Source organism: Aedes albopictus, chromosome 1, assembly GCF_035046485.1.
Source record: "Aedes albopictus strain Foshan chromosome 1, AalbF5, whole genome shotgun sequence".
NCBI classification, from domain to species: Eukaryota; Metazoa; Arthropoda; class Insecta; order Diptera; family Culicidae; genus Aedes; species Aedes albopictus.
Genome location: NC_085136.1, coordinates 96,791,863 through 97,080,220, shown reverse-complemented (window position 1 = coordinate 97,080,220; position 288,358 = coordinate 96,791,863).

The following is a 288,358-nucleotide window of genomic DNA, read 5'->3' as shown; positions in this document are numbered from 1 at the left end:
AACTCATTTACAGAGTATTCAGCGAAAGAGATGACCGAGCGTACCGAGTTAAATCTGCTGTTGAGAACTCAGTAAAAAGATGGGGAAAATACCGAGCTGATCTTAGTGTGTAGGTTCAGTTTTAAATACGGCCAGTTGCACCGGTGGTGAAATGGCCATAACTTCGAAACGCCTTGACCGATTCGGACCATTTTTAATAGCAAACAATACGGTAAAAATCCGGCTCAATTCGAGTTAAGATTCATAAAATCAGCTTATCTAAAATCCCCAAAAAGTTAGCGAACTATTATTTGCGCACAGACATACACATACAGACATCATCCCAATTCATCGAACTGAGTGAATTGGTATATGTGACTTGATCCTTCGAGTTTTCTGTCTGACAATCTGTAACGAATCTGCAATCCTACAACGCCTTCGGAATGCTTCTTTAACTTTATCTAACGCCTTAGAAATCAGCTGAAAGCTCCAAAGCCTTGTAAAATGTCTCCGAAATTCCCTCAAACTCTTTGTAACGTTCCTGAAACTCCGTAATAACGCTTCCACAGTTCGCTGAAAATTCTCTGAAAATCCCTGAAACCTTCGATATCGCTCATGAAACCATGCTGCTGAAAACTCTCCAAAATCCCCTGAAATGTTTTCTAATACCCCTTTTTCCTCTTCGTGGCGTAACATCCCCAGTGAGACGCAGCCTCCTTCTCATCTTACTGTTTTATGAGCACTTCCACAATTATTAACCTTTACGTCCCGACCCCCGACAACTCATTTTCAAAATGCTGGCATTTCGTCAATTTCCATCCTTTTTTTTAAGTCAAACTGGATCATAAATTGGTACTAGTTTATTATACTGTGGTGGCAGGGGGGGGGGGGGGGGGGTTTCAGGGTTAACCCAGGGTTTATCAGAAGTGGGATTCGATCCCAGGTCCTCGGCGTGAAAGTCACGTTCTTTAACCATCACACCAGGTCCGCTCCGTAATCCGGAATAAATCCGGAATGGTTCCTTGAGTGTAATACACTTGAACCAATTTATGATCGATTGAGGGCGACTTAAAAAAAATCGGATGTAAATTGACCTAATGCCAGCATTTTGAAAATGAGTTGTAAGGGGTCAGGTACGTGAAGGTTAACTGAGAGCCTTCTCTGCCAATGACCATTTTACATGCGTATATCGTGTGGTTGGAACGAAGTTACTGTTGCCCAACGAAATAAAGGAAATTTCCATTACGAAAAGTTACGGGACACACCGGAAATCAAACCGTCACCCTCAGTATGGTCATGCTGAAGGCTCTACCCCATTTGGCATAATGCCATTTGGCATAACGCCGTTTGGCATAATGCCATTTGGCATAAAAGCTATTTGGCATAACGGCCATTTGGCATAATGGCCATTTGGCATAACGAATATTATGCACATTCTTACCAAGAAGGCTGTTCTTTGTGTTATGCCAAACGGCATTATGCCAAAGAGACATTATGCCAAATGACCATTATGCCAAATGGCATTATGCCAAACGGCGTTATGCCAAATGGCATTATGCCAAATGGGGTAGAGCCATGCTGAATACTACCCACGCCTTTACAGCTATGGCTATATGAACCCCGTACCGTCCCTGAAACCCCTCAATTCACTCGAAGCGGCCCCTGAGACTTCCTCAGACCACCAGATTCCTGGGAAACCTGGGTTAACACGAGAGTTTAAGGGGTTTCAGAGGCTTGACTTCATGGTGTTTTAGAGAAGCATGAAACCCCAAGAAACCGTTCCAGACGTTTTAGAATTCTCTTAGAACGCACTTGAAATCCTCTGAATCTACTGGAAACTCTAATAAATTGTACTGGAGTACGCTCCCCCTCGCAACGCCTCTAAAAACCCACGGAACACGCTACTCTTGCACTCACAACTCCACAGTTTACATCTTATGGAAAAGTAAAGCTGGAGTTTTGATTTTTTGACTCAAATACACATTTCTAGTGCAATTTACTGGGGAGTCCGAGTGCGTTCTATTACTGAGCTGTGAGATTTCATCTATGTACCTTAAATTTTTCGAAGCTCAACGCTTCCCCCTTCATCATAATCCGAAATAACCCCTCCAAAATGTCATCCAATTACAGCTAGAACCCAGCTGCAGCAGCAATTAAGACGACTGGTAATTGGATGAATTAATTAAAAGCTGTCACTACAGTAATTTGCCACGAGTGAAAAAGTTAATCCGACTGCAAGGCACCACCAAAAAAAAACAGAGCTTCTCTTCGGTTCCCAAGCAGGTAGAAGAGTCAACAATTAAAAAGTTGCGACATATTGCACGGAGCAGGTTGTAGTGTGACATTGCTGTAACTGTGGCCACATAACGAGCTGCATTTTTGGATGCTACCCGCTGAACAAGTTTCACTAACAATTTGTCGGTTGATTTTTGAGATATGCATTAGTGATTCCAACGCGAAAGCTTCCGAACAAATTTGTTTGGTATGTCGTAGCGATCACTTTCTAAATGTCGAAAATAAAAATATTAATGGCTAGCAACGTGTGTGGCATTCGGAGGCAGTCAGGAGTTTAGCGGTTTTGCCTCTGCTGCTGGCTGCTTGATGCTGACAACCGGTGACAAGAGTAGTGTCGGACACAGACAGGTCGGGGTTCCAAATTTGCATCTGAATTGCTAGTTATCTTCTCTATGGCTGTCCAGTGTCAAGACTCACTTACTTACTATGCATCAGGCTTATTCCCGCTGCGCTGGAGTGCCCACTCAAGGCTGGTGGTCGATTTCGATTTCGTTCAGCGTTTGATCAGTATGATGACCAAATGGTTGTGTGGAAGCTTGAGGCGTGCAACCACAGGCATAAAGGAAGAAAAAAGTAGGTACGAAAATTTCACAAGAGTTTTAGAATTGAATTTGGTTTCCTTGTTCGCCCCATGATGCCTTACGAAATTTCTCAAGAAATTCCTTCAGTTATTCCCCCAATGGTTATTCCAGGAATTTTTACGAATATTACTCCAGAAATTGTTTCATAGACGTTAGTCCAGGAATCATTCAAAAAAAAAAATCAAGAATTTCTTCTGTGAAGACTCATGTATCTTCTGAAGTTATAGAATTTCTACACAAAATCCTTTTTCATCTACTTCCCATGGTTGTTCTAGGGTACCATCGATGTTAACAACCTCGGAACAAACAAAATAAAATAAGTATGATGTAATAAGTTTTTTGCAATTTCTCATCGTAATAGGCTGTTTTACCTCACGCAAATCTGACAGGAAAAGGCCTACTTTCCCACACCAAACTAACAGTGCTGTAATGGTTCATTACAGCACTGATTTGCGTTGCGTAATGAACCATTACAGCACTGTTTTCAGTTTTGATCAACTTCTTGATGCTTTCTGGACGCAGGTTTGAAAAATTGTGACAACTGCACAGTATAACCTGCTATGATCAGACTTTCTTAAAGATGGCTATGAACATCAGTGTGCAGTTTGATGTAAAAGTTTTGTTAAAAAGTGTCCTGAAGTGGTAATTTATGAAATTGCAAAAAACGTTGTACGCATCTCGGTGCAGAACTCGATTTTTACAGCACTCGTCGTACTTATCCAACTCGGCAAGCCTCGTTGGATAAGTGTACAACTCGTGCTGTAAAAATCTTCATTCTGCACCTTGTTGCGTAAACTACTATAACAATATGATTGTTACCTAATAAGGTTAATCCAAGTGCAAACTACTCGATTCAACTGTTATACTATTGATAAACAATCAAATACCTATTGATTTAAAACTATTTTAGTAATTTGTCAAGATAGGTTTGGTAATCGCAGCAGCCATTAAAAAAACCTTTACACGAATTTCCGTATGAATCCCTGACGGAATTTCTCAAAGTATTCCTGGAAGAGCCCGTGGAGAAATGTCCTGATTCTGGTTTTTTAAAACGGAATTTTAGGAAAAAAAAACAATCCATTGAAGAACTTTCGAAATCCTCAAATTCTGAAAGAACCCCTAAAGAAGTTTCAGAAGGAAACCATGGATGAATTACTATAAGAACCCATGAAGAAGTGTTTGAAGAAATCTCTAGTCTATCTATCACGTGGATTTTTGAAAGAATTTCCAGAGAAATTCATGAAGGAATCTCAGGAGGAAATAATTAACCCGGGAGCGGTCGCGTCGTGTACTGAGTACACGCACCTTGAAAAATGCACGCTTTTTATACACAGCGTTGCCACGTACAATAAGTTGAAGAGATTTACGTGGCAACAATCTTTAAAGAATTCCGTCGAGACGTTGATTGTGTGGCCGGGCTTCAGGCCGAACCACTGGAGACACAGTTCACGATGGCAACGAGCACGGATTTGCAGAACTGCATTGCCTGCAACAAGCCGGATTGGGAAGAGAATTTGGTAGCCTGTGATGCCTGTAAGGATCGGTACCATTTCTAATGCGCTTCGGTGGACGACGGCGTCCGAGATAGATGTTGGTCATGCAGCAGGTGTGCATCTGCCATACTCGTAAATGACGTGTCGAGATTCGGTAAATCCAGCAAGTCCGGTTAAAGCAGTCGGTCCCTGAGGATTAACCTTTAGCTAATAAAGATTGAGGAGAAGCGTAAAGCCGAAGAGAAGCTTATGCTGCAAAGGCAGGAGCTTGAAAAGGAGCGCCAGGAAAAAGCTCTGCTCGAGAAAGCGTCCATGAGAAGAGGCACCGCGAAGAATAGTACGCGCTGTTGATGGCCGATGGAGACGGTCAGCCCAATCCGATTGTAAGGGAGCTTCCAGCGAAGTCGACGGATGTGAATGCGGATGGAGCGAAAAATCATGAAACGCCACTAATATCATTGGACGACAAAGTTGGTAAACCACTAGGTGCAGTACCAAAAGAGACCGTTTCGATCAAACTGGCCACACAGACATCGACTCCGACCCAGAAAGACCATGTAGGACCACCAGAATAGTTTTTGCAGATGCAAACGATAGCCGAGCAACGAAACTCTAGGCTGATTTTCGATCAACCCCGTCAATTGACTTCACAATCAGTGGTAATAGAGCTAACGGTACCTAAATTTGGGCTGTAAAACGGTGAGTCGAAAAGGAGAACGTCCAATATAGCTCTGGTTCTCACATGTTCCTACCTCATGCTTCCACGGGTCAAGCGATGACAAAGACCGCCAGCTAAGAGTTGTGTGCTTAGCTGGTAGTGCAGCCTGGACACGTCTCGAGCGTCTGTTCACCATGGAGGTGCGACTCAAACAGCGCCTGTTCTGGCATCCAGTGGCTGAGTATGAAATGCTCCTCCACCGGAAGCTATACCTAAGGTGGCAGCCCCACCACGGTGGATAGGAGACCTTAGGCCAACAACCTACTGTCTTCGAACCCAAAAAACCGTTACGGAAACCGAAAATTAAAGATTACGCACTGATTCAACGGTAACGACTTACAGCGTGAAATAACAACGGACAAGAATTGGAACTTGGAGTGTATTAACCCTAGCCCAGCAGAGTAAACTGGCACAACTAGCCAATGAGGCATGCCGTATGAAGCTTGAGTTCCTAGGACTGAGCGAATTCCGTTGGCCGAACTTTGAAGAACACAGATTGGCGTCGGGTCTAATTCTGTTATACTCTGGCCTACGGAGTGAACATGCTCCTCGCCACCGTGGAGTTGGTTTCCTGCTCAGCGCTCACGTCCACGCTGCACTCATGAAGTGGGAACCTATTAATGAGAGGATAATTGAAGCCGGATTAAGAACACTAGTTCGAAACCTTACCATGATCCAATGTGACGCGCCGACCGATGCTGCCGAATTGCAAGAAGAGTACTTCAAGAGGTCCAGCAGCATGTTCCACGGCCGACAGGTTGGACACCGAATCACCATTCTGGTTCGTTTCCGACGGTGCAACAGCAAGTGTATCCGCAAGTCCAGAATCCTGCGTTTGGCCCACGGCACGGTCACCAGCGTGCACCAGCGGTGAATCATTCTCGACCGCCATTGGGGCTTCAGCATTCAACGATTAATCCAAACCAACTAAACGGTACGCAATCATTCCAACCCGATCAATCTCAAGCAGCGTGGGGTCAGCTTCAGCAGCAGCTGGCCGCCAGACAGGTGGTCCCAATGGAACTTCCGGTGTTTACTGCGAACCCGGAGGACTGGCCATTATTCGTGAGTAGCTACCGAAACTCGACAGCGAAGTGCGCCTACTCAGATGCGGAAAACCTCATGAGGCTACAGAGGTGCCTAAGAGGCAGCGCGTTGGAAGCTGTCCGCAGCAACCTACTGCTGCAGCCGTCGTCCGTTTCTCAAGTGCTGGCCAGGTTGAAAACGATCTTTGGCAGTCCAGACCGACTGCTGTAGACCATGTTGAACAAGGTTCGTAATGTTCCGGCGCCAAAAGCAGACCGGTTGGAGACATTGGTCAATTTTGGCAACCCCGTTCAGAACCTGCCCAGTTAACACAAAGTCTTATATGATATTTAATAGGATGCTAAAGTGGAGGCCATATGCGTAAATGCTTCCATTTAACCGTGTGTAATGTGTGCGTATATTGCCTCCACTTTTGCATCTTATGTAACATCATATGCAATCGTGTGTTGACTGGGTGGTGTGGCATCTGAAAGGTGCAAACCAGCAGGCAGATCTACACTACACAAACAGCGCGCCGGTTTCGTCGGTTTGGGCACCTTCAGCGAGTATATGATGGTGCTAACTTCGGCAGCCAGTGATGTAACGCAGTTTAGTGACCACGATGCCCATCGATCCAACCGCATCGAGAGACAGCGTCCCAAAGAGAAGGCGTACATGAACACCCACTCTTCGGCAGATGTTCGTAAGTCAGATAGCTTTAGAGGTAGATTTAGATTTAAGACATTGCCTATTGAAGATCGCTGGAAAGCAGTTAGTGCACACCAACTGTGTTTTTTGCCGCACGGAAAGGGGCCTTGTAAATCGAATAAAGTGTGTGAAGGAGGGGGGGGGGGCTGTTCTAAGCGGCATAATACGTTGTTACACCCGGGCCACCCTGAAGAATCTTCACGTTCGGAAACCATTGCGCCGGCAGTCGTTTCTGTACATCGCCAGCTTCAGAATCACATTCTGTTCCGCATTATCCCAGTGACGCTCTATAGGAAAGGGACGCAGATAACAACCTTTGCTTTTCTTGATAAGGGATCATCCTTGACTCTGATGGACGCCAACATCGCGGATCAACTGAACATCGGCGGCGAAGTGCATCCGTTGTGTCTTACGTGGACAGCGAACATTGAGCGGCGGGAGACATCATCGCACCAAGTTAGTCTGTAAATCTCGGGTTCATCGAACGACACAATATTCGTATTGGGTGACGCTCGCACTGTGGAAGGTTCAGCTCTCCCAACTCAAACCCTTCGGTATGGAGTACTAGCCAGACGATACCGGCATTTGGAAGGACTTCCTATCATGGACTACAAACAAGCGGTTCCGAGATTTTTAATTGGCATGGATAACATTCATTTGTCTGTTCCGTTGAGAAGAAGGAAGAAGACGTAAACCAGAAGATGTCTGAGAGTTTCACGAGCGCAAACACAAGGTGGAACTTCATTCCGTCGGCCTCTCCGCACATGGGCGGTGCGTGGGAGTGGATGGTAAGGGCTGTAAAGGCGGCTATGAGCTGGATCAACCACTCCAGAACTCCAACAGAGGAAGTGTTTCACACCGTTCTATGCGAAGCCGAGTCCATGGTCAACTCGAGACCACTAACATATATGCCGCTGGAAGGTTTGGATCAAGAGGCTCTTACTTCAGACCATTTCCTTCTGATAAACTCAGAGGGAGTGACGCTCAAGACCGAGATAAGAGCAAGCAAAAAGGCCTGCTTTGAGGGTCTCTGTCAGAGTGCCAATACGAACCCGTGAGGTGACGCCTACAGGATCGTTATGGCCAAGACGAGAGGTGTGATGGCTCCTACAGAGCAATCTCCAGAGATGTTGGAGGGGATCATTGGAGGACTTTTTCCGCGTCATGATCCTAGTCCTTGGCCTCCTTTCGTAGGACAGCCGGGGACTGGGGCTGGCGATGAGGAGAGGGTCACCGATGTGGAACTTGCGGGGATAGCTAAGTCACTTAGCGTAGGTAAGGCCCAAGGTCCGGACGGAGTTCCGAACCTGGCCTTAAAAGTACCCAGGTAACCACTAAGCATTTGAATAAGCCGTACAGCAGCCCGTATAATGCATTCGAACTGCTTGCTGCTCTACATAAGCAGTTCGAATGCATAACTGCCTTCAAATAGCATAAGCTGTGCTACGCAAAAGCTTTTGGTTGTTAATTAGCATTTCAACTGCTCGAGGGGTTTTCGATTGGGAGCTATCAGAATGCTTCAAAACTGCTCTTCAAGTGCCAAGAGCAAAGAGGATGGGTGATATGTTATGCATTTCACAGCACATGTTGTCTTTCTCTTACAGGGCCAACGCTTCTGTTTACAAAGTTGTGCATCAAATTTGCTTCTCACTCATTCATCAGCTCAGAAGCAAACATTGCTGGTTTGGATTGGGAACTTGGCCATCAGAAAATTACTAATTCCCATTTCGTCGGAAAATGTGTCCTGGAATAGGTGGATACTTTGGCGGATCATAAGATTATTCAAAAGAGGAATGCTCAACACACAATGAAAAATCTCTTTGAAAACAAGTTTTGTGAATTGACTCTGCTGCTGATGCTGCTGCTGACGGTCAAGATGCTACAACTGTTCCCATGGCGTGCGTTAATTTTATCCCCAATATAAAGAATGCTCGGAAAACCATTCTTTATATTGGGGATCAAATCAACGCACGCCATCGGAACAGCTGTAGCATCGTGGATCAGCAGCAGCAGCAGATTGATAAGTTAATATGATTGAGTAATCTTCGGATCGTAAGTTCAAACCCAAATCACTACTAGAACATGCAAAAAAATAACACCTAGCACCAGCTGGAGTCAGAGTGTTGTGGAAGGGCGAGGAAGCGGAGAAGCAGGCTGAGAGAACGAGAAGCAGAAGCAAATCTATTTTTATTTTGTTTTGCTCGTTGAGGCGTTACGCTCCTTTGACGTTTTGTCACGACGTTCCTGAAGGTGTAGCACTAAGACAGCCCGTTATTTTGCCAAAACCTGCAGTGAGGTAGCACTATAGGCGTATATACGGCTAATTAGCATTAAACGCCTTGTCGTAAAGGCAACTATAATGCTGAAGGAGTCCTATTTTAAATGCTTACTGGTTACTTGGGTAGCTATTGCAGAAGCTCCCGAGATGTTCAGGTCTGCTATGCAGAAATGCCTGGACAAGGGAGTTTTCCCAGAAGCTTGGAGGAGGCAGAGCCTAGTACTATTGCCAAAGGCGGAGAAACCACCCGGAGACCGGTCGGCATATAGACCAATATGCTTGATTGACACGGCGGGGAAGGTGCTCGAAAAGATCATCCTCAATAGAATGTTGAGGTTCACTGAGGGCGTAAATGGTCTCTCGAGCAACCAGTATGGCTTCCGGAAGGGGAGGTCCACCGTAGACGCTATCTTGTCGGTTACAAAAACCGCCGAGAAAGCACTCGAGCCTAAGAGGAGGGGAATTCGCTTCTGCGGGGTAGTGACTCTGGATGTAAGGAATGCATTTAATAGCGCCAGTTGGGCTGCTATTGCCGATGCGCTCTTGCTTCTGGGGATACCGGAGTACTTGTACAAGATTCTCGGAAGCTACTTTCAGAATTGCGTACTAGTTTACGACACGGAGGTGGGTCGGAAGTGCTTTCACGTAACCTCAGGAGTCCCGCAAGGATCCATCCTGGGTCCGGTGTTATGGAATGTCATGTACGACGAGGTGTTGAGGTTAGAGTACCCAGTGGGAGTGGTGATTGTCGGATTTGCCGACGATATTACGCTCGAAGTCTACGGTGAAACGATCGAGGAGGTAAAGTTGACTACCAACCACTCGATCAAGGTTGTGGAGGCGTGGATGCGGTCCAGGAAACTGGAGCTGGCTCACCACAAGACAGAGGTGACGGTTGTTAACAACCGGAAGTCGGAGCAGCAGACGGAGATCAGTGTAGGAGAGTGCACTATCATGTCTAAGCGCTCTGTCAAACACTTGGGCGTGATGATCGACGACAAGCTTACCTTCGGTAGCCACGTCGATTATGCCTGTAAAAGAGCCTCCACAGCTATTGCGGCACTGTCCCGGATGATGTCCAATCGCTCAGCGGTGTACGCCAGTAAGCGCAAGCTTCTGGCTAGTGTTGCTACGTCCATACTTAGGTATGGCGGCCCGACGTGGGGTACCGCGCTAAGTACTGAATGCTACCGACGGAAGCTGGAAAGTACTTACAGGCTTATATGTCTGAGGGTTGCGAGCGCGTACCGTACCGTGTCACACGACGCTCTCTGCATCATTACTGGTATGGTGCCTATCAGCATTCTTATCAGTGAGGACATGGAGTGCTTCGAAATGCGCGGCACAAGAGGCATTCGCAGGACTGTCAGGATGGCCTCTATGGTCAAATGGCAGCGCGCGTGGGACAGTTCCACCAAAGGAAGGCGGACCCATAGGTTGATACCGAGGGTAGATAGTTGGATTAATAGGCGCCATGGGGAAGTTACATTCCACCTGACACAGGTCCTTACAGGTCATGGTTGCTTCCGACAGTATCTACAGCGTTTTGGGATTGCGGATTCTCCCAAATGCCCAGGGTGCACTGGTTTAGAGAAAACAGCGGAGCACGTTTTGTTCGAGTTCCCGCGTTTTCGCACAATGCGTGATCATATGCTTGCCGCATGCAGAGAGGACACAACTTAGGAAAATCTTGTCCAGAGGATGTATACGGATGAATTTGGCTGGAACGCCGTTACAACGGCTATTATCCACATCGCCTGGGAGCTACAGAGGACGTGGTGCGTGGGCTCGGAGAATGGCTAGTTGAGATTCGGTACAAGAGGTGTTCAAGGGGTTCGGAGTCGGCTTCGTAGGTCATACCGGTGCCCTGGTGACGTTGCTGTCGTGGCGTCGGTCTACTGGGTTGGATCCGAGCCCGCGGTTGGACAGGGGTCCTCGGTAAGGGCCAGGGCAGGACCTTCTGGTGCATCTGATTGCGGGCAGGTCAGATTGGGTTTCACGTAGGCATCAATTCTTGATGTCTGCTAAGCATTTGGGCGCGGGCGGGGTTGACCCTACCCATCTTCCGAGGACAATGGGAGTGGTGAGGATCACTAGGGAAACTGGCTTAGCGCCAGCATGCTACCGTGATGGACTCTCCAAAGCGAGTCATCGATATTCGTTGCTGCAGGCTACGCAGCTAACCTTGAGGGTGCGATGTGCACTAGCCCCTCTCTGAAGCAATACCTTCTTGCTGGTTCCGGAGAGTTTGGCGACTATATGAATGTGTTTAATCGGTCAAGGAGAGAGTAGTCCTGGCTTTTACTATTGTAGTAGAAGACGGCCTTAGCGCCACACTAGCCTAACCATGTTTTTAAAGTGTTTGCAGATTATCTTTCTATGGTTTAGAAGGAAAACAAAACCTCCCTGTAGGGAAAGTGAACAAGGCGACTGCAGTTGACAAGATTAGAGTTGGTTAGTCGGTATGCCCGGTCAGTAACTACGAGCCGCCAGAGGCGTGCTTCAAGTACTTCGAATACATAACTCGTGGACGTGTAAAGGCCCTGCCAGGAGTAAATTCTGCAGGAAGTGCGGAGTAGAAGGCCACTTCGTCAGGGAGTGTAACTCAGCACCAAAATACCTGATTTGCAGGGCGAAGAAGGGCCACGCGACGGGCGCGCCTTAATGTTCAGTTACACGAGGAGGTTGAACCAACCGACGATAATGTAGGTAACACAGCCGCCCAACAGATGACCTCCATGTGACCAATAGATCAGTTCTTGTCTATGCTAGATTCGCTATCAAGCACACTAGTGGGATTGAGTCCCGTGGTCAAATGTAAAAAATTGCAACTCTTCACAACCTTGTCAACATAGAAAACTTTCTTGAAGAATAAGAAAACATCCCGAAACGCCATTATTCTCGTATAAATCCCAGGGTGCCCAAATCGCTCGAAAAGCAAACACACTCATCCTCAATAGGTATCTGCCCACCAACGGCTGCCACTCGCGTTTGTTTTCGTACGATTTTATTGGCCATCATTAAAATTTCGGCACCATCATAAAATAACTCTGCTGCCTGCCTGCTTGCCTGCCAAGTCAAACTATACGATCAGAGGATCCAAGGCTCGGATGGTGTGGCTGCAAATCGATACTTTCGGAAATTTCTGCCAAACTTTCTCACATATGAACGAACGCTGCGAGGCTCATTCGAACTCGAAATATGATGCATACCTGCTTGGCTGTCAGTCCGCCTGCCTGCTGTTAACTATGGGGTTGCATCGAGTCGGGAATCCAACGGACGGCCCAGAACTCCCCGGCCAAGATTTACGAGCTGCAGCCTGCGCCGAAACCGAAACGCGTAGGACCCCTCCGAGGGCCGGAGAATTGCCTCGTTAATTGTGTTCATAAAATAAAATTAGATGACTTTAAAGTGCCGGAATGTTTCGCGCTCGAGGATGCTGCTGTTCCGCCGCCCGCGTGAACTTGGATATTGCTGATGCAGAGAGGGCGTTCGTTAGTGGTGTGGCTTCGGTCGGTTGTGTAAACTGCAAAATATTTACCAAGTTGGTGCGAAATTTAATTACTTCGATTCTTTTATTGCCGAATTTTACGATTGCCAACGCAGTTCAATTTGCCGCGGTGGTGCCGCGTTGTTGTTGGTAGGCTGCTGTAGCGGAACATTCGAATCGTAGGTATTCGGTTTCAATGACTGAGTCCCGGCCTCTGGGGCCCCGAGGTGAAATGAGTCAGATTTATGCGGCAGCCAGTGACAGTTTTCCCTCGGATGGGCGGTAAAAGTAAACGCGCTTGGGCTGCGGGGTCGTTTGGAAGAAATTTATGAGCAATGACCCGAGAGGCATTTTCTTCTGTGATGAGCGGAATGGTGAAGTATTTTTTGGGAGTCATTTCGAAATCAATTTGATGTGTGAAATTCCTGATTTTAAGTTTTTATGGTTGATGAGATGGTGGGATTACAAGAGGACATAGGTGGTTCGAACAAAGGCTTCAGAAATCACTGGGAACATGTTCCTGAAACAGCTTTGCTCAGATTGACTGTACATGTCAATGGATGCTCCTCCGTGATTGATCTGATCAGAGATCCAACTAAATAAGGACTAGGACACTCCACTTATTCATAGAGTGTAATTTAAGTAGCTTATAGGTACATTCTGGATCAATATCAGCGCCGGCCAAGTTCTTACAGTGAATTCTTAAGTCAGTACAGAGAAGGGAAAGGAATGTAAGAGTGTGTTGGTTGTTGCTACTAGAGACCGAGAGCACTCTGTATCTCCACAACCAACACTGATGGGTAATTTGTTAGTAAATAAGGGTGTGAGATCTGGGAGTTACCTTTGGTTGGTGAGGCGATCGATGGCTAGGGAATATATTTAGGTGATAGATTGTGTGTTGAATATTCTGAGGGAGAAGGAGCGACATAGTTCGCTTGGTTGCTTATCTTGTAGGCGTTATTTGATAAATTGACACTGTGTTGTGGACGTTGGAAGGAAGAGTAACGGTTTATTTTAAACCCGTTTTTGTTCTAACGATGGCTATGAACTTATGAGTACACATGAGCTGTATGTGTAGAGAAAGGAAAGAGTAGTCGTAGTAGAGTAATCGCTGAAAGGACTCATGAATGAATCTCCAATAATCTCATGGATACATTTCTGAAAGACCTCCCAAATAAATCTCAGAAAGAAAATCTGTAAGATTTTCAAAGATGAAGCCTGCCTCATAAGAATTCTCTGATAGAACTCCTGGATGAATTTTCTAAACACACTCCACTCGTGTTTATCCTCGCTCTCCTTATAACATCCTCTAAAGCAATGCTAAACATCAACGATAGACCATCACCTTGCCGTTACCATCTGCGAGATTCTTAGGGACTCGAGAGTGTGCCTGATACTCGAACTACGCACATCACTCGATCCAGCATCGCCTTGATCAATCGTATCAGTTTTTTCGGGAGTTCGTATTCGTGCATAATCTGCCACAGTTGTTCTCGATCGATTGTAACAAACGCCGATTTTAAATCGATGAACTAGTGATGTGTGGACACGTTGTATTCGCGGCATTTCTGCAACACCTGGCGGATGGCGAACATCTGGTCCGTTGTAGCGCGTTTACCCCTGAATCCAGCCTGATATTGGCCCACGAATTCTCTTGCAATCGGTGATACCAAAAGGAACCGCATATCAATGCGAAAATATGAAAAGCAGATAGTTGAGGAGTTGGCATCCTGTTGCAGGGACACTACAGGAAGGATAACGTTAGACCAAATGCTACGAGGGAAAAGTATCACAAAAAAAGTACGTGCTCTACAAATGCGTTATTGGAGTCACATCGTGCGGATGGATGACACACACATACTAAAGTTAGCAGCTAAATATAGGAAGCCGTACAAGAAACGAGGTAGACCGCCGTACACCTGGCTCGACGTAGTTCAACAGAACATGGACCGATTTGGAGATTTGAGTCAGTTGGAATGGGAGCAGTTAGCTTTAGACAAAGAAAAAGTTACGCAAAAAATTGAAGGAATATACTCTACTTGGGAATCTGCGGATTCGGATGAATAGCCTTCAAGAACAATAATATGTAATAAATTGAATATTTAAATAAATTAAACCAAACAAACACGTAGAATAAAAAGTAAATCCTTAACAACCCCCTAGCTTGAAAGTTGGCTGTCCCACTGAATGAGTGAAAGAATGAATGTAAAATAATAAAGTCCAAAATGCCTCTATATCATCAATTACAAGCAGATCAACACAGGCGCAGCGAACAGAAGCAATGGACCACATTACAAGCTGGCCACAAACTCAGGAAAGACCAACCGCTGAATTTGACACTGAAGATTAACATCCGACAAGCTGGAACTAGGTGAGATCTTTCTGATTATACCCTATATTATTATATGACTACATGTATTGAAAATTCGCTATTTTCAACATCCTATCATCTATTGGAAGCTGCTTCAGTTCTGGGCTCATTGCAGATAGTAGCGACATCAGCAATGAAAATGGATATATTCAACTTTGCGACTCCATCCAAGATTTGTGCAAGTATTCATGCTATGCTATGCTATGCTATGCTACGAATTCTCTTGCAATCGGTGATAGACGGCGGCACAAAATTTGAGAGAGTATCTTGTAGGCAGCCCTCAGTAGTGTAATCACGCGATAGCTCTCGCAATCACGCTAGCTGCCCTTTTTTGTAGATGGGACACTCGATGCCTTTTATCCATTCCGAAAGAACTACTGGAGGTATTCACGAAATTATTTCTGAAACAATCTCTGAAGAAACAACTTCCGGAGAGATTTTTGGAGAATCTCATGGAGAGATCTCTGCAGAAACTCCTGGAGTAATCCTACATTAAAGTTTAAGAGTAATCCGAAAAGGGTTTCTACACACTCGGTTGAGCTCGGCTAACTTCCATTTTTTATACCGAGATTTGCAATTTAACGGCAATCGCAATTTAACGGAGATACAGTATTGTTCCGATTTTATCACGGCCCTTTTTAAAAATTCTTTTAAATATTCTACAAAACCTATACGATTTTTCAATATTTTTCACGTTGCACATCGCGCCTTTAACATTCATCTTGAAGGAAAGGGGAAAAACTTGCTCTCAAATGTAACAGAAAATAACTGAAAAATGAAAGACTGACGCGTGGAGGCCGTGATAAAATCGGAACATCACTGTATCAATAAAAAATCTAGTTTATTCATAGCAGCACCTATGGGTGGCTACCATCAAACATTAAACGTTAAGCGTTTAGTCGAGATTTAAGAAAATGAACTTTAACCGAAATTTGCACAGCCGATCTCGGCATTCTGTTTTAAGTGTGTATGAGGAATTTCTGACCCTTGCATCAATTCCCAAAGATCTCCTGAAAGAACTAGTCCTAGAAGAACTCGTGGAGGACTCTTTGACGCAACTTCCAAAGCAATACCTGAATATATTTGTGAATGAATCCCAGAAGGAACAACTAGAGGAACTTGTAAATGAACTCTGAATAAAATCCCAAAAAAAACTAGAAGTTCTTCTACAGAAATCACTGATGAAATCCCTGAAGTTATCTCAGAAGGAATTTCCCCTGAAAAATAAACTCACGGATAAATCCTTGTATTGAAAGTCACATGCTTCAAAGAACTGCCGGAGGCATCCTTGAAAGAATCTTGGAATAATCTATATGGAACTACTGAAAACATCTGGAGAAATCCCGACAGACTTCTAGACTCATCCCTGAAAAGACCGTTGCAGGACTCTCTGAGAGAACTCTTGGAAGAATTATTAAATGAACTCATGAAGGAATTCCAAGAGGAACCTCTAATAGGACTCCTGGGGTAATACCTGATCTAAACCCTGGAGTTATCCTTAAATAAACTCAAAAACGAATCGCCGGATGAACTCATGGAGTAATCGCTGAAAGGATTCTTGAAATGACGCACAGCGAAACGCCCATGAACGATCTTTTGGAGGAATCCATGACGAAACTACTAGAGAGGGACTGTATTTTCTTGAAATATTTGAAGAAACTGCTGGAGTAATACCTGATTGAAGTTTTCCAGTATTCATAAAATAAATTTCAGTAAGAATCTTTAGCGATTCCTGCAGAAGCCAACCTTGAAAACTCCGCTAGAGAAATATCTGAAGGAACTACTGAAGAAATGTCTTGAGAAAATCCCGGAAAAAATTCCGACAGAACTCGTGGATAAAGTTACTCCAAGAAGAATCCCCACAGAATTTCTTGGAGAGAGCTCTGAAAAAACTCCTGGAGTAATCCCTGGAAGAATCCCTTGATGATTTTCTGAATGAACTCCTGGAGAAATACTTGATTATAACCTAAAAGAAATCCCTGAAGGGATTCCTAGAGGCAGGGATGGCATTCCGTACTGAAAATGTGTACAGTACAGCTCATTTTCATATTAAAACCGCAAATATTTGCACTCAGACTGAGGAGCATGCCATCTCTGCGTAGAGGAATGTATGAAAGTAAGGTACACCGGGGCAAGTTGAAACGGGTGGGGCAAGATGAAACACGAAGTTTTGAAACAGATTTCAATAAAATTTGGAAATTTATCATTCGTTAAAAGATTGTTTGAATCAAAAACTATGCGTTATGGCGATCAAACTGTTTATCATCGTTAGAAAACATCACGTTAACCCGCTGTTTCAACTTGCCCCGGTGTACCTTACTCCTGGAGAAATGCATGGTCAACCTTCACGTACCCGACCCTCGATAACTGATTTTCAAAATGCTGGCATTTTGTCAGTTTTCATTCGTTTTTTTTTTAAATCGCCCTCAATCGATCATACATTGTTGCAAGTTTATTACACTTAATTGGCCATGAAATATCCGGAACCATTCCGGAGGTATTCCGGATTGTATTGGTATTCAGAAGCGGCTTTCTTTTCTGCCCCATTCTTTCGAAACCATGAAAATTGATACATCGCACGGCATGTTTTTGTTGCAAACCAGAAATGTTCTCGATTTATGCCCCCGTTGAACCTGTGCTAGATGTTCCGGGGTGATCATATGAGTCGATACGGACTTTAGTCTATCGTTTCTGACTCATTCACTCGAAATCTTGAAGATGTCGCACGGCGTGTTTAGGTTCAAAACCAGAAGTGTCCCCACTGAGGCCCTGCGGAGCCTGTCACGGTGATCCGGATGGGTGAACCTATTCTATTCTGGTTATCGCAGTTGTGTTTCACTGTTCACACAAAAAAATTCGCTGAAAATCGATGGTTCCAGCACAATAACACACGAAATAATCACTTTAAGCCATTTTGGAAACCCCCTGACCCCAACACAGTCCAGAATATCCCCGGGATGGTCCCAGATATTGCATGGCCACTTGAGTATAATAAACTTACGTAAGTTTATGATCTATTAAGGGTGACTTCAAAACAATCGGATGAAAATTGACGAAATGCCAGCATTTTAAAAATGGGTTGTCGGGGGTCGGGTACGTGAAGGTTAGAATCCTACAGGAATCCCTGATGGAACTTTAAAATAAATGCTTGGTACTTTTAGGGCTGCAAAACGGTGAGTCGATAAGGAGAGCGTCCAACAGAACTCCGTTCCTCACAAGTTCCTACCTTCCACGGGTCAAACGATGACAAAGACCGCCAGCTTAGAGTTGTGTGGTTAGCTGGTAGTGCAGCCTGGGCACTGTTGCCCTTCTGACTTCAGCTAGATTGAGGAGGTACGTCCCGAGCGTCTGTTCACCAAGGAGGTGCGGCTCAAGCAGCGTCTGTTCTGGCATCCAGCGGCTGAGTATTTTTTTTTTTTCCTTCTAAACCATAGGGGGATAATCTGCTCAACAGACACCCTAACAGAAGGTTAGGGTAGTGTAGGTCTGACAGGCCGTCTTCTACAACAAAAGTAAAATCCAGGACTACTCTCTCCTCGTACCCACTAAACCATTCCTATGGTCGCCAAACCCTACGTCTCTCCGGAACCACCAAGAAGGTATTGCTTCAGAGAGGGGCTAGTGCACATCGCACCCACAAGGTTAGCTGCGTAGCCTGCAGCAACGAACATCGATGACTCGCTTTGGAGAGTCCATCACGGTAGCATGCTGGCGCTTAGCCAGTTTCCCGAGTGGTCCTCGCCACTCCCTTTGTCCTCGGAAGGCGGGCAGGGTCAACCCCGCCCGCGCCCTACTGCTGAGCGGACATCAAGAACTGATGCCCACGTGCAACCCGATCTGACCTGCCCGCAAGGAAGGGTATCACTACCCTTCAGGCCCTATCAGATGCACCCGTAGGTTGCAGACAGCAGGATCTCACCTACCCCGACCCTTGCCGGGGACCCCTTTCCAACCGCGGGCTCGGATCCAACCCAGTAGACCGACGCCACGACAGCACCGCTACCGGGACTTCCTCTCCGCGGCCACTTAATCGTTGTAAGGGTCGATCTCGACCGCAGGGCACCGGTATGACCTACGAAGCCGACTCCGAACCCCTGGACCACCTCTTGTACTGCATCTGGACTAGCCATTCTCCGAGTCCACGCGCCACCTCCTCTGTAGCTCCCAGACGATGTGGGTAATAGCCGTTGAAACGGCGTTCCAGCCAAACTCATCCCTACACATCCTCTGGACCAAGTTGTCCGGAGTTGTGTCTTCCCCGCATGTGGCAAGCATGCGGTCACGCATTGTGCGAAAACGCGGGCACACGAACAAAACGTGTTCCGCCGTTTCCTCTAAACCATTGCACACTGGGCATTCGGGAGAATCCGCATGCCCGAAACGGTGTAGATACTGTCGGAAGCAACCATGACCTGTAAGGACCTGTGTCAGGTGGAATGTGACTTCCCCATGGCGCCTATTAATCCAACTATCTACCCTCGGTATCAACCTATAGGTCCACCTTCCTTTGGTGGAGCTGTCCCACGCGCGCTGCCATTTGACCATAGAGGCCATCCTGACAGTCCTGCGTATGCCTCTTGTGCCGCGCATTTCGAAGCACTCCATGTCCTCACTGATAAGAATGCTGATAGGCACCATACCAGTAATGACGCAGAGAGCGTCGTGTGACACGGTACGGTACGCGCTCGCAACCCTCAGGCACATAAGCCTGTAAGTACTTTCCAGCTTCCGTCGGTAGCATTTAGTACTTAGCGCGGTGCCCCACGCCGGGCCGCCATACCTAAGTATGGATGTAGCAACACTAGCTTGCGCTTACTGGCGTACACCGCAGAGCTATTGGACATCATCCGGGACAGTGCCGCAATAGCTGTGGAGGCTCTTTTACAGGCATAATCGACGTGGCTACCGAAGGTAAGCTTATCGTCGATCATCACGCCCAAGTGTTTGACGGAGCGCTTTGACAGGATAGTACAGTCTCCTACACTGATCTCCGTCTGCTGCTCCGACTTCAGGTTGTTAACAACCGTCACCTCTGTCTTGTGGTGAGCCAGCTCCAGTTTCCTGGACCGCATCCACGCCTCCACAACCTTGATCGAGTGGTTGGTAGTCAACTTTACCTCCTCGATCGTTTCACCGTAGACTTCGAGCGTAATGTCGTCGGCAAATCCGACAATCCCCACTCCCACTGGATACTCTAACCTCAACACCTCGTCGTACATGACATTCCATAACACCGGACCCAGGATGGAACCTTGCGGGACTCCTGAGGTTATGTGAAAGCACTTCCGACCCACCTCCGTGTCGTAGACTAGTACACGATTCTGAAAGTAACTTCCGAGAATCTTGTACAGGTACTCCGGTATCCCCAGACGCAAGAGCGCATCGGCAATAGCAGACCAGCTGGCGCTATTAAACGCATTCCTTACATCCAGAGTCACTACCGCGCAAAAGCGAATTCCCCTCCTCTTAGGCTCGAGTGCTTTCTCGGCGGTTTTTGTAACCGACAAGATAGCGTCTACGGTGGACCTCCCCTTCCGGAAGCCGTACTGGTTACTCGAAAGACCATTTTCGCCCTCGGTGAACCGCAACATTCTATTGAGGATGATCTTTTCGAGCACCTTCCCCGCCGTGTCAATCAAGCATATTGGTCTATATGCCGACGGGTCTCCGGGTGGTTTCCCCGCCTTTGGCAATAGTACCAGGCTCTGCCTCTTCCAAGCTTCTGGGAAAACTCCCTCGTCCAGGCATTTCTGCATAGCAGACCTGAACATCTCGGGAGCCTCTGCAATAGCTACTTTTAAGGCCAGGTTCGGAACTCCGTCCGGACCTGGGGCCTTACCTACGCTAAGGGACTTAGCTACCCCCGCAAGTTCCACATCGGTGACCCTCTCCTCATCGCCAGCCCCAGTCCCCGGCTGTCCTACGAAAGGAGGCCAAGGACTAGGATCATGACGCGGAAAAAGTCCTCCAATGATCCCCTCCAACATCTCTGGAGATTGCTCTGTAGGAGCCATCACACCTCTCGTCTTGGCCATAACGATCCTGTAGGCGTCACCCCACGGGTTCGTATTGGCACTCTGACAGAGACCCTCAAAGCAGGCCTTTTTGCTTGCTCTTATCTCGGTCTTAAGCGCGGCTTTTGCAGCGGCGAACACCACCCGCCGTTCGTTTCGCTCTTCCTCTGATCGTGCTCGCTGCATCCGCCGCCTAGCCCGTAGGCAGGCGCGGCGCAGGTCCGCAATCGCGTCGGTCCACCAGTAAGCCGGTGGCCTCCCATTTCTAGGGTGGACTCGCCTAGGCATGGTCGCATCACACGCACGTGAGAGCACCGCTACCAGCTCGTCGCCGTCTAAACCGATAAAGTTTCGCTCACGGCGGAGCGCCTCCCTAAATACCCCTTCGTCGAAGTATGATGTCTTCCACCTGCGAGGGCTTGGCCTTGGCCTAGCCGCCTCTTCTTCTATCCGCTGTCTGATGTTATTGTAGTCGATACTGTAGCGAACCGCCAGGTGGTCGCTGTGAGTGTAGCCATCATCTACTCTCCAGTTCGAACTACTTGTTAGGCGAGGACTGCAAAAGGTCACGTCAATAATTGACTCCGCTCCATTCCGACTAAAGGTACTCTTGGTACCGACATTAGCCAAGTCGACATCTAAGATGGCCAGTGTTTCTAGCAGGATCTGACCCCGCTGGTTCGTGAAACGGCTTCCCCATTCCACGGCCCAGGCATTAAAGTCGCCCGCTATTACCACCGGCCTTCGCCCTGTTAGCACGGTCGTTAAGCGGTCCAGCATTTGCGTGAACTGCTCGATCGGCCACCGCGGAGGCGCATAACAGCTACAGAAGAAGACCCCGTTTACTTTGGCGACCACGAAGCCCTCATAGGTAGTAGACACCAACTCCTGAACGGGGTATTTACCCGTCGTCCATATCGCCGCCATTTTTCTGGTCCCATCCGCGACCCAGTTACCGTTGCCGGCGGGTACTCGGTATGGGTCCGATATGATGGCGATATCCGTCTCCCACTCAGAAACTGCCTGACAAAGCAGTTGCTGAGCCGCATCACAGTGGTTCAGGTTCAGCTGCGTTACCTGCACTGTGATTTGTTGTTCACTGCGGCTTTCTTGAAGGCCGGGCACCTTGGACCACCCATCGGATGTCTGTTGTTCGAGGATTTCCCGGTACAGATCATGCAGATGGGCGGACTCGTGCAGCTTTGGGCCTTATGACCTTCAGCGCCGCATCGCCTGCACAGTTTGCGCCTGTCGGGGCCTTTGCAGTCCCACGACTTGTGTCCTGGTTCCAGACACCTGAAGCAAACCTCTGGTGGCTCGTGGAATGTCAGGTGACATACACACCAACCCACCTTTATGCTCCCTACTTTAACGGACTTTTTGACGTCCGCCACAGGTAGCTGAACCAAAGCTACCTGTGTCCCTGCTGGCCCTTTCCGTAGCTTAACGGCTGCGGCGGCCACCTGCACATCGCACTGTTGCCGCAGTGCCGTGACGAGCTCTTCCACTTCGGTGATCTCATCGATGTCCTTGACCTTCAGAGTCGCCTCATGTGTCAAAGCCCTCACCTGCACACCCTCACCAAGGACCTCTTCTGCCAGCCTCTTATAGGCGGCGCCCTTGTGCTCCTTCTGGCGCTTCAGCTCCAGGATCATCTCGCCCGTACGAGTACGTCTAATACTGCGTACGTCGGCTCCAAGACCCTCAAGCTTGGCGTCGCTTCGCATCATCTTCAAGACGTCCGAGTACTTGGACTGTTCCGTCTTGATGACGATAGCGTCGCCTTTCTCGCGCTTGGCACCTGCCCTCCTACGCCTTGGCTTGGCGTCCTGCGCTACTACCTGCGGATTCGCCTTCTTCTTCTTCCGCTCTACCTTCGTCCAAGGGGGGTCCTCCCCTTGGATCGCCCTACTCTGTGGCTGTTGAGGGCCCACTAGCGGTCGCAACCCCTTGTTCCCATCGTTCCGGGACGGGCCAGCCTTTTCAGGCCCACCCTTCCCAGCTTTCCGGGAACCCTGGCTGGGGTCCGACCTTCCGGCATTATTACCGACTTTCGGGGTAATGATTCGCCTGGCCTTGCGGGCACCGCCAGACAGCTCCTCGCCTGACGGTTGCCTCGCCCGCTTCTGCGATTGCTTGCCCCGTTTGTCGCGAGCAGTCGCTTCCGCCTTATTTGGACTTCCTGCGAAGGAGAAGGCCTCCGTTTGGGTAAACTTCGGCACTTTCTCATTTGCAGGCTCCGCTGCTGCAGCAGTCAGCAACGCGAGTGCCGCGTGCTCCTGCTTGGCATCGTCGATCGACGCCCTAAGTCGAAGCAAGGCCGTTTTCAGGTCCTTGCTTATGTTCGACTTAGTGGACGCAAAGTCGATGATTTTGCCAAGCTGCTGCTCAGCCACCTCTATTGCGGACCGTCCTTTGGATCCTCGGTTGACGGCCCTCAACAACCACGCTCCGTCCATAACCTCCACCGGCTGGCTTGCCGGGAAGTGGACTGGAGCACCCACGCTTGAGCTGCGTACGCAACTCCCAGCGCCTATCTCCTCACTTCTCCTTGTCGGAGATCTCATCAACCCACTTCTTGCGAAGGGGTTGATCCCACCACTACTTCCACCTGAATTTTGATTGCTTGATTTGTTTGATTTCATGATTAATCCCACGAGTCGCACGGGAAAGAATGTCCACCACGCCAGAGCCCTGCATTAACGCGGTAAGGGACAGCTTACTGTGGGGGGTGCCCAGGTACCCCACAGGCTCCGTTAAAGATCGAGCATCTTTTTCACCCCCTCGATCACTCATTCCTCAGCACGGGTCGCTTGACACCTTGAATTGGGGTTAGTAGTCCTATTCTTAGCCGGCGACTACGCGGCTGACTCGCAAGCGGGGGGGTGCGTCAGGCCCCAGGACTTTCGTCCCTGCTGCCCCTAAGCGGCTGAGTATGGAATGCTGTATCGCGTCAGCTATACCTAAGAAAGCAGCCCCTTCAACGAAATCTAGACAGCGCGGCCCCGGTAAGGTAGCCTGCTGAAAACCTTCAAACACCCAGAAAAGCAATAGTAGAGTAAACGGATTGATTCAGCGGCAACAGACCCGGAAACGAATAAAGGACAACGATTGGAAAGTCGGACCTTGGAACGTGAGAACTTTTAATGAACCCGAACGTGTTGGGCTCCTGGCTTGTGAACTGCAGAATGTCGGCGTTAATGTGGCTGCTATCCAGGATATACACTGGCCTAAAACTGGAGAACGCGAATTCTAAGCGGTGGATCCCATCGCCAACACTTCAATCAAGTACCACATCTACTACAGCGGCGACGATAAGGCAGAACGCGGAGTTGGTTAATAGTGATCGGGAAGCAGATGAAGCGAGTTATTCGGTGGAAGCCGATAAGCGACCGAATCTGCGTGTTGAGGATAAAGGGTAAATTCTTCAACTACAGCCTGATCAGCATCTATGCTCCAACGAACGACAAACCCGATGACATGAAGGATGAGTTCTATGAGAGCCTCGATAAGGTCTACGGAGAGAGTCCAAAACTAGATGTCAAAATAGTCATCGGAGACGCAAAAGCGCAGATCGGCAGAGAAAGATTCTTTCGGCCTGTCATTGGAACGGAAAGCTTTCATTCTGTTACCAACGATAATGGTCTGCGCGTTGTGACATTCGCTGCTGCTAGAGGGATGGTAATCAGCAGTACCTACTTCGCACGTAAGAATATCCGAAAACACACCAGAGTGGTGACACTTGCTCCCAGATAGACCACGTGCTGGGGCAGCAGGGACGAAAGTCCTGGGGCCTGACGCACCCCCCCGCTTGCGAGTCAGCCGCGTAGTCGCCGGCTAAGAATAGGACTACTAACCCTAATTCAAGGTGTCAAGCGACCCGTGCTGAGGAATGAGTGATCGAGGGGGTGAAAAAGATGCTCGATCTTTAACGGAGCCTGTGGGGTACCTGGGCACCCCCCACAGTAAGCTGTCCCTTACCGCGTTAATGCAGGGCTCTGGCGTGGTGGACATTCTTTCCCGTGCTACTCGCGGGATTTAATCCTGAAGTCAAATGAAAATCAGAATCTAGGTGGAAATAGTGGTGGGATCAACCCCTTCGCAAGAAGCGGGTTGATGAGATCTCCGACAAGGAGAAGTGAGGAGATAGGCGCTGGGAGTTGCGTACGCAGCTCAAGCGTGGGTGCTCCAGTCCACTTCCCGGCAAGCCAGCCGGTGGAGGTTATGGACGGAGCGTGGTTGTCGAGGGCCGTCAACCGAGGATCCAAAGGACGGTCCGCAATAGAGGTGGCTGAGCAGCAGCTTGGCAAAATCATCGACTTTGCGTCCACTAAGTCGAACATAAGCAAGGACCTAAAAACGGCCTTGCTTCGACTTAGGGCGTCGATCGACGATGCCAAGCAGGAGCACGCGGCACTCGCGTTGCTGACTGCTGCAGCAGCGGAGCCTGCAAATGAGAAAGTGCCGAAGTTTACCCAAACGGAGGCCTCCTCCTTCGCAGGAAGTCCGAATAAGGCGGAAGCGACTGCTCGCGACAAACGGGGCAAGCAATCGCAGAAGCGGGCGAGGCAACCGTCAGGCGAGGAGCTGTCTGGCGGTGCCCGCAAGGCCAGGCGAATCATTACCCCGAAAGTCGGTAATAATGGCGGAAGGTCGGACCCCAGCCAGGGTTCCCGGAAAGCTGGGAAGGGTGGGCCTGAAAAGGCTGGCCCGTCCCGGAACGATGGGAACAAGGGGTTGCGACCATTGGTGGGCCCTCAGCAGCCACAGAGCAGGGCGATCCAAGGAGAGGACCCTCCTTGGACAAAGGTAGAGCGGAAGAAGAAGAAGAGCGCCGGTAGTAGAGCAGGACGCCAAGCCAAGGCGCAGGAGGGTACGTGCCAAGCGCGAGAAAGGTGACGCGCTCGTCATCAAGACTGAACAGTCGAAATACTCGGACGTCTTGAAGGCGATGAGGTGCGACGCCAAGCTTGAGGGTCTTGGAGCCGACGTACGCAGTATCAGACGTACTCGTACGGGCGAAATGATCTTGGAGCTTAAGCGCGGGAAGGATCACAAGGGCGCCGCCTACAAGAGGCTTGCAGAAGAGGTCCTTTGCGATGGAGTGGAGGTGAGGGCTCTTACGCATGAGGCGACTCTGAAGGTCAAAGACCTAGACGAGATCACCGAAGCGGGAGAGCTCGTCACGGCACTGCGGCAACAGTGCGATGTTCAGGTGGCCGCCACAGCCGTCAGGCTGCGGAAGGGGCCAGCAGGGACACAGATAACTCTGGTTCAGCTACCTGTGGCGGACGTCAAAAAGTCCGTTAAAGTAGGGAGCATAAAGGTGGGTTGGTGTGTATGTTACCTGACATTCCACGAGCCACCAGAGGTTTGCTTCAGGTGTCTGGAACCAGGACACAAGTCGTGGGACTGCAAAGGCCCCGACAGGCGCAAACTGTGCAGGCGATGCGGCGCTGAAGGTCATAAGGCCCAAAGCTGCACGAGTAATGCACACAAAAACATCGAATTCACTTGTGAAATTGAACAGAACAACCAACTACCATTTTTGGACATACTCATCGTAAAACAAGAATCAACACTTTCCTTCGAAATTTACAGAAAACCGACACACACTCAACGCACTATTCCAAATTCATCAAATCACTCACATCAACACAAAATTGCATCCTTCAATCACATGATACACCGAATGCAGACACTTCCACTTAGTGAAACAGGAAAAACGAAAGAACTTAATTACATTTTCGAAACAGCACAGTTGAACGGTTACACAAAACAAACAATACAACAGATCATCAACAAAAAGACACAACAACAATACAGACGTTCTTTGACTACACTGACACGGACAGAACCTACACTTAAACGGATAATTGTGAACTACAACAATGACACCAAAAAACTCCGACCAATTCTCAGAAAGTTTGGTTTTGAATTAGTTTTCACAAGCAAAGCTAACCAACTTCAAACTCTCTTAGGATCTACGAAAGACCCGTTGGACAACTTAACAAAATCTGGTGTTTACAAAATAACATGTAATCACTGTGACAAAATATACATAGGACAAACAAAACGCACACTCAACACACGATTCAAAGAACACATAACGGAAGTATCAAAAGCACACAAAGACACAGACAAGAAACTCATTCACCATTTTAAATCTAAAGTTGCTGAACATATTTTCAATGAAGGACATTTTTTGAATACTTCAAATATTAAACTCTTACGACACATTACAAACCCATGGAAACTTGATGTTGCAGAAAGTTTAGAAATTTACAAACAAAACAATAAAAAACTACTTAGCAAGGATCAGGGCAATGGGTACACGTGGCTGTTTAAATTTTTACCTAACACACACAAAACATTACACAATACACAAAACACAAATTGACTACCTACCAAATCGGCAGGAAAAAATGACACAACAAACACCAATTGACTACCTACCAAATCGGTAGGAATTTTCTTAGCTTTGGGTATCTTATTGACACCCTGTTTTCTAACAGGTAGATACACCCTTTTTTTTACAAAACTGTACCTACAATTTTGTACCTACATTTTTATACCTACACTTTTACCCACACACGTACCTACACATACACTTCTAGTATAAATACCACAACGAATGCGAGGTTTTCTTCAGTCGAGCACTTGACACTGAAGAAGTCTGTAAGTCACAGACGAAATAGGCCTATCTGTCCGAAGATAAGCACAGTAGTAGAATTAAAAGGAATTTGCACGAGTTCGCCCATTTGCATGATCTGTACAGGGAAATCCTCGAACAACAGACATCCGATGGGTGGTCCAAGGTGCCCGGCCTTCAAGAAAGCCGCAGTGAACAACAAATCACAGTGCAGGTAACGCAGCTGAACCTGAACCACTGTGATGCGGCTCAGCAACTGCTTTGTCAGGCGGTTTCTGAGTGGGAGACGGATATCGCCATCATATCGGACCCATACCGAATACCTGCCGGCAACGGCAACTGGGTCGCGGATGGGACCATAAAAATGGCGGCGATATGGACGACGGGTAAATACCCCGTTCAGGAGTTGGTGTCTACTACCTATGAGGGCTTCGTGGTCGCCAAAGTAAACGGGGTCTTCTTCTGTAGCTGTTATGCGCCTCCTCGGTGGCCGACCGAGCAATTCACGCAAATGCTGGACCGCTTAACGACCGTGCTAACAGGGCGAAGGGCGGTGGTAATAGCGGGCGACTTTAATGCCTGGGCCGTGGAATGGGGAAGCCGTTTCACGAACCAGCGGGGTCAAATCCTGCTAGAAACACTGGCCATCTTAGATGTCGATTTGGCTAATGTCGGTACCAAGAGTACCTTTAGTCGAAACGGAGAGGAGTCAATTATTGACGTGACCTTTTGTAGTCCTGGCCTAACAAGTAGTTCGAACTGGAGAGTAGATGATGGCTACACTCACAGCGACCACCTGGCGGTTCGCTACAGTATCAACTACAATAACAGCAGACAGCGGATAGGAGAAGAGGCGGCTAGGCCAAGGCCAAGCCCTCGTAGGTGGAAGACATCATACTTCGACGAAGAGGTATTTAGGGAAGCGCTCCGCCGTGAGCGAAACTTAATCGGATTAGACGGCGACGAGCTGGTAGCAGTGCTCTCACGTGCGTGTGATGCGACCATGCCTAGGCGAGTCCACCCTAGAAATGGGAGGCCACCGGCTTACTGGTGGACCGACGCGATTGCGGACCTGCACCGCGCCTGCCTACGAGCTAGGCGGCGGATGCAGCGAGCACGATCAGAGGAAGAGCGAAACGAACGGCGGGTGGTGTTCGCCGCTGCAAAAGCCGCACTTAAGACCGAGATCAGAGCAAGCAAAAAGGCCTGCTTTGAGGGTCTCTGTCAGAGTGCCAATACGAACCCGTGGGGTGACGCCTACAGGATCGTTATGGCCAAGACGAGAGGTGTGATGGCTCCTACAGAGCAATCTCCAGAGATGTTGGAGGGGATCATTGGAGGACTTTTTCCGCGTCATGATCCTGGTCCTTGGCCTCCTTTCGTAGGACAGCCGGGGACTGGGGCTGGCGATGAGGAGAGAGTCACCGATGTGGAACTTGCGGGGATAGCGAAGTCCCTTAGCATAGGTAAGGCCCAAGGTCCGGACGGAGTTCCGAACCTGGCCTTAAAAGTAGCTATTGCAGAGGCTCCCGAGATGTTCAGGTCTGCTATGCAGAAATGCCTGGACGAGGGAGTTTTCCCAGAAGCTTGGAAGAGGCAGAGCCTGGTACTATTGCCAAAGGCGAGGAAACCACCCGGAGACCCGTCGGCATATAGACCAATATGCTTGATTGACACGGCGGGGAAGGTGCTCGAAAAGATCATCCTCAATAGAATGTTGCGGTTCACCGAGGGCGAAAATGGTCTTTCGAGTAACCAGTACGGCTTCCGGAAGGGGAGGTCCACCGTAGACGCTATCTTGTCGGTTACAAAAACCGCCGAGAAAGCACTCGAGCCTAAGAGGAGGAGAACTCGCTTTTGCACGGTAGTGACTCTGGATGTAAGGAATGCATTTAATAGCGCCAGCTGGTCTGCTATTGCCGATGCGCTCTTGCATCTGGGGATACCGGAGTACCTGTACAAGATTCTCGGAAGTTACTTTCAGAATCGTGTACTAGTCTACGACACGGAGGTGGGTTGGAAGTGCTTTCACATAACCTCAGGAGTCCCGCAAGGTTCCATCCTGGGTCCGGTGTTATGGTATGTCATGTACGACGAGGTGTTGAGGTTAGAGTATCCAGTGGGAGTGGTGATTGTCGGATTTGCCGACGACATTACGCTCGAAGTCTACGGTGAAACGATCGAGGAGGTAAAGTTGACTACCAACCATTCGATTAAGGTTGTGGAGGCGTGGATGCGGTCCAGGAAACTTCAGCTGGCTCACCACAAGACAGAGGTGACGGTTGTTAACAACCTGAAGTCGGAGCAGCAGACGGAGATCAGTGTAGGAGGCTGTACTATCCTGTCAAAGCGCTCCGTCAAACACTTGGGCGTGATGATCGACGATAAGCTTACCTTCGGTAGCCACGTCGATTATGCCTGTAAAAGAGCCTCCACAGCTATTGCGGCACTGTCCCGGATGATGTCCAATAGCTCTGCGGTGTACGCCAGTAAGCGCAAGCTAGTGTTGCTACATCCATACTTAGGTATGGCGGCCCGGCGTGGGGTACCGCGCTAAGTACTAAATGCTACCGACGGAAGCTGGAAAGTACTTACAGGCTTATGAGCCTGAGGGTCGCGAGCGCGTACCGTACCGTGTCACACGACGCTCTCTGCGTCATTAGTGGTATGGTGCCTATCAGCATTCTTATCAGTGAGGACATGGAGTGCTTCGAAATGCGCGGCACAAGAGGCATACGCAAGACTGTCAGGATGGCCTCTATGGTCAAATGGCAGCGCGCGTGGGACAGTTCCACCAAAGGAAGGTGGACCTATAGGTTGATACCGAGGGTAGATGGTTGGATTAATAGGCGCCATGGGGAAGTCACATTCCACCTGACACAGGTCCTTACAGGTCATGGTTGCTTCCGACAATATCTACACCGTTTCGGGCATGCGGATTCTCCCGAATGCCCAGTGTGCAATGGTTTAGAGGAAACGGCGGAACACGTTTTGTTCGTGTGCCCGCGTTTTCGCACAATGCGTGACCGCATGCTTGCCACATGCGGGGAGGACACAACTCCGGACAACTTGGTCCAGAGGATGTGTAGGGATGAGTTTGGCTGGAACGCCGTTTCAACGGCTATTACCCACATCGTCTGGGAGCTACAGAGGAGGTGGCGCGTGGACTCGGAGAATGGCTAGTCCAGATGCAGTACAAGAGGTGGTCCGGGGGTTCGGAGTCGGCTTCGTAGGTCATACCGGTGCCCTGCGGTCGAGATCGACCCTTACAACGATTAAGTGACCGCGGAGAGGAAGTCCCGGTAGCGGTGCTGTCGTGGCGTCGGTCTACTGGGTTGGATCCGAGCCCGCGGTTGGAAAGGGGCCCCCGGCAAGGGTCGGGGTAGGTGAGATCCTGCTGTCTGCAACCTACGGGTGCATCTGATAGGGCCTGAAGGGTAGTGATACCCTTCCTTACGGGCAGGTCAGATCGGGTTGCACGTGGGCATCAGTTCTTGATGTCCGCTCAGCAGTAGGGCGCGGGCGGGGTTGACCCTGCCCGCCTTCCGAGGACAAAGGGAGTGGCGAGGACCACTCGGGAAACTGGCTAAGCGCCAGCATGCTATCGTGATGGACTCTCCAGAGCGAGCCATCGATGTTCGTTGCTGCTAGGCTACGGCAGCTAACCTTGAGGGTGCGATATGCACTAGCCCCTCTCTGAAGCAATACCTTCTTGGTGGTTCCGGAGAGACGTACTGTTTGGCGACCATAGGAATGGTTTAGTGGGTACGAGGAGAGAGTAGTCCTGGATTTTACTTTTGTTGTAGAAGACGGCCTGTCAGACCTACACTACCCTAACCTTCTGTTAGGGTGTCTGTTGAGCAGATTATCCCCCTATGGTTTAGAAAAAAAAAGACCACGTGCTGGTCGACAATCGATATTTTTCGAACGTCATAAATGTGAGGTCCTACAGAGGCCCGATCAACTGGGATCATTATCTTGTAGCCGCAAAAATTCGGACGCGATTATCCAGCGTCACGAGTTCAAGAAACAACAGGACGATGCGTTTCAATATCCAGCGCTTGTCAGCCGAAGGGGTCGCTGCACAGTACCATCAGAACCTAGACGAGAGGATAGGAGAGACCAACGGACCTGGAGATGTCAACAGTTTATGGGGAGTTATCCACGAAGCAGTGACAACAACAGCGCAAGAGGTGATAGGTACCGCTCAGCGACGCCAACGTAATGGTTGGTTTGACGAGGGCTGCCAACGAGTGACGAACGAAAAGAATACCGCCAGAAGTCAAATGCTAGTGGCCGGTACCCGGCAGAACAGAGAGTGGTACAGGATGGCAAGAGCAGAAGAGAAACGAAACCACCTCAGAAAAAACGGCAACACGAAGAGAGTGTTATTGCTGAAGCGCAGGAAAATATGGACATGAACGATATGCGGAGGTTTTATGCAACTGTCAATGGCGCGCGGCACAAGACTGCGCCAGTGCCCGCCATGTGCAATGACCGGGAAGAAAATTTGCTGACAGACAAAACAATGGTGGCAGACAGGTGGAATAAGCACTTCGAAGATTTGTTGAATGGTAGCAGCGATGGAGCACCCAGGAACAGGATTAACATAATGGATGACGGTCAAGCAGTGGAACCACCAACACTGGCTGAGGTTAAAAAGGCCCTCAAGGAGCTGAAAAGCAGCAAAGCTGCTGGGAAGGACGAGATCCCGGTCGAACTTCTTAAGCACGGAAGCGAGCAGCTACATCAACCAATCCACCAGATTATTATACAGATTTGGGAGGATGAAGAATTGCTCACCTGCTGGTTGGATGGCCTCATATGCCCAATCGACAAGAAAGGGCACAGACTGGAGTGTGCCAATTACTGAGGGATTACCCTTTTAAATTCGGCGTATAAGATACTGTCGCGTATCCTGTTCAATAGACTGCGACCTCTTGAGGAGTCCTTCGTTGGCGAATACCAGGCTGGTTTTCGCGAGGGCCGATCAACGACGGATCAAATGTTTATCCTGTGGATGATCCTAGAAAAATGTCGGGAATATAACTTGTAGACTCACCATCTGTTCATTGATTTTAAAGCAGCGTGCGATTCAGTTAAAAGAAATGGGCTTTGGCAGATAATGCCAGAACATGGTTTTTCGGCGAAACTAATTAGGCTGATACGTGTAACACTAGATGGATCAAAATCAAGTATTCGGATCACGGACGAAGTGTCTACGTCGTTTGTGACCTTGAATGGATTGAAGCAGAGGGATGCCCTTTCAAATATATTGTTCAACGTTGCACTCGAAGGAGCGATTAGGAGGTCAGGCGTGCAGAAGAATGGCTCTATCATCACATGGTCGCACATGCTCCTCGGTTTTGCGGACGATATTGATCTCATCGGGCCCATATAGCCGAGGCGGTAAACGCACGGGTATTCAGCATGACCATGCTGAGGGTGACGGGTTCGATTCCCGGTCGGTCCAGGATCTTTTCGTAAAGGAAATTTCCTTGACTTCCTTGGGCATAGAGTATCTTCGTGCCTGCCACACGATATACACATGCAAAATGGTCATTGGCAGAGGAAGCTCTCAGTTAAAAACTGTGGAAGTGCTCATTGAACACTAAGCTGAGAAGCAGGCTTTGTCCCAGTGAGGACGTTACGCCAAGAAGAGGAGAGAGGATTGATCTCATCGGCATCGATCGTAGGGCAGTGGAGGAAGCTTATGCTCCTCTGAAGAGAGAGACAGCGAGGATAGGCTTGACGATTAACTCTACCAAGACGAAGTACATGATAGCGGATAGAGGCAGAAGCAGGCCTAGTGGTTTTAGTTCTGAGGTAGTGATTGATGGGGAAGTGTTTGAAGATGTAGAAGAATTTATTTATCTTGGAACACTTGTGACCAATGATGCAAATTTTCACCTCACGAATGCTCAATCAACTTATCAATTGTATTTTTTTCGCTTGCGATTAAACTGTACACTGCTCAGCGATGACCAGAGGCAAAGAAGTGGCAAAACGAGCATGATATAACTCACAAACGATTTTATACAAATCTGTCAGTGCCGCCACATGCGCACCCGAACAGCCGAACAACACCGAAAGGGTTGGTTTTAGAAGCTACGGCACGAACGCTCAACACGCACACAGAAGCAACATTCGCATTTATTTACCGACACCACATCAATAACGTTTCCAGCCTACGATGCTTCGCGATAAGCTAATCGAAAAGCATCGAAAGCGATGAGAAGACAGGCTTGGCTGGAACGCAACAGCTCAACGGCGAAAAGGAGCAGACAACAATGCTGATCTGCGTCGAGTCAGTTCGTGTGCTATTCGTACTGGAGCACAGTGGAGCACCTAGTACATCAAAACTGATCAAAATTATTTTGACGTATTTTCGCAACCCAAATACAACCCAAATTAGTAATGAAACGTATTTCATAGTTTTCAATGAATTTTATAACAATAAATTCACCTAGTAGTGAGAAACAACCAATCTAATACTAATAATACCACCATTCGATAGAAAATTGACACAGTGTGTCTCCGAACATCGTGATACTTGGTAATTTTGTAGTTTATCGAAAATAATTGGACCCGTATTTTTTTTATTTCATCATGAGGGTGACCAATTTTATGATTGTAAAAATCAAGATTTTTCGAAACAGAAATTTTTCAAAAAATCACAGCGTTTGAACCAGTTGACCGATTTTAAACTTCTTTTTTTTTTGTTTGAAAGCTGTTGAATTCTAGTTTTCAGCAAAAATACGTTCAGAGGGCCAAATAGTGATTTTGGGCAAATAATATCATATAATAATATAATTATCAAGATTTTTTCAAAGTGTTGCAACTTTTGAAATCGGAAACATCCGGAAGGTTTTCTTTCTGCATTTGAAAGAGGAACAATAGTTTTATCATACACTAAAACCAGATTTTCCGGAAACAGCCGGAAAATTAACTTATTTCATTTTGAATGTACGTTAAAGGATTCCATCAAATATTTTTTTTCTATATTTTCATATATTGTATGTAAATTTAACGTCAATTTGTTTGGGTTTCAAATTAACAGAATAACAACATTAACCTTCTTTAACAAACTGCATCGTTGAATTGATTGACTATCAATTTTATTCACTTTGGACGGTCAAAACTTGCACGCGCTGTGAGTTATATCCAAGAAAACGGCTAACATCCAGCTTCACTAAACCTCTTCTGATAAGCGTAAACAAAACATTTGGACACTGCTTAGCTGTCAAACGATTACACGATAACTACACTTGGCAAAAACACAACGGAAAACCCAATTACTTCATTTTAAGTTTTTCCACTTATGATCAGGTTTTGATATGATTTACTCCAATGTGTGGAGGTTGGTTTGATAAAGCGAGGAAGGGTGAAATCGTATTCGTTGTCGAAAGCGAATCGCATCATTTCGCGAATGTTTTCACCAAATAGCAAGCTTGCTTGTGACATGTGACAATGACGTTTCCCGTGAAGTGAAAAGGCGTAGAGTAAAGTGGGGCAAAAGTTCGAGTGGGGCAAAAGTTTCTTTTGAAGTTTTTGAGCTGAATTCAAATTATTTCTTTCGGGTGTCAAGGTTGTTCGAACCCTTTTTGAAAAAGAGTCTTTCACTTCAAAAATTATGAAAATTGATCAATATTTCGAGAAGTTATGACAAAATGTTGGTTTTTGATCAAAAAATTGTAACATGCGATGACCCTTCCAACGCAAGGAATGACATTTTAATGAAATCGAATTCGATATTTTATTTTGAGGCGTAACTAGGTATATTTTGAAGATGCTCTAGCATGTTTAACTTTTTGCAAAATAGATTTGGAAATCGTATTTTACACATAGTGGGGCAAAAGTTCGAGTCATGTGGCAACTTTAGGTATAAACCTAAAATTCTGCAAAATGTACATATTATCTCTAAGAGTGCTGGAATTAGTGAAAAAAAATCGATTGAAGTTGAAAAAAAAATGTTGTTTTATCTGAATTTGGCGGAAAACTACCAATTTTTGGTGAAGTAAATTTAACCCTGATTTGGGTAAAATCCAAATCGAATTTTCAAGTGTATTCCAGTTCTAACATCAAATATTAAGTGGTTTCAGGTATACCTATTACCAAAGTGTCAAAATAGTGTGCTACGGCAAGAGTTCGAATAAAACACACACATACAAAAAGTGTTGTAACTCAAAATTGAAAAGACATTTGACGTAACTTTGTTCAGCAAAATTTTAGCTCATAAATGGTAGAATCACCACACGGTATTTATTTATTTTTGTCTGCTTCGGTTTTTTGAAATAGGTTGAATTTTCAACTAAGGTCGAACCTTTGCCCCACCTTACTCTATTGCAGTTGCGAATAGGGCTTTTTACGGATTATGTAGCCAGCTTAGGTCCCGTAACTTGCAAACGCAAACAAAATTCGCTCTGTATAAGACGCTGATTCTTCCGGTTGCCCTCTACGGTCACGAATTGTGGACGTTAAAGGAGGTAGACCGAAAAGCTTTTGGAGTTTTTGAGCGCAAAGTGCTGCGGATAATTATCGGTGGGAAACGAGAAAATGGAGTGTGGCGCAGACGCATGAATCACGAGTTGTACATACCAAGTGTACGAAGACGCGAATATTGTGAAATGTATAAAATACGACAGACTTCAGTGGGCTGAACACGTAGTGCGAATGTCGGAAGAAAGAATAGCGGAAATAATATTCAGCAGAGAACCCGGTAGAGGTAGGCGACTTCGTGGACGGCCACGAACTCGCTGACTGCACGCGGTTGAAGAAGATCTACGATCCCTACACGTGCGAGGAAACTGGAGGAACATCGCCCTAGACCGACGAAGATGGTGCTCTACTATATGCTCGGAGATGGAGTAAAGTTACTTTGTAGCCAACAAGATAAGGTAGGTACTTTTAGATTTATCCTCTGTGGGAACCACAGAAAGAGTTTTTGGCGTATTCCCTAAAGCGACTTTTGAAAGTATCTCAGAACCCTTATAAAGGAATCCCTGCACCAACTCCTGGAAAAATCTCTTTCGGAACTCCTGGAGGAATCCCCGAAGAAACTTCTTGAAATATCCTTTAAGGAACTCCTGGAGAAATCCATGAATTTAATTCTTTAAAAATCCTGGAGAAACTACTAGAGGACTGATGTGATTGAAATCCTAGAATGATCTTTATGGAACTCTTGGACGAGTCCCTGAAGGATTTTCTGGAGAATCCCTTGACAGAACTTCAGGAATAATACCGGAAAAAATCATTGAGGGCCCTCTGAGGGAACTCCTGGAGAAATTTGTGAACGAACTCGTGAAGTGATCCCTGAAGAGACTCCTACAAGAACTCCTGAAGTAAACCCCTCCTTTGGAGGAACCTCGGTTAAGTATCATATTTCTCGCGCTTAGTATCATACGGGCGTATTTACAATGATCGATTTTTCTTCATCGATTTTCTCGTTGGTCAATAACATGGTCGGCAAATCATTTTCGGTTGTTTTTGTTGTTATAGATGGTAGTCCTAGTCGTCCTTTACTAAAACATTCCGTGAGATCATCTGAATTTTATTCGCATTTCCCGGAATCATCTGATCATTGTAGATACGCCTGTATGATACTAAACGCGAGATTTCGCTGTATCAAGATGGATACTTCTCCGGACGATCCACCTCGACCAATCTGATTGCGTTTACCTCACACTGTGTTCGGCACATCGGGAAAAGATTTCAAATTAATCCGGTGTACACGGACCTTTCGACTGGGTAAATCATCAAGCACTATCTATTGAATAAACTGGAATACTTGAATGCTTTTTCGAGCTTCGTTCAATGGCTGAAGTCATATCTGGTTGATCGATTTTTGAAGGTGAGGATTGGGGCTTGTGTCTCTGCTCATGGCCAAAAAGTAGCTATTGCAGAGGCTCCCGAGATGTTCAGGTCTGCTATGCAGAAATGCCTGGACGAGGGAGTTTTCGCAGAAGCTTGGAAGAGGCAGAGCCTGGTACTATTGCCAAAGGCGGGGAAACCACCCGGAGACCCGTCGGCATATAGACCAATATGCTTGATCGACACGGCGGGGAAGGTGCTCGAAAAGATCATCCTCAATAGGATGTTGAGGCACACAGAGGAGCGTGTAAATGGTCTTTCGAGTAGCCAGTACGGCTTTCGGAAGGATAGGTTGACCGTAGACGCTATCCTGTCGGTTACAAAGGGAGAATTCGAGAAGAAGGGAGATTCGCTACTGTGCAGTATTGACTCTGGATGTAGGGAACGTGTTCAATTTTATCCTTGGAGCTTGTCAAGTGCCGCCTTATGGACGAATAGATTAAGCAGAACGAGCTAGATCAAATCAAGTTGAATCAGTAACATCGGCTGCCTTTAAGGGTTTGAAGAAGCAGCGACCAAAGTGCCGTAATCTAGCCGACTGTATGAAGAACCAGAAACATAACACTCACTCTAAAGAAAAGTGAATTCTGAGGGCTAATCTGGCGGATAGTAATGCAGTGCACATGTATCTCGATGTGAAGAAAGGTGCACTGGACAATAGACTCGGGATGCTCAAACCATATAGCGTCTTATCATGCGCTATTCTAGGCGTTAAGGTCGTTGAATAACCCAATAAAAATTGCTGTTGCCTACGATGGCGAGTCAATCACGGTACACAACTCCGAAAATCCCCAAGAAAGATCCCATTCGCTAAGATTCTCCGAAAATGTCCGAATCGTGAGTCCCGAAGTTGACCTCCACGCCTGCTGGTTGCGACCTCCAGCACCGCGCGCGCGGTGCAGATTGATGCCAAAGCAAACATCGCATATCGTGGTGGCGGGTCCGGAACGCGTGATTGACCACCCCGATCATTTTCCCATCGCTAAAGTGAGTAATTATCTTGTTAAGATTGAAAGTTTGTTTTTTTTTTCTGCAGTGCACAGGGGGACTGAAACGTTTTCGCCGATGATCGTCCGATGCACCAGTTCAGCTCGCTGCGCCGGAGGCCTGCCGCAACACAATTGTTTCTCTGGCAATACCACCAACCGAGTTCTGGATCGCTTGCAACTGCAGCGCGGCATCTGGGTCTTTCGAAAAAAGCCACCCAAAGTGCAGTGTTTTTTTTTCTGCCTCGGAGAAGAACGAATGAGATGAAAATGCATCCGCATTTGGGGGAGCGGTGTGGAGCGACGTGGTGTGGTCAGTGCTATGCGCGCGAATCTTGATGAGCTCTCGATGGAGGCGAAGCGCGGCGAAAAGGGCATCTTAATTTTTGGCATACTTTCGGGTTCGTTTCTTGGCGGTGCGATCACTTAGGTGGTCTTCTTATTTTTGCCGTTACTTCGTTTAATACACATGCCGAAGCATTTACCAAATACGCAGGAATAAAGTTCAATTAGTAGACATCACATATAATTGAAAATTGAACACAAAAATCTTCTGTGATAAGGAACGAATGACCTTCATACAAAAGTTTTTCTAAAACAACATGAATAGCAACTGAAATCGTAATACATTAGAAAATCTTATAACAAGAGAAGCCGGAGGAACACAAATTAAATGTTTTTGTAAATTAGTGTGTAAAATGGGGAAATTCAGGTAGCTAGAAAGGTTTTGGTCCTAAAAGATCAAGCAGGATTAAAATTTATCTTACATACATACTTTTGGGCGAAAACAAGCAACTGAACTATTAGTCTTTTTATAGCATTATACTCATGTGGAACAGCTACTTAGAACTAAAGTACACCTGAGTTTCTGACCTTGTAATCATTATCTTCCAACGACCCATGTTCTGTTACTAAATCTACCGCAAAGTATGGGGCAACTCAATTAAAATTCTTCGATCCCGTCCAGAAGCCCACTCTCGGTTCAACCAAACTACAAGACCGATAATTGTCCCTCAAGACATGACGGGGCGATGGCAGTGGTCTTAATAAAACTTGATCAATTGCAGCAGTGCAGTTATCGCGCGTTTAATTACCGCCGCCAAGGGAGCGGTCGGTGTACGTACGGCGGCGTTGATCTCTACAGACCTCTACAGACAATACGGACATACGGTAGCTAGTCACTCCACCGCTACCGACTGCTGCAAATACGGTAGCAGGCGAAACACCCCAAACGGGTTGTACCAACCTTCGTACTCCTGCATTTAGCTGAAACGCGAAACTATGCCTGCGGGTGGGATATGATCCGTGTCTGACTTATATGGAGACAGCACGACAGGCCGATTGCAGTACAGAGTAGTATCACTGTAGGCCAAAATGGCACATTTTATTTTTTGAAAATGTTAGTCTGTAAGTGACGAGTGAAGTAGAAAAGTTGAAACCGTAACATCTGACACGATCGCCAATGAAAGATTTCAAGGAATTAAAAAACAAATACCTGTAGAAGTAGGAAACTTATTGATAGTTACCCCATGAAGTTTATCCGGACTTCAATAGAAGTTCTCCAGGAATGTTGCAAAGCACCACAATTATTGCAAGGTAGTCCTGACAAAAAACTCAGCATAGAATCTTTTTATAATCCATTTGGGGCGTAATACCAGAAAGAAGGAAAAGGGGATACAACTCGGTTAAAAATTGTACTATACTGTGAGTAAAACTAGTTAGCATAGAATAAGCTCACCAAACTATGATCTGTTCATCTTTTTTTTTTGCCCACGGCGCACACCGTGGAGGGAGCACTTCGTTTTCGCTCGAAATTCCCCTGAAAAGTAATTATCGTTCGTTTAGCTCCTTTGGGCCGCCCGTGGTGCCATGTCCCAATAGAGAGCGCGCACCAGATAGAGGTTGCGGTTAACTCGACTCATGTAATTATTACAGGAGCTTCCTTCGCCACCACCGCAATAGCCACCACGCTGTTGGTAAAGCTCGGTGTCACCTAAGTCGAGGTGTTCCCATTCACTCGGTGATGTTGGACTGGCGATTCGTAGAACGGAGAGAAAAAAAAGACCAGCAGCTTGCAGACCGTGATGGAATTTAGAACTTGTGACCACGCGAAGTCAGACTGTGTAGTGTGGGGTGAGGCGCGGTAAGATGACGGTCGATTTTGTAGTTATGCGATGTCGCTCATATTTAGCAACGGGGGCCTATGAGGAGCAATCACATGTGAACTGTAGTGAAAGGAGTTTCCCCGCAGGTGGTCCCGGCAAAGCATTCGTGCTGTAATGTAAGAAACTAGCTAATATCAGCTGAATTGAGATCAAACCATATACATATATTGAAAAAAAAAAACATCAGAAACATCTGTTTTTCTTCTTCTTCTTTATGGCTGCACGTCCCCACTGGTACTTGGCCTGCCTTGCTTCATCTTAGTGTTCTTAAGGCAATTTCACAGTTATTGATTGAAGCGCAAAAAACCTCTTTAATAAAGAAAAAAAAAATGAAGCGTTTTTTTTTGCCTGCCATTACATGAATTTGTATATTGTGAGGCAACGACAATGACACACTACATAGATAAAAATAATGACATTTACACGTCATGTAAACATAATTTTAGAAATGTAAACTTAGTGTTATGATGGTTTACATGATATATCATGTAAATTTACGTTATATGTCATGTAAAACTCAGAGTCATGCTGAATTACATGACATATAATGGAAGTTTACATGATGTTTCATGAATTTTACATGATATGTCATGTAAACTTTTGTGATATCCCACGTTCCAATTATGTGCATCATATGTCACAGAACTTTACACTCTTTTTTCGATCTGTGTACGTCCAGGGAAATCGAGAAAAGTTCCCGACCCGAACGGGAATCAAAAAACCGCCGTCTCCGGATTGGTGATCCAAAGCCTTATCCCCAACTGGAGACCCCCCGTAATGACACAGATAAAAATAATGAGACTTAGACGTCATGTAAACTTATTGTTATGATGGTTTACATGATATATTATGTAAATTTGTGTTATATGTCATATAAACACTCAGAGTCATGCTGAATTACATGACATATAATGGAAGTTTACATGACATTTCATGACTTTTACATGATATGTCTCGTAAACTTCTGTGATATCGCACGCTCCAATTAAATGCATAATATGTCACAGAACTTTAAACTCTTTTTTCGAGATGTTGAGTAATATCTGTATGTAACGGTATTTTGATTGCAACTACACAGATCGAAAAAAGAGTGTAAAAATCTGTGACATATGATGCACATGATTGGAGCGTGGTATATCACAGAAGTTTACATGACATATCATGTAAAAGTCAAAAAATAGCATGGAAACTTCCATTATATGTCATGTAATTCAGCATGACTCTGAGTATTTACATGACATATAACACAAATTTATATGATATATCATGTAAACCATCATAACACTAAGTTTACATGACTAAAATGAAGTTTACATGACGTGTAAATATCATTATACAGGGTGTTTGTTTCCGGAGTGCAGATATTTTTAGGGTGAATAGGTCTCCATGAGTTATGAAAAAGTGCCCAAGGAACATGGGGTCGGAAACCACTGCTAAGTGAGTTAATCACATTTTAAGTTTTTTAATTTAGCTCATCTTTGAAACCCTCTATCTACTAAACTATCAGTCGTACCATCAATGTCAACGCTCGAATTGAAAGCTAATGACTTCTACTATCTTAGCCTCTTGGACGTGAACTTTGTAAAATTAGTCTAAAAGGCTTAAATTTTCAAAACATTGCAAAACATGTCGAAAAAAACAGCTCTTTTTCAGACATTTTTGATGATTTTAATATGAAAACAAAACTTTTGTTAAAAAAGTTCTTCTACAAAACACGCACGAACTTGTTCTCTAAAAATGTTTCTTTGACAGCAAAACTCTATCTTTTGTAGATTAGCTAGAAAATGATTTTGAAAATATCGCTCCAAATTGCATCAACACCATGCCAAAATAATGGTCATCACCCCAACCGTTCGTGCGTTCGTGTGATGTTGCTCTACGGTATGAGGACGACGGCAGCTGCTGGTGCTGCCATCGCGAACAGAGAACGAGTTCGCTCTTTGTCGCGTTGTATCCCCGCCTGTGGAAGATTTCGAGGCGGAGTGTGGCTTCTGTGCCATATTCAGTTTGACGCGCACTATACACTTGTTTTGGACGGAGCGAAAGCGCTGACAAAAGTGTATTTACAAGAGCATCCCTTTAAATCCTTCGCACTCGTAGCTCTGCTGCGGTGCTGTTCAGATGGGAAGGTATATGCGTGCGGGAATTTAGAGCATGCACTAGAGAATGCACTTATTAAAAATGCATTTTCAAATGTACTAAATGTATTATGTGTAGCGTTATTCTTCTTCTTATTACTGGTTTAACATCCCCAATGGAACAGAGCCTGTTTCTCAACTCAGCTGATGAACATGCATCAAAAATGTGCGGGATTTCAAGGTTAATAATGCTCATAAGAAATCTGGGAAATAAATTAATCATTTTAGAAGAAGTTGTTGGTTTTTAGAGAACGTTGGGGATTTTTAGGAAATATTGAGGATGTTAAAGGAAACTTAGGAATCATGAGGGTCGTCATGGGAAATGACGCCTTTGTGAAGTCTATGCATTAAGTTGGACATTTAAGGAGAAGTTGGGGATTTTTAGGGAATATTGGGGATTTTTGTGAGATATTGAGGATGTTAAAGGAAACTTAGGAATCATGAGGGTCTCCTCTCTCCTCTTCTTGGCGTAACGTCCTCACTGGGACAAAGCCTGCTTGGGCGGAGTTGGCTGGAAGTATCTGCAGACCCGGTTCAGCAATCGTTCTTTAGTGGATGAAAGCATCCCCGCGGTCTTGGATAACGTTCGTAGCAGGGATATAGATCCACCCACAGGTCTGCAGCTCACCTTACCTTACTGGCAAACTCTTCTTCTCAAGATAACTGTTGTGGAAAGTTGAAATAGTTTTTACCTAATCGTTTATTTGAAGACTCATGCGCAACAGGCATTACTGAGCCAATTTCATTTGAAACATAGTTTTGCTATTTCATGTTGAACTCGGTGTGGAAGGGGGGGGGGGTGTTTGGTGTTTCAAACAATAACAAAAATTTTCGATTTTTGAAAGGACACGAGTTTGTTTCAAAAAGTCGTGCTTAAAGCAGAGATATACTGCAAAGTACGAACAAAATCTGTAAATTTATGATAAACTGAATGTAACAAATTGGCTTCTATCGTGTTTGACCGAAATAAAGGTGTGATCTTTAAATTACACTGCTAATTGATGAGAAAAGTGCTAATTATACACAGAAAGAAATTCTGAAAACTACACGTGACATAAATATTGAAACGTTTAAATTTCCATTTCATTTCATTCGATTTTACATAAAAGAATTTCTTGTAAGCAAAATTGTAAGCAAGCCCCTTACTGCAGACAACCTATAATTTTACAATCCGATGGAGAATTGTGCTGAAAGCGATGGTGGTCATTTTGTTACAGCGAACTTGACTTTTCAGAGAAACTTAAAAAATCCCAACACGAGAATCGAACTCAGATCGCCTGAGTGAGAGTCCACGCTTAACACCTAAAGGCTGTCTTACCATGCTGATGTGATGGTAATCGAAGATAAACATCTTCCACAATAAACGAACAAACTGTTGTACCGCTTCGGCCTCAGAGAGAGAGTGCCATCCCCGCAGTGAGGCAGACGAAATCACATTCCGATTAGCTGACGGCTGAGTGTGGCTGTCTTCGTTTACGTTACTGCATGTAAATTTCAAGCGAATATGTCTCAAAATCTGTAAACAATACGCATGATTGGCTGATCACTGAGCGAACTGTATCATCTCACGGCAAATGACTGTAGTTTTAAAGTTTCTGCTAAAAATTTTAGTAGATCCTTAGCTTACGAGTTGTTTAATTTTCATGATTTCTTTCTGTGTGGGTATCTAGTAGAAACGGTTATCAAATGACGTTCCTTAACTTTCGGAATGACCATTTGGTCAGTATTTGGTCGATGCTATTCTATTGACAATAACAACGTTGAGCTACACAGATATATACAGGGTGTTTGTTTCCGGAGTGCAGATATTTTTAGGGTGAATAGGTCTCAATGAGTTATGAAAAAGTGCCCAAGGAACATGGGGTCGGAAATCACTGCTAAGTGAGTTAATCACATTTTAAGTTTTTTAATTTAGCTCATCTTTGAAACCCTCTATCTACTAAACTATCAGTCGTACCATCAATGTCAACGCTCGAATTGAAAGCTAATGACTTCTACTATCTTAGCCTCTTGGACGTGAACTTTGTAAAATTAGTCTAAAAGGCTTAAATTTTCAAAACATTGCAAAACATGTCGAAAAAACAGCTCTTTTTCAGACATTTTTGATGATTTTAATATGAAAACAAAACTTTTGTTAAAAAAGTTCTTCTACAAAACACGCACGAACTTGTTCTCTAAAAATGTTTCTTTGACAGCAAAACTCTATCTTTTGTAGATTAGCTAGAAAATGATTTTGAAAATATCGCTCCAAATTGCATCAACACCATGCCAAAATAATGGTCATCACCCCAACCGTTCGTGCGTTTGTGTGATGTTGCTCTACGGTATGAGGACGACGGCAGCTGCTGGTGCTGCCATCGCGAACAGAGAACGAGTTCGCTCTTTGTCGCGTTGTATCCCCGCCTGTGGAAGATTTCGAGGCGGAGTGTGGCTTCTGTGCCATATTCAGTTTGACGCGCACTATACACTTGTTTTGGACGGAGCGAAAGCGCTGACAAAAGTGTATTTACAAGAGCATCCCTTTAAGGTGAAACGGGACGCCGTGTTATTTTTCCTATCTTGCCTCTCTTTCTAACAATTTGCCTCGCGATTTTGAAGATGGTAATCTCAAGTTCTATTGCACTGAAGATGCTGAAAAACAATCAGCATATGCACTGCAAGTGAGCATACACAGTGATAGGTTTTTGTTGCAAAATATGAAGTAGAATCTGAGATTACCATCTTAGTAGCAACAGAGCAATGGCGGATATTTCCCCGACCGTCCCGTCCGCCCTTAAATCCTTCGCACTCGTAGCTCTGCTGCGGTGCTGTTCAGATGGGAAGGTATATGCGTGCGGGAATTTAGAGCATGCACTAGAGAATGCACTTATTAAAAATGCATTTTCAAATGTACTAAATGTATTATGTGTAGCGTTATTCTTCTTCTTATTACTGGTTTAACATCCCCAATGGAACAGAGCCTGTTTCTCAACTCAGCTGATGAACATGCATCAAAAATGTGCGGGATTTCAAGGTTAATAATGCTCATAAGAAATCTGGGAAATAAATTAATCATTTTAGAAGAAGTTGTTGGTTTTTAGAGAACGTTGGGGATTTTTAGGAAATATTGAGGATGTTAAAGGAAACTTAGGAATCATGAGGGTCGTCATGGGAAATGACGCCTTTGTGAAGTCTATGCATTAAGTTGGACATTTAAGGAGAAGTTGGGGATTTTTAGGGAATATTGGGGATTTTTGTGAGATATTGAGGATGTTAAAGGAAACTTAGGAATCATGAGGGTCTCCTCTCTCCTCTTCTTGGCGTAACGTCCTCACTGGGACAAAGCCTGCTTCTCAGCTTAGTGTTCTATGAGCACTTCCACAGTTATTAACTGAGAGCTTCCTCTGCCAATGACCATTTTGCATGTGTATATCGTGTGGCAGGCACGAAGATACTCTATGCCCAAGGAAGTCAAGGAAATTTCCTTTACGAAAAGATCCTGGACCGACCGGGAATCGAACCCGTCACCCTCAGCATGGTCATGCTGAATACCCGTGCGTTTACCGCCTCGGCTATATGGGCCCTCTATCATGAGGGTCTTCATGGGAAATGACGCCTTTTTTGAAGTCTATGCATTAAGTTGGACATTTTAGGAGAAGTTGGGGATTTTTAGGGAATATTGGGGATTTTTAGAGAACAATGGGGATTATTAGGAGATATTGAGGATGTTTTTGTGAGATATTGAGGATGTTAAAGGAAACTTAGGAATCATGAGGGTCTTCATGGGAAATGACGCCTTTGTGAAGTCTATGCATTAAATTTGACATTTTAGGAGAAGTTGGGGATTCTTAGGGAATATTGGGGATTTTTAGGAGATATTGAGGATGTTAAAGGAAACTTAGGAATCATGAGGGTCGTCATGGGAAATGACGCCTTTGTGAAGTCTATGCATTAAGTTGGACATTTTAGGAGAAGTTGGGGATTTTTAGGGAATATTGGGGATTTTTAGGAGATATTGAGGATGTTAAAGGAAACTTAGGAATCATGAGGGTCTTCATGGGAAATGATGCCTTTGTGAAAACTATGCATTAAATTTGACATTTTAGGAGAAATTGGGGATTTTTAGGGAATATTGGGGATTTTTAGGAGATATTGAGGATGTTAAAGGAAACTTAGGAATCATGAGGGTCGTCATGGAAAATGACGCCTTTGTGAAGTCTATGCATTAAGTTGGACATTTTAGGAGAAGTTGGGGATTTTTAGGGAATATTGGGGAATCCCCAACTTCTCCTAAAATGTCCAACTTAATGCATAGACTTCACAAAGGCGTCATTTCCCATGACGACCCTCATGATTCCTAAGTTTCCTTTAACATCCTCAATATCTCCTAAAAATCCCCAATATTCCCTAAAAATCCCCAACTTCTCCTAAAATGTCCAACTTAATGCATAGACTTCACAAAGGCGTCATTTCCCATGACGACCCTCATGATTCCTAAGTTTCCTTTAACATCCTCAATATCTCCTAAAAATCCCCAATATTCCCTAAAAATCCCCAACTTCTCCTAAAATGTCCAACTTAATGCATAGACTTCACAAAGGCGTCATTTCCCATGACGACCCTCATGATTCCTAAGTTTCCTTTAACATCCTCAATATCTCCTAAAAATCCCCAATATTCCCTAAAAATCCCCAATTTCTCCTAAAATGTCAAATTTAATGCATAGACTTCACAAAGGCATCATTTCCCATGAAGACCCTCATGATTCCTAAGTTTCCTTTAACATCCTCAATATCTCCTAAAAATCCCCAATATTCCCTAAAAATCCCCAACTTCTCCTAAAATGTCCAACTTAATGCATAGACTTCACAAAGGCGTCATTTCCCATGACGACCCTCATGATTCCTAAGTTTCCTTTAACATCCTCAATATCTCCTAAAAATCCCCAATATTCCCTAAAAATCCCCAACTTCTCCTAAAATGTCAAATTTAATGCATAGACTTCACAAAGGCGTCATTTCCCATGAAGACCCTCATGATTCCTAAGTTTCCTTTAACATCCTCAATATCTCACAAAAACATCCTCAATATCTCCTAATAATCCCCATTGTTCTCTAAAAATCCCCAATATTCCCTAAAAATCCCCAACTTCTCCTAAAATGTCCAACTTAATGCATAGACTTCAAAAAAGGCGTCATTTCCCATGAAGACCCTCATGATAGAGGGCCCATATAGCCGAGGCGGTAAACGCACGGGTATTCAGCATGACCATGCTGAGGGTGACGGGTTCGATTCCCGGTCGGTCCAGGATCTTTTCGTAAAGGAAATTTCCTTGACTTCCTTGGGCATAGAGTATCTTCGTGCCTGCCACACGATATACACATGCAAAATGGTCATTGGCAGAGGAAGCTCTCAGTTAATAACTGTGGAAGTGCTCATAGAACACTAAGCTGAGAAGCAGGCTTTGTCCCAGTGAGGACGTTACGCCAAGAAGAGGAGAGAGGAGACCCTCATGATTCCTAAGTTTCCTTTAACATCCTCAATATCTCACAAAAATCCCCAATATTCCCTAAAAATCCCCAACTTCTCCTTGAATGTCCAACTTAATGCATAGACTTCACAAAGGCGTCATTTCCCATGACGACCCTCATGATTCCTAAGTTTCCTTTAACATCCTCAATATTTCCTAAAAATCCCCAACGTTCTCTAAAAACCAACAACTTCTTCTAAAATGATTAATTTATTTCCCAGATTTCTTATGAGCATTATTAACCTTGAAATCCCGCACATTTTTGATGCATGTTCATCAGCTGAGTTGAGAAACAGGCTCTGTTCCATTGGGGATGTTAAACCAGTAATAAGAAGAAGAATAACGCTACACATAATACATTTAGTACATTTGAAAATGCATTTTTAATAAGTGCATTCTCTAGTGCATGCTCTAAATTCCCGCACGCATATACCTTCCCATCTGAACAGCACCGCAGCAGAGCTACGAGTGCGAAGGATTTAAAGGGATGCTCTTGTAAATACACTTTTGTCAGCGCTTTCGCTCCGTCCAAAACAAGTGTATAGTGCGCGTCAAACTGAATATGGCACAGAAGCCACACTCCGCCTCGAAATCTTCCACAGGCGGGGATACAACGCGACAAAGAGCGAACTCGTTCTCTGTTCGCGATGGCAGCACCAGCAGCTGCCGTCGTCCTCATACCGTAGAGCAACATCACACGAACGCACGAACGGTTGGGGTGATGACCATTATTTTGGCATGGTGTTGATGCAATTTGGAGCGATATTTTCAAAATCATTTTCTAGCTAATCTACAAAAGATAGAGTTTTGCTGTCAAAGAAACATTTTTAGAGAACAAGTTCGTGCGTGTTTTGTAGAAGAACTTTTTTAACAAAAGTTTTGTTTTCATATTAAAATCATCAAAAATGTCTGAAAAAGAGCTGTTTTTTTCGACATGTTTTGCAATGTTTTGAAAATTTAAGCCTTTTAGACTAATTTTACAAAGTTCACGTCCAAGAGGCTAAGATAGTAGAAGTCATTAGCTTTCAATTCGAGCGTTGACATTGATGGTACGACTGATAGTTTAGTAGATAGAGGGTTTCAAAGATGAGCTAAATTAAAAAACTTAAAATGTGATTAACTCACTTAGCAGTGATTTCCGACCCCATGTTCCTTGGGCACTTTTTCATAACTCATTGAGACCTATTCACCCTAAAAATATCTGCACTCCGGAAACAAACACCCTGTATATATCTGTGTAGCTCAACGTTGTTATTGTCAATAGAATAGCATCGACCAAATACTGACCAAATGGTCATTCCGAAAGTTAAGGAACGTCATTTGATAACCGTTTCTACTAGATACCCACACAGAAAGAAATCATGAAAATTAAACAACTCGTAAGCTAAGGATCTACTAAAATTTTTAGCAGAAACTTTAAAACTACAGTCATTTGCCGTGAGATGATACAGTTCGCTCAGTGATCAGCCAATCATGCGTATTGTTTACAGATTTTGAGACATATTCGCTTGAAATTTACATGCAGTAACGTAAACGAAGACAGCCACACTCAGCCGTCAGCTAATCGGAATGTGATTTCGTCTGCCTCACTGCGGGGATGGCACTCTCTCTCTGAGGCCGAAGCGGTACAACAGTTTGTTCGTTTATTGTGGAAGATGTTTATCTTCGATTACCATCACATCAGCATGGTAAGACAGCCTTTAGGTGTTAAGCGTGGACTCTCACTCAGGCGATCTGAGTTCGATTCTCGTGTTGGGATTTTTTAAGTTTCTCTGAAAAGTCAAGTTCGCTGTAACAAAATGACCACCATCGCTTTCAGCACAATTCTCCATCGGATTGTAAAATTATAGGTTGTCTGCAGTAAGGGGCTTGCTTACAATTTTGCTTACAAGAAATTCTTTTATGTAAAATCGAATGAAATGAAATGGAAATTTAAACGTTTCAATATTTATGTCACGTGTAGTTTTCAGAATTTCTTTCTGTGTATAATTAGCACTTTTCTCATCAATTAGCAGTGTAATTTAAAGATCACACCTTTATTTCGGTCAAACACGATAGAAGCCAATTTGTTACATTCAGTTTATCATAAATTTACAGATTTTGTTCGTACTTTGCAGTATATCTCTGCTTTAAGCACGACTTTTTGAAACAAACTCGTGTCCTTTCAAAAATCGAAAATTTTTGTTATTGTTTGAAACACCAAACACCCCCCCCCCTTCCACACCGAGTTCAACATGAAATAGCAAAACTATGTTTCAAATGAAATTGGCTCAGTAATGCCTGTTGCGCATGAGTCTTCAAATAAACGATTAGGTAAAAACTATTTCAACTTTCCACAACAGTTATCTTGAGAAGAAGAGTTTGCCAGTAAGGTAAGGTGAGCTGCAGACCTGTGGGTGGATCTATATCCCTGCTACGAACGTTATCCAAGACCGCGGGGATGCTTTCATCCACTAAAGAACGATTGCTGAACCGGGTCTGCAGATACTTCCAGCCAACTCCGCCCAATGACCCGACTATCTTGTTGTACAGAACATACGAGAGACAAGGAGAGCAGCGCACAGCTCAAGACTAGCTTCGAGTTACTCGCTTACGGAGATATGTAACTGTAGCCACATGACAAATTAGGTCGGGTTGATTACTCAATTTAGCTGGGTTTTCACATGTTTCAGCAACTATCCAGCCAAATACCGTCTCAACCAGCAGGAGACCTTGGTCGCTCAGGCGGAAACATCCATCTCGTAGGAACGAATAGAAATGAGAAGCACCCATGATCATACCCATCTTTCTGCAAGTATTGACGTTGGGATGTTGTTGTTCGGGATCATGGGATGCTTCAACAGAGGTCGAATGTGCTTCTTACGAAGAATGGCCCTATTCATGTAATGGTTCATCAACGTACTCCAAGCGAAGGCTTAATCATTAGCTGTGAGCGTGATGGACTGGATCAGACTGGTTGCTTCTTCCTTCCTTTGGGGGTTTAACCCCCAAAACCCCTTCTTTGGGCACGGGGGTGTCTGAAGGAATCACAGAAGGAAGTTATGAAGTTATGAAACCCGGAAGGTATTTGCATAGCATGGCATATCACAGGCGATTGTACACATCGTGGGTGGCTATACAATGCTCAGCTTCATATGTTTTGAAAAATCGTAGTGTCGCTAAAAACGTATGGGATTAACGCTTTTTTCTACGTGTTGGAGTTGATCGAAACAAGCATCACATTGTATACCTGGCCACGTCCCTACAATCGCTAGGAAAGGGTAGGAATGTTAGTTTGACGTCTACTTGAGAATATACAGGGCATCCAAACTATCCTTTTTTTTGTGTCTGTATTTGAGAGGCTTTCAGCCTGGTCGCTGGTTCGCCTCTGTTCAAAAGCGGTGGAATAATACAGTTAATACTTTACAATAATCCTTATCCTATTTTAACTTATGTTTAAATGTTGGAATACAATTTGGCCTCTTTCAGGAATGCTATTAGTTTGACTTCTTCATTAGGGTCGTTTTTAAGGATATCGAAAATGTTGGTTGACAAATCCTGATTGATTCGGGTTTCTTCAAATTTAGGACAATTCACTAAAATATGTTCTACTGTTAACGGAACTTGGCAAAAACTGCAACTTGGTCTGGGTTTGGTTGATATGTAATGCGGATGCGTGTAAATTGTATGGCCCACCCGAAGACGTGACAAAACCTGTTGCTCCCGGCGATTTTGACGATCATTCCATTTCCCAATATCTGCTTTAATTTTTCTTAAATGCAGGTCTCGATTCGAAAGCCATTCATGCTGCCAGGAACGGTAAACACCGTTTTTTATCGTTCTTAGTACGTCTTGTCCCGGGATTTGAAGATTCCATATATCTGCATTTCTTCCTAGATTTGCCAGACGGTCTGCTTCTTCGTTACCCCTAATCCCACAATGCCCCGGTATCCAACAAAGTGTAGTGTTCAGGGGTATCCGTCTTTCGATTTCTTGGAGCAAAGGGTGTTTATTCCTAGGGTTTTCTAAGGAACTTAAGACACTAGCTGAGTCCGAAAGAATAATCACTGGGGAGGTAGGATCTCCGATGTTGCGGATCGCGAGGTAGATGGCAGCTGCCTCGGCCGAAAAGACGGAGAATTTGTTCGAAACTCTGTTAGCAATTGAAAGAGTGGTGCTATATACTCCAACTCCAACTAATTCGTTTGCTCGCGAACCGTCAGTGAAGATTTTTGCGTGTGCGGGGTACTTTTGGTTCAATAGGTTGTTGAGAACTGCAGATACTTTAGCTGTAGAGTCTCCTGCTCGTACTGCCAGCTTGATTGTCCAGTCAATTTTTGGACTGGTGTGATCCCATCGTCGATCTCCGACTCGATAGAGTTGTGCTACCGGGGGGAAATCCATCTGTGCGTATTGTCTGACAAGGGTTTTAGCTTTTTCGAGAATAAAGACATTTGAAATGTCCCCGAAGGTTTTCTCAAGGTAACTAATAGCTCGAGAGGCTACGGCTATCGTTAGCATGTATGGGAATGGTTGAATACGCGTCCGAGGTGGCCGTGATAACTATCACACGAATAAAACGTACGCGGATTCAATGATTAAAACTAGACAAAACTACTTTATTAAAATATGCGACACATCAAGATTAAGATCGGACGGAAGTGGCAATGACATTTATTAACTGGCGTTGCATCAGTCGCATGACAGCTCAGCTGTCAGGAAAGAGCCCAGTGGTAAAGCGAGGCAACGGTCAGTATGAGACCGTGCTCCCAGCTCTGCTCCATTCGCCCCAACAGGAATGGTAAAACTCCAGCTTCAACACACGATGCCAAAGTGGGCGAACTGGGAAGTAACCCGGATGTGACTCGTATAACTTTGTTGTATACCGGACTGAGTAAGTCGATCATGGCTGTGGACGCTCGAACGGTGATTTCAAGTCCGTAGATCAGTTTGCTTATCACGATACTTCGTCCAATATTCAAAAGTGATCTTCGGTTATTCACTTTATGGCGGCCGCTAAGGGCCTTTATCAGACGGACTCTGCTTTCTGTTTCCTTTTTTACAGTGTTGTAGTGGGATTTGAAATCGCATTTACGATCCAATGTAACTCCAAGTACTCGCAGCTCCTTTTTGAATGGGATGACTTTTCCTGCGACGTTAACTGGATTAATCCAAGGGTTGTGCCGAAATGCGCAACAGTGGGAAATCACACATTTTTCAGTAGCCATTGTAAACCCAACTTTGTTCGCCCATTTGGCAATGGCTCTCACGGCTGCTTGCAATTTTCGTCGGATAAGCTTGGGTTTCTTACCGACCACAACGATGATAATGTCATCGGCGTAAACAAAAATAAAGATACCTTTCGGCAAATCTTCGAAAACCGAATTCATAGCAATTAGAAATAAGGTCACTGCCAGTACAGAACCTTGTGGTACGCCGGTCTCTTCTGCATATATTTTGGAGCGTGTGTTTCCGATCAGAACTTGGAAGGTTCTGTTTTGCAGGAAGCCTTGGATAAACTTTCCCATGTTTCCTGTGAACCCCCAGTCGATAAGTTGTTGTAGAACTCCGGGTCGCCAAACTCTATTATAGGCCTTAGACAGGTCTAGAGCTGCAATATCGATGTGGAGGTTGTTTGCTAGAGCGTCGTCAATTGTTTGTCCAAGAGATGCAAGATACGATCCGGTTCCCCTGCCTTTCATAAAGGCATGTTGTCGATGGTCCAAGAGGTTGAGTTCTTGAAGAACGGTGATCAGTCGTCTATTGACCATGCGCTCCATGACTTTCGATGCACAATTTATAAGAGCGATGGGACGGTAATCGCGAGGCTCAGTCGACCCTGTGCTCTTTTTCGGTATTGGCACCACTAAACTGTGTCGCCATTGATTCGGGAAGCTACCGGTCATCCATACGTGGTTGATGCTTTCAAGGAGAGAGATTTTGACCCGTAACGGAAGATGCTTTAGGATAGGGTAGCTCCGCCGTGAGCGAAACTTAATCGGTTTATACGGCGACGAGCTGGTAGCGGTGCTCTCACGTGCGTGTGATGCGACTATGCCTAGGCGAGTCCACCCTAGAAATGGGAGGCCACCGGCTTACTGGTGGACCGACGCGATTGCGGACCTGCGCCGCGCCTGCCTACGGGCTAGGCGGCGGATGCAGCGAGCACGATCAGAGGAAGAGCGAAACGAACGGCGGGTGGTGCTCGCCGCTGCAAAAGCCGCGCTTAAGACCGAGATAAGAGCAAGCAAAGAGACCCTCAACTCTGTCAGAGTGCCAATACGAACCCGTGGGGTGACGCCTACAGGATCGTTATGGCCAAGACGAGAGGTGTGATGGCTCCTACAGAGCAATCTCCAGAGATGTTGGAGGGGATCATTGGAGGACTTTTTCCGCGTCATGATCCTAGTCCTTGGCCTCCTTTCGTAGGACAGCCGGGGGCTGGGGCTGGCGATGAGGAGAGGGTCACCGATGTGGAACTTGCGGGGATAGCTAAGTCCCTTAGCGTAGGTAAGGCCCCAGGTCCGGACGGAGTTCCGAACCTAGCCTTAAAAGTAGCTATTGCAGAGGCTCCCGAGATGTTCAGGTCTGCTATGCAGAAATGCCTGGACGAGGGAGTTTTCCCAGAAGCTTGGAAGAGGCAGAGCCTGGTACTATTGCCAAAGGCGGGGAAACCACCCGGAGACCCGTCGGCATATAGACCAATATGCTTGATTGACACGGCGGGGAAGGTGCTCGAAAAGATCATCCTCAATAGAATGTTGCGGTCCACCGAGGGCGAAAATGGTCTTTCGAGTAACCAGTACGGCTTCCGGAAGGGGAGGTCCACCGTAGACGCTATCTTGTCGGTTACAAAAACCGCCGAGAAAGCACTCGAGCCTAAGAGGAGGGGAATTCGCTTTTGCGCGGTAGTGACTCTGGATGTAAGGAATGCGTTTAATAGCGCCAGCTGGTCTGCTATTGCCGATGCGCTCTTGCGTCTGGGGATACCGGAGTACCTGTACAAGATTCTCGGAAGTTACTTTCAGAATCGTGTACTAGTCTACGACACGGAGGTGGGTCGGAAGTGCTTTCACATAACCTCAGGAGTCCCGCAAGGTTCCATCCTGGGTCCGGTGTTATGGAATGTCATGTACGACGAGGTGTTGAGGTTAGAGTATCCAGTGGGAGTGGTGATTGTCGGATTTGCCGACGACATTACGCTCGAAGTCTACGGTGAAACGATCGAGGAGGTAAAGTTGACTACCAACCACTCGATCAAGGTTGTGGAGGCGTGGATGCGGTCCAGGAAACTGGAGCTGGCTCACCACAAGACAGAGGTGACGGTTGTTAACAACCTGAAGTCGGAGCAGCAGACGGAGATCAGTGTAGGAGACTGTACTATCCTGTCAAAGCGCTCCGTCAAACACTTGGGCGTGATGATCGACGATAAGCTTACCTTCGGTAGCCACGTCGATTATGCCTGTAAAAGAGCCTCCACAGCTATTGCGGCACTGTCCCGGATGATGTCCAATAGCTCTGCGGTGTACGCCAGTAAGCGCAAGCTTCTGGCTAGTGTTGCTACATCCATACTTAGGTATGGCGGCCCGGCGTGGGGCACCGCGCTAAGTACTAAATGCTACCGACGGAAGCTGGAAAGTACTTACAGGCTTATGTGCCTGAGGGTTGCGAGCGCGTACCGTACCGTGTCACACGACGCTCTCTGCGTCATTACTGGTATGGTGCCTATCAGCATTCTTATCAGTGAGGACATGGAGTGCTTCGAAATGCGCGGCACAAGAGGCATACGCAGGACTGTCAGGATGGCCTCTATGGTCAAATGGCAGCGCGCGTGGGACAGTTCCACCAAAGGAAGGTGGACCTATAGGTTGATACCGAGGGTAGATAGTTGGATTAATAGGCGCCATGGGGAAGTCACATTCCACCTGACACAGGTCCTTACAGGTCATGGTTGCTTCCGACAGTATCTACACCGTTTCGGGCATGCGGATTCTCCCGAATGCCCAGTGTGCAATGGTTTAGAGGAAACGGCGGAACACGTTTTGTTCGTGTGCCCGCGTTTTCGCACAATGCGTGACCGCATGCTTGCCACATGCGGGGAGGACACAACTCTGGACAACTTGGTCCAGAGGATGTGTAGGGATGAGTTTGGCTGGAACGCCGTTTCAACGGCTATTACCCACATCGTCTGGGAGCTACAGAGGAGGTGGCGCGTGGACTCGGAGAATGGCTAGTCCAGATGCAGTACAAGAGGTGGTCCAGGGGTTCGGAGTCGGCTTCGTAGGTCATACCGGTGCCCTGCGGTCGAGATCGACCCTTACAACGATTAAGTGGCCGCGGAGAGGAAGTCCCGGTAGTGGTGCTGTCGTGGCGTCGGTCTACTGGGTTGGATCCGAGCCCGCGGTTGGAAAGGGGTCCCCGGCAAGGGTCGGGGTAGGTGAGATCCTGCTGTCTGCAACCTACGGGTGCATCTGATAGGGCCTGAAGGGTAGTGATACCCTTCCTTACGGGCAGGTCAGATCGGGTTGCACGTGGGCATCAGTTCTTGATGTCCGCTCAGCAGTAGGGCGCGGGCGGGGTTGACCCTGCCCGCCTTCCGAGGACAAAGGGAGTGGCGAGGACCACTCGGGAAACTGGCTAAGCGCCAGCATGCTACCGTGATGGACTCTCCAAAGCGAGTCATCGATGTTCGTTGCTGCAGGCTACGCAGCTAACCTTGTGGGTGCGATGTGCACTAGCCCCTCTCTGAAGCAATACCTTCTTGGTGGTTCCGGAGAGACGTAGGGTTTGGCGACCATAGGAATGGTTTAGTGGGTACGAGGAGAGAGTAGTCCTGGATTTTACTTTCGTTGTAGAAGACGGCCTGTCAGACCTACACTACCCTAACCTTCTGTTAGGGTGTCTGTTGAGCAGATTATCCCCCTATGGTTTAGAAGAAAAAAAAAAAAAAGGGTAGCTAATATTATCAGGTCCGGCAGATTTCCCTTTGGAGGAGTCTAGTGCGAAAAGCAGTTCCGCCATTGAAAAAGTCCGGTTAAAGTCACAATCTTCTGCACCATTTGGGATAGGACTAAATGTTGTGCGTTGTAATTTAGTCTGCGCAGCGAGGAAGCTATCGTCGTATGCAGACATAGACGAGAGTTCTGCAAAATATTCGCCTAAGGTGTCGGATACAAAAGCTGGATCGCGCGACACAACGCCATTACTTCTGATCCCGATACCTTGGGATCTCCTTTTTCCGCTCATCGCATTCACTCTACGCCACATTTCGGTAGTAGATTGGCTACTGTCAAAACCGTCTAGGAAGGCCTCCCAAGACTCCATTTTAGCTTTTCGGATGACATCTCTACACTCATTTCTTAGTTGTTGATAGTTCTGGCGAATTTGGCCCCAGTCTGGATGTGTTTTTGGAGTACGTTTGCATCTTCTAAGGGCTTTTTTTCGTGCTTTAACTGCAGCTTCTGTGTCCTTGTTCCACCAATGCAGTGCTTTTGATCCCGGATAGCTGCTTGTTCTAGGTATGTTGGATTCGGCGGCCTTGTAGATCAGGTCACTAAGTTGATCGGGTTCGTATGTGTGATTCGGGTTGATTAGAGCGAGAATATCTTGTTCGAAATTGATCCAATCGGCTTCGCCGAGGCGCCATCTTCGTCGTCTAGTTGTTTCTGGTGGACAATCGTTGCTTTGGATTTCAATAGGATGATGATCGCTACCCATTGGATCTGCATGGATAGACCATTTAAAACGGCCTACGATCTCGCTTGAGGCAAGAGAGACGTCTAAACAGGAACTACATGAACCCCGACTAAAGGTAGTGCTCCCGTCGTTCAGCACTATCAAGTCATTTCTTTCGGCAACCTCAAGGATAGCAGCACCTCTGTTGTCGGTTTTAGATGATCCCCAGGCATAGTGGTGGCTGTTCAGGTCCCCTAGTATGAGGTACGGTCTTTCGAGTTGTTCTACGAGTTTTTGTAACTGAATTCCCATGTCACTATTACACGATTGTGGCAGATATATAGAAACAATTGTATGAGGAAAAGGTAGTTCAACCTTAACCGCCAGCGCTATGAAAGATGTATCTAGCGGGACGAAAGTGTGAGGAGTGGAGTGGAGTACACCTATACCAACAATTTGAAAACGTGTCGAACCTGATTTTACATACCAGTGATACTGACCCTGCAGAAGGCGGTTGAGACCTATTGATTCACGGCAGTGAACTTCTTGTAGAGCTAGGACTTGAGGAGGGTTATTGCAGGTCAATATTTGGAGGTCCCCAAGGTTGTTGAACAGATCGTTAATATTCCATTGCAGTGCAATTCGAGTCACCTTTTCAGGTCGAGTAGAGGGGGTGGATACAGCTGATTGTGGAGGAATACAACGTTGAGCTGGCGTCGAAGTTGGCAAAAATGATGAAGTGGAGTTCGATTCAGATGGGGAAGTCATTATTGTTGGTCGACTGGCTTCTGGTAACTGTTGGCACCGAAACAACCGGTCGTAGGCTGCAGCGTCGCACAATACCGAAGCTGGCAGAGAGGGTCTGGTACGATTTGAGTTCGTTGTCCGCATGCCAACCTGTCGACCATGTCTCTCGTAGTCGGAAGTGTGTTGCGAAGGGACTGGAAGTTTGAGGTGGGTTGTATTTGGCGCAATCAGGGTTTCGTTGATGTTACTTGCCTGTGATAACAGGCCCCCTGCACCAACTGCCGCCGAGGGCTCATCACAGTGTTGTGGGACATCCTCGGTCAGGGTTGGTGCAGAGAAAGACCTCGGGTTTCTCAAACCCATGGAAACGTTGACGGGGTTGGTGATCGGGTGATTGCAAGAGTTGGATGGAGTTACCGGGATAGTCTGGTTGCAGTCGTACATCGTGTAGTCGTCTGTGTTGGATGCTGGCTGAGGACGTCTAGTTAGGGGAAGGATCGTTGCTTGAATTTCGTTTTGCTGGTCTTGGTATTCGCCACGAGGAAACTGTCGCTTGAGGGCTGGAAAGTCGAGCGGGATTGTACTGGGCGATTTTGAGTTTACAGTGGTAGTACTTGCCTGTGGTAACAGGCCCCCCACACCAACTGCCGCCGAAGGCTCGTCACAGGGTTGTGGAACATCCTCGGTCAGGGTTGGTGCAGGGAAAGGCCTAGGGTTTCTCAAACCCATGGAAGTGTTAACGAACAAGCTGTTCCGGTTGTTTCGCAAGCTGGATGCAGTCGTCGGGGTCTGAGACCGATCTTGGCTGAGGACAGTTTCTGGGGGACTGGGCCGTTGCGTGAATTTCGTTCTGTTGGTTTGACGTTCGCCACGTTGCTTATGGGCTGGAAAGTCGGTCGGGATTGAAATGGCCGGTTTTAAGTTAACATTGTTGGTACTTGCCTGTGATAACAGGCCCCCCACACCAACTGCCGCCGAAGGCTCGTCACAGGGTTGTGGAACATCCTCGGTCAGGGTTGGTATGGGGAAAGGCCTAGGGTTTTACAAACCCATAGAATCGATGACGGGGCTGGTGATCCAAGTATTACTAAGGTTGGATGCAGATACTGAGGTGATGGGATTTCTGGAATGGTTTCTTGTTTCCGGTCTCACTTTAGGTGTTTGTTGATGGTGATTATGAGCTGGAAAATTGCGCGGGATTGTACTGTACGGATTTGGGTTCATATCGATGGTACTTGCCTGTGATAGCAGGCCCCCCACACCAACTGCCGCCGAGAGCTCATCACAGGATTGTGGGACATTCTTGGTCAGGGTTGGTGCAGGGAAAGGCCTAGGGTTTCTCAAACCCATAGAAATGTTGACGACTGGGGTCTTTGGGTTTGTACAGCTATTTTGGTTGGTAGTGTTGGTTGTGGAATTGGTGTTGATGATGGTGCTTTGGTCAGTAGAAGTTGGTTGATCGGGGTTTTGTGACTTATTGTGGGTCGGCGACATGTTGGGTTGGTGAATTTTGATCTCCTGATAGTATTTCGGTGTCGGTGATATCAACCACTTCTTCCTCGTACTCGATGATTGAATCTAATTCGGTGTCGGATGTAACGGGTCTAATAGCTTTGGCTGGAGGACTTCGACTATCCGGCGAGACGTAGAGCAGGCGTTTTGATCTTCGTAGTTGTTTATCCTCTCGTTTTATGTTCCGTGTTGCTCGTAGTTTTCCACGGTCGGTTCTAGCAGTGCTTTTAGACTGCCTCGGAGGACTTCTTTCTGAAGATGTTGAAGCTTTGACTGGACCTGGTGTAGCGATGGATGGTGTGCCAAAACTGGCCTGCAGGTTGTCCACTTTCTGCGTCAGAATTTCAAGCTGCTCATTTTTCCGATTCAAATCGTCGAAAAGCTTCTGGATGGTTTCATCTTTTTGTTTGTTGTCAGCGAGAAGTTTGGTGATTAATTCGTCTTTCTTCTTGTTTTCCTCCATCAGAGCTTCGATTTTTTGTACATCAAGCCGCGGTTGGGCATAGGTACGATTTCCTTCTTCAATTCGCCGTCTTGCTTCATGGTAAGTCAGATTATTATCCACCTTGAGCTTCACAACAGCGGCTTCTTTCCGGTAAACAGGGCATCTTCTGTTGGTTGGGCGATGATCACCTTCGCAATTGCAGCAGAAGGTGGGTTGTTCGCATTGGTCTGCGTGGTATTCCGCAGAGCAGTTATGACAACGTTTAGAACTTGGACACCGTACCTTCGAATGACCATAGTTGAGGCAGTTGTAACACAGGAGTGGGTTTGGATAGAATGGACGGGTAGGAACGTACAACAGGCCGACCTTAACGTGCTCGGGGTATGTTGTTTGGTTAAACGTTAGAATTAACACCGGAGTATTCACCCGATTACCATTCTCCATGCGGGTGATCCTTTGCACTTTAATTACGTTTTGTGCACTGAGCTTAGCTAGTGCTTCCTCTTCAGTATAGCGGATGGCATCAGAACAGAAAATAGTGCATTTGCTCACGTTTAGGATGGGGTGCAGGGTTATGCAGACTTCTGTACCGTCCATTAGCTTACTCATATTAAGCAGCTTTTCCACGTGAGTTGGATTCCGAACTCTGAGCGTGTACCGTTTACCACGTTGCTCGCTTGTTGCCGATTCGATAGCCGTTTCGCCAACTAGTTGTTCGACGCTTTTTCCGATCAGATATGGGTCCATTGGAAGATCTGCGCCATCACGGCCAGTCAGCTGCAATATCGTAATCCGTCCGAATTCATTCCGAGGATCCATAAATAGCGGAAGTCTGCGACCTAACGACCCTCCGGGGTCTCCCCCATTGGGGGGTGTCATCGTTACCAGCTTTCCACTTACAGATTTATTGCTTCACCAGACATCCGATAAGATCGCCGATAACTGGCGGATAAAGGGGTAACAGTCACCTGTTACCTACCCCAAATCAGGTTTTCAGTCAAATTTTGACCACCGTGTCAATGAAGTGTTTCACTGTGCAAATCGGGTTTGTTTTGATCTCTCTATTTCTAGCCGAAGTTTGTGCTAACCAGCGCTGGACACTCACTGAGAGTTTTTTAACAAAACAATCACACACTACTGGGATCAACGATTTACGTTGTATGCAGTTCGGATTGTTCTTCACACTATGGCACTATCACGGGTGACTTCTTCATACGGTTGTTGTGGTTGCAGATCGTACACTTGTTAACCACAAGTGGAACCGTCTTTTGCAAACACAAAAATTATTGATAATTTCACTGTTCCCGTCACGACCGTTATTTTTTTTTGTATCTAAGTCGCGGAAAAAAAATTACGGTGAGGAAAATTAGTTTTTAACGCGATTGGATATCGTAGAGGACTACAAATAGCCGGATAGAAAAAAACACGATGTGTTCTCTGCCTAGTCTATTCATACACTGAAAAAAAACTATCCTCATAGACGTTACGGAAAAGGAATTTGTGTTAATAGGGTGGGGTTGTTATGAGGCGCTCTATTGGACAATCTAAAGCGCAGGTGACATTTGATGGATGGTTTACACTTGGGTTTACAGATCTGTTAAACGAACTTGCCTTGATATTCCTGAAAAAAGAGTATATTAGTATACAAAAATAAAAGTATAAATTACATACACATCTGCATTTCGATGTTGAAGATATTGAAGGAGCCGAAAGATCGAGGCAACATTGATTAGTTTGCAGAGGAACAAATAAATAAATAATAACCGTTGGCAGTAAATGACAAAACATAAAATAAGACTAAAACATTTCAAAAAATCACATCAAGTTTAAATCCATGCTCCCACTTTAGGAAATAAGAGCAAGATTGAAACTTGATGTGGTAGATCTTACGCCGTAATGCACCATTTTGAGGTGTTCTACCCACGTTACGGGACACTTATGAAGCCCGGAATGTATTAGTAGAGATATCCCAGGAGAAATCCCGAGAGGAGTCCTAAAAATCCCAGAAATAATCTTTCAAGGAATACCAGCAGAAATCCTGGCAGAAATCCATGAGCAGAATCCTTACAAGGTTTTCTTAAGCAACTCCGACAGAAACTCTTGAAGGAATCACATAGAGGAAACATGATGAAAGGAATCATGGTAGGATTGCGGGTGGAAGCCGAGCAGAAATCCCTGAAAGAATCATAGAAGAAATTCCGGAAGGATTTATTTAGGAAATACAATAAAAAAAAACTCGGGAAGTGTTTTTGGAGGAATTTCGTCAGAAGATCCCGAGCAAATACCTAAAAAATCAAGGGTTTCCTGAAAAAAATCTCAAAAGTAATCAATATACTTTCATATTTCTTTTCGGGAGGAAACCCTTAAGGAATCAGAACAGGAATGCCGAATATAATACCTAAAATAATCCTTTTAGAACTTTCTAAATCAATCCCTGCTAAAATTCCAGAAGAGATCCAAGGCTCAATCTTTACCGAAATCCCAAAAGGAACATCTGGAAGCACTCATAGAACACTACGCTGAGAAGCAGGCTTAGTCCCAGTGGGAACGCTACATCAAGAAGATGAGCTGGAGTTTTCCAAAATACTTTGTCCAATAGGCCGTCCCTTATTTTTCGAAAACTGGAAATGTTATAAGTTCATTATTGGAAAACGATCGTTTGAACTCAGAAATGATCGTGTCAAAATTTGAAGTCCATATCTGAAGGCAGAGTGGTCCCTCAAGGGGCCTAAAGTTGTCAAAAATTTTATGGGACTAAAAACAAGACATTTTTTTCGACGAAAAAATACGCTATTCTACTAAAGCCGATGATTTGAGGACCCTTCAGAACTGCGTCATGTCATGTTTTCTTAGTCCCATTCAATTTTTGACAACTTTAGGTCCCTTGAGAGACTACTATAGGCTAAGATACGGACTTAAAATTTTGACACTATCATTTCTGAGCTAAAACGATCGTTTTCCAACAGCAAACTTATTACATTTTCATTTTTTTTGCAAAATAAGGGTCGGCCAATTGTCCATTTTTTTTCCTAGATACAGAGGATAGTTCCGAAGTTCATTATATGCCATAAACAGTCAAAATTTTATTTCACTTGGTTCTTTTAATCCGGAGATATAACAATTCAAAGTTGGCTCTCGAATTATGCCTTTTTTTAGATTTTTTCTAACTTTACGTAGAATAATCCGATTTTTTCCAAATTTGGACCATTGATACATAACTAGTTGATCGACTAACAAAGAAAATTTGAGAATGTTTGAAGCACTAGTCGAAAAGTTACAACTAGGTGGTATTTTTTTAAACTGAAAATGTTGCCTGTCCCGATCTTTTTGTCTATCCTCTGTTGACAAGTTTCCCGTTGGGCAGGTAGAGTGAAAGGGACGTGGCTGTTTGTCTGTGTTTGTACAGTAAATCATCCCCGAATAAACCGTAGGATTGATTTGCCAAATATCAACCAAATAATGAACGCAGACTCAAACATTGTCTACTATTTAAATTTAAATCATGCTCGGGGGCTCATTTTAAATGTTCAAGTAACTTTAATCATCAAATTGCTACTCAGAACTGTTACTAGATTACAATACCAATGAACACTTGAGCTTCCATTGCATAAACTGTTTCACAATTCCATTGAACGTTCAATTCGTCGAGCCATCCAGGAACCACTCTCCGATTGATTATGCCCTATTTGCTAATCATTATTGAAACAACAGAGTCCCATGGGTAAACAATATTCTAATGCCATTGCTTCGGGTACAATAGGCAGCGCCATCACCACCAGTACAGTGTGCATTGATGGATCCCGTTAGCATTGGGAGTGCTGCTTTCGAGAGGGCAGTAAACAGTTCATAATTTTTAGCGAGCTGTAAAATCCTCTGAAGCGTGCTATTTAGTGTAAACAATACCATACTTCAAAAGCGGGTTTATGGCACGGTGTACGATTGCACCTCTCTTCCATAGGTATAAATTGAGCCCATCATCAGGTTGATGCTAACTAACTAATTAACGCCACGCAAGCTGGCTCCGTTCTCTGCTACAAATATTCCAAGTTTGAACTCGAGCGTAAAGTGAAAGGTCCCATCGAAACCTATTGACATTTGGAAGCTAAATTTAGGCTACTCAAAAGATGTGATACATTAGTAAAAGGTCAACCACTTCTCGGTGACAAGTTAAATTCAAATTTATTGGGTTTTCGGCTTGCAGTCTTGAATAATGTGTACAGACATTTCAGTTCTGGTTTGATAACTTCATAAAGGCTCGATACAATAATCAACAAATAAAAAAAAAACATCCAATCTAATTTGTTAATTATTTTATCGAGTCTTGAGGATGGTCCCATACTTGGATCGAAACGTTGGCGATGATCTGAACTTATTTTGGTCGTAGCGCTTGGACAAGAACCATATTTTTTCTGCCTATAAAACTAAAAAAACTGAAACAACCAACCACTCGTGGTTCGTCGGACTGTCCCCTAAACATGGTATCATCAAGCAAAAAAAAAAGAATAAATAAAAACCGGCCAACATATTGAAACGGGATCCAATATAAAAGTTTAGCCTTACCACTTGCGGGCGGAGCGGGGGACACATCAGTTGGGCCGCCAACCCGCGCAATGCTATCGATACGTGCTCGACAGGTTTCATCAAAAATAACAACAGCAACTCTTCGTCCACGAGCGAGGATAACGACGACGAACGATGACGGCGACGGCGACTACGACGAGATGAGCTAAACATTTTCCCATATTGCAACTCGTTTACCAGCAGAGTAGAAAAGAATACCCGATCCAAACAATATTGGCAAGCCAAACTCTTCCATCGCTTCGCAGGATTGGCGGCATGGCGGTTCGGGAAGAGGCGGTTTGCTGGGAAAAAGTTCTATTTTTTGTATCTGATTGGTACGGCACCACATGTCTATATGTGAGAGCCTTTCGTCGACGACCGGTGTGGTGCGGCGTGGGTGCGGGTGTTTGTGTGCCCGCGTGGATCAATATCCGGCCAGTTGAACGATATTGTTGCGAGGTGGTTTGATGCTGGAAAAATATGAACAGTGGTTTCCCGTTTTTATTGGCATGTGAACTATCGTATTCGGCTTGAGTCTACTCCGCTGTTATACACTCCACTAAATGTAGTGTTACTTCAGGAGTTCCCCAAGAACTCCCCCAGCAATAATGCGTGGTTATCTCAGGATCTCCCTGGATTTTTTCCCGGGAACTTATACAGGAGGTTTTGGGAAATTCCTCCAGGAGTTCCTCAGGAATTCCTCCAGGATATCCTTGGAAATTCCTTCCGGAGATCATCGGAAATTCTTACAAGAAATCCTCGGAAATCTGCTTGGAGATCCTCGGGAATTCCTCCAGGGATTCCTCCAGGAGTTCCTTTAGTCGCTCTTTGGAAATTCCTCCAGGAGATCTTCAGATATTCATCCAGAAGTTCTTCGGGAATTCCAGTAGGAGATCACCGGAAATTTCACCTCGAGTTCCTCTGGATTTCCTCCAGGTGACCCTTTGGAATTCCTCTACTATATATTCCACCATCAACTCTTCAACAATTTCTGCAGAAGTTTCCATGCAATTTCTATAGAAGTACCCGAAAGTATATATTGGAGCTCCCAGGGGACTCCTTTAAGAGTTTCATAGAAATTTCTCCACCATTCCCCAAGATTTTTCCCAGGAATTTCCCGGGAATCCCTCCATGGCTCCCCCACAAATACCACAAGAACTCCTAAAGAAGCTTCCGAAAAAATCCTGCAGCACTTGTGGTTCTATCCAGTATTTCCCTGGGAATTTATCAATGGCTTTCCTGGAAATAACTACATAAATTATATGAAAATTCCATCCAGAATTTCCACGAAACTTACTTTAGTTGATCACCAAGAAGTCCTCCAGCAGTAATGCATGGTTTTCTCCAGCATATCCCTAATATTTTCCCTGATTTTTTTTCCCGAAAACTCCTAAAGTAGTTTCTCGGATTTATTTCCACGAGTTCCAGAAAAAAAATCTGAAAATTCCTCGAAAATTCCTTTGAGAGAGACATATATTGCTGGTCTACTCAAACAGGCTTTTCCTCATCTTAAAGATGAAGCTAGTTAAAGAAAAATAAAGAGATAAATAAAGAAATAAAGGAGTTCCTCGGGTATTGCTCGAAAATTTCTTCAGAATATCATCGGAAATTCCTCCAGAAGATCCTCGGGAAGTCATCCTGGAATTCTTCTGGAATTCTTCCAAGAGTTTCTCGGGAATTCTTCCAAGAGGTCCTCGAGCATTCCTTCACGAGTACCTCGGGCATTCCTCCAGGAGATCATCGGGAATTCGTCCAGAAGATGCTCGGAAATTCCTCCTGGAGATTGTCGAAAATTTCTCCAGGAGTTCCTTAGGATTTTCTCCAGACGTTCATCGGGAACTCCACCAAAAGTCCTCCAGGAATTTCTCATAAGTTTCCTAAGAATTCATCCAAGAGTTCCTCAGAAATTCCTCCAGGAGTTCCTCCAGGAATTCCTCGGGAAGTCCTCCATGCGTTCTCCGGGAATTCTTCTAGGAGGTTATCGGAAAACCCTGCAAAAGAGCCTCGAAAAATCTTCCAGGAGATCCTTGGTGATACTCCAGAAAATTCGCGAGAATTCCTCCAGAAGATCCTCGACAAGCCCTCCAGAAGTTTCTCGGAATTTCTCCAGTACATTTTCGAAAATTCCCCCAGGAGTTCATCGAGAATCCCTCCAAGAATTTCCTGAAGAGATTCTCGGGAATACCTGCAGGAGTTCTCAAGAATTTCCCCAGCAGTTCCTCGACAATTCGCTTTGGGGATCCTCGAGAATTCCTCCAGGAGTTAAGTTTTTCGCTGGAATCCCTCCAAGAGAATTCCTTCGGAGTTCTTGATAGTTTTTTTATTCGGCAGTTCCTCGAGATTTTCTCCAGATTTCCCGGATACCTACTGCAGGAATTTCCCGTGATTTTCCAAGAATTTCCTGGAGTTATCTAGGAGGAGGAGAAAATCTAAGCTTGTTTTTCTCAGGGATGGCACCGCCACATATAAAGTAAAATCAGTTTTCTTGTATGAACAAATTGATGAATTGCACTTGTTCCGCATCGCAACAATTTGTAGCCAAGGTCAAAAAGTTGCAAATTAGGAACAAAACCATTATACTTATGCGTTTCTTTTGTATTCATTACTGTAACAGAGAATTTATTACTTCAGAAAAGCGCTTCTACCGGCAATTTAGCATAAAGGCAGCCGCTCGCTTCCATTGCCAAGGTGCTCCTAGAGAAATTCCCCAGGAACTCCTTTGGGAATTCCCGTGGAACACTCGGAGGTATACCTATGAATCGTCTGAAGAAATTCACGAGGAACTCCTGGAAGAACTCCCAAGAAACTTCTGTATGAATACTCTGGAAACTCCAGGAGGAATTCTTGAGGAACTCCTGGAGGACTTTCCATAGAGCTCCTGGATGAATTCCAGAAGAACTTCCTGAGAAATTCCCGAGGAGTTCCGGGAGAAATTCCTGAGGAACTCTTGGAGAAATCCTTGAGGAACTTCTGGAGGAAGTCTGGGAATACATGGAGGAAGTTCTTAAAAATTCCAGTTTTGAAATTACTTAAACACTTTGATATTTATGATAATTTGAAGTGACAGCAAAACGAAATCAAAATTTGAAACAAATTGAATCAAAAACAATCTGAAATCAAAATGTGATTTCAATTTGCTGCTGATTACAAATCGTGTTTTCGATTTGCTATTATTTTGTTGTTAGACTTTGCTCGGGTGTCTCACATCAGGAGGTTCACACCTTATGCTGTCACGAATGAACTTTATAGTTTAAAGTGAAGTTGATAAAAATGGCTCCGAAGGGATTCTGGAAGAACTACTGCAGAAATCTCAACAGCCTTTCGTGGATTAATCTATGGGAAATTCACGTAGCTCTGTTTGAAATTCAAACGAAGTTCTGGTGAAAATTTCCAAAAATAAACATCGATAGCAATACATACTTAAAAAGAACCTCAGTTTTAAGAAATTTTTGAAAAACTAAGGAAACCCAAAAAATTTTAAAAATATGTTGAATTTGTTGGTTGTTTTCTGAGAGTTTTCTTTACCTCAAATAATTGCTTATCTGAAATTATATTTTAAAATTCCCAGGAAATGGTGGTTGTCATATTTGAATAGCTTTTTGAATAAAAACTGCTCCAACATGTCCACTAGACCTGTTCACTTTTATAGACCTACCCGTGTCACATCAAATTATCAATCCACATGCAAAAACAAGGCTTCAGTCCAAAATTGAGCCAAATTGATAAAGATTTATAGGTGTATCAAATCGATTTTGTGTTTTTTCGGGTATTTTCACGAAAATGTACTGAAATAGCCAGAAAATTGCACCGAAAAGGTACAGAAAATACCGTTAAAATATAGTTAGAACAATACTCTACAACACGGGATGAATGACCCATAAAAGGTTAAAATCCCTGGTAATAAACAAACAACAACAACTCTACAACTTTGCCAAAGACACTACGGTGTTTAAAATGCGTATTTCAAAGTTATCCAACAATTTTCGTTAAAAATCGCGAAAAAATACAATATTTTTACGATGTTTCATGTAAAAGTCATGTAATTTTACATTGTTTTACGTGATTAATTTAATGAGCTATTGCTCCTATGTGTTACGAACATTTCGTCCATACATCATTTTAGTGTAGGAATTCGTTTTCATTGACTAATTATCAAAAGTTTGTCACGTTGATACTAAAAATTGTACAGAATTGCCAGCACAAAATAAAACAAAGTTACCCATGATTCAAACGTCATTATACTTCTTTGTCTCATCTGCATTAGTTTAAAATTGGTGCAGATGGTTGAGCATGAGATTGTCGATTCGAAGATTCAAGGTTCGAGTCCTGGAAAATGATTTTTTTGCGTCTCGATCCAGCTATAAGGTATTGAACTACGCACTGCATCTCATTGCAATTTGGCATCATAGCCTTGTTTCGAAACCGTAGAGTAAAACCGTCATAGTGAGAATGAAGTTTCCCTTCATCGTGTAGTTGTGTTGATTTGTGGGTAGATAGATACAAGTAAGCTCCACCCACAGTTGTCTGAAAAATGTTGCATCCAGAAGCAGTTTCATCATCGTTTTGAATTGTTTTAGCTAAATTGATCGATATCAAACAGATGCTCAATATTTCGCCCAGCTGATCTCGTCGACACGACTTATTGTCAACAAGTAAACCAAATATCTAGCTAGTCCTGGAATGGGCTTATTATTATTTGGGAGATTGCGTGTAAGTCATGGCAGATTTATCATCCTAACTGCTACAAATAAAGAAAAAAAAAGTTTATCATGTATTTGAGCTTGAACCTGAGACCTTCTGATCCGCAGGCTCGAGCCTTATCATCTGCACCATTTTTGATACTTTAATCAAAAGACATTAGAATACGATGGCATGACGTCTTAATCATGGGTAACTTTGTTTTAATTCGTGCTGGTAACTCTGTGCGATTTTTAGTATCAACGTGACATACTTTTGATAATTAGTCAATGAAAACGAATTCCTATACAAAAACGATGTATGGACGAAATGTTCGTTACACAAAGGAGTAATAGCCAATTAAGTTAGTCACGTAAAACAATATAAAATTACATACCTTTCATATGTAAAATCAAAATATCGTGTTTTTTCGTGATTTTTCAACTAAAATGGTTGAATAACTTCGAAATACGCAATTTAAACACCGTAGTGTCTTCGGCAAAGTTGTAGAGTATTGTTTTAACTATATCCTAACGGTATCTTCGGCATCTTTTCGGAGCAATTTTGTGAATTTCTGAGTAAATTTCTGTGAAAACGGCTAAAAAAACACAAAATCGATTTGATACACCTATAAATTTTTATCAATTTGGCTCAATTTTGGACTGAAGACTTGTTCTTGCATTTGGATTGATAATTTGATGTGTCACGGAGAATCAGAGAAAAAAAGTTTCAAAGTGAACAGGTCTGATGTCCACCAATAAAAAGGCCGAAAACTAAGGAATTTGTAAGTTCCTATCAACAAAAACTGAAACGCATTTGATCTGAAATTGTTCCAAGATTTGAAATAGTGGTTTGGATCAACAACATAAATATGTCTTCACAAAAACAAATGTCTTCTCAGAAGTTGTTCAATTTGTTGGCATGTCTCCTCATCTGGCATCCCTGGTCGGCAGAGCAACCAGTCGCATCAGGTAACACAACGCTAACGAATGAATCGTGCACTCTTTAGAAACGGTTTCAACCATCACCAATAACCACAGTAAAGTCTTTATTTTTCGAACTGCGAGATTTATGCAAAAGTGTAAAATCATTAAGTAGGCGTACAAAATATCCCAAACCACAAACCAATCTTAAACACAAACCGATTGAGAAATCGTTAATAGGTGCGCTGTATTTATTTTAAAAATATAAAAGTTTCGCGTCCGAGATTAGTACGAGTGAAATTATTGTGAACCCTATTGAGGGTGAATTAATGGTCAGGAAATTCAGTCAGATGAACGATCTGACAGCCAATTATGATTTCGGCTGAGTGTTTCATCTAGCCTCTGGTCCGGTGCGGAACGCGCGTGTTAGAGCTCTGGAGGTTCCTTTTAGTTTCGGCGCGGTACAGCTCCGTAAAAGGAACATGATCGAAAATTTTCGGAGTTTTTAGTGTAGCGTCGCGTTTCGATTAAATCATTACACTCCCCAAGCATAGTTGGGGTTCAGATAGTTCAGTTCCGTTGCGTTTAGAACTAAAAGATTCTTCCGCAAGTAGGAAGTGAGTAGAGTTGGCTAAGTGAGAAAAAGAAAACAATTTCCAACCGCAGTTGTTGGAGTACAATTAGTTCGTTGGTTAATCGTTAAGTGAAGAGAAGAAAATAAACGATAATTTTCCATCAAATTCTGGAGTCCATTTTAAGTGTAAAAATCAAGAAGAGAAAATTTTGAGAAGAAAATTAGTGTAAGAAGAAAATTTGTTTTTTAATCCTCCATGTTGCTGTTATAAAAGAGATTCAGTACAGTGATAGACATTCGTTTAGCCGAGACCAAAAAAATGTCAGGAAACTCATTCAAAAGATTTTATGATAATACTTTTTTATCGCAGTGATAGTATATCTAGTACTGTTTTATAAAAATGTGATACATTACACTTACATATACACTGAAACAAAAACGAGGGTAAAAACCTTTTAAATGTCATTTTCCGCCTAGTCATTCGTTTAGCCGAGGTAAATGAAAAATTGGTTTTCATTAGATTTTTTGAAATTTCGTGAGTATATTTTGAGGATATATTCCAAGGCATTTGGTTAATGACGTATTAGCATGATAATTGACCTTAAAAATTTATTTATTTGTGAAATTCAGAGAAATATTATACAAAAAAGTCCCGATAAGGAGAAGCGACGATAAACAAATTTATTTAAGAAAAATGACTTCTGTAAACACTCAAACGTAAGCTAGATTAGCAGTTTTGAAAATATGGCACAGAATCATTGTTATAAATGTTCAAATTATTGCATAAAATGTCATGAAAAAAATAAGTATATTAGTTTTTGGTTGGTTAAACTTTAAAATGGGATTGATAAAAGCTAAAATAAATAGTTCTGCATTGAAATAAAGACGTGCCCTAATGCCTGTGGAGTGTACCTGTTTGATACTGGCATTACTAAATGAGTTAGAAGATTGCAAAGTGAAAGAACTGCAAGAAGTGTCAGATTGTGTGTACCCTGCTTATTTAAAAACAGATGCTCATACAAAAATGCAAGATATGGTCAAACAATTGGCTTATTTCATTCAATCTGAACAAATATATTATAAATGAGTCTTAGTTGTGAATTACATTCATTTTCAACATGATTTATTTGAAAAGAATGTCAAAATTATAAAACAAGTAGCTGATGCTAGAAATTTGAATACTTTCGGTGCCATCTCTCGAAATATGAGCCGTTCAATGTATGTTATTTCAGCCAGAATACAGTCTAGAAGATAATGGGAGCTATTAGAAGACGTAATAGTAGTAAACGCTGTGATTTATGCAAGTGAAACCATCATATTTCATCAAAACAATACTTAAATACGTAATTTTTTGATGGTTTGCGTTATTTTTTTCTGTTAAAAATATTGTTTTTCATAAATTTTCAACCTGCTTTGGTCATGAAACATTCATTAGATTCTTTTGAAACACTTCCGATAAAAATAACTACATCAAATCCCAATTTGGAAACATTTACAATATTATGACATATTTATATGAGATGCGTGCAAAATTAATATGGCAACACTTCCAAAAACGATCTAATCAAGACATACAAGTTGATATATAATGCAGGTCACCATACAAAATGACTTTATTGGATATTTTTAGAAATTTGATAGTTTTTTATTATGGAATTCTAATGTACAATTCGGCTAAACGAATGTCTAGGCAAAAAATGACATTTGAAGGGTTTTTACCCTTGATTTTGTTTCAGTGTATATGTAAGTGTGATGTTTCACATTTTTATAAAATAGTACTAGATATACTATCACTACGATAAAAAAGTTCTATCATAAAATCTTTTGTATGACTTTCCTCACACTTTTTTGAAAATTTTTTAGCCTCGGCTAAACGAATGTCTATCACTGTAGTATCAAAAAGCATCGAAGCAGTAGTAGTGATTTGTAGCTGCAAAGTGTCGTACATAGGTGAAACAAAAGAATCGTCAATTGTTGCATTGGAAGGGGAGTCAGATGAAATACCGCCTGCAGAAAACGAGTTTTTGAGGTGGCAATATAGTTGCCACTGCCCGTTTAGGCCACCAGCGCTGGTGGCAATATTCTTGCCACTGCCCGTTTAGGGTACTATTCTTCTTTTGACTTCGACAAAAAGCCGGAAAAGAGATTTTAGAGTGGATTGGTGCTTAACCCATAATATAAACTGTGTAGTTCAGCTAATGTCAACCCAGAATTTGATTATTTCTTAAAATATTTATCAAATCTATAATTTTACAATAAGTTTGAGCTAATTTTCTTCACGCGGTCAAAATAAGCCATTTTTGAGACTACAAATGGCTCCTAAATTGTTGTAAAAGCTTTGTTTAGTATTAAAAAAATATCAGGCGTTGTTAGTAGTCCCAATTTTGCGTAAACCAAAAAAAAATTTTGAAATAAATTGTTATAAAACAGAAAAAAATACAAACAGTAGGTGGCAATATAGTTGCCACTGCCTTATAAAGGGTTAAGGAATCGGTCCGTAAAAGGAGGTTTTGTAATACTCCGATCTTTGAACCTACGTGCTTTCCAAATTGGCTTTTGAGCAAAGAAGTTTAGTAGAAGAGAAAGTGGTGTAAAAATCTATTGAAAGGGGCTCTGTGAAACCAGACAAGGGGGAAGACTACTACCAACTTGCGAAAACTGCTCCACATTAGCAATTATAGCCAAGCTTGGCAAAGAAAAGTGTGGGGAGATATAAGTGTTGAGAACAGGCCAAACCTTCGAACGAAGGTTTTTTTTTGTGTAGTTCCAGATTTTGAGGAGTTGGAAGCAGGAGGTATCCGATGTACATTCGGAGCGCCTGTCGCGCCTCGCCGCGAACAAACTGTCATGTCAACTGTTATGGAATTAAGTAAGTAATGGCGAAAACTACTCAAAGAAGGACCTCCTGTTCACCCAGTTATCCATCCCTCAGTGTTATTAGGTATCATTATATTCAGTACTTCAGTATCTTATGACTGGTTTCATTAATTTTCGAAACTTTTCGAACATTGATTTATTAAAAAAGAATGTTGTCAAAACCAGAAATACACTGTCCGTCTATCTCTTCCGTGGATCAAAAAAATAAAGATACAAAAACTGTACAACCAATAACACCGAACGAACGGCGCAGAGCAGTGCAGGATGTGACTAGCGAACTCGGCGATGGTAACAGCCTGCCCACCGCCAGCCAGGGGTTTTGATCCAATATTGTTTAGAAAATTGGTTCGGTTTGTCCTTTATTTGATTTCCAGTGCACGTGAGGGGACGTGATGAAATGTGTCTCACGTGTGTGTGTCTCCGGCGGGCTTGACACGTTTGATGGTTTTGGTCCTCCCTACAACCTAGGTGCGGTTGGCGAGCTGATCGATTTAATTCCATTGGACAGGTGTGACACGATGGTATTGGGACACTTTCTAGATTAACGACTGGTATGTGGATAGTGTTAGTCAATTAATCGAATAATTGGGAAATAGTTATGAAAGGCGTGAGTAAAGTATGTTTACTACCACCGCTACTGTTTTTCATCGTAAGGGGTGATACACGAATGATGTCACGCAAAAATTGACTATTTTCAACCCTCCCTCCCCCTAAGTCACTCTTTTTGTATGGGACATAAATATTTTTATATGGGTCGTTACGTTCTTCTAAAACCCTCTCCCCCTAAAAGCATGACGTAATTTGTGTACGGCCCCTAATTGACGAAATCAAGATGAGGGCGATTAACCGTGCACCGAATCGTGGGCTACTTTGGCAACCCATCACTCACTATGAAGCATCTGAACGACTTCAATCTGGACGATGGTGTTGCCCTATTAGACCATCGGCGCTCTGACAAGCAGAGTAAGTTCAACGACCTGGCCGAATGGTCTTCTACGGCGGGTCTAACCATCAACGTCAGCAAGACCAAATCGTTGTTGAATGTCAACATGGACAACCCGCCCAAGTTTATTGCAGCTGGGCAAGCAGTGCGGAAGGTCAAAAGCTTTCAATATCTTGAGAACCAGATCGCGTCAAATGACGGTACACTGGAACCTCTTTTCATGCACATGGTTGGGACTGCATAAATTAAAAATGTGCATAAATTAAATAAGGCATAAGAAGAGGGAAACTTATGCTTACATTAAGTTTGGGCTTTAATTAGAGAATCTAGTTCGCAAGAACAGGTCTTGCTCCTGGACAGTTGATGTGGGGCTAAGCTGCCCATAACTGCATAAGAGTCACATTCGACAAAAATAGGCATTGGACGAAGCTCAAAGTTTGCAACTTGAACTAGTATGGAAATAGAACGAAATTTCAAAAATTTTACCAAAATTCTAAACTAATCCTCTTGCAATGATATCTTCCACAGCTCTTCTTGTATGCTGGGCGATTTGTTGAAAAAATAATTAGACCAAAATATGACTGATGATAAGCTATGAGGCTAGTGTATATTCTCAATGTGACTGTTATGCGGTTACATTCGTGATTTTTTGATAATGAGACAAAACGACTTGGTATTGTTTACACATTTTGTAGAACAAACTTGTAAAGTTCATTTGGGTGGATGAAAGTACTGATGATTTGGAGGTGATTCCCGGTATTAACTCAATATTGACAAAAACTACAAATGTTACAAATATGCGATTATGGGCAGTAAGGGGGTTTCCAAAAAGTGTCCCAGAGAGCCCAAAAAAGGGGTTCAAAGGGGCTTCAGGGGCGTTTAAAGGGGTTGTTTCTGAGGATTTAAGGAGTCTTTTGAGGATGTCTGTCAAGATTTTTTGGTGTTTTCATGGGATTACGGGGAATTCTGCGGTATTTCAATAGTATTAAGTGGGTTTCAGAGGCGTTCCAGGGGGCTTTTGGAGCGTTGCAAGAGGTTTGAGGGGCGTTTAAATTATATTTTAGAGTCTGCTCTGAAACTTTTTGGAATGTCTCAAAAATCCCCCTTGAACCCCCCGGGGACCCCATGTAACTAACCTGAGTGGCTTCGAAACCCCTGATAACTCCTCCGTAACGCTTCCGTAACGCCTCCGAATCCCCCGGGAATGCTCTGAAACGTCTTGAAATGCTTCCAAACCCCCTCGGACCCCATGTTACGCACTTGAGAAGCTCAGAACCCCCCGAAAGTTCCTCCGTAACGCTTCCGTAACGCCTCCTAATCACGCTGAAAATGGTCTGAAACATCCTGAAATGCCTCCAAAATCCCCCTTAATCCCCCTCAGACCCCAAGTAACGCACCTGACGGGCTCAAAACCCCCCGAAAACTCCTCCGTAACGCTTTCGTAACGCCTCTGAATTCCGCCGAAAATGGTCTGAAACATTCTGAAATGCCTCCAAAATCCCCCTTAAAAGTCCTCGGATCCCATGTAACGCACCTGAGAGGCTCCAAACCCCTCGAAAACTCCTCCGTAACGCTTACGTAACGCCTTTGAATCACGTCGAAAATGGTCTGAAACATCCTGAAATGCCTCAAAAAGTTCTCCTCAACCCAAACCCCTCCGTAACGCCTCTGAAACCTGCCTTAAATGCTCTGAGACTTCCTGAAATGACTCCTAAACCCCCTTAAGACCCACGCGGACCCCATGTAACGTACATGAGACCTTCAGAAACACCCAAAAATGAACCTGTAACCTTCCGTTGCTCTCCTCCGTAAACACCGCATGGCCGCCGTTGCAATAGTTCCCGTCATTATTAAATATTCTTATGCACAGTATTGGTTCTGAATAGCTTTCCCTGTTTTTATGCAGGGCATAAAAAAGTGCATACATTTAAAGTGTTTAGTTATTTAAAAATAACATGCATAAATAGAGGTTTTAGTACAAAGATCGTCATATGTAGGAGCACGGATCAAGAAGGCAAGGGCTTTTCTTGCAAGTTTACAAAACATATGGATATCAGATATCACACAGACACTGCAGATGTTCATCAACCGATGTCTGTGCTGTGTAATTCGGGTCTGGTGGCCTCACAACGAGATCTCCAATTCTTAGCTCCATTGACGTTTTCATCGGAATGACCTGCGAAAGTAAATGTAGGTGAGTCGACCACATACCTTGAAAAGGCGGATGCAAATCTGTAAGCAAGCGATTGATTGGAATCCGGAAGGGCATCGCAGCAGAGGTAGACCCAGGGGCTTGTGGCGACGAAGCCTCAACAAGAAAATTAAGGAAGTAGATAGGAATCTTTCCTGGGCCCTGGTCGAAGCTAAAGTGAGCAGCCGCCCAGGATAGAGTTTACGTTGGCTTTATGTACCAATCCAATAGAGGTGCTCTGGATACATGAGTAAGTGAGTCTTCTGGAACACCCTGAAACCCTTGTTACTAACGAGCCTTACCGTGCTGCTCCGCAGTGACTCAAACCAAACTACTGCTGGGACAAGCTCAGTAGTATGATCGAGCTGGGTGTCGTTGCCGGTATGCTGCTCGGTAATTAGAGGGGCTTTGCGGACAATTTATGAAAACCTAAAAAAGATTCACACTGAATTTGACGTTTGTGTGGCTTGTAAGTAGGAACCCGAGCAGGAACGAATAACTGACACATAACTGCAGCATACCAAAGTCTGGTATCATACCAAGACAAGGTATTGGTCGGTTATTCTGGTATTGAAAATAACTTACTTTGGTATTTTGTAGGTATTCATAAAATACCTCGACGAGTTATTGGTTTGGTGTTGAGGACTGCATATTCAATTATGGAAAAATCACCATTTGTATGGAAAAATCGTCGATTATTATTTAGGTATTGCCATACCTGATGTCATTTTCACGTGTTATGCACAGAATACACACCAGTTATTATTTCAGGTATTTTACCTCTTATGCAGGGCTTCTTAATACTTCATTCAGGTTGTAGGTATTCGGTTTTCCATACCTGAGTTTGTTATTCTTCAGCTATTTTCTCCTGCTCGGGAATAATTCGGATTGGGGCAAGGCACTGCACTCAAGCTACAGCTCAGCTTTCTTTTTTCTCGGGAAAACAACGACTGCTCCTAGCGAATCTCTGGGCCGATACTCGGCCAACGCGAACTAGCACCAGCGGGCATTCCCTCGTAGACAGAGTCGGCCGGCCATGACGTGATCACCTTGGACGGCCGAGAGAGGAATTACTCCTTGACTTTTAGGGCGAACACTTTGCAAATTTTCAGTTTAGAACACTGATCTATACCTAACCTTGCAACCGTTCAAGAATATTCACGAGGTTTTTGAAACAAGGTGGCTTAAGCGTCACTCCCGAAACTCAAGAGACCACCTGTTGTTTTGCCTTTGCCTGACATTGAAGACTTTTCCCTCAGGGATTCGTTAACGGCTTCACTATCATCCAACGAACCTGGCAGCACACCACCTTACTGTACCCGCTTACGATGGAGAAAACCCCGAACAAAGGTCTTTCGATTCGTACGCTTGGGATCAGAAATCCCTCAAAATAAAATTAACACTTCAGGATTTTTTTCAGAAACTCGCCCTGGGATAGGTTCCCAAATTTATTCAACGAATACCCCACAATGTCCCCCAGAAATTCCACTACGAGCTCATTAAAAAATCTTTCAATGATTTATTCGGATATTTTCTCCAGAAAGAAGGAATTCAGTTTTTGAAGAGATTAATTCTGATACTTCACTAGATACTTTCCAAAATTTCTCAAAAGATTAGATATTTAAGAAAATCTTGCATTGATTGCCTTAGAATTTCCTCCATTCCTTCAGAAATCCTTGAGAGATTCCTGGAAAACCAATCAATGCCTCCCTCCATAAATTAGTGAAAATTGAATCAGAGTATTCTCTGGCAAAGCAGTGCAGATTTCTTTCAAGAATCCCTCCAGAAAATCAAAAGCTATGATTTCCTTCAAAAAATTTATCAACGGTTTCTTACGAAAGTCTTCCCCAGACTCATTCAGATTGCTTCCAAGTTGCCTCCAAAAATTGTTCCAATGACTTTCAAGATATTTCCCTGGAGATTCATTCTAAAACTTTGTATGAGATTCCTAGACAAATTAGTCCAGAGAGTCCTTCAAGGATTATTAATATTATTATTACTTTATCATAAAGATGTCTACCTTCAAGAAATATTCTGTGGATTATTTCCAAAATTGCTCTAAGTATTTCTTCAGGAATTCCTCCTGACATTTGGTCTGAAAATCTTCGATGGTTTCTCCCAGAAACTTATCCAGTGATTTTTTAGAAATTCTTCCTGGGATTGTTTAAAAATAATCTCCGAGGCTTTATCAGGTATTTCAAGAATTTCTATAGAAGTTTCTTCAAGATTCCTCTAGGTTTTATTGGTTTTCTTTTCTGAAACTCCGTCAGGTTAGAAATTCTTATTTGAAATTTTTTCGTTAATTTCTCCAGAGATTCCTTTAGAAGTTTCCAAAGAGATTTCTCCAAAAATTCTTTCAATGACATAAACTGTTTCAGTGATTTCGTTTGGAAATCTTCGAGGGATTCCTTCAGAACTCGTACTCGTATTGTTTCAAGAAGTCCACCAGAGCCTAGTCAGGAATTATTCTAGGGTTTCAAATGAATTTTTTCACAGGTATGAGTCAAACAATTCCGTCAGAGATTCATTCAGAAATTTTCCAAGGAACTCCTATATATCTTTTCATTAACGTATATTTTAACCATGGATTTAATATCAAGATATAAATGTGGAAAATAAATCTGAACGAATTAATGACGCCACTCTCTCCCCCAGTTTCTCCCAGAACATTCGCCCGCTTCTAATTTCGCTTGAAGCGGCACTTTTTTCGCCACCACATCGAAGCAAACAAAACAAACATGAAACTCGTAATCAAGTAAACGGGATTTTCGTGTTTGTTTACTTCAAAACTGAAAAAAATGTATCAGCTACGCTGAAAGTCGCCGAGAGGATGAACCTGTCTTTCAGGGGCAAAACTGCCCTCGCAGCAGTTAAAGTAGATTATTTATCGGTGTAGTCATTAACTAGGATAAGGATGCGTCACGTAGTCAGCCGACTTGAGACAAATTTGAGATCATTTTGCTGTCAAACGGAGACCAGTCGCTGATTGGTAGAAAATGATATCCGTTTGCTGCGATCAGATCGTTTTGTTGTTGGTTTGGCCGTGTTGCTAGTTTGCAGGTTTAGCATGTGATACCAATCTTCAAAATCATTTTTCTATTCAAGTTTAATCGACTCAAATATGTCAGCATTCAAATGTAAATCAACCTAAAGTGACTCGCATGCCTGAAAATTGATAAAATTCATTGATTTGATACAAAATCAATTGATTTTTTGATATATTTCACTATAAATGAAAGAACTTTTCATTTGATAGCAATTTTACTAGCAAGTTATGCTATTTTAATTGTAAATAGTGATTTACGACGCGAAATATGCATCCAAATTTCAATCGTTGAATTTAAATTGTGTGAAAGATTTGGATTAAAGTAAAGTGGCAGCACTGTATTTTCATCTTCAACAAAATCAAAGAAAAAATAATAAGGCAGGCGAATTCCTGTTGTCACATCCTATCCTAGGTTATTAAGAGCGTGGTAGGAAAAAAGAAAAAAAAAAGCTCTAAGCGGTCCAAAGACTCGGTCCAAAGGCGTTCCAATTCAATTGAGAGCGTCCTGAGGATAATCTTGGCTTCCAGCGTCTAAGATGAAATATTTCGGCCAAAACTCACCGAAGTTGGCATTCTGTGGACTGCAGATGATGAAGACTTGGAATATTGCTCGTATTTTTATGTAACGACGACAATGTAAAAATGCACTCAGAATGACCCAAAATGTTATGTTTATACAAAACTAAATTTTAAAAATTGTTGATATGTTTTATTTCAATAAGATTGGTTTTCACATATTGCACTGCTTCGCGATTAAATATTTAAGTTCATATATTGCGGAGATTCCACCTGTTTAGACTCCAGCACGAAAATTAGTTGCGTGGATGTTTTTAAAACCAGACCGCGTCTGGTGAATATTTTACGCTGTGTTGTTAGGTACATATTTGGTGATAGTTTTGCATTGTAAAAAACATTTATAACGCTCCTACGTTGAAAATGAGCCTAATCATTTATTTGCGTCGGAATCTATGAACCTTCACAACGGGCAATATGACAGATTGCCCCGCATCTCTCCTTGAGGTAATTAGTACCTCTGGTTCTATTCTGGGACGTCCTATCCAACATCTTGTGGCCTTGCGAAATGTAGAACAGCGCATTTGTAGACATGTCGTTCTGACGGTCTTTCCGTCTGCCCGTTGAAGTTTCGTTCCTCCCGTCGTCCCGTTGCTGAATCCAATTCTGTCCTCAACACGTTACTGACAAGGCCGCCGATTGGTTCGGCGTATTTCGTCGGTTAGGAATTCCTGGAAGTCCATATCAAATGAGCGTGGCTCTCTATACTTCGATGACAACTAGCAACAGCGTTGTCCTGTAGGACCAAGTGCAAAACATGTCCTGATTCAAAAAGGCAATATTAAATTCTAATAAATTATGTAGAAATCCAAGGAAAATTACCTCAATGGGGTATCCTGCAACCCTCTGCAACCCATTTCTAGTAGAGACGCAGTTACTGTAGGGAAAGGAATTCATGCGAGCAATCTAGTAAACATGACATATAAAAGATGACACATCGTACCGTCTTACCCCTCTGGTTCGACACGTTTTAATACGACACTTTTTAATTCGTACCCCGCTTATACGACACATGTCGAATTAAAAAGTGTTCAAATGTCACAGCGATGTACACTGTAAATGCAAAACAGTTTGATATTGCGCTTATACTCGCACCCGCAGCAACTCCTCTTGCAGCCGCAAATTTCGGAAGTTCTGAGTTGGTGCTATTCAACACCCAAACCACCTGGAGACCAACCGGAATGAACTGAGGATGGCAACAATCGTAGAAAGAACGAGCTTTTCATTCGCGCCACAGCAATATTTGATGAAATCAGTAACAAATTTTGAAAACGACGTATAATCAATGCTACACCATTGATTATACGTCGTTTTTAAAATTTGTTACTTAAATTATGTTTCATAACAAATCCGGAAATCAAAACAAAAACAAAAATAGAGTTGCCAAAATTTCAATGAGCATGGTGGTGTACGGTGACTAGTTTGTCGAATTAAAAGTATACCCCGGTTATACGACAACAGTCGGTGTCGTATAACCGGTGTAATACGGTACTGCACCAGGTAATTAGGATTGTTCGTTGATGTGGTAAGTCGACCAGGATAAATCCGAGAGATCCACTCCAAAAAGGTTCCAGGAAGGATAAACGCATCTTCAATACTGTAAAAAGATACTTTTAAAAAATGTCAATCTATTTTATCCACTTGTTGTGTTTTAAACGGGCGAAGGCAGACGCACCAACTTGGTCAAATTATTGGGGGGACAAAGCCTGTTTTTTCGGATATTTTGTATGGGAAAATTAAAAAATCGCAAATATTGGGGGTGGGGCAAACCTACGTTTGTCGCCTATGGGCGAAGGTAACTATGATAACCAGCGAGAAGCGTCAAAAGCGTCTCCTTCTTGTGTCCATTCATAAATGATGTATGTACTGGGGGATTGGGGTAATTGAAAATTGATGTAACTGGATTCACGGGCGAATTGCCAGTTTCATATTGATTGTTGTTTTAACTAATGCTTAGTTTACACTTAAAGGAACTCGTATAGTGCTTCTTGCAGACATATATACAGGAGTTCACATATCGTTGTCTCCAGGATTTTCCCCAAGTTATTGCTTCATGCGAATTGCTGGAATTTTTTCGGCATTTCTTCTAAAGATAATTCTAATAATTTTGAAACGGATTATTTGTGGAATCTATTCCAAAATTATTTTTTTTGCAACTCGGCACTATAATATTCTACGTTATATGTAATTGTCATTTCGGTGAGATAATGGTCTACTTTTCCTCACGCTACCAAACAATTGCATTATGGTTTATAATGCAACTCATTTCGAAGGCATTATGAATCATAATGCAATTGTTTGATTGAAAACCTCAGTCTGACCTCAGTTTCCACGGCTAGTGCTTGAAAAACTGTGACGGTTATAGCAAAGTGCAAATTGTTATAGCACGGCATGCTCGATCCAAATGTTTGTTTCTTGCACGATCGAGCACGTGGCCGGTCCCATTCAACCACCGCGAAGCACGATGATATTGATGGAAACTCATATTCTAATGAAAATATTTCTTTCATTGCAGAAAATTGTGTATGCAACTCGTTCCAAAACTCGATTTTTACAGCACTCGTCGTATTTATCCAACTCGGCAAGTCTCGTTGGAAAAATGTACAACTCGTGCTGTAAAAATCATCATTTTACAACTCGTTACATAAATAACTATTATGCAATTCAGTGTCATAATTTCTATTTTATACTACTCATTTCAGTATCATAATGACCAACTTTTCCGTACCGGCTCATAATGCAACTGAAATGAGTTGCATAAAGGAAAATAGTTGCATAATGTTCATAATGCAACTCATTTGAGTTGCATTATGAACATTATGCAACTCAAATGAGTTGCATTATGAAAAAATCATTGCATAAAATTTTGTATGGAACTCGTTGCAAAACTCGATTTTTTCAGCACTCTTCGTATTTATCCAACTCGGCAAGCCTCGTTGGATAAATGTACGACTCGTGCTGAAAAAATCATCTTTTTGCAACTCGTTACATAAATAACTATTAGTAAATTCTACTGGAATTTTATTAGAAATACCTAAAGAGTTTTTTCCCAGGGCTGTTACAAGAAGCTTATCTATTACTTCTTCGGAAAAACGTCTGCAGACCAGTCCAGAAATACTTCCAGAAAATCCTCCGATAATGTTAGTAAAGTATTTATTCAAGAGTTTTCCTAAAAAAATCTCAATATATTTTCTACAAAACAAAAAAAAAATGTCCAAGAAGTTGCTAATCAATTCCTTCCGGGGTTCCTTCAAGAATTTCCCTGGGATTTCCTTAGATCTTCCTCCAAAAGCACCTGCTGATATTTAACAGAAGTTTTACTGAATATTTATTCAGAAATTACTTCAGAAAGTTTAACTCGAGTTCCTTCTGAAATTTCTTTAAAATTTTTTTCAGAGACCTTTTCATGATTTCTATAAGAATTTCAGCAAGGGATTTCTTCAAAAGTATTTTTATTAAATTTTTCTTAAAGTCCAATATGAATTTCTTTGTAGTTCGATTCCTTCGGATTTTTTTAATGATAACTCAAAAAAAATCCTTGAAAAAGTACGTGTATTGGGTATAGGGAAATTGCGTGACAGAGGGGGGAAGGAAGGTCTAGAAATCTCGAAAAACGATGGACGTAATATTTGAATCTTCCCTTACAAAGAAGTTATAGGAAATGTTTATGTGGTTCCTTTAGACTTACTTACTTAAATTGTTCCAGATATTCTTCCAAAAGTTTTTACAGAAAATTTTCCAGAAATTGTATTGAAGAAAGAATCTCCAGTAGATTTTTTCTGAAATCCCCGGGTGGATTTTCTGAAGGAATATAATAAAAACCATTTGATGAAACCTTTGGAGATTCTTAGAAAAAAATCTTTAACATTTTCTGGAGCGATTCCTGGACAAAACTCTTGGAGTAATATCTAAAGTTATCTCTGAGGAGTTTCTGGATCAATCTTCCTGATTCCATGAGAAAAAAAACTCCTTAAGACACCTTCCTAATTCCTAATGCACATACGTCAACGATCGTTCTATATTAAACGCGTCACCGCATTGATCGTTTAAACTACCGTGAAAACCGACTTTCCCATGAAAGTTACCGCGTGCTCCTGATTTCGCATTCAATATTCGCGTTGAGGTAATTAAGTTAATGATTGGCGAAGTTACCCCAACTTCTAGTTTGTAAAGAAAAAAAAAATCGGAATGACCTCACCCAGTTTCATGTCGTCGGATGAACACAACCACTCCTTAACTCCTTCAATTTTCTGCAATACTGTTTGCTACTAAGTGTGCATCCATTTTTATCACTTCATGAGGAAGGACAATGTGCACCTGCCCCAAACACGTGTCACTTTTTCCTTCGAACAATGCAACGCGACCGAGATCCCCATCGCAACTGCCCCAAACACGCGTTATTTTTCACTTTTTCCTTCGAACAATGTCACCCATTCGCGATCTCCAACGCAACTCTCCTTAAGACACCTTCCTAATTTCCAGCAAAAAGTATTTCAAAGGAAAAATTGCTAGAGAAATTTCTGGAGAGATTGCTGGAAAAATATTTTATGGTGTTATGAAGGAAGCTCGGAAAAATTGTGAAAATTTCTGCAGAAATTGCAGCCAAATGTACTGATAGAGTTCTGAAAATTTCTGAGGAATCCATGGAGCAATTTTTGTGGAAGAACTCCACAAGATATTCCTGGAGGAATTCATAGAAGAATATGACACTCAATTTCTGAAAGGGTTTGTACATAAAACTTCTGGAGGAAAGCCTGGAGGAAGTTTTAGAGAACTGCCATTAAATGAAATATTTGATAGTAGCTTTGAAAGAATACTTGGAAGAACTAGATAATCCTTTGCAGGTATTTATGAAAAGATCTTCAGAAATTCCAGGAAAAATAATAGCAAAAACAGTATTATTTGCAGGAATTACTGGGAGAATATTTGAAGAAGTTCCTGAAGAATGAACGAAAAAAAAACGCTAGAGAAACCCCCGGAGAAAAAGTTTCTTTAGACCTGTATAAAGGCGTTTATGAATATATGCCATAGAGAATTCCTAAATATATGGAGTATTATCTGTAAGGAACCTCTGGAGAAATTCCTTCCATTGCTGAAAGAGCACCTGTATTTCCATAGAAAACTTAAAACTTATGAAAGAATCAAAAGGAAAGTTCCTGGAAAAACTCCTGCAAAAATCTCTGGAACACTTTTTAGAGAAATTGTCAAAAAATACATGGACAAAAATGCATTCTAAAGAAATACTTGGTGGGATTTTTGGAAGAATTTTTGCTGCAATCATTCTAGAAAAATTCTATAAAAAAAATTGAAAAAATATAAAACTTGAGAGAATCCCTAAAGAAATTTCTGGTGATGTTCCAGAGGGTAATGGTCGAGAAAATTCTTGAGAAATACTTGAGAAGGAACACATTCCAAAAGAGTTATCGGAGGAATCTTCAGAAGAATTCTCGATAAACTCATAAAATGAATTCCTGCAAGAAATCTTCTTCCGTACAGAAAAAAAAAATCGTGAGAAAAATTTATAGAGATTTCCCGGAATCATTCTTTATTAGGCGTTGATTGTAGTCATTCCTAAAAAAGTAAAAAAGGGGCGCTGAAATTGTGAAGCCTTGAGTAACCAATCCTGATTCAATATTGGTTTAGAAGTTATCTATAGATAATGATATAAGCCGCTAAAAGTATTAGAATTTCTTACGTAAATATTTAGCAGAAATGAATACAGCGATAACATCGATCAAAACCGATCGAAAACTGTAAAAACTACACGTGAACATGACCATTTCATCCACCGCTGAGCTGATCAGTAGCATTCCCAATGACCCAATTTCGAATCCATGTGCCAACTCTTCTGTCAATTAGTAGCATTTTGATTGGCCACTGAAGCGGTCAACCAGGAGCGAAACCGAGGGAGAGAAAAAAAAACAAATGTTCATTTTAAACCACCGTCCGACCGCCGAGAAACAAAATGCCGATGACATCCCGCTAATGGAATATTAATCAGCTTCCGCGCGAGAAGAGCTGAGCGCCGCGCCGACCTCGCTCGGTTTCGGTGGCGCGCCAGGTAGGCACACGTCAATCGCATCTGACTGATGATAACTGTTGCTGCTCAGCCTGGTAGTAACGAAATTGGGCGGTCAGGTCATAGAGACAGGTGGATGATTGCTATGGCGGCCTGCTACTTTCTTCATCGGAACGCGTGAGTTCCTGTTTTTACCATTCCAGTTTGTTTATGGAGCGAAAATTAGGCTGGAAGCTGTCAAGAGGTAGTTCCCTAAAATGGGTGGCGCTGAAACACGTTGAATGTTGCCTTTGACGTGTCTAGGTTTTTGCGCAAATGACGCTTAGGTAGTTGGTCATAACTACGTTCGCTTCACAAGCGGATGATCATACGTTTGATTTCCAGCGCCGGAATTCGCATTTTTTTTTTAGTTCCTACCCCCAGTGTGGCTGATACATTTACGGCCTAGTTTACCACTTCTTCAGTTTCTGGAGACTCTAAATTCCTTGAGCTTCTAGAGCTCCTAGAGTTTCTGGAGCTCCTATAGCTCTTTTAGCTTCTACTGCTTTTTTAGTTTCTTGAGCTCCTTTATCATCTACAGCTTCTAGATCTTCTAGAGCTTGTAGAGGTCCATGAGCTTTGGGAACTTTTTGAGCTTTTACGGCTTTTACAACTTATTGAACATTTTCAAGCTGCTAGAACTTGTACAGCTTCTAGAGCTTCTTGAGTATCTGGGGCTTTTATAACTCCTTGAGCTGTTTGATGTTGTTGAGCTTCTATTCTAGAGCTGCTAGAGTTTCAAGAGCTTCTTGAGCTTCTTGAGCTTCTAGAGTTTTCACAACTTCAAAAGCTTTCTAGAGCTTTTTGAGCCTCTAGAGATTCTAGAGCTTCATGCGTTTCCTTAGCTCTTTAAGCTTTTAGAGCTTTTAAAGCTTCTAGAGCTGCTCAAGCCTATTGAGCTTCTGAAGCATTTAGAGCTCTCCGAGGTTTCAGAACATCTGGAGCTTTGAAAGCTCTTTGAGATTCCAGAGAATCTTGAGCATCTAGTGCTACTAGAGTTGTTAGGGCCTCTAAAGCTGCTAAGCTTCCAGAGCTTTCAGAACTCTTAAAGCTTTTGGAGCATTCGAAGCTTTCGAAGCTCTAAGCTTCTGGAGCTTTTAGAGCTTCTAGAGCTTTCAGTAATCCTCTCTCTCTCTTCTTGGCGTAACGTCCTCATTGGGACAAAACCTGCTTCTCAGCTTAGTGTTCTATGAGCACTTCCACAGTTATTAACTGAGAGCTTCCTCTGCCAATGGCCATTTTGCATGCGTATATCGTGTGGCAGGCACGAAGATACTCTATGCCCAAGGAAGTCAAGGAAATTTCCTTTACGAAAAGATCCTGGACCGAGCGGGAATCGAACCCGTCACCCTCAGCATGGTCATGCTGAATACCCGTGCGTTTACCGCCTCGGCTATATGGGTCCTAGAGCTTCTAGATCTTCTATAGCTTTAAGAGCTTCTTGAGCTTCTTGTGCTTTTAGAGCTTTTAGAGCTTCTAGATCTTCTAGAGTTTTCACAACTTCAAAAATTTCTAGAGCTTTTAGAGCCTCTAGAGATTCTAAAGCTTCAAGCGTTTCCTTAGCTCTTTTAGAGCTTTTAAGCAGCTCTTTGAGCAGCTCTAAGCCTATTGATCTTCTAAAGCAACTAGAGCTCTCCGAGGTTTCAGAGTATCTTGAGCTTTGGAAGCTTTTAGAGATTCCAGAGCTTCTTGAGCATCTAGAGCTACAAGAGCGGTTAGAACTTCTAATGTTGCTGAGTCTCTAGCTTCTAGTGCTTTTAGAGCTTGTAGTGCTTCTAGATCTTCTAAAGCTTTTAGAGCATTTAGAGCTTCGAAAGCTTCTTAAGCATCTAGAGCTTTTAGAAATTCTGAAGCTTCTTGAGCTTCTACAGTTTTGAGAGCTTTTTAAGCTTTTAGCGCTTCTACAGGTTTAAAAGCTTCTAAAGCTTTTAGAGCTTTTAGAGCTTCTACATCTTCTGGAGTTTCCAAAACTTCAAAAGTTTCTGGAGCTTTTAGAGCATCTAGAGATTCTAGAGCTTCAAGCGTTTCCTTAGCTTATTTAGCTTTGAGAGCTTTTAAAGCTTCTAGAGCTGCTTCAGCCTATTGAGCTTCTAAGGCATTTAGAGCTCTCCGAGGTTTCAGAGCATTTAGATCATTTAGAGGATCAAGAGTATTAAGAGCTTCTGGAGCTTTGAAATCTTTAAGAGATTTCAGAGCTTCTTGAGCATCTAGAGCTACTAGAGCTGCTAGATCCTCTAAAGCTGCTGAGATTCTAGCTTCTAGTGCTTACAGAGCTTCTAGTGCTCATAGATCTTTTAGTGCTTCTAGAGCTTCCAGAACTTCTAGATATTTTAGAGCTTTTTGAGCTTCTAAAGCTTCTGGAGCTTTTAGAGATTCTAGAGCTTTTATAAATTCTAGAGCTTCTAGAGCTTCTAGAGATCCCAGAGCCTGTAGACTATCCGTTGGTACTAGTCAGGACCCAAGCTTCCAGGGGAAAGAGGGCAACTTGAGACGGTACCAATAGAGAGTGTTCGTGTAAGCCCCCTACTTCTCAAAGTCATTCCTAATGGGCGTACCGCAAAGGTAAGGAAGAGAGAGAGAGAGAGAGAGAGAGAGAGAGAGAGAGAGAGAGAGAGAGAGAGAGAGAGAGAGAGAGAGAGAGAGAGAGAGAATAAGTTTATAGTGGGTCAAAACAAGGATGGTAACCTCAGAATTGGAGAGTAACAAATGTCTCAAAGCACACCGTAGATGGATTAAGACAGAACTGCCACATTATCTGTATTTCGTACACGAAAAACGTTGGCACCCCCTAGTTTATTTTACTATCTCAAAGCTTGGATAACGCTAATTAATTCATAAAATCGGGTCTTCGGTCAAAGGGTATGCATGTCACGAGTTCCCCGTGTATAGCTCTTGGTTTCGAAAGAACATCATCCACTGGTATTATATCCAATAACGTAATGGATCTTGAATGTCAAGAACATCACCAAGGTTACCGGTCGAGAGTAAGCGTCGAAAAGCCCCACATATCGCTCTTGGTATCGCAAGCCACCATCCTCTGTAACGCTTCATTTCGCATCGTTATCTTTTTGTAGCCACCATCCACTGGCATTATAGCCAATAACTATACAATGTTAATTTTGCAGATTTAATAATCGTAGCACCATCGGTTTACCTGAACCATTAAACCTTGCAGCGCAATGGAAATTGATTTTGAAAAATGCAAAACTCTGCACGTCATCCGAACAGTATCACGTAACGCATTTTCGTACCTTGCTCATTGCTAATGCCAAAAAGCATTGATAGGAAACCTCCCTAATCACTAACATTACGTGATATCCGAAAAAGTCCTACACCGAATCCAAAAATAAAAACTTCCAACACAATCACTCCGATGTAAGCCAACAGCTGTTCTACACTCTAGCAGGAAATGGCAAGCATGTAAAATTTTAGCGCTGCAAGCTTTTTTCCGCCCTCCAGACTCCAGACTCCAGAGCCAGCTGCAACTGCAACTCCGGGAAAAGACAAAGTTTCGCTCGGTTCTCGATGTAAAAGTTTCGTCTTCGATACCATGCACGTCGTCGTCGTCGTCAACCCCATCGCCGCCGTATCTGAGTTGCAAGGCGTTGGGAATTTGCTCACATGTGATGACGCTGGGTGATTCACTCACGTCACTTCTTCACGGGATTTTCCCCCAGCTGTGCAAAGCGTTTTCCGTTGCATCGAGGAGGATGCGCTTTTAATGCACCCGAGCGTTTCGTTTTGGGGTTGAGTGATGCGCTTGCGAAACTTTCATCCGGATGGGTAGAGTTGTCATCCATTGCGCTTGCTGGCTGCGTCAGTGTGTGGACCGAGGTTGTTTCGTCAAAGCTGAGGTTTTGCGGGTGGAAAGTTTTCCCTGGAAAAGCGAAAACCCATTGTGGTTACAGCTGCAACAGTTCCAATTTTTTGGTTATTTATTAATGGAATCGGTAAGTTTGTGCATGGTCACCCTAAAGCGACAACCGTTCTGGATTCATCGAACGTAGCACACCGGCGCGGTGCACACGAAAGTCAACTTGGGGGGGAGTTTAATTTGAAAATAGTTTAGCGTATTTCCGGAGCTGATGGCACTGATGTCGTGAGATGCACGGGAAAAAATGACACCTCACGTGGAGTTAGAAAAAGCGGATTGTTGGGAGTGCAGAGGCGTGTGTTAGGTTTAGCTCTAGAGACCCTGAAATCTCTAAAAACTCTAAAAGTTCTAGAAACTCTGGAAGCCGTAGAAGCTCAAGAAGCTCCAGAAGCTCCAGAAGCTCTATAAGCTCCAGAAGCTCAGGAAGCTCTAGATATTCCAGAAACTCTGAAAGCTCTAGAAGCTCCAGGAGTTCCAGAAGCTTTAGAAGCTCAAGAAGCTCTAGAAGCTCTAGAAGCTCTAGAAACTCTAGAAGCCGTAGAAGTTCCATAAGCACCAGAAGTTCTGGAAGCTCTAAAAGCTCTAGAAGCTCTAGAAAATCATGAAGCCGCAGAAGCTCTAGAGGCTCCAACAGCTTTAAAAGCTCTCAATGCTCTAGCAGCTCAAAAAGCTCTAGAAGCTCCAGAAGCTTTAATCATTTTAGAAGCAGTAGAAGCTCTAGAAGCTTCAGAAGCTCTAGAAGTTTCAGAATCTCTAGCAGCTCCAGAAGCTCTAGAATCTGTAGAAGCTCTTGAACCTCTAAAAGCTCTGAAGCTCCAGAAACTCTAAGAGCTCCAGAAGCTCCAAAAACGCTAGAAGCTCTGGAAACTCTAGAAGCTCTGGAAGCTCCAGAAACTCTAAATGCTCCAGAAGTCGTAGAAGCCCCAGAAACTCCAGAAGCTCTGAAAGGTCTAGAAGCTCTAAAATCTGTAGAAGCTTTTGAATCTCTATAAGCTCTGGAAGCTCCGGAAGCTCCGGAAGCTCTAGAAGCTCTGGAAGCTTCGGAAGCACTAAAAGCTCCAGAAGCTCTAAAAATTCAAGATGCCGTAGAAGTTCTAGAAGCTCCAGAAGCTTTTGAAGCTCTGGAAGCTCCAGAAGCTCTAAAATCTGAAGAAGCTCTTGAACCTCTAGAAGCTCTAGAAGCTCTAGAAGCTCTAGAAGCTCTAGAAGCTCTAAAAATTATAGAAGCCGTAGAGGCTCTAGAAGCTCCAGAAGCTCTAGGAGCTTTAAAAGTCCTTGAAGCCTTTGAAGCTCTAGAAGCTCCAGATGCTCTAGAAGCTTTTGCAGCCTTGGAAGCTCTAGAAGCTCTTGAAGCTCTAGCAGGTCTGGAAGCGCTAGAAGCTCTAGAAGCTCTATAAGCTCTAGAAACTCTAGCAGCTCTAGAAGCTCTGAATACTCTAAAGCTCTAGAAGCACCAGGAGCTATGGAAGCTTTTGAAGCTCTAGCAGGTTTGGAAGCTCTAAAAGCTTTAAAAGCTCTAGAAATTCTAGACGCTCTGGAAGCTTCAGAAGCTCTAGAAGCTCCAAAAACTCTAGAAGCCGTAGGAGCTCAAGAAGCTCTAAAAGCTCTAGAAGCTCCAGAAGATTTAAAAACTGAAGCAGCCGTAGAAGCTCCAGAAGCTCTAGAAGCTCTAGAAGCTCCAGAAGCTCTGGAAGCTGTAGAAAGTCTAGAAGCTTTTAAAGCCTAAGAAGCTGTAGAAGCTCCAACATTTCTAGAAGCTCTAGAAGCTTCGAATACTCTAGAAGCTCTAGAAGCACCAGGAGCTCTGGAAGCTCTTGAAGCTCTAGCAGGTTTGGAAGCTCTATAAACTTTAGAAGCTCTAAAAGCTCTGGAGCCACAGAAGCTCTAGAAGCTCTAGAAGCACCAAAAACTCTAGAAGCCGTAGAAGCTTCAGAAGCTCTAAAAGCTCTGGAAGCTCTGGAAGCTCTGGTCTTCTTGTTTCCTTGTCCTCTGATTTTCTGGTCTTCTGGTCTATTGGTCTTCTGGTTTTCTGGTCTCCTGGTCCTCTGATTCATCTGGTCTTCTGGTCTTCTGGAAGCTCTGGAAGCTCTGGAAGTTCTGGAACCTCCGGAGGCTTGGAAGCTCTGGAAGCTGTGGAAGCTCTGGAAGCTCTTCTTTTGGTCTTCTGGTCTTCTGGTCTTCTGGTCTTCTGGTCTTCTGGTCTTCTGGTCTTCTGGTCTTCTGGTCTTCTGGGTCTTCTGGTCTTCTGGTCTTCTGGTCTTCTGGTTTTCTGGTCTTCTGGTCTTCATGTCTTCTGGTCTTCTGGTCTTCTGGTCTTCTGGTCTTCTGGACTTCTGGTCTTCTGGTCTTCTGGTCTTCTGGTCTTCTGGTCTTCTGGTCTTCTGGTCTTCTGGTCTTCTGGTCTTCTGGTCTTCTGGTCTTCTGGTCTTCTGGTCTTCTGGTCTTCTGGTCTTCTGGTCTTCTGGTCTTCTGGTCTTCTGGTCTTCTGGTCTTCTGGTCTTCTGGTCTTCTGGTCTTCTGGTCTTCTGGTCTTCTGGTCTTCTGGTCTTCTGGTCTTCTGGTCTTCTGGTCTTCTGGTCTTCTGGTCTTCTGGTAGATGAGAGATGAGAGATGAAAGATGAGAGATGAGAGATGAGAGATGAGAGATGAGAGATGAGAGATGAGAGATGAGAGATGAGAGATGAGAGATGAGCGATGAGAGATGAGAGATGAGAGATGAGAGATGAGAGATGAGAGATGAGAGATGAGAGATGAGAGATGAGAGATGAGAGATGAGAGATGAGAGATGAGAGATGAGAGATGAGAGATGAGAGATGAGAGATGAGAGATGAGAGATGAGAGATGAGAGATGAGAGATGAGAGATGAGAGATGAGAGATGAGAGATGAGAGATGAGAGATGAGAGATGAGAGATGAGAGATGAGAGATGAGAGATGAGAGATGAGAGATGAGAGATGAGAGATGAGAGATGAGAGATGAGAGATGAGAGATGAGAGATGAGAGATGAGAGATGAGAGATGAGAGATGAGAGATGAGAGATGAGAGATGAGAGATGAGAGATGAGAGATGAGAGATGAGAGATGAGAGATGAGAGATGAGAGATGAGAGATGAGAGATGAGAGATGAGAGATGAGAGATGAGAGATGAGAGATGAGAGATGAGAGATGAGAGATGAGAGATGAGAGATGAGAGATGAGAGATGAGAGATGAGAGATGAGAGATGAGAGATGAGAGATGAGAGATGAGAGATGAGAGATGAGAGATGAGAGATGAGAGATGAGAGATGAGAGATGAGAGATGAGAGATGAGAGATGAGAGATGAGAGATGAGAGATGAGAGATGAGAGATGAGAGATGAGAGATGAGAGATGAGAGATGAGAGATGAGAGATGAGAGATGAGAGATGAGAGATGAGAGATGAGAGATGAGAGATGAGAGATGAGAGATGAGAGATGAGAGATGAGAGATGAGAGATGAGAGATGAGAGATGAGAGATGAGAGATGAGAGATGAGAGATGAGAGATGAGAGATGAGAGATGAGAGATGAGAGATGAGAGATGAGAGATGAGAGATGAGAGATGAGAGATGAGAGATGAGAGATGAGAGATGAGAGATGAGAGATGAGAGATGAGAGATGAGAGATGAGAGATGAGAGATGAGAGATGAGAGATGAGAGATGAGAGATGAGAGATGAGAGATGAGAGATGAGAGATGAGAGATGAGAGATGAGAGATGAGAGATGAGAGATGAGAGATGAGAGATGAGAGATGAGAGATGAGAGATGAGAGATGAGAGATGAGAGATGAGAGATGAGAGATGAGAGATGAGAGATGAGAGATGAGAGATGAGAGATGAGAGATGAGAGATGAGAGATGAGAGATGAGAGATGAGAGATGAGAGATGAGAGATGAGAGATGAGAGATGAGAGATGAGAGATGAGAGATGAGAGATGAGAGATGTGAGATGAGAGATAAGAGATAAGAGATAAGAGATAAGAGATAAGAGATAAGAGATAAGAGATAAGAGATAAGAGATAAGAGATAAGAGATAAGAGATAAGAGATGAGAAATTTAAAATAAACCTCCTGCTTACGCCCCTGCCAAACGACACAAAATTCCACCAAGTTTACCAGCAGAAGAAGTGATCAACGGTGCAAACGGATAAAAGTTTATTTTTCCCATATATGTTTTACCATCCGGGGAACAGCTATCTCTTGCAGTTTTTCTTCTTTCTGCTTAAGTTCCATACATAACACTTTGATATTTGTTCGGAAAACTATCGAAAATTTCCGGCGAAAAAGCTACCACTGCTGTGGAATGTACTATCACCCGTGTGTGTTCGTTAAAATTTTCTTCTACGAGTTAGTTTTCCGAGAATGCAAGCAAGCTCGCAAACTTTCGTGCTGCGAGCGTGGATAACTTTCACATGAGTGTGTGCGTGCCTGTTCACTCGTATCATCCTTACAAGTTTGTGACGAGACCGGAAGATTTATATTTCAAATGCTGTTCGAAATTGGGTGTGCGATGCGAATCGGGGATTTTTCACCAAACTCAGTTTGCAATCACCATCAAACTGTCAGCAAAATGTGTTACCAAAGCATCGGAAAAATCATTTCAAATATGTACTAGTACTGCGCAGCGACAAAAATATATGCGATGACTCTTATTGGTATCGTAGCCATCGCCGATGTTGTCACACATTTCGACACGCACTTTTCCCTTAACTGACGACGGGATGGCAGCGTTGACTGCGACACTTCTTCAAAATTGACTGTCTGTACGACTACAGCAGTTCCCCTCATCCTACGTTCTGGTGCGATACTAAACCGGAACCAATCTGGGAAGTGCACCGGCTGCTGTGACATTTTCCTCATGAAACTCGTCATACCACGACGACGCTGGAAAGTGCCCTAGTCGTTTAGCCGGCTATAGCAGCAATCCTTTAACGAGTTGGAATGAGAGGTGCTGCTGATGTGTTGTAGCAAGCGAAGATCATTTGAATTGCTGAAAAGGTGGAATCTGATTATTGTTGGATGTACTGCTAGCTGACTGGAGCTAAAAGCTGTGCAGATAAGGTGCTGAGGTGTAAAATTTAATCTTAGTGATATTGCCCCATTACTATCCCAATGCAGAAGTTTTGTCTAAACAAGGGGTGAAGTCGAAAGATTCATTCGAATGATTTTTGCTTATGAGAATAGATATTGCGTCTTTCAAGAAAACGTATAACGATATACCATACTCTCCATTAAGTTGCATGACTAGTATACTCCGTAATGGCTCCAAACATCAAGCCGAACACCTTTCCCCAGAAACAATTTGAAGTAGGGTAAGTTTTAATGTTATGAAGACCGCCATGAAATTTTAGTTAAATTAGTTTGAAATCCGTACCTAAGAACCTTTCCAAATCCATTTGACTTGAAAGTTTTGTTTGTTTTTTTTTTATTGTTGCTTATTATATTTCTAGTACTTCGGTCAAATGTCCTAAGGACAGTTACCATAAGACCCTGGTGGTCTACATCATCAGTCCAACTTAAGAAACATGAGATAGAAACTTGTGATCTTTACAGCTATGTTGGAGGAGAGATACGAGAAGTGAGTAGTGTTGAGTGAGCTGTGAAGAATATGTGGTGAAAAGTGAGTAGTGAGTAATGAGGAGTGATTTGTGACAAGTGGAAAAGAAAAATGAAACTGTAAGGAATGCAAAGTGAAGCGTAAAAAGTGCGATGAATTGAGAGGTAAGAAGTGGAAGATTTTATTTTGATGGATCACAGAACAAGAACATTTCTGGAGCAGTTGCAAGATGTCCTCAACGAGGTTTGTAGGAGGGGGAGGGGTTGTTAAAGGTGTTCAAGGGTACTCCAGAGATTTTTACTTCAAAGATCCTTACAAAGGCATTACCAGGCGGGATCGAGGGTGGTTTCAGAGCGCTTCAGTAGGGTATGGAATTGGTTTTAGGAGGTTTCAGGGAGATTTCAGGAATATTTCGGCGAAGTTTCAAGGCGTTGCAAAGCATTTCAAGACGATACAGGATTTCTGGAGGCTCAGGAACTCTCAGATATCCAATGTGACACCCAAGAAAGCTTGAAATCCCCTGGAACGTCTCTGAAACTCCTTGAAAAGACCTGGAACAGCTCTTAAATCTCCTGCAACGCTCATAACACCCTTTAAACCCCCTGTAACGGAATGGAAATCCCTTGGAACGCCCCCAAGCAGCACATTTTTTACAAAAGAAACACACAGCGCAGTTTTTTTTTTTGGGTGCACGCGAATCAAATAAAGTCAAGTAACTCTAACATATGCGGTTATAATGACGTAAGTATAGCTCATAAGCAACAATAAAAACTGCACTACGTCACTCTTCTGTAACACATGTGCAGCTTGGGCCTCTGAAAGCCCTTGAAAAGCCCTGGAATGCCCCTCATTCTTAAAACACCCCCAAACACCTCTAAAACCCTTGAAACGCCTCTGAAACCCTCTGGAAGCCTCAGCCACCCTTCTAAAACCCTTGAAACGACCCTGAAACTTCCAGAACGGTTTAGAAATCTCTTGAAAACCTCTGGAACACCTCAATGACACCTTGGAACACCCCTGAAATCCCTTGAAGATCCCTGGATTGCCACTGAAATCCCTTGGAACACTCTCTGACCACATTGAATACCTCTTGATTGCTCGTGAAATCCCCTGGAACACTCTCGTAACGACCCTTTAACCTCCTCGAACACCCCTGAAATCCCTAGAATGCTTTTGATATCCCCTGAAATCTCCTGGATCACCCCGGATACCCCTTAGAACATCCCTGAAACACCTATCAAACTCTCTGAATCCCCATCAGACATACTTGGAACGCCACAGAAACCTCTTGAAACCCGAAAAGCTTGTTTTGTAACAGCGTTGCCATTAATTATATTTTACCGTGGAAAAAACGTGTTAATTTGCGAAACTGTGCAAAGAAAACCGTGCTAATTCAGGAACCCGTATAAAAAACTGAGGGAATCTTAAAATATTGAAAATGTCATATTTTCCCATTTCGATGAGAAAACGGCGAAGATTTTTTTCTCGCATTTCACGAACCACCTGTTCAAACCTGATAGTAATAAAAGTGGTATCTTTTAAACAGTTTGTTCTTTTATATTATGCATATTGGGCGTATTTTTGGAGTTCGTTTTGTGAATCATCTGCTATATTTTATATGATTTATTTTAATGATTTATTACTGCAATAACTTTGAAGATCCTCGCTTATTTTTTAAGTCCTGAACGAAACACTTTTGTGAACCTTAACGGATCATCAACAACATTCTTGGCGGCATTTTCATGAGATTTATTTCATGAAGATTATATTATGGGAACTTACGAATGACATTCTTGTAGGAATATATTCCATGACAATTTATTCCGACATTCCTCCAAAAATTAGGGAAACTCCATAAATTTCATCAAGAATTCTTTTAGAAAACCTTCCAAGCTTGAGAAATTTCTTCATGGATTATTTCATAAAATTTCTCCGGCGACTATCCAGATATTCTAACAGAGTTTAATTTTTGGAAAATTAGGAATACATAATTCTTTCAAAAATTTCTCCAGGGATTTCTTCAATTTTTTTTTTCGAATTTCCTTCAGAAATATTTTTTTGGTATGTCTTAAGTTCATCCATAAATATTACAAAGAATTTATCCCATTAACTCTATAGAAATTCCGTAAATTAGATCACGCAAAAAACGTCCATTTTTCCTCCTAATCTCCTCTAAAATTTGTTTACGTAATTCATAGACGTTCCTCATTCAGAAATAACGCCAGGAATTCCATTTTCACAGTAATCCGAAGGTTCTTTTAGGAATTCCTTTATCGATTGCTTCGAAAAATTCTTTCAGGGCTTCTACAATATTTTTATGGCGTGTTTTCAGGAAATTCTCCAGAAGCTCTTTTATGATTTTGTTTAGTGATTCCAGCAGCTATCCTTCCAGAGATTTATGCAGAAATTATAAAAAGATTCCTTCATGAGATCTTCCGGGTATTTCTTCATGTATTTCACCAGAAATTTTTCCTGGATTTCTTCCAAGGCTTTAGGAGGTTCACTCGGATTTTTTAGGATATTCAGAAATTTGTTCAAATGCAATTCCTAGAAAGTTTTACATGAATTCCTTTGGGAATTCCTCATGTGATTTGTCTAGGAATATTTACATATGTTGCCGAGTTTCTTAAGACATTCTTTCAGGGATTCTATTACGTGCGTTCACGAATTCCTACGGAAATTCTTGCAGAAAATTCTCCATGAAGTTTGGTTATCGATTTTTCTAGCAATTTTTCAAAATATGTATAAATAAATTCTTATATAAATTCCACCCAGGGGTTCCAAAACTTTCTTTAGCAGCTCTTTCTTAAATTCTTTCAGGAATTTCTTGGGATTCTTTCACATATTCCTCTTTTCAGCGATTCGTTTAAAAATGTTTTCGGGGATTTCTGCAGAAATTAGACATATTTTTTTCCTAAATTCCGTCAAGAATTCTTTCAGAAATTCCTCCATTTATTCCATCTAAAGTTACCTCAGGAATTCCATCAGAAATGTCACTAAAGACTGCTTCAGACGATCAAAGAATTCTTCACGAATGTCAGCAAGAAATTACCTCAGAAATTTTTTCATGAATGTTTTTTATCAGAATTTTCAGAAAATTTTCATAAATTCGTTTGAAACATCTTCCAGGAGTTCCTCCAAGAATCCATTGGAAAATTTCGCCAGGGGTTACCGAAGAAGGTTTCTTTTTGGAATTCCTCCTACGGTTCCTTGAGAGATTCTTGCTGGAACTCGTTCAGATATTTCTCCACAGATGTTACAGAAATATTTATTGGGTACACAGAAAAACAAAACCACAGAAAAAGACAAATATTTTTTAGTAATGCTTCTAAGGTAACTTAAAGAAGTTTCTAAAGGAATGTTTGCAAATTTCCTGGTGATTTTTTAACAAATTTCTTTCAAGCAATTTCAGAAACAATCGATGGAGGAGTTACTGCATGAAATTACTGGAAGAATCCTTTAGGGAAAAATGAAATATCTCCTTGAGATAGCTTCGGAGTAATATGAAGAAAAATTGTATGAGAAACTTTTGGAGAAATTTATGGAAAAAATCCCGAAGAAGTTTTTAGGCAATTCATGAAGAATTTCCTAATCAAATGTTTAAGAAGTTTCTGAAGGAATTTTCTAAAAAAAAAACTTTGAGAATCCGTGAAAAAAAACGCAAACAAAGGTACGGGAGAAATTCTTGAAAAAAAATAATGAATTTCTGAAGGGATTGATTGCTGGCGGATGATTTGGGACAAACCAAAAAAAAGAGCTTCTGGAGATAATTTTTTGCAAAATCTTTGATAGGTAGAAGTGAATAAAAAGCCATAAAACAATTTCCCTAGAGAAGTTTCCGAAGCAAATTTAAATCAAATGGAAGAATTCTTGAAGCAAGCATCAAAAGAAAATTCAAGAAAAATATTTTTTTAAGGAATCTCTGAAGCTATGTCATAAAACTGAACAATGATGTGCAACAATTATAAGAAGAATTTCTTGGAAAGTCCTGGAGAACCACCAAGAAATAAACACTGAAGTGATTTCTGAAGGAACTCTTGAAGGAATCTCTGAACTTTCCCTGGAAATTTTTTGAAATGATCCCTGGAGAAAGGGTTCTATAAATCCTAGTTCAAGCTCTGAAGAAAAGCAGATCTAAAGAAAATCATTTAGGAACATCTCAAGGAACTCTAACAAAAAAAAATCAGAAATCTGAATTACTCAAGGAATTGAAAAAGAATTTAATAATCATCCTGATGAGGAAAAATCATCCAAATAATTTGAATAAGGTTCAATTTTAAAATGATTTCTTTAGGATTATACCAGTACATGGGGTGCTGGAATTTGAAAACCTTGCGTGACTAATCAGCTCTGATTTTGCCATGGCAACACTGGTCTAATATGAGTTTTATAAAAAAATATCCTAAGAAGAGAGTTGCGACAATGATTTTATTACCCTTTTCCGGCTATACCAGTCGGCTAGTATGTCTGAAATAGACGTAAAAACTTGAAGTATGTTTAGGCAAAGTACGTTTAATTGGCAAATTGAGAGATAAATTTGTGAAAAAATTACCACTTGTTTTGGTGGGATTCGAACCCACGACTCCGTTATCGCTAGTCCGGCGCTTTAACCAACTAAGCTACAGAACAAGTTACAACTCTGCAGAATAGAAAGTCAAACTGGATTCGAAGCACCACCCTAAACCGGGTCCGTCTTTCACAACTTTTATCTCTCTTTCGGCTCTTAGATGCCAATCTCCCGCACTCTCGCGGCCTACGAACGACAAGTGTGCGCGTATTGTTTTTAGAATGTTGAGCGCTCAACGCATACTGAATTTGCACCGATCATATGGTTGGTGACGAAGTATGTGTCAGTCGAGCTTCAATATCAACATTCTAAAAACAATACGCGCACACTTGTCGTTCGTAGGCCGCGAGAGTGCGGGAGATTGGCATCTAAGAGCCGAAAGAGAGATAAAAGTTGTGAAAGACGGACCCGGTTTAGGGTGGTGCTTCGAATCCAGTTTGACTTTCTATTCTGCAGAGTTGTAACTTGTTCTGTAGCTTAGTTGGTTAAAGCGCCGGACTAGCGATAACGGAGTCGTGGGTTCGAATCCCACCAAAACAAGTGGTAATTTTTTCACAAATTTATCTCTCAATTTGCCAATTAAACGTACTTTGCCTAAAAATACTTCAAGTTTTTACGTCTATTTCAGAGAGTTGCGACTTTGTTAATTTCTTCCTAGAGCATTTTTCCATAAACGACTCTCTCAAAAAGCTATAGCAAAATTCGTCTGAAGTAGGAGACAATTGTTTATTGGATACAGAAATCAAATTATTCTGTATTGACGTTTTTTTTAAGACTAGCAGTAGCAATTCACAAAAACAATTAAAAAACAAGCATACGCCGATTACGCTATAAACGCCGCCGTCGGCGCACACGTTTACTTTAGACATCCGAGGGAGGGTTGTTTGAGAGAGTTTATGAGGAAAGTGATGGGGTAGTGTAGTAAGGTTTGATTGTAGGGATTATTAGGGAAGGAGGTAAGGGATGGTTCCCATCATGGTGAGAAGAGTGCATACTGGTTCCAAGGAATTTTCAGAGAATATTTTGGGGTGTAGGACTGTTTAGACGGACTAAGCTAAGGATTAAGGAGACTCACACGAAGTGTTCAAGAGGATACAATGACTTTTTTGGGTGGGACATAAGACTCAGGGGTGTTCCAGGAAAGTTTCAACAGATCTACAAACGTTATCATTGGGCTTTTGTTACTCTTCTACTTATGCGCAGCATTCTATAGGTCTATGAAACATGATTCAGTAGAGTAATTATGTTGAAGGTTCTACGAAAACTTTCACGAATATAGGCCACAAAATCTACAAGCGAAATCAATTTATTGTTGTTACAGGTCCATAAGGCAAAGGGCTCATTAATTTTAAAAAATGATCTAGGTTTCCCGCGAGTAAAGGCATTATGATCTATAACCGTTATCATTGGGTTGTTCCTACATTATTGGTGCGGTGTAATATCCCACAGGTCCAGGTATCATGGTGATATAGAGAATTTATTTTTAAAGATGTTCCAGATCATCCAAGAACTTCCGTAAGTCATGGCCTGAAGATCTACGAGCGAAATCAATGAAACGTTGGTAAATAACTAATGCAGTATAACGTTCTACAGGACCATTGAGCATAGTTTTGTAAAGCAATTATTTTCAGACATGTAGGACCTACGAGAACTTCTACGAGTAAAGGCCTGAATATCTATATACATAATCATTGGTTTCTTGCTACATTGATACGTTTCAACATCCTACTGATCTCTGGATCTTCGTTCAGTGACAAACTAATTTCCAAAGATATTCTAGGTCTCCTAAGAACGTTCGTGAATAAAGGCCTTAAGATCTACAAGCGTGCTCAATTTATTGTTATCACATTACTGATACGGTGCAACATCCTACAGGCCAATTGAGCATTGTGCTGAAGAGAACTAATTTCCAAAGATAAGTTAGGTCTTATATGAACTCCCGCGAGTTAAGGTCTTAAGATCTACAAGCGTATTCAATGGATTGTTCCTACATTACTGATATGGTGCAATATTCTTCAGGCCCATGGAGCATGGTTCTGCAGGGAACTATTTTCCAAAGATATCTAAGTCCTCCAAGAACTTCCACGAGTAAAGATCTGAAGATCTACAAGTGTTATCAATGGTTTGTTGTGATATTACTGATGCAGTGTAACATACTACAGATCCAGAGAGCATAGTTTTGTAGAGAAATAATTTACAAAGATGTTCTAGGTTCTACCAGAACTTCCGCGAGTAAAGACCCCAAGATCTACAAGCGTAATCAATGGATTGTTCTTACATTACTGATATGCTGCAACAATCTACAGGTCCACGGAGCACTGAGCTGAAGAGAACTTATCGCCAGAGATATTCTAGGTCCTCCAAGAATTTCCACTATTAAAGCGTTATCAGTTATTTATTCTTACATTACTAATACGGTGCAAAAGCATACAGGTCAATGGAACATTAAGCTGAAGAGAACTAATCTTTAACGATAAGTCCTCCAAGAACTTTCGCGAGTAAAGACCTTCCAAGGGCAATTCATGGATTTTTATTACATAACTGATGCTGTCCAACATCCTGCAAGTCTAGGAGCATTATTGTGTAATGTACTAACTTCCAAGGATGCTGTAGGTCGTCCAAGTCTCTCTCTCTCTTTTCTTGGCGTAACGTCCTCACTGGGACAAAGCCTGCTTCTCAGCTTAGTGTTCTATGAGCACTTCCACAGGACGTCCAAGTACTCTTGTGAATAAAGGCCTCAAGTTCAACAAGCGTGCATTACTGATGCGATGTTTATGTCCGTTTTGGAACGTCTTCGTTTTGTTATGTTAGTTTTCACTCAAGGAAGATTTATGCGGCAAAAAATCATTGAGGCAAAGAAATTGAGATGTTTTCAAAACTGTAATTTAAACCATTTTGATCGGGGACATGGACTTGGAACGTCAAACATCGGCAGGAAGGCAGGACAAAGTTTGTAGGGGACAGCTACTTATAAGATGTTGTACATCAGTCGGTGCGATATCTTTGCAGTCATGTATATACGCTTCTTTAGCAGTTTAGTAGTCCATGCAACCGATGCGGTAAGCGCACATGACCATACTGAGGGTGACGTATTCGATTCCTGGTCGGTCTAGGAACTTATTAACCCTCTAATACCCAATCCCGCCTTAAGACGGGGTATAGTTTGAGCATTTTTGTAATTTTTGTTTCGTGGAAAATCTTTTTTTTTACATTTTTGGCTGATATTTAGGACTGTTCTGTATATCTCAAAATGGTTTTTGGTGTATTTCAAAGCGTATTTACATTTTTTTTAAAATCATTGAAAAAATGATGTTTTAGTCACCTTTTAGAAGTCATTGTTTATTTTGTATTGAATCGCTACAATTAACATATTTTAAATTTTTCCCAAACCATTCTATCCTTGTTTAATAGTTTAAGGGAATCGAATACACTCTATAATTATTTTCCTTAAAATTACACGGAAAATAAAATTTTCTGTGAAAAAAATTTAAATAATAATATTTCAATAAAATCTCAAAATGTTTTAATCTCAAAAAATCCGTACCCCAAAAAGGCTTCCAGGAAAAATATAAAAGTATGGAGATGTTCAAAAATAAAAATTAGAAAAATCAAAAACTATAATACACGAAATCGAGAATTAAAAAGAATCATCTTCCAAAACATGATTAAATCGATTTTAGATGACGAAAAATGATATTTAGATCAAAATCAAAAAAAGTAAAAAAAAAGGAAATTTCCTTGACTTTCTTGGGCATAGAGTATATTTGTACCTGCCACGTGATATACTCTAGTAAAAAGGTCATGGATAGGCATAGCTCTCAGTTAATGACTGTGGATGTGCTCATAGAATACTAAATTGGGAAGCAGGTTTGTCCCAGTTGGGACGTTAAACCAAGAAGTAGTAGAAGAAGAAGACATGGTGCCATAGTCGTTGATTCACTGACCCACCAGTCGAAAAAAAAGTAAAAGTTTGCAAACATAATGTCACAAAGTGCCCTTTAAAAATTCTGTGTCAAACTATCGATCACCCAGCTAAAAAAAAACTCAGCAAAAGCTGGCACACGTCGTCGGTCCCCACGAAAGCCTTCGCATCGTCTCGCATTTTCACGCGAACACCGACCGGACCTCCTACAACCGAAATGGCTTCATTGCATTCCTCCGCCCAGACAAAGCGCAATTGGCAAAACGGCTCTGCGGCTGCCTCTCCATCCGGCATATCCCAACTCCGTCCAACTCACCTTTTGGGCAATTCATCAGACTCGCCACCATCGCCCCCAGCTAATTCCGTAATCGTGGCGAATCGCATCACCGCATAATGCAAATGCACTTTGCGCTCTCCTGCAGTTTAATGCGATCAACCTCCACCACCGTTGCTGACTCGTCGTCGTCGTCGTCGTCGTCGTGGCATTCGTAGCATAAAGGCCCCGCAACTGCAGAAGCAATTGCATCCATTCAGCCACAAATACACCTAGCCGCGCATGCTGCCGCTGCTGCTGCTGCACTTCGACGACTCTCGGGTGGTCGTCGGTAATAAGATGAATTATACCGGCTCAAATGGGCGTCAATTAAGCATAAAAGAATAAGGAGTCGTGCCTGTCGTTTATTTTTATGCTCCCCGGGTTCCCCTTGTCCCAACCCACAAGATTCAAGAGTTTGTTTGACCGGATCCATTATCGCCATTATGATGGGGGCGAGGAGTAATGGTGGTAGTTGTACATAGTGCTCTTCAACATCATCAGCAACACAATCGGACAAAGGCTGGATGATGATGCCTGATGCCCGGTGCAATATTTGCATAGAAAAGTGCAAATGTGGAGTAACAAATCGTGTCGTTTGATCGAGTGTGGCGAATTGGTGCATGGTGCAACGACGACGACGACCAGGTTTACACGGCTCTTCGTAAGGTAAGGTCTGTGGTAGTTGGTTTACAGTTTGCAATCATGGGACTTTATGATATTATTTTGAGTGACTATGAACACGTCGGTTTTATACTTTGAAAGTTATTGCAGCGAAAAGGCTTTATTTTATGAACCTTCATGTTTAATGAGCCCAAGAATGAGCCTTTATGCTGAAAGCACAGATTGGAAGAGTAATTATCGAAACGCACTGCATGGAGATTATTATGTATTGTATAGCTTTCTTAAATTCTTTCCATAGCATTTATTTAGGCCAATCTCGAATACTAATAATTACTGATGATACCAGCCGGGCTACGAGCCACCTGAGGAATAATTTGGTAAATAAGCCGTATGGATATTCAGTTTTAGGCTGCCAAGCAACTTTGCAACATTGTGTACCGCTGTCCAAGCACGACGTCAAGGTCATCAATGTTTAGGAGACCTAAACACTCAGTGAAGCCAAGAGGGAAAATTAAAATCGAAGATTCGAATGTTCAGCAAGTCCTATCCCTACCTCCAAGGAACTTTAGTCGTAGGCAGACATGGAAGGAAGAGGGAGGGAGTTGCTTCTGAAAACCTGAGCCTCTGTTCTCCAGGAAGAGTAGCTCACAACAATGTCTGATCCCCATATTAGAGACGGCTGATCAACGTCTGAGTGCCAGAGAAGGACTCTAAGCTCAACTGTGCACTATGGTCCTCCAGAAAGTAGGGGGATGGTGTCAGGTCCTACTAGCCAGCCGTAAAAAAAACCCAGATTAATCCACCTAGTGGTGATAGTGCCTTTCTCGTCGAATATGTACTCATAAACTTTTCTTCGACGTTAGCCAAAATGTTCCTGAATCCCGAAAACACTTTACATTAGCAACAATTTTAACAAAGCCATCATCGATTTTCGAAACTCATTGATGATACATATTCCGATGTTATGTTCAACAACAAAACAGAGCAGAAAAAGATCAGACCTGTCAGTTGACTGCTTGACCACCTTAACCCTAGTCGTGTATTGGGGTCATTGTGACCCCATTCCATCCACTACGGCAGCGGGGTGAGCGTCAGCTAATGCTTGAAGAAGGTTAACTTTATTCACAATCACAGATCACTTTGTGATCTTCGCCAATGTTTATTTCAGCACACTTTAGGCTATATTTTATTATCATTGGTAACACAATTCATGTAAAATTTGACCTTCCTACGAGGAAAATGCAGAAAATGTAGATTTTTCATTCAAATTTCAGTCGCAATGAGAAGAGTGAGGGCTCAACCAGCCGCACCCAAATTGTGAGCAGTAATTTTAGAAACATAAGGAGATTGGAGAATGAAAAACTGTATAAGGTTGACGCGATTAAATTATATTTTTATATAAAACACTGATCCATCCTTCTATACATTTACCGCAGGAATCTGAAATGGTGTGATTTGAAGAGATCGCTTTGGTCACGATTTCGTTCTCTCGCATATATAAAGACTTTGATCATTTCTTCATTTACAATCTTACCCAACGTTTACATGCTATCAAAAAAGCAACAATTTGATTTATCGCTTTGACATTTATTTTGTTAACCTTTATAATTCCGCTATTTGATGTGCAGCTTGCATGGGTTTGGTTAAATTTTACGTTTGACTACTTCCGGCGGGACACCTGAAACTGATTCCGGTTGTCTCAAATATGGTCTTGGACTATGTTTTTGTCAACTGTTCATCACGTGACCTGAAAAGCCGGAAATTAATGTGATTTGAGGCTATTTTCTTGCTAACCGTTCGGCAAATTTTTCAAAATGCCGCGATTTTATGTATCGCATGCATGGTTTTAATTCACTTCTATCAAATCACACCCGCAACCGATTCCGAACAACTGTGGCCTGAGACTATTTTCTTGTTGACCGTTCATCAGATTATCAAGAACGCCGCTATGGTTTAGCTCCTTTCTATATTTTACCACTTCCGACGCGTTACTCGTCTTGTCACCAATTCTGGAACACTACCGGTTCTCCCAAATATGGTCTGAGATTATTTGTTGGTTAACCGTTTATCTTGTTACTGAATAAGTCATCGATATGTCGCATGTATTGGTTCTCTTTTACATTTGATCATTTCTGGCGGGACACCCGTAATCAGTTCCGTAACACACTGATAGGGCTTGCGTCTATTTTCTTGCAACTGTTCATCATGTTACTTAAAAAGCCGTGATTTGAGGTATCGCATGCATGGGTTTGGTGTCACTTCCGGCCCGGAACCGGTTGCGAAACACTACCGATAGTCTCTTAAATAGTCTGAGCCTATTTGCATGCTAAAGTTTGGTTCAATTTTATATTTAGCTGCTTTCGGAGGGAACTAGTTTCGGCACTACTGACAGTTGGTTCCGGGTCATTTGGCCGAACGCCATTTGGCCGAATGCCGTTTGGCCGAACGCCATTTGGCCGAACGCCATTTGGCCGAAAGGGTTGTTTGGCCGAATGCCATTTGGCCGAATGCCGTTTGGCCGAAAATAAATGATGAACTTAAGTGACCATGTCACTATTCCTCGCATAAGTTTAACTCGAAAGAACAGCCTATGATTCAAAGAAGGAAAAATCTTTGATAACATATTGACAGGTTCAACGCCAACTCATCCCTGAATGTCAAAACTAGAAAGAATAGCCTATGATTAGAAGAAGGAAATATTTCTGATGATCATATTGGTAGTTGGAATGCCAAAAACTTCCTCTGAATTCTTTTGAACATAATTCGGCCTAACGGCATTCGGCCAAACGGCTATTCGGCCAGATGGCATTCGGCCAAATGGCGTTCGGCCAAGCGGCATTCGGCCAAACGGCGTTTGGCCAAATGGCCGGACACCCTGACAGTCCATAATGTGGTCTTAGCCTACTTCCTCAATAACCGGTCATCAAGTTGTCGAAAAAGTCGTGATTTGATTTGCCGTATGCAAGAGTTTTGTCAACTTTTATATATGGCCACTTCCGTTGGAACACTCGGAACCGGTTCTGAAACACAACCGGTTTATATAAGGTCTGAGACTGTTTTCTTGCTAACTGCTCATCAGGTTATCGAAAATGCCGTAGTTTGATGTGCCGCATGCATGGGTTTGGATCACTTTTATATATGACCACTTCCAGGACATCCGGAACCGGTTCCGATACACTGCCGGTTCAGATATGGTCTGAGTCTTTTTTTATGCCAACCTTTCATTGGGTTATCAAAAAAGTCGCGCTTTGATATATCGCATGCATGAATTTGGTTCACTTTTATATTTGGCCACTTCCGGCGGGACTCCCGGAACCGGTTCCGGAACACTACCGGTTCATATATGGTCTGAGACTGTTTTCTTGTTGACTGTTCATCAGGTTATCCAAAATGCCGCAATTTGATGTGTCGCATGTATGTGTTTGTTACATTTTTATGTATGGCCATTTCCAAGGGTACTGGTCCGGAACACGTAAATGGCCATAACTCCGGAACGGCTGGACCGATCCGAACCATTTTCAATAGGAAACAATGGGACCAGATTCCGCGTCGAATGAACCGTCGGTCATTAAAATCGGTTGAGGTTTACTGCCAAAAAGTGATGTGAGTTTATTTGTACACACACATAAACACACACACATACACACACACACACACACACACACACACACACACACACACAGGTGGGTCGGAAGTGCTTTCACATAACCTCAGGAGTCCCGCAAGGTTCCATCCTGGGTCCGGTGTTATGGAATGTCATGTACGACGAGGTGTTGAGGTTAGAGTACCCAGTGGGAGTGGTGATTGTCGGATTTGCCGACGATATTACGCTCGAAGTCTACGGTGAAACGATCGAGGAGGTGAAGTTGACTACCGACCACTCGATCAAGGTTGTGGAGGCGTGGATGCGGTCCAGAAAACTGGAGCTGGCTCACCACAAGACAGAGGTGACGGTTGTGAACAACATGCAGTCGGCGCAGCAGACGGAGATCAGTGTAGGAGACTGCACTATCCTGTCGAAGCGCTCTGTCAAGCACTTGGGCGTGATGATCGACGATAAGCTTACCTTCGGTAGCCACGTCGATTATGCCTGTAAAAGAGCCTCCACAGCTATTGCGGCACTGTCCCGGATGATGTCCAATAGCTCAGCGGTGTACGCCAGTAAGCGCAAGCTTCTGGCTAGTGTTGCTACGTCCATACTTAGGTATGGCGGCCCGGCGTGGGGTACCGCGCTAAGTACTGAATGCTACCGACGGAAGCTGGAAAGTACTTACAGGCTTATGTGTCTGAGGGTTGCAAGCGCGTACCGTACCGTGTCACACGACGCTCTCTGTGTCATTACTGGTATGGTGCCCATCAGCATTCTTATCAGTGAGGATATGGAGTGCTTCGAAATGCGCGGCACAAGAGGCATACGCAAGACTGTCAGGATGGCCTCTATGGTCAAATGGCAGCGCGCGTGGGACAGTTCCACCAAAGGAAGGTGGACCCATAAGTTGATACCGAGGGTAGATAGTTGGATTAATAGGCGCCATGGGGAAGTTTCATTCCACCTGACACAGGTCCTTACAGGTCATGGTTGCTTCCGACAGTATCTACACCGTTTCGGGCATGCGGATTCTCCCGAATGCCCAGTGTGCAATGGTTTAGAGGAAACGGCGGAACACGTTTTGTTCGTGTGCCCGCGTTATCGCACAATGCGTGACCGCATGCTTGTCACATGCGGGGAGGACACAACTCCGGACAACTTGGTCCAGAGAATGTGTAGGGATGAGATTAGCTGGAATGCCGTTTCAACGGCTATCACCCATATCGTCTGGGAGCTACAAAGGAGGTGGCGCGTGGACTCGGAGAATGGCTAGTCCAGATGCAGTACAAGAGGTGGTCCAGGGGTTCGAAGTCGGCTTCGTAGGTCATACCGGTGCCCTGCGGTCGAGATCGACCCTTACAGCGATCAAGTGGCCGCGGAGAGGAAGTCCCGGTAGCGGTGCTGTCGTGGCGTCAGTCTACTGGGTTGGATCTGAGCCCGCGGTTGGAAAGGGGTCCCCGGCAAGGGTCGGGGTAGGTGAGACCCTGCTGTCTGCAACCTACGGATGCAGCTGATAAGGCCTGAAGGGTAGTGATACCCTTGCCTTCAGCAGGTCAGATCGGGTTGCATGTGGGCATCAGTTCTTGATGTCCGCTCAGCAGTAGGGCGCGGGCGGGGTTGACCCTGCCCGCCTTCCGAGGACAAAGGGAGTGGCGAGGACCACTCGGGAAACTGGCTAAGCGCCAGCATGCTATCGTGATGGACTCTCCAGTGCGAGTCATCGATGTTCGTTGCTGCTAGGCTACGGCAGCTAACCTTGAGGGTGCGATATGCACTAGCCCCTCTCTGAAGCAATACCTTCTTGGTGGTTCCGGAGAGACGTAGGGTTTGGCGACCATAGGAATGTGTTTTAGTGGGTCGAGGAGAGAGTAGTCCTGGCTTCTACCGGCATTGTAGAAGACGGCCTCATCCCCACACTACCCTAACCTTCCTGTTAGGGTGTCTGATGAGCAGATTTATCCCCCTATGGTTTAGAAGGAAAAAAAAAAAAAAAAAAAAAAAAAAAAAAAAAAAAAAAAAAAAAAAAAAACACACACACACACACACACACATACACACACAGCCCCCGAAGTAGTCGCTTCTAGTGGAATCCGGGGGAAGCAGGCACTGTAGACCTTGGTGGAGGTTAGAGGCGTAGGGTTCAGAGTTCTCTTCTCTGTTCTGAGTCCCTCACGAACTGGCACGCGATGGACGAAATCGGTAGCACTGGTCATGCTTATCGAACGCGTGTCGGGAAGGCAGAAAGGCTTTACCACCAAGTAAAAAAAAAATAAAAAAAAAAAAAAATAAAAAAATAAAAAAAAAAAACACACACAGACATCACCTCAATTCGTCGAGCTGAGTTGATTGGTATATGTGACTTGACCCTCCGAGCCTTCTATCAAAAAGTCGTTTTTGGAGTGAACATATAGCCTTTCCAGTAGAGGTTCCATTTCCCGACCATTTTGGTTGTCCCGGGATTCGGGATAAAATTTGTTGCTTGTCCCGGGAAATCCCGGGATCCCGGGAAATTTCTCAATCTGCTTAAAAACACATTTTTGCGATCAGAAATATGTTATATGTATTCATCATATCAAATAAATAAATGGTGCACATCAAGTAACTGGTTTTATCAATTTGAATTCGTTCTCTGAAAATACGACTTCAAGAACCAAATGTTTTTGATGATTTCATCGAACAGTGAGGGTCGCTTTTTAGAACGGATATATCCGGAGTTCGATTTTAAGATTCGGGGTCAACTTACCATGTAGCTTAAAACGTGACAACTCTTTCGCAATTACTTTCGAAAATTCAATCACTTCCGAATCAGTCTAAGACGGGTTGCCATATTACTGTAGCAGCTAAGTCATTCAGGTTAGCAGACGTACAACTACTTGCCGTGTCTAACTTCATTACTTTATAGCCGATTCCAGTTCTTCGCGCATGCTCGATGGTGTTATGGTGTCTTACTGCATCACTAAATTTTCAAACGAATCATTGACTTTTTTGTTTTTCAATGATTGTTTGCCTCGCGTTTTTGAAGTGATAAAAAACTGTCAGTTCTGCAGCAACGCAGCAGAAAAAGTATCATCGCAATCACTGCGAGTGAGCATATAGGATGATACTTTTTCATACAAATATTCGCTTTGGTGGCAGAGAATTATCACTTTGAAATTTCGAGCCACATATTCAACATGGCTGCCGATGCTGATGATGTCGTAAAAAGCCTTATGCATACAAGACAATCCAGCATTCAACTCGGCAGCATCATTATCGGTCTGTCTTTGGCAGTCTCGCAACAATCGAACTCCCAGTTTCTTGATGAACTTAATCATTTGTGTTTTCTATGAGCTTTCCAGATCTGCTGGCACTTGCGTTGACGACGGAAGACCTTGAAGGAACTTTAGCGCTGTTATTATTTCCTTTTGGTGCCGATTGTTTATTCTTTTCATGATTGCATGGAAGAGGTTGTTTCCAACATTGGAGTTACTTTTTGTAAGCTTCGAATACAAGAAACTCAAGCTGCCTTCCGTAGACAATAATATAGCATCTCGTCTTCCCGATGCTTCCGAAACGAGTCTGATTGGCTGAAGAGCTTCCTGATGATTTTTTGCAGCTTCAAAATCATTATCCATGTCCAACATAAGTCTAGAAAGGCCTATTTCGAAAAATTTCTCTTTAATGCTATCAAAACCGTAAATGAAGTGCTCCAGCATTGTTTCAGTCGAGTTTCAACGAGTTTTGATGTCCACACACAGTTGAAATGATTTATGTAACATTTTCGTGATTTTTTGTTGAAGGCGATTTTTGAAAAAAAAAATCACGACTCTTCGAATAATTTTCAGAGATTCTCCAAATTCAAATCAAAGCGAAAAATATGTGTAAGAAACGTGCGTCCCGGGAATCCCGGGATTTTCGGGACGGTGAAAAATTTTATACCGGGATTCGGGAAATCCCGAATTTTTCAAGATCCCGGGATTTTTTGTCCCGGGATATCCCGGGTTGAAACCTCTACTTTCCAGTACACTTAGTGTACGAGAAAGGCAAAACCATTGCAACGGAAAATCAGCAGCAGCACAATACGAACCGAGACCAACGGCAACGACCCCAGCGAACAAAAAGGACTTGCGATTGGAAACTCGGTACGTTGAACTGCCGATCTGGGACCAGCTTTTATTGTGATTAACGACATGCAGAGGCGCGTGATCGGTTGGTAGCCCATCGACGAAAGAATGCGCAGGCTGAGGATCAAGGGCCGATTCTTCAACGTCATCATAATAAACGTACACAGCCCTCACTCCGGAAGCACTGATGATGACATAGACGCATTTTTCACGCAGCTCTAACGCGAATACGATCGCTGCCCAAGCCACGACGTCAAGTTTATCATAGGAGACCTAAACGCTCAGCTACGCCAGATGGAGGAATTCAGACCAACGATTGGAAAGTTCAGCGCCCACCAGCTGACGAACGAAAACGGGCTGCGACTCATTGATTTCCCAAACAGTACACATGTCACAAAGGAGTGTCGACAGCGCAGTTTTTTGGTTGGGCACGAGCCATATTCAAGTTATTCTAATCCAAAGGAATGTCGCCTCAGCATATGCACAGAATCTCGAGACAGCGTTGCCAGCCTAGGGCGATCTCGATGTGGTTCCTCAAGAGGACTGCTGGAGAACAGCAAAAGCAGTTATCAACGACGCTGCTGAGAGCACCGTCGGGTACGTGGAAAGGAGTCGACGAAACGAATGGTTCCTCGAGGAGTGTAGAGCAATTTTGGAGGAGAAGAACGCAGCACGGGCGGTAATGCTGCAGCAAGGAACACGGTAGAACGTGGAGCGTTACAAACATAAGCGGGAGCTGCAGACCTGCCTATTTTAACCTTCCGTAGCTCGCACGGTTGACTACCTGCGTCAGCACCACGCTAATGCTGAGTACAAAAAGCGAGATTTTTGCAACTACAAAATACAACAGCGCGATCGTTCGAGGGTTAAGAGAAAACGCCATCTGAAAGAAGCGAAGTGCAATAGAACTATTTTGTCATTCCCAAGAAACACGGAAGTTTTTCCAGAAGCTTAACGTATCTCGTGAAGACTTCGTGCTGACTGTTGACTGTTTCAATCCTGGGCACCAACGGTGGTGCAGAGGGCCGAATTGAAAGATTTCCATCCTGGGCGATTGCCAGCCATCGCCTTGATCTGTGGCCAGGTCAAATTTCTGTCGACTTGCTTGATTTCGTTATTGAGGCTGCGCCGCCATGAGCCTCTTGGTCTGCCTCTGCTGCGATGTCCTGCTGGGTTCCAGTCTAACGCTTGTTTGCAGATTTCGTTTCCGCCCCTGCGTAGAGTGTGGCCGACCCACCTCCACTTCGCTCCCGAATTTCTGTCGCTATCGGCTTTTGATGACATCGACGATGGAGCTCCACGTTTGAGATCCAAATGTGAGGCTACCATGCACGAATTATATACCGCAAGCATCTATTGATGAAGACCTGCAGCCGTTGCGTGTTCTTCGCTGATACACACCAGGTTTCACTGGCGTATAACAGCACAGGTTTCACGTTCGAGTTAAAAATTCGGATTTTGGTGCGTCGACTGATCTGGTTGTTTTTTTTTTTCATACATTTCTTAATCTCACAAAAGCAGCCCTCGCCTTCTTTATCCGTGCACCTATGTAGATTTTGGTGCCGCCATCGGCCATAATTTGGCTACCAAGATATTGGAAGCTTTCAACATTCTCCTCTGATTGCCCAGCTACCGTGATGCTGGAAGTGTTGACCGTGTTTACATCCAACTGTTGGGTCTTGTTGACGTTGATGGAAGACCTGCCGCTTAGGAGCGATTGGCAAGATCATTGAGCTTGCTCTGAATATCAGAGTGCCGTTGAGCTAGGAGAGCAATGTCATCAGCCAGTTCGAAGTCATTTAGGTGCTCCATGGTAATGGGTTGCCACAGCAATCCACGATTTGGTTCACGGTCAATCGCTCCAACCAGGATCTCGTCGATTACGATGAGGAACAGTAGCGGTGATAGTATACATCCTCTCCTCACTCCAGCAACAACCCGGATGGGATCGGACAAAACACCGTTGTGCAGTACTCTGCACGAAAATGCCCTGTACTGTGCTTCAATGAGGCCGATGATTTTCTCAGGGAGACCCTTGCGCCTGAAGGCTTCCCACATGTTTCCGTGATTGAGACGGTCGAAAGCTTTTTCGTAATCAATGAACACCAGGTAGAGAGACTCTTGGAGTTTATTGATTTGCTCCAGTATGATACGGAGCGTGACAATATGGTCCACACAGGATCTTCCGGCACGGATTCCTGCTTGCTGCCGTCGGAGAGTTGCGTCAATCTTCTCCTGTATCCGGTTAAGGATCACTATGCAGAGGACTTTGAGAACGATACACAGTAACATGATGCCCCGCCAATTAACGCAAACAGTCAGGTCACCCTTTTTGGGTACCTTTACTAAGACGCTTACATCCAGTCGGCCGGAAATGTCACGGTTTCCCATATGTTGCAGAATAATTGATGTAGTAGTTGTGCGGATACTGAGCATCTCAACTGATATGCGATCGACCCCTGGGGCTCTGCTCGATTTCATGCTACGAATGGCTGTTTCTATCTCCTGCACTGATGGAGCTTCGGTGTGGACACGGGTAATGCGTCGAACCCTTGGCGGATCATGCTGAGGTGTTGATGGCGTGACCAACACTTGCAAAAGGTTTCAAATGGTAAGTAGGGTCGGTCAGTAACTGTACAGACGTGTCTTTCACGGGCATCGTAGCATTTATCTTGGTCCCACTAAGGCGACGTGGGACATCGTAGAGGAGACGGATGTCGCTTGTGTTTGCGGCTGTTTCGCCTTCGTCGGCTAGAGAGTCCCACGCTCTTTTGTCCCGTCTACATGAGCGTTTCACTTCTTTCTCGAGAGCCGAATAGCGCTGACGGGCTACGGCTTTGGCTCCTCATGTCTTCGCTCGCTCTATCGCAGCTTTGGCAAGACTTTTTGCTACGAGCTGTAATGTGTACGGATAATGACTGGGTTCTCTGGACGGACGCACTTCAGGTGATCGAAAGGTGGAAGCAGTACATCCATGAGCAAATGAATTGCGTGGAGAATGAAGGCAAGGTAGACGGATACCAACGCAACAGAGGAAACAACTACGTCAGTGCAGCAGAGGAGAAAAATACCTATCTCCCACGCTGAGTGAAGTTAAGAGTTCACCAGCACAAAATCAACAAAGTAGCTGTTAAGGATGGTATCGCAGCAGAATTTAACAATATGATCCAAAAAAGTTGGCCACCTTCTACCGGATGAAAATCAGGACCTGAAAAACCGAACAGCTACCGGATGCAGAAGGAAGGGGTAGTGTGATAATTTCAAAGCGATAACCATTGTGAACGGCACCTACAAAGTGCTATCCCAGATCATCCTCCGTCGTTCGATACCTAAAACAAACGAGTTCGTGGGAAGTTATCAAGCCGGCTTCATCGATGGCCGGTCGAAAACGGATCAGATCTTCACCGTAAGGCAAATGCTCTAAACATTCCGTGAATACCAGGTGATGCGTGCTACACACGCGCAGTGGACTGTATAGGGTGGATGGAATGGGGCTGGCTATTGGCCGGTTGGCCTCACCGGATGCGCTCGTCCCCGCAGAGATCGAGCCGATGGGAGCAGGACCGGTTTGAAGCTCCTTCCCGGGGGTGCCCGCAGGCGAATGGTATCCAACTCTCAAGTGGACTAGTTCAGCCTCGGTCGGCTGATAGCACACTCCAACTGGTGGCCAGAAGCTAAGAGCTCTGACACCAGAAACCAGGATTGGTTCGGATAGGTGGATGTAACTAGAGGAATAATTTCTCTTAACTTAATTCTATTTATTGCGATCGTTAGCCGGATCGATTTACTCTGACTCTGCTTTGCGCAACACGCGCATATTTATAGGGGGGGTGGGGGTAAGACGGACATGTTTAGTAAAGACTCTATTTTGACAGTGTAAACAATGCGATAATCAAAATTTTATCTCCATACTATATACATCAACTAAGGTACTTTACAGTCTGCAAGCCGATTTTGCAATAAAATTTGATTTTCCATGACTTTTGAGATAATTAAAAAGTGATCTCCAAATGTATGTTTTTCAACAGTGTGGGTAAGACGGACCGGTAGGGTGGGTAAGATGGACACGTTTGGAAATTTAGCTAATACGCCTCTAATTGTGTTAAATGATGTTTGTGGCCGTTTGTATTCGGTAGATCAATCATAGTAGAATCTAAATTTGGCCTTAAATCTCTTAGCGAAACGTGTTTCTGCAAATTAAAATCTATTTTGTAAATTGGAAACCTCCATAGACTGATAAACGCCTAACAGTATGCAATGCTCTGGTAATTTTACAAAGTTCAAACTGTTCCAACAACAAAAATTCTAATAAAATGAATTTTTGAATAAAAAATCAATATGAAATGCTTTATACGGCTTCCACGATCATTTTTTTACTCCATAGATTTCAATCTGTGAACAATGTGTGGGTCTTAATGTATTTCTTACGGCACTGTCAAAGTAACCCCAACACTGTCCGTCTTACCCACCCTCAAGGCGGACCGTCTTACCCCCACACAACGCAAAATATTCATTCCACCACCGTTATTTATAATCCATGAAATTAACCTCAATGTCGTTGTGTATAGGATGGAACAGTTTAAAACTACTGGGAAACTTAAAATAAAATGCAAAAACTTAGCAATTTAATGTTAAAAAAGCTTATTTACTACCGCCCCAAAATTAGATCCCAGCACAAAAGCGTGTAGCCTGGTAAATGATTGATTATTTTTTGCACTTTTGACATATGTATTCTCTCATGGAGTGGTTCAATAATCATCAACTGATAAGAAGATAGAGTTAATCGTAAAATAAAGTCAAATTTCAGCTCTTAAGTGCCAGAACTAGTCGGTGGTCCGTCTTACCCACCCGGTCCGTCTTACCCCCACCCCCCCTACTGTTCCCAATGCGCTCTAGAATACGGTGGAACGTTCTAGATGCGCATGTGATGATGGTGGTTGACGATGACGATGATGATCGACGGATGCGCACACCGGGCGTCCTCTCTTTCTCTCTCTCTCTCTCGCTGTGTCGGCTTCGTCGGGTCACTCATCTCTCGTGTAGGTTCTCACTCGCTCGGTGCGCTCACTCGCTGCTCGCGTACGGGGGTCGCCTCAGAGAGAAACTGCTTGTTGTGGTTGTGCTCGGACGGAGTGCTCGCTATCAGTATGCGCCGGCTGACTGCTAACTTCTGCTGGTTGATGGGAGCTGGGACTCGACGGGTGCAATGTGATGTTGATGGTGCGTTTTCAGTCTTCAGTTCGCTTTGCGGACTGAACATTCTCCCGCCGGAAAGAGTTATGGGCACAAGGTTTGGCTCAGAAGATGCGAGGTTGTCAAGTACTGGTAGGGGTGCTAATTTGTGTATGGATCTCTGGTATCTTCCCGACTTTGTTTTTAAGCCCGCAACACTAAACAAACCGTCCGCTCCAGGGTACACTGTATCTAAACGACCTAGCGACACAATCAATCCAGGTCTGACATCAACTCGATCACGCATTTGTTGGACATATTGCCAACGGGACATCTGATTGGACGGAGTATCGTTGTACGACAGTTCGGGAACAGTCAAAAAAGGGCGAACAATAATCAAGTAAGCGGGAGTTAGTGCTTCTTTATCGGGAGGGTCATTAGAGTGGGTGAATAATGGTGAAGAGAAGATCACTTCTATTTGACACAAGAGAGCGTACTGCTCCACATAAGCGAGGGATGCGGACTGATAGTCCCTTTCAAGTACAAAGTTCGGCGAATCCGAGGTACGGTAGCCAGCGGTACAACTTCCTATTACCTGGCGAACAGTGGATTTTGTGTTCAACAACCAAAACTGTTGCCACATGATGGGAACCACACTATTCTCGTGATAAACTGAATCGATAAGGTTACGCGTAACAGGAACTCTTGCATGAGGACTGAATTGATGGTTGGTCCCGAAGGGCAGTTGAAAACGAACTCTTCCTGCTACTCGCAACAAGGCTTTGTAGAGAAATAAAGGAAGGCTGCCTTGTCGACGGAAATTGTCACCTGCCTTGACTTTCCCCATCACTACAGGAAGTTCCTGTTGCTGAATGACACCAACAATCTCTTTCGTCTTTTCTCGATGTTCTGGAATAGTAGGAAAGGGAGCAAACACTCGATCTTCTGCTTTCTTACGATAATTTGACAAGAAGTGCAGAAAGTACTGAATTTTATCGAACGATTCAAACTTCGTCAAAACAGGCAATTCTTTAAGTTTCATTGCGGCGGGGTTAGGCACAGTTGATTGTATTTCTGGCATTTCTTCGTCATTTGGAAGAACTGAACAGCTGATTTCGAATAACACTGTATGGAGAAATTGCGGTCCATTCCACAACATGTCAATTTTGTCGGGTAAACCAAGGATTTCACTTTGGGGAAACGAGTCATCATGATGGCTATGATGCCATTCTTTTAAGTCGTGTGGATCATTGGGCGAACAAGTAGGATTTGACGGCTGATCAGCACTGTCTCTCAACGGCAGCTGAACGAGACAACAAGTGGTTTCACTTCGAGGAAAAGTTAACAAAGGATATTGATCACACATGTCCATGTCAGTCGTTGGAACTAGCCCAGAAGCAACACTCTCATGTTCCCAGAATTTCTGCGCTAGCTGATTTTCAGGGTCCACGCTCACAGTACACGATCGTAAATCGGTTGTCTCATTCGGATAACTACAGTATCTTCCTCCTACCAGCCAACCAAAATGAGAATCATGAAGACCAGGGAGATTGTCGGACAACTTTAAATGACCAGATTTCACAATGTCATGGAAATGATCCATTCCAATAAGCATATCAACGGTGTTTGCTTTATGGAAAATGGGATCTGCAAGTTCGATACCATGGGGAATGTCCCAAGAGTCAACCTTTGTTGTGAAGGACGGAAGAAGACCAGTGATCTTGGGCGACACCAGGCAGGACAGTGATAACGTAAAGTTATTGCATCTGGAGCTAACTTGGACGGTACATAGTTGCTTAGCGGTTGATTTAGCACTTCCAATACCAGTTATGGGAATACTCACCTCGCTAGTTGGAATCTTCAACACGTTGGCCAAACCCTGCGTAATAAAGCTCACCTGCGAACCACAATCAAGGAGAGCTCTACACGGATGCGGCTGCAGATTCTTATCCATTACGTTGACCACAGCGGTGAGCAGGAAGACTTGACTTGTCGACTGAACTGGAACCGGTGAATGAACGGCATTCGTCGACGCGCCTCTGTCCGAAGGCTTGCTCGATGGAACTGGAGTCGGCACTGGAGCTGCAGGGGCTTGAGCTGGAACTGGACTTGGTTGGCGCATGGGCTCCTTCACTTCGCTGCTATCCCATGGTGGCTGAGTCCTCTCGTCCTGGTGTAGTAGTGAGTGATGTCTTCGGTTGCATTTCGAGCAGGATTTCTTCGACGTACAATCTGTCACACGGTGGCCTCGCCGAAGACAATTATAGCAGCAATTGTTCTCCTTAACCTTGGCGATTCTCTCTCCAACTGACAGTCCGTTGAACACTGGGCACTTGAACGAAAAATGCCCCTCGGTGCAGAATTCGCAGCGCTGGACTTGTGGGGCTGAGGCCGTAGCGGTATTTATCTTTGATGGTAAACGACTCGATGGCGTCGGCTTGGCTGATAGTCGACGTTTGGGTTCAATGCTTTCGTTGGACGACTGGCATCTTTCCAACACAGACACGCGCTCCTTCAGGAAGTCGATGGTTTCGTCGACCACGGGTAGTTCGCCTTTCCTGACAGTCGATTCCCACAGCTTTTTGGTTTCGTCATCCAGAGCTCGAGCGATCAGGAACACCAGCATGTACTCTGCAATATCTGCGATATCCTGTCCAAGGAACTTGAGATTCTCGACGTGTCCATCGAAGGATTCCACCAACGACCTTAACTCACTGTAGGAATCTGAGGTGAGCTTCTTCATCCCCAGCAGGCTTGCCAAATGTCGGTCGATCATCCTTCGTTTGTCGGAAAAGCGGTCTTCGAGTAGTTGCCAGGCTCGTGCGTAGTTGCCGTCGGTTATTGTTTTGGCGTCAATGAGACCGGCGGCGTCCTCAATCAGAGCCTTTTCGAGGTGGTAGAGTTTGATGCGGTCTGGCTCGCTGCTCTTGTCGACCACATCGCGGAACATCACCTTGAATTTCTCCCAGTTCTCATACCGTCCGTCGAATGTTGGTAGAGCACGCGGGAGGGGAGCTTGAATGAATACCGGCTGCTGATTCGGATTAGGCGATATATGTTCTGCTTTGGCTGCAGCGAACTTGTCCATCCAACTTTCGAGAACCACGGACACTTCCTCGTACATGTCCGTAAACCTGACGTAGCACTGCTCTTGCTCCTCACGTTTGTCTGATGGGGACAGGGCGATAATTTCTTGGTGGAACTTGGCAAACTCGGCATGGGCATTTTCGACGCTGCGCTGATACACTTTTACCTGGGCGGGGGTCAGCTCCACGTTGTCTGCATCGGATTTCTCCAGAATGGTCTGGATTCTGCTTACATTACGTTGTGCTGCTCCACGGTTGTGAAACAGCGGTCCCAGCTCTCCGTCCTCTGCTGGATCTGGAACTTTCTTCGTCGGTGTTCTTTTGGGTGGCATCTTGTTCACTTTTGCACGAATCGGAATTACTCAACACTACGCGGTATCAGTTCGCAGATACCGACGCGTCTGTCGCAACGGAAGGAAGAAACAACACACGAACTCCAGAGCGACGAATACGAAACACCACGCGACGGTAGAATCGAACAAATATCACACACTGTCTCTTAACAGGATACACACGGGAACCGACGCGTTTGCCGCAACAGATTTCGTTTCCGAGGCGACGAATTCACACTCTACGCGACGGGCTATCACACCACGTTGTCCAAGCCACGTGGACGCTTCTAGAATTTCACACTTCAGGTACACTCACGGTAACCGACGCGTATGCCGCAACGGATGTCGTTTCCGAGGCGACGGATCCAAACTCGACGCGACGGGGAAATCACTTCTCGAATCACACGATCCCGCGCTGTCCAAGCCACGCGGGACGCTTATCAAACCACACACTTGTTCGGATGCACTCACGGTAACCGACGCGTTTGCGCAACGGAAGGCGTTTCCGAGACGACGGAACCAAACTCGACGCGACGGCGAAATCACTCCACGTGGACGCTAGAATCGCACACTTGTTCGGATGCACTCACGGTAACCGACGCGTTTGCCGCAACGGAAGGCGTTTCCGAGACGACGGATTCACACTCTACGCGACGGGGGAACACTTCACGTTGTCCAAGCCACGTGGACGCTTCTGGAATAGTACACTCTTCACGGGATACACACACGGTAACCGACGCGTTTGCCGCAACGGATGGCGTTTCCGAGGCGACGGAATCAAACGCGACGGCGACAACACTTCTAGAATCACACGCTTCCGCGTTGTCCGAGCCACGCGGAACGCTCACACTTCACGCTGTTGAAGCCGCGTGAACGCTTTTTGTACACTACCGCGTTGTCTGAGCCACGCGGAACGCTCCTTGAACTATGCACTACCGCGTTGTTCAAGCCACGCGGAACGCTTTCACGAACTACCGGATCGTATATCCGGTTCGAAGGACCAACAATGATGCGTGCTACACACGCGCAGTGGACTGTATAGGGTGGATGGAATGGGGCTGGCTATTGGCCGGTTGGCCTCACCGGATGCGCTCGTCCCCGCAGAGATCGAGCCGATGGGAGCAGGACCGGTTTGAAGCTCCTTCCCGGGGGTGCCCGCAGGCGAATGGTATCCAACTCTCAAGTGGACTAGTTCAGCCTCGGTCGGCTGATAGCACACTCCAACTGGTGGCCAGAAGCTAAGAGCTCTGACACCAGAAACCAGGATTGGTTCGGATAGGTGGATGTAACTAGAGGAATAATTTCTCTTAACTTAATTCTATTTATTGCGATCGTTAGCCGGATCGATTTACTCTGACTCTGCTTTGCGCAACACGCGCATATTTATACTGTTCCCAATGCGCTCTAGAATACGGTGGAACGTTCTAGATGCGCATGTGATGATGGTGGTTGACGATGACGATGATGATCGACGGATGCGCACACCGGGCGTCCTCTCTTTCTCTCTCTCTCTCTCGCTGTGTCGGCTTCGTCGGGTCACTCATCTCTCGTGTAGGTTCTCACTCGCTCGGTGCGCTCACTCGCTGCTCGCGTACGGGGGTCGCCTCAGAGAGAAACTGCTTGTTGTGGTTGTGCTCGGACGGAGTGCTCGCTATCAGTATGCGCCGGCTGACTGCTAACTTCTGCTGGTTGATGGGAGCTGGGACTCGACGGGTGCAATGTGATGTTGATGGTGCGTTTTCAGTCTTCAGTTCGCTTTGCGGACTGAACACCAGGTTCCGACGCATCACCTGTTCATCGATTGCAAAGTGGCATACGACAGTTGACCGCACAGAGCTATGCAAAATCATGGAAGAAAACGGCTTTTCTGGGAAGCTTACTAGACTGCTTAAAGCAACGATGAATGGTGCGCAAAACTGCATAAGGGTTTCGGATGAACTATCCAGTTCATTTGAATCTCGCTGGAGACAATGTGACGGATTCTTATGCCCACTCGACAGAATTGTTTTTTTTTTGTCTAAACCATGAGGTGTTAATCTGATAAGCAATTGAACAGTATCGTCCACTTAATTCCGTCTTCCACAACAAAAGTAAAAGCCAGGTATATTCTCTCCTTGACCCACCAAACAACATTCTCATGGTCGTCAAACCTTCATCTCTCTGGAACCACCAAAAAGGCAATGCTTCAGAGAGGAGCTGATTCACATCGCACCCTCAAGGTTAGCTGCGTAGCCTGCAGCAACTAGCATCGATGACTCACTTTGGTGAGTCCACCAAGGAAATTCTTTTTCTTCTTCTTCTTTACTCGACGACGTTCGCATTGGCCTGCCTCGCGTCAATTTAGTGTTCTTTGAGCACTTCCACAGTTATTAATTAAAGGGCATTATTTGCCTGTCATTCCATGAATTTGTGTATTGTGAGGCAAGTACAATGATACACCATGCCCAGGAAATCGATAAAATGTTCTCGACCGGAACGGAAATCGAACCCGCCGTCTTCAGATTGGCGATCCATAGCCTTAACCACTAGTATGCTGGCATTGAGCCAGTTTTCCGAATGGTCCTCACCACTCACTTTGTCCTCGGAAAGCAGGTAGGGTCAACCACCGTGCCCATGCCCAGCTGTTCTGTAAGCATCAAGAACTAATACTTGCGTGCAACACGATTTGACCTGCTTAAGGCTCGGCCCTTACCGGAGAACCATTTCCAACCGCGGGCTCGGATCTAGCCCAGTACACCGACGCCACGATAGTAATGCTACCAGAATGTTCCCTCTGCGGACATTTAATCGCTGTAAGGGTCGATTTCGACCGGAGAGTACCGGAATGACCTACGGAGCCGAATCCGAACCCTTGAACCACCTCTTGTATACCGCCTAAACTAACCGTTTTCCGAGTCCACGCGCCACCTTCTCAGTAGCTCCAAGACGATGTGACAAACTCATCCCTACACATCCTTTGGATAAGATTGTCTTGAGTTTTGTCCTCCCCACATGTGGCAAGCATTCGGTCACGCATTATGCGAACAAAACGTATTCCGCCGTTTCTTCTAAACCTGCACGAACCGGACATTCGGGAGAAACCGATGTAAATACTGTCGTATGCAAACATGGCCTGAAAAGACCTGGATTAGGTGGAATGCTACATTCTCATGGCGCCTGTTAATCTGACTATCTAACCTCGGGATCAACCAAAGGGTGCTTTTAATAGCATTTATGCAATTCAGTATCATAATTTATATTTTATATAACTCATTTTGGTATCATAATTACCCAACTGGTTCATTATGTAACTGAAATGAGTTGCATAATGCAAAATAGTTGTATAATGTTCATAATGCAACTCATTTGAGTTGCATTATGAACATTATGCAACTCAAATGGGTTGCATTATGAAAAAATCATTGCATAAAATGTTGTATGGAACTCGTTGCAAAACTCCAGTTTTTCAGCACACTTCGTATTTATCCAACTCGGCAAGCCTCGTTGGATGAATGTACGACTCGTGCTGAAAAACTCAACTTTTTGCAACTCGTTACATAAACAAATATTTTTCTCAACAATCAGCAGTGTAATTTCAAGATCGCACATAAATTTCTATCGAACACGATGGAGGTCAATTTGTTACATTCAGTTCGTTACAATTAAAAGATTTTGTTTATACTGTGTAGTGCAATTTATACGCTGTCCAGACGATTGCTTCCTCTTTGAAACCCAAAAAGCGCACATTCTGAATCGTTATGCAACGTTAAATGAGAGGTAGGGGGATTAGGGGCATAATGGACACCCGGGGCGAAATGGACACCCTTGTTTTTGCCGAAACCGTTGACTTTTATGTAAAACTTTTAATGCATAAGTGTAAAGGAACAAGCCATTGTTCTATTTTTCAAAAATACCATTTATATTCCTTTAAAATAACCACAATATCATAGAAATTGAGGTATGTTTTTCATATGGTGGATTTCTTATAATTTTGAAGCAGCCGCTAATAAAGTATTACGAGTGTTTGAGTGTGCACACCATACAAACAAGTGAATTGTTAGCTTATCTACATGTATACGCAGATTTAGCAATGGATAAAGTATTATATTTTTGATCAGAACTTACTCAAAATGTGCAATTTCAATGTTGTAGTCGATTCGGGGCGAAATGAACACTGGCAATTACGAATGAATGTACGCGCGTTGCATACTGTTAGGCGTTTTAGAAAGTTTGGAAATAAACAATCCGATTATTTTAGCCTAAAATTTATTTAATAAACTTGGATGTGAGGTAAACTCGTTTAAGATGGAGTATTATATATGTGGTATTGATCTCCGTAGGAAAATTACTTAACTAGTCTATATTATCAGTGATACAGCATAACATATGCAGGGGTGTCCATTATGCCCCGATGGGTGTCCATTTCGCCCCATACCTTTCCTGCCAGCCCCAAAAAACACACGGTTTACAATTCATTATTTCTTCACAAAAATGACATTCTACCTGCTGTAAATGATTGAAATACGTAGGAAACAAGTTAAAGTTGTAAGCCAAATGCTAATATGTTAAGTTTTTGTCTGTTATACAGGCCTAACATAGTAATTTGCTTAGGATGTCCATTATGCCCCTAATCCCCCTACTGATTAAAAAAAAGTATTGTCCAGACTGGAACTACTGACTTCAGGAGTATTAACTACTCACCTTACATACTACACCAAACGATATGAGAGAGAATTGCTGCTCAACACACCAGTGCTGCCTAGGCGAGAATTCTTGCAGAAACCCTCAAAGAATTTCATGGGCATTCCTCAAGGAGCTTCTCGGAAATTCCTACAAGAGTTTTTCGGGAGTACCTCCCCAGAAGATCGACGGGAATTGCTCCTGGAGTTCTTTGGGATTTCCTCCAGAAGTTCCTCGGTAACTTCTTCAGGGGTTCCACGGCATTTATTCCAGGAGTACCCTGGGAAACCGTCCAAAAGTACCCAAAAAATGTTTCCAGGAGTTGCGCGGAAATTTCTGCAGAAGTTCCTTAGGAATTTTTAACTGGACTTTTTCTATAGAATTCTTCCAGGTGTTTTTTTTTCAGAAGTTCCTCGGAAATTCCTCCGGAATTCCTCAAGGAGTTTCTTCGGGAGGTCTATGAGACTTTCTCCAGGAGTTCCTTGGCATTTTTTTTTCAGAAGTTTCTTGGGAATTGCTTCAGGACTTCCTTGAAAATTTCTCCAGGAGTTCCCCACGAAAATCTGCAGAAGAACCTTGGGAATTTGTTCAGGAGTTCTTCGAGTGCTTCCAGTAGTTCTACCAGATGTTCCGGGAGTTTATCAAGGAGTTTATCAAGGAGTTTCTCCAAGAGTTCCATGCAAATTCTCCAAGGTATTCCTTAGAAATTTCTCCTCGGGCATACCACAAGAAGTTACACGAGAAATCTTTCAGGTTTTTCTCAACGGGAATTCCTTCAGGAGTTTCACGGGAATACCTTTAGGCAATTCTTCTGAAATTCTTTGGAAAGATCTCCAGGACTTCCTCGGGAATCTCTCCAGGAGTTCTTTGACAATGCTCCCGAGATCCCTGGCAACTTTTCCAGATGTTCCTTGGAAATTGTTTAATAATTTCCTCGGGAATTCCTCTTCAAGATTGCCCTAGGAAGTTCTCTAAGAATTTCTCAAGGAGTTCCATGGGTATACCTCCAGGAGTTCCTCAGGCGTTCCTTAAGGAGTTCCCCCGGATTTCTTCTAGAAAACGCTTGGGAAGTTCTCCACGAGTTACTTTGGAAATCCTGCAGAAGTTCTACATGAATTCATTCAGAAGCTCTCCTAAAAATCGCCCAGGAGAACTCTTGGAAGAATTTCTAAGGAATCACCGAGAAACTCCTGGAGGAATTCCTAATGAAATACCTAGGAATTCCCAAGGAACTCCTGGAGTACTTTCCAAGGGGCTCCTGGAGGAACTCCTGGAAGAATTCGCTAGGAGCTTCAGGAGAAATTCCTGGTAGCTTCCTGGAGGTATTCTCAGATAATTCTTGGAGGAATTACCGTGGAGCTCCTGGTTAAATTGCCGAAGAACTCCTGAAGGAACTCTCAGGACATTCCTGGAGGAGTTCTCGGGAAACTCCTGGAGGAATTCCCGGGGAACTCTGGAGGATTTTTTTTTTGTGAGAAACTTGTGCAAATACTTTTGTGGAGCTGCTGGATGAGTTTCCGGGAATTATTACTGGAGGACTTTTTGGCATTATTGCTAAAGGAATTCTCGAGGAGTTTCTTGAAATATCTCGTTTAATTCTTAGTAGTATTCCTGGAGAAGCCATGGATGTTATTATTTTTATGGGCAAATTCAGCCCGAGGCTGGTTAATTCCGATGCCATGGAAGTATTCCCGGGGGCTCCTGAAGGAATTTCCTACGAACTCCTAGAGTAATTCTCGTGGAACTCCTGAAAAACTTCCCGGGGTACTTATGGAAGAAGTTCTGTGTAGATTCTGAAGAAATTTTAAGGGATTTTCGGAAAACTTGGGGAACTGCTTGAGACAATTTTAGAATCAATTCTCTGAAGTATCACAGCAGGAATTCTGGTAGAACTCTAGGAGGAAACCCAGAAAGTGCTTCTGGAAGAATCTCAAAAGGAAGTGTTGTATAAATTCCTAAAGGAACGACTTGAGCAGCTCCTGAAGGAACTACTGGAAGAATTTCTGAAGCATAACAAAAAAAAAGCTGGTGCATTCCCAGAAGAACCTATTCAAGGAATTCCACAAGGATGAATCCCACAAAGAACTCCTGTTGGAATTGTCATTTTTATAACTCTTAACATCCTTAAAGATGCTGTACGTTTTGTTAAAATGCTGTCAGTTAAACAAAAATCAAAATTATTTACGGAAAAATGAAGAATTTTACTCTACTTGGGAACATGAATTTTACCATGAACTGGTGCTAGGCTTACTGTAGAAGAGTTCTCTTCATGCCTAACTCTCTAGCGAAAGGGAGTGGACTGCAGGAGAGTGTGACAATTCATTCAAAAATATTTGGAATTTCTATCAAAATACGTTACGTAGTAAGTTGATGTTACCCATGCTCAGTTCAAGAGATTTGCAGAATTTCACCAAATTCATCTAACAGGGCCATAGCTTTAAAGGTGTAGGTATTTAGCATGACTATACTGAGGGTGACAGGGACGATTCCCGGTCGGTCCAGACACTTTTCGTTAAGGTCATTTCCATAGTATCTTATCCATTAACCCTAGGATAACTGCTTCATTTGCTTCACTCAACTCAGAAGAAAACGGATCAACATCGCAGCTGCAACAAATTCAAACAATTTTTCTTATGAGTCGTACGCTTTCTCCGGTTCACTGCCATCCCGGCGCAACACAATCAAGCCGGAAAGTAAAAACTTTTTACGCTTTCACAACGGAAACAACTGACATATTGTAATCCGATATGGAACCAAGTGAGCTGCCCTTCAGCAAACACCCAACCTTCCAGAGCGGCGGGGTCCACACATAGTTTGGTGTGGAGCAAAGCTCGCATAGCATCGCACCCGGAGAAAAATGTGCGCCATCTTCCTTTTGATGTGTCCCTCCAGGGGCCAGAGGCCATTAATCTTCCGGAAGCCTTCGTCGTCGTCGTCGTCGTAGTCGTCGTCTCATCGCCATCGTCTTGGCCGGCCGGACGTCGTCGTCGTCGTCGCTGGAAGAAGAATACACGCAAGTCATGTTACTTCCTTTTTCTCGCTTGCTTTCCTCCCAACGCAACACAAGGATCGTGACGCGCGCAGTCTGGGTGGTGGCGGGGGATTTTCGTCCACATAACATATTGCAGCAAGCGAGCGAGCGAGCAGCCAGCCAGCAGCGTAAGGAAGTTGAGCGAATATTTAACGATGGCAAATTATGCGCTTCATAAAGTTTATATAAATTTAATTTGAATATTTATAGGGCTTACACCACTGATGCTGATGCGTCGTCGTCGTCGTCCCAGTTGCAAGCTCTATATTGTAATGCTCGGCTTCGGGAGATGGACGAGTGAAGTTTGCGTTCGTCCGCCGCTCGGGATCGCTTGTCTCTTTTTTCGGGCCAGAACGGAAAAGTTGAAACATGTTGACGGGATGAAGCAATTTTCGCTGGGGATTAGTTTGGTAACTTTATGAATGCAGGATGAAATGTGGACTTTGATCGTTTCAGTGCAAATTCATGGGTGCTTTTGGTTGTTTTTGTTACCGATATAAGCTCATACATGGAAAATGGAATTTGGAATGCAAAAAAAAAAACATAAAAAGAGCCATGGAGGTCCAGCAAAACATTTCTCTAGATTTTCTTGCAGATACACAAACAGGAATTCTCAGAGCGATTCTTCTATGAATAATGTTTGAAAAATTTCCAGGATCTCCTCTAAGAGTTTCTTCATACGTTTTAGGAATTAGGTTCTTGGATGAATATTTACAAATATTCTTTAGAAAATTTTTCCAACTATTCATCCACGAATTCCTCTAGAGATTCCACCACGAGGTTACCCGAGCAGAAGAAAATAACAAGTGAATAACATATCAAGGTAAAATACTGCCATACCTTGACATGCCCTTCATTAGGTGGTAATAAGAGGCAAAATAACAAAAACGGATACCAAAGTTTTGTATAAATAACACCTAGGAAATAACAAGACTTTTTATGTCAATAATGAATGCATACCTAAAATTTCAAGTGCTGTTTTTGTTATCCCAAAGTTATTGAGTAACAAACTAATATCATTTCTTGTTTTTAAATGATTCATTTGTTCGATGACTTCATGATATAATAGCAAATTTTATTTTTCGGTTATTTTCATTGCTAAACCAATAAATACTACATCAATACCAAACTCTGCACAAATACCCCCAACTGTTATTGTGATGTTCTCATAACATTTCGTAGAATACCGCAACAATAACAATTTCCGGCATTAGAGCACATGTTGCTCTTCGGATGGTATTTGTAAGGTATGCGCTTCTGCTCGGGTATCCAAGAATATCTCCAAAGATTTTACCAGATAGTTCTGTAACAGAAATTCTTTCAGAAATACTTTTACGAACTTTTATGACATTTCAAGAATTCCGGCACAATTTCACAAGCAATTTCTGCATGAGTTTTTGCACAGGTTCTTCGAAGAATTTCATAAAATCTCTTACAGGATTAACTTTTGAAACTCTTATAGATATCTTTCAACGAGTTGTTTCCTTGATTCTTCCAGGATTTATTGCAGTGTTACTTCAGAGATTTTCCAGGAATTCTTCCAGAAATTCTTCTAGAAACTTATTCAGAGATATGTTCAAGAATTCAATGCATTTCCATAATGAATTCCTCCATTAGCACCACTTACATTAGTTCTATTTTTTTTCTCTAAGATTTGAGCTTGAGCTTGATCTTGATTGACCGCCCGTAGATGCTACTCCAGTATCGCCAGACCAGCTACACTCACAAAAGGAACCAATGAGATATCTGCCGGGGACTAGCAGGCATCTTCAGTGTGTGAGCGTTGGTGATCTTCTATTTTTAGGCGACAATGGCGCCCGCCACATCAGGTTGCAGGTCAATGTGGGGAAGGGTAAGGAAGTGATGATTGCAATCGTTTGTATCCACATCTGACCAAATAGGATATTGGTTCCCAGCATGTGGCTCCCATTTTCATCTGCGAAAAACAAAGGATTGAAGCGCTGTTTGTTTTGTTTATAGTTTTTGTGTTTTTTTAGAAAAGAGCACCCATGAAAACACAAAGAACGGAATCAATCGGTGCCGTAATCGCTTGTTTTCGATTAGGATGAATATGGGAGCGTGAGATTGCTGATGGCACTCATACCCTATACCTCTGCGCCAGCACAAATTCATGCGGATGTCGGAGTGTTGGTTGGACTTGGTTGGCAGAAGGTTCACACGTTGGTGTGTGAATACCAGGGCAAGGTGATAGAATTGTGTGTTTTTATTATTTTGAAGATGTACGGCATAGTTCGCTTGATTGTATTACTCGTTATCGTTTACTTATAGAATTGAGACACTGTGCTGTGAAAGTTTGGAAGGAAGGGAAACGGCTTTTTCAACCCGTTTCTGTTGTAGCGATGACTATGAACATGTGAATATACATGACTTGTATATGTAGAGAGCAGAGAAAAAGTATATACGGGCCAGGGATTGAACCCAGGACCTTCTGCATATAAATCAGAAGCGGTAGCCACTAGACCACCAAGCCCGTCTTCTACTGTTTTCTCTAAGATTTGATTCAGAAATTCATCCAGGAATTGGCCCAGAGATTCTTCCAGGAGTTCTTTCAGATATCCCTCCAAGAATTAGTCGCAAACCTACGCCTGGAATTCTTTCGGAGTTTTTTTTTTATGTTGCTTCAGAGATTCTTGGAGAATTTTTCTCAGAAACTCGTTAAGGAATTGATGCTAGACAGCATTTCCGGCCCGACGCATGCGACCATTTCAATTCAAATATAATTTAGCTTCTATCTGAAGGTGTTTTTCATGTTATTTATTTTGCAATATTAGGTTAGGTGCAAAACCTTTGAAAGGGGCGCATTATTTATTTATTTATTTTTTCTTAAAAATATATAACTCAAAAACGGTTTGGATTGGTTGGTTCAACCGTGGTTTATTCACCTTCTACAAGTCCTGTCTTCCATCTGCACTGCGTCGTAGCTGATACGCTACACCTTTCGTTCGAAAACTCCAAGGGAGCGTGGTCCTCTGCATGTAGAGTTCATTATTCGTGTTCATAGAGGACTACTGGTCTAATCAGCGTTTTGTAGATAATTAACTTTGTGTTAAGGTGAAGATATGACGACGCCACAGCTTAAATTTTCAAGAGCACTGATCTGAAGAACTGAACGTCAGATTGCGCTGAAAAGTTGATCGATTGGTCACCACCAGCGGGTAACTAATCGATCAACTTTTCAGCGCAATCTGGCTTTCGGTTCTTCAGATTTGTGCTCTTGAAAATTTGAGCTGTGGCTTCCCGAGCAGGAACCAGGGGCCTACATCGTCGAAACCAAAACATGACGCTGAAAGCGAGCGCCCATCAGCATCGGACGGCCGCCGACGACGGGAACATTCAAAACAACATGCAAGCGCTTCGCTTCATCCACCCTTTTTGTCACTTTCTTCGACGCAACGACGGGTGGCGGCTCATTTTCACACCGACTGGGATTCAATTGAAATTTTCAAATTGTCTAAAATGTATGTTTGCTTAATATTTTTATGGGTAATAAACTATTTCAGTAAAATATGCATAGCATACATTAACATTACACAGATTTGACGGTTGTTACACTCATTAATTGAGTTATAACAGAGAGATTCATTCGATGGCGAACGAGCGTGCGTGAGCTTGTGAGTGCGAAACAAAGTGGCATCGGCGACGACGCGGCAGCGTCGGTTCATCGGTGACGATGACAGTCGGGCTGAGCGACGACGACGGCGCCTTGTTTCCATTGACGATTGAATACATTGTTTACAAACTTCGCCTGAAAATTTCAATTGAAATTGAAAATGTAGGGCTCGTCATACCTTCACCTTAAGGCGAACTTTATTCGATCGTAGAGTTCTGCGGAGTCCAAAGTAAGCACGATTTCCTGCCACAATGCGCCTCTGAATTTCTCTGCTTGTGTCGTTGTCGGCGGTCACCAGTGAGTCCAAGTACACGAATTCTTCAACCGCCTCGATTTCATCACCGTCGATAGAACTTCGGGGTGGCGGGCGTGGAGATTCCTCCCTGGAGCCCTTTGCCATCATGTGTTTGTCTTCGACACATTAATGGCTAATCCGGCTCGCCTGGCTCCACTCTTTAGTCGGATGTACGTTTCCGCCATCGTCTCAAATTCACGAGCAATAATATCAATATCATCGGCGAAACCAAGCAGTTGAACGGACTTCGTGAAAATCGTTCCACTCGTGTTTATCCTCGCTCTCCTAAGTACACCCTCTAAAGCAATGTTGAACAGCAAGCACGAAATACTATCACCTTGCCTTAACCCTCTGCGAGATTCGAAGGGACTCGAGAGTGTCCCTGATGCTCGAATTACGCACATCACTCGATCGATCATCGCCTTGATCAATCGTATCAGTTTATCCGGGAATCTGTATTCGAGGTATGGCAGATTATGATAGCTGTTCTCGATCGATTGTATCATACGCCGTTGTATTTGCGGCATTTCTGCAACACCTGGCGGATGGCGAACATTTGGTCCATTGTAGCGTGTTCACCCTGATGAATTCAGACTGATATTGCCCCACAAACTCTCTTGCAATCGGTGATAGACGGCGGCATAAACTTTGCGGGAGTATCTTGTAGGCAGCGCTCAGTAGTATGATCACGCGATAGTTCCCGCCCTTTTGTAGATGGGGCACACGATACCTTCCATCCCACTAGCGTGCACAGGGGGGTGCAAGGGGGGGCACTTGCCCCCCCTTCTATAAAAAAATCTATGCACCATTTTTGCAATTCTTGCATTTTGGATCTTTCCACGCAATGTTGAGAATCACTGAGCTATGGTGCACCATTGACACATACAATTTCTTAGTATCTCATGCACAACCATGGTGTTCTCAGAATCATCTAGGCTAAACTCACGCACCCTAATCCAACTAATCAGTGATGTCAGCACCACATTTGAAAAACATGCACCATTTACGCATTTCATATTCCAAAACTGTATTCCATGTACGGCACCACATTGAATTCTAAGCACCATTTTTGTAATTCGTGCACCTAGCCATACAAAATAACGAGTATCACTGAATAACAGTGACGTCAGCACACTAACATCATGCACCTTCTTCAAAGCTTTAAATGCACCAGAATGATCTAGGTATCCACGCATTATGATGATCGCATGAAATGTCTTTTTATCAATTAAGTATCTAATTCCTCATTTTGATATGCACCATCATGAAATTTCATGCACCATCACAGCTCTTCAAGCACCATTTCAGCGTTTATCATATCATCTAGGCATCTAAAGCACCGTAATGCCGTGAGCATCAGCATTAGAAATAGGAACACTTAAAAAAAACAAAACACTACATAATTTAATTCATTTTTTTTATATATATTTTTCAATGTACTTCATAATTATAATATTAAGAAATAAGAAAAAAATATGTATATGTATAATGTACTAGTCTACGTCGGTTGACGAAATGAAATAAATAAATAAATAAATCACATAAAATACATTTTTTTGTATGCTATGCACCATTTTTGCAATTCGTGCACCTAACCATGTTGATAAGCTTTGAAAAACGATGACAACTAATGCATCATCTGGTATCATGCACCTTCTTCAAAGCTTTCCAACCACCATTTTTGCATTCACTCTATCATCTAGGCATCTTATGCACCATTATGATGTGGTTCACAAGTGAATTTGATGCACCATTTTGGTATTTCGCATACAAAATAGCATTCCTTGTACCTGGACTATGTTGATTTCTGTGCCGCATTGAGTTTCCTGCACCATTTTTGCAACTCGTGCACCTACATATGGAATTTGTTGAGTATAACTGAATCATGGTAAAACTAATGCGCCATACAGGCATCATGTAGCTCCTTTGTATTCCATGCACCACCATGATGATCACATAAATATCTAAGCACCATCTCACGCGTCATCTAAGCATTTAATTCACATTTGAATTTCATAAGCTCCATTTTGCCATATCGTACACCCAATTGTATTCCATGTACCTGATCCATGTTGACTTCCGCACCACATTAAATTCTATGCATCATTTTTGCAATTTTTAATTTTGGATCTTACCACTCAATGTTGAGAATCACTGAATCATGGTGACAACAAATGCACTCCTGATACATACAATTTCTTAGTAGCTCATGCACAAATATGATGATCTCAGAATCATTTTGAGGCTAATCTCACGCACCATCTTTTAACTAATCAGTGATGTCAGCACCATATTCGAATAACATGCACCATTTTGGCATTTCGTATTCCAAAACTGTAATCCATGTACGTGAACCATGGTGACTTCGGCACCACATTGAATTCCAAGCACCATTTTTGCAATTCGTGTACCTAGCCATTCACAATGTCGAGTGTCGCTGAATAACGGTGACAACTAATACAGCACACTAACATCAGGTACCTTCATCAAAGCATCCAAGAATGATCTAGGTATCCACGCATTATGCTGATCTCATGCACTATCTTTTAATCAACTAGGAACCTAATGCATCATACTGATTTGCACTATCATGAAATTTCATGCACCATCAAAGATTTCCAAGCACCATTTCAGCGTTTATTATATCATCTAGGCATCTGATGCACCATTATGTTGTGAGCATCACATAAATTCTTTTATTTTGTATTCTATGCACCATTTTTGCAATTCGTGCACCTAACCATGCAACATGTTGGTAATCTTTGAATAACGGTGACAACTAATGCAGCTCACAAGAATCATACGCCTTCTTCCAAGCCTTCCATGCACCATTTTGGCATTCATTATACCATTTAGGTATCTTATGCACCATTATGATGTGGTTTACATTTGAATTTGATGCACCATTTTTGCATTTCGCATTCAAAATAGTATTCCACATACCTGGAACATGTTGATTTCTGTGCCACATTGAGCTTCCTGCACCTTTGCACGAATTGCAAGTGCACCTTAATATGAAACATGACGAGTATAACAAAATCATGGTTAAGCTAATGCACCATACAGACATCATGCACCACCATGATGTTCACAGAATCATCTAGGCAACATCTCACGCACCATCTTTGAGTCTAATATGTGTCTAATTGCGAAATAATGCACCATCGTTAAGGAGAAACTTCAAAGTATACAAAAATGGCTGCCACAATGGCCAACTTGGACCCCTACTCACGTTTTCAATAGCACCAATCTTAAAAATTCGTAAACAAATGCGCTCGATTTGCAAAAGCTGCCTCTTTTAGCAAGTGAGCAAAGCCAGGATAAACATATGCGGCTTGATTTGATGCTTTGTTCGTCAGATTTGTGCCTCTAAAGTTTGTATGAAAAACTGCAATGGGATTTCTTGATGTTTCACCTTAAATTTCATGCATAACTAAAGCTTTTAATGCGTAATCGTGGCGTTCACTATATCATCTAGGCATCTATTGCACCATTATTATTGTATGAAGTTTCGTACATCGAAATAGCATTTCTTGTACGATGTCAACTCTAATGCATCATACTGACATCAAGCACCATCTTTGAATGACATGCTCCATATTAGCATTCACTGCACCATACCAATGAACTCAGTGTTATCAGAAGATCCTATAAACCACGGTGACATCATGCACCTTTATTGCCTCACGCAATTTTATTTTTATGCAGCACCAACATTTATATGTTAATTGAATTTATGTACCATTTTGTGATTCGCACATCAAAATAGCATTCCGTGGATCATTTTGAGAATCACTTTACCAGCTGGAGAAATATCTGGAGTAATCCGTGGAGGCATTCTAGGAGAAATCCGTGGAGAAATTTCAGGGAGAATCCTTGAAGGACTTTCTGGAGGAATCCCTGAAGGCATTACTTAAGAAGTGCTTGAAAGAAGCTCTCAAAAACTGGAAGAGGAGTCTAGAAATTCCTGTAGAATTTGCAGGAGGAAATACTAAAGGAATTGCTGGAAAAAATATTGAAAGAACTCCCTGGAGGCATTCCTTAAGGAATTCTTGAGGAATTTCCTGGGGGAATCCGTAGAGGAATTCGTGAAAGAATTCATAGAGGAATCTGTGGAGAAATATTTCGAAAAACTTCTGGACAAATTTCTTGAAGAGTTTCAGCAGGGGTCATTGACGAACCCCTGGAGGATTTCCTGGAGTAAACTCTGGAGGCATTCCTGGAAGAAACCCTGAAGGAATCCTTGGAAGAATGCCTGGAGGTTTCCTTGTAAGAATTCCTGGAAGAGCTTCTGGAAGAATGTCCGGAGGAATTTCTGCAGGAATCCCTGAGGAAATTTCTGGAGGGACATTTGAAGGTTGTTTGGAAGAGTTTCTAGAAGAATTCCTGGAGGAAGCTATGAGAAATTCCTGGAGAAATCCCTGATGTAATCCCTGGAGGAATTCCTGAAGGAATTCGTGAAGAAATTACAGGATGAAACACTGGAGGGGTAACAGAAGGAATCCATGAAGGAATCCATGAAATAATTCATGGAGGAATTCCAGGAGGAATTGCTGGAGGGATTCCAGGAGGAATTGCTGGAGGAATTCCTGAAAGATTTTTTGGAAAAATTTCTGCATGAATTTGTGGAAGAATTACTCGAGGAATTCAATGACGAATCCTTGCAGAAATTACTGGAGAAATCTCTGGAGGAATTTGTGGAGCAATTTCTAGAGGAATCAGTGAAGGCATTCCTGAAGGAATTTTCGGAAGAATTCGTGAAAAAATTCTTGGAGGAATTTCTGGAGGCATTCTTTCGAGAATTATTGGAAGAATTTCTGGAGGATTTTCAGGAGGAAAACTTGGCTGAATCCCTGGAGACATTCGTAGAGGAAATCTTAGAGAATGCTTTGGAAAATTCCTGGAGAAATCCCTGCTGAAATCCTAGGAGAAATTCCTGAAGGAATCCGTAAAGGAATTCAAGGATGAATCCCTGGAGAATTACTAGAGAAACTTCTGGAAGAATCCCTAGAAGTTTTTCTGAAGAAATTCCTAAAAAAATGTAGAAATTCCTGGAAGAATTTCTGGAAGAATTTCTGGGGGATTTCCTGAAGGAATTCTTTGAAAAAAATCTGGAAAAATATTTGCGGCTTCCTGGAATGATTAAACGAACTCCTCGAGCAAAAGAATTCCTAGAGGGATTTTTGAGGAATTCTTGAAGAAATCCCTGGAGAAATTCCTGGCGAAATCCATGGAGGAATACCTGAAGAAATTTTTCGAGGAATTCCTGGAACAGTTCCAGGAGAAGTTTTTTTTTTCTGGAGAAATTCATGGATAAATTCTAGAGGAATTCTTGGAGGAATCCATGAAGAACTTTTTAGATGAATTTTTGGAGCAATTAATAGAGATTTTTTTTATAGATGTCCCAGGAGAAATTTCTGGAGAGATTCCTTGATGAATTCTTGAAAAAAAATCTCGAAAAAATGTCTGTAGAAATCCCTGGAGAAATTTCTCGAGGAATTCCTGGAAGAGTTCCGGGAGAAATTTCTTCAGAACTTTCTGGAGAAATCCGAACAGGAATTCCTTCAGGAGTCGTTGCAGAAATTCCTGGAGGAATCTCTGTAGAAATTCCCGGAGGTATTCAAGATGGAATTAACGAAGGTATTTTTGAAGGAATAATGGAGGAAATCCTGGAGCAATTTCCGAAAAAAATCTTTGAGGTATTTTTTGCGAAACATTCCTGGAGAAATTCCTGGAAGATTTTCTTGAGGAATCTTTGGAGAAATTCCTGGAGGAATCCATGTTTGCATTCCGGGAGGTATTTCTGGATAAATTCCTGAAGAGTTTTTTGGTGGAATAACTAGAGAAATTCCTGGATGAATTCTTTAAGGAATTTTTGGACAAATATTTATGACTTCCTGGAGGAATGTCTAGAGGAACTCCCCGAGGAATTTATGAAGGATTTTTTTGATTTATTTCTGAAGAAACTCATGGATGAACTCCTGAATGAATTCCCGAAGAAATTCCTGGAGGAATCCATGGAGAAATCCCTAAAGGAATTACTAGAGAAATACCCAGAAAAGATCCGGGAAAAAATCCATGCTGTAATCCTCGGAGGGATTCCTGAAGGAATCTGTGAAGGAATTCAAGGATGAATCCCTGGAGAATTCCTAGAGAAATTTCTGGAAGAATCCTTAAAGATTTTTCTGGAGAAATTCCTGAAAAAAATTCTGCAGGATTTCCTGAAAGAATTCTTTGAAAAATTTCTGGAAAATATTTGCGGCTTACTGGAGGAATGATATAAGGAACTCCTCGAGCAATTTCTGAAATATTTCCTAGAGGGATTTCTGAGGAATATCTGAAAAAAAAATCATTGATGGAATTCCTGGCGAAATCCAAGGAGGAATCCCTGGAGAAATTTTTAGAGGAATTCCTTGAGGAATTCCTGGAACAGTTCCAGCAGAAGTTTTTTCTGGAGAAATCCGTGGATAAACTCTTGGAGGAATACTTAGAGGAATTTTTGGGGGTATCCATGAAGAATTTTTTTTAGGATTTTCTGGAGCAAAAACTAGTTAAATTTTGATAGTTGTCCCAGGAGAAGTTTCTGGAGAGATTCTTGGAAAAATTCCAGAAAAGCAAATTCTGCAGAAATCCCTGGAAAAATTCTCGAGGAATTCCTGGAAGAGTTCCGGGAGAAATTGGATGATTTTCTTCAGGCATCTCTGGAGAAATTTCTGGAAGAATCCATGTTTGCATTCTGGGAGGTATTTCTGGATAAATTCCTCCAGAATTTTTTGGAGGAATTCATATATGAATTCTAAGAGGAATAACTAGAGAAATTCCTGGATGAATTTTTTAAGGCATTCTGTACAAATATTTTAAGCTTCCTGGAGGAATGTCTGGAGGAACTCCTCGAGGAATTAATAAAGGATTTTTTTAGCAATTTCTGAAGAAACTCATGGATGAATTCTCGAAGAAATTTCGGAGGAATCCATGGAGAAATCTCTGGATGAATTCCTAGAGAAATTCCCGGAAAAGATCCGGGAAAAATTCTTTTAGGATTTTCTGGAGGAATAAGTCGAGGAATTTCTGGAAGAATCCCTGGAGACAGTATTGGAGGAATTCTGGCAGAAATTCTTAGATAATTTTCTGTAGGAATTCCGGCAGCAATCCCTGGAGGTATTTCATGAGGATTCCATGGAAGTATCTCTGGAGGAATTCCTAGAAGAGTTCTGGGAGAAATTGATTGAGGATTATGTGGAGGATTCCGTGAAGGATTTCCTGGGAAAATCCCTGGATGAATGCCTTGAGAAATTTCTGGTGGAATCCATGGAGGGAGGAATTTCTGAAGGAATTTCTGAAAAAAATCCTGGAGAAATTCCTGGAGGAATCCATGGAGGTATCCCTGAAGGAATTCTTGGAACGGTTCCGGGAGACATTCCTTTGAGATTGTCTGGAGGAATTCTGACAGAAACTCCTAGAGGATTTTCTGGAGTAATTCCTGGAGGTATTTCTGGATGAATTTTTGAAGAAATTCATGAATAAAAAAGGAACTGATTTTTTTTTATTTATGAATAAATCGTTGAAGGAATAAATCCCTGAAGAAGTCCTTGAGAATTTCCCGTAGAATTTCCTGGAGGAATGCATGGATAAATTGCTCGAGAAATTTCAGGAGGAAATCCTGGAAGAGTTCCGGTAGAAATTCCTTTAGGATTTTCTGGAGGAATCTGTAGAGCAATTCCTTGAAGAATCCCTGGAGGAAATATTGAAGAAATTCTGGCAGACATTCCCAGAGGAATTTTTCTAGAGGAAATTTCATGAGGAATCTCTGAAGGAATTCCTGGGGGTAATTCTGGAAGAATTCCTGGAGGTAATTCTGAAGAAATTTCTGGAGTATTTACTGGAGGAATTCCTGGAGGAATTATTTGGGAAAATTCTGGAGAAATATATGAAGCTTCATGTAGAAATTTCTGAAGGAACTCCTCGAGGAATTTCTGAAGGAATTTCTGGAGGAATTTCTGCAGGATTTTTTTAAAGAATTTCTGCAGAAATTTTTCAACGAATCAATGCAGGAACTCCTTGAGAAACTCCTAGAAAAAGTTCTGGAGGAATTATTTGAGGAATCCCTGTAGTTTTGGTGAAAATTCCCAGAGGATTTTTTAGAGGAATCCCTGGAGGAGTTCTTGGTAGAATTTCTGGCGCTCTCCCTTAAGAAATTTTTGATAGAATTCCCGGAGAAATTTTTGCGGAATTTATGAAGAAATTCATGGATGAATCCTCGGAGGAGTTCCTGAAGAAATGCCTCGAGAATTTCCTGGAGGAATCCATGGGGGAATTTTTCGAGGAATTCTAGGAGGAATTCCTGGAACAGTTCCGTTAAAAATTCATCTAGGATTATCTGGAGAAATGCGAGGATCATTTCTTTGAGAAATCCCTAGAAGTTATATTGTAGGAATTCTGACAGTCATTCCAAAAAGAAAATTTCAGGAGGAATCTCTGGAGCAATTATTGTAGTATTTACCAGAGGAATTATTTGAGGAGTTTCTGGTGAAATATATGAGGCTCGCGGAATCATTCGAGGAACTCCTGTAGGAATTCCTGGAAGAGTTTCGGGTAAATTTATTTTAGGATTTTCTGGTGGAGTTCATGGATGAATTTCGGGGAGAAATCCCTGGAGGCATCTCGGAGGAATTTCTGGAGGAATGTGTGAAGGAACTACTCGAGCAAATTGTGAAGGAATACCTGCACAGTAAAACCGCTCAGCACTAAAATGTGTAAGCCCTACTCATAAGTGCATAATTTCCAGACCACACAAAAATGTGTCACAGTTACACATTTTTAAAAACAGCTCGTACACTCGTCTAGATGCGAAATGTTGATTTTTTTTTGTTTTCCAAGGTCACTAGTAAACCTAGCTAGATTGCTGTACAAATTTTTTTTGCGAATTTAACGATTTTGCGGACACAGGAGCTGATTTTGTGAATGTGCAAGGGTTACACATTTTTGGTGTAGTCTGGAAATTATGCACTTTTGTGCTGAGCGGCGTTAGCGTGTGGAGGAATTTTTGAATGAATTCCTGCAGGAATTCTTGGATAAATTGCTGGAAAAATCCCGAAGAAATTCCTGAAGGAATCCGTGGCATATTTCCTGGACAAATTTCTTGCGGGATTCCTCGATAAATTCTTGGAAGGGTTCCGGGAGACATTCTTGGGGAACTCAGGCAGAAATTCCTAGAGGAGTTGCTGGAGGAATTTTGGGAGTTCTTCCTCGACAATTTTTTGAAAGAATTCCTGGTGGAATTTCTGGAGGATTTTTTGTGGAATTTCTGAAGAAATCCATGGATGGGATTCCTGATGAAATTGTTTGAGAATTTCCTGGAGGAATCCATGGAAGAATTCTTGGAGAAATTTCTTGAGGAATACCTGGAAGAATTCCGTGAGAAATTCCTTTAGCATGTTATGGAGGCATCCGTGGAGGAAATATCGGGGGAATTCTGACAGACAGACATTCAGGATTTTTCCTAGAAAAATGTCAGGAGGGATCTCTGGAGGAATTTTAGGAGTATTTAGTGGAGGAATTCCTGGAGGATTTATTTGAGAAATTTCTGTAGAAATATATGAGTCTTCCTGGAGAAGGAATTCCTGAAGGAATTTCTGGAAGAAGTTTCTGAGGAATTTCTGAAGAAATTCAGTTATGAATCCCTGGAGAAATTCCTGAAGAAATTTCTGAAAAAAATCCAAAAGATATTCCTGGAGGATTCCCTGGTGGTATTCCTGGAAGAGTTCTGGAAGAAATTCCTTTAGGATTTTCTGCAGGAATCCGTGGAGGAACTCCTGAAAGAAATCACTAGTTGTATTATGGAGGAATTTCTAAAGAAATGTCTGAAGGAACCCCTCGAGGGTTTTCTAAAGGAATATCTGGAAGAATTTCTGAAAAATTCATTATTGAATCCCTGGAGGAATTCCTGAAAAAAAAATCCTGGAAATAATCCTGGAGAAATTACTGGAGGAATCTGTGAAGGATTTCCTGTGGAGATTCCTCGCAAAATTTTTGGAAGAGTTCCGGGAGACATTGTTTTAGGATTCTCTGGAGAAATTCTGGCAGAAATTCCTAGAGGATTTTCTGGAGAAATCCCTGGAGGAATGTCATGAGGAATTCTTGGAGGATTTTTTAGGAGGAATTCCTGTAGGAATTTCTGGCGTTATTTTTCGAGAAATTTCTGAAGGAATTTGTTGAGGAATTTAAAAAGGATTTTTTGAAATAATTCATGGATTCAGGAATTCCTGAAGAAATTCGTTGAGAATTTCCTGGATAATTTTCTGAAGGAACTCCTCGAGGAATTTCTCGTGGAATTCCAGGAAGATATTGTTCAGAAATTCCTTTAGAATTTTCTGGGTAATTCCGTGGAGCAATTTCTAGACGAATCCCTGGAGGAAATATTGTGGGAATTCTGGCAGACATTCCTAGAGGATTTTTCCTGAAAAAAATTTCAGGAGGAATTCCTGGAGGTAATTTTGGAAGAGTATTTACTGGAGGAATTCTTGGAGGAATTATTTGAGGAATTCCTGGAGAAATATTTGAGACTTCCTGGAAGAATTTCTGAAGGAATTATTGGAAGATTTTTTGGGGGAATTCCTGGAGGAATCATGCACGAATCTTTAGAGAAATCCTGGAGGAATCTCTGTAGTTTGCAACAAGGATTCCGATCAAAATGTTCTATTTAGGAATTCTTACATTCTCCAATTCTTGCATCACTAATTGTCTAGGATCAAAATTCTTTCACAACGACAATATTTTTTTTTTCTTTAATTGATATTTTTTTCGATATTCTCCATTGTATTTGATACGTTTATAAAATTTTATAAGAGTCGAGATAATGACTTCATATTAAAGTTTCGTAATGCCTTGAAATCATCACCATCCGAAGCCTTCTCCAGAATCCCAATATGAAGTACTTGGCGATGTTAGCACCACAACATGTTGAAACCCCTACTTGGGAATTCATATTGGGTGTAACACCATAATTCTGTTTTACACCATGATCATACATATGTTGCACCATTATTATGGTGCCCCCCCTAAGCAAGAACCCTGCGCACGCTAGTGTTCCATCCATTCCTCTGGTAATACATCCTTCTCACAAATCTTGGTAATGACCCAAGAGGAGTAAAAAATATCGATTTTAGCGTTAGGTATGTAATAAATGAATACTGAAACTGAAACTGAACCACGGCTATTTTAAAACCTTTGCATTAGTTTTTGACAGTCTTCTATCAACCAAACAAGCCTGATTCTGACACCGTTCCTACATTTGTTTAGAAGTTGTCCCAACTCAGCCCGGAAAATTCTTTTCATACCGTTCACAAAGCTTGGAACTCATCTTTTTAAATCCAGCTCATTTCCAGCAGCTTGCTGGTGGAAAATGGCCCGGAAAAATTACTCCCAAAAGATGAAAGACATTCCACGCGATCCATGACCGCGCGCGCGGATTTCCATCATCGCACATTGCTACCGTTGTTGCTTGCGTTGCCGGTTGAAAGTTAGAAGCTTTCCCCACACACGCCCAAACATTTTAGAAACCCTCCGGCTCTGGCAGGTAGCTAGCGTTGTTGTTGGGCTGGTACGTCAGGAACTCCAGAGTTGGAGTGATGTTTGAATTGTTATTTTTTGCCTTGCAATAGATGAAACGAAACGCAAAAATCTGGCCCCGCGTGCTTTTGATGCTGCTACGCCATTTCGAAAAAAAAAAAACAGTCGCCATCTGTTGGAGAGCTCGCAGCATCACCATCATCGCGGCGCTGAAAGAAGAGACGCAATTCAGGCGAATGTGAAAACATTAGCGAATTATTTGCATGCTTGTAGGATGAATAGAAGATGGGTTCTGTTGCGAGGAGGGCGTCGCTGCCATCAGCAGCAGCTAGCAGGTTGGGCTTTTGTTCCGCGAAAAGGATCCAAAGCATTCTGCTTTGGGGAATGTTGTTTTGGTGGAATTTTTCCAAAGATGAAAGGTACGGGGAATTGCAATTTTTCACATTATTAGCTTGGAACGTGTTGCCCGCAGCGGTTTGAAAATATGTATTGAAAAAAAAATTCAAATCCTGCAAAGTGCAGCTTCAATATGAAAAATAAGTGTCTGTTTGCGGTTCCAGATAACCTACGAGCACCCAACGTCCACAGAAACTGCATTCGATTGTCTCATGAGCAAGTTCAGTAGAGAAAGATGCTGAATTTGATGTAGATTCAATGGAATAATTGTAGTCCATCAAGTAACTGCTCCAAAAACACCTAACTTTTGCTTGAAATCATTCATTCAATTTATATGGGATTACTTATGGTCTAGGTATAATCACGGTAGAGACCGAACAAAATCAAAACAAACAACGTTATCCTAATGAAATCCCCGAGCTCAATTGTTCTCCGAAACAAGAATCAAGCCGCCACCGTACCGTGCCATAAACACGGCTAATCCGTGCCTAATAAAATGACCCACCAACTTCAACGGAGCACGTGGACTACAAAGTGGATAGGGATTGGAGCCCTTCGGTAGCAATCATGATTGGTCGTAAATAAAGATCGGCCCGAAAATCGAATTAATTTCGGTTTTTTGCCGGCCACTGCCGGCACGCTGTGAGAATTTTAGTACGTAACAACGACCGCCACGAGCTACCGTCACTATGCTTGTGCTGATTGCTACCATCACCACCAACTAAAAGCCATTCCTCATTGCTCTCATCATCGTCCTCATTACGGTTAAAGATCCTTGTCTACCCATGGTAGGCTTCGTTATAGGGTTGGCCTAAACCAAAATAGATTTTTTTTGCACGAATTAGCTGGCAACCCTGCTTTGCCAGAGTGTTGGTACCTCTGTTTCTCTATGTAGAGACCTCCACCATCACCAGAATAAAGCAATAAAATCTCTTTCATACCCCAGGCCCACATCCGCATGCCTTGATCCTGGCGAGGACGACGGAACGGAACACAACCAAAACAAATCACGCCAATCTAATTCGATTATTGCGGGAAAATTTAATCCAATTAGTCACTTTCCCGGTCGTGACCATGGCTGCGGCTGTTCCACGGAAATTGGCCATAAAATTAGGATTCATCCTGTGAGATTATGAAGATGTGAGGAGGTGATTCGCAGGGGTTGGAGTCTAGGGCTAACACAAGTGTGCCACGTATCACCACCGTTCTACTGGGGTCAAATTCCTTTTCTTTTGAATGCGGAACTCTTTTTACGGAAGAGCCGGTGCGTGTCAGGAGTTTAATGTTACCTACACACTTACTGGCGCGGCGTGCAATCTCCTTTGTGTTGACAGGGGAGAACAGGGTAAAGTACAGCCCAATGAGATGTTGACTCGAATTCAGTCTGGAAATACCAATCAATATGATTGCACGCACAATATGCAAGGGTTCGTTCAAATATTACGTAATTTCCGGCCGACTAAAAGGTACCCAAAATGGGTAACCTGACTGTATGCGATAATTGACGGGGCATCATGCTACTGTGTATCGTTCTCAAAGTCCTCTGCAAAGTGATCCTTAACCCGATACAGGAGAAGATTGACGCAACTCTCCGATGGCAGCCAGCAGGATCCCGTGTCGGACGATCCTGTGTGGACCGTATTGTCACGCTCCGTATCATTTTGGAGTAAACCAATGAATTCCAAGAGTCTCGACCTCGACCGTTTCGATCACGGAAACACGTGGAAAGCCCTCAGGCGCAAGGGTCTCCATCAGAAAATCATCGGCCTCATTGAAGCACAGTACATGGCATTTTCGTGCAGAGTACTGCACAACGGTGTTTTGTCCGATCCCATCCGGGTCGTTGCTGGAGTGAGGCAAGGATGTACGTACACTATCACCGCTACTGATCCTCATCGTAATCGACAAGATCCTGGTAGGTACTATTGATCGTGAATCAAATTGTGGATTGCTGCGGCAGCCTATTACCAAGGGGCACCTAAATGACCTCGAATTGGCTGACGACGATGCTCTCCTAGCTCAACGGTGCTCTGATATTTAAAGCAAGCTCGATGATCTTAGCAATCGCTCCCCAGCTGCAGGTCTTACCATCAACGTCAACAAGACCAAGTCGTTGGATGTAAACACGGTCAAACCTTCCAGTTTTACGGTAGCTGGGCAATCAGTGGAGAATGTTGAAAGCTTCCAATATATTGGTAGCCAAATGGCGGCCGATGGCGACACCAAGATCGAAAAAGGTGCACGGATCAAGAAGGCGAGAGCTGCTTTTGCAAGTTTAAGAAATGTGTGGAGAATCAACCAGATTAGTCGACGTACCAAAATCCGAATTTTCAATTCGAACGTGAAATCTGTGCTGATATACGCCAGTGAAACCTGGTGTGTATCAGTCAAGGTATCAGTGGAGAACACTCAACGGTTGCAGGTCTTCATCAATAGATGCCTGCGGTATATAATTCGTACATGGTGGCCTCACAATTGGATCTCCAACGTGGAGGCATTGCTTTCATAAATCACAAATTTATGAAAGCAATGCCTTTGTCGAAAAACCACACACTTCGAAAAAATCTTGTAATTTTGTGTCACATAAGTCCGACATATAAAAGCAACACATTTGACGCAAAATTGTGAGCGATCTTATTTTTACAGGAAACGGAAAATGTTGGACTCATGTAATTTTACCGCAACAGCTCAGCGCGTCGGCTGCTTGTATACATGATTGAGAACTGTGCTATTTATAGCACCGAATATTGAAACAAAAAAATACAAAAAGTTCCATTCGGGAATCGAACTTCGATCCTCAGAGTGTTAGTTTTCGATCTTGCTCTCTCGGCTGACTCACCACGTTGAAGAGATGGCAGTCGAAGATGAACAACTTCTACCATAAACGAACTTGCCGGTTCGGCTGTCGCGTCGTCACTGCTGGCGTGTATGTATGTATGTACTGAGACAGCCGGCATCGCAGCCAAGTAGACAAAGCCGTCTTCTGATTGACTGAGCGTGGCTGTTTTCGTTTACCACTGCATCGGCTGATGGCAACGGATTGTCATTTATGTTTATGTCAATGCACATTTATGTTTATGTCAAAGCTTTTTCAGGCAGTTCGATCAATTGTGTCACTATTAAAATTGAGATTTTTTTAGTGTGCAATTCACTTATCAAAGTGGAAAATCTTCGATCTCGGCACTACATACGGTAGTTCAAAAGATCGAAAAAACACTTAATGCAAAAGAAATTGCTCTTGTAGCATTTCTTGATATTGAGGGCGCATTCGATAACGCTTCTTATTCGTCTATACACACTAAAAAAATCTCAATTTTAATAGTGACACAATTGATCGAACTGAAAAAGCTTTGACATAAACATAAATGTGCCACATTTTTACACTTTTTGTGACGTTCGTATTAAGTTTGTATTGTTTGAGTTCTTCCAGCCATGATTTTAAATCGCAGAACTGACAATTTAGTTCTCTATGCTGTAAATTTACGCGATATGTTACAGAAACATAATGTTTACTGATGTTGAACTGTCAAACAGCACCTTACAAAATCAGATGAAGACTGCAGTCGATTGGAAATTTGTTTATTACGAAGGTGAAACAGCATGTAAACCGCCCATAACTTTAACACCGAGTTGAGCCACAAACTTGGAAATGACAATCCGTTGCCATCAGCCGATGCAGTGGTAAACGAAAACAGCCACGCTCACACTCAGGCAAATAAACCTAAGATTATCATATGGTCCAACTTATGAAATGGCCTTTAAACAATTCATAACGGCTAGAACGATTTTCATAAGGTCGGTCTATGACGCAGAATCGACTCACAATTTGGCTTTTATACACATTTAGCAACACGATATTCTCAAGCGTCGATAGCCGCGCGGGTTGGGCACGAGCTCAGTGATCTCGACGTTCATGGATCGATTCCAGTCTGCATCATTTTGTGATTTTTCTGCTCTTTTCATAAGTTTATCTTATGTAGTTAGGTCATAATAAGCATGTTCAATTTTCATAAGGTATTCTTATGGCATCCATACTTTACAGTTATGGCTAAATTTCATAAGGTATTTCGGTTTACTTCGCTGAGTGCAGTCAATCAGAAGACGGCTTTGTCTACTTGGCTGCGATGCCGGCTGTCTCAGTACATACATACATACACGCCAGCAGTGACGACGCGACAGCCGAACCGGCAAGTTCGTTTATGGTAGAAGTTGTTCATCTTCGACTGCCATCTCTTCAACGTGGTGAGTCAGCCGAGAGAGCAAGATCGAAAACTAACACTCTGAGGATCGAAGTTCGATTCCCGAATGGAACTTTTTGTATTTTTTTGTTTCAATATTCGGTGCTATAAATAGCACAGTTCTCAATCATGTATACAAGCAGCCGACGCGCTGAGCTGTTGCGGTAAAATTACATGAGTCCAACATTTTCCGTTTCCTGTAAAAATAAGATCGCTCACAATTTTGCGTCAAATGTGTTGCTTTTATATGTCGGACTTATGTGACACAAAATTACAAGATTTTTTCGAAGTGTGTAGGGTCAGCAATGTTGAGGAGAAACCTGGGTACATGCTATGCTAGCTAATCAAAAAATCTCCTCTGAGCTTAGCGGTTCATACATTACTGTTAAAACAACTCCTTTCTCCTTTGTTGTGGTCACTGGTGGTGGATGAGCTTCTAGCTAGACAGCTTAGAGAGTAGAGGCTTCGAAGTGGTTGGATATGCTGATGACGTTGTCATTATTGTACGAGGCAAATTCGAAAGTGTTATCGTGGAAAGAATGCAATCTGCCCTAAATCACACTTTTTCCTGGTGTCAAAAGGAACAACTAGGCATAAATCCTACAAAAACTTCCATTATCCCTTTCACCAAACGGAGGAAGGTCCAACTGAAACCCCTGTTCTTAAATCAAACACAACTAATTTATTCTAGCGAAGTAAAAAATCTAGGTGTCATACTCGACGCAAAACTGAATTGGAACTCTCATCTCCAATCAGTTGTGCAGAAAGGTCTCAATACACTTTGGGTTTGTCCAAAAACCCTTGGTAAAAGATGGGGCCTAAAACCAAGTATGATCATGAGGATATATAAAACCATTGTTCGTCCCAGGACTACTTACGCTTCCCTTGTCTGGTGGCCTAAAACTAATGAGGCTGCTGCAAGGGCTAAGCTCAACAAAATCCAATGCTCCGCTTGCATAGCCATCACTGGTGCAGTTCGTAGTACACCCACTTTGGCCCTAGACGCAATGCTTCACCTGCCCCGGTTAGATCAGTTCAGAGCGTTCATGATTAACAAAATTTTTAATCATGATTAATCATTGATGATTAAAATTCTAATTTCGGTGATTATTGATTATGATTAATGATTAATTTGATTTTCAGGATGATTAAAGATTATGATTAATGATTAAAATTGGTTTTATCTTTGATTATTGATTATGATTATTGAATAAAAACGGCTCATTGATTAAAAATCATGATTAATCATGATTAATCAATCATAAAAACTGGAAATGATTAAAAGGTTTTGTGCTGTTTACAATATTTTTGAAGTTTCAAAAGTAAAAGTTTCTTTGTCTGGGAGATTTTTGAAATAGGAATCACACTTAGAACAGCATTTGAATCAATTTAAGTTGGATCATATATTTTATATGGTGAATCATTTTTGGTAATGAATGATTAATGATTGATTAATTCTTTTTCCTTATGATTATGATTACTGATTAATGATTAAATTGCGAAATCAGTGTGATTAAGATTAATGATTAATGATTAAATAAAAATTTTTAGTGATTATGATTAATGATTTTTGATTAATCTTAATCATTAATCATTAATCATGATTAAATTTATGATTAATCATTAACGCTCTGGATCAGTTCATAAAGCTGGAAGCGGAAAAAAGTGCTCTAAGTTTAAAGAGAACAAAAACACTGCTGTCGGGTCACCTCGGCATATTAAATAAACTTGCCATAAATCCCGCAATAGGAATTTGTAGTGACTGGATGGAAACGGTAATCAATTATGACTTACACACCTAGAAAATATCATGTAATTTTAAATGTCCTGAACCTGACATATACGAGCGTCTCCAAAAACATAAATTTAGAGGTTGAAACATGTAAATTTACGTCTTTCAAGACACTCCAAAATAAAACTTATTTTTTCTTAGCGTCTAGCAATCGCTAAAACCGATTCGACAGATAAAACATAGAAAAGTAAAATAATTGCATGCATGGATTCGAACACCGGATCTCCTGATCGTGAGCCACATCTCTTACCTCTCGGCTATTTCACCGAGTTAGAAGGTGGCTGATGAACGTGATACTGCTTCTACATTTCTGGTGAAACGGATTTGTTGACATCTAACGCAACCAACCAGCACTTACATGATGCGCGTAAAATGGAGTCTAAATTATGATTCAGTCTTGAAAACATTTACGTTCTTTGGTGATTCCGTTTCGTGCAAATTTCAGAATTTCTAAGTGTGTACCTTACGATGTGTTAATTTCTTCCCGCCAGGAGTGGGAAGAAGGTGGACCCAGAGTTCCAACAGGCTATATAAATTTCTGCGCAGATTTTTTTTTTAAACAAAATTAACAATCTGACAGGCTCCGGAATCTATGGCCCTAGAACAAAAATCTCTGTCTACTTAGGACAATGGCCCACACAGAAAGAAATCATAAAAATTAAACAGCATGTAAATTAAGCATCGACTGAAAATTATAGCAGAAGCTACAAAATTACAGCCATTTACCGAGAGATGATACTGTCCGCTCAGTAATCAGCCAACCATGCGTACTGTTTACATGTTTTGAGACATATCCGCTTGAAATTTACATGCAGTAACGTAAACGAGGACAGCTACGCTCAGTCGTCTGCCTCGCTGCGGAGACTGCTCTCTCGCTCTCTGTGGCCGAAACGGTACAACAGTTTGTTCCTTTATGGTGGAACATGTTTATCTTTGATTGCTCGCTCTTCAGCTTGGTGAGACAGCCTAGAGGGGTTAGGCGTGAACTCTCACTCGGAAGATCGAAGTTCCATTCTCGTATTAATTTTTTTTTAAGTTTCTCTGAAAAGTCGATGCCTAATTAACACTTTTCGCTCAGCAATCAGCAGTGTAATTTTAGATCACACATAAATTTCTATGGAATACGATGGAGGTCAATTTGTTACATTCAGTTCGTCATAAATTTACTGATTTTGTTCGTACTGTGCACAGTATTTCAGGCGGAAATATATGCAATATTAGAATGCGTGTTATTATGCCTGAAGAGAAAGTATAGGTTTGCAAGGATATGTATTTTCTCAGATAGCCAAGCGGCACTTGAGTCGCTTATTTAATAACTACACTTGTAACTCAAAGCTAGTGTGGGAATGCATTCTGGCTTTGAAAAACTTATCCATACTTATCTGTAAAAATTGAACTGAACAAATATATTTATTTATTTATTACCTTGTCTTCGACTTAGTCGTACAGCCTGTTCTAATATTAACTATACTAAATTACGTATCCTGTTTCTAAAACATTCTTTGGACATATCAAACTCGAAACTAACACTTACATTATTGACAGCTCGTATACATACACTTAATGGGTTGTTTTGGCTGTAGTTTGTTCTGTGACTCGGAACAGCAAGAAACGTCGAGTTTCGAAAACGTCGGGGCGGAACATTCAAAGGAACTTCAGCAAGAAGCGTCGAGTACACCATTGATAGTGTCAAATAAAAAAAGTTGTTGAAGCTTCGTTCTTCTTGCTGGAAGGCTTTCCATGTTGATAAGCTGGCAACGGTCGGGGAAGCTTGGTAAATTGAAGGGATCTCTCCAGGGGAGATCACGCAGAGCAAATCGCAGAAACCACTTCTGGACACGCTCGATTCTGATAACATGCGTCATGTGATACGGCGACTAAACAGGGTCAGCATATTCTAGAATGCTTTTGACTAGGGCGCAGAAGAGTGTTTTGAGAGCGTACACGTCCTTGAACATCGAGGCGTGTTTGCGAATAAATCCAAGTGCAGACCAAGCTTCGGAAATAACGGAGGATATGTGTTCGTTGAATCGGAGTTTCGAATCTAATGTAACGCCGAGGTCAGAGATTGACTGGACACGTTCTAGAGGTGTCGTTCCGATATAGTACTGATGTGTGTAAGGCGTACCGCGTCTGGCAAAGGATATGATTTTACATTTGTTGCTGTTAATACGCATACCATTGTCGTCGCACCAGTTCAGCAGGACATTGACGTCTTCCTGCAAGGCGATACAATCCACAATGGATGTGATGATGCGATAGAGCTTCAAGTCATCGGCAAACGATAACTTGAACGAAGAGAGTTGCAAGCATAGGTCGTTCGCGAAGATGATGAAAATCAGAGGGCCTAGCCCACTGCCTTGTGGTACACCAGAAGAAATTTCAAATGACAAGTAGCGTGCCGAGTTGACAGATACAAACGCCTCTCTGCCCGAAAGATACGAACACAGCCACGTTGTAATCCACCTGGGAAACCCGATGTGATCCATTTTTTATACGGGCAGGAGATGCGGTACCGTGTCGAATGCTTTAGCGAAGTCAACGTATATTGAGTCAACTTGCTGCTTCGACTCGAATGCTCGTGAAATGGCCGTAACGTAGCACATTAGATTGGATGTCGTCGATCGGCTTTTCATGAATCCGTGCTGAAATTCGGAAATGAACGGTGACGCAGCATCGTACAGCGTTTTATGTACACTGTGGTGCATAATTGATCGGACAAACGCCGATTTTCATACAAAATGGCTAAGTTTAAAATGCTGTAACTATGGTTTGCTTTGTTGGATTGAGCTCAATTTTTGACACGGAACTATAAATATGCTGAATTTTGTGTAAACAAAGTATAAAATGTTTTCGTTCACAGGTCTGGGCGTGACAAGGCGTTGAAAATATTGCAAAAGTGATCGGACAGCGGTACCCCTTTGATTTACATGCGTGCCGCTGTCCGATCACTTTTGCAATTTTTTCAACGCCTTGTCACGCCCAGACCTGTGAACGAAAACATTTTATACTTTGTTTACACAAAATTCAGCATACTTGTAGTTCCGTGTCAAAAATTGAGCTCAATCCATCGAAGCAAACCATAGTTACAGCATCTCAAACTTGGCCATTTTGTATGAAAATCGGCGTTTGTCCGATCAATTATGCACCACAGTGTATATGAGTGATTCAAACACTTTACTGAGGCAGCACAGAATAGAACGAAATCTGTCAACCCGTGACACAGGAGAAGCTCTGGAAAACACACTTTCTAAGAATTTTGTGAACAGCTCTGCAGTTTCGACATCCGTACTGGCAGTTTTACTATTAAGTTGAACAGCAATTCGTCCACTGTGCTTCCATGCAGTAAGCTCCAATCAACCAAAAAGACAGCATTATCCAAATTTTCATACTGAATTTTCGAAAGTCGAATTGCAAGTTGGAGTCTTGTTCGTTTGCTAAAGTCACAACATCGAAACGAGTGTCGAGGATTCCTACTATCGGTAGATGATGCGAATCCAAGGTCCAGAAGCCTTCCATTTGCGTTAAAGAAATTATTGATTTGCTGAAGACCCTTGGAGAACATGGTTTTAACAAGTGCAAGTTCAGCTTCCGTCGAGGCATTAGAAGGTAGATAACTGTTGATGTCTTCATCAAACCGCCAATTGAAATTGGGCAGATTGTAATCTCCAACCGAAAACAAAATATCCGAGTCACGCATGAAGCCAGAAACTTCTTGAGTTGTCGTTAAGTGCGCGTTGTAGATCACCAAATTAGAATTCGGTGGAAGGTAAAACGATAAGAGATACAACCATCTGTTTGCCAACTGGATGCGAACTACAACTTGTTCTAGTGTCTCGTTACCAGACAGCGTTTCACATTGAAGACGATTGTGCACTACGGTCAACACTCCTCCACCACGACTAAATTGACTAGTCAATTCGTTGCGGTCACAGCGGAAGATAGCGTATTCGGAAGATAACTCTGCGTTGTTGATATCCGGACGAAGCCACGTTTCAGTGAACAGCAGTATGTCGTAGTCTGTGTTCGATAGTTGCAAGCGAAGTTGATCCGTTTTTGTGCGCAGGCCCCTGACGTTTTGGTAGTATAAGGACAACGATCAATTGAACGTTGTCACCTCGGTTAAGCTGGGAGTAAAAGACTCATCAGGAACGGTAGATGAACTGCAGCTAGAATGCTCACCTGAGAGAGGCGTCTGGAAGATCCCTAGACCTGAACCACACGCAGGAACGGGGCGGCTTTGATGGCTGCAAGTCGAAGACTGGTTTACAGGAACTTCCGGTACAAGCTCGACTGCGGTGGAGGATCTAGGGACTTCCATAAGGCTTCGCTGAGCGCACCCCGTTGTCCGGAGGTATGTAGACACACTCGAAGAAACCGCGAGCCCAGGGCTAGCGTTGACGTGGGGGAGGACATCCGTATGTATGGTAACAGAAGTAGCAACATCATGATCACGAAATGATCTTGAAGCGGGACGTATTACAGAAGGAGCATTTGTTCTGCAGCAATCATACTTGCCTAGGTGTACAAGCTGGAAGACCTCCAATCCGGTTCCAAATACAGGGCCGGGCGGCTTTGATATGGTCAGTCAAATCACATCAAACTGGAATGCACTTCCTCATACGAGCCAATCCAAAAGGCTCGTAACGATTAACCCCAAGAAAACCCAACAACTATTAGGTCTCAACAAAAGGGATCTCAACATCTACACCGGTCTAATAACTGGACACTGCCCCTGCAGCAGATACCATCTACAAAAGATCGGAGCAATCCAAACCTCAAATTGCCGCTTCTGTGACGAGGAGAGGGAAACATCAGAACACATCCTGTGCTACTGCAGTGCACTCACCCAACGTAGGTTCAAATTTCTCAGCAAGCCCTTTTTAGGGCCTGCTGACATATGGATCTTATCTCCCAAGGACGTGGTTGGCTTCATAAAGCTAGTCTCGCCAGAATGGGGGGAGTCATATACTGTAACTCAGGATCTCTATTCATAAATAATAGATGGTCTTGAGTTCAGTCGATACCAAGGGATCTCAGGGAAAAACATGTAACTGAGATAACTTGCGTACCTCACAGCAAAAGGGTATATCACAATAGTTCTAAAATCTGGACGCAATTGATCTTCACCCGACAAACGAGAGAGATCACCGATTGCAAGGGAGTTCGTGGTACAATATCAGACTGGATTCATGGGTGACCAACGGATCAGATGTTCGCCATCCGTCAGGTGTTGCAGAAATGCCGCGAATACAACGTGGCCACACATCACTTGTTCATCGATTTCAAAGCGGCGTATGATACAATCGATCGAGAACAGCTATGGCAGATTATGCACGAATACGGATTCCCGGATAAACTGAAACGATTGATCAAGGCGACGATGGATCAAGTGATGTGCGTAGTTCGAGCATCGGGGACACTCTCGAGTCCCTTCGAATCTCGCAGAAGGTTACGGCAAGGTGATGGTCTTTCGTGCTTGCTGTTCAACATTGCGTTAGAAGGTGTTATAAGGAGAGCGGGGATAAACACGAGTGGATCGATTTTCACGAAGTCCGTTCAGCTGCTTGGTTTCGCTGATGATATTGATATTATAGCTCGTAAATTTGAGACGATGGCGAAAACGTACATCCGACTAAATAGTGAAGCCAGGCGAATTGGATTAGTATGTATCGAAGACAAAGTATGGCAAAGGGCTCCAGGGAGGAATCACCGCGCCCGCCACCCCAAATTTATATCGACGGTGATGAAATCGAGGCGGTTGAAGAATTCGTGTACTTGGGCTCACTGGTGACCACCGACAACAACACCAGCAGAGAAATTCAGAGGCCCATTGTGGCAGGAAATCGTGCTTACTTTGGACTCCGCAGAACTCTACGATCGAATAAAGTTCGCCGTAACACGAAGTTAACCATCTACAAAACGCTGATTAGACCGGTCGTCCTCTATGGGCACGAAACATGGACCCTACGTGCAGAGGACCAACGCGCCCTTGGAGTTTTCGAACGGAAGGTGTTGTGTACCATCTACGGCGAAGTGCAGATGGAAGACGGGACTTGGAGAAGGCGAATGAACCACGAACTGCATCAGCTGCTGAGAAAACCAACCATCGTCCACACCACGAAAATCGGGATGCTATGGTGGACGGGTTACATCATCAGGATGTCGGATAGCAACCCGACTAAAATGGTTCTCGAGAGTCTGCTTTCACTGCTTTCTGCCACGTCAGTCGTCTGCTTTGTTTGGTTCAGTATTGATTTGCTCGATGATTGCGGAGCCTCGTAGCCGTGCGGTTAGGGTCACCAAGCTTATAATCGCACCATGCTATGGGGTGAGGGTTCGATTCCCGCTTCGGGCGTTGAAACTTTTCGTGAGAATAGTTTCTTCCCCGTTTCCACTGGTGCATGCTCCGTTGTCCGTTGTCTCATGTTAAGTTTAAAACAGTCTGTACAGCCGAAAGCTGAAGACGTTGTCCGTGTCTTTGTCCGTGTCTTTTTAAAACTGTTGTATTTTAGGGATTATTTTTGCACCAGCTGGGCGTTTCGCCCATTTTTTAACTTTACTCCCTTTCTCGCCTTCCGCTAAAGAGTGCACCAACTTCGTAATCCGAAACGTGCAAAGTCCGAATCCCAAAAACTGGGCTGCGGGTCCGGGGAACACGGAAAGCAACAGGGAAAGATTCACAACAAAAGTGCAATATTTCAATCACAGAGTTGTCATGCTGGAAAATTACACAACACTGGTGTATCTCTTGACACTTTTGGCCCGTTTGTTGTTATGCGCCCCGCACCGGACCGTAGCAACAGCAGAAGCATCTCGAGTGTGACCTCCGCCTGCCCAACGGCTTCATACGGAACATCCACGGTAGGTGGATACAGGAAAAAGTGCGGTCACGTTGTTGCTCACATATCGCTGCAAGAGTGAATAGCTACCGTAAGATTTGGTGATTTTGGGTTTTTACAGTTCCAAATGTCGTATTCAATGCCACAAGTGTTTATAAATGACTACGCTCAATGTGCAAAAATTTAGTATCAAAATAGAACGTTCAAATGGAAACACAAGAGAAGATAACATGATGAAGTATTGGAAGTACATAAAACCAAAGTGGTTATTTTTTATAATTTGAATGTTACGAGAGAACAGAGTTTATTTAATTTCCTGAAAAAGTCACAATAAAAATATGATAGAAACGTCGAATGAGAACTTGGGATTCCGTTTTTGAGTTACTCCTCCCAAGACTGAAGGTCATAACCACCAAACATAAGTTAGTAATTAAGAAAATATACTTGATCGGCTGTATCCATCAGATAAATGAAAAATAACGATAGGTGATCAATTTTTACACCTTTCACGGTACTGACCCGCAGCAGCACGGACAGAAAGTGTGCCAGTCGACGACGACGAAGTAACAAAGTGTACAGTATAATGCTGGTGCTTACTACCAACCCAGCCGTGGTCCATTCTTGTTGTAGTTTGGTGACGGACCATGAAAATTTGCTACGTTCTGCCACTCGCCAAGCCGACCGTCGTCGCCGCTACCGCCGTCATATAGTTATCCGTATCCTACGTGTATGAACGTAACGAACCACAAGAACAAACAAAAGAATCTGGTCTCGGTCTTTGCCCGGATGCGTGGCGGAGGTGGGCTTTGTCGGTTCCACACACGGTCCTGATCGGATACCATTCGGGGACCGTCATGAATAGGGAGGAAGTTGGCACTGAGATGCCTTCTGATGGGTTGGAAGTGGGAAGCTCTCTAGAATTCACTGTAATTATTCACTGACTCTGAGCTGGTGCTGATGGTTGACCTGCTCATCTTTATGGTGCTATGGAAGAGAGAACTTCACTGTGCTTTTGGCTTACGACAGAATTCGTTGAAAGAACAGCCTATGCTCAAAAGCAGGAATTATCATCTATATGTGATTGATTTTAGTGACGCCCCCTTGATACTGCTTGCTTCTGCTGCGAAGTCCATGGTAGACCAATCAATTCCTTTAGAACACTAAGGGATGTCAAGAGCATTGGCGTAGCTAGGGAGGGTTCCAGGGGTGCCTGGCACCCCCTAGAACATATTTGGCACCCCCTAGAATTTTTCTTTGACAGTCACCTAAAATTTAAAACTTCACACAATAGTTTTACAATATTTATTAATGACACATCAACAATCAACAGACTAACAGACCTACAATCGTACAATGATTTCTCAAGGCTTCCTTTACGGGTTCCTCCCAATATTTCTTCAATAAACTTCCCTTAGGATTCTCCAGGCAGTCCTGATGGGTTTGTACATACTGCAAATTTCTGCAGAGATTGATCCAGCAATTTCTCCTAGGATTTCTTTGGAAAATCTTACTATGGTACATCAGAGATTCTTCCAGAAATTTCTTGGAATTCCTCCAGGAGCTTATATTGGCCTTCCTCCGGTAATTGTGGCTAGGATTCTTCTGGAAAATCTCCCTGGGGTTTTTCTAAAAATCCCTTCAGTGATTCTCCCAGGGATTTCTTCGAGGTTTTATCCAGGGCTTTCTCCAGAGGTTCTTCCAAAAATTCCACAGGGATTTCTCCTAGCACTTCTATTGACCTTCCTCCATGAATTCCAGCTGGAATTCTTCAAGCAATTCCCATAAGGACTCCTTCAGAGGTACTTCTAGGGATTTCTCCTGACATCAGGTGACAGAAGACTGGCTCCATAGGTATGCTATCCTCCATTTGAGGTATTCCTCCAGGAATTAGAGGAACTTCTCTTGGGATACTTCTGGCATTCCTGATTCTAGGATTTCTCTAAGAAATTACTTTTATGATAACTCCCGGAATTATAGGAATTCCTCCAGATATTCCAGTTGGGCATTTTCAAGCAATTCTCGCGGTATCTCCAGCTATTTTTTCTCCAGAAATTCTAACTGTGGTACATCAGAAATTATGCTACGGATTCTTCTAGAGCTTCCTCCTGGGTTTTTTTCTGGGGTCTTTCCAGGCAATCTTCCTGGAGTTCTTGCAGAAATTGCTTTGGTTATTCTACCAGGGATTTCTCCAAGGACTCATCCAGGAATTCCAAAAGAGATTTAATTCAAAGATTCCTCCAGAAATTCTTTTTAGTCTTCCTCCAAGAATACTTCCAACAACTCCTACTGCGGTTCTTCCAGCAATTCCTCCAGAAATTGTTACTATGATACGTCCAGAAATTCTCCAAGTATACGGATTTACCCTAGTATTATGGCTGGAATTCTCCCAAGAAATCTTTCTGAGTTTTCTTCAGAAATTCTTCCTGCAATTCCTTCAGGGCCTTTTCTATGGATTCTTTCAGAATACCTCTACCGGTTCTTGCAAGGACTTCTTTAGGTATTCCAAGGTTTTTTTTCTTTAAATTCCCCCCAGGCATTCCTGATGGGGTTTCTCTAGAAATTCCTATATAGTTTTTTTCCAGCAATTCCCCCTAGAATTTATGCTAAAATTTCTACAATGATACGTCCCAGAATCCTGCTAAGAATACCTCCTGAGATTTTCCTGTGATTTGTTTCAGAAGCTGTCCAGTGATTTCGCCAGGAATATTTTACCCAAGGATTCTTTCATTAATTTTTCACGGGATTCCTTCAAAAACTTCTCTTGGCCTTCCTCCAGCAATTTAAGGTGAACTTCTCAAGCTATTCCTGCTGTAGTTCTTCCAGTAATTCCTCCTAGGACTCCTCCAGAAATTCTTACTGTAATACCTCCCGAAATTCTTCTAGGTATTCTTCCAAGAGTTTCTCTAGCGATTCTTTCAAAAACTTTCTGGGATTATTCAAGGCAATCTTCCTAGAAACATTGCAGAAGTACAGGAGATGGAGTGCATCAACAAATCTTAAATTTTGACTGTTTGTCAACCTATTATATGTGCATCATTGGTACAAATTTGGGCTCGATTGATTAATTTTTCGCGTTATTAGAACCCTTCGGGTAAAACATTATTATTTAGACAACTAATTTCTGAACTGTCATACCTCGGAAACCAGTGAACCGAATTGAATGAAATTTTCAAAACGTACACTAACAATATGTAAATGCTTCACAAACTATTGCAACATAGGTACTTTTTGAACGTTGAAAAAAGTTATCATGGATTGACACTTTTTGTATATTTCTCGAAAAAATGTATTTTTTTTTTACATCAACGTCAATAAATTTTAGTGTTGATATCCAAAGATGTTCCATTTCTGTGCTCAAGTTATCTCTTATCAGATATATTAAAGCCTATTAGGATTGAAGGAAGAACACATTTAGTAATTAATAATAGTAAAGTTATAGCTTGTTGAACTTTTTTTTTGAGAGAAAAAAAAGTTGCTTATCTCAAACAATTTCGCCATCCCCTGCATCTCCTGGAAATCCTAAAGGATTTGTTCCGGGATTTCTCCAAATATTTCTGAATGGATTCCTCCAGGAACTCCTTTTGATTTTCAAACAGGAACTCCACCTGGGATTATATAAGCGACTATTGCTGCTTCTAATGTTTCAGGAATGCTTCCTAGGTCTCCTCCAGAAATTCTTATTTTGATACCTGCCGGCATCCCTTTAGAGATTTCTGCTGGTATTCTTGCTGGGAAACTTCTAGGCAGTTTTCCTAGGATACTTCCAGAAATGCCTTTGATTCTTCCATGGAGAGTTTTTACGCATGGATTACTCTAGAAATTAATCATGGTATTACTCCTGGAACTTCTCTTAGTCTTCTTCAAGAAATTCCAGCTGAAGGAAATCCAATAGAAATCTCTAGAGGAATCTCTGAACGAATTTCGAGAATAGTTGGAATTTCCAAAGAAATCCTTGGATGTATTACTAAAAAAGTCTTAAGTGAAATCCTATAGGAATGCACAAAAAAAAAGGCACATAATGGTGATAATTGACAAATTGAGTTTTGGTGGGATTCGAACCCACGGCCAATCGCTAAACCACAGTATGGCCATTTCTTAGAGGGTTCCTTCGGCATGATTGTTTTTCTTTTCAAAATTTCTGCGGTAGGTTCATTGTAATTTAATCAGCAATTTATTGGGATTTTATTTATAATTTCAACAGAGACAAACCAGCCAAGGGTTGAAAGTTTCTTAAATAAAGACAAATCAATCAGTCATATATAATTTCAATGGCTATTGGCTATTCTTCTAAAATTATTTCAGTATTTTTTTAAGTTATTTTGAAAATTTCTCAGGAAATTTTATCGTGTTTACTTTTGTAGTTCTTTATGATTTAATTGTATTTATATTTATTGCTTCCGAAATTTGCTGAAATGGAAATCCATAAAATTCTCAACTGGGCTTGCTCAAAGAAAAACTTCCTGCCAAATTCCCAAAGAAATTGCCAGAAAAAAATCCTCCAAATTTCCCTTGAACTTTCAAAGTAGTTGCCAAAAGTATTCATATAAGAATTACCAGAGGAATTCCTGAAGAAAATAATAACGTTTCTTTTCAAGAAATTGGGCAAATCCAATCTCGAAATAAATTACCAAAATATATTCCATAAAAATTTACACAAATATTTACAAAAAAAATCGAAAAAGTTCTCAAACAATTTTTCGAAATCATTAAAGGAAATTCTGACGAAAGTATAGAAAGAATTCCAAAAGTAATTGCCGTAGAATCACCTTGACAGAATTTTCAAAGAAGTGCCATAGATTTTTTTCAAGTAAATTCCAGAAGGAAATTTCTTACCAATTTCCAAAGGAATGACCGAAGAAGTTCTGAAAGTAATAACCAAAGTTTCCTAAATTCCCAAAGGAATTGCTGATGAAATTCCCAAATAAATTTTCAATGCTAGTAACATCGGAATGGTCGAATGTATTCCGAAATCATCTGTTGCAGAAATTCCTTACATGTGTAATTACTGAAGCAATCCAGAAGAAATTGTTTAAAGAATTTTCATAAAAAATATGGAAACGAATTATAAAAGTATTTCCGAAGGAGTTTTCGAAGGAATTGGCGAAGGAATACCGAATAGCATAGATAATGAAAGTCCAAAAAATCTACGAAAATAAAAAAAATAGAATGACTTACCGAAGACATTTCCAAAAAGGAAAATGTGAGGCAGTTGCCAGAGCCATTGTCGAATTAATTACCAAAGGCTTCGCTAAAATAATTCCCAAAGAAATTGCCTGAGAATTAATTGGAGAATTTTAAAAAGTATTTGCACCAAAAAAAATACGAAGGAACTCCCGAGGAAACATTTCAAAAGAATAAGTTAAATGAACTCCAAATGAAATTGCCGTAGAGAATCTAAAGCAATTGACGATGAAATTTTCAAAAGCTGCTTGAAAGGTGTTTTGTATCAAGTTCTAAACATATTGATATTACCAAATAAATTCTTAAATAAATTGGCGAAGGGGATCCAAATATATTATTTCCTAATAAATTGCCGGGAATATTCCCTGAGGAATTAATGTTTTTCCAAAAACACAAATTGCTTGTATTATACGTACAAGCCAGACTCGATTATCCGAAATTTACGAAGCTGATATTTTGACTGATTATTACAATGTTGGTTTTACTCAGGTCAAAATTTCAGCTCTATTATACACCATTCCGTTCACCAGAAATATTATTCAATTTAGACTAAATCTGAATTTGGTGCGAGCATCAAAATCCCGAAGACAAAAATCCAAATTCGCTCGAACAAAATTCCGGGTTTCAACTGGACTGATAATATGTTCGTGAACGGAACTCAGGATAATCGAGTCTAAATTTTGTAATTTAAGAATCACACTCATAATTTCTCCTTAAAAGTATTTTCATGTCCACGTGGTAGTGTTTATCTAATGAAAAGTAAACGCTGTCGCCATAATGTTGTGGTAAAACCAAAAATGCCAAATATGTATCCTGATTTTGCAATTTCAAGTATTTATAACTATTACAATTGTTCTTGAAAACAATTTTTGTAAGGATTGGTATCATGAAATAAAACAAAGAGGATGCCACGATGAATACAAGTTACACGCGAATTTATGGATATTTTATAGGATCCGAGACTTACACTTCTAATAATTGCTCTGAAAATGTATTCTTACAGATCTTATGGTTTTCAATTCACAAAACAAAGAGGTTTTCACGATGATTTTTATGTTTGTACTGAAACACATTCCATGTATTATACGCAATCAACTTATCAAGTTTTCAAACCTCACATGGCGAGGAAAGTGCTTAATCAGTAGAAAGGTTCAGATTTTCCAAAAAAAAAAAAAACGTTTCTTAAAAAATATAGCGCGTTTATATTCCGGGCTAATTTTTCCCGCGCCGCAGTATATCATTATACTAGGAAATTGAGGTTGGATCGGTATTTCCTTTTACGAAAATAGCAAAACAACCTGGAAGTCACTGAAACTGGCACCCGCTAGGCACCCCCTAGGAAAAAATCCTAGATACGCCAATGGTCAAGAGATATTTTTTCTATTATCTGTCAGTGTCATGTACCCTTGGATGCGATGACTGTTATCCAGGTACCCGATGCAACGTGATGGTAAATAATGAGTAGATGGTCAGATCACCACAGTCGATTTCAGTGATTTCTCAAGAGATTCCTGTAGAAGCTCTTCCAGAGAATTCTTAAGAAATTCCTCCAGGTGTTCCTTCTTCAGTAGTCTTCCAGGAATGCATTAGTAAATTACCCTAGTGATTTATTCTGAAACTCATCTAGTGATTCTTTCGAAGATCCTGCATGAATCCATTGAAAATCCTCCAGAAATTCCTCCAGGGATTATCAAAAGATTCTCCTCGGGACTCCATCGGGAATTTCTTCAATTGTTCTTTTAGAGATTCCTTTGAGAGTTCCTCGAGAGATTCCTTTGAGAATTCACATTCTAGTGATTGCATTGGGAATTTCTTCAGAGAATTTTTCAGTAATTTTTCAGAGTCTAAGGGTTCATTCACAAAGTCCCATATTCCGGCGATTCCCTTTAAAATGTCTTCAGGGACACCTTTTGGATTTTCTTTTTCGACAATTCCTCCAGTATATTTTGCCTTTCTCGTACACCAAAGTGTACCGAAAGGCTATATGTTCAATCCAAAAACCAAAATTGGATAACACCCCCGGAGGGGCCAAGTCTTATATACCAATCGACTCAGTTCGACGAATTGAGATGATGTATGTATGTATGTATGTATGTATGTATTGTATGTGTGTGCGTGTGTGTGTACAAAAAGGTCACCTCATTTTTAGATAGGAAATATGAACCGATTTCAACGACCGATGGTTCATTAGAAGGGGTATATTGTCCCATTGTTTCCTATTGAAAATGATTCAGATCGGTCCAGTCGCTTCGGAGTTATGGCCATTCAGGTGTTCCGGATCGGTAGCGGCCAGATATGAAAATGCAGCAAACCCATGCATGCGACCCATCAAACCACGGCATTTTCGATTATCTGATGAACGGTAAGCAGGATAATAGTAGCAGACTATATCTGAACCGGTAGTGTTCCGAAACCGGTTCCGGGTGTCCCGCCGGAAATATAAAAGTGAGCCAAACAGATTCATGCGACACATCAAATCGCCGCTTTTTCTATAACCTGATGAAAAATAACTGGAAAAAGTCGCAGACCATATTTAAATCGGTAGCATACTGGAGCCGATTCCGGGTGTCCTGCCGGAAGTGGCCAAATATAAATCGTGGCCTTTTCGATAACCTAATTGTACGGTCAGCAAGAAAATAGGCTAAGCCCACATTAGCAACTACAGATAGTGTTCCGAAATCGGTTCCAGGTGTCTCGCCGAAAGTGACCGAATGTAAAAGAGAACCAAACCAATATTCGCGACACATCAAATGGCTTTTTAGGTATCCTATTGAACGAGAAAATGCACAGTCCACATAAGTTACTACCGGTAGTGTTACTAATTCCGGGTAACTTGATTACCAGTTTTCCAAAGCTCAGACCACACTTAAATATACCCGGTAGTGTTCCGAAATCATTTCCGGGTGTCCCGTTGAAAGAGGCCATGTATAAAGTATACCAAACTCATGCATGGGACACATCAAATCGTGACATTTCGATAAACTAATGAACGGTTGACATGAAAGTAGGCTCAGACTACATAAGAGGCTACCGGTGGCGTTGCAGAAGCAGCGTTGGCTGCTTCAGCGGAATTTCTAAAGTGAACAAAATCAAGGCAAGCGATAGATATGTGTAAGAGAACCAAAAACCTAGAAAAAAAAAGCTGAAGCGATCCCATCAATTCACACTATTTGAGATTCCTGAGATGTAAATTTTCAATAAGATGGGCCAACGTTGTATGGAAATATCAAATTTAAGCTCATCAGCCCCGAAGATTTTTTTTTTGCGTCTAAAATAACTGCGCAAAATTGAGATGCGACTGAAGGGCAAGCTCTGTAATGTGGTTGAAATTTGAATGGGATTTAGTATTGGCAATATAAATTGCTACATTACAAATTTTACATGAATCTTGTAACCAATGATAATAAAATATAGCCTAACGTGTGCTGAAAACAAAACTTTGTAGAAGAGTTCAAAGTGATCTGTGGGAAAAGGTAAATCCTAGCTTGTAAATGTCATCTTGATATGAATCGGCCTCCAGTGAAGATGGTCAAGCTGTCAACTGAGAGGACTGCGTTGAGTAAGTGCCTTAATTTGATGATGACTTTGATAAAACTTTTTCTTTTCTAAATAAAGTATTCTCAGGATTTAGAAATTCGTTGCTGTTATGAGAATTTCCTTCTTCTCGTCCGTTACCAAAGCACAGAAATTTGGGACTGATCACTGACTTTAAGGCAAGATTGATAGCGTCGACGGAAAGAAAATGAGTACATATTCGACGAGAAAGGCACTATCGCAACTGGGCGGATTAATCTGTTTTTTTTTTTTAATCAGTTCAGGGATAGTGTGTCTTCTTCATAGTGAACCTATGTTTTACAACCAAGGTGGCCACAAGGAACCGAGAAAAACGGGAGACAAAAATTTGAAAGCACCGAAAAATTAGTCGGAAATATTGTTGTGGGAAGATTTTTTCGAAGAATTAAGTATATAAGTGACAATCACAACGACGATCTTCTTGCCTTACGTCTGATGTGTCCGAAACGAGCGGAATATATTTCCAGCCCTCAAAACTGTTTGGTGTTAAACGGCTGGGTAATAGTAGTTAGATGAATACTACTATCCCAAGACAGGCAAAAAGAACGTGGTTTTCACCTGTTAAATGTTGTTTGGCGATATTTTCGGTTCTATCGATCGGTAGTACTTGTTCAGAAATTTATGTCGAGCAACCATTACTTTTGGAATTTTTCGCGTTTTCATTTCGTATGCTCCTTTTGTACCCTAATGATCTTTCTTGCGAAACGAAGTTTTAATAAGTTTTGGATAAGTCATGCGGTGATTAAACCAAGTAAATATAAATCCAATGGTGTAATTTGATCAGATTTAAATTTTACTGACGGTAGATTTTCAACAATTGTCCGAATATTCTTCACCTCCGTCTGCGCTAATGGGAATGAAAATAATTATTAGAATGGAGTTTGATTCACATGTTGGAAAATTTTCAAGTACACACCAAATGTAAGCGTTGAAAGCAAATTGAGTTGCTGAATTTTCAGCAATAATATGTTCACTAGCGTGGGTCATCGGAACCGTTTTCTCAGATCAAACCTTATTTGGTTCCGTTTCGGGTCCTGAGCATCTGTGCAAAATTTGAGCGTCTACACTTTGCGCATTGCAATTGAAATTTGTATGGAATTTTGTATGGAAAAACATACTTTTTTGCATTTTTGTCATAAGTTGAAAAAGTTTGGATATTCTGAAAAACTTAGTTGAAGACCGCAAAGCGATCCAATGCTTGTGAAAATAGTTATACCAACAAAATCATGCTGTTTCGCCAAGCAATGCCAATGCTATAACTTTTTTCATAAGCATCAGATCACTTCGCGGTCTTCGACAATGTTTTTCAGGACACCATAGGCTATATTTTCACATTATCGGTTACATGGTTTAAGAAAAAATCGAGCTTGTTATGAGAGAAATGTAAAAAAGTGTGTTTTCCCATGTAAAACCTCATACAAACTTCAAACTCGATGCGCAAAACGTAGACATAATCGATCCTGCCCAAATTTTGCACACTTATTTGGGTCCTGAAATGGGATCAAAAAAGCTTTGATCTGATGGGATACTATTGAATTTTTCATTTTTCCATATACACGAATACCCACTATAATGTTCACCTGATAAGTACTGTGGAAAAAGATAGTTCAAGAAACGACGGACTTGCAGAAGAAAAAGTAGCTGATTTTCAGATTTGCGCTTATGTTGGAAGAAAGATTCGCGAGATGGTTGGTTTTCGATGGAAAAAAAGTGTCGCTGTTGTCATGACGATGTAAAAGTAAAAATGTTGAAATAATACATGGAACGAGCTCACTCATTCATGCAGCGTATCATGTATTCTACGGTTGCGTTCAAAAGCCTACTCACTCCTGAAACCCAACACATTATCACTCTTAATTGACGTTATCTGGCCGAAACTGTAACATAACCTTTTTAATTACCGTCCCACCTTCTTCGGATTGCCGCACGGCCAATTGCCGGCTGATCCTCGATATTATCCGCGCCTATCAGCTCCAGCTATCACCAAAGCCGGGAACTGCATACGGCCGGAATGGCGTGTGAAAACTGAGTCCCCCAACTAACCAACGCAACGCAACGACTGACTCCCCTTCCGATGCGATGCCACAAACCGAAAAAAATAAATAAATCGTTCCCTGAACGCGCAATCTGGAAGATTTATTGACTCTCCGTCTGACCATCATCCCCGGCCGCGGCCGGGATCGGGATGTGTGCGCGATTCGGATTTGGCTTGGTATGGTCATTCCGATTACGAGTGGGACCCAGCTAGCAGTACACCTCGTACGTATGTTGATTTTTTCCACTGTCTTCCGTTGTACTGCCATTCATTAGGATATGGGACGGACGGTCCGGTGTGTGCTCGTGCTGCTGCTTGCTCTTGGATGGTGTAAAATAAGTAAGACGTGTAGGAGGCTACCCGGTCCCTGCTGGCCGGTGTGGAGGACCGCCTGGTCCAGGAGGGTGGAGACTTTTGAAATCTTATCGTTTTGCAGTCGCTTTGCTTTCGAGCGACGACGACGACGACGAGGGCAAAGCTGTGGTCTTATCAATTTAGGGTGGCGAGAATAGAGTTGGTCAACTATGAAATATATGTGTACACTGCAACCTTTTTCGATGCCATTTTGGTGCATAAATAAAAAAAGGCATAAACAAAAGGGAATGCATAAGGTAAATAAAGGCTATAATCAAGGTTGCGACCATTCATTTGGAAAGATTTACATTCATTTGCTATTATCTCAGTTCAGAAGCATGCTATCGAAAAACAATGTATGGATGAATTTAATCTTGTAGTTTTATCTGAAAGTTTGCTGAATATCATTGGGGTCGCAAACGTATACCAAAGTCGTGAGCGAGCTGTGAAGGCAACTCTCCACGCGATGAATGTAAATTTCATTCACGCTGTGGAAAGTTGCCTTCACAGCTCGCTCACGACTTTGGAATACGTGTGCGACCCCAATGTTATTTGGCAAACTTTCAGATAAAACTTCAAGGTTTAATTCATCCATACATTGTTTTTCGATAGTATGCTTCTGAACTGAGATAATAACAAATGAATGTAAATCTTTGCAAATGAATGGTTGCAACCTTGGCTATAATGATGGAATTTAATTCACTAGAGCAGGTCTTACTCCTGGGCATTTGAGATGTGGAAGTTCCCAGAAAGCACAAAAAAGAGGCTTCCAAGGGGCTTCAGGGGCGTTTCAGAGATTTGTTACAGGGGATTTCAAAAGCCCTTTAAAGGCGTTCCATCAAGCTTCATTGGCGTTTTAATGGGATTGGTATCAGCACATTGGATCAAGCGGTACGTTCTCCAGCAAATGGGAGATTTGTGCCTCTAATTTCAGAGAGGCGTTTTGATTGTTTTAAGAATAAGGGGGTTTCAGGTACGTTTCAAGAGGCTTCAAGAGAGATTCAGTGGAGTCTTGAGAGCCTCAGGAACTTCCTTATATCCATGGAGTTTCCAGGGCATTTTAAATAGATAACGGGGATTTCAGGGCATTTTAATGAGATTATGGAAGTTTCAGAGGCATTTCAAGGCATTTCAGGAGCGTTTCTAGCAGTTTCAAAGAGTTTCCGTGAAGGAATCTCAGTAGTTTTAGGGCGTTTAGGGGTAATTTAATAGTATTACGAGGATTTCAGGGCGTTTCAGTAGTTTGAAGCGCTCCAGGATCCCCTCTGACCCCCGAAACCCCAAAAGACCCTTTGAAATCCTCTGAGACCTCTAGGTATTTCCCGAGACCTCCAGATACTACTTGAGACCCCCAGAAACATTCCTGAGACCTCCAGGTTCCATTGGGATCCTCTGGAATGCCCCTGGGACTACCAAAGACGCCTCTGAGACTCCCTGGAAGCCCCCGTGAGACCCTCTGGGACCCTCTGAACCACTACTGTGACCACTGGAAACCCTTTAAGTCAGTGATCCACAATGTACTGTCAAAAACTGCAGTTTGCGGGACCATTAATAACTTTTGTTATAGGGATTTCCAGGAAGGAAAGTTGCTTGGGCTTTCGGGGGCGTTACAGGGACACTACCCAAGGTTTCAGAAAATAACGCAACTGATACCTTCCGGAAACCCTGACAACACCCTTCAAGCACCATTTAACGCTTCAGAAACCCGCTGAATATTCCCTGAACTTTAATAAAATGCCACCAAAATCCGCCTTAACCCCTCGACCCTCATGTAACGCACATGAGACTCACTGAAACCCCCGAAAACGTCTGCATAAGTCATACCCTCTGCGTAACGCCTGGGACCCTCTGAAACGCCCCTAAGACCCCGTGAAACGCCTCTGAGATCCCCGGGAGCCCCCTGAAGCCACTTGAGACAACCTGAGACACCATTGAGACCACCTTAAACGCCCCCAAGGGCTCCCATTAGCACCTTAAATTCCCTTAAACCTCCTTGAAACTACCCTGAGATCTCCTGGTATCCACTGAAGCACCCAGAATTTCCCTTGAAACTCCCTGAAACACCCCAGAGACCCTTTGAAACACCTTGAGATCCTTTGTGCGCCTTTGAAACCCCCTGAAACGCTTCTGGGACCCCTGAATCCCTCTGACAACCCTCTGAAACGCCCCTGAGAACCCCTGAATCTACCCTAAGATCCACTGGGACCCTATAGAACCCATGAGTGGACCATGAGAACCCTTAAGTACTCATGGTACCCCCTTGAAATTCCCCTGGAGTCTCATGGCACTTCGCTGAAACTCCTGGAGCCTCCTAAAACGTCCCTGCAATGTCCCTTTGCTTTACCTATAAGCGTCTCCTGACCGCTGCTCAAATAGTTACCGTCAATATTACATTTTCTGATGAACAATATTCACAATATTGGTTCTGAATAGCTCTGTCTCTCTCCCATTTTATGATGCCCTGCATAAAATAAAAGGTACATACATTAAAAGAGCATAAAAATAACCCGCATAAAAAGAGGTTTAAGTGTATTTTTTTTAGAATCTGCAATGCACTAGCATCGCCTTTCTGACTGGTTTCCCATAAACCACACAAACTAGAAAACTGGAAAGGAAGGGACTACAAATGTCTACGGGTCAATTCACAGAGAAGTAGCTAGAAGAATTTCTTAAATAATTCATAGAAGAAGTTCTGCTGAAAATAAAATCTCTGAAGAAATTTCTAAAGGAATCCTAGAGTAATATTTGAAAAATTCCTGTCGGAACTTACAAAAGAATCCCTGGAGAAACACTTGGAAAGCACGGCGGAAGAAAATCAGTTGAGACATTTTTGGATAAACTACAATGAAAAAAACCTGGGGTAATGCCTGAGCTCTGTAAGATGGCTAGCAGAAATTTCGTTTATGTTTTTTCTTAAGAAATCTTTTGGAAGAAATCCTTGAAAAATTCCTAGAATATCATACCAAAAATCAAGAGGAATCCATTATCAAAAGGAATGCCTTAATGCAACCCTGAAGAAATTCCAGATGAGTTTCTCAATATATCTCTGGCTTTATTTCTGAAAAGATGTCTGTGAGAATTCTGAAGCAATACCTGAACTTGAGGACAAAGTATTTGGAGCACTCAGCTAAAATGTTTTCAAGCGCAAATCTAGGGAACCGTCAAACGGATCTGGCTGAAAATGTAACTCAATGTTAACTGTACCTTGATTTAAACAAATTTCTCAAAACAAATTTTGGATAAACAATTTTTAGAGGGATTTCTGAAGTAACCCCTGAAGGAAAGCATAAGGGAATTTGTGCAGGAATCTTTGCAATGACATTGGAAAAATAATTCCAAATATACCTGAATAATAATCCAAATATATACTTTTGAAGATATCTGGAGAAATTCCTGAAAGATCATCTTAAAAAATAACAGAAGGCATTGTTGAACAAAATGAAGAGTTTCTTGAGGTAACCCTTAAACCATTTTTTTTCAAAAATGCCCGCATAAAAATCCGATGAGTTTCTAAAGTTCTGGTCCGGTGGAATTTCGAAAAAGATCCCTGCAGAAACTTTTGACGCAATCTCCGAAAGAATTTCTGCAGGAATCTCTATAGAAGATATTCAAAAACAAAGGTATTCTGAAGGAATACCTGTGAAAGTTACTTTAGAAAACCCTAGTTTATATCCTTAGGGAATTCTAAAAAGGAATGCATGGAAAAACTTCTGAATATACCTCTTTCGGAATGAAATGTTCTATGAGAACTGCATGAAAAATTTCTAAAAAAAATTCTAGACAAAAATCCCTATGAGATTTTTTGAAGTAAGGCTTGCATAAAAATAATTGCTGAAGGTATTGCTGTAGGAATTCTTGAAGGGATCCATGAAGCAATTAACACTTAAACTACCGAGGGGGTAAAAACTCCCGCGAACTACCAAGGGTCCAAGAAAAGTCGGAAGTCCAACTTTGACAAGGCATTTCTCGGCCGTTTTTCAACCGATTTCAAAACTTTTTTTTGCGATGGAACCGGACTGGTTTGAAGATCATCGTCCATTTAAAAAAATATAAAATAGATGCGTCTACCCAAATTTTTTAAGCAAAAGGCACTTCCTAGTTTTTTTAGAGCGCATTTTTTGCGCACATTGATCAATAAAACAAAATTTAAAGCGATGACATATGGTTTTTTTCGACTCTAAATCATTCGTACAACTAGAGTGAACATGTTTATGCAAAATTAGTAATTTTTCAGTACACTGATAATTTACCTTACTCAAAAAACTGCTAAAATACCCTATTTTTCACATAAAATAAGCAATAAATCAAAATTCAAAGCGATGACATATAGTTTTTGTGGTCTTAAATTGTTCGTAGAATTGTACTCAACACTTTTGATGAACAATGAAAATGTTCTAATTACACTCTTATTTTGTTTTACCCGGAAAACTACAAAAAATCCATACTTTTTGCACAAAGTAGTCAACAAAACTAAATTTAAAACGATAACATGTAGTTTTTAGCCTTGAAATGTTCGTAGCAGTTTGGGGGACATACTTGAAAAATAATAGTGATGTTTTCATTACACTCAAATTTTGATTCACTAAAAAATCAACGAAAGTACCACATTTTTCACGCAAAGTGCTTAACAGAAATAATGGCTTACAATGCAAAGTAGTATTTTACCTTTAAATTATTCGTGAAAGTGTACTGGACGTTCTTGATGAGTAATAGTGACGTTTTCATGACACACTTAATTTATTTTACTCGAAAAGCTACAAAAATACCATAATTTTCATACCAAACAGTCAATAAAACAAAATTTAAAGCCATAACATGTAGTTGTATGGCCTTAAATTTTCCGTTACAATGTTCTGGACCTGTTTTTGATAAAATGTTGATGTTTACATTACACTAATATTTTGTTTAATAAAAAAAATGTACGAAAATACCACAAAAAAGCGAATAAGCCAAAATTTAAAATAATGATATGTAGTTTTTCAACTTTGAATATATCGTAGTAGTTTAGTGGTTTCATTTGAACAACCTTAGTGATGTTTTTATTACACTCATATTTTATATCACTCAAAATACTAGGAAAATACCACATTTTTCACACAAAGTAGTCATCAAATAAAAATTGGAGTCAATGCATTATAGTTTTTTTTGCCATGAAATTATTTATAAAAAAGTACTTTGAAAGTAATTTGAGTGTAATGAAAACATCACTATTATTCTTCAAGTATGTCCCTCAAACTGCTACGAACATTTCAAGGCTAAAAAACTACATGTTATCGTTTTAAATTAAGTTTTGTTGACTACTTTGTGCAAAAAGTATGGATTTTTTGTAGTTTTCCGGGTAAAACAAAATAAGAGTGTAATTAGAACATTTTCATTGTTCATCAAAAGTGTTGAGTACAATCCTACGAACAATTTAGGACCAAAAAACTATATTTCATCGCTTCGAATTTTGTTTTATTGCTTATTTTATGTGAAAAATAGGGTATTTTAGCAGTTTTTTGAGTAAGGTAAATTATCAGTGTACTGAAAAATCACTAATTTTGCATAAACATGTTCACTCCAGTTGTACGCATGATTTAGAGTCGAAAAAACCATATGTCATCGCTTTAAATTTTGTTTTATTGATCAATGTGCGCAAAAAATGCGCTCTAAAAAAACTAGGAAGTGCCTTTTGCTTAATAACTTTGGGTAGACGCATCTATTTTATATTTTTTTAAATGGACGATGATCTTGAAACCTGTCCGGTTCCATCGCAAAAAAAAAGTTTTGAAATCGGTTGAAAAACGGCCGAGAAATGCCTAGTCAAAGTTGGACTTCCGACTTTTTTTGGACCCTTGGTAGTTTAGGAGTTAATGAAGGAATTCCTGCAGCATTTTCTGAAGTAACCGATGGAAGAATACCAGGAGATATTTCTGCAGGAATTCCTAGATATTTTTTTAGAGTCTTGGTTATTGTTAGAAGAACATCCCTAGAGAAATTCCCGAAGATTTTTTTTGAAAATTTCTGAAAAAAAATTAAAGAAAACTGTGAAAAAATCCTTGGAGGAATCGTAGGTTAGAATTCTTGTAAGCACTGAATCTAAACTGCAACCTCTATAGGAAAATTTTGTGGCATGCTTTAAATTATTTTTGTATAATTGTTCAGGAATTTCTGAAAAAAAATCCTGCAGCAATTCTTGCAAGATTCTTTAAAAAGTTTCTGGAGGGATTTCGAATCGATGATATTTTAGGTAATCCCTGAAAGAATCTCTGCAGGAATTCTTGCATAAATTTAAAAATAAATTGCTGGAGAAATTTCTTCATGAATTCATGGGGAAACTTATGAAGATTTATTGTGAAGAATGTAGATAAATAATCTTCAGGAAACATTCCTAGATGAGTTCATAGTGAAAGATAAGAAATTCTCGGAAAAATCTTTAAAATAGAATTACCACTACGAGAAACTCCCGAAGAAACCTTGTTTCTTCTCCTTCCATGTAGCTCTAGGTTCCCACTGGAACTTGGCCTGCCTCACTTCAACTTAGTGTTCTTTAAGTTTTTCCACAGCTATCAATTGAAGGACTTTCTTAGTCCTTTGAAATAAAATCTTCAAGAGGATTTGATAAAAAAATAATTCCTTTACAGATGTATTTAAGAATTTCTTCACGAACTTTAATAGGTTTTTTTTCAGAAAGTTCATAGTTTCCTTTAGAATTTACACTAATCGATAACATTACCCTGTAATGCAGAAGAGCTTACCCGTCAGATTAGTAAACTCGAGCAAAGGTTCATAGCCTATAGAAAATCATACAGGAATTTAGAAAGTGTTCCACAGATTCCATTTCAAAGATTTTTAAGAACATCTTATATGGATTACTTCAGAAATTAATTTACAGTTTTGTTCAGTATTTCCTCTGAAGGATTCTGGACAAATGAGAATGAGAACTCCTCCGGTAAAGCTTCTGTCTTTTTTTTTTAAATCCTCCAATAGATCCTTAAAGAAGTCTGTACGACTAAAACAAAAGATCAAAATCTCCTAATTCTATTATTTTCTACAAAAATTTCTTCAGAAAATCCTACACACCTTCTGAAATACTTTCAATGTGTCCTTTAGAAATTTTTCCTTAAGAAACATTTGAAAATTTCTAAAATTTCTAAACATTGTTTATGAATTTGTTCTAAAATTCCTTCTAAAATTAATCCATGGATTCCTTAAGCAAAAACTTCAGAAATTCGACCCTAAAATCTGTCACGGTCTATTTTAGAAACTCCCGCAGGTTCCTTCAGATTCAGATTTTTTCCAAAAATTGAGCGAGAAACATATCCAGAGCTTCTTGCAGATATTCTCTCTTCAATTTCTCCAGAATTTTAACAATATTTCATCATCCATGCATTTCTCCTGAAAATCCGCCTTTGAATACTTTAGAAATGCTTCTAGTGATTTGTTTTGAAAATCCTTCGAAAATATTTTCTTCAGTGAAATTCTTTCTAAAATCCTATCATATGTTTTTCCAGTGGTTACTTCAGAACATCTTCTAGAATCTTCAAGCATCTTCAAAAAGTCCTAGAGATTTTTGTTCAGGTATCGCTCTTGGGATTGTATTGAAAATTCCCACAGGTACCCAGTAAATTCTTCAGGCGTTCATCAAGAAAATGCTGCTGGAATTCCTCCAGAGATTCTTAAAAGATTGATATACAGGCAAGAATTTCTCCAAAAATTCCTGCAGAAGTTCATACAGATTTTTTTAAAGAAGTTCCTCGGAAATATCTCAGTAGTTAATTTTTACGAATTTTTACAGAAGCTTGTCATGGTGTTTCTAAAAGTATCCCAACAGGAATTCCTCATAATCGTGTCTCCGGATTGCTATAGGAATACTTCCTCCAAGAATTTTATTAAAGAAATTCTTCAAAAAATTTCCTCAAAGTTAATCAAGAAATATTTCTAGCAATTATACCAAGGGATTCCCAAGAAGTTTTTCCAGTCATTTCCCCAAAAAGTTCTTAAAAAATCTTCATGAGATTCCTTTGAAGGCATTTTGAATAAAAATATCCCTGAGATTTCTCAAATCTATGGATTCATTCAAGAGTATTTCCTGATATTTTAACAGGGATTTTACTGGAGATTTCTTCTGTAATTCTTTCAGAAACTTCTGCTTGGATTCCTTCTGAAATTCTTCCCGGGATTAATTCTTCATGATTAACTGTAGAGACTTCAAAATATATTTCTCCAAAAAGGGATTTCTTCAAGCAATAATAAGGAGTTTTTCAGAAATTGCTCAAAAATCTTCAAAACAATCCTACAGAAATACCTTCGGAAATTCTTCCAAGGATTCCTGCAAGAAATTCTACCAGAGATTCCTGCAAGGATTTTCTTTAGAAACGGTTCCAACGGTTCCTTCAGAAATGTTTTCTGGGATTTCTTCAAAGACTTATGCAGGAATTGTTTTAGAAATTGCTTTATGGATTTTTCAAAAGTTTCAACAGAAAAAGCACAGAAAATTTTGAGAAGATCTCCCGAAAGAATCTCTGAAGGAATTTTCTAAGAAATCAATGAAGGATTTCCTGAAGGTATGTCTTTTAAAACTGCTGCTGATACCCTCAGAGATTCATTGAAGTAAAGTAAACATTGTTCGTAAAATTTCCGGAGAAATTCCTGGTGAAAGTCTTGGAGAATTTTTTGAAAAAAAAAACTGAGCAAATGTCAAAAGTGTACAAATTTGCAGACAAACATACTGGTGGAATTCTTGTAGAAATGCTTCTATCTCTCTGAGGGATAATTGGAGAACGTTCTGAACAAATCCATAGAAAAACTTCTGGGAATACCTTAAGGGGAAATATTCCTGAAAAAAGTGATATTTCTGGAAGGAAATCCCTTGGCAAATATTACAGAAGCAAACAAGAATCAAGGACGCATTCTTCAGAGAACCACTGAAGAAATTTGCGTAAAAAAAATTTTTTTTTTGAGGGAATTATTGAAAGAATATTTGGAAGAAGTGGAAAACTCTCTTGGGGTTTTCAAAGAACTTGTTCTTGAAAAATTCCAAGAATAGATTCGGAAGTATTTTTGCAAGTTTTGCTGGGAGAATCATTGGAGAAAATCCTGAAGCATTCCCGAACAAATTTCATAGAGAATCTCAGAAGAAATGTCTGAATAAATCCCTAGCAATTCCTGAAAGAATTCACAGAGAAACTTTTGCAGAAATCCCTAGAGGAATTTCCAGAAGAATTTCTGAAGAAAATTCTTAATTAATGCCCGACAGAATTTTTAAATATATATCTAGAAAAACCTGAATGAACTGGGGGAGGGTTTTCAACAATAATTACTGAAAAATTCCTGGAGAAATTCCTGGTTTAAAGGAGAAATTTCTAGACGAATCTCTGTGAAAAAAAAAATCTTTTGGAATTGCACTTTCTGAAAAAAATATATATGGGGGAATTTTTGCAAGAATTTCATAGAAGAGTTTCTTGAGAAAATTCTGGAGAAATCCCAATTAGAAACTTCTTGAGAAAATTCTGATAATTTTGCTTGAAGAATTCCTCCACGAACTTTCGGTAATGTGGAAGATTTTTTATTGAAATACATGAGGAAATAATGTGGCAATTCTTGAAGGCATTTCCTAAAGAATCTCTGAAGGAATCCCAGTGTGTATTTCTTAAGGACATTTTGAAGAAACCCTCGGACAAGTTTTAAGACAAATCATTTGAGAAATTTATTGACAAACTCCTGAAGAAAACCCAATGGAAATTCCTGCAGGAATTTCTGAAAGAATCTCTGGTGAAAATTTTCAAAATTCTCTTGGATATGAATGCATCATGAAGAGATACCAAGAGGAATCTTTGGTGGAATTCTTGCTGACATCATTCTAGAAAATCTAGCAAGAATCACCTTGGTATACAAATTTTGGAAACAGTTTGATGAATTCCTGAATCGCTGAAGGAGTTTTTAACGGTGTCCCTGAAGGAAATTGTAGAAAACGATCTTGAAAAGTGCATGGGAAAAAATGAATTTAAAAGAATTGCCGGTGGAAGCTTTAAAAGTATCCTTGTTTGACTAATAACAGCGAATTTTGATCAAAAATGCCCCTTCCGTGAAAATAACTGAAAAGGTTAGTGGAAAAGTAATTCATAAAGGGGTTTCTTTTCCTAAGTATTTTATATTTTTTTTCTGGATATCCGTCCAAACTGTTCTTGAGTTTAGATCATAAATCTACGGGTGTAACAGTAACTTCTTTCATTATACAAAGCTACGATTTGTAATCTATCATGTCCAGTAAGTCTTCTGAAAGTTACAGTGGTTGTTTTTATCAACTAGGCATCATGACAGTAAGAAGGCCAACAATATCTCAAAAATATATAACAAAGCTTATTGTTCTTCTAACTACTTTCGAAAGTACAGTGGATTATGTAACACTGCTTAACGTAGTGATAAAAGCCATTATCACAAGTATAGACCTGAAGCTATGGCCTCCGGAGTGGTGTTGTTGATCTGGAATATCTTAAAACTATCTTGAAATGGCTTATGATATGCCAGGGGTATCATAGATTGCAGTTTAAAGTTTATTGTGAGAATAACTACTGTTACTATCAAGAATTAAACTTCAGGATAACCACCGGATGAGCTGCAGTGAAACCTTTGGCTCAATCCTTACCCTGTCCATCCCTCAAAATGTGACCTTCTAATCTCGAGCTGCCATTGGCTTCCACTCATTACTGACAGATATCATCAAAAAGTTATAACTTTGTATAATGTATACTAGTAAGTACAAAAAAAAAAACTTCGGCTCCGCAAAGCGTTATACGCGATTGAGCCCCAAATAAATGAACTAGATAAAAAAAAAATCAGGATAGAAAAAATGTAGTAGACTTCAGGTTGTTCCAGCCACCGCGATTGATTATGAAACGTACTCAGTAAGTCAGATATAGCTTATGTTACGAGTGTAGATCTGAAGTCCTGAACTCCAAGGTAGTTTGACTGACCTGGAATATCCCTATAGTGTATATAAACAGCATTGTATGTAGATGTCAAGAGCTTCACGGATCCCAGTTGGTTATGCTATGCTATTATTTGAAGCGAAAATACATAACATTATTCTTGTAGATTTGACGGACTTCACTATAGGACAGTTTGGAACACCTTGAATATCCCAGAATAGAAAACACCTTTTGGTATTCTTGACGAAGGCTAACATATAAACATAACAAATAAACGTAACCCACATTTAAGTTAAGCTTTTAGAACAACTGGTATGTCAATTATTTGATTTTTTCCAAATTTCATGGTGTTCAGGATGTTCTAGGTTATCAATGAAGTCTCAAATACAAATATTTATAATTTTCCCTAATAGAAGATTCAATTTGCAACAACTTTGCCGAAGCAGTATTCTGTTTTATCGAATGGGTGAATTTATACAGCCGTTTCCATATTGGGGTCATTGACTGTCATTGAAATTCTCTTAATAGCCGACGGTTGGGCTTTTAAGCGGAATGTTGTGTCATAGTTCTGAAAGGTATCCAAGCCGAATTTTGTAAAAAATCATAGCCCAACCCAACCCTATTTCCAGAACGATCCATTTTGCTCACCGTATCTTTAGGACTGCAAAAGACAGTCGTCGGTCGGTACAATCAGTAAACTGCTCACAGAGCAGAGGGAGATGGTCACCAGCAACGAGATGGACCATCATCAGGGACGACCCAAAGAACGCAAGATAGTTGGCCGTTCGGTCCAGTTGGTTGGACGGACGACCGGTGAAAAATAAGCAGATAAATTTAGTAAATAAACAGCAGTTTTCTGCAATCGCGCACTCGGTTTCCGAACCAGCCAGCAATGCCATCTTCTTCTCCTTAGGCGATAAATGGACTCGGGGGTCTCTAGGGTGTGCAACCAGTGACGACTGTGTTTAGAGAGCAATCGTCGTCGTCGTCGCTGTCGTCTTCGGGAGCTTCGTTCGATTGGAGAAGCGGCGAGGTGCAGCCTTATTTATGGCCGCTGATGAATTTAAATGCGAGATCGATAAATAATAATATTTTGTGCGGCAGGATCGCTATCGCACTACTGGCAGAAACAGAGACCCCGGAACGAGCTCACCGGGTTTGCTAAATGAGCGAACGTTCGTTATTTCGTGACGCGCGGGAGGTTCGAGATTGGAAGGAAACCGTTAGTGGTGGCGTGATCGTCGCGTCGTCATCGGAAAGAATTGCTGTCGTATGCGAAAAAATCGAGATCGATTTACTCGATGGGCGCTATCTGGATGATTTACTTTCGGTGGAAGAAATGGAATTTATTTTCTCGTTGCTTTCTACTGAATTTTAAGTTTTATTTTTTTTTTCTTAATGAGTATAGTTCTGGAGGTACTCTAGTATTGTGGGGATCACAAAACTTGTTGACGAGGTTTTTCTATGAACTTCATCATGTCACAGTAACATTGTTTCGAGAAAATGTAGGCAATTGAATAACCTTTTTTCTAAAAAAAGGCTTTTTTAATATCGATTTTATTTTTAAAATCTTTATTTTTCATTGTAGAGTTTTTTGAAATTTGTTTTTTTGGTTAGTTTTCTAAAAAACTTCCTTCATGGAATTTTACGATAGTTCGCCATACAACACTGTTTTCTAGATATTGTCATTTTTGAGCTCAGTCGATTTGAAAAAAAAAATAATAAAAAATTAGGCCCTCTTCAAATGTTACTCTAGACAAATTTCGAAAAGCAAAGTATGCAAAAATGCTTAGAAAGACCTATTTTTTATGCCCACCAATTTTCTTCCGATTCTGAGAGGGTGCTGCTAACCACTGGTCGAGTCGTCATTTAATGCTTGCTTGCTGTGGTTCAATAGCATGATTTGTACCGGTCTTCAGTCATCGTATAGCCTTGACTGATGCTGATGTTGGTGTCAATTGAATGATTAGAAGCCTATCAATTGATATCCCGATGCTAAATAGAAAAACGAGTGATTGCCTATCTTAAGTTAAGCTTAAAATGCAGGTTGACATTGAAACTGAAGCATCACCGGTTTCAGGGGCGATTTAGGGGGTTTCTAGAGCCTTAAGCCATTCCAAGGGGTTTCAGGGGCATTTCTGTTTGATAATGGGGATTTCAATGGCGTTGCAACGGGATTACGGAGGTGTTCGAAGTGTTTCAAGGGGTTTCAAGAGTAATCCTGGAGGGGTCTCGGAAGCCTTTTGAGGTCGTTTCAACGCATTTCAGAAAATTTCTGGGGGTTTCAGTAGCCTTTTAATGGCATTCTGGGGTACGTGATATTTCAAATCGTTTACAGGGTTTTCAAGAGCGTGTAAACAGTATTACGGGGGTTTTTGGGTTGTATCAAGGGGTTCAAGGGTTTTACAAGATATTTCAGAGGCTACTCCTGGATCCCCTGGAACCCACTGAAACCCTCTGGAATCCCCCGAGACCCCCTGAAAGAAGAAGAAGAAGAAGAAAAAGAAAACCACATGGAAGCCCTTGATCATTAAACGTCTTTGAGGCCACCCTGTACCCTCTGAAACCCCCTGGGACATCCTTAAAATGTCCCTGAGACTCTCTGAAGCGCCACTAAGACCATATAAAGTGCCGAAAGACCCCCTGAAATTCCCCTGAGACACCCTTAAACGCCTTTCAGACCTCCTGGTTCCCCCTTAAACTCGCTGGGACTCCTTTGAAGCATCTCCTGGTCCCCTCTGAAGCTCCCCGGAACGCCCTTGAGACCCTTTGGAACACTCCCGGAACCCACTGAGACCTCTTGAAGTGCTCCTGAGACCTCCGACCTCTAATCGCCCCTGAGAGCTTTTGGTAGCCCCTGAAACCTCCTGGGACATTCTTGGAACGCACCTGAGATGTCCTGGTAACTACCTGAAATCCCTTGGGACTCCCTGAAACGCCTCTGCAACCTATTTTTGCTGTTTCCTATAAACTTCATCTGGTCGCCGAAACCATTGTTTTATTTCTTTGTGGAGCCTCGTAGCCGTGCGGTTAGGGTCACCAAGCTTCTAATCGCACCCTGCTGTGGGGTGAGGATTCGATTCCCGCTCCGGGCGATGAAACTTTTCGTGAGATTAGTTTCTTCTCCGTATCCACTGGTGCATGCTCCGTGTGTCCCTTGTCTAGTGTTAAGTTTCATTCAGTCTGTCCAGCCTTTGGCTGAAGACGGTGTCCGCGTCTTTTTTTTTTTTATTATTATTTCTTTATTATGCCCAACTGACCATGTTTAGGTCTTATTGAACTACTTATCACCAGTTACCGTTATTATGACATTTTCCCATGCACAATATTGGTTCTAGAAAGCATGAAAAAGGTGCATACATTAATATTGTGAGTTTCCCACCCCACTGGAACCCTTTCGCAGTTAGCGAAAGTGTGGGTTTATCAATAAAACTTCGATTTCGCATCGAACCATGTCGGTGTCTTCTGCATACTTATTCATTTTTAAATGCTGAATAGATGCGCAGAAGACACTGACACGATTCGATGTGAAATCGTAGTTTTATCGACGATCCCGCACTTATGCTAACTGCGAAAAGGGTCCAGTGGTGTAGGAAATGCGCAATAGTGCATAAAAGCATATGAGTGCATATAAGCTTATGTATGTGATTATTAAGATTCTTGTGTGCTCTCATACGTGAGAATAAAAAATCTCAGCTATATTTAACGTACCCCAAGGGATTTTACCAGAAATACATCCAAATAAAAGAAGTTTCCCATGGATTCTTCCATAATTTTGCCGTGCGATGGCCATGTCTTCAAAATTTCCTCCGGAAGTTCCTTCGATTTCTTTTTCTAAAATCCCCCCAGGAATTAAGGAATTCCTATCCTATCCTATCCTATCCTATCCTATCCTATCCTATCCTATCCTATCCTATCCTATCCTATCCTATCCTATCCTATCCTATCCTATCCTATCCTATCCTATCCTATCCTATCCTATCCTATCCTATCCTTCTATCAACAATTCTACGAATGAATCTTTCGAAAATTTTCTTCGGAATTTGCATTAGATATTCTTCCAAAGGTTCATGTTATAAAATCTTGAAGATTGCTTCTGCAATTTCTCCATGAATTTCATCAGAAATCCTTTAGAAATCCGTTAAAAATTCTTCGAGAGATTCCTCCAGAAATTTCTGGAAGGAATTTCATCCAAAATTGCTCCATTGATTTCTTTAGGAATATCTTCAATGCAGGCAGAAAGTCTTTCATAATATCTTAAAGAAACTCTAAGAGCTGTATTCGAATGGATTCCTTCTGAGATTTCTTTGAGAAATCTATTAAAAAATATTCCAGAGATTTCTTCAGAAAAAAAACCCAAATTAATCCACCTAGTGGTGATAGTGCCTTTCTCGTCGAATATGTTCTCACGATCTTTCCGTCGACCTAAGTCAAAGTGTTCCTGAATCCTGATATTTTTTTAAGAAAAGCAAGCATTTTATAAAAGCCATCTTTGAATTTACTTAAAACTTATTGATGGCACATAGTCCGACGTTATGTTCAACGTATAAGCAGAGCTGAATAATATCAGACTTCTCAGTTGACTGCTTGAGCACCTTCACTAGCACTGAAGACTGATCAATATCAAGACGATACTAACAAGCTAAGATATAACTTTTTACATAATTACAGATCACTTTGCGGTCTTCTACAAAGTTTTTTTCTGCCCATTTTAGGCTATATTTTCATAACAGTTGAAAACAAGAACGATTGGTAGTGAGTATACTGAGACGTCTGTTTGTATGTGGGGTTAATTTGTCAATATTTTGTTCTGTTACACATTTTTATCGGTTGCAATGATTTTATTCACTTTCGTAGTTCTGGCGAAGCACCAAACGCTGGTTGTGCATCCCTACCGGTAGTCTCTAATGTGGTATGATTTGATTACTTTCGATGCAGTACCGGAACAGGTTCTGGAGCACTACCAGATCTCCCAAATATAGTCTGAGACTATTTTATTGCTATAGTTCATATGGTTACCTAAAAACTACGATTTGATTTATCTCATGCATGGGTATGGATCACTTTTACATATAATCACTTCCAGTTGGACACCCAGAACCAGTTTCGAGACACTACCGGTTGTCTAAAATATGGTGCAATATTCTTACGAATCGATCAAAGCTGCTATTTGATGTACTGTCGAACACCGCGTATTCATCACTCTTAAGTATGACACTTTTTATTTTGTACCCCGCTCATTCGGCATTTGTTAAAAAATTATCAAATTTCACAGTGTAATACTCTGTGAATACGAATGATCCGATATTGTGCTGTTACTCACACCTGCAGCGGCTCCTCGTGCAGCTGTTATTTCTAGAAGTTCAAATTTGGTGCTTTCCGACACCTGATCCGTTTGGTGATCAACCGCAGTGAACTCCGGAAGCCAACAATCGTAAAATGAACAAGCTATTAATTCGTACCACCACAGTACCTATAGGATTCCTGTGTTCAAAAACAAATCCTACATCTAAACAAAAACTAAAATAGAGTTAGTTCATCGAAATAAAAGTTAATCCAAGGAAATTTGACTGCAATCATTGTCGAATTAGCGTGATTTTATGGTACCACACACATTGGTTTGGTTCAATTTCACATTTTCCCACTTACCGATTGTCTCTGGTGTGGTCTTAGACGAGTTTCATGCAAATTGTTGATCAGCTTTCCTGAAAAGTCGCGAATTGATGTACAGCATGCATGGGTGTGGTTAATTTGTGCATTTCGCTAGTTCCGGCGAGACATTCAAAACTGGTTCCGGAACACTACCGGTAGTCTTAAATGTGGCCTGAGGCAATTTTCTTGCTGACCATTCTTCGCGTTATCGTAGAAGCCTTTTTTAATGTGCTGCGTGCATGCGCTAAGTTCGGTTCTACATTTGACCACTTCCGGCGGGGCGCCTAGAGCCGGTTTCGGCACACTATTGGTTTTCAAAGTATGGTCTATGATTTTTTTTCTTGTTAACCGTTCATCAGGTTACCTAAAAAATCATTTAATGTGTCGCATTTATGGGTTTGGTTCTCCTTTATATTTGACCACTTCCGGTGGGGCACCCGTAATCGGTTGCAGAACACTACCGATTGTCCCAAATATGACCGGAAACTATTTTTGCCAAATCATACGCGCCTAAAAATACGCGATTTGATGTGTCACATGCATGGGTTTAGTTCACTATTATGTTTGGCCATTTCCGGCGGGACACCCGGATCCGGTTCGGAATCACTACCGGTTCAGATATGTTCTGAGGATATTTTCCTGCTTACTGTTTATCAAGATATTAAAAATGCTACTATTTGATACGTCGCATGCATAGGTTTGGGTAACTTTTATACTTGGCCAGCTCCGGCTGGACATCTGGAACCGGTTCCGTTACACTACCGGTTCTGATATGGTCTGTGAATGTTTTCCTGCTTATTGTTCATCAGGTTATCAAAAAAGACACGATTCGATATGTCGCATGTGTGGTTTTAGTTCACTTTTATATTTTTCCGGCGTGACACCCGGAACCGGTTCCAGACCAGTAGACCACTACCGGTTCAGATATGTTCTAAGAAAATTTTCCTGCTCATCAAGATATCAGAAAAGCCACTATTTGATATGTCGCATGCATAGGTTTGGGTAATTTTTATACTTGGCCACCTCCGGCGGGACATCTAGAACCGGTTCCGGATCACTACCGGTTCCGAAGTGGTCTGAGAATAATTTCCTGCTTACTGTTCATCAGGTTATCGAGGAAGCCACGGTTTGATATGTCGCATGCATGGGTTTAGTTCACTTTTATGTTTGGCCACTTCCGGCGGGACACCTGGAATCGGTTCCGGGACACTACCGGTTCAGATAGGGTCTGAGACCAATTTTTTGCTTACCGTTCACCAAGTTAACGAAAATGCCGTAGTTTGATGTGTCACATGGATGGGTTTGTAGCGTTTTCATATCTAGCCCCTTCCTGGGGTACCGGTCCGGAACACCTAAATGGCCATAACTCGGGAACCGCTGGACCGATCTGAATCATTTTCAATAGGAAACAATGGGACCAGATTCCGCGTCGAATGAACCATCGGTCGTTAAAATCGGTTGAGGTTTACTGCCTAAAAGTGACGTGAGTTTTTTTGTCCACATACATACACACATACACACACACATACACACATACATACACACACACAGACATCAACTCAATTCGTCGAGCTGAGTTGATTGGTATATGTGACTCGACTCTCCGGGCCTCCTATCAAAAAGTCATTTTTGGAGTGAACATATAGCCTTTCCAGTACACTTAGTGTACGAGAAAGGCAAAAACATAGAATAATTCATGAATTTCTCTAAAGTTCCCTTAAGATTTATCCAGAAATTAAGAATTATTTTAAAACTCCTTTCAATTTTTTGTTTGGATTCTTAGAATTCTAAAGTTTTGCACAGTTTTAAAGTTTCTTCAGAAATTTCGTACAGCAGTCCTTAAGAATATTTTCCGATGTTTTTTTTTCAAATGTTTTTTTCAGGAATTTCCTAAAGTAATCAATAAAGTTTTCCTCAAGATAATCTCTTAGGGATTCATAGAATCGCTGAGTAAATTTCTAAGGAAAAGGAATTTTCCGAAAGAATTTTTGAAGGATTACCGGGAAGAGCTGATGAACCCTCTTCAGGTACTCGAGAAATAATTTCTCGAAAACGTCCTTGAGAACGCATTAGAAAAAATCGCTGAAGGACCACCGGTTAAATGTCCGTAAGAATTCATGAAGAACAGTCTTACAATGAAATTATTAAGCAGTCCTTGTAGGAATTCCTGGAGAAACTTTTGGATGTATCCTAGAAGAATGCTATTCAAGAGGCGGTTGGAAAAGGGCGGAGCTCGGCTGGTTTGATCGTTTAGTTTACAGCTAAAAGTGTGGGATTGGTCCACACAAACATTTTTGCGAGTGGTATTTCTTCCAAGGATTCCACCACAAATTCCACCAAGGATTCTTGCAAAAAAATACCACAATAATTCTATCACAGATTTTTTTTTTTCAAAAAAAAAATCTTGTTCTTCAGAATTTCCTGCAGGGATTTGTTTTTCAAGAAACGTCCAGGAATTATTCTCAGAAGTTTTGTCTACATTAAATTTATCGAAGAAATTCTATAGTAAATGATTTATATTTTGTATTTCAGATAATCTTCCAATACTATCTTAAAAAGTTTTTCCTTTTTAAATTTTTCCAATGCTTTTGTCAGAAATCCTTCTCGGATTTGAAAAAAAAATCTTCGAAGAATTTGTTAAGAAATTTTACATGAAATTCTTTTAAAAATCTTGCATAAAGATATTCAACAATGCCTTCAAGTAAATTTACAGAACTTCCTTCATGGCGTTTTTGTTCAAAAATTCGTTTTTCCATGGATTTCCAAGAATTTCAATCTCTCAAGGATCTTTTCTGATTTTTTATGGAATTTATAAAAAAAAATCAGGGACTCATTAGAAAACTTCTTGAGTATATTTGGAGAAGAATTTATAAGATTTTGTTTAGAAATTGTACTAAAAATGTTTTCTGATCTGTCTTAAAAAATCTATTTGACAATTAAATAAAAAATCTCCAAGAATTCCAGGAAGCTTTTCAAGGATTTCTGGAAAAATTAGATCCTTCCAGAAATGTTTCCGTGCATTCCGTTACAAAATCTTTCATGTGATGCTTGGAAATCTCCAGTTATTTTAACAGAAAAAAAAATCAGGAATCACTTGAGTAGTTTTTTAAGAATTTTTACCAAAAATATTTTCCAGGGATTTATTTAAAAATATTTTCCAGGGATTCCTAAAGATATTTATTGTGGATTTTTTTAGAAATTCTCCTATGCGTTGCCCAATATTTTTTTCTCAGAATTCCTTTAGAAATGTCTCCCTATTTTTTTTCAAAGTTTTATTCCTCAATTCTTTTAGGAATTTTTCCAAAGATTTCTTCAGACATCTTTCCACTGGTTCTTTTGAAAAATCTTTTTCGTTTTCCTTCAGAAGTTCCTCTAGTGATTCTTAAAAAAATCTTTCAGAAATTCTCTAAAAGTCTTAAAGGAAAACTAGATATTCATCTTGAGAATTCTTCAAAGTTTTCTTCAAGGACTCCCGCAGAAATTTCCTGGAGTATTACTCCAGAAAATTCTTCAAGAATTCCTGAGAAAAAATCAGAAATTCAGAATTACTTTGATAACTTCTCCAATGTTTGCTTCATAAATGCTTCCGAAGATTTTTTTTGGGAAATCTCATAGAATACCTTCTCAGTTTCCTTTATAAACACCTCCATGAATTTCTTTATAAAATTTGTCATAAATTTCTTCAAAATTTGCTTTATGAATTGTTTTAGAAATTCCTCAAGGGACTCTTCCATGGATTCCTTCAGATATTAGTTCGGGAGTGCCCCCAAGTAACACACTTGTCATGGAAGAGTCACGGCGGCGCAGGTTTTTGTTACGCATAAGGCACTGTGGCTTAATTCTAACAAATAAATACTCACTTGCTAGAAGTAAGTCACAGTGACTTCTGCGCAACAAAAACCTGCGCCGCCATGACTCTTCTGTATCAAGTGTGTTACTTGGGCCTCTATAAAAAAAAATCCAAGGATTTATCCAAAAACTCCATCATGTATTCACTTAGATATTCCTTTAGAAATTTCTTCGTGCCTTTCTCCAAAGACTTTCAAAGAAAGTTTTCAATGGGTTTCTTCCTCAGGGATTCCCATAAAATCTTTTAGGGACGAAAATTTCTAATGGAATTTACACAGGTTTTCTACACAGATTTTTTCAAAACATTCTTATAAAGTTTTGTTCGAAAGCTCTTAAAAAGATTCTTACAGGAATCCATACCGGTATTCCATTACGAACTCTTCTAGGAACTCCTTCAAGAATTATTCCAGGTATTCAATCTTGGATTTCAATAATATGTCTCCAGCTTTTTCTTCTGGGATTTCCCCACATATTCATGTAAGATTTTTTTTTCAGTGATTCGGAAATTCCTCCAGGAAATCTTACAGAAAGTCATACAGATATTCCTCTATATATTTTCTTATACATTCTCCAGGATTTCGGTCATGGATAACTTTCGGTTTATCGTGCCGGATTCATCCAGAATTTTCTACAAATATTTTACTGAGAATTTATGCATGAATCTCATAAGAAACTGAAAGCTGATGCTCACAAACTAATAAATGAAAAACATTGATTTAGTTTTTCAATTATTCACGGTGTGGATTACAACATCGTTCAATTCCTCGAGGCAAATATGTTCGCCGTCAAAAAAATTGTGAAAAGTATCACTTCATTGTACAAGCACAAAAAGACAATAACAACTCCAACCAACAGCAGCCAGCAGTGACACCGACAAGCCAACTTTTCTCACTTTGGAAAGTGCCATCCCATCTGGAACATGGGCCTTCTACACTACGGAAGAAGGAAAAAAAGATGTCCGCGCTCTTTTTCGGGTGTCATTTGTTTTTCGCTTGCCCCGAGGCCACTTGCAAAGATCGAGCGAGCGCAGCAGAAACCAGACAGTCTGTTGCTGGCTGCTGGTGCCAGCAATACAACAACTTTGGCGAGATACGACAAAAGCCGGCGACGAGGTGACTTATTGCAATAGTTTCGCCCAGTTACAACACGGCAGATGGGGTGGCTGAGCGGGGGGCTGCTGGAAGTGATACCAACTGACAGCGAACGTTTTGTCGAAAATATAAGTTTTGCTGTGGAAATACGATATTCTTTGCTCGATGTTTTCGCAGTGCTCGCAAAAAGGCTACATACAGAGAGTCTGGAATTATTTTCACATTGTTCCAGCCTACAATATTGCTCATACAGTATACATATGAAGGTCGGTTTCCAATGAGAATTTGGCAAAAATATTACCACTTTAGTTTTTTGTTTACAAACGTTTTTAAAAATTTCTCCAAAAGTTAATGCAATCAAATCTGATTATCTTCTACCAAGCCTTTTTCGCAAATTTCCTTCAAGGCTTTCTTTGGAAAAAAATAGAATTTCTTCTGAAATAACTCGAAGAATTTCTTCAGCAATTTGGATATTTCTAAGGTAATGTGTCTCTTATATCTTCCGGCATTTTCTTTGGTAAATATTTCAAATTTTTTTGTTTCGGAAGTTAATTTAAAAAAAATCCTGGATAAACTGAAATGGATGCTCAATTGTCGTTTCCTTTGGGAATTGTTTTACCGATTTCTTATGAAACGCACTTCTACAGTTTCTTTTGAAGTTCATTTTGAAAACTTCATTTTTTTTGTTTTGAAATTTCTTCAGACATTTTGACAAAATCACAAGCATTTATTTTTGGTTCAATTTCTGTAAAAACGTTTGCAGAAATTACTTTTTTTAGATTTTTTCAGTAATGCCTTATTAATGCATATGAAAATTTCTTCTGCAGTTTATTTAATATTTTCTACTGATAATATCTTTACTTTGAAAAATCTGTCTGCATTTCTTCCAGTAATTTATTAGTGAAATTTCCTAGCAATTGTTGGCAGTGTTAATTTCGAAATGTCTTCGGCAATTAAATTTCTATGGAAAAGGCTCTTCTACTATACTAGTCCTAGACAGTGTTTCACAACGCGACGGACTGTTTAATTTTAAAGATCACTGGTTATTTCGGTTTTAACGCGGAAACTCGGTTTTTAATGGTGACGAACTTTTATTAAAAAGTAATTGCGGGGAAATATAATAACGAGCGACCGACACGGGCAAGGTTCAGTTTTCAACTAACTTGTATTTTGCTCTGCTGTATGGTCAGTGGTGGTCATCTACACACAATGATATTTTTCAGGCACAAATGCTCATCGACATCAACAATGTTCGTATTGGTTATAGCGCCTAACGACCGATAGCACCGTTCCTATGACCGACCATCAGTATGTTTCTAAACATCCCGGCCGCCTTGAAAGAAGTTTCAACACTACCTACTGTCTCAGCCTACGCTCAGTCTACTCTACTTTTCTTCATCACAATTACTACATCTACTAACAATAAACATATACAATACAACGATAATATAACTGTTTGTAAACATTTCGCCATCCATATCACTGTTTCTGCTGCGTTGTTTACTTCTGCGTACGTTGACCTCATTCCCATGAACAAACTGTCCACATCGCCTTCATAACTCGTATCGCTGCTACGGTGTCTGCTATTCGGCTGCCTGTTGCGGGGTAAATAATGCTTCGTCTTCATCCGTGCACATGCTACTGTTGCCACGGGCGCATCGAGTGATCCCTCCGATGCTGATGGATACGCAGGACTTCGGCGCTGCGTGAATGCGCGCACCAACGTCTCTGGTGCTCTTCTTGACTGCGGACTTCATGCTCTGTAAAAGATGAGAGGGTGCTTTCTAAGGTGAATTTATGTAATGCAAAAGACTTCCCTGGAAGCGGAGGCCTCCGTGGCCTCCGCGGGTGCCGTCGGCACCTTTGATGCTGCCCCGTCTATGTTAACTCGACGGCGGGCACGACTTCTGATGATTCTCTCGTGGAACTGCTCCTCTTCGTATGGGTATTCTGCTTCTTCATGATGCTCCTCGCGGGTTCTCGATGCAGTTGGCCAAGCTGCTTGATAACCGGTGATGGGAACATTAGGAACCGAATTACTGCAGTCTTCGGTTCGGCTGGCTATATAGGCTACGTATGCCCCTAAGGGCAGGGATCTTTCGACCTGGCGATGCAAATTCAGAGAGTTACTTTCTTATCGACCTGTGGAGACCTCTTGTCTCCACGGCATCCGTGATGCCGAGTCTAGTAGCGGCTCGCTGTTCTAGACCGAAGTGTTAGGACACACAGCGTGCGGGTTATCCTCGAAATCCGTGACGAACATATCATATAACATGCAATACGGACCTTAGTGTAATGGCAGACTTCAGCAGGGGTGGTCTCGAAACCAAAATGGGAAATGGGCATCAAAGCTGGCAGAAAAGAAATCGCATTACTTTTTGCTCAAACAATACAATACAAACACTTAACTGGTTCGCGGGGATCCGTAGATCCCCGCAGGTGCCCGAAGCACCTCGGTGGAGGGGAGTTCAATCCGCCTCGTGCGTCATAGGTTGATTATCTTCGATTGGAAGGATGCAAATTTTAGAGATTCCTCTCTCATAGGTACCATCCTTCATGCGTATAGTGGCAACTCGAACATTGCCATCATTGCCGACGCGCACATCGGTAACTCTGCCCAACTGCCATTTCAACGGTGGTAGATTTTCTTCCCGTAGTAGTACCATCGTTCCGACGGCAAGATTATTTCGTTGACGTGTCCATTTGGTGCGACTGTGCAGGGTCGAAAGGTACTGAGTCGACCACTTTTCCCAAATTCGTCGCACAAACTCCTGGGTCCGTTGCCACATTGACAATCTGTTCTCTGGGATGTCCTGATAGCTTGGTTCTGCCATGCTCGTCAGTGGACGCTGCACCAGGAAGTGTCCCGGAGTCAGAACGTCCAGATCGTTCGGATCGCTGCTGAGCGGTGTCAGAGGGCGGGAATTTAAGCATGCTTCTATTTGTACCAGCACCGTAACAAATTCATCATGTGTAATAGTCCGGAGTCCGATCGTTCGTTTAAAGTGGCATTTGAACGATTTTACTGCTGCTTCCCAGAGCCCTCCAAAGTTGGGGGATCTGGCGGGGATGAACCTGAACTCTATGCTCTCGTTACACGCCTCTCTGACGACTGCGTCCTGAAACTGCTGATTCTTGAATAGCTTCGCCAACTCGTCTACCTCTCTCTTCGCTCCCACGAAATTCTTCGCGTTATCGCACATGATCAACTGGGGTTTTGATCTGCGCGAAACAAATCGCCGTAATGCAGCCACGAACGCTTGGGTGGTCAAATCCAACGCCACCTCCAAATGGACCGCTTTTGTTACCAGGCAAACAAATACCACCACGAAGCATTTTACCGGACGAGCCTTACGTCCAGGATATGACATTGAAAAGGGTCCACAATAGTCCACACCCACTTTCAAGAAAGCTGGAGCTGGGGTAACTCTTTCTCGAGGCAGATCTGCCATCAGTTGGTCCTGTATCTTTGGCTTGCTACGGAAACAAGGAACGCATTGATGGATCACTTGCCGTGCTGCTCTTCGAATGTTCAACGGCCAAAACCGTTCTCGCACAGCGGACATGAGAAGTTGCTGGCCGGCGTGCAAGTACTTGTGATGGTAATCTTGCAGTATCAATTTGGTTAACGGGTGTCGATGATCCAAGATGATTGGGTACTTCCTCATTGGTGCAACCGCAGCATTTCGTAGCCGGCCGCCAACATGTACTATTCCATCAACAAGCTTCGGATTTAGGGTGTTTATTCGAGAAGATTGCTTGACCTGATTGCCCTTGGCTAGCTCTTTCAGCTCCTCCGGAAAACATTCAGTTTGCGACAGCCTTACCAAATTCATCAACGACTCCTCATACTCAGCAGATGTGAGAAATCCTATTCTGCGATTAGTTTTGTTGAATGGTCTACAGTTGTGTGAAAAACGCCGTAGTAGGGCAACTAGTCGTGTTAGCGAGCTCAATGATGATCGCAGGCAAAAGATTTCGTTGGCAGGCTGAGTTTGTACTGGGCAAGCTGTCACAGCTTTCTCCTCCACTAATGCAGCTTGATCATCTTCTGTTGAAGCGTCGCCATTTTGGGGCCATACTGAATGATTTTGCCGCAGCCAAAGTGGACCATTCCTCCAAAGCGAGCAATACTGAAGTTGGGCCGGAATCATTCCGCGTGATAGGACATCTGCAGGATTTTCAATACCAGCAACATGATTCCATTCAGCTCCTACCGTCAGATGCTGTATCTCCGATACACGATTTGCAACAAATGGCTGCCAGCGAGCTGGAGAAGAAGATAGCCAACATTTGACTATCATTGAGTCAGTCCAAAAATAAGCTTTCACGGTTGTCGGAAGATTCCCTTTTATCTTTTCGTACAGAAGACTCATTAGCAACGCTCCGGACAGCTCCAGGCGTGGAACTGTCTGCTTTTTCTTCTTCCTTTTCAAATCCTCCAAAGGAGCCACCTTGGATTTCGAGGTTAGAAGGAAAACGGCAATTGTGTCATCTTCCCAAACGCTTCGCATGTAGAGGCAGGCACCGTAGGCCTTTTCAGAGGCATCCAAGAATCCGTGGACTTCAACTTCGATGCATTTTGGATTACATCCGACCCAGCGAGGGACGGTGATGGATTCGAGGCTTATTAGATTTCTTCGGTACTCCAACCATCGGTTCTGCAATTCTTCGCTTAACGGCTCGTCCCATTCAACTTGCTCCTTCCACAGATCTTGCAGAAAGATTTTAGCCGTTACTACAATTGGGCCAACCAATCCAAGAGGATCAAAAATACGAGCCGTATCGGAAAGAACAACTCGTTTGGAAATTGTGGAACCAGCATTCCATTGCGGCACTTTGAACCTGTAGCAGTCATCGGTTGAATCCCACATCATGCCAAGAGTTTTAATGGTTGTATTAGAGGACTCTAGCTCCTTGATTCCTTCATCGTCGCGCAGATGAGCTGGCAATCCTTTCAAAACTTCGTCGCTGTTGCTCCGCCACTTCCTCAAAATGAATCCTGCCGAATTTGTGAGATCGCTTGTTTCTGCTACCAACTGCTTCGCTTCCTCAATCGAATCTGCTCCGGATAACATGTCGTCGACATAAAAATCCTTCTTCACGACCTTAGATCCAATTGGATGTGTTGTTGTACCATCTTCCGCCAAAGTTTGCAAGCACTTGGTGGCCAAATACGGGGCGGAAGCTGTCCCATACGTGACTGTGGTCAACTTGTACGAATGAATTGGCTCTTTGGGCGAATCTCTCCAAACGATCATTTGATATTGCTGGTCTGCTGGAGCCATATTCACCATTCGGTACATTTTCGCCACGTCTGCAACTACCACAAAAATGTGCAGTCTGAATCGAATGTTGATGTCGTACAGCTCGTCCTGCACCACTGGTCCAACCATCAGGGCGTCGTTCAATGATATGCCGGTAGATGTGAGGCAGGATGCGTCGAATACGACACGCAGCTTGGTTGTTGTACTGTCAGGTTTGATAACAGCATGGTGTGGTAAAAAATATGCCGGTGGATCTTCTATCAGCTCTTCTACTTTCACCATATGACCCATCAGCAAATACTCGTGCACAAAGTCGACGTACATAGCCTTCACTTCTGGGTTCGCTTCTAGTCTCCGCTCCAATCCCAGGAATCTTTTCACTGCAATCGACCTTGATTCACCCAACTTTCCGATCATATCTGGCTTCTTGGGCAAACTAACAACGAACCTTCCCGCTTCATCACGAAATGTAGTCTTCTTGAAGAATTCTTCGCAAGCAGACTCTTCGATCGACAGCGTGCTCTTCACATGGCATGTTTCCAGCTCCCAAAACCTTGCGAGTTGCTCCTGGATGCGCCTGGTGGACTCTGCTTCGGACAAGTTGACGTTGCTCACTACTTGAGGCAAAGCAGCTAAATTTATCTCGACGACGCCAGACACGATCCATCCAAAAACGGTCTTCTGAATTACTGCCTCACTGCCTTCCAATCTTCGACGATCCTCCATTAACAGCTCATAAAAATGCTCCGCACCGATGATCATATCAATTGGTCCAGGGACGTTGAACCCGGGATCCGCCAGCGTATTGTTAGAAGGCAGTTTCATATGACGGATGTTCACATGCTTGCATGGCAAACATGTGGTGACTCTCGAGAGTACGTGGAACTTCATTGCTACCGAGAACTGGGCACGATGGGGCGAACGGGGACTAACTGTAGCAATAACTGCATTTGTAGAAGTACTCTCCGAAGATCCAACGCCTTTAATCCTCAAATAATCGGTAAACGTCTTACACTTCAACCTCTGAGCGAAATCAGTGGTCATTAGGTTGCGTTGTGATGCGCTATCCAGCAAAGCTCGAGCCAATAGAATGTGACCAAACTGATCATGAACGCGCACAACTGCGGTTGATAGAAGAACTTCTCGAGCAATGCTTGCAGTACTTGCTTCGAGAGATACGGAATTGCATGTAGCAGTGTTTTCTGTGGTGGGCTGTGAGCTGGATGCATTTGAGCTTGCAGTGCCAGTGGGTGTACGTGTGTTGTGTTGTGTGGATTGAGTGAGCGGTGTACGGTTTTGATTTTGTTGCTGACTTTGTGGCCTTGATTGTGGTGGTTGTGTTTGTTGGTTGTTCGCTTGTCGAAATCGCGGACCTGTGTGTGGAACAACGGATGTCGTAGTACTACTGACACGATTAGGCACTGCAAATCCTTCATGTAATAATGTATGATGTTTACGCTTACATACCGTACAGAACCCTCGCGAGCATTTACCGACGACGTGTCCAGGAGATAAGCAGTTGAAGCATAACATGTTTCTCCGGGCTGCTGCAATCCGATCTGCACTGTTCATTTTCCGTAACACTTGACACTGAAACACGCTGTGTTGACTCCCATCGCAGAAGAAGCAGGAGTTCGATTCAGCGGATACAGCATGGCTTGACGCAATCCTGTGTTGATAACGTTCTCCGTGGGTTGGTTTGGCAGGAGCAATCGACTGTAACACTGCACAATGATCTCGCAGATACGAGAGAAGGCTATCGTACTCCACAAACTCCCTAGAGTTGTAATGTGTTTCCCAGTTGCGAAGGGTTGTTGGATCCAGTTTCAACGTCAAAATGTAAGCCATCAGAACTGACCAATTCTTCGTGTCTATCCCTAGCTTGTCGATCATCTGGAGATTTTTGTCGAACGTGCTTACGACATGGTTCAGGGCTTCGAAGCATTCTTTTCGTACGGGCTCGACAGCAAAAATCGCATCCAGGTGTGTCTTGAGAATTAGCTTCTTATTTTCGTATCGTTTTTTCAGCGTAGTCCATGCGATACGATAGTTAGCTGCGGTCATCTCGATCGAACTGATTTCTTGCAGGGCTTCTCCAAATAGTGACGTCCTTAAATAGGTGAATTTGTCAATGGAAGACAAGGACTCATTGTTGTGTATCAGCGATCGAAACGTGTCCCTGAAAGTGATCCACTGCATTAACTTTCCACCAAAGGTAGGGAGCTTGATGTCCGGTAACTTCACTCTCGATGAACTAGGTGCAGCAGGCACTGCTATAGACGAACTTGAGGGCGTTTGTTTGATCTTAAGCTGGGAGAGCACTGCCTTCACCTCGCAATAGAGATTCTCAAACTCCCACACGGTTTCCTTGTTCTCGGTGACTTGTTCTTCATGCATCTCCTCCTTTTCAGCTGCGCTGAGATCTAGTTCCACCACTTCAGAAAGCATCTCGATGTTCCGCCGAACTTCATAGAACTTGGCCAAAGTTTCCTCCAATAACGAAAGCCTCACCTCGACTTGTGCCTCATCGCGTTCAGATTTGAATCGTTTGGTGAAGGCGCTGATCATCTCCAACGTGTTTCGAAGTTGTCGCTCCTGAGTTTTTAGCTCCAACAGAGTCGGCATTTTGTTTACTATCGACACTCACTTTCACCACAATTGACAGCCTACCGTTCCACACACGCGATCTATTGACAGAGTTTAACGTAATAACGAACAAGACCGACCATAAATTGCCAACAAAGCGGACGTTTCGAGCAACCGTAGGGACCAGGGACTAAAGCTCTAACTCAATTCCAACACCACGTTTAAGGACATAGTTGCAAGGGTTACAAAATGGCAGCGAGTATGGCCGCCACTCTCTCCCTTATACCTCTCTCCCCTCACCATAGTCATAGAGAAGCGCGGAAGTTAGCGAACAATTTCTCAAAATTATACTTGCTTACCTTCTCAAATTGCACTCAGGTTGCTACTTGTGGTAGACAACAATATTTTTCATCCGTCAGGAAGTACTGCTTTGCAATTTTCACAATATTTTCACAATTTCGTGCCAAAATGTAGCACACACTGCACTTTTTTTTCTTCTACAAGCGCGTCACCCTTATTTTCAAATCACTTTTTAACAGTCTTTTACACAACACAGCACTGTAATAAGTTGATCGATTACGTGAAATTGTCCGCACTTTCGCCTGACCTACCGTTTATCGCGAAAAACTTACGCGTTTTCCACTTTTGTGGCCGAAAACCCGGATCAATTTACATCGCGGTTCGCTAAAACGGAAAAGCGTACCGTTAAACTGAGTGGTATTGTTCAATGTACGGTGAAATTGATTAAACCGCAGTTCATGTTTATCACGAAACAAGGCTGTTATTTTGTTAATCTTTTTAACTATTTTAAATATCATACTGCCAATGTGATTTCAATAGATAACAGAACAATCGTTCGCTGTTTATGAGTTGAAATTACATCAATTAATGTCACCCCATAACACGGTAGTTTTCTACGATCAGAGAGTAAAAGTACGAGAGAAGAGAGGAGAGAGTTGTCAACAAAAACGTAAATAAAGTGGTGCACAATGGTATAATTGGTGAAAATGTTGGGCAAAGTAGGGATTTAAATAAATTTAAAAATATTTTACAAGAACAAATTGTGTTGGTGGGTATATGCAATAAATCATATGTGTGCCAAAATTCAAAGGTACAACTGCTATTTTAATACAGCTAATTTTGGAACGTTTTTGTTAGTTCATTTGACCAAGTCACACTACACTGTGCGCCGTCTGATTTGTTTGTTTTGAGTGGGTGGTTGAGAGGGTTATTAGAGCGGGAGCCAAGCTTTTTATTATGATCTCGAGCAACCTTCACCTTAAACTATATCCAACATGCAGCTCATTTTATTCAATTTTATTCAGTAGCTCATTGGACAATAATGACGAACTGTCGATGGCGGGGACTCATGCACTATCGCCACACCACAGACTTACATGCAGCACTTCCCTTGCTATTTCGACGACTCCTTCCTTAATCGTTGATAATAGGTTTGCTTCACAGTTCTCCGGTTCGATCAAAACTGCAGTAACAGGCTTCTTGTAATCAGGATCCGATAGAGCTTGACTAGCTAGCTTGTTTCTTCAATTCGAACACCAAAATCGCATCTCCGTACATCTATTCTTCTTCACATGCACTATTCTTCAACGATTGTTTCCGTATCGTACAGGTCGCTGACATCAGCTTACAGTTCACTGACCTCTTTTTGGTCGCTTGAAATCATGACAGTCGACACAATCTTAGCACTTTTGTCCAATGTTTCTGACACTAATTCCCACCGAAATACCAGGTCCACCGGTCCTAATCCGGCTCGAAGGACCAAAATGTTTCACAACGCGGCGGACTGTTTAATTTTAAAGATCACTGGTTATTTCGGTTTTAACGCGGAAACTCGGTTTTTAACGGTGACGAACTTTTATTAAAAAGTAATTGCGGGGAAATATAATAACGAGCGACCGACACGGGCAAGGTTCAGTTTTCAACTAACTTGTATTTTGCTCTGCTGTATGGTCAGTGGTGGTCATCTACACACAATGATATTTTTCAGGCACAAATGCTCATCGACATCAACAATGTTCGTATTGGTTATAGCGCCTAACGACCGATAGCACCGTTCTTATGACCGACCATCAGTATGTTTCTAAACAGACAGCAAAAGCTTCTTTTACACTCCCTCAAGCCTTCTAAAACGCTTTGACAGCCCTCGAAAATATCCAAACCTCTAAAACCAACTCGTATCATTCTCAAAAATCTTTAGAGCTCACTGAAGCCCCTATAACACATCCAAACCACTAGAATCCCTCCAGAGTGCCCACAAAAAGCTCTGATACATCCTGAGACCTGAAAATTCCTCTAAAACTTCATAAAGACACTTTTAAACTCCCTAATACCTTCGAAAGCTTTTCTTTAATACCCTGGAAGCCTCCTGGAATTCCCTGAAACCGCATGGATCTCTCTTAGCCCCCAAATCTACTGAAGCCATATGGAATGATTTGTTTCCTCTCTGAAGCCACCATTAGCCCAACTCCTTTGAAACTTCTTCGAACGCCCTTAAAACTCTCTGAAATCCCCAAAATACATTGAAGCTCCGATGAAAACCCTTTGAAACTGGCTGAAACTCATAAAATCCTCTTATGGCCCCTGAAACTCTGGAAAGCCTCTCTCAATTCCCTGGAAACTGCTGAAGCCACATGATATGCCCTAAACCCCTTTTGAAAGTCCTTAGAGCACCAGGATGTTCCTCTTAAGTGTCCCTGATACACCCTGATACCACCTGGAACTCGCTGAAACCTTCTGGAGATTCCTGAAACCCCCTTTTACACTCACTCGTGCATTATTTCTTCTGAAACTCACCATATTTTATTGATATTATCTATAAAACTTTCGTAAGAAATCAGCTTTCAGTTACCATTTTGGAAATTACGAACTTTTTTTATGGCTAATCCAGTATATTCTTCATAATTTACTTCAACATTTTCTCAAGAAGAACATAATGAAAAGCCGTCCGAAGATTGTTTGAAGTAATCTTGGAATATCCAAGATCTCTATTCCACCAAGAATAAACCTTCAGTCGCTTTGTTTCCAGTACATCCTTGCCAGAATCTCCCCAAAGATTGTTTTATATACTCATATACTGCATATACTCTTCTCAGAGCATAATCCTCTAGAATTGTCAATTGACGTATTCCCGGAGGTATCTTTTAAAGAATACTATAATAATATAATATAATAAAAGCCTTGAAATTATTACTGGAGGAATCGCTCTATGTATCTCTGTAACAATTCCTGAAGGAAATCTCCGGAGAATTTCTTGAAGATTTTCCTGGAGATATTTCTAGAGAACTCTAAAATAATAAATTTCTTGGAAAAATCCTGGAATTCGCCTTAAAAAATTCCTGGATGAATCGTAGGAATACACTCAAAAGAAAATGTCAGGAGAAGTTTAAGAAGGAAGTTCTGGTGCATTTCTTAGAGAAATTCCGGGAGGAAACCCTGGGAGAATTCCAAAAGTATTAATATGTTTAATGTGCTTATGAGTTAAAAAGTAAGTCACAGTGACATCTGCGCAACCAAAACCTGCGCTGCCGTGACTCTTCTGTGACATGTGAGTCGCTTGAATGAGTCCCTTGAGGATTTATTGTGAGAATCCCTGATGGAATTCATGACATAACTGCTAGAGAGAATCCTGAAGGAATCCCTGAAAATATAGGCAGCTTCTTGGAAATTCTGGATAAACCCCTACACCAAGTTTGGAAAGAGATCACTGGTGAAATTGCTGATTCCCTTAAAAGGAACTTCTATTCTACTGGGACATCACGCCCTTTCCATCTCAAAGTTATATGTTTTTTATTAGTTTCTTATTTTTTTGATCTCAGCTCATTTTTTTTCCTATTCACTTGTATTTGTTGTTTGCTGCCCAGATCTAGCTGAGATAGTTGCGTCCACTATCAGAAGACTACGTGCTAGTCGTTTGGTGTGGGGGAGAGTGGCGGGTAAAAAAAAGGTATCCTAGGTCCTAGGATAAGTCCTAAAACAATCGTTGGAGGAAAACAGAGGCAAATTCTGGGGGATTTTCAGAAGGAGTCCTTAACATTTTTTTTGGAAGAATCCTTGACGGACTTTCTCAAGGAACACTCTCAAAATATTCCTGGAAAAACTTCTTGAGGAATATCTGGAGGAGTTCCTGAAAAAAAATGGATAAATAACTTTTTGAAATGTTTCTTGGAGAAGGAAAAAAAATCAGGATATATTCGTTAAGTAATCGAAGAACGAAAGAACTCATAGGGGCTGTTCATAAACCACGTAGACCAAAATTTGGCCATCTCAGACCCCCCCTCCACCCTCATAGAATTTTGTCCATACAAAAAATTTGAAATTTGTATGGAGCGTGGACTTTGGCCAGACCCCCCCTTCCCCCAAAAAGTCTACGTGGTTTATGGATGGCCCCTAGTTGGATTCCGGAACAAATCTGTAGATGAACTCCTAAAAATGTTCTTGGAGGTAATTGTTAAATAATTTCTGATTGACTTCTTGGAGAATTTCCTGGCTCCTGAAAACATCACTCTGAAATTATCTTAATGAATACTGATACAAATCGCTGGAGGAATTCTTCTAAGAATCCATGAAGTAATTCAAAAAACCTTCTGGTTATCCTAGAGAAATGCTCGCGAGCATCCCTGGTGAAGATGATGGAAGAATTTCTGAAATTTCTGAAGAAATCCTGTAAGAAACTTCTGCAAAAAATCCTGCATTAATCCCTGGACGAAGCCATGGAGAAATTCCTGGAGGAGTTCCTGGAAGAATGCCTGGAGGAAACCCTAGAGATATCTCTTGAGAAATTCCTGGAGGAATCCCTGAAGCATTACCTGGACGAATCTCTGAATGAATTACTTGAAAAAATCTTAAAGTGATTCCTAGAGGGATTCTTGCAGGAACTCCTGAAGAACTTTCTGAAAAAAAAATCTTTTGAAGAATTCCTAGAGAAATTTGTGGATAAATTTCTGGAATGAGTTCCTGAAGAATCCCCGGAAAATTCCTGGAGAAATCTCTAAATGAAAGCTGGAGAAGTTCCCGGATCAATTCTTAGAGAAATGCTTGAAAAAATTCTTGGAGTAATTCCAGGAGGAGTCTGTGAAGAAATTTCTGGATGCACCCTAGAGGAATGCCTGGAAGAATCCCTGGAGGAATCTCTGGAGGATTCCTTTGACAAATTACTGAAAATTTTCCAGGAGAAATTCCTGAAAGAACTACTAGAGAAATTGCTAGAAGAATCCCTGGAAGAATTACTGGATCAATTCCTGGTGGAATTCCTGGTGAAACTTATGGTAGAATTCCTGGAGGAATTCCCGAAGCAATTCCCGGAGGATTTTTTTTTTGTTTATTTTAAATTATGAGCTAACTCTATACTTGATTCCTGGAAGAATCTCCGTTTGAGCTAATGGAGAAATTCCTAGAGAAATTCTTGGTGGAATTTCTGGAGGAATACTTGGAGCAAATCTTGGGGAAATCTCCGAAGGAATTCCTGGAGAAATGCCTGGAGGAATGACTGAAGGATATCCTTAAGGAATGTACTGAGGCATCCCTGGAAGAACTGCTGGATCAGTCAATGGAGAAATCCTTGTGGGAATCTTCAGGAATTCTCCCAGAATAGGGAGGAGTCTTCAGAGAAGCTGCAGGAAGAATACCTCGATAAACTCCTGGGAAAATTCGTGGGGAAATTCCTGGTGGAGTTCATGCAGGAATTCCTGAAGGAATTCTTAGAGGAATCTCTGACAAAATCTTTGGAGGAATCCCTTGAAGAATTTCTAGGAAAATTATTGATGGAATTCCAGGAGGACTCTGTGTGGCAATTCCTGGAAGAATCTCTGGAGGAAACCCTGAAGGAATGCATGGAGGAATCCCAGAAAGAATTTTGGTGGAATGCCTATATGAATCCCTAGAGAAATCCCTGAGGGAATTCCTTGAAGAATCACTGGATAAATTCCAAAAATGAACTCTGTAGTAATTCCTGGAGGCATTCCACGAGGAATCCCTTGAGGAATTCCAGGAGAAATCTCTGGAGGAATTAATGGGGGAATTTCTGAAGGAATCTGTAGAGGAATTTCTAGAGGAAACGATAGAAGAATACCTGGAGGAAGCTTTGCAGGAATTTCCGAAGGAATCTATGATGGAATTTCAGGACGAAACCCTTGAGTAATCCCAGAATTCGGGAAGCATTTCCAGTCAGAATTCCTGAAGGAAGCCCTGAAGGACTTTCAAAGAAATCCCAGGAGGAAATACAGAAGAAATTGCAGATTGAATTCTCTCCTAAGAAGGAATCCAAAAAAGACTTCTTGGAGGAGTTCTTGGAGAATTTTTTGAAATAATCCCAGGAGTTGTTCCAGAAAGAATTACTGAACGGGGTTTCGAGGAATCCCTGAAAAGACCCCGAAAGGGATCCCGGGCACGATCTCATTAGAAATTCCTTAGGGAATCCCAGCAGAGCTTTTTAACGAATTCCTGGAAGAATTTCTGCAGAAATCCCTGTTAAAAGAAAACTGAATGGATTACAGCAATTTCTGGACGAATTATAAAAGTTACCTTTGAATGAACTCCTGAAGGTTTTTTTCTGTACAAATTGCTTTAAGGAATTCCTGGAATAATTTTTGGATAATCTTTGGTACTACTTTCTGAAAGATTTCCTGAATGAATTCCCGAAAAACAAATTCTTCTGAAATACTTCGAACTATTCCAGGTGGAATTATTGGAGCAATCTTCAGGGGAGGATTGTCTGGTGAAATCTCCAGAGGAATTCATGATGGATTCACTGAAGGAAGCTATGCAACAATTCCTGGAGGATTTCGCCGATGCATCCTTGAGGAAGTATCTGTGAAAATCTCCGAAGAAATTGTGGGAGGAATCTCTGAACCATTTTTTGGAACAATCCCTGAAGCAATCACTTTTTGCCTTTCACATATACTAAGTGTACTGGAAAGGCTATATGTTCATTCCCAAAATGACTAGTTGATAGAAGGCCCGGAGTGTCGAGTCACATATGCCAATCAACTCAACTTGACGAATTAAGGTGATATCTGCGTGTGTATTAGACCTGTTCACTTTTTTGACCTACCCGTGTCACATCAAATTATCAATCCACATGCAAAAACAAGTCTTCAGTCCAAAATTGAGCCAAATTGATAAAGGTTTAGAGGTGTATCAAATCGATTTTGTGTTTTTTCGAGCATTTTCACGAAAATGTACTCCAATATCCAGAAAATTGCACCGACAAGGTACATAAAACACCGTTAAGATATAGTTGGAACAATACTCTACAACTTTGCCGAAGACACTACGGCAGTGCTTCCCAAAGTGTGCGCCGCGGCGCCCTGGTGCGCCGCGGACCTTTCCCAGGTGCGCCGCAGGATTGTGGCTTTTGTGACGAAACAAAATAAAAACAAACTCTTCATTTGTTTTGCGGAACACCTTTAATTATTTTTTCATTCGTAAAACTAGTGTCGCTCACATTTTGTTTAAATCTTTCCTGACTCTTCGCTTGTTCCATAGGATTTCTGGTATCCTTTTCAAACATATCAATCGAAACCACATTTTAAAATTTCAAGTTGAAGCTTAGCTTTTGATTTTACTTTAACTTGTCCAAAGTTTATTTACGTTCTTTTCAGAATAATTACAAGGTCTTCAGAACAGCTTAGCGGCATGTAAGTTTGCCGATCTGGTAGTGTGAAGAGCTAGCTTTGACCTTTTTAAACCGGACTGTTTCATCAGTACTGTCGCAACCTTGCTGAACTCGAATAAGTTTGTTATGCTCGATTTCATCAATGGGGTTATATATGACCAATCTAGGCTCAAAGGGTTAAGTTGAAATTTATGAAAATAAGTTCAATCAAAGCCCACCTGGCAGGTCTTCACAATCTCTTCATGTGGCCCAGTTTGCCGAAATTTTCCAAAATAAATAAAAGTGTTGCTTTGCAATTTCCGCAAAAAGTTGAAGCTTTAGTCAAGTTCTGTGTAGTCATTTTCGTTCAATAAGAATTCTTTAATTATTGCAAACGCTCCAGAATTTTTCTCTGAATTGTTGAAATTCAGCAGCTGGTTTTACCTTTACATCTGAGTTTCTTCTTATTATTAAAACTTCTATGATGAAATCAACATGATTTATGGAATTTTACGAATATTTAAACTACCTTTGAGAAATTATTAAAAAAAAATAGTTAGTTTTCCAAATATTGAATTCTGAAAACATGATATTAGAGAAGTGTTTCACGATTTTGTCTTGCACACTGTAAAGTGAAAGTTAACCAAAATTAAAAAAAAAACTTTGTTAAAAACTTTGGTGCGCCGCGAAATTTTTGGAAATGTCAAAGGGCGCCGCGATAGCAAAAAGTTTGGGAACCTCTGCACTACGGTGTTTAAATTACTTATTTCAAAGTTATTCAACAATTTTCGTTAAAAAGTCGCGAAAAAATACAATATTTTTACGGTTTTTCATGTAAAAGTCATGTAAATTTACATTGTTTTAAGTGACTAATTTAATTAGCTATTGCTCCTATGTGTTACGAACATTTAGTCCATACATCATTTTAGTGTAGGAATTGGTTTTCATTGACTAATTATCAAAAGTATGTCACGTTGATACTAAAAATCGCATAGAGTTGCCAGCACAAAATTAAACAAAGTTACCCATGATTAAAACGTCATTACATTTCTTTGTCGCATCTGCATCAGTTTCAATTTGGTGTAGATGGTTGAGCATGAAACTTCCGATTCGAAGATTCAAGGTTCGAGCCCTGGAATAGGATTTTTTTTGCGTCTCGATCCAGCTACAAGTTAATGAGACTACACTCTGCATCTCATTGCAATTTGGCATCATAGCCTTGTTTCGAAACCGTAGAGTGCATAGTAAGAATAAAGTTTCCCTTTATCGTGTAGTTGTGTAGCTTGTGGCTAGATAGATGCAAGTAATCTCCACCGTTGTATGATACATTTTGCATCCAAAAGCAGTTCCATCATCGTATTGAATTGTTTAAGCTAAATTAATCGGTATCAAACAGATGTCCAAAATTTCGTCCAGCTGATCTCGTCGACACGATTTCTTGTGAACAAGTAAACTGAATATCTAGCAAGTCCTGGAATGGGCTTGATTGGCAGGTCCCTATCATCATTATTTGGGAGATTGCGTGTAAGTCATGGGCCATGGCTCATGGCAGATTCATCATCGTAACTGCTACAAAGAAAGAAAAAAAAAGTTTATTATGTATTTGAGCTTGAACCTGGGACCTTCTGATCCACAGGCTCGAGCCTTATCATCTGCGCCATTTCTGATACTTGAATCAAAAGACATTAGAATACGGTGGCATGACGTCTTATTCATGGGTAACTTTGTTTTAATTCGTGCTGGCAACTCTACGCGATTTTTAGTATCAACGTGACATACTTTTGATAATTAGTCATTGAAAACGAATTCCTACACAAAAACTATGTATGGACGAAATGTTCGTTACACAAAGGAGAAATAGCTATTAAATTTAGTCACGTAAAATAATGTAAAATTACATGACTTTTATATGTAAAATCGAAAAATTATCGTGTTTTTTTCGTGATTTTTCAACTAAAATTATTGAATAGCTTCGAAATAAGCAATTTAAACACCGTAGTATCTTCGGCAATGTTGTAGAGTATTGTACTAACTATATCCTTACGGTATTTTCGGCACTCTTTCGGAGGAATTTTCTGGATTTTTTTTATTCTTCATCACTTAACCTAATTTACAGCTCTATTGTCCACTGGGGCACTACGTGAGCAATTTCAATTGACAGCTGCACTTACATTTTGTACAGCGCCTAGATTCTATTCTATTTTATCGAACTGGTTGCCTTTCTGCTGCTTTCACTTTTTCTACTTTATACATAGTAGAATGATGAGCACAAGGAGGATGATGGATGGCCGTTGTTCCTTTCCAGTCCGATTGGGGGGTCCATTATGAGTAGCAGTTCGCCGATGTCCAGGTATCCGGGTCCGTTTGAGCCATGGGGCTCAGAAGAGGGCCAGTGTCAGTTGCTCTCGGGGAAAAAGCAACTGACGAAAAATTGCAAGTGCCGGGGCTGGGAATCAAACCCATGATCAAACTATGAAGCGAACGTGTGACCAACTACGCCACGGGCCCCGGCATAATTTTCTGGATTTATGAATAAATTTCTGTGAAAACGGTTAAAAAAAACACAAAATCGATTTGATACACCTTTAAATCTTTATCAATTTGGCTCAATTTTGGACTGAAGACTTGTTTTTGCATGTGGGTTAATAATTTGATGTGTCACGGAGAATCGGAGAAAAAAAGTTTCAAAGTGAACAGGTCTAGTGTGTATGTATGTGTGTATGTGTGTGTTTAAAAAAACTCACGTCACTTTTTTACAGTAAACCTCAACCGATTTTAAAGATCCACAGTTCATTCAACGAGGAATCTGGTTCCATTGATTCCTATTAAAAATGGTTCAAAGCGATTCAACCGTTCCGGAGTTATGGCCATTTAGGTGTTCCGGACTGGTATCCCAGGAAGGGGCCAGATATCCGCTTCGTGACGGAGCACAAAAAAGTGAAATCTCCAATTAAAAAGCTCAACTTTGGCTCTCCAGAGACTAAGATCTAAGATTTCCCAATAAAACAACAATTATTTTTCCTCATTTTCAATTGAACTACTCTTTTTTTACAATTTCTAGCTTTGACTAACTAGATTTTTTTTTATCTGTATTAACGAGATTTTTAGCCCTAGGCTAGTTCATCTCGGGACTAACTAGATAAATCGGAAATAAAAAATATGCAACAGATAAATAATTTTCATGTTTTACGGGTTTTCTCCACTTTTTGTTTACCTTGCTGTGGTAAATCCCACAGGGAACGAAAGCAAAAGTTTGTTTGCACACATACAAGTATGAGTAATGGCTGAATTATGGAAACAGTTTACATCACTTGAAACAAAGTCTAAAAAAGATGAAAAAAATATGCAAACATGTTATCACTCAATAACACAATTGCGCTGGTTCGTCACGAAAGGGATATAAAAATGCTATAAACCCATACATGCGACACATTAAATCTTAGCATTTTCGGTCTTCTAATGAACGGCAAGCAGGAAAATAATCTCCCACCATATCTGAACCGGTTGTGCTCCGGAACCGGTTTCGGGTGCCCCACCGGAACTGGCCAAAAGTAAAACCGAAGCAAACGCATGCATGCGACACATGAAATCGCGGCTCTTATGCTAACCCGATCAATGGTCTGCAAAAAAAATCAGACCATATTTGGGACAACCTGTAAGTGTTCCGGAACCGATTCCGGGTGTCCCGTCGGAAACGGTCAAATTTAAAAGAGAACCAAACTCAAACATGCGGCACATTAAATAGCGGAGATAACCTGAAGAACGGTTAGCAATAAAATAGTCTTAGACCACATCTTAGACCCCGGAACCGGTTCCGGGTGTCCTGCTGAAAGTAGCCAAATGTAAAAGTGAACCAAACCCATGCATACGATACATCAAATCGCGGCATTTTAGGAAACCTGATAAACAGTCAGCAAGAAACTAGTCTTAGACAAAATTTGGGACAATCGATAGTGTCCCGGAACAGGTTCCTAGTGTCCCACCGAAAGTGGTAATATGTATAATTAAACCAAATCCCTGCTTGTGGTACATCAAATCGCAGCCTTTTTTTTAACTTGATAAACGCTTACATAGAAAATAAGCTCAGACCACATTATTTACTACCAGGAGTGTTACCAATTCCGGTGTCCTATCGGAAGTGGTCAAATACAAAAGTGAATCGAACTCTTACATGCAGTTCATTAAATAGCAGCTTTTTTGATAACCTAATGAACGGTAAATAAGAAAATAGTCTCAAATCATATTTAGGCAACCGATAGTGTTCCGGAACCAGTTTCGGGTGTCCCGCCGGAAGTAAAAGTGAACCAGTCCCATGCATGCGACAAATCAAATCACGGTATTTTTGATAACCTTAAGAACGGTTAGCAAGAAAATCATCTCAGACCACATTAGAGACTACCAGTGGTGTTGCAGAACCAACTGATCGTGAAACAGAACTTGAGACATTCCGTAATCAGGTCATTAATTCTATCCCGCCGTGAAGCCACCATACTACAAATTAGACAGTAAATTCCGCTGCTTGTGAATTTAGTTACTTATTTGGCACCCAAAGCTACCACTTCCAACACTCGAAACAAATTTCCACCGTAAGCGCCTTCCATTAATTACTGTCTTAAAATTTCTAGACAAACCACTCGGCAGCGCAGTAGATGACACGATGACGACGACGACCAATCTGGAGCAAACGAGGCCACCGACCATCCGTGTCGTGTTACGAGCACCGAGCTGCCGAGTTGTAGTTGCTGAGTGCCCGGCATGGTTGCCCGTCGTCGTTCCGCGCGTCCAATTTGTTCGGGCGTTTGTTATTTTAATTCCATCAATTTATCATTCACGGTCACCCCCGCGCGGACCAAAGGAAGGACCGAGCGACCGAGGAGCGACCCAGAGTGTTATTTCCGAAACGGATCTCTTTTGCCGTGGACTTAATTTGTGGCGTTTTCTTGGTTTGGGTCGAAACGGGGATACTGATAGGTTTCATTGTAAGCTCGGTTGGAGTTTCTCCAACATATCTTTTGATATCAAGGAGATATTCCAGCGAACTTCATGGAGAAAAACTGACCTCTTGAACATTTGAACGACAGTTCGGACCTGGTCATAACATTTTGGAAATCAGTCAGCAGGCATGTTGTGCATACCAAAACATAATTTTCCGAGTCAGAAATAATAGTGCGAAAACGTTCGTTGCAAGCAACACTCGGGCATTAATTTGTTCACCGAAATTTACTTTGAAGGGGGTTTCGGTATCAAACTTATCAAACAGACACGGTAATGAGCGATTCTCGGGACGAAATTTATGAGTTCACATTTCGACAAACATGTCACTCGGTTTTCGGTTTAATAAAGCCAACAGCGCTCCGTGGAAATTCGGTGTAAATTATTTGAATCAATCGAATTTCCAACGTTATCCAATAATTCTCCATTCGTCCATCCGTAGCGTCCGTCAGTCAGCACGTGTCATTGTTTCCCAGCCATCAGTGTCATCGTAACTGTCGCACATAAAATTCAATTTGTCAAAATGCAATGCAGTGTGCAATGATGTACACATCCATCAAAATGAGTAGAAAAAGCTCCGCTTCCTTGCTGGCTGCGCGCGTGGTTCCCACACTGCAGTCAGTGTTCGGATCGGTTTCCGAGCTGCATTTCATTTGAATGCGATTAAAATTGTCCGGCAGCGAACAAGCGTGTCACTGTGGGCAGCAGCAGCAGCAGCAGTGGAGCAAAAAGACACAGTTGTCAGTTGTCCATTTTTGTGATGCTTGTTTGTGTGATGCATTCAAATAAAAATAAAATATTCACATGCAAATCATGTAGCAAAATGTGCATTGTTCCAGACTGTGGACACGGGATGGTCGGAGGACAGTGAAACACATTTCTTCTAGAAGAGATGGTTTTAATCTCATACTCTGCTGCAAAACTCTAGAACACATGAATCGTAACTTTACTCGATTGCATCATTTACTAACTTTATGATAGTCGAGTATCTCCATGAACTGCTCGCTCGACCACCACGGAGGCGCACAGCAGCTACAAAATCGGACCTGGTTTACCATGGTACCCACGAAGTCCTAGTAGGATGTAGACACCAAATCCTGGGCCTGTTTCCCCTTTCCCCACTAAGAAGGCATTGCTTCAGAGAGGAGCTGGTGCATATCACACTCTCAAGGTTAGTTGCGTAGCCTGCAGCAACGAGCATCGATGACTCGCCTTGGGAAATCCACCAAAGTAGCATTCCGAGTGAATTGCACCACTCACTTTGTCCTAGGAAGCCGGGTAGGGTCAACCAACGCGCCCGCGCTCAACTGTTCTGCAAGCACCAAGAACTGATACTTGTGTGCAACGCGATTTCACCTGCTGTGAATGCTCAAGCCCCATCAGCTAGCACCAGAAGGAGTTGCTGACAATGGCCTACACTTGCCTCAGCCCTTACCTGGGACCCCTATCCAACGGCGGGCTCGGATCCAACCCAGTAGACCGATGTCACGACAGCAACATTACCAGGATGTTCTCCCTGCGGCCACTTAATCGCTGTAAGGGTAGATTTCGACCACAGGGCACCGGTATGACCTACGTAACCGACTCCGAACCCTTGGATCACCTCTGTACTAGCCATTCCTTGAGTCCACGCGCTACCTCCACTGTAGCTTCTAAACGATGTGGGTGATAGCCGTTGAAACGGAATTCCAACCAAACTCATCCCTTATACATCCTCTGAACAAGATTGTCTGGAGTTGTGTCCTCTCCGCATGTGTAAACCTGCACAAACCGGATATTCGGAAGAACCCGCATGACTAAAATGATGCAGATACTGTCGGAAGCAACCATGCCCTGAAAGAACCAGTCTCAGGTTCAATCAAGGGCGTAGCCAGCTTTTCGGCCAGAGGGGGGCAAGCACCCTTAGCAAATTTGTACCTACTATCTTTTATCACTAAACGCAACACGGTGAAATTGAATATAATAACATTAAGTTCTAAAAGCATTATTTTTCGCTAATATCTACAAAACATTAATAAAAAATTATAGCTGATCTTTTTTGGAAATAAAGAACTTTCTGAGGACCAACCCAGAATTTTCTTCATGATTTCCTTCAAATTTTGTTTCCAGTAGAACATAATGGAAACCCGTGCGAAGATTTATTCAAAATGTCTACATAATATCTTCCATGACTAACTGTAGTTCTTTCAGTAATTTATCATCCAGTTTGTCTATGCTTATTAGCAATCATGGGGTATTCTGGATCTCTATTTTTATAAGGACATACTTTTCGTTGAATTGTTCCGGAATAATGTTCGCCGGAAACTCCCTAAAGAAATGTCCCTAAAGATATGTTAATTAACGTATTCCCGGAAAGATCCTTGGCAGAATTTTTAAAGGTGTTCTCGTAAAAGCCTTGAAACTATCACTGGAGGAAGCCCTTGAGTTATTCCTGTGAGAAATCCTGCAGGAAATGCCTGGAGAATTTCTTGAAGAATTTCCTGCAGGTATTTCCGGAGAATTCTCAAATAATGGATTTTTTTTAAGAAATCCTGGAATTTAAAAAAATGTTTGGAAGAATGGATGAGTATCTTCCCTGGATGGATTCCTGAAGGATTTCCTGGAGAAATGTCTGAAATTTTTTTTAGCATGAAGGTACCGTAATCCGGGGTCAAATTGATCACTTCAAAACAACTTTTGCAGATAACATGAGTTCCTGTTCAAATGTTGCCAAAAGAATATCTGTAAAACCAGTACCCTGTGGATCTCCATGGAACCATGTGACAGAATTTTGTTCAACAAATTAAAACTCTATGTTAAATAACTCCAATTATCAAAATATTGGAGAAGCCACTTTGGGGCGAAATTGATCAGTTTACAATTAAGCATCGGTTGGAAAGGAAAATTTCCTTCTCCGCTTAATTTTGCTCTTCTAAAACCGAATATAACGCGTCTAAAATCTTACAAATAGTGAATTTAATACTTTAAATGCAAAATTGAATTTTGAAATTTCCCTTTAAACAACTAAAGGTAGGCAATTTCACATGAAATAAGTGATTTTTATCACAATAAATGACTATTTCCTCATAAAATGAATTTTTATAACTATTTCATGTTCTGATTAGCTGCATAACATCCCAACCAAGGCTCCACAAAAATGTTAAAACAGAGAATTTACGGGAAGTCCTATTAGCAATCGATTATTTAGTAGCAATGATTTCAGCTAAATGAAATATACATTGCAAATTTCTTGAAAAAATTAGGCAAAACTAACTTTTTTCTTAAAAATTAAAAGTCCACACTCATCTCTATACATCTACGAATCAGATGACGTAAAAAGTTTAAGATCATTACAACTCTTAAGAGTTCCGAGTATGAAATTACAATGTAGTACCCGAGTGATCAATTTCACCCCGCTGATCAATTTGACCCCGGTTTACGGTACTTTATATGTTTAAAGTAAGTCATACTGACTTCTACGCAACCAAAACATGCGCAGCCGTGACTCTTTTGTAGCATAAGTGTTGCTTGGACGAATCCCTGAAAGATTAATTGTATCGCCTATTGTTAGAATTCCTAATGGAATCCCTGAATAAACTTCTGAAGAAACTAACTAAATCCTGCAAGAATCCCAGGATAATTTCTTGGTTCCTATATGCATCCTTTTGAAATTATCTTCCAATACTATTCGCTGTAGCAATTCCTCCAAAAAAACTTGAAGTAATTAAAAAAAATCATCAGAAAATCCTGGAGAAATTCTTTGGTACATCCTGATTGAAGAATTTCTGAAATTTCTGAAGGAACTTCTGAATGAAATTTTGAAGAGAAACTAAGAGCAATTTCTCAGGACCACCTCATGAATCCCTGCAAGAATTCCCGGATCAATCCATGGAGGAATTTCTGAAAGTATATCTGATGGTCTTCCTGGATAAACTCTGGGAGAAATCCCTAGAGAAATTTTTGAAAAAAAATTCTAGAAGAAATCCTAGATAAATTTCTGTATACATTCCTGGAGGAATTCTGAAACAAATCCAGAGAAAAAAATCTGAAGTAATAAATTCTGAAGTGAGTAATTTTCTGCGGGGATCCTTGGAGGAATTCTTGGAAAAGCACCTGGAGTAATCACTGAAGCAATTCCTGGAAAAATCTCTAAAGAGAATCCTGGAGGAATGCCTGTAGGAACTTCTGAACAAATTCCTGGTTTAATCTCCGGAGGAATTTCTGGAACAATTCTTGGTTGGAACCCAGCAGGAATATCTGGAGAAATGCCTGGATGAATTCTTGGAGTAATCCCTAGAGAAATTTCTGGAGAAATTTCCAGAGGAATTCTGGGAGAAATTTCTGGAAGATTTCCTGGAGAAACCTCTGGAAAAATCACTGGGGAAATTCGTGGAGAAATCCCTGGATGAATCCCTGAAGCAATTCCTGGAGGAATATTTGGATGAATGCCTGGAGGCATCCCTGAAAAACTCCTGAAAAATCCCTAAAGAAATCCCTAGAGGATTTCCTGGGGGAATTGCTGACAAAAAGGATGTCCAGGAGCAATTTGGGGTCTCTAGTTAGCCTAGTGGTTAAGGATATGGATCGCCAATCCAGAGACGGCGGATTCGATTCCCGTTCCGGTCGGGAAAATTTTCTCGACTCCCTGGGCATAGTGTATTATTGTACTTGCCTCACAATATACAAATTCATGCAATGGCAGGCAATGAAAGCCCTTCAATCAATAACTGTGGAAGTGCTCAAAGAACACTAAGTTGAAGCGAGGCAGGCCAAGTCCCAGTGGGGACGTAGAGCCATAAAGAAGAAGAAGAAGAAGGAGCAATTTCTGAAAAATCTTGAAGGAATTCCTAGAGGAGTTCCTGAAGAAATTACTGGATAAAACCCTGGAGGATTTTCTAGAGGTATTACTGTGGGAGTTGCTGGAGGAATCCCTGAAGAAATTTCTGTAATAATCTCTAGAGACATTCTTGAAAGAATTGATGGTTGCATTTCTGAAGAAATCTCTAAAGGAATGCTGGGAGATTTCTGTTTCTATTTCTATTATTTTTCTATTTCTGAGAAAATCCGTTGAGAAATTCCTGGAGCATTTTCTAGAGGAATTTCTAAAAGACTTCCTAAAGAAATTCTCGCAAGAATTTTTGAATCCTTGGAGAAATTTATGGAATTTCTGAAGGAATGCCTAAAATTTCGTGAAGGTATTTCCTGGAAGAATTTCTGAAGAAATCCGTAGAACCCTTCGAGGAATTCATGGAGGATTTTTTGGAGGAATTTCTTTAGGACTTCCTGTCGGAGTCCCTGGAGCAATTCGTGGAGAAATCCCTGGAGAAACTTCTGGAGAAATGCCTGGAGGAATCCCTGGAAAAATCCTTTAAGTATTCCTGAAGAATTTCGTGGAAGAATTTATGAAGAAATCTCTTGAGATATTTCTGGAGAATTTGATCACATGATGTTAAACCCCCAATTACCGACACTTCATACACTAGGCCTTTTGCCGAAATAGGGAAAAACCCCTTCCTTGACGCCACTTCTGTGCACGGGCCTGGCTGAGTGGTATCTAATTGTAGATAATTATCCATGAAATATATCAATTCCTTGTTTATAACTATTATGTAATAATTATAGGCGCAAAAGGTTACACGTTCGCTCCACACGCGGAAAGGCATGAAATCGATCCCAGCACATGGTTGTCCTCTTAACAAACATTTTTGCTGCACAAACCACTCCAAAGCAAACTTTAGCTTCAGCAACTGTTATTCAACTAGTTCTGTTACTTGGGCTGCGTTCGATAAAAATAGTAGATTAAAAAAAACATTTAGGTACTGTGCAAAGGTTAAACTGTAAAAAATGAAAAATAAATAGGGTCTTGGATCATTTGGGCAGGAGCACCTATTTTGGGCACTTGCTGTCATAACTCCGTCAATTATGAACCGATTGACTTGATTTTTGAGACATGATCAGATACGCACAGTATCTAGCCATGTACAAAAATTCAAGTCAATCGGTTTGAAACTGACTGAGTTATAGCAGCAAGTGCCAAAAATAGGTGCTCCTGCCCAAATGGTCGCAAGCCCTACTAACATGTTTTAAAAAGCAAATTATTCCTTGTTGGGTATATAAGTCACTGCGACCAGTTTTTAGATCTATTGTGACAAAAAAAGCAAATGGCAATATATTGAAACAACAAAATAAAAGGAATAATCACACTGCGAGACAAAATGAAGCTCATCATGATTCAAAGATATTCTAGATAAGAAAAAAGATACACAAAGGAGAGGTGACCTTTGATTTTACTCTTCTGTTTCAAAACAAAAGTAAAACATACACTAAAAGAAAAAAAATCGCTCAAAAAAATAAAAATTAAAAAAAAAAACAACTGGCGAACTTCGTAAACATCCCTGAGGTATGTATACTTAGTGAAACCTGGAGAAATCTGTGAAGGAAACTATGGAGATATTTTTGAAGAATCCGCTGGATTTATTTCTGAAAAAGAATCATATACGAAGTTCTGAGATAATTCATGGAAGACTGTTTAAAGGTACATGGTACAATGTTTAAAGGAACTCCAGTCGAAATTTTTGAAAAAAAAAAACATATACAGTCGAGACTCTAATAAGATCACTGCTCGGGGGGCGCAATAGGAATCCGCTTAAGGACAGACTTGTTAGAATCCCAAAATGGCTGCCACAATGGCCGACTTTGGCACCTACTCACGATTTCGAGCGCACAAATCTCTTCGTAAACAAAACAAGCGCACCTGATCTTCTTATTTTAAGCTTATTACAAGTGAGCAAGAACAGAATAATAAAATGCACTGTTGTTTGAGGCTTGCTTCTTGAGATTTGTGCGTTTGAAGTTTTGATGCACTTTTGAAGCGGGATTTAATGACGTTTGTCCTTAATAGGAGACTAAGAGCTTATGGGATTTCGATTGTTTGGGGGTGTTGCCTATTATCTCGGGTGTGTTAGGAGATAGCACAATACTTTTTTCGGTAAAGCTTTAGGGCTTGATAAGATCTACCATTTAGAACTTTGGTTCATATGATTAGTTGGCAACTTGGCCGCTAGAGCCCAAGTAGCACCTGCAACTAAAATGGAAATGATCATCGTTGCAAACATGTTGCAACTGAGTTTTCATGAAACAAACAAAATTAAAACCTATTAAAATCCTGTTGGTAATGCCAAACTGAGGTATAACATTTTTATAACAACTAGCAAAATGAAAACAAACGTCATCATTAGCCGAAACTTGCGAAACCAATTTGTAACTGAAGTATAATATTATTGTTTCAACGAATCTTAGTTACAACTGTTACAAACCAAATCAACCAAAACATTGATTCTGATTGTTATAAACATGTTGCGCCTGGAACTTATTTAGAACATAACGAACAATTTTGACAGGAGAGGTAGAAGTTCCAAAATGTGCGGCAAAATGTTTTTGTGATCGTGAAAAATATAAAATGCACTATAAAAAACCAAAATGTTTCAAAAATTATGAAATCATGTGCAAATAAAATGTAATTTTTTCTTCATAAATTTATCGACATATTCCGAATTTTATAAAGTTGAAGTGGTAAAATAGAAAAAAAATCTGATTGGAAGTACAATAATGACTCAATAAAAAAGCCTCACTTTCGCAGTACTGAACGACTGCTACCTACCACTGGGAATATATGGGGGCTTGAGAAATCTAACGTAACGTACAAAAATATTAGGAGTTTCCCACGAAAATTTTACAATGGGTTTACATTTTTTACAAAACAACGTGAAATTTTCCTTACGTAATAAATGGACAACCTCTTGTCGACGTAAATGGGAAGTACACGTCCAAGTGCCTGCTTTTTTGGTTACTTATGTCCTACACGGAAAATTCAAACTACCTTATTGTGGGTCGATTTTACCCTAAAATGAATAAGGTACACCGGGGCAAGTTGAAACGGGTGGGGCAAGATGAAACGCGAAGTTCTGAAATAGATTTCAATACAATTTCGAAATTTATCCTTCGCTAAAAGATTGTTTGACACAGAAAGAAATGTGTTATAGCAATAAAATTGATTGTAATAATTAGAAAACAGCATGTTAACCCACTGTTTCATCTTGCCCCACCCGTTTCAACTTGCCCCGGTGTACCTTATATCAAATTTTTTAGGTTATTTTCCCCTCTCCCCCACCGATGTTGTCGTAAATAAACGAAGATGTGCCTATCCAACGGGGGTCCTTGAGGCCAATAAGCAAATTTTGGGTAAATGTAGATTTAAAAAAAATTGGGTTGAATGAAAGGGGTCTTGGGTTGAATTTACCTACTCTTGAGTATATTCTTAGCTAGAGGTAAAGGCAATTTACCTAGCATAAGTTTATTCGATTCACGCAAATGTTGACTTATTGGGTCGAACTATGGGATTACGTCAAAAGAATCCAATTTAAGGTAGTTTGGCGGTTCCGTGTACCGCGTGCAGCATTGTTGTATTTTGTCAATACGGATTTTCATAGACATGATTTAGCAAATACTTAGTATCTTTCTAAATTCTAAAATTAATTTTCAGCATTTTACGGGTGCAGTAAATAAGCTGCTGAAATGTACTCCGTCAAAGCAATATGGCGAGTTATTTTTATCACAAATGCCTAAATTTTCACTCGCAAAATGATAAATAGACTGAGGCGCGTTGGGAATACGGAGCCAGAATGCGTGACTTACCGATAAATCTGGAGCGGCACACAAATTGACGTGCTCGGTCAGACTTTTTTGCGGGATATTTGTGCACATAATCATTGATCACTTGAACGAAACTGTGGGTGCATAGTTGGCAGTGACGAATGTGGGGACTAGCTGACTAGTTGTCGAACCGGTCACAGTTTGTAAGTCGACTATAAGTTGTATCTTGGTTATAATTCAATTGCGTATTAAAACCGTTTATATCACGAATGGATGTTTTATATTGGCTCCACCTCTTGCGCTTTTTTAGTTGTAATTTAGTCGTTAATATGACGATTAGTTCAAATGGCATAACTTTCAATATAGTTGCATACAAATTACAGGAACTTATTAATGTCCAAGTGTGTTGCTTGGGAGGGGCCATCAACAGTTTGATGCTAAATTGCACTACAGGAACCATATCAGGTTGTCAAGCAAACGTTACGATATGCGACAGCTAAAGACCCTGATGATATGGAAGGATAGTGTCCTCGGGAAAGTTGTTGGGTACGCCAATAACATACTGACGATGAGTTGCGAAGTTCGAAATTCCTCCACTGGGCGGCGCTAGTGAGCAAGTAAATTTTCAAAACTTCATATCTCAGAATCCCTATAACTTAGAAAGTTGGTGTCTTTGGCAAAGTTGATCAGTATGCCATAAACTTACATAAAAATAAACACTTGTTTCGCAATTCTGTCACTAGGCGGCACCAGTGAACATGCAAATTTTAGAAATCTCATAGCTCAGAATCCTGATAACTTAGAAAGTTGGTGTTTTCGGCAAAGTTGATCAGTATGACATAAACTCACATAAAAATAAACACTTGTTTCGCAATTCGGCCACTAGGTGGCGTTTACCGGGTTTTTTCGACTTATTTTGGGGTTTTTCGGATTGGCAAAACTAGTGTCGCTCCCCCCGATAACTTAGAAAGTTGGTATCTTTGGAAAAGTTGATCAGAATGACATAAACTTACATAACTAACACTTGTTTCGTAATTCTGCCACTAGGCGGCGCTAGTGAACTTACAAATTTTAAAAATTTTATAGCTCAGAATCCTGATAACTTAGGAAGATGGTGTCGTCGGCAAAGTTGATCAGTATGACATAGACTTGCACAAAATGGGACACTCGGGTCAGAATTCTGCCACTAGGTGGCACCAGTAAACACGCAAATTTTAAAAATCTCATAGCTCAGAATTCTGCAATCTTGGAGAGACTGTATTCTTCATTGATGAGATACTTGGTTTGGAATTCTGCCCCTGGACAGCATGCACATTTTATCAATTGTATACCTTGATGTCAGTCGGACTCTAAAAAAATCCTCCGTGGAAATTTTAAGAGTATGCCAGTTGAAAGTACTAGACGAATTAAAAGAATTAAAAAAATTAAGAATTGCGACACAAGTGTTTATTTTTATGTAAGTTTATGTCATTCTGATCAACTTTGCCAAATACACCAACTTTCTAAGTTATCGGGGGGAGCGACACCAGTGAACGCCGCCTAGTGGCAGAATTTTGAAACTCTTAAACTTATTTTTATGTAAGTTTATGTCATACTAATCAACTTTGCCGAAGACACCAACTTTCTAAGTTATCAGGATTCTAAGCTATGAGATTTCTAAAATTTGCATATCCACTAGCGCCGCCTAGTGGCAGAATTGCGAAACAAGTGTTTATTTTTATGTAAGTTTATGTCATTCTGATCAACTTTTCCAAAAATACCAACTTTCTAAGTTATCGGGGGGAGCGACACTAGTTTTGCCAAGACGAAAAACCCCAAAAAAGTCGAAAAAAGACGAAAAAACCCGGCACACGCCACCTAGTGGCGTTTTTTTTTTTTAACTTTCTAAGCTATCGGGATTCTGAGATATGAGGTTTTGAAAATTTACTTGCTCACTAGCGCCACCCAGTGGAGGAATTTCGAACTTTGCAACTCATCGTCAGTAATTTATTGGCGTACCCAACAACTTTCCCGAAGACACTATCCTTCCAAATTATCAGGGTCTTGAGCTGTCGCGTATCGTAACGTTTGCTTGACAACCTGATATGGTTCCTGAAGTGCAATTTAACATCAAACTGTTGATGGTCCCTCTAGCGGCCAAGTTGCCAATCAATCATATGAACCAAAGTTCTAAATGGTAGATCTTATCAAGCCCTAAAACATGGCCGAAGAAAGTATTGCGCTAACTCTTAACACACCCGAGATAATAGGCCACACCCCCAACAAGTCGAAATCCCATAAGCTCTTAGTCTCCTATAACGCTCACCCCTGTCTAGTAGGAGTTCTTTTAATAGGAGTCCGTTTAATAGGAATTCGTTTAGTAAGAGACTCGACTGTACTTGGAGTACTCAAGAAGTCCTTGAAAATATACTAGAAGAAATCCTTCGAAAAATCTCTAAATAGATTTCCAATAAAATTTTAAAATTATTCCTGGTGGAATTTCTACTAAAATCTCCTGCAGAAAGCTGTCGAGGAACTCCAAAAAGAGTCATTATTGGAGGAATAGTTTGAGGACTCAAAAAGAAACCCCTGATGTAAACAAAGGAGAATGATTTCCAAGTCTTTCATAAATGCCTGAACAAACTCCTGGAATAGCTAAGGGATTTTTTTTATTGTTTTTGAGGAATGCCTGGGGACATCCTTCAGTAAAATTGTTAGATGAAGGAATTTTTAGAAGATTATCTGGAGAAAGAGATGGATAAACCTATATGAGTATTCTTGAAAAAATCTCTTTACAAATTTCGAGAAAATTTCTACAGAAGTTTCAAGGATTTTTTTCGGGAGTCGTTTCTAAGTGAATTTTTGAAGCATCCTTGGCAAAATTCCTAGTGACATCCTAGCAGCAAACCCTGGAGAAATTAACTAGATAAACGAGCTCAAGATCTCTGCGTAAATTTCCGTTGGAATCTCTGGAGAAATTGTTGCTGAAACCACTGGAAAACCGTTGTAAGAATCTTCGAAGAAACCCCCGAAATACAAAATCAAATTTCCAATAGAAATGCCGAAAATATTACAGGACGAACTTCTGAAGAAAATGTTGGAGTAATATCCGGAAGAGTCCCTGAAAGAATCATTCAAGGAATCCATGTTGCATATCCCGAGAAAAAAATTTGATGAACTTTCAAGAAACCCCTGAAGAATTTCCTGAATTTTATTCCATTCTGAATGAGTTCTGAATTTTTGATTTTCTTGAAGCAATTTCTGTACAGAAGGAATTTGCGCGAAGATGTATCAAAACAATTCCCAAGGAGATTGCTGGAAAGACCCGGAGGAATTCTTGAGAAGGTCCATGGATGGTTTATGGTAGAAGTCCTTGGAGAATTTTCTGGAGAAACCTCTGAAAGGATTTGTTGAGAAAACTCAGGAGAAATTTCTTAAGACATTTAAGGAGGAGTTTTTGAAGCAATACATGCACGATTTTCACGAAAAGAAACCCAGGAGGCATTTTTGAAGGAATCCCTGGATACAATTTCAGAATGAATTACTGTTTAATAATCTGGAGAATTTCTGAAAGAATCCTTATGGAAAACTTCTCTGGAATTCATAAAAGGTTTTCAAATGAATACTTGTACACATTTCTGTGGGAACAGTTTTTTTCTGAGGATATCCATAGAAAACTCTCTTCGTATTTTTGTATAAATTCCAGTGAGATTTTCTTAAGAAATCCATGGATTTTTATTTATGTGTATTTTAACATAACGCTAATTCTACACTTAAATCCATGGAAGAACGAATGACTAAAGAGATTTATGAAAGGCTATAAATAGGTATTTTTACGAATTTCTGAAACTTCAGAAGCACTTCTCATGAATTGACCTAAGTCTATGCGACAACCTTGCTATGAACTGGCTTCGGTACTAACGAGCCAGCAACAGCATTTTCACCACTTTCAAATGAACTTTTGAAGTAATCCTTGCATAATTTCAAATTAAATCAATTAAACAATGTGGAAAAAATAGATGGATATCTGTATGTGTTCTGAATTTCTGATTTTCTTGAAAGATTTGCTGGCCAATTTCGCGAAGGAATTTCTTGGAAGATTTGTCAAAACAATCCCCAGGGAGATTGCTGGGAGGACACATGAAGGAATTCCTGAGAGTTTTGAAGAGACGTCTTTAGAGAATTTTGCGGAGAAATTTCTGAAAGAAATCGTCGAGTTAGATGTGGGGACATGTCTGAAGAAATTCATGGAGGAGTTTCTGAAGCAATGCATACAAGGTATTCATAAAGAAATCCTGGAGGCTTTGATGAAGGAATCTCTGGATAAAATTTCAGGATGAACCACAGAAAAAAATTTTAAACAAAAAAAACCGTGAAAAATTTCTGGATGAATCCCTATGGGAACCTTTTTTCTTCGAAATCCACAAAAGGTTTTAAAATGAAAACTTGTAGATAATTCTGGAGGAATATTTTTTTTTCTGAAAATGTCCTTGGAAAATTTTTTGGAACTCTCTCCAGATTTCTGAAGAAATCCCAGTGAGATTTTCTGAATAAATTCATGGAAGATTGAATGACTGAAGAAATTCGTGGAAAGTTTGCTGGAGGTATTATTACGTTGTATTTTCTGAAAAGCACCAAGGATCAATTCCTGAAACAAACCATGCAGAATTATTTGAAGAATAATTGTTTCTAAAATAATTCTTCAGAAAATCTTGCATGGTTTGCTTAAGGATTCCCTATTGGAATGTCGGGAAAAATCGCAACGAGGAATTTCCTCAACAATCCCCAAAAAATCGGAATTTTGAAATGATCCTTAAAGGAATTGCTACGGCAATTTCCGAAAGAATTCGTGGACAAATTATTCCTGAAAAAAAAAATGCGGAATCACTTAACAAATAATCAAAGGGAAAATATAGGTATACAACGCGAATAAATTCAATACTTTGCTCGAAGGGGAGGATTCGAAAGTACTTTTGACAAAAACTGCCAAAAAATCTCCTTAGTTTCATATGAGGAGGGCGTCATTCACCGCACAATGCTGGAAATCAGTGTATTGAGCTCGTTTTACCCCGCTCTATTGTATTGAACCCTGAACTCTGGCGTACGAACGAGATCACCAAGCCCATCAGCTTTTAATACTATGTAGTTTCCTAATCGAATATTGAAAAATAGGTGGAACGAGCTCACCAATATTTATTTCATGATTGTATTCATAAAAAAATAATTATTTAATTAAACGCTATGCAACTACCTTTGCTTCGGACCAAACGAGTCACCAAAAGTTTTTTTTTACTTTTTTAACATTTTGCATTTTATTACAAGTTGTTCATACTAGCACAAGCTGTACACTGCAGTCTTCTGTATACTCTCTTCAAAATTCTAATATTTGAAAACGCTTCCCCCTCGGCAAAAAAGCTTGCACACGAAAAACGCCGAAAAAGAAGTACAAAAATACATTAAGTAACGAACATCCGTCCCGCGAGCATTTCCTTTCGAATGCAAATGACCCACCAGAACTTTTTTTTGGGGGTGGTATGATGTGATTGCAGAATTCACCCGAAAAACTCTTGTCCTGCTTGCTTTTCGCTTTAGGGGCGCTGGCTGACGACAACGACTACGACGACGACGACGTTTCGGTTGTTTGCTGCGGATAGCAATTTTGGTCCTGATGCACTCGTTTCTCGTTGTCTTCGTCTTGCCGCGACGCCTTCGAACCCGTCGTCGTCGTCGGAGTGTTGGCAAATATCTTTTCAATAGCATGTTCGCTTCTTGCATTTAAAGGGGAGAGAGGATGAAATATGCATAAAGCTCTAATTTTCTGAAGATGGCAAAATGGCAAAATAGACATAAAAACTTACATTGACCTGTGAATATGATAAGAATTAAGCAATCAAAAACTAACAAAATTTGCTTCCCGAGACATTCATGGAGCCGCAGAAGTTCTTAGCGATTGCACTATTCCTTCCTTTCCTGATGACTGCTAGGACGTGGTCGACGTCAGTCTAGTTGTTTAACTAGAAACATCTCATATTGGTCTTAATATAAACTGAATTCCTACAGAAAAAAACTGCCAATCATGACCAAAACTAAAATCTAGAGAACGGTGCAAATATTCCTGTAACAACACCTTGATAGCACATTTAATCCTCATCTCCCCTATCTAGTCTTGAGCAGTGTACGCAAAATATGGCACCGCAAGCGAAAAATAGGCAACAAAGGAGGTACGGCAACAACGCTTTGTTTTTTCGTTAGCAGATAATGACAAAATTGCTGCCGAGTTTGTTCACAACAAAAACGGTAGGAATATTTGTCTCGTTCTATTCACATCGTGATTTTCTCATTGTTTTACAACTGAAACTCGACTCTGAGGATGGCAAGAGTCTTAATTCGTCCAAATGCTCATGAATTCGATGATGTGGGTCGAAAATTTCAGCAGAAAAGCTGAAATATCGGGACACGCACGACAAGCGATATTTGTTTTATTGCTCTCATCGCTTGACATGCGTTTGTTGCGGAGCGTCTTTGTTACCGACATGCACCGCTTATGACAAAGCGTTTGTTTTTCGTCGTGATCCGTTTTTCGTACCCTGGTCTTGAGGGAGACCTCGACAATCAAGGGCCGAGGTGCAGTGGTGGTACAGTTCGTCCTTCCCAGTAACTCAACAGCTCCGTGTAGTCTAGTCGTTTTACAAGCTACAAGCTGGGGCTGATAATGGGGAGGTTCGGGTTCTATTTGTGCTGCACTCGTTCGTCGTCGTCCTCACCCTGCTTCTTCTAGCAAGGGCCAAAAATACCTCCAAAAATAAAAATGTGAAAGCGATAGCGTGTGTCGAAGGATAACGATGAGGCCCCTTAGCAGGATCCAAGATGCGGTCGGTTGGACGGTTGGACGGTTGGTTGGATGGATGGTTGGTGCTGAGTCGACAGAAGCAGGATGTTCTATTCAAAGCCAGACAATGAACCCAGTCGGGGAACGAATTTTTTGGAAGGCTCACCCTTCCCAATTCGGCTGGCACACAACGGACAGCTTTCGGAATATTAAATACTTCCAAGTCAGCCATGTTGTTTGACTACGTTCTGTTTGAATAGCGGCAGCTCCGGTGGGGTGCAATGTCCTAGTCACAAAAAACGTCTTTAATCGGGATTTACTAAAAAGCACTTTGAAGAAAAGGTAAATCAACGCAATTTAACTGAAACTGAGAGTGCACTTTCGGTTCAAACCTGTTCAAAGACATTTAAGTTTTAAATGTTTGTTTTACTAGCTTTCTAGCTTCCCTATCCCTCTGGTCTTCTGGTTCTCTGTTCTTCTGAACTTCTGGTCCTCTGGTCTTCTGGTATTCCGGTCTTCTGGTCTTCTGGTTTTCTGATCTTATGGTATTCTGGTTTTCTTGTATTTTTGATTTCTGATCTTCAGGTCTTCTGGTCTTCTGGTCTTTTGGTCTTCTAATATTCTGGTCTTCAGGTCTTCTGGTCATCTGATCTTCTGGTCTTCTGGTCTTCTGGTCTTCTGGTCTTCTGGTCTTCTGGTCTTCTGGTCTTCTGGTCTTCTGGCCCTCTGGTCTTCTGGTCCTCTGGTCTACTGGTCCACTGGTCTTCTGGTCTTCTGGTCTTCTGGTCCTCTAGTTTTCTGGTCTTCTGGTCTTCTGGTCTTCTGGTCTTCTGGTCTTCTGGTCTTCTGGTCTTCTGGTCTTCTGGTCTTCTGGTCTTCTGGTATTCTGGTCTTCTGGTCTTCTGGTCTTCTGGTCTTCTGGTCTTCTGGTCTTCTGGTCTTCTGGTCTTCTGGTCTTCTGGTCTTCTGGTCTTCTGGTCTTCTGGTCTTCTGGTCTTCTGGTCTTCTGGTCTTCTGGTCTTCTGGTCTTCTGGTCTTCTGGTCTTCTGGTCTTCTGGTCTTCTGGTCTTCTGGTCTTCTGGTATTCCGGTCTTCTGGTCTTCTGGTTTTCTGATCTTATGGTATTCTGGTTTTCTTGTATTTTTGATTTCTGATCTTCAGGTCTTCTGGTCTTCTGGTCTTTTGGTCTTCTAATATTCTGGTCTTCAGGTCTTCTGGTCATCTGATCTTCTGGTCTTCTGGTCTTCTGGTCTTCTGGTCTTCTGGTCTTCTGGTCTTCTGGTCTTCTGGTCTTCTGGTCTTCTGGTCTTCTGGTCTTCTGGTCTTCTGGTCTTCTGGTCTTCTGGTCTTCTGGTCTTCTGGTCTTCTGGTCTTCTGGTCTTCTGGTCTTCTGGTCTTCTGGTCTTCTGGTCTTCTGGTCTTCTGGTCTTCTGGTCTTCTGGTCTTCTGGTCTTCTGGTATTCCGGTCTTCTGGTCTTCTGGTTTTCTGATCTTATGGTATTCTGGTTTTCTTGTATTTTTGATTTCTGATCTTCAGGTCTTCTGGTCTTCTGGTCTTTTGGTCTTCTAATATTCTGGTCTTCAGGTCTTCTGGTCATCTGATCTTCTGGTCTTCTGGTCTTCTGGTATTCTGGTCTTCTGGTCTTCTGGTCTTCTGGTCTTCTGGTCTTCTGGTCTTCTGGTCTTCTGGTCTTCTGGTCTTCTGGTCTTCTGGTCTTCTGGTCTTCTGGTCTTCTGGTCTTCTGGTCTTCTGGTCTTCTGGTCTTCTGGTCTTCTGGTCTTCTGGTCTTCTGGTCTTCTGGTCTTCTGGTCTTCTGGTCTTCTGGTCTTCTGGTATTCCGGTCTTCTGGTCTTCTGGTCTTCTGGTCTTCTGGTCTTCTGGTCTTCTGGTCTTCTGGTCTTCTGGTCTTCTGGTATTCTGGTCTTCTGGTCTTCTGGTCTTCTGGTCTTCTGGTCTTCTGGTCTTCTGGTCTTCTGGTCTTCTGGTCTTCTGGTCTTCTGGTCTTCTGGTCTTCTGGTCTTCTGGTCTTCTGGTCTTCTGGTCTTCTGGTCTTCTGGTCTTCTGGTCTTCTGGTCTTCTGGTCTTCTGGTCTTCTGGTCTTCTGGTCTTCTGGTCTTCTGGTCTTCTGGTATTCCGGTCTTCTGGTCTTCTGGTTTTCTGATCTTATGGTATTCTGGTTTTCTTGTATTTTTGATTTCTGATCTTCAGGTCTTCTGGTCTTCTGGTCTTTTGGTCTTCTAATATTCTGGTCTTCAGGTCTTCTGGTCATCTGATCTTCTGGTCTTCTGGTCTTCTGGTATTCTGGTCTTCTGGTCTTCTGGTCTTCTGGTCTTCTGGTCTTCTGGTCTTCTGGTCTTCTGGTCTTCTGGTCTTCTGGTCTTCTGGTCTTCTGGTCTTCTGGTCTTCTGGTCTTCTGGTCTTCTGGTCTTCTGGTCTTCTGGTCTTCTGGTCTTCTGGTCTTCTGGTCTTCTGGTCTTCTGGTCTTCTGGTCTTCTGGTCTTCTGGTCTTCTGGTCTTCTGGTATTCCGGTCTTCTGGTCTTCTGGTTTTCTGATCTTATGGTATTCTGGTTTTCTTGTATTTTTGATTTCTGATCTTCAGGTCTTCTGGTCTTCTGGTCTTTTGGTCTTCTAATATTCTGGTCTTCAGGTCTTCTGGTCATCTGATCTTCTGGTCTTCTGGTCTTCTGGTCTTCTGGTCTTCTGGTCTTCTGGTCTTCTGGTCTTCTGGCCCTCTGGTCTTCTGGTCCTCTGGTCTACTGGTCCTCTGGTCTTCTGGTCTTCTGGTCTTCTGGTCCTCTAGTTTTCTGGTCTTCTGGTCTTCTGGTCTTCTGGTCTTCTGGTCTTCTGGTATTCTGGTCTTCTGGTCTTCTGGTCATCTGGTCTTCTGGTCTTCTGGTCTTCTGGTCTTCTGGTCTTCTGGTCTTCTGGTCATCTGGTCTTCTGGTCTTCTGGTCTTCTGGTCTTCTGGTCTTCTGGTCTTCTGGTCTTCTGGTATTCTGGTCTTCTGGTCTTCTGGTCTTCTGGTCTTCTGGTATTCCGGTCTTATGGTCTTCTGGTTTTCTGATCTTATGGTATTCTGGTTTTCTTGTATTTTTGATTTCTGATCTTCAGGTCTTCTGGTCTTCTGGTCTTTTGGTCTTCTAATATTCTGGTCTTCAGGTCTTCTGGTCATCTGATCTTCTGGTCTTCTGGTCTTCTGGTCTTCTGGTCTTCTGGTCTTCTGGTCTTCTGGTCTTCTGGTCTTCTGGCCCTCTGGTCTTCTGGTCCTCTGGTCTACTGGTCCTCTGGTCTTCTGGTCTTCTGGTCTTCTGGTCCTCTAGTTTTCTGGTCTTCTGGTCTTCTGGTCTTCTGGTCTTCTGGTCTTCTGGTCTTCTGGTCTTCTGGTCTTCTGGTCTTCTGGTCTTCTGGTCTTCTGGTCTTCTGGTCTTCTGGTCTTCTGGTATTCTGGTCTTCTGGTCTTCTGGTCTTCTGGTCTTCTGGTCTTCTGGTCTTCTGGTCTTCTGGTCTTCTGGTCTTCTGGTCTTCTGGTCTTCTGGTCTTCTGGTCTTCTGGTCTTCTGGTCTTCTGGTCTTCTGGTCTTCTGGTCTTCTGGTCTTCTGGTCTTCTGGTCTTCTGGTCTTCTGGTCTTCTGGTCTTCTGGTCTTCTGGTCTTCTGGTCTTCTGGTCTTCTGGTCTTCTGGTCTTCTGGTATTCCGGTCTTCTGGTCTTCTGGTTTTCTGATCTTATGGTATTCTGGTTTTCTTGTATTTTTGATTTCTGGTCTTCAGGTCTTCTGGTCTTCTGGTCTTTTGGTCTTCTAATATTCTGGTCTTCAGGTCTTCTGGTCATCTGATCTTCTGGTCTTCTGGTCTTCTGGTCTTCTGGTCTTCTGGTCTTCTGGTCTTCTGGTCTTCTGGCCCTCTGGTCTTCTGGTCCTCTGGTCTACTGGTCCTCTGGTCTTCTGGTCTTCTGGTCTTCTGGTCCTCTAGCTTTCTGGTCTTCTGGTCTTCTGGTCTTCTGGTCTTCTGGTCTTCTGGTCTTCTGGTATTCTGGTCTTCTGGTCTTCTGGTCATCTGGTCTTCTGGTCTTCTGGTCTTCTGGTCTTCTGGTCTTCTGGTCTTCTGGTCTTCTGGTCTTCTGGTCTTCTGGTATTCTGGTCTTCTGGTCTTCTGGTCTTCTGGTCTTCTGGTCTTCTGGTCTTCTGGTCTTCTGGTCTTCTGGTCTTCTGGTCTTCTGGTCTTCTGGTCTTCTGGTCTTCTGGTCTTCTGGTCTTAGGATTCCCTATTGGAATGTCGGGAAAAATCGCAACGAGGAATTTCCTCAACAATCCCCAAAAAATCGGAATTTTGAAATGATCCTTAAAGGAATTGCTACGGCAATTTCCGAAAGAATTCGTGGACAAATTATTCCTGAAAAAAAAATGCGGAATCACTTAACAAATAATCAAAGAGAAAATATAGGTATACAACGCGAATAAATTCAATACTTTGCTCGAAGGGGAGGATTCGAAAGTACTTTTGACAAAAACTGCCAAAAAATCTCCATAGTTTCATATGAGGAGGGCGTCGTTTTCTGATCTTATGGTATTCTGGTTTTCTTGTATTTTTGATTTCTGATCTTCAGGTCTTCTGGTCTTCTGGTCTTTTGGTCTTCTAATATTCTGGTCTTCAGGTCTTCTGGTCATCTGATCTTCTGGTCTTCTGGTCTTCTGGTCTTCTGGTCTTCTGGTCTTCTGGTCTTCTGGTCTTCTGGCCCTCTGGTCTTCTGGTCCTCTGGTCTACTGGTCCTCTGGTCTTCTGGTCTTCTGGTCTTCTGGTCCTCTAGTTTTCTGGTCTTCTGGTCTTCTGGTCTTCTGGTATTCTGGTCTTCTGGTCTTCTGGTATTCTGGTCTTCTGGTCTTCTGGTCTTCTGGTCTTCTGGTCTTCTGGTCTTCTGGTCTTCTGGTCTTCTGGTCTTCTGGTCTTCTGGTCTTCTGGTCTTCTGGTCTTCTGGTCTTCTGGTCTTCTGGTCTTCTGGTCTTCTGGTCTTCTGGTCTTCTGGACTTCTGGTCTTCTGGTCTTCTGGTCTTCTGGTCTTCTGGTCTTCTGGTCTTCTGGACTTCTGGTCTTCTGGTCTTCTGGTCTTCTGGTCTTCTGGTCTTCTGGTCTTCTGGTCTTCTGGTCTTCTGGTCTTCTGGTCTTCTGGTCTTCTGGTCTTCTGGTATTCTAGCCTCTGGCCTTCTGATCTTCTGGTCTTCTGGTCTTCTGGTCTTCTGGTCTTCTGGTCTTCTGGTCTTCTGGTCTTCTGGTCTTCTGGTCTTCTGGTCTTCTGGTCTTCTGGTCTTCTGGTTTTCTGGTCTTCTGGTCTTCTGGTCTTCTGGTCTTCTGGTCTTCTGGTCTTCTGGTCTTCTGGTCTTCTGGTCTTCTGGTCTTCTGGTCTTCTGGTCTTCTGGTCTTCTGGTCTTCTGGTCTTCTGGTCTTCTGGTCTTCTGGTCTTCTGGTCTTCTGGTCTTCTGGTCTTCTGGTCTTCTGGTCTTCTGGTCTTCTGGTCTTCTGGTCTTCTGGTCTTCTGGTCTTCTGGTCTTCTGGTCTTCTGGTCTTCTGGTCTTCTGGTCTTCTGGTCTTCTGGTCTTCTGGTCTTCTGGTCTTCTGGTCTTCTGGTCTTCTGGTCTTCTGGTCTTCTGGTCTTCTGGTCTTCTGGTCTTCTGGTCTTCTGGTCTTCTGGTCTTCTGGTCTTCTGGTCTTCTGGTCTTCTGGTCTTCTGGTCTTCTGGTCTTCTGGTCTTCTGGTCTTCTGGTCTTCTGGTCTTCTGGTCTTCTGGTCTTCTGGTCTTCTGGTCTTCTGGTCTTCTGGTCTTCTGGTCTTATGGTCTTCTGGTCTTCTGGTCTTCTGGTCTTCTGGTCTTCTGGTCTTCTGGTCTTCTGGTCTTCTGGTCTTCTGGTCTTCTGGTCTTCTGGTCTTCTGGTCTTCTGGTCTTCTGGTCTTCTGGTCTTCTGGTCTTCTGGTCTTCTGGTCTTCTGGTCTTCTGGTCTTCTGGTCTTCTGGTCTTCTGGTCTTCTGGTCTTCTGGTCTTCTGGTCTTCTGGTCTTCTGGTCTTCTGGTCTTCTGGTCTTCTGGTCTTCTGGTCTTCTGGTCTTCTGGTCTTCTGGTCTTCTGGTCTTCTGGTCTTCTGGTCTTCTGGTCTTCTGGTCTTCTGGTCTTCTGGTCTTCTGGTCTTCTGGTCTTCTGGTCTTCTGGTCTTCTGGTCTTCTGGTCTTCTGGTCTTCTGGTCTTCTGGTCTTCTGGTCTTCTGGTCTTCTGGTCTTCTGGTCTTCTGGTCTTCTGGTCTTCTGGTCTTCTGGTCTTCTGGTCTTCTGGTCTTCTGGTCTTCTGGTCTTCTGGTCTTCTGGTCTTCTGGTCTTCTGGTCTTCTGGTCTTCTGGTCTTCTGGTCTTCTGGTCTTCTGGTCTTCTGGTCTTCTGGTCTTCTGGTCTTCTGGTCTTCTGGTCTTCTGGTCTTCTGGTCTTCTGGTCTTCTGGTCTTCTGGTCTTCTGGTCTTCTGGTCTTCTGGTCTTCTGGTCTTCTGGTCTTCTGGTCTTCTGGTCTTCTGGTCTTCTGGTCTTCTGGTCTTCTGGTCTTCTGGTCTTCTGATCCTCTGGTCTTCTGGTCTTCTGGTCTTCTGGTCTGCTGGTCTTCTGGTCTTCTGGTCTTCTGGTCTTCTGGTCTTCTGTCTTCTGGCCTTCTGGTCTTCTGGTCTTCTGGTCTTCTGGTCTTCTGGTCTTCTGGTCTTCTGGTCCTCTGGTCTTCTGGTCCTCTGGTCTTCTGGTCTTCTGTCTTCTGGCCTTCTGGTCTTCTGGTCTTCTGGTCTTCTGGTCTTCTGGTCTTCTGGTCTTCTGGTCTTCTGGTCTTCTGGTCTTCTGGTCTTCTGGTCTTCTGGTCTTCTGATCTTCTGGTCTTCTAGTCTTCTGGTCTTCTGGTCTTCTGTCTTCTGGCCTTCTGGTCTTCTGATCTTCTGGTCTTCTGGTCTTCTGGTCTTCTGGTCTTCTGATCTTCTGGTCTTCTAGTCTTCTGGTCTTCTGGTCTTCTGGTCTTCTGGTCTTCCGGTCTTCTGGTCTTCTGGTCTTCTGGTCTTCTGGTTTTCTGGTCTTCTGGTCTTCTGGTCTTCTGGTCTTCTGGTCTTCTGGTCTTCTGGCCATCTTTTCTTTTGGTCTTTAAGTCTTCTAGTCTTCTGAACTTCTGGTCTTCTGGTCTTCTGGTCTTCTGGTCTTCTAATCTTCTGGTCTTCTGATAGTAAGGTTTTTTGGTTTTGTCGTCTTCTCGTCTTGTCTTCTTCTCGTCTTCTCGTCTTCTGGTCTTTTGGTCTTCTGCTCGTCAGGTCTTCTGGTCTTCTGTTCTTCCGGTTCTCTGGTCTTCTGGTCTTCTGATCTTTCTGATCTTCTGATATTCTGGTAGTCAGGTCTTTTGATCTTCTGGTCACCTCGCATTCTGGTCTTCTAATTTACTGGTCTTCTGATCTTCTGGGCTTCTGGTCTTCTGGTCTTCTGGTCTTCTGGTCTTCTGGTCTTCTGGTCTTCTGGTCTTCTGGTCTTCTGGTCTTCTGGTCTTCTGGTCTTCTGGTCTTCTGGTCTTCTGGTCTTCTGGTCTTCTGGTCTTCTGGTCTTCTGGTCTTCTGGTCTTCTGGTCTTCTGGTCTTCTGGTCTTCTGGTCTTCTGGTCTTCTGGTCTTCTGGTCTTGTCTTCTGGTCTTCTGGTCTTCTGGTCTTCCGGTCTTCTGGTCTTCTGGTCTTCTGGTCTTCTGGTTTTCTGGTCTTCTGGTCTTCTGGTCTTCTGGTCTTCTGGACTTCTGGTCTTCTGGTCTTCTGGTCTTCTGGTCTTCTGGTCTTCTGGTCTTCTGGTCTTCTGGTCTTCTGGTCTTCTGGTCTTCTGGTCTCCTGGTATGATACTGTGTCCTATACCAATATTCCTTAAGCACGTTTCACAGCGTTCCACTGGACTTTTACCAATAGGAGAATTTAAAATTTATGCATAGAGTAGTTTGGTAGGACCTACCTACATCATTTGCCTTTGCCAGCCAAAAAAGGGGAGAATTTTCCATTAGTCAGCACCCCAATTGGTGGCTACAGCACACTCCTCCCATTGACACTTTATTTAGAACCGATTACCGGTTTGGCGGCTTACTGAGGCCGGCACGGTACAGACATCTAATGGCTGCCATGTCATTTCACACTAAATGACCGCACCGCCGGTTCGATCGATTGGTTTGGACTACTAGTGGTGTTGCGATACTTGGTGGCAGTCAACCACTCTAATAGGACTCCCTATTGAAAAGCTGCTTCAACAGCAAGGAAAACTTGCATATTATGGCAGTCGGTGCTGCAGTCTGTGGTACCTACCGAAAGCCGCTGCTCATCAATGGCTTGGCTAACCGCAAAGTGCTAGGCATAAATCCGACTAAGCAGAAATAGGCTGCTGGCACGAGTTGGGCTGCAGTACCAGCAGCGTCAGCAGTATAACCCAGAGTGGCAATGGCTTGTTTGTCAATAATTTAGTGCGACACATTAGCACTAATGCACGCTGACATCGACTTTCTGTCGTAGTGTTGCGTTGCGAGATGTTGCCTAATTGAAAGGGTTGGGTTGTGATTTGGCCTGCAAAATTTAACCTTTTCTGTGGTTTAAACCTGAATTCTTTCCAATTTTATAGAAAGGAGCGTCTGAGTTTGTCTTTTTGACTGCCAGAGTAACATTTTTTAGTAAAATAAGACTAGAAGAGGCTCCTTGAACCATCATAAAACTAAAATAACAGGTATTAGGTTTTATAACAGTTCTCAAAACCTCTTCAAGACTAATTGGCCTTCTAAATGTTATTTCGGTATATTTAAGAGAGGCCATCTCATAAGAAAAAACTGAAAACAAAAAATGCATGAGAAATATGTCAATCAGTCTCTAAATAAAACAATGCAACATTCTACTTTCGTTCGGAAAGTTCTCCGTTCGAAAAGAATCTTTGACAGAGCAATCTCATCATCTCTCGAGTGACTAACTGGGACCTTGTCCGGTACATTTACCAACTCACGTAAGATCCAACATCCCGCTTCTATAACTTTCTTCCAGTCAATCCACTCCAATCCAATCCCGACTCCATTCGTCTGTCCGCGCAGAGTTCAGCAATTCCACGCGATTCAATTGTTTGTCGTCATTCGATATTTATGTGTAATCTATATCTATCGATCTCAATAAAAGCCATAAAAAGCTCAAAGTGATTGACTCCGGTGGGAATCCCCCACCAGGCTTCCTTGGTTCCCCTTCTCCCCTCGTTGACTGTGCTGTGATATTTTTACTTCCCCGGCCAACTTACGAACGAAACGTTGTTGTAAGTGATCTTTCCCCATCGCGTTCTCGTTCTTTGAGCTTGGGTTAACTCACTCACTCGCTGTTTTGTCCCGAACAGTGGGAAGTTATGAGGGAAGTTCAAACTCATAATATTAGGCTTGATTGAAAAATTCAGCGAAAATAACATGAACCTTCTGAATAAACGTGAGCTTGATCGATCGCTCGCAGCTGATACTCAAGTGTCGCCAAACTAGCTTTACTTAGGAACTATTTTGTTATCAACTCCAATCCGGGACCCAACCCCAGATACAGATAAACTGAGCAGAAAGACGTCGGTTAAAAGGAAATAAATTAAAATTTCAACAGCGGATTCTCGAGTTCTACGTTTACCGAGTTGCTGCTGCTGGGATTCATCCTACTCCGACGATTTGGTTGGGTTATGGAGTTCTATGAGATTGCTTCGTTCTGATAAGAGAAATGTTTGGCCCGGACGCAAGGTCGAGGAGGGGGTTTTACCTGTCCGTTCTTATCTCACATTCAGCAGTTTCATATTCAACGCAAAATGGAACTCTTTGACCGAAAATCTCTGTTCTATATCAGCTTTTTAGAAAAGTTAATGCTTGGTATGGATTTCTGGGACTGTAACCCTACCGTTCAAATCAACTGCAAATACAGGAGACGTAAATTTACGCTCGTTTATTCGGGAGGCATATTCCATTGCTGATTTATGTACCTCGCTCGGTTTCTCCATTACTCAGAACGAAAAGCAGCTACAAAAATATACGCATCGCATCTCGGCTCTGCGGATTTCTCTGGAAGATGACGACAAGCTTCTATTATCGGAAATTGCTTTCGGTTTGGATTAGGGTTTATATGGGTAGCGCAGGCTTCTTGAGAAGCTCCGCAGCACACTACTATTGGATGGCAGAACCGACGAAAACAATTTTCAGTCCATCCGTGAGGTGCAGGGTTGGATGTGGTTTTAAAGAAAGAAAAACACGAAACTAGAGAAATAGCTTGATTTGAAGTAGACTTGTGAATTAATGTTCCAGAAAAGTTAAAAAAAAAAGAAAACTCAGAGAAGCTTAATATTGGGAGATCAAAACACTAAATGGGCAGAAGAACAGAAAACAATAAAAAAAAGTCTGATCGTTTCAAGAACTGAAGACTCGAATGTGAACAGAAGACTATAGATCCTGTTTGATTACTAAAACACTACAAAGACAGATGACCAGAATATCAAAAAACCTGAAAAACTAACCTGCAGACACGATGTAAAGATCGACCAATCAACAAAACACTACAAATCGAGGAAATCGGAAGACAGGAGACCAGAAAACCAGAGCAAAGATCTAGTAGACCACAAGATAAATGGTCAGAAAACCAAAACACCTGAAAATGCAAGAATTCGAAGTCTAGAAGACCACAAGACAGATGACCACAACTAATGATCTGAACACATTTAGACCTGAAGACAGGAAGATTAGAATGCCTAAAGACCAAAAGGCCAGAAGCTTGGGTAACCAGAACTATTGTAAAGAATGAGAACCCGAAGATCTGAAGACCAGAAGATTCAAAGACCTGATGATCAGGAGATTATAAATCGAGCAAAATGGAAGATCAGAACAGAATTAGAAACAGACTACCAGAAGGCCCGAGGAACAAACACATGAACGTCAGACAAGATGATCAAAATATTTGCCAAAATATCAGAACGACTGTGCGCTTAGCTTAGCTCGCAGCTCCATGAGTATCGGTGAAATCAAGCTGGCCTTGACGGATTTCCTCTCACCCGATGGATTGGAACGAGTCGTAACACCAACATTGTTCTGGCAGCACTGCATGAGTGCCGCTTGCCACAAGGTATGTTTTGGTCGATGAGGCCAGTGTAATTGTCGGTTGACAGCTGCCAGGATGACAGGACGGTGAATGACAGATGAAATGACAGGAACGAGAGGCAAGAAAATACGTCAACCAACTTGTAAATAAAAACAAATAGAAGAAAGAGAATCGGTCTACTGTTGATTGAAATAAGATAAAAAGGAAGTGAAGAATAGTATTGAGCCGTAAATAGTAGACTCGAAGCTTGATTCGAAGCTAGTTAATTGAGGGAAAATTAAGACGTGGTGGTAATTAGTGCCGTGATTAGGTCATAGGTCGAAAGATCACAGCCTGTAAGTAAAAATAAGCTGAAAGTTCCAGGTGCAGCGGCCAAGAAGCGGAGCAAGAAATCCGACCAAAGAAGCGATGGAGGATCCGAACAGGGAGTTGACTCTGGCGTTGATTCAACCGAGAAGCAGCTGGAAGAGGAGCAACTCGCCAACGAGAAGGCCTTCGCAAAGCAGATGGCAGCGCGGAAGAAGCTACTCGCTCGGCAGAAGGCGTGGAAGAAAGAGCAGCAGAGGCAAGAACAGGAGATGCGTGAGCTGGAACTCCAGGTTCAACGCGAAATGGAGGAGCAGCAGTTGGAGCATGAACAGAAGTTGCTAAATAGATGCCCAACTGGCTGCAGAGCAAGAGATCTTGAAGAAGCGGGAGCGATCTGGAGGCAGTTTATGAGTAGCGTCAACCGAGTCAACGCGTTGAAAGGCCAAGAAAGCGATGTTGTCGAAGATTCAGAGGTTCATCCGAAGAAGAGAGTGAAGGAGTGAGTGGCTGAAGAATCAATCAGCGGCAGTCGACAAGCCGTCAACCGCGGATTTTTGTGGAGCGTATCCGAATGGAGACGACCCATTTGGATCAGGACGCTCGAAGCAAGTTGGCAAGTCAAAGCCAATGTCGAAAGTGCCGGTGATCACTGAATTCGAAGCCGGCACAAGTGAGGACAGCGACAGCAGCAACGACGAGTCGTTCAAAGACATTCGTGTGGAGAGCAGCCGGTGTGGCAGTCTGGGGAGGAGCAGATTTGTTGACGGGGCCAAGAGTTGGCCGAATCTACGGAGAGCAGCTAGACGATCGAGCGGGAAGCAGCCGGCATAGCAGTCTGCGAAGAAGCAGAGGTGCTGAGAGGCCAGGGCTAAACTTTGGTCGAATCTCCAGGAAGCTACTTGAAAAGCTGTGTCCCAACACCTTCCAAAGTTTCGAGGAAAAGCAGACGTCTGGCCGCTGTTCATAAGCAGATTTGAATACATGACGGCGGCGTGCGGATTCTCGAATCTGGAGAATCTGAAGGTTACAGGACTGCTTGCAAGGCGACGCACTGCAAGCTGTAAGGAGCCGGCTATAGTTCCGGACGTGATTGCCGATCTATGGAACTCGTTCAGAAAGCCGGAGAAGCTGTCTTAGACGCTGCTGACGAACGCTCCAGCGCCAAGAGGATTTTCACAAGATTCACAACCGACGTTTCCGAGGTGACGGAGTTCATAGCGCTGCTGTCGCTGAATGAGCGAGCGCGCCCAGGCAGAGAGAATCCGAGGATAAAGGAGTTTGTGCATGTGCACGAATCTGAGCGGAAGCAGTGCGAATGTTCTCGTAACGAGAGGGCTAACCGGCCATGTTGGATATGCAAGCGAACGGATCATCTCATCCGTTAATGCGATGAGTTCAGACGAATGAACGTTGTGGATCGGCTACGCGAACTCGAGAGGCAGAAACTTTGTGGGATCTGCCTGAACTGAGACAGTGGAGGTCGGTGTTTGTCGAAGATCCACTGAATGATGTGCAGGGGGCTCATCATCCTCTGTTGCACCGGGTAGAAGAATCAATGCAGCTGCAGAAGGCGAAGTCGGACTGCACGGAAACCGAATTTCGAGATGAATTCATGGAGCAAATCCTGTAGTTACTCATGAAGATTTTTTTGAATGTAGTCCTGGAGGAACTCCTGGAGGAATTTCTGGAGGAATTCCTGAAGAATTTCTGGACGAATGAAGGAATTCCTGGAGGAATTACTAACAGAATCAATGAAGGAATTTCTTGAACAATTTCCTTGAGGAAACTCTGGAGGAAATCTTGGAGGAATTACTAGGGGAATTCCCAGAAGAACTCCTGGACAAATTGCTGGAGGAACTCCTGGAGGAATTCGTGGAGAAACTCCTGGAGGAAGTCGTGGAGAAATTTTTGGAGAATTTCTTGGAGGAATTCCTGAAGGAATGCTTGGACAAATATAAGAATTGCTTGTGGAATTTCTGGAGGAATTTCGGGGAGAGCTAATGGAAGAATTCCTGAAAATTTCTTGGAAGAATTGTTGAAGGAATTCCTTGTACAATGCCTGGAAAAAATCCTGGAGGAAATCCATGAGAAATCCCAAAGGAATCCTGAAGAAAACCCTCGAGGAATTCCTGAAATAACTCCTTGACGACTTTTTGGAGGTACTCCAGGAAAAATTCCTGAAGGAACTCTAAACAAAATTATTGTAGAATTTCTTGGAATAATTCCTGGAAAAATGCCTGAACGAATTCCGTACTTAATTCCATGAGGAATTCCTTAATAATTTCCTGGAAGAATTCTTTGACAAACTCACGGACGAATTCCTGGACGAATTTCTGGACAAAGGACAGGACGAATTCCTGGATGAATAGAGGAATTCCTGATGGACATATTGAGAAAATTCTTAACGGAATATCCGAAAAAAATCTGAGAAAATTCCTGGAGTAATTCTGGACATTTTCGGAGGAATTCCTGAATGAATTTCTAGAGAAATTCTTGGGAGAGTTCCTGAAAGAATTCCGAATTGCTGGACAAATTTTGGAGGAATTCTTTGACAAATTAACAAAATTCCTGACCGACGAATGAAGGATCTCCTGAAAGAAATCATGGAAAAATTCCTGGAGGAATTCCTGTAGGAATTCTTGGAGAATTTTCTGGAGAAATTCCTGCAGAAACTCCTGTGGGAATTCTTGGCAGAACTTCTGGAGGAAATCCAAAAGAAACTCCTTGAGGAATTCCTGGAGAAATGGAGGATACCCAGGTTGGTTTTTTGGAAGAATTACTGGAATAAAAAAAGAATTCCTGCGAGAATTCATAGGGGAATTCCTGGTGAATTTTCAGGGGAAATTCTAGGGGGAATGCCTGGACGAATTTCTTGATGAATGGAGGAATACGTAGTTGAATTACTGGAGAAATTTTTGGAGAAAGTCCTGAAGGACCTCCTCGAGAAAGTCCTGGAGGAACTGCTGGATAAATTCCTGCTGGAATTCCTGAAGGATTTTCTTGGTAAATGCCTAGACGAATTCCCGAGCGAATTCCTGGACAAATGGAAGTATTCCAGACGGAATCAATAAAGGATTTTCATAAAGAATTCCCTAGAGGAACTCCTGGAAGAATTATTGGATAAACTCGTGGAGAAATTTCTGGCGGAAGTCCTGCAGGAAATTCTTGGAGGAATTTCTGGAGGAACTTGTGAAGAAATTTCTGGACCATGTCCTGGCCAAATTCTCGAACGTATTCTAAGACAAATGGAGGAATCCCTCGTGGAATTTCTGAAGGAATAAATGAAGGAATTCCTGCAAGAATTCTGAAGGAACTCCTGGTGAAATTCATGGATGGGAGATTTCCAGTGGATCCAGGGGGAGTTCCTGGAGGAACTTCTGGCCAATCCCTGTAAGAATTCATGGAGAAATCCCTGAAGAAACCCCTGTTGGAATGTGTGGAGGAATTCCAGAAGGAATTCTTGGAGAAATTTTTGGAGAAATTCCTGAAAGAACTCCTGGGGGAATTCTTGGCAGAACTTCTGGAGGAATTCCAGGAGAAACTCCTTGAAGAATTCCTGGAGAAATGAAGGATACCCAGGTTGAATTTTTGGAAGAATTACTGAAATAAAAGAAAGAATTCCTGCGAGAATTCCTGTAGAAATTCCTGGTGAATTTACAGCGAAAATTTCAGGGGGAATGCCTGAACGAACTGATGGAGAATTTCCTGGTAAGACCCTTGCAGGAATCTCTGAAGGAATGCCTGGACGAATTCCTTGATGAATCAAGGAATATGTGGTTGAATTACTGGAGAATTTTTTTTGGAGAAAGTCCTGAAGGACCTTCTCGGGAAAGTCCTGGGGATCTGCTGGATAAATTCGTGGTGGAATTCCAGAAGGATTTTCTTGAAGAATGCCTAGACGAATTCCCGCGCGAATTCCTGGACGAATTGAAGAGTTCCTGAAGGAATCAATGAAAGATTTTCTTAAAGAAGTCTCTAGAGGAATTCCTGGAAGAACTCCTGGACAAACTCGTGGAGAAATTCCTGGCGGAACTTACTTACTTTCAGTCCTGGGCACCCACGGTGGTGCAGAGGGCCGAATTGATTGCCAGCCATCGCCTTGACCTGTGGCCAGGTCCAATTTCTGTCGACTTGCTTGATTTCGTTATTGAGGCTGCGCCGCCATGAGCCTCTTACTGGCGGAAGTCCTGCAGGAAATTCATGGAGGAATTTCTGATGGAACTTGTGAAGAAATTCCTGGACAAATTCTCGGAAGAATTCTAAGACAAATGATGGAATCCCTCGTGGAATTTCTGGAGGAATAAGTGAAGGAATTCCTGCAAGAATTCTGAAGGAACTCCTGGTGAAATTCCAGGATAAATTCCAGGAAGATTTCCAAGGATAGAACCAGGGGGAGCTCCTGGAAGAGCTGCTGGAAAAATCCCTGTTAGCATTCATGGAGAAATCCCTGAAGAAACCCCTGTTGGAATGTGTGGAGGAAATCCTGGAGGAATTCTTGGAGGAATCCCTATACGAATTTCTTGAAGGTTGAATGATGGATTTCCTGGCGAAATTAATGAGGAAATTCCTGAAAGAACTCCTGGATTAATCCCTGAAGAATTCCTGAAGAATTCCTGAAAAATTCCTGAAGAAATTCTTGATGAATTTTTGAAAAGATTACTGTAGGAATTCCTGGAGGAAATCCTGGAGATATTTCTGAAGAAATTTCTGGAGGAATTCCTGAAGAAACTCCTGGGATAAGTCGTAGAGGAGTTTCTGGATGAATTTCTGAAGAATACCTGATGCCTTGTCGAATTCCCGGTTGAATTTCTGGGGAATTTAGGAATTCCTGATGAAATAATTGAAGAGATCTGGTGAGAATTCCTGAAAGAATTTCGGAAGATATCCCAGTCGGAATTCCTTGAGGAATTCGAGCCTAAGAAAAAGAAAACCGGATCGGGAGCGTGTCAAAGTTATTGACCATTTTTTACTTCTTCTTCTTCTTCTTCTTGGCGTAACGTCCTCATTGGGACAAAGCCTGCTTCTCAGCTTAGTGTTCTATGAGCACTTCCACAGTTATTAACTGAGAGCTTCCTCTGCCAATGACCATTTTGCATGCGTATATCGTGTGGCAGGCACGAAGATACTCTATGCCCAAGGAAGTCAAGGAAATTTCCTTTACGAAAAGATCCTGGACCGACCGGGAATCGAACCCGTCACCCTCAGCATGGTCATGCTGAATACCCGTGCGTTTACCGCCTCGGCTATATGGGCCCCATTTTTTACTTCATAATTGATAAATATGGCGAAACTGGAAGCATTTTCTCATTTTTTCGGTTTTTGATTTTTTATTAAATAACGAAGCAATATTTTCAAAATCGGTTTTCGTGCACGTGTAGAGTATGGATCAAGGTATCTTCTGATTTTTTTTTTTTTGAGGTGGAAAATGTTTTTCATTTTTGCAGAAACCATTTTTTTGAGAAATTTTGTTCAAAAATGGTTTCTGCAAAAACGAAAAACATTTTCCACTACAAAAAAAAATCAGAAGATACCTTGATCCATACTCCCCAGGTAACCAATAAGCATTTGAATAAGCCGTATTTCTGTTTCATATCTGCATTCCGCCTGCTTACTGCCGTATCATAGCAGTCTGACTGCTAAACTGACCTATATTAACAATTCAAATGCTACTTAAAATCTGACAGCAGTTTCGTAGCATTTCAAATGCACGGTATGTTTTGGTCAACAGGCATCATAACTGCTACTTTATTGCCATGAAACTGCTAAGAGAGATGGGTGATGCTAAAACCATAACACATTTCCACTTTCTAATTTACGTTCCACGGCTGTAGAAGCCATCATTATTCGCATGTCTAGTCAATGACAAATTAATTCCATGGTTGGTTTTCTATGATCGATTTTATTATCAGCACCTGTAGAGCTCATAACATAGCGAAGCAACTGCCGCCAGTGTAATACTCATGCCTTAAATTGATCAAAAATCCAACGCTCTTTATCTTATCACCTATAGCTTACTTTGTAGCTCGGTTCAGCACCATCGTCAACCAGAGGATCGAGGGATCAAATCCCAATTTCGCTGAAAACAGCTAAAAAAAAACAGCAACAGCAGTTCAGGACGTGCTCCAAGGCTCAAAAGTTCCACAGGAGAATGAGAAAAAAGTAGAGAAAGAGAAACCGTGAAATGGGCAGGGGAAAATATTTGTTTTTATTTTTGACAATCTGGGGGATAGGAGGTATAAGCATTTAATCAGCCGTATATTGGGCCAAAAGCTGCATTTAATTAGCACCAATGGCGCATATATGGCTGATTAGCATTTAATGACCTGCTGTAAAGGCGCATATAGTGCCGAATTAATGCTATTTTATCTGCTTATTGGTTACCTGGGTCGACATGTGCATGAGAACCGATTTTGAAAATATTGCTTCGTTATTTAATAAAAAATCAAAAACCAAAAAGTGAGGAAATGCTTCCAGTTTCGCCTTATTAATGCAACAGGAAGGTTATGGGGCCGATTCGCTAGAAATGACCCTGATGCAAAAGGAAGGTTATTACCCAAGTAACATTTTGAAGACTAGTTAGTCTTGAAGAGGTTTTGAGAATCGTCATATAACCTTATACCTTATTATTTTGATTTTATAACGGTTTTGAGAACGGTTACCTGGGTAGAGTCTACCGTTCATATTGGTTCCCATGTATCGTAAACCGTGTTTAAATTGGTCGAATCGAAATAGATTAGACTTTTTGGTCAATTTGGTAGTTTTGGGCATTTCTACACCTTCAAAAACTACTGAACGGAAAGACTTATATTTAGGATAATAGGTCAAAACCAAAGCTTATCATATTCCACAGAAGTCGTTCGTACATACTTTTACAGTACGACTTGAGTACGAGCAAGTTTCACATTGAGTTTTGTTCTGAATGGTACCGAAAAATCTGAATTTTCAGATTCTAAAAGTCCAGCCCTGATTTCCCAATCGAGAGCAAAGACTCCATGCAGTGCATTAGGCAGGGCGCCATAAATTTGGGGCTCATCTCATCTCACGATCGCAAGCCCCTTCTACTGGCGGCATGCAGGGATACGGGTGGCTCAGTTTTGTCATGGAACTTTGAAGAATGTGCGACCACAAATTGTCTTCCGAAGACGCGCGCACACACACTCAGCCAAAACCCCAAAATTGCGAAGCACCACGCTCGTAAAAAGTGCAAATAAGATGAATGGGGGCACGATAAGGATCTGTTTTGTTGACGACGACGCTGCGCCACCAGTATAGGGGTAGTGGAAGCTTCGCTCCGCACTTCCGCTCCATTTCCGAAAGGTGACGACAAACGAGTTAGTTCCGGTTCGCTAGGTAAAAGTGCAAATGCAAATCCGGGGAGACGTGGATTCATGTGAAGCCATGTGATGAGGGGAATAAAACAGTACGAAGAATGGCTGTACTGACGGGACAATCCCACCAAACTGCAGAGTGAAATGGTGCAGTAAGAGCTTCAAAATTTGCGTCAGCGAATCAAAGGATGCATTTTTTTGCATTGTGCATTGTGCAAAGGGATACGCCTACAGGAAAAAGAACAGGAAACGAGTGCATTTCGTTATTGCGAAATGCATGTCGGAAAATGAATAAGCATACAGCAGAAGGGATGCATAGTTTGGTGGTAGATAAACGGACGTGCACTTCTGCTCATTTTTGATCGTTCATCATGACAGGATGATAAAGCCATGAAATTCACTGTAGATTATGATCAGCACTAGGAACTGCAGAAGCCAAATTACAACAACTGCTATGCTACAAGTCATGAGTAGTTTTAAGTGTTAACGTCTATTTGTCTGTGGTTTAAAATTTCGTGAAAATAGGGATAAAGTAAAGTAAAAAGCTGAGGGGAGCCAAAGAAGTACATAACTGTTTTCATGTTGTCATAAAAAAGACGAGAAAGAGGATTCCCTTGTTATTAAGACAACGAACAAACTGAGCCACGCCTCCTACCAAAAAACAACAAGCTGTCATCATCTTCTCCACAAATGCAGAAACCATTACTCAAACATATCAAAAATGGAAGCATTTTTGTGCATGTAAGAAATAGTCTGTATGACAGGATATAAGATTGTCATTTGAAGCTCCCAAGGCATAGGGAGGGCCCATATAGACGATAAACTCGCGGGTATTCAAAAAGGCCAGGACGGTTCTGATGTCCGGTCGATCCAGGAACTTTTTGTAATAGGAACTTCCTTGACTTCCTTGAGCATAAAGCGTGTTTTCGTGCCTGCCACACGATATGCACATGCGAAATGGTCATTGGTAGAGAAAGCTCTCAGTTAATAACTGTGAAGTGCTCATGGAACACTAAGCTGAGACACAGGTTTTGTCCCAGTGGAGACGTTACGTCAAGAAGAACGCTTCGGTTCTGCGGTACTGCGTTCATCTCTTCAAACGCGTAAACGAACCAATTGGCCCGACCATTAACACAAGCCGCACGCAACAGGGCAAATAGTTCAACTGGTATTTCATTTACATTTGTCCAACAATAATGGTGAATGATTTCCAGTGAGCGGAAAGCAAACTTCCCACACATGGCGAACTCCTACCATACCACCGCAACGCCCGCGGCCCACCGCACTACTCAACAGCTCCAACAGACCCGACCGGACCCGGAGAAAGCAAACATAATTGATTTTCGCCGCTCTGTGATTGATTTGATAGTTGAAATAATTTGAAAATAAGCTTGTAATTAATTTAGATCTATTTATCCTGGCCCGGTGGTGCGGTGCGGTGTGTGTATGTTCCGCGCGTCCGCCACGCAGCTGGATTTACGTCATCCGGCCATATCAAGCGCACCCTACCAGCCAGCCAGCTAGCAGTGGTGGACCATCGCAGCACGCCTTTGAAGGTAGCGAGCATCAAAGCTCGCGCTCGGCTTAGGGGGAGAATGGTGTGAATTGCACTGATGAGGTCAATTGCAACTATGTGCCATCAAGTGGTGAGTTCAATGTCCGTTTGAGAATCTCCGAGAACTCCTTTAACCCTCCTAAGATATTATGAGGTGCACGGTAGCGTAGTGTACGTTCAACATGCCCATCTGGGTCATATTGACCCCATCATCCTACGAGGGTTAAGTAAAGGTCATCGGATCTACAAGCGTTATCAGTCCGAAAGTCTTGTAACTCTTCTGAAACCTCAAAAACCTTGTGAAACGCCTTGAAATGCATTGCAACGCTTTGAAATGACAGAAATGTCCCCAAAACTCAATGAAGCTGATCCGAAATCTCGGGCTTTTGCAGAAGCAACTGCATCCCTCCCAACCCCATCTGAAATGCTCTCGAACGCCTTGAAAGTGTTCTGAAATCCCTTTAAAACTCAGTGGAAAGTACCTGAGTGCCCGTGTAGTTCTTATAACCTCTTGAAAACCTCTAAAACGCCCTGAAACGTCTTGAATCGCATTGAAACGCCTTGAAATACCGTGAAACCCTTCTGAAATCATTCTAAAACTCCCATGGAACTAATCCCAGAGTTCGTGCAGTCCGCTAAAACCCCTTATAAATCGTCTGAAACGCATTGAAACGCTTCTGAAACCCGCACAAAGCCTCCATGGAACTGACCTGAAAGCCCATGTAGCCCCTTATTACCCCTCTGAAGAGAGAAAACTTTCTGAACAATCTGAAATGCATTAAAACGCTTTGAAATTCTTTTGAAAACCCCTATGAACTGGTAACTCTCTAAAACTCCTCTGAAAACTTCTGAAATGGCCTGAAACGCCTCAAAACGCTTCTGATATTTCCACTAAAACCCTCATGGAACTGACCTGAGAGCCTGTAAAGCCCACTAAATTCCCTTCGAAACCTTCTGAAACACCTTGAAATACCTTAAAGGTTACCTCAAATATTTATCTCGCTAGCTGTATTTCGACTATTTGATTGATACTAGAAGATATTCACTCCCGTTCAAAAGTTTGGGGTCACCCCCTCAAAAACATGTCATTTTTTTAGGCCCATATCTCCGCCAATTTGCGTCCGATTTCAAAACCCTAGGTTTCATTCAAAAGGTAATAAGTCAAAGAAACTTTAAACATGATTTAAAAGAAACTTTTTCAAAAAAATTGTATGTAAACTTAACCCAAAGTTGCCAAATTTTCTAAAAAATGAATATAAACTTACGGCAGTGTCGCTGGAAGTTGGGTCGACCAAATTTTAAGATGAGAGCGGTAATATGACCCATTTTCTATTAGCTTTCAACTGCTTTTTATAGAACTTAGCTAAAAAATCTAGAAAAAAAGTTATTAAGTAAATTAATCCTTGATGTCATCTGCCAAAAGTTTGAGGTCACTTTCGTAAAACATGGAAAAGTGATTTGGTGATATCTTCGTCATCTATAGTTCAATTTTAATTATTTTTGGCTCATTTCAAAGATAATTAACTAAATTTACGTTTGATGTCTTTAACTTAACGTATTTAACGATTTTTGTATATAAAAATGTTATGTAAAGTTAGCACATTTTACCACGCTTCAAAAAATGAGGCAACTTTACGTTAAGTTTAGTATGTAAATTTCAACAAATATGTGTGGTTCAATGTCTATGCAGTAGGTATCATTAATTTTGTTTCAAATAAGCCAAGAAGAATCAAAATTGAATGAAAGATGACAAAGATATCAACAAATCACTTTTCCATGTTTTACGATAGTGACCCCAAACTTTTGGTCGATGACATCAAGGATTAATTTACTTAATAACTTTTTTTCTAGATTTTTCAGCTAAGTTCTATAAACAGCAGTTGAAAGCTAATAGAAAATGGGTCATATTACCGCTCTCATCTTAAAATTTGGTGGCTATCTATATAGCAATATCACGCTACTCATAATACCAAAGTTAGCACAGAGCCATCTTAAAACGCATATATTTATTGAAATCATGTCCGATATTGTATACTACAGCATTGGTACAAAGTAGTTTTCTAAATAATCCTGGAATTTGAAATGCAGCATTGTTATAGATAACAATGTCCAAAGTAGCCCCCATCCGGTTCTATATGGCATGTGTCTGATTGGTGTATGAACAACTTTTTTGTTTATTGATGGATTTAGTTCAAATTTTGCATACATCCTACATACATAGGGGAGACTGGGGAGACTTGATCCCTTTTTCTTAATTTACCTGAAACTTTAAGAAAAACCCAAATTAATCCACCTAGAGGTGATAGTGCCTTTCTCGTCGTATATGTTCTCACGATCTTTCCGTCGACGTAAGTCAAAGTATTCCTGAATCCTGATATTTTTTTAAGAAAAGCAAGCATTTTATCAAAGCCATCATTGAATTGACTTGAAACTTATTGATGGCACATGCTCCGACGTTGTGTTCAGCGTAAAAGCAGAGCTGAATAATATCAGATTTCTCACAGTTGACTGCTTGAGTACCTTCACTAACATTGGGAGCTGATCAATATCAAGACGATACTAACAAGCTAAGATATAACTTTTTACACATTCACAGATCACTTTGTGGTCTTCAATAAAGTTTTTTTTGCACATTTTAGGTTATATTTTATTGACCGCAGTGAACCTCGGAAGCCAACAATCGTAAAATGTACAAGCTATCAATTCGTACCACCACAATATCTGTAAGATTTGTGTTCAAAAACAAATCATACAATCTAAACAAAACTAAAATAGAGCTAGTTTATCGAATTGAAAGTTTACACAGGTAATTTGACAGCAATCATTGTCGAATCAGCGTGGTGGTACGACACGCATGGATTTGATTCAATTTCACATTTACAACTTTCGGTTCACATTTTACCACTTACCGATTGTCCCTGATGTGGTCTTAGACTAGTTTCATACTTACCTTATCGGTCAGGCTAAGGCCGGGGTGGCCTCTGCTGTACATAGTAGCCGCCTCCATTCCATTCGGTCCATGGCTGTTTGTCTCCAGTTCCGCACTCTGCGTAGGGTCCGCAGATCGTCCTCCACTTGGTCGACCCACCTAGCTCGCTGCGCTCCACGTCTTCTTGTACCGGTCGGATGACTCTCGAGAACCATTTTAGTCGGGTTGCTATCCGACATCCTGATGACGTGACCCGCCCACCGTAGCCTCCCGATTTTCGCGGTATGGACGATGGTTGGTTCTCTTAGCAGCTGATGCAGCTCGTGGTTCATTCGCCTTCTCCAAGTCCCGTCTTCCATCTGCACTCCGCCGTAGATGGTACGCAACACCTTCCGTTCGAAAACTCCAAGGGCGCGTTGGTCCTCTGCACGTAGGGTCCATGTTTCGTGCCCATAGAGGACGACCGGTCTAATCAACGACTAGTTTCATGCAAATTATTAATCAGTTCTCCTAAAAAGTCGCAAATTGATGTAATGCATGTATGGGTTGGTTCATTCGTGCATTTCGCCAGTTCCGGCGAGGCACTCGAATCTGGTTCCGGAACACTACTGACCTGAGACTATTTTCTTGCTGACCGTTCTTCGCGTTATCAAAGAAGCCGTTATTTAGTGTGCTGCGTGTATGCGTTTATTTTTTTTTTTCTACATTTGACCATTTCCGTCGGGGCACCTGGAACCGGTTTCGGCACACTATGGGTTTTCCAAAGTATGGTCTATGATTTTTTTTGTTAACCGTTCATCAGCTTACCTAAAAAGTCATTAAATGTGTCGAATTTATGGGTTTGGTTCTCCTTTACATTTGACCACTTCCGGGGCAACCGTAATCGGTTGCGGAACACTACCGGTTGTCCCCAATATGGCCGGAAACTTTTTTTTTGTTAAATCAAGATGCCTTAAAATCCGCGATTTGATGTGTCGCTTGCATGGGTTTGGTTCCCTTTTATATTTGGCCATTTCCGGCGGGACACCCGGAACCGGTTCTGGATCACAACCGATTCAGATATGTTCTGAAAATATTTTCCTGCTTACTGTTCATCAAGATATCAAAAAAAGCCACGATTTGATATGTCCCTTGCATGGGTTTAATTAACTTTTATACTATGCCACCTCCGGCGGAACATCTGGAACCGGTTCCGATATGGTCTGAGAATGCTTTCCTGCTAACTGTTCATCAGATTATCGAAAAAGCTGTGGTTTGATATGTCACATGCATGGTTTTATTTCAATTTTATATTTGGCCACTTCCGACGGGACACCCGGAACCGGTTCCGGGACAAAACCGATTCAGATATGGTCTGAGAATATTATCCTGCTTACTGTTCATCAGGCTATCAAAAAGACACTATTTGATATGTCGCATGCATGGGTTTGGTTAACTGCAATACTTGGCCACTTCCGGCGGGACATTTGCAACCGGTTCCGGAACACTACTTGTTCCGATATGGTCTGAGAATGTTTTCCTGCTTACTGTTCACCACGTTATCGGAAAAGCCGCGGTTTGATATGTCGCATGCATGGGTTAAGTTCACTTTTATGTGTGGTCACTTCCGGCGGGACAACCGGAACCGGTTCCGGGACACTACCGGTTCAGATATGGTCTGAGACTATTTTTCTGCTTACCATTCATCAAGTTATCGAAAATGCCGTAGTTTGATGTGCCGCATGGATGGGTTTGTAGCGTTTTCATATCTGGTCCCTTCCTGGGGTACCGGTCCGGAACACCTAAATGGCCATAACTCCGGAACGGCTGGACCGATCTGAACCATTTTCAATAGGAAACAATGGGACCAGATTCCGCGTCGAATGAACCGTCGGTCAATAAAATCGGTTGAGGTTTACTGCCAAAAAGTGATGTGAGTTTTTTTGTACACACACATACACACACACACACATACACACACACACACATACACACACACAGACATCACCTCAATTCGTCGAGCTGAGTCGATTGGTATATAAGACTTGACCCCTCCGGAGGCTCTATCAAATTTTCGTTTTTGGAGTGAACATATAGCCTTTCGGTACACCTTGGTGTACGAGAAAGGCAAAAACACAAAACTAGATCCGATTTCCGTACAAAATGGCAGGTAAACATCTATTGCAAGTAAATACACAACAGAAGGCCTTTAACTTATTGTTAAAGTTTTCAAAACTGTGTTTTTATGGAGGCATGTCTAATGATGTATTTTTCAAAAATGGGTGACACTTGATCCCCCTTCGAGCACATGGTTTATTTAAAGGGAAAATAATCCCAGAGTCTTCCTATTCATTTTCTCTTCGAGTTTTCTTGTATTTTTGATGAATATGGAGTGTTTGAAATTGTAAGATTTCCTTTAATTTTTAAGGATTTGCCGTATTTTCAAAATGGGGAGACTTGATCCCCCTTTTCTTGGTTTGTACTAAAGTTATAATTATCTGACACATTTTATCGTTGAATAGACTAGAATTCCAAGTAAATAGCGGCTTCCGAATGGAATTTTATTTTTCACATGTATAATGTGTGTGTAAACCTCGAGGGATCAAGTCTCCCCATGTCACTGTTGTGTATACTAAGCTGAATTAATTGAAATATGTTAACAACAGCCTTATTTGGATATATAAGTTTGAAAGTATTCTATTTAAACTATGTGCTGTAAAATTTTGACAAGATTTGGTTTAATTTTCACAAAGTTATTGAGATTTTTCGGAATCGCCTAAAAAATTTCTGAAGAACTGAAAACAAACCATCAGCCGTTAAAAAATAATGCAATGTACAATCGATATCACTTGTAGCCAAAACATAGTCGTTTGTCCAGGAGTAGTTTTGGAAAAATTATGCTAGAAGAAAAATGTTTTTGATTCCTAAAAAGTTTGGAAATCCATTCACTACTCTGGGAGTTATAATGTCATAAAGTTGAAAAACCATGAAAAAGTGTATAAAGAAGCCCCGCACGACGGTACTGGGTTTCTTCAAGGAATTATTATCAGTGATTCCTCTAAGAATTCTTTACGGCAAATTATCCATGATTTTTTAATAGTTTTAAAAATTTAGCTGAACCTTCGTGGTATCATTTGAAGTTAATCTTTCTGAGCAACTTCTGAGAAACCTCTGAGAGGTATTCCTGACTAGATCTCCACAATGATTTCAAGAGAAAATTCTACATAAGGCTCCTGACAAATGCTCTGAGAACTTCCCAAGTTATTTCATGAGGAGTGCATGTAAAAATCCACGGAAAAAAATCTGGAATTATCTTCGAAAAATAATTGTCATGTAATCTTAGAAGGAGCATCTGGATGAATTCCTGGAATAAGACCCTTGAAGAATTTTTCAGGGGTCTGCAAAAGAAATGAAGAAAAAAATCCCAAGAAAAAATTCTCCAGGCAACAAATTTACACGTATAATTACGTTTATGACCCTGTTTCACGTACTTTTATACGGGGAAGTTACATCTAAGACGCACCAAAAGTGCCTTATGCGAACAAAAGTTGATGCGATATACACAGCAAATAATTTTGTGATTTCCAGGCGCGTAATTTCTGACGATGTATCCATTTCCGAACGTAATCTCACTCGGATACATCGTTTTCCAACAATTATCACACTCACCATGTGCACCGTAGTTGGCACCGGAAAGTGTCAACAAACCCATTCCAGCAGATACCTAGAAGCAGTATCACATTAATCGACTATCTTCCAACTCGGTGAAATAGCCGAGAGGTAAGGGATATGCCTCCCAATCAACGGATCTGTGTACGAATCCATGCCAATATTTTACTTATATATGATTCATCTATCGATCCGGTTCTAGCGATTGGTAGTCCCACTTTCAAGCTACGGCGGCTAATTTGCTGTGTGGAAAAGATGTAATTTGTACATCACTTTCACGACGCGACTGATGTGCAGCGAAAATGATGTGATATCACAAAAATGTTTTTGCTGTGTACGTGCAATAACATGAAGCGAGATCTTATGCGACATACGGCTATTTTTTTATATTAAAGAAAATTCTTGTCATCTAATTGTCGACTTAACCCATATCCGCCCAGCGTCCTATTTATAGGACAGATGCCCCGAACGCCCAGCGTCCTATAAATAGGACAGTCCTTTTGATGTGAATATCTCCAGAATTATGCAAAATTTTTGAATACTTTCTTCAGAGAAGATGTTCTCCACACCCATACCTTGCTCATAGTGGATAATATAGTTTGTGACTGGTTCACTAGGTGGCGTAAACGATGCTGCAAAGATGGCATATTGTCACGATCTATGAGCTTCATTTCTAATGCAAAAAAAAATATTTCCCTGGAATCTTGACAATGGTTAATAAATTATAGTTCATTTCTTCGGCAGAGTTGTTGATCAATACATATAAAAGTCGATGTATGTATGATTGAATGTTTATATGCTTGTATGTTTAATATTGTTTATATGTTTGAATGTTTGTCTATTTGTATGTTTATATGTATTTACGTATGTATATATGTATGCCGGAACATAGGCATAACTCTGAAATGCGTCAAGAAATTTTAATCAAATTTGGTATACACAGTCCTTAGGATGTGGAGGTTGTAGTAGGGGTATTGAAATTCAAGATGGCGGCTTAGGTTTCAAGATGGCGGTAAAAAACTCCAGAATATATGCTTTTTAAGGGCAATGCTGCTTCGGATACTATGCAATATGGGTATCTATCGATCGGGCTTTACAAGTAGAACTAAAAAATGAATATCCGACGCCATTTTGAAATCCAAGATGGCGGATCATATCCAAGATGGCGGCCATGGAATGGTAGTTTGATCTACAAAACCATGCAATATGGGTATCTATCGATCGGGCTTAATGAGTAGAATTCAAAAATCGTTAATTAACGCCATTTTGAAATCCAAGATGGCGGACCATATCCAAGATGGCGGTCACGGAATGGTAATTTGAGCTATGATACCATGCAATATAGGTAGCAATCGATCGGGCTTCATGAGTAGAAGTCAAAAATCGACATTTGACCCTATTTCTAAATCCAAGATGGCGGACCATTTTCAAGATGGCGGCCATGGAATGGTAGTTTGAGCTATGATACCATGCAATATGGGTATCTATCAATCGGGCATGATGAGTAGAAGTCGAAAATCGCCATTTTGAAATCCAAGATGGCGGCGTATACCCAAGATGGCGGCCACGGAATGGTAGTTTGAGCTATGATACCATTCAATATGGGTATCTATCGATCGGGCTTCATGAGTAGAAGTCAAAAATCGATATTTGACTCTATTTCGAAATCCAAGATGGCGGACCATATCCAAGATGGCGGCCACAGAATGTGAGCTTAAGCTATGATACCATGCAGTATAGGTATCTATTGATCGGGCTTCATGATTAGAAGTCAAGAATCGATATCCGACGCCATTTTGAAACCCAAGATGGCGGACCATATCCAAGATGGCGGACACGGAATGGTAGTTTGAGATATTATACCATGCAATATGGGTATCTACCGATCGGGCTTTATGAGAAAAAGGGTTAAGGGTCATGCACGCAGAAAAATGGCGCTTGTTTAAAACAATAAAACGCATGGTTGATTTTCAAACTGAGAATTTACTTATTCCAAAGTTATATTTAATTGTTTTCATTTAGAGTTCATCGATAAAAACAACCGATTACCATAATTTCATATTATGTCAAAAATTTCATTTGTTTCAACAAAATAAAAACCATAAGCATGGTCCGAAAGCACTCACACATCTATAAAATGCTTATCCCAACATCGCCACAACGAAGAAGGTGTTGCAAATCCATCACGCCAACTTCCAAGTGCAACTTTGGCCGTGACAATCACAATCACATTCTGGGTTTGTTTGTGGCAAAAGTGCAGTTGTTTGAATCAATCCATTATTTCATGTTGAAAATACCATATCTCTGTTTGTTTTAACAAACTGTCAAAAATTTCGACAAATGAAAATATTTGCATTATCAAGCAATAGAACAGTTCAGTTTAAACTAAAAATCAGTTTGTCGCTACAGTAAACTGAAAAATCGGTTGATTTGAACTAGAATTTAATTGTGTTTACAATTTATTTTTCTGCGTGTGGTAGGTGGTAAGGTAGCGGGTACGATAAACGGTGAAGCAGATGGTTAGTTAGAGGGTTTGGGTGAAGGATAGAGTAGGGAGTGAAGTAGAAGGTTAGGATAGAGGATAGGGTGGACGGTAGGGAAGAGGGTAGGATAGAGAGTAGGGTTGAGGGTAGGAAAAATGTTAGGGTAGAGAGTAGGGTAGACGGTACGATTAAGCACAATATAGACTAGAGGGTACGGTAAAGGATAGGGCAGAGCGTAGGATAGAGGGTTGTAATAGAGGGCAAAGAAAACAGTAAGGTAGAGGTTAAAGAGGATGAAGAATTGAGATGTGATTAGATGAGCTGAGGTTCTTCTTCGAGATACCTTCAGAAATTCTTACCAGCATTTCTTCAGGCATTCCTTTCGAGAATCATCTCATGTTTATTTCCGAGATTCCGTCAGATATTGCTTCCGAGATTGCTGTACGGATTGTTCCGGAGTTCTCTTCAGGGATTTTTGCAGGGGTTGCTTTGGAAAATCCTGAAAGTATTCTTTTAGTCATTCTTTTTTACATTCCTTCGGGGATTTGTGCTGGAATTCCTTTAAAGGTTCCTTCCAGGATTCCTGCTGTAATTCCTTAAGGGGTTCCTCCCGAAAAAAAAAAATGTGAAAAAACATGTATTTCTTCCGAAATTTTTTTCAGGCAATCCTAGAACATAGAGGCATCTTTTATGGTTTTTGCAGGAATGCCTGCTCAACTTCTGGCCGACATTCCTGTCATGATCTCTCTTAAAATTCCATCAGAGAATCCTAATGGAATTCTTTCTACGAGCCGAGCTCCTCGCTCGGGATTTATTCAGCAATTCCTCTCGGGATTTCTTCTGTGATTATTTCAGGGATTCCTACCAAGCTCTCAGCTGAGATTTCCTCAGAATTCTACCAGATATGCCTCTCAGAATTCCTTCAGTAAATCCTCCCGGGATTCCTTCAGGGATTTCTACCGGGAATGTTCTTCTCCCAGCGTTATGTTTTCCAGATTTTTGTATGTAATTCTAAGTTGCAATTGGTAGAACGAATAAAATTCATCCGCCCGAATTTTTGGGTGGTTTGTCATTTTTTATGTAGCCGAAAGACACATTATCTTTTCGATGTAACTTTGATAGTGCCCAGAATAACACCATTAAACCCACATATTGTTCACAAATAAAAAACATAAGTGGAGAAGCCGTGTAGAGTATATCTGGTTGAAATTGAATATCAAAACATTGGATGATGATGAACCAGGGCGTGTTAGTGGAATACTTGTAAGTACGAGACACCGAAGATAACTTTATAGTTGAGGTCGAAATACGTATCTGTCAAAGGATTTAAATTAAAAGGAACAGTACTTGACACGATTTTTTTTAAATATGCAAAATTTCTGAAAAGTTTACGTATACTGAGTACGTAAAGAGAGTTTGTGGGGTGCTGAAGGAAAAACTCAATTACTTTATTAGAAATCATTATCTGTGTAAATTCTAACTTGTACAGTATTTTAACGTTTAGTTATGCTACACATAGTGCGCTTTCTTTATTAGATTTGTTAAAAAATATGAGAAATGTTGAACACTGCAGCCGAAATTACATGAAATTACAAGAACCATGCATTGCATACTTTTAGGCGTTTATCGGGTTATATAAGTCCTTTTTCTATTCTTTTTGAGTGGTTATCATCTCTCTCACTTTTTTAGAGCTGCATTTCATCTATACGGATCAGAATATAACGAGAGTGTAGAAGTTGTGCTGAAGTAGAACTCGAGAAAATTATCAGATATTGAGGACCTACATTGAAGAATTTTTCTGGAACTACACCATAGACTTCCATTTTTTTCGTCAAATCATGCTTATTTTATTGGAACTTGACCTTTGATAACAAATTTATTTGAAGATTTAAATTGTGAGACACCTTGGGCGTTAACGGGTTAATGACCTTTGGGTGAACGAGCCGTAATTTACATTTAACACCAACAAATACTACTTATACAATAGGCTGATTAACTATCTGAACATTCTAACAAACCTCAATGTTTGTTGGAATGTGCTTGGTGAAGCTGTGCACATTTGGCAAACTATCTAAAACCTAAACCGATGGAGCCTGATTTTCCGCACATTTTTCACTGCCACTTCCTGACTGAGGCCAACCATTCTTGAATATCATGACCACAAGAACAAACCAGATGACTTTGTAACCAAAACGATGAATATTCACATAGACGGGCTTGGTGGTCTAGTGGCTACCGCTTCTGATTCGTATGCAGAAGGTCATGGATTCAATCCCTAGCCCATCCTTTTCATCCTACTTTGTATCTTTCTATCTACTTTCTTTCGCTCTCTCTTCTCTACATATACAACTCATGTATATTCATATGTTCATAGCCATCGCTAGAACCAGAAACAAATTGAAAAAGTCGTTTCCCTCCCTTCCAACTTCCACTCACAGCACAGTGTATATATATAACGCCTATAAGTTATGCAACCAAAGCGTGCTGTGCCGCTTGATCTTATTCACCTTATTCACCACACAATCTATCACTTATTCAGTTGGATCTCAGTGCAATTGATACCAGTTCAGATCAATCACGGAGGAGCAACCATTGACATGTATAGTCAGAATTGATCGTTGATCGTAAAAAAAAAATCGCTGAATATTCACATTCTTGTAGCTGCAGTCAAACAGCAGTTTTTTTGTTATCACACATTTAATCGCATTATGTCAATATAAATTATTCTAACTAAGGCGTGTTACTATCTACACTTAAACGATTTAATTTTTAATCTATGCGATCTAATTCATACACTAATACGAGTTCAAATAATATAATAAACTAGCAAGTCGAATAACCATCGCAGTGCGTAATTATGCATCTCATCGCTATTAAATATTTGAATATTGTTTATTGCGATGCTTAAATTCCTTTTATAAGTTGATTTGTAATATCATACGATATAAGCAGATAAATCGCAAAAAGTTCAAAAACTAACATCAAATGCGATGAAAATTGTCCATCCGCCGTACATCAATGGAATAGTAACTTCACATAGTCATTTATACGATGTTATGCGTACATATATGCTTATCTGTATATGTATATGCTTATGCATTGTCCAGGTCAACAGAAATACTTGATACAAACTACTGGAAGAATATTCGGGGGAATCATGAGAGGAAATTGGCTTCTGGTGGAATGTTCGTGAGAAGCTTGAGGAACAATCCTTGCGATGGCTTTTTCAGGGAATTTCTAAATAAGTTAGATGAAACGTCGATGAAACGTCACAATTCAAGACCCACAATTGAAAAGGCCGCATCAACATTTTGTAAACAAACATGTTTTTGCGACTTTGGGCATTCTGGGGTCCACCCACGCATCTCACCACCACTAACAGAAAGCTTGATATTTGCGCTCTCTGTTAGTGGTGATGAGGTGCATGGGTGGAGTTCAGATGGCCCTAAGTCGACAGAAACATGTTTATTTACATAATGTTGATGCGGCTTTTCCAATTGTTGGTCTTGAATTGACTGTTTTAAAAATCCTCAACAGAAACCTTTGTAAGAATTTTCGAAGAAAAATAAAGAGTCGAATCTTTGAAGGCAACTTAAAAAGACATCAGTCAGACGCTGCAATGTGCAAAAGGATAAAAAAGGAGTCTGCCTTCTGGAGCACAATCTCCTCTCACTTCACCCTCTACCCCGATTCGCTTCAAAGCGTGACGTAATGTATGAACATTCTCTTAGGGGATTTCAGAAGTTCCAGATAGGTTTTCAAGGCATTCAAGGACTTTGAAAGGCATTGAAACCACTCTGAAGTTCATCTGAGAGCCAGAAAAACCTGTTGAAGTACTCTTATAACTTCCTGAAACGCCTTGAAACGGCTCTGAAACCCCCCTGAAGTCTCAAGAAACCTCCTCATATCCCCTGACATATCCTAAAACGCTTTGACGTGGAATGAAACGTCTCTGAAACCTTTTTGAAAACCCTTTGACGCTCACCTGTGTCTGTGCAGCCTCCGAAGCCCCCTGTAACCATTGAAACGCCTCGAAACGCTTATGATGTCCACTTAAGCCCCTATGAAAACCCTCTGTAGCCCTTTAATGCCACCTAAACCTTCCTCAAAGCTCCCCTAAGACTTCCACTGAATCGCTTTGAAATACCTGATTGCGCTTGGAAATGCATTGCAAACTTCCTAAAGGCATTTTTTGTGTTTCAGAGCGTTAAAGGGGCCGCAGGGGGCTACATGGTAGCTTAATGGGGTTTTATGAGCATTTCGCGGTGGTTAAAAGCGATTCAGGGCGTTTAAGCGATTTTTGGGATGTTTCAGAGGGGCTCTAAGAGGTTTCACAGGCTTGTAGATGAGATCCAGGGGGTTTTAGAGGAGATTATAGCAATACAAGCAGAGGCGTGCAATTTCGTTTCATTCGCTTCGTTTCGTTCGTGGAGGTTTCAAGAGGGCTTCATTTGGGGGTTTCATTGGCTCTTAGATGAACTTCTAGGAGGTTTAAGATGAATTACAAGGGATTTCAAAGGATTCCAGGGGGTTTAAGGAGGCTATTGAGGGCTTCTAAACTCTCAAGTGAAATTCCGGGGAGTTTCAGTGGGTTTCAGAAACGTTTCAAAGCATTTCAAAGTGTATCAGGAGTTTCAGAGGAGACTTTTATGAGGCTTCCTGACGATTTAGACTGATTACGCTTAGAGATCCTATGGTTTGTACTCATTGGAGTTCTTCGACATCCTCAAACAGACATTTAATTTACCAGCAAGATTTTAATTAGGAATGATTCTATAGATCACTGATGGCTTACGGTTGTAAATCCAATGACCGTTACTCTAGGATATACTTGGTTAGTCTTAGTCAGTCATTGAACTCATAGTAAGATAGAACAAACATAAATGTTTGAGCCCATCTGAGTATAAACCTTATTCAAAATACAGCGAGAGGTCACGAGATATGCATGTAGATCCACCTTCAAACAGACCCTGCTTCCCCTCATCACACATGTATGAACGCGTCTTAAATTCGCTACATCGTTCCAGTGTAACATAGTTAGTGAAGGTCAAGCAGAGGTTTCAACAAGACTGGATGAGAATAAGGAAGAAGGTAATTTGAGAGCTGAAAAACTAAGCAACTGACTGGAATCAATCCATCAAATTTTTATGTTCCTGGAGGCACTGAAATATTTTTATTCAACTTAAGCTTTGATCATTCTTCTTCTTCTACTTTATGGCTCGACGTTCGCATTAGAATTTGGGATGCCTCTCTTCAAGTAAGTGTTCTTAGAGCACTTCCACAGTTATTCATTGAGGGGCTTTCTTTGCCTGCCATTGCATGAATGTGTACATTGTGTGACAAGTACAATGATACACTATGCCCAGGGAAACGAGAAAATTTTCCCGACCACAACGGAAATCGAACCCACTGTCTTAACCACTAGGCTAACTGGAGACCCCCAGCTTTTATCAATAAAGCTTAATTTTAAGAGAGCATTTTATATCACTTACCCCCTTCACCAGCATGGAATCCGCGGCAGCGGACCGAAGCTTTCGACGAGACACCCGAACGAATCTGAATCCATCAAAATTAGAGCTCTGTAATTAATGATTTTGCATGAAATCACTCGCCGATGGGTCCCACCGCTGGCTGCGCTGAGCTACCCGCCTACCGGCCGGGGTCGCCTTTCTCCCCAACCAAACTCAGCGTGGTCCGTGATGGAAGCGCAAGCTTCAACCACGGCGTGCGATCGTTCGGTCATCTACATATAAATCTAGTGCACCCGATGCCGCTAAAGCAGCCGGATAGCCATCAGCCAGCAGCGCAGCCCAGCAGCAACCTGAAACCTGAAATCAATTTTTGGAAGCCGCCCAGCGCGAGTGTGTTTAGAGATGAATCGCTAAGCTCCGATGATGTCGAGACTCGCGAGAGGCCCTGATTAGATTCGCGAGGTGCGATAAACGGTACACGGTGTGCAATCCGGTTGGATCATCCGGTCCCATGGCTGCTGCCCCCAGGAAGCTACTCCTCACATGAAATCGGGAGAGTGCAGTGTGACATGGATAGACGCGGAGAAAAAGTTTACATTTAGTAAAATTGTTCTTCGAGCTAGATGATCATCATCGTCAACAAGACTAAACCGAACAAAAAGGCTCTTTCTGCCAACTTAACAGCTGATGTGGCTGGGCAAACAGAAGAACAGTGTTGAAAGCTTTCACATAGCAGTCAATAGCGACACTAATATTCAGATTAGTCGACGAAAAAAAAAACTGAAAATTCAGCTCAAATTCGTATGCGTCACTGAAGTGTGTATCAGTGGATAATCCTTACTGGCTTGGACTTGAAAATCAATAGCCACTGCACTAGTGTCCAAGTTGTTCTAAACTGAACCCTTGGAAGAAAAGTTTGCCATAGTGTACGAGACGGAGCTCGGAGTTGAATATCGCTTAGCATTCACTCAGAAGAAAAAACGTGATTCGGAAATTCGTGTATAGAGAATATCCAGCTTAATGCACGAATCGCGTAGACGCGAAATTTTCCAATTCAAATGAAATTTTGCTCATGTACGAGCTTCTATCTGAAGATGTTTTTTTTTATGATATTTGTTTCGCAATATTCTTCACATCACGTTTGAAAATAATGGGTATGAAAAATACTAAATTTTCTTTTTCAAAAATTATAACTCAAGAACGGATTGTTGTATTGAAATGATCAGTTCAAAGTTTTTTGAGGATAGTTGAAAGACATTTATAAAAAATACACTGAGAGTAATATTTACTACGGATCTATGTTAGATATCATGTAAAATAAATTTTCAAAAAACCATACTCCTTGATTTTTAAATTATTTTTCTATAGAAAGCTGACTTTCAGCCTCAAAATTTTCCAAATAATTCATAATGGTTAAATGTTTCTAACTATTTTTTTTATCAAATATTAATTTTTATCGATTAAAAAAATGGGTAAAAGAAAACATTTTGATATCGAAAACAGATTTCATGACCTGGTACATAGAATCTGTTTTCGATACAAAAATGTTTTCTTTTACCCGTTTTTTACCCGATATAAATTGATATTCGATAAAAAAAAATGAAAAAGCTATGCATATTTTGTTTTTCTACATACTTAAGTTAAGTTGTTTTCCTACATACTTAAGTGCGAATGCAAAAAAATCAAAAAGAATTGAGAAAAACTTAAATCTTGTTAAATGTTAGTAAAGTAATTGATCCTTTTTTGATAAACACTATAAACCAGTAAAAAAATCTTGAATAACATTTCACAAAGTCCAAAAATTTGTCTGCTAATATTTTTGATTTGCTGTATCTTAAATAGATAAAAAAAAGCATGTTTTTCTTTTTTTGAAACCTGTACATCGAAACTAATTTTCATATTAAAGATTTACTTCGGTGATTTGTTTGGTTTCGCATGGATACCCAAGAAACGTTACAGCTCAGCTGTACAACAAATGAATGAATCTCTTTTAAGCTAGCTTATGAAAATTTTAGCAGATATTCTTTTATCATTGTTAGTTGGGTATCTTTAGGAATTCCTACATCACATCATTCACAAATACTCCCAGGGATTTGCCATGAATGCCTTCGGAGATTTTTCTGCAAGATCTTCAGGAATATTTCCATTGATTCCTTTAGAAAACTCTTAACTTACTCTAGAATTTTCTCCAAAGTTTTCTGGAGATCACCACAGAAATTACTCTAGGAAATGAAAAAAAAAACTATCTTTTAGGTTGTTTTCTGAAACTCCACCAGGAATTGCTTTAGAAATTCTTCTAGAGATTCGTTTAAAAAATTCATCCGGAAATTTCTCCAGGAATTTTCTACGAGGATTTCTTCAAAAATTCCATCAAAAAGGTATATTTATTCAGCATTTCCTCTAAGAATATTGTAGTTATTCCTCTACAAATTCTTATAAAAAAATTATTCTCAAATATTTGAAATAATAGTTTTTTTTTCGCTGGGGATCTTTGCAGACGTTTATTTATGCGTTTCTCCAGGTATTCCTGCAGGTTTTTCTTCTTCAGAAATTCGTCCACATTTTTTCAGGAGTACTTTCAGACAATCCTGCAAGAATTTTGTATAAGTATTTCTCTAGGATTTCTCATACTCAATCATTTTTTTTCTAAGAATTCCACGATAGGTTTCCTGAGAAGTTCTTTAAAAATTCCTCCAAGGGTTCCTTTAAGAATTTTCCCGAGATGTCTTCTAATACTTTCCCAGACATTACGTGAAAATCATTTTCTAAGATTTCTATTGAAATTTTCTTCAGAAGTTTTAGCATGGTTTCCTCACAGAATTTCTGTGAGAATCTACTTTTCTCTCTAAATATGTCTTCAAAATTTTAAGCTTTCTTGGGCAATTTCAGCAAGGGATTTCTTAAAAAAATATTTACGATTAAAAAAAATGCAGTACATGTTTTGTCATTTCAAACCTCTGTTAGCAAAGGAGGAAGCTGAGCCCTTCACGTTCTTTCTTTTTTTCTGCATTCTATCTAAGGTGAACCAGCTTAAGCCTGAAAGCTTAATATATACAAATCGGCCAAGGATTGCTACGTAAATTCTTACCAGAGTTTCTCCAAAATATCTTTGGACACTTCTTTCGTTGATTCCTGCTGCAATGTCTACAACGATTTCTTAGAAATTGTTCTTACAGTTCCATCATAAATATTTCTTGGGATGTCTTTAGAGATCCCAGCAGAATTTGTTCAATGTTCCTCCTGGGATTTTTCAGAAGCTCTTCCAGAAATTGCACAAAAATACTGGAGGATTTTTCAAGGAATACCTGAAGGAATTTTCAAGAAACTCTGGAGCAATTGCTGAAGCTGACCCTCGATTATCTCCTGCATGAATGTCTAGGAGAATAGCTGAAGAAACACCTTAGGATATTTGAGTGTAGAATAAGCTTAAGTCAAAATACATATAAAAAAAATATAAAAAAAAACCTTAGGATAAATGTTTACTTCTCTGAAAAAAATAAAAAGAAACTTCTGGATGAGCTTTGCCAGTACTTCCAAGGACAAAATGCTTGAATATTTTCTAGAGGGATTCCTGGAGAATCCCTAGATGAATTTCTTGAGGAATATCTTAAAAATGTCTGCAGAAATCGCAGACAAAGGTACTGCTGGAATGTTAGAAGAAATCCTTCATTACTTTTCTGAAGGAATCCCTAGAAGAACTGCTGAAAATACCTCTGAAGGAATTCTCAGAAACAATTCTGATACAATTTCTGGGAGGATTTTCTTGAAATTGTATCAGAATCCTTCTTTAAGAAACCACTGAAAAATTACAATAACAAATATTTTTGAAGAAATCTTTGATATTATTCCTGGAAGAACTTGAGAACCCTCTGCAGGTATTCATAGAAAAAATCTTCAAAAATTGCGAATGTTTAAAATCTGGAGAAATTTCTGCAGCAATTAATGAAAGAATACTAGGAAAAAATCAGGAAAAACCCCTGAAAAAAGGTCTGAATAAGTCCTCAGTAATGCCTGGGGGAATGTCTGAAGGAACTATTGGAAAAACTCTTGGAGGGACTTCCAGAATCCAGAAGAATGATTTGTAAATTTCTAGAGAAACTGGCAAATAAATGACTGGGAAAATTCCAGAATAAATGGAGTAGTAACGGTACGTACCTCTGGAGAAATTTAGGCTATAATTTATAAAAAGTTTCTGAAAAAAAATCTGAATTTCTAAAGGAAACCTTACAGGAATTTCTAAATGTATCTCCGAGTCTTTGCGAAAAAAAATCACCTGGAATTGCATCTTTTGAAGAACCGTTTGGAGGATTTCCTGGGGAAAACCCTGGAAAAAAACGAAGAAGAATTTTTTGAGAAGTCCCATAGAAAAACTTCTGGAAAAATTCTGACAATATTTCTGGAGATTTTTTTTCAGGAACAAAATCCAATCGACTCGTACTTTGACTCAAAATTCCCAAAACGGGTGATTTGACCAAGGATTTCCATAGAAGTTCCTATGGATATTCTGAATTTCTTCCAGAAAATCCTCCGGGATTTTTTTTAGCAAATCTTCCAGGAGTTGTCCAGTAATTATTTTATAAATTGAATCAGTAATTATTTCAGGAACTTGTTTGGAAAGTTTTTTAAAGCATTCAAGTAGTAATTCCTAAACAGGTTCCTACAAAAAATCTTAGAATGATTATTTAGAAAATTAGTTTTGGGTTTACTTGAGAAATTCTTCCTTAGATTTCTTACACAGTTTCTTCAGACTTTTAATTTGGAAATTTCTCCATGATTTCTTCAAAAAAACTCCTAGGGGTTTCCTCAGAACTTTTTTGAAAGGTTGTTTTTGAAAATTTTCAATAGCTTGCTTTGAAAATTCCTCCTAATATTTTTTTCTGGTGATGGTCAAACTGCGCCCAAAACTCTCCGTCATCAACAATGTTCAGTACCGGCGACCGCCACGGTACAACCTAGCGACTGAAAGAACCGGATGTCGCATCAGCATACGCGCAGAATCTCGAGGCAACGTTGCCAGACGAGGGCGAGCTCGATGAGGCCCATCTAGAGGACTGCTGGAGTACAGTGAAAGCAGCCATCAACGACGCAGCCGAGAGCACCATCGGGTACGTGGAACGGAATTGACGGAACGAATGGTTCGAAGAAGAGTGCAGAACGGTTTTGGAGGAGAATAACGCAGCGAGGGTGGTAATGCTGCAGCAAGGGACTCGACAGAACGTGGAACGTTACAAACAGAAACGGAAACAGCAGAGCCGCCTCTTTCGGGAGAAAAAGCGCCGCCTGGAAGAAGCGGAATGGGAAGAAATGGAACTACTGTGCCGTTCCCAAGAAACACGGAAGTTCTATCAGAATCTCAACGCATCCCGCAACGACTTCGTGCCGCAAGCCGAAATATGCAGGGATAAAGACGGAGGCCTTTTGACGGACGGACGTGAGGTGATCGAAAGGTGGAAGCAGCACTTCGATCAGCACCCGAACGGCGTGGAGATCGTAGGCACGGGAGACCACGGCAACGGAGGAAACGACAACGCCCTAGACGCCGCCAGTGCAGCGGAGGATGGAAATGAATCAACTAGCACGCTGAGGGAAGTTAAGGATGCCATTCATCAGCTCAAAACCAACAAAGCAGCTGGTAAGGATGGTATCGCAGCTGAACTCATCAAGATGGGCCCAAAAAAGTTGGCCACCTGTCTGCATCGGCTGATAGTCAGGATCTGGGAAACCCAACAGCTACCAGAAGAGTGGAAGGAAAGGGTAATCTGCCACATTCACAAGAAAGGCGACCATTTGGAATGTGAGAACTTCAGGGCGATCACTATTTTGAATGCTGCCTACAAAGTGCTATCCCAGATCATCTTCCGTCGTCTGTCACCTAAAACGAATGAGTTCGTGGGAAGTTATCAAGCCGGCTTCATCGACGGCCGGTCGACAACAGACCAGATCTTTATCGTACGGCAAATCCTCCAGAAATGCCGTGAATACCAGGTCCCAACGCATCACCTGTTCATCGACTTCAAGGTGGCATACGACAGTATCGACCGCGCAGAGCTATGAAGAATCATGGACGAAAACGGCTTTCCTGGGAAGTTGACTAGACTGATTAAAGCAACGATGGACGGTGTGCAAAACTGCGTAAGGGTTTCGGGTGAACTATCCAGTTCAATCGAATCTCGCCGGGGACTGCGACAAGGTCATGGACTCTCATGCCTACTTTTCAACATCGCACTAGAAGGTGTGATGCGACGAGCCGGGCTCAACAGCCGGGAAACGATTTTCACAAAATCAGGTCAATTTGTGTGCTTTGCGGACGACATGGACATTATAGCTAGAACAATTGGAACGGTGGCAGAACTGTACACCCGCCTGAAACGCGAAGCAGCAAAGGTCGGACTGGTGGTGAATGCCTCAAAAACAAAGTACATGCTGGTAGGCGGAACCGAACACGACCGGATCCGTCTGGGTAGTAATGTTACGATAGACGGGGATACTTTCGAGGTGGTGGAGGAATTCGTCTACCTCGGATCCTTACTGACGGCTGACAACAACGTGGGCCGTGAAATTCGGAGGCGCATCATCAGCGGAAGTCGGGCCTACTAAGGGCTCCAGAAGAAACTGCAGTCGAAAAAGATTCACCCACGCACCAAATGCACCATGTACAAAACGCTAATAAGACCGGTGGTCCTCTACGGGCACGAGACATGGACCATGCTCGAGGAGAATCTGCAAGCACTCGGAGTTTTTGAGCGACGCGTGCTAAGGACGATCTTCGGCGGTGTTCAGGAGAACGGTGTGTGGCGGAGAAGGATGAACCACGAGCTCGCTGCACTTTATGGCGAACCCCGCATCCAGAAGGTGGCCAAACCCGGAAGAATACGGTGAACAGGGCATGTTGCAAGAATGCCGGACAACAACCCTGCAAAGCTGGTGTTTGCAACGGATCCGGTTGGCACAAGAAGGCGTGGAGCGCAGAGAGCTCGAAGGGCGGAGCAGGTGGAGCGTGACTTGGCGAGCATTGGGCGCGACCGAGGATTGAGAGCGGCAGACACAAACCAAGTATTCTGGCGTACCATTGTTGATTATGTCTTGTTTTAATGATGTTGAACAAATAAATGTATGTATTTTTTTTTTCAGAAATTCCTCCACAGTTTATTCTATACAATCCTTCCTACAAGGACTCCTTTAGAAAAACTTCCAGGGGCTGCTTAATTCTCTCATGGATGGTTTCGGAAATCACTTGAGGGATTTAATTAAAGAATGTGTACGTATTTCTGTGAAAAAACTTCCAAAGATATTTTAAATTCTTTCAAGATTCCCTTGGAAACACCTCCTAGGATAACTTCTGAAATCCTTTCTAAAATTGTTTTAAAAATCATCCAGGAAGTCTGAAATTCCAAAATTTTGTTTTCAAAATTCTTCAAGCATCCTTTTTACAAAATCTATAATGGTTTCTTATAAAAAAGGTCTCCAAGGGATTCCAAGTTAACCTTGCGCAGCTTGCTCAAGAAATGCCCACCGACATATGTTTTTCCAAAATTTCACATTAATGATATTTTGCGTTTTAATTTAGATCTTTGGTTAAACGGATTAAGAACATTTACGGCTTTGAATACAATTGATTTATGGAAATAGAAATTACTTACATCAATTCTAACTGAATAGAAGATCTGTTGAAAAGTGTCTCAAATACATTAAAAAACAACAAATATAATATATGTGTGTAGTTGCTGCAGTAGTAAGTGTTTCACTAAGATCTAACGATTTCAGTTGGACACTTGTAAATCAACAAGAAACGTCAGTGTGCTGTCAACCACACTTCTGGCCATCGGATTTCCATAGCACCGCGCACTTCCTATGAAAATTCAATTAACGGATGCAAATTAACACGCAAATCAATTGCTGCTGCTGCTGCTGCTGCTGCTGCCGCCGCCGATTGCATCCACCGGAGCAGAAACGGACAACGCGACCAATAGATTTGTTATAACATCTACAAGGAGCATCCGACCGATTGCTGTCGATGGCAATTCAATTTCCATCTATTTAAACTAGGCGGGATGTCACTGGCAGTAGTAGCTGATCGGTCGGTCGGTAGCATCCACTCCATAATCACAGCACAGTCAGTCGGTGGCTGGGGCAGACAGGGCACTGGAAGATGTTATCATCCAATTAAGGGAATCCACGCACCATCCGACACAAAGTGAAACGTGAATAATTGGCACCGAACACGTGTAAGTTACCGCTGGCTGGCTGGCGCGCTTTACGAAGCGGTACCTGTCAATGACACTCTCGCGAAGACGACGACGACGCTGCAGTCAGTGGGGTTTGCGAAAATTTGCCTAGCGTAGGAAATTTCGCGAATTGGAAATTGATTTTATTGAGTTTACCACAAGGCTGAGGCTGTCTGCTGCATCCGGAGTTGTGGAAGCCAAAGAAAGCGGCATCGATGATGGCGGTTTCCAAAGGAGCGAGCACGCGTGCTGCCCTACTATGTATTGTGTTGTACGGGATCTGCTCATTAGCGTGTGGTTGCCCCCTCCCTATGCTGAAGACCACTGTTTGGTTTACCTTATTTGCGGTTTGCTGATATTCAAGGTATGTGTTATGCAGTGTGAAAAATATACTTCTATGTAGTATAAATTCAGAAATAATATCGGGTGTGACTCAGAAATAATGTTTACTTGTGCTACGAATTATGTTTGATTCTCGATCCTGGAACGATTGATGTATCCGTTTTATGCTACGCTTGTACGCTACACAATGTCGGACCAAAAATGAGACCATCAACCGATTCCCATACATCATTCGATAAGGAAAGAAAAACGCCCTCCTACGGTGGTAGCCAATTCATGCCCAAAACACGCTCTGACCTAGAGCCTTTACTATAATCTTCGTTACATCTAGTGATACCTTGCCTAGCTTCTCCATTACTTGCTTGCAATTAGACAGCCAGTGCTGGAGTTTAAACTACCCTTGCTCATGTATCCGTTTCTAATCTGCCTGCTCAATGGTTTCGATGCTATCCAAGTACTCGTCAACATAATGATTTTCGTCTACTGTAGTTGCGATCCTTGGAAAATCCATAGGGATTCTTGGCAAACTGTGCAGAAGACAATGTACAATTTGCATCAAATTCTTTGTAAAGCGATTACTCATAGAGGGTAATACCGACGATCTGTCTAGCAACGATCTAGTCGGAACCCTGCGCCGTACATGCGACGTCGCAATGCCAAGACGATCCCTACCCGGGAATGGACGGACATACACCGGTATACTGGTGGTGTCCAGAAACGCAGGACTCCGCGCATCCTGCCTAAGAGCTAGAAGATGGATGCAAAGAGCTCGCACCGATGAGTGTAGAATGGAGCGAAATGAGGCCTACAGGGCGGCTGAACTGGCACTAAACAAAGAGATTAAGGTGCGTAACAAACGTACTACGATAATCTCTGCTAGGAAACCAAAAGGACACCCTAGGATAATGCCTACAGGGTAGTCATGGCCAAACCAAAGGGCGCGTCAGCACTCCCTGAGCGCTCTCTCGAGATGCTGTAGGAAATCTTGGAAACGTTGTTCCTGTGCCACGATACTAGATCATGAGCTCCTATGGCCAATTCGGCCAAAGTGAGGTAACGACGAACTTATCGCAATAGTGAAGTCGCTTAAGTTGTACTAGTATCCACCAGAAGCTCCATGTTAGCCCCTCAAAACGCCTTTAAGAGCTTCTTGTGTACCCCCTGAATCTAACTGAAATGCATCTGGAGCTCCCTAAGCCCTGAAACTCTCTAATACTCCCTTGGAACGCCTCTGAGATATCATGGTGCCTCTTGACACTCCATAGGACCACCTTGAAACATCTAAGAGATCTACTGGTACCCTTTAGAAACAACTAAAATCGTGCAACCGCATGGCACCCCCTAAAACCCCCATGAAACGACCCTGAGAACTCCTGGTAGTTTAAGTTCTTCAAAGATCTCCTGGTACACTCTGAAATTATCTGGAACTCCTAAGAACCCCTGAAACGCCCCTGATACCCCCTTGAACGTCCTTGAAACCTCATATAGCCCCCTGCAACCCCTTGGGATACTCTTGAAACACTTCTGAGATCTCCTGATACTCCCTAAAACGCCTCTGAGCCCCCTGAAACACCCCTGAGGCAACCATGATACCCCTTGAACACCCCTGAAATCTCATGTACCGCTTGAAATGCCCCTGAGACCCCCTGGTATCTCCCTAAAACCCTTCGAATTACCAGAAGACCACAACCCGAGATGAGTAAAAAAGCTTAATAATAGCATATTTTGATACGGAGTTCAAAAAGTGATATTTGTTTGTTTGAGATAAGAGGTAAAAGTACTGAAAATAATATCTCAATTTAACTCCTGGAACATCATCATCATAGCACATATACCTCTTGGTAAGAACTAACCAATAGCAGTGAGCTATTCGATTGATCTTCAAATATCATATTATGCTATTGGTTAGATGGTTCAAGAACAAATTTTTGCTATTATTTTCAGTACTTTTACCTCTTATCTCAAACAAACCAATATCACGTTTTGACCGTCAGTACTTGACCTCTGCTCGGGAAGATCAAAAAATCAAAAGATCAAAAGATCAATAGACCAGAAAAGTAAAAAAGCAGAAGTCTCGATCTTCTGGTCTTCTAATCCTCTGATCTTTTGATCTCCTGGTCTTCTGAACTTCTGATCTTCTGATCTTCTGGTCTTCTATTCTTCCATTTTTCTAGTCTTCTGTTCTTCTGGTTTTTTTGGTCTTCTGATTTTCAGGTCTTCTGGTCATCTAGTCGTTTGGTTTTCTGGATTTGTGTTCTTATGATCTTGTGGTCTTGTGGACTTCTAGTCTTCTGGACGTCTGATCATCAGGTCGTCTCGTCGTCTCGTCGTCCCGTCGTCCCGTCGTCTGGTCATCTGGTCTTCTGGTATTCTGGTTTACTGATTTACTGGTCTCCTGGTCTTCTGGTCTTCTGATCTTTTGATCTTTTGATCTTCAGGTCTTCTGGTCTTCTGGTTTTCTGATTTTCTGGTCTTCTGACTTTCTGGCTTTCTGATTTTCTGGTCTTCTGATCTTCTGGTCTTCTGGTCTTTCTGATCTTCTGGTCTTCTGGTCTTCTGGTCTTCTGGTCTTCTGGTCTTCTGGTCTTCTGGTCTTCTGGTCTTCTGGTCTTCTGGTCTTCTGGTCTTCTGGTCTTCTGGTCTTCTGGTCTTCTGGTCTTCTGGTCTTCTGGTCTTATGATCTTCTGGTCTTCTGGTCTTCTGGTCTTCTGGTCTTCTGGTCTTCTGGTCTTCTGGTCTTCTCATCTTCTGGTCTTCTGGTTTTCTGGTCTTCTGGTCTTCTGGTCTTGTGGTCTTCTGGTCTTCTGGTCTTCTGGTCTTCTGGTCTTCTGGTCTTCTGGTCTTCTGGTCTTCTGGTCTTCTGGTCTTCGGGTCATCTGATTATTTGAACTTCTAGTTTTCCGGTCTTCTAGTTGTTTGGTCTTTTGGATTTCTGGTCTTTTGATCTTCTGGTTTTCTGATCATCTGGTTGTCTTGTCACTAAGAGTATCATTACTGAAGCACACAGCATGGAGCAAAATTATATGTTGAAATTTTACGAAACTGTCAATGGCGTGCGGAGATAAACAGCGCCGTCTTTCGTCTTTATTTGAAAATGATAGAGCATTGTTTACCGACGAAACTGATTCGTGCAGCGGATTATGGATCGAAATCAAGCGTTCGTGTAAGATTTTAACGTATTCTGTAACCTATAATACTACTCGACGTGAAGAAGAAAACAACATCTGGCGGCTTCGCATGAATCATGAGCACTACCAGTTGTGTGAACAAAAGGATATTGTCAAGCTAATAAAACACGGCAGGTCGAATTGGACTGGTTACCTGGCAAGGATGCCGGAAGAACTACAGGCGAAGATAATATTGATAACAAGCCGGCGCCTCCGTGGCAAGCCGTGCATAAAATGGCTGTTTGCGTTTGAAGAGGACCCAAGAGCCAAAAGCACTCACCGTCCAGTGGGACTGGAAGCGATTGCCCCAGGACCCAGTCCAGTGATGAAGGATGCTTCATTCGGTGTATATTCAACAAAGCGAATTGTAGCCCACGAAATATCAGATTAAGTACGGTATGGTTGGTCATATCGCATACCCCAATCCGTCATCTATTTACGACGACAACCCGGCGACGGAATCGGAACTTTTCTGTTCCTCAGAAGGCAGTGACCGCCGCCGTTGCGGTCGCCGGCCGGGTTTTAGTTTTCAGGTATCCCATATTCCCGAGCAACGGGATTCAAACACTTCCGTACGCGCTCTTTTTGTTCAAGCTGCGGCGACCTATCCGAAGACCCAACCAGATGACGGGTTTTCATGTTCACCGATGCAATGGCTACTCGGCGGCAGCCACAACCGACCGGCACTACACACTGAATTATAATTATTTATGCATATGGCGCGTGATTGACGCATGAATGGTCAGTTCAGCGCAAACAAATAAATAAATCTCATATCAATTGAATGTTCGGGTTTTCCGTTCCTTTGGACCAACCGTTGTTGTAGCGTTGGATTCTGTCCATCGTCGTTTGCCTGGATTGGGGTTTGGTCTTTTTCTTTGCCCCGGTCCGCGGTCTTGTTTTGAGTGGCTGTTGCTCTGCAAAGTTCCTTTCCTTTCAAATGCGTATATTTGGTTTCGCTGGCTTCAAAGACGACGCCAGAATGAATGGCCAGGAACAGAGGGATCGGATTGGAATGGTTTGTGCATGGTGACCAGGGATGACCCCCTAGGTATAACAACTTCAGATATGTAGTTTTTAAGTTAGATTCCTAAAGAACTCCAAGATAGAAGCTGCGAAAGATTTGTACTGTCTATTTTAAATTCCCCCAGGATTCAACCCTGCCCACTAGTTGCACAAGCAATGTCCGACCTCGCGGTACAATATCGCATTACCTGGTTCTATTCATGTGCCTACTTTATTAGGCTTATTAATGATGCCCAAGATGCTCTTGTTTCCTTTCACGGTCCATCACTCCACCTTCTTTTCACATTTCTAAGACGATCTTCCTCCTTTCCCACTGTGTTCCCACCTTTTGGCACAAAAGCGCCTTCATGCGGCAGCCGACGACGGATTCCATGGCGGCAAACAACGCGGATGTCGACGACGTCGTCGGCTTCTGATGGCAATTATTCTAGAAGAACAGCACAGCTTCTTCAGAGAGAGAGAGCCCGGACGAAGATGAATGAAGATTAAGCCGATCGTCGGTGGGATCTTCCCGCGCCACAAGCCATCCACAAACAAACAAGAGCAGCAACGCAAAGGCGAATGACAACTGACGAAATTACGAGCTGCGTGCCGCCGACGACGACCGCTGCTGGCTGACTGTTGTCGATGCCGGATGCATTCAACGGGGTCGAAAGGTTTTTGTGACAAATGATCGTTAGAATTGGAACGTGAAAATTACTTTTCAGTTTTAACAAATTCAAATACTGCATTTCAGTATTATGATTCCTCTAGCAATTCCTCTAGGGATTCTTCTACGAAGTTCTCCAGGGATTCTCTCGAGATTTCCACTAAGGATTTCACCATGAGTTCCTCCAAAAGTTCCTCCCGAAGTTCTTACAGGGATTCCTGCCAGAGTTTCTTCAGCAATTCCCCAAAGAATTCCTCTAGGGATTCCTCCAGGAGTTCCTTTAAGGTTTCCTTCAGGTATTCCTCCTGGAGTCCCTTCGTGGATTCCTACAAAAATTCCTACAGGGATTTCTCCCGGAATTTTTCCAATGATTTCTCCAGGAGGTCCTTTATAGGAATTACTCTAGGAATTCTTTCAGGAATTCTTTCGAGATTTCTACTAGGAATTCCTGCATGAGTTCCTCCAGAGATTCCTCCCGAAGTTCCTCCAGGGATTCCTGCCCGAGTTTCTCCAAAAATTTTCCAAGGAATTCATTTAAGGATTCCTTCAAGAATTTCTCCTGGTATTCCTCCACGGATTCCACCAAGAGTCCCTTCATGGATTTCCTTCGGACATTCCTTCATGGATTCCTTCAGGAATTCCTCCAAGGATTTCTCCCGGAGTTCTTCCTGGGATTTCTCCAAGGATTCCTGCCCGAGTTTCTCCAGTAATTCTCCCAGGAATTCCTCTGAGGAATCCTTTAGGAGTTCCTTGATTCCTCCAAGAATTTCTCCAGGAATTCCTCTAGGGAATCCTCCAGCAATCCCTTCAAGGATTCCTCCATGGATTCCTTCAGGAATTTCTCCAGAGCTTCCTCCTGGAGTTCCTTCAGGGATTGTTCTTCAAGGATTAGGGATTCTTCCAAGAATTCTTTCCGGAATTCCTCCAGGAACTCCTGCAGTGATTTCTCCAGGAATTCCTTCTGGAATTTCTCCAGGAAGCCCTTCAGGGATTTCTCCAGGGATTCTGCTAGGGATTTCGCCAGGAATTTCTCCAGAGGTTCCTCCAGGAGTTCTTCCAGAAATTCCTCCAGGAATTTCTCTAGAAGTTGCTCTTGGAATTCCTCCAGGGATTCCTCTTGGAATTCTTCCGGGGATTCCTTCGAGAGTTCCTCCAGGGATTCCTGCAGGAATTCTTCCAGCGATTTTTGTAGGAATTCCTGCAGAAGTTCCTCCAGGGATTCCTGCCGCGGTTTTTTCAGTAATGCCTTCACGATTTTTTCTAGAGATTCCTCCAGGAGTTTCTCTAAGGATTCCTCCATGAATTTCTCCAGGAATTCCTTCACGGATTTCTCCAGGAATCCCTTCACGGGTTCCTTCATGGATTCCTTCAAGAATTCCTCCAGGGATTTCTCCTGGAGTTCTTACTGGGATTATTCCCGGAGTTCTTCCAGGGATTCCTACCGGAGTACTTCCAGGAATTCCTTCAGGAAATCCTGCATGATTTCCACCAGGAACTTCTCCAGGGGTTTCTCCAGGGATTTATCCAGGAATCCCTTCATGGATGGTTCCTTCACGAACTCCTCCAAAGATTTCTGCTGAGGTTCCTCCAATGATTCTTTCAGGAATACCTCCATGAACTTGTTCAGAAATTCCACCAGGAACTTCTCCAGGGATTCTTCCAGGAATTCTTCCAGGAACTCCTCTACGAATTCCTCCAAGAATTCCTCTCAGAATTCCTCCAGTAATACCTTCAGAGATTCCTCTAGGAATTCCTTCATGGATTCCTCTGGGTATTCTTCCAGGGATTCCTTCGAGAGTTCCTCCAGGGATTTCTCCAGGAATTCCTCCACAAATTCCTCAACTAGTTCCTCCGGAGGTTCCTTTAGGAGTTCTCTAAGGAAATCTCCAGGAATTCCTCCCAGACTTCCTTCAGATATTCTACCAGGAATTCTTCTAAGAATTTCTTCAGTGGTTCCTCCTTCAATTCTTCAGAACTATTCTATTTTTTTTTCAGAAATTTCTGTTGAAAATCATTCTGGGGTTCCTTTTGGAATTCTTTAGAAAATTCTTTTGGAAAATTATTATAGAAGTTCGCTCGTGTTTTTCTTCAAACATTCTAAAAGAATATAATTATATTTCGTCCCAAAGTGTTTTTTGGATACCTGCAGAAATTAGTCTAGCAATAACTCCAGGAGTTTCTCCAGGAATTCCTTCAAAGATTACTTCAAAACATGCAACTCAAGGAGATTTTGTTTTCACGGATATTCGGAAATTCTTTCAGATATTCGTGTAGAGTTTTCCTGCCAATTTATTTCTTTTCATTTTTTGAAGTTATTTCTGGAATTACAGAGGTACTTTGAGAGATCCTCTCGAGCATTTAATGAATAATAGCTATAAAAGATTCTTTCGGAAGTTCCTCCAGAAGTTCTTCGAGGCTATTCTTCAGGAGTTCCTTCAGATTTTTTTGGTAGTGCTTTACGAATTTCTGCAAAGATTATCTCAACAATTCTTGCAGAAAATGCTTCAGAATCTATTCCTTTTAAGGAATATATTTCAAGAATTTTTTCAAGAAACTATCCTACGAATAGCTGCAGCGTTCTCGTGTTTATCCAGGATTGTTTTTGTTTCTGCAGGATTCCTTGAGAAATTTATCCAGGTTGTACTAAAGGCAGTTTTGTGCACTTATTCCTCCAGAAATTGGATGATAAATTCTCCTAAGAATTCCTTCAGAGGTATCTCCAGGAGGTCTTCCAAGAATTCCTTCAGAAACTTTTTGAGGTATTCATGAAGATTTACACCAATACCTTTGCCTATAATTTAAACAAGGATTTCTGCATACACTTTTTAAGAGGTTCCTTCATAAAATCCTCCACGAATTTCTCCAGCAACTCCTACAGAAATTTCTCAAGCAACTGTTCATTGGAATTTCTTTCAAAGTATTTCTAGAAGCTTATCATGATTCTTTTTTTCAGGAAATGGGAGGTATTTTGAGAAATTTCCTCGGGTATTCTTCCAGGCATTTATCCAGGAATCATTTCCCCAGACATAACATCAGAAACTGCTTCAAACTTTTTTAACGAGAATCCCTATAGAAAATATTTAAGGATTTCTTCAAAGGTAAAAATGATACAGCAGAAGTTTTATATAAGAAATTCCTGCTGACAATTTTCCTCGGGTTTTCTAAAAAAATCTTTGGGGAATTCTTGCAAGAATTCTTGCAGCATTTTTTCAACTGCTGGAAGAATTTCTAAAAAAAACCTTTGAAAGTATATTTTTTGAATCAATTTCTGCAGGAATCCAGAATACATTTCTGCTGGAACCTCAGAGGCAGTTTCTCAAAACAAACGTCGTAGGATTTTGTGCAGAAATTCCTGAATAAATTTCTCTATGAATTTTTTCCAGACTTTTGGCAGAAGTTCCAAAAATCTCTCAAACACAATTAAAGATGAATTTCTGAAAAACTTTTTAAGAAATTTCTAATCAGAATTCCAGAAAATAAATATATAATTCTAAAAAAAGTATTTTCGAAGGAATTTTAGAAGAAATCCGAGCAAAACTTTCTTAAAGAATCCCTGAATATTTTTTTCTGAAGAAACTTCCAGTAGAATCCATATTTAAATTTTAGAAGTTCATTTGAATGACTATCTAAAGGAACAACTGAAGAAGTCTCAGGGGAATTCTTGAAGGAATCCCTGGAGAAATTTCTGATAAACATCCTGGAAAAAAATCTTAAATGATTGCCATAGCATGCTGTGGGTATATATCCAAAGGAATTTCTGGAAACACGCCTACATGAGCTCCAGTAAAAACCATTTGACAAATTTCGAAATGAATTCTTTTAGAAATGCGTTATAAATATTTCTGAAATAATTCCTTAAATTACTTGAAGAGAAATTCCTGGAGTTATCCCCACGGCAAATCCGGGAAGCACATGGATGAATATCTGAAGAAAATCTAAATACCTAAATTAGGAAAATCCAAGGCAATTACTGTTTGAACTCATGAAGGAACCTCCGAGAGTATTTCTACCTGAATAACTGAAATTATTAATGTATGCCCCTTTGGAGGAATTTCTATGCGATTATCTGGATCAATTCCTGAAGAAATTCCTGGACATATCCTGCGGAAATTTTCAATAGATTCATTCATACAGCAATTCATAAACAAGTCACTGATATCCTTTTTTAGCAACACCTGTACAAATTTCTGAAGCAATCACTGGAAAAGTTTATGGAAGAACCATTGACATACTTTTAGAAGCAGTTCCGGTAAAAAAAAACTGAAGTGATCACAACAAAAACTTCCGATAGGTTTTTTAATCCCATATAGCCGAGGCGGTAAACGCACGGGTATTCAGCATGACCATGCTGAGGGTGACGGGTTCGATTCCCGGTCGGTCCAGCATCTTTTCGTAAAGGAAATTCCCTTGACTTCCTTGGGCATAGAGTATCTTCGTGCCTGCCACACGATATACACATGCAAAATGGTCATTGGCAGAGGAAGCTCTCAGTTAATAACTGTGGAAGTGCTCATAGAACACTAAGCTGAGAAGCAGGCTTTGTCCCAGTGAGGACGTTACGCCAAGAAGAGGAGAGGAGGTTTTTTAATCAAATCCCTAGACGAATTCAAAAGTTATCACTGGCATGTTTCAGAAATGCAAGGAGGAGTTTCTGGGAAAAAAAACTTGGTAGATTTAAAAACCGAATTCCTTGAGTAAGTTCTGAAGGAATCCATGGAGCAATTTTGCATTAAGAATTTCTGAAGGAATCTTCAGACAAATCTCTAATTGAATCATTGGAAGAATTTCTGAAGTGAACTTTGGAAAAATATGGGAGATTTTCTGAAGTTATGCAAGTAGAAGTTTCCGGAAGAATTTTGAACTTTTTCTTTTTTAAGGAATCGCTGAAAGTATTGGATGATTTCCCGAAAGTCTTCTCATATGGTTATCCGAAAGAACTTATAGCGGAATTTTCAAGGAAATCCATGCAAGTTTTTCTAAAGAAACTCTCCGAAAAACTTCTGAAGGAAATTCTAGAAGAATTTTTGAAGCAATCCAAGGAAGATGTTATAAAAAAAATATTTCACAAGGACACCGTGGAAGACTTCCTGAAAAGAATTCCTAGACGTTTTTCTGAAGGAATCCATGGAGCGATTTTGGAAGAAATTATTCAGGTTTTATAAAGATATAATCTATAGAAAATTTTGGAAAAGTTCTAAAGTAAACTACATGGTTTTCTAAAGAAATCTCTGATAGAGTTTCTGAAATATTTCTCCTAGAAATCTTCCAGAAGGCATTATTAGCAGAATTTCTTAAAACATTTCTAAAGAAATTACTAGATCGACTCCTGAAAAAATCCTTAGAGATATTCTTGTGGAAGAATTCTTGGAAGGATTTCAACTTAAAATTATAAAAGCAATCATGCTTTGAATGTATTCCCGAGGAAGCTGCTGTGGACTTTGCCACGTAAATTTTCAATTTGTTTTTTTTTTTTTTTATACATCTTTGTTATCGAGACTTTCAGCCCGAGGCTGGTTCGTCTCCGCTTTCCAATTTGTTCCAAGATGAAATTTCTGAAGAAATTCTTGTATAAGTTCCCTGGAGGAGTTCGATAATCCGGGAGCGCTCACGTCGTATACTGAGTACACGACCCATGCAAAAACGCACGCTTGTGATGCGTGGCGTAAGCGTGGTGTCGCTGATGGTGGCCGAAGCCGCGACTGATCGAGGGAACACCTCATGAACTTCTGACGGTATTCCTGGAAGAGCTTTTGTGAAGTAACCCTAGAGTTATTTCCAAAAGAAATTTCAAAATCTCTGAAAGAATGTCTGAATCCATAGAAGGGTTTATAAAGGAATCCATGAAGCAATTTTGAAAGAAATTTGTGGAATTGATACTTGTAAATTTTGTAGTCCTACCTGGAAGAACTTATGAAGAAAACTTTGGGAGAAAATCTGAAGTAATTCAAAATTTTCGATTTTTTGAAGGAATTGCTGGAAGAATTTCTGAAGTATTCCGAGCAAATTTTTTGTAGGACTAGTGTCCATTTTTATGTCAAAGAAACTGGTCAGGTTTTTAGAAACCTTCTTGTTTCGAACGACTATCCACCAACGCAACCGCGAAACCAAATGTATTGTCCAGAAAAAGAACTTTAAAAACCATAGGACAATTCAGCGCAATGCTGCCTGCAACATTTGAGGGACGGTGCAAGCGTATATCCCCTGAAGAAGGCCGAGTTCAATGGCCGAAACGTCGGAATTAAATAAGTAGTACTTGTTTTGATCAATTGTTCGACTAAAAAGCCACCCGACGAAAAGCCAGTTGATCCTTATATAAAAAAAAACCCTAATTAATCCACCTAGCGGTGATGGTGCCTTTCTCGTGCCTTCGAAAACACATTTCAACACAATTCAAGTGACATGTTGATGAATATCGCACTTTCATACGTTTAACAGAAATCCAATTCATGGCATCAGGGATCATATCGTTTATCTGGTTTTTGATTTTTGAGCCTTAAACTCTTAAAAAACAGCCGCTATCTTGAATTTTGAGCCGCCATTTAGCATTTAAGTCCAGCAGCTTGGAAATTCTGGTCGCTATTTTTGGACTCCAGACTTCTTCCCCATACCAGATACGCCCATATTGCATGGTTTTAGAGCCTAAAACTCCATTAAACAGAAGTCATTTTGAGTTTTGAGTTGTCATCTTGGATTTCAGACCACCATCTTGGATTCTCTGTCATTTTTGGAGTCCATATTTTTTCCCCATATATACCCATATTGCATGGTTTCAAGTCCTAAAACTGGTGTCTACTACCTATGAGGGCTTCGTGGTCGCCAAAGTAAACGGGGTCTTCTTCTGTAGCTGTTATGCGCCTCCGCGGTGGCCGATCGAGCAGTTCACGCAAATGCTGGACCGCTTAACGACCGTGCTCACAGGGCGAAGGCCGGTGGTAATAGCGGGCGACTTTAATGCCTGGGCCGTGGAATGGGGAAGCCGTTTCACGAACCAGCGGGGTCAGATCCTGCTAGAAACACTGGCCATCTTAGATGTCGACTTGGCTAATGTCGGTACCAAGAGTACCTTTAGTCGAAACGGAGCGGAGTCAATTATTGACGTGACCTTTTGTAGTCCTGGCCTAACAAGTAGTTCGAACTGGAGAGTAGATGATGGCTACACTCACAGCGACCACCTGGCGGTTCGCTACAGTATCGACTACAATAACAGCAGACAGTGGATAGAAGAAGAGGCGGCTAGGCCAAGGCCAAGCCCTCGCAGGTGGAAGACATCATACTTCGACGAAGGGGTATTTAGGGAGGCGCTCCGCCGTGAGCGAAACTTAATCGGTTTAGACGGCGACGAGCTGGTAGCGGTGCTCTCACGTGCGTGTGATGCGACCATGCCTAGGCGAGTCCACCCTAGAAATGGTAGGCCACCGGCTTACTGGTGGACCGACGCGATTGCGGACCTGCGCCGCGCCTGCCTACGGGCTAGGCGGCGGATGCAGCGAGCACGATCAGAGGAAGAGCGAAACGAACGGCGGGTGGTGTTCGCCGCTGCAAAAGCCGCGCTTAAGACCGAGATAAGAGCAAGCAAAAAGGCCTGCTTTGAGGGTCTCTGTCAGAGTGCCAATACGAACCCGTGGGGTGACGCCTACAGGATCGTTATGGCCAAGACGAGAGGTGTGATGGCTCCTACAGAGCAATCTCCAGAGATGTTGGAGGGGATCATTGGAGGACTTTTTCCGCGTCATGATCCTAGTCCTTGGCCTCCTTTCGTAGGACAGCCGGGGACTGGGGCTGGCGATGAGGAGAGGGTCACCGATGTGGAACTTGCGGGGATAGCTAAGTCCCTTAGCGTAGGTAAGGCCCCAGGTCCGGACGGAGTTCCGAACTTGGCCTTAAAAGTAGCTATTGCAGAGGCTCCCGAGATGTTCAGGTCTGCTATGCAGAAATGCCTGGACGAGGGAGTTTTCCCAGAAGATTGGAAGAGGCAGAGCCTGGTACTATTGCCAAAGGCGGGGAAACCACCCGGAGACCCGTCGGCATATAGACCAATATGCTTGATTGACACGGCGGGGAAGGTGCTCGAAAAGATCATCCTCAATAGAATGTTGCGGTTCACCGAGGGCGAAAATGGTCTTTCGAGTAACCAGTACGGCTTCCGGAAGGGGAGGTCCACCGTAGACGCTATCTTGTCGGTTACAAAAACCGCCGAGAAAGCACTCGAGCCTAAGAGGAGGGGAATTCGCTTTTGCGCGGTAGTGACTCTGGATGTAAGGAATGCGTTTAATAGCGCCAGCTGGTCTGCTATTGCCGATGCGCTCTTGCGTCTGGGGATACCGGAGTACCTGTACAAGATTCTCGGAAGTTACTTTCAGAATCGTGTACTAGTCTACGACACGGAGGTGGGTCGGAAGTGCTTTCACATAACCTCAGGAGTTCCGCAAGGTTCCATCCTGGGTCCGGTGTTATGGAATGTCATGTACGACGAGGTGTTGAGGTTAGAGTATCCAGTGGGAGTGGTGATTGTCGGATTTGCCGACGACATTACGCTCGAAGTCTACGGTGAAACGATCGAGGAGGTAAAGTTGACTACCAACCACTCGATTAAGGTTGTGGAGGCGTGGATGCGGTCCAGGAAACTGGAGCTGGCTCACCACAAGACAGAGGTGACGGTTGTTAACAACCTGAAGTCGGAGCAGCAGACGGAGATCAGTGTAGGAGACTGTACTATCCTGTCAAAGCGCTCCGTCAAACACTTGGGCGTGATGATCGACGATAAGCTTACCTTCGGTAGCCACGTCGATTATGCCTGTAAAAGAGCCTCCACAGCTATTGCGGCACTGTCCCGGATGATGTCCAATAGCTCTGCGGTGTACGCCAGTAAGCGCAAGCTTCTGGCTAGTGTTGCTACATCCATACTTAGGTATGGCGGCCCGGCGTGGGGCACCGCGCTAAGTACTAAATGCTACCGACGGAAGCTGGAAAGTACTTACAGGCTTATGTGCCTGAGGGTTGCGAGCGCGTACCGTACCGTGTCACACGACGCTCTCTGCGTCATTACTGGTATGGTGCCTATCAGCATTCTTATCAGTGAGGACATGGAGTGCTTCGAAATGCGCGGCACAAGAGGCATACGCAGGACTGTCAGGATGGCCTCTATGGTCAAATGGCAGCGCGCGTGGGACAGTTCCACCAAAGGAAGGTGGACCTATAGGTTGATACCGAGGGTAGATAGTTGGATTAATAGGCGCCATGGGGAAGTCACATTCCACCTGACACAGGTCCTTACAGGTCATGGTTGCTTCCGACAGTATCTACACCGTTTCGGGCATGCGGATTCTCCCGAATGCCCAGTGTGCAATGGTTCAGAGGAAACGGCGGAACACGTTTTGTTCGTGTGCCCGCGTTTTCGCACAATGCGTGACCGCATGCTTGCCACATGCGGGGAGGACACAACTCCGGACAACTTGGTCCAGAGGATGTGTAGGGATGAGTTTGGCTGGAACGCCGTTTCAACGGCTATTACCCACATCGTCTGGGAGCTACAGAGGAGGTGGCGCGTGGACTCGGAGAATGGCTAGTCCAGATGCAGTACAAGAGGTGGTCCAGGGGTTCGGAGTCGGCTTCGTAGGTCATACCGGTGCCCTGCGGTCGAGATCGACCCTTACAACGATTAAGTGGCCGCGGAGAGGAAGTCCCGGTAGCGGTGCTGTCGCGGCGTCGGTCTACTGGGTTGGATCCAAGCCCGCGGTTGGAAAGGGGTCCCCGGCAAGGGTCGGGGCAGGTGGAGACCCTGCCGTCAGCAACCTACGGATGCATCTGATAGGGCCTGAAGGGTAGTGATACCCTTCCTTTGCGGGCAGGTCAGATCGGGTTGCATGTGGGCATCAGTTCTTGATGTCCGCTCAGCAGTAGGGCGCGGGCGGGGTTGACTCTGCCCGCCTTCCGAGGACAAAGGGAGTGGCGAGGACCACTCGGGAAACTGGCTAAGCGCCAGCATGCTACCGTGATGGACTCTCCAAAGCGAGTCATCGATGTTCGTTGCTGCAGGCTACGCAGCTAACCTTGTGGGTGCGATGTGCACTAGCCCCTCTCTGAAGCAATACCTTCTTGGTGGTTCCGGAGAGACGTAGGGTTTGGCGACCATAGGAATGGTTTAGTGGGTACGAGGAGAGAGTAGTCCTGGATTTTACTTTTGTTGTAGAAGACGGCCTGTCAGACCTACACTACCCTAACCTTCTGTTAGGGTGTCTGTTGAGCAGATTATCCCCCTATGGTTTAGAAGGGAAAAAAAAAAAAAAAAAGTCCTAAAACTCCATTAAACAATCGCCATCTTGAATTTCAAGACGCGATCTCGAATAACTTTGTCGCCATCTTGGATATTTTATTCGTCATTTTTGGACTCCAGACATCTTTCCAATACCAAATATACATATATTGCATGGTTTTAGAGCCTGAAACTCCATTAAACAGCCGCCATATTGAATGTTGAACCGCCATCTTGGATATTCTGGTTGCCATTTTTGGACTCTGGACACCTTCACCATACGAAATATACCCATATTGTTTGGTTTTAGATCCTAATACACCATTAAACAGTAGCCATCTTGAATGCTGAACCACCATTTTGGATTTTAGACCGACTTGGATATTTCGGTCGCCATTTTTGGAGCCTAGACTTCTTCCATATATCAAATATACCCATAGTGCATGGTGTCAGGTCCTTAAACTCCATTAAACAATCGCCATCTTGAATTTGAAGCCACCATCTTGGATATTAGACCGCCATCTTGCATATTATGGTCGCCATTTTTAAACTCCCGACATCTTTTTCATACCAAATATATCGATATTACATGGTTTTAAAGCCTGAAACTCCATCAAACAGCCACCATCTTGAATTTGGGGCCACCATCTTGAATATTAGGCTGCCATCTTAAATTTTGGACCGAAATCGTAGACCCAGACAACCAGTAATCGTATAAGATGTTGCATAAGATGATAAAGTGGAGGCCATATACGTACATGCTTCCATTTAGGCGCATGTAAAATGTACGCATATCGCCTCCACTTTAACAACATCTTATACGATTACTGGCTGACTGGGGAGTTTCTGGTCTCCAGTGTTCAATCCGCATAAAATTGCTAAAGGTTACAAAAATCGCCGCAGTTTGATGTGTCGCAAGATGCGTTGGTTCAGTTTTATATCGCTTTCGTGACGAACCAGCATAATTGTTGAGCGGTAACAGGTTTGCATTTTTTTTATCTGTTTGGACTATGTTTTAAGTGATGTTAACTAATTCCATAATTCAGCCATTACTTATACTTGAATGTGTGTAAACAAACTTTTGTTTACGTTGCCTGTGGGATTTACCACAACAAAATAAACAAAAAGTGGACGAAAACCGAAAAACATGAAAAAGTTTTATCTGTCGCATATTTTTTATTTCCGATTTTTCTAGGCAGATAAAGCTAGAAATCGCAAAATCCGCCAATGAGAAGTGCCTTAAAATGAGTGAACTTTTTTGCGCACAGACACTCATACAGACACACATACAGACATTATCTCAATTCATCGAACTGGATTGATTAGTATATGTGACTTGACCCTCCGAGGCATCTATCGAAAATTTGATTTTTTAAGTGAACACTCAGTACACTTCGCTGTACGAGAAAGACAAAGACAATATTTTCGAGCTTATTTGCTTGAGAAAACTAAGATATTTAACTTAACCGATAGATTGAAAGATCATTTTTGCCTTTCTCGTACACCAAGGTGTACCGAAAGGCTATATGTTCACTTCAAAAACGAAAATTTGATAGAGCCCCCGGAGGGGTCAAGTCATATATACCAATCGACTCAGCTCGACGAGTTGAGATGATGTCTGTGTGTATGTATGTGTGTGTGTATGTATGTGTGTGCGTGTGTATGTGTGTATGTGTACAAAAAGGTCACCTCATTTTTAGATAGTAAATATGAACCGATTTCAACGACCGATGGTTCATTCGACGGGGTACATTGTCCCATTGTTTCCTATTGAAAATGGTTCAGATCGGTCCAGCCGTTCCGGAGTTATGGCCATTTAGGTGTTCCGGACCGGTACCCCAGGAAGGGGCCAGATATGAAAATGCAACAAACCCATGAATGCGACCCATCAAACCACGGCATTTTCGATTATCTGATGAACGGGATGAAGGAAAATAGTCTCTGACTATATCTGAACCGGTAGCGTTCCGGAACCGGTTCCGGGTGTCCCGCCGGAAGTGGCCAAATAAGAAAGTGAACATAACCCATGCATGCGACACGTCGAATAGCGGATTTTTCGATAACCAGTTGAATGGTAAGCAGGAACATAGTTTCAGGCCATGCTTGAACCGTTAGTATTCCGGAACCGGTTCCGGATGTCCTTCCGGAAGTGGCCAATTAAAAATGTGTACCAAACCCAGGCATGCGACACATCAAAGAGCGGCTTTTTCGATAACCAGATGGACGGTAAGCAAGAAAAAAGTTTCAAACCTCGTTTGAACCGGTAGTGTTCCGGAACCGGTTCCGGATGTCCTGCCGGAATTGGTCAATTAAAAAAGTGAACCAAACCCAGGCATGTGATGCATCAAACAGCGGCTTTTTCGATAACCAAATGAACGGTAAGCAGGAAAATAGTTTCAGACCATGTTTGAACCAGTAGTATTCCGGAACCGGTTCCGGATGTCCTGCCGGAAGTGGCCAATTAAAAAAGTGAACCAAACCCAGGCATGCGACACATCAAAGAGCGGCTTTTTCGATAACCAGATGAACGGTAAGCAGGAAAATAGTTTCAGACTATATCTGAACCGGTTGTGTTCCGGAACCGGTTCCAGCTGTCCCGCTGGAAGTGGTCAATTAAAAAAGTGAACCAAACCCATGCATGTGACACATGGAAGAGCGGGGTTTTTCGATA